Source organism: Ahaetulla prasina, chromosome 2, assembly GCF_028640845.1.
Source record: "Ahaetulla prasina isolate Xishuangbanna chromosome 2, ASM2864084v1, whole genome shotgun sequence".
Classification (NCBI taxonomy): Eukaryota; Metazoa; Chordata; class Lepidosauria; order Squamata; family Colubridae; genus Ahaetulla; species Ahaetulla prasina.
The window spans coordinates 193,139,814-193,420,571 of NC_080540.1; the positions used below are offsets into that span (position 1 = coordinate 193,139,814).

Here is a 280,758-nt window from a genome sequence, read left to right on the forward strand (position 1 = left end):
GAATTCAGACATTTCAGAGAACACATTGAGACATTTCTTGGAAGATTTCAAGCTGCCAGAAAGGAATGTATTGAAACAGTTTTTGAAAGGCTTGAAACTGCTAGAATTTCCAGAAGAAGATAGCAACATTATTTTGAATGCCAACTGAAGTGAATCCCACAATCCAGTCTAAAATACTAGTGTGGTACAGTGGTTAGAATGCCAGACTACAAAGCAGGATACTGTGACTTCTAGTCCTGCCTTAGGCATGAAACACAGCTGGGTGACTTTGAGACAATTACTCTCTCTCAGCCCAGCTCAGCCCAACTTATACCGTTGTGTTTGTGGAGGAAACAAGAGGATGAACAAGCATTAAGTGGGCCGCCTTGAATTGTACAATATTTTATTTATTTATTTTTAAATTTTATTGGCCACCCATCTTACCTCAAGGTAAGATATAAAATACAAAGGCGGGATATAAATCAAATAAATCAAAACCAATCATAGGGTTGAATTAATTTAATCCTGTTTATCGTCTATGTTCTAGTTTCAAAATCTGCATCCATCTCTTAAGAAATTCGTAACTGGACAAAGAAGCACACTGGGATTCCAGGGGACAAATATTATTGAATTGTTTTTGCTGGTTCACCATGTTTTTTGCATTTTTAATATAAGAAAGGCAGAGATTTGTGAAAGATTAAGGAAAATATTTAGGAACAAAACTTGAAGAATCAAGAAATCTCAGAGGGGAATTTAATGTATGAATATAAATTAATCTCAATCCTATCAGGTTATATTCAGTTGTTTGTAGCTGACTATGAGGAAAGCCTGTTAGGAAAGTTTTGATGGGCTGTAGCTCCCTGGTGACCATTAATTCATCCTTTATGGGGATGGATAGCTACTGGGCCATGGATAGCTACTGAAAACTTCAACATCAGTATAGTATAGTTTTCTAGCTAAACTTCCTGGCAAAATTATGCAACAGTCAGCTATTTATATAGGTGAAGCCAGTGGTGGAATTCAAATAATTTAACAACCAGTTCTCTGCCCTAATGATTTCTTCCAACAACCAGGTCATCAAACTGCTCAGAAAGTTAACAACCGGTTCTCCCAAAGTGGTGCGAACTGGGTGAATCCCACCACTGGGCGTAGCTCAGTACTAGCTCAAACTTGCAAAATGTTGGGTCTAGATGAAAGTTACTAACTTGGAATCAAGGAGAAAAGCTTTCCATGCTTGAATGCAATTATCATTTATTATTTCTGTATTGGGGGGAGGGTCCCTTCTCAAGGCAGTTGAAAATACTGCTTAACAAACCATGATAAGATTTTACCATGCTTTGCTGCTATACACACCTTAACCCAACACCACAACCACCTGCAAACCTATGATAAAACATTGCAAATAAAGAAAAAAAGAAGTTCACCCTTGGAAATTCAGTTTTTTTTCCAATGTTTCTCCTTTCTTCAAGACTTCCGGTTGTAACATCAACCACTTCCTCTCCCTCCTCAGACTTTTTGTTCATCCCAGAGGGCTCCAAATGTGAGGTGCTACTATTTCAATTTCACTCTCTATGCCTTTGCCACACGCTGACATTCCAGGTCACCTTGACGTTATCTTGGTATGGTGCAAAACAGTGTTTTTCAAACTTGGCAAATTTAAGATATGTGGACTTCCACTCCCAGAATTGCTGGTTGAGAAATTTAAGTGCGAATGTCCATATGTCTTAAAATTGCCAAATTTGAAAAACACTAGTTTAGAATAATGGGTAGCCCCTTTGCTGAAAGCTTCTTGCACCTGGTATAGAACCAACGGCTTCCTGAAAGAGCCTGTGCAAGAGGGGGGGTAAGGTGGGCCTGTAAACATAGCTTCGAGCACAGATTTGAATGGAAGATGCATCTGCCATGGTGGTGCAATAGCTAGAGTTCAGTACTTCTGCTGACTGTCGGCTGCCTGCAATTTGGCAGTTCAAATGTCACCAGGCTCAAGGTTGACTCAGCCTCCCATCCTTCCGAGGTGGATAAAATGAGGACCCAGGATGTTGAGGGCAATATGCTGACTCTGTAAACCACTTAGAGAGGGTTGTAAAGCACTGCAAAGCAGTATATAAGTTTAAGTGCTATTGCTATTGCTAAGTGCTAATAAGAATGGTACTACCCATGCCTCTGAGGAGGAGACACTCTTCCTCCTCCCCAAATCTACATAAGGAATAGCTGAATTGGGAAACAAGTTCCTTAAGAAAATCTGTATCCATTGGCCTTCTCTGTATGGTTTTTGCATATCCAGGTGAATTGCATGAAGAATGTAAGAGCTGGATATAACATATGTTCCTTCTAATCATAGGAATGGAAAAGAAGCTAAGCTGTGATATTTAAATTATACTGGACATTTATTCAGCGGACACCTATGTTTTAAGATTAGAAAGCAAATTTCAACTAAGCTGCTCAAATGTACATGCAACCATGGAGCTTAAAACAAAACAAAGTGGAAAAACAATAATATTATACCGTACAACTTTCAAAAAATCAGCACATGTATACAATTGCACAAAAGAACATGGCTTTTCTTTTTTAGAAAAGCAAGCTGAAACAATAATACAACTTTCCATTATCCTGTGCAATTGCAGCACAATAGGAAGTTTGTAGCACATGTGTGCTGATTAGCATAAATCTTACAACATCTGATCTTTTAGCACACTTCCTCATTTGCCTATAGCAGTGGCATAAAATCACTGTTTTATTTTTTTACATGTTCCAGTTTTAAAATAACTTTGTCTTTGTTGTTGAAATGATCCGCATACTTCTTTGGCCATTTGATTGATGACACAGCCAGGGGTTGGGATCTGTCGAGTTCATATTGGTCATTTTAGGCTATTGCAAGCAGGGCCCTCCCACCAGGTGCCAGGCACTACCCTCCATACCCTTTTTGGCATACGTTGCAGGACAGAGCAGATATTTCTGGAGGCTTGCACCATGACGCCCAATTGGCACTTTCCAAAGCACTTGTCAGATCTTACCTGGGATCTTTCTATATCCAAGTTTAATACTTTTTGAAAGCAGCCACACACATTACAGATTTTCCACTGTTTCTGCCAATAGGAGGTTTCACATGGCCCCATTTCAGGGTGGATAAAAATTGATAATTTTTTTAAAAAAAATTAAAAAATGGATTTTTAAAAATTTAAATTGGATTTTTTTTATTTAGAGCGGATTTTTTTTAATCAAATTTATTTTAATAAAATGCTTTTGGAGTAAAAATCTATCTAAAGCAGGGTTGAAATCCATTTACCTTCGCTCCTGGTTTGCAAATGGGAGCATGCGCCTCCTCCACACATGCGCAGAGTCTTCTGTGCATGTGCAGAGGGTCAAAAATGGGGCATGATGATGTCTGGGCGGAGCCTCCCACCACCGGCGCTATCGGTTCCCCTGAGCCAGATAGAACTGGCTGAATTTCACCACTGATCTAAAGATAGTTTTCTATTAATAATTTCATTTATTCAGCATGAAATGGAGCTTAGTTACGTAGCATGAGGCTGTATCATTAGGCTGTATAGTCTGCAATATTTACATTTTTAGTAAACTCATTTAATGAATCCAAGCTCTGCAAGCTGAGATAACATGCATTCACACAATTTCACAGTAACTATGAGATAAATCATAAAACAAAGTTCAGGAGTATTTCTTTATTCCATTGTTTTGCAAATCTATGTACACTACGAACTGTATGATTGTTTGAAGAGAAACGTTATCTGTATCACCAGGCTCTAAGTAGGAGGATGAAGGACAAGCAGTAAAAAAGAAAGTGAAACCTTCTAAGCAGCTTATAAATATAATATTAAAGAGCACCTGTCATTTCAGATCCATCAAGGCAGTGCATGTTAGCGAGCATCCACTCACCTACTGCCTGCAACGTCCCTCACCTTATGCCACTGATGCATCACCAGCCGTCCCATTAAAGTGAATGGGACTGTCAGTGAGTCAACAGCAGGTCAGAGGAGGAGCCGCTGCGGGACAGAGATAACAGTTGCTCTTTAAAAATTACAATTTAAACTGAGCTGGTTTAAATTGAGCCTTTTTACTACTAGTGATTTAAACTGTGATTTAAATCAAGTCAATTTAAATCACGATTTAAATCATTTAAAACACTAGTAAAAAGGCTCAATTTAAATCAACTCAATTTAAATCCATCCTGCCCCATTTGTTACTGGTTTTACTACTTTTATCTATGTCATTAACTACTACATTTATTCCCTGCCTTTCATTCAGAAGTATAAGGTGGTGTACATTGTACTTCCCTTCTTAATTTCCCCATCCCAAACATCCTATGCAGATTGTGCTATTCAATCAATGCCATTCCCAGGGCTCTTCCTGTCAAGTACCATGGTCATGTCATGTTTGTTGGCGGGGCAGGGGGGGGGGAGAAGTGTGCCCATTTTGCCTACATGTGCTCTCCATGGCGGGCATTAGCGTCAAGGAATTTAGCTTCAGTCTTGAAAAGGGAGCGGAAAAGGCGAAACAGCTGCTTAACTCTTGAGAAAAATTTTTAAAAGTATGAGGGAGACTCAGAACAGTTCTGTCTTGACCATGTTGTTCTTTAAAAAAGGTTTTGGACAAGCTTGCAAGTTTTTTCTAATACATCTGTTGACACAAATGTAATACAGTATTCCTGGAATCTTTCTTGACCTGTGACCTGTGTCTGTTTCTTGACCTGGACCACCCCAAAGGGCTCATAAACAGCTACTCCCAGGCACTGCCTCCCACAAGGTCAGAACTGAACCCTTAGTTTTTTGCTGGCATCAGAATCATTTCCTTATAGCATGAAATGAAGATGGGGTTCGGATTCATTCACTTACCATTTCCTTTTTCCTTCTTTGCCCAGTACCATCTACATGCAATGTTTTTTCTTCTATACCTGGATTCTGTGTTCTTTTGTAACTTATAATCTTCTCTTAAAATAGAACAAATGATCTCTTCTATTCTTATCCCAATTCTTCTCTATAAACAAATCTTTAACACTTCATCATTTCAGTCCTGATGTCAGCAAAAGTCCATTAAGGATTATCAGAGGTAACAACATATCTGTTTTGAGCTTGATTAAAAAAAACACCCTACTTTATATTCCTTCCTTTTGCTTTTAATAATCTTCATTTTAGTTAAGATTGTAATGTCCTAGAGCTCAATTTCTTTCTATTTTTTTAAAATGTCCCATCTCTAAATAATTCTTCAAAACTTTAGCAAGCCTCTTTTGTATATCCAGCGTAGAAAAATTATCAATTATCTTATTAAGACAGCAGCTGGTTTCTTTTGTATATCCAATTTAGCAACTTTTTCAATTTCATGATTATAGCCTGTCATTTTCAAATCCACTTTCAGATCAGGCTGCCTGTCTGGTAAAACTTGTTCCTTTTCCATAACATTTTTTAAACACAGTCCATCTATAGAAGCAGACTACTCTTAAAATTAATTTCTGGATCCATCACTCAAAAACGTCCTTCAATGTATCCATTATTAAAATATTTGGTCCATTCTGTATCAGTAAGTCACATTTAAGTGTTCTTCTCCTTTAGCTGGTATCTTTAGTTCCTTCTAAACTCTTTTCTATCTCTCCTTCTGTTTAAATTGTCTTCTATCCTTCCTTCCTACCTGCAAAATCCTGGTTCAAAGGAGCCCTTGTTGGTTATTTGCTGAGATGGTTCAATTTACCATGTCTTCCTTGGAAATCCATTTCCATCATGTTTTCAGAGAAGGAAATTCTTTCATAAAGGAAAGATTGGGATAGTGATATATTTTGTTTGTGGAAAAGGCATATTTCAGGCAAAGTGAGAGGGAGGGAGGGATGTGGAAGAAGTTTTGTTTCTATTACTATTGTTCTCCTATCCCCCGCTTTCTCCTTTTGGCATTTTTTAAGGAAAGTGTTGTTTTTTTAAATGATGATTTATGCTCTAAAATGCTTTCAGAATAATTGATTTTCTTACACAATGGTGTAGTTCAAGCTTCTATTATTCTCATCATGCTGAACTGGGGAGAATCATGCAATGGGAGGGAGAGGAGGTGTTTGTTTGGAGCTCCAAAAACCGTTTTGCTTTTACCACAGAAAGTCAGTTTTTTCTTTGGAAACTTACCACACTCATACAATCATTCATATCAGGATCTTTCACAACACTATTCCTATCCTTGGCTTTTATTCATGTTTTCTATAAGAAGGAGGCTTCTCTCTCCCTCTCAAAATTTTTCTTTCAGACCCCACAAACATTTGCCTTCCAACTCACCCCAGGTAGGGACTTGTTCAACTATCTCACTAGTTTCACAAAGCTCCGTGTGTCTGTGTGTGTGGTATATGTAAAAAGAGTTGTCCAGTCTAGGAGAAAAAGAAACGTTTCTGATTTATCCATGTCTCTTCCATGTCATTTCTGTTTCCTGCAGAGAATAGTTGCCCACGTGAGTCTTTTGCTGATGAGGCTTCCAAAGGTTTTCGAAGGAACCTTTGGGAGAGTACAAAGGACATGCATCAATTTGCCAGGTTGGAGGTGGGAAGGACCAACTTTATTTGCTTAGCATATTAGAAGCAAAGGTGGGAAAGTTCCTTCTTGGTAACTATAGTATGAAAAAATTGTTAATAAGGGAAGGAGAAATCCTTCCTAACCACTGCACAATAGAACTCTGTGCATGGCCTTGGGAGAGTAATAGAAAGGTTGGGAGGAATCTATATTACATACATAAGCAGGGAAAACCAGGTAAAATCTGCATCCTGAAGATTGACAAGAAGGGGTTACAAAAATTATTAGACTGGGTTTTCTGATGTGAATTTGACTACAGAAAGGAAATTGTGAAGGAAAATTAAAGGAATTTACAAGCCAGTTTAAATCCATGTTTATCCATATAATTTTATTCCATACCTCTAGGTCTGTGTCTTAACACCTTTTCAAAATTTATTTTGAAATTTAAACTTTGCTTTATAAAAAATAAATTTGGATTAATGAAAGAAAGGTATTAAAGTTTTTCAAAAGGCATTTTAGGCATTCGTGCTTCAATTATAGGACTTGCCAATCTATTTTCTTTTCTTTGTTAACGTATCTTTCAAAGTTATTTTAAATTGGAATAGTCGATAGATGGTGTTAAAATAAATAAAGTTACCTGAAAATTGCTCCATGCCAAATATTTGCACTGAAGTTGATAGCAGTTTCAAAACCTGCAGAAAGGCTGATTTCATTTGTTATTTGTGTAGGTTCCTTCAAATTCATCTTGACTCCTAGTGACTGCTTGGACAAATCCTTGCAGTTTTCTTAGCAACATTTTTGGCAGTAGTTTCCTACTGCATGCTTGTAGGGCTGAGAGAGAGTGTGTGGCTCAAAGTCACCCATCTGGCTTTGTATCTAAGGCAAGACCAGAACCCACCACGTCTCAGTTTTTAGCCTGGTGCCTCAACCACTACACCAAATTGGCTCTTCACTTTTCAGACTGGTAGGATGGGGAAAAGATGATCTTTACACTGGCAGTTTAGTTATAGCCTGCTCATTACATGGACAATTTTAAAAAATACAGAGACAAAAGAAGTAGATTCTCTAAAATCTGAATGGCCACTTACTATCCTTTTAGTGTATCAGTGCAAAATGATACATTGTAATGCTTGGCATTACAAAATGTGGCAGCCCTCCAAATTTCTGTCTTGTAGCCATGTCCCCATTTGCACCATGGAACATTTTTTCCTATAATGTTCCCTTCAACTCAAAACTAGACCATGAGCGAATCAGCCTTAAGTTGTCCTTAAGTATGCTGTTACTAAAATATTTTTCCTGTTTTTTCTATACTATCTAAGGATAGCTTCGGAACAAATAAGTAATGCTGGGCTTTATCATTCCCTAATATGGTGAAAAATGTGATAGCTAAATTAGTGCGAACAGAGGCAAGATAGGAATCAGCCAGCAGAGGCAAGAGAGGCTGTTAAAGACCTTGGAGTTTTCATATCAAATGATCTAAGTGCCAAAGCCCACTGCAACTACATAGCAAAAAAGGCTCTAAGAGTTGTAAACCTAATCTTGCGTAGCTTGTTTTCCAAAAACTCTACACTACTAACCAGAGCATACAAAACATTTGCTAGACCTATTCTTGAACCCTCCTGTCTGGAACCCAAACCACATCTCTGACATTAATACAATTGAACGCATCCAGAAATATTTTACAAGAAGAGTTCTCCGCTCCTCTGTAAACAACAAAATACCTTATACCACCAGACTTGAAATCCTGGGATTAGGAAACGTAGAACTCCGCCGACTCCGACAAGACCAATGTTTAACACACAGAATCATCTATTGCAATGTCCTTCCTGTTAAAGACTAGTTCAGCTTCAATCGCAATAATACAAGAGCAAACAATAGATTCAAACTTAATGTTAACCGCTTCAATCTTGATTGCAGAAAATATGACTTCTGTAACAGAGTTGTTAATGCTTGGAATACACTACCTGACTCTGTGGTCTCTTCTCAAACTCCCAAAAGCTTTAACCAAAAACTGTCTACCATCGACCTCACCCCATTCCTAAGAGGACTATAAGGGGCGTGCACAAAAGTGCCTACCGTTCCTGTCCTATTGTTTCCTTTCATTGTATGTGCTTGTATATAATGTTGTGACAAAATAAAATAAAAAAAAAAATGGGAATGAGATTGCGTTCAGCTATCACAACAGGTTAGAGAAGGATGTAAGCATATGGATGCTAAAACTGCTTTGACTGGGGTACTTCAGACACTGTTTCAGGCCTGAAAATCACCATGTCACATTGAACTACTGGTACCGTCTCAGAAATGCTGTGCCCAATCAGCAGTGGCAGTGAGGTCTGTCACTTAAAATGTCCCCTCCAAGGAGCACCCAACAAGGAGTTTGGGCAAGAGAAAAGAAGCCACAACCATTGCCACACCTACACAGTAAAGGCAGCAGAGATGGTCTGTGGGTAGTATACAGGCTGTCTTGCTTGACTCATTTCTCAAAACAGGGAGCTCAATTGAAGTCAACAAGACAACAGCCTGATCTGATGTTCTGTATTAGAACTTCATAATGAGGGAATCAACACACTGGCTTTTCCACTCATCTAACAGTCTATACGACTATTCCTCTTTCAGATAAGGGAGCCTTCTGCTTCTGCAGATCTTCTCAAGGACACACAAGCATAGCTGGGAGGCAGTAAGTTAAACCTCCTCAGGTTTAATACTTTTGGAATCTGCCTCTTACCAGAGCCCATACTTGTATGGTCCCTTCCTTTTGAGAGCCCTGTGGCATCAGAAAATTTAGGGAAGAGAGTTTCTCACAGATTGGGCGGTAGCTTCCTACTGCTCTTCCTCTAGAGAACTCGGTCTTTCAGGAGACAAACAACTCTCTTCTCCTGCAATAGAGTGGGATTCTGAAAGTTTTTTCTTACCTGCAGGTTGGGCTTTCAAAGACACTGAACAAACAGCCTGTCCTGCTGCTTCCAGACTGAATTAAATGAGAGGTGGGAGAAAGAAGTTTGTTAAACAGGTTGCACTAAGTTATAACGTGAAACATTTGGTTTTAGGTAATATATGAACAATTGACACAATTAAATTGTGTTCTTCAGTAAACTATAATTTAAAAAATCCTCATGACTTAATTGGGACCAAGAATGTGTATCAATAATAGCTCCTTTGGTGAGGAGGCTATCAGCCCAAAATTCAGTTATAAAACTTACTGCCTAGAAATGGAAGGCATACAACAAGCCTCTCAAACATTGATTGTCTATAGTGTTTAAACCTAGCCAACATGGAGATTACAGATATAATTAGGCTTTGCCCATATTCTTCAGCACAAGAGCTCATCTGATGCCAGAAGGTAATTGGAGGAGGTAAATGAGGACTTTTTATTCATTTGGCCTGGTTACTTGGACTGTGTGGTGCCAGCTTCTACAGTAGAGAGCTATGACTTGATTAGCAGCTAATTTAAACATAATAATTGACACAGCACTAGAGTGGTAAAATCACGTCAGTAGGTTTTCATCTCAAAAGGCCTTTTTCAGGTGCTGAGGATCCCAATTACAGAATATTCGTATTGGACTTCTCTCTCTCCCACTTTTCTTGCATCCTACATTAGTTTCCTTTTACCTCCATTCCTTTTTGCCCAATAATTGGAAGTCTCAAATACTGAATGGGCCCATTGCTCTCATTCCCCCAAGCCACTACCTCTGCTTAAAAAGGATCAAAAGCTCCCTGTCATGCACTCTATCATCTGACTTACTGGCTTCCTACCTGGAGTTCCTACAGAGTTGTTTTGGAATCTTGGCCAATTATCTACAATGTGCATTTATGACAATGCTGTTTGGTTAATTTCTCTCTCTCCACTGTCTATTTTCATTGTGCCAGTTCCAGTTTTATACAGAATGTATATCATGTAATAATGTAGGATTCTGTGTAAGTTTGTTCTTTCTAGGCACCTCTCCACACCGCCCCCCCTTCGCCAACTAAGTCTGTGACTAATTTTGGCCACTGTACTATGACAATATCTTCAGGGCAGATACGGTAGCATCAATGTGAGCCACCATGGTGCCGTGGTTAGAATGCAGTACTGTAGGCTACTTCTGCTGACTGCCGGCTGCCTTCAATGTGGCAGTTTGAATCTCACTAGGCTCAAAGTTGACTCAGCCTTCCATCCTTCCGAGGTTGGTAAAATGAAAACCCAGATTATTGGGGTAATATGCTGACTCTATAAACTGCTTAGAGAGAGCTATAAAAGACTGTGAAATGGTATATAAGTCTAAGTGCTGTTGCTATTGCTATATACAGTATTATATCATGTTATGTCTAAATGTGACAAATTTTACCTTCTGTTTCTCAACTGGTATCTTTAAGGTGTAGTATTGCACCTTTAGGCAACCAATGTTAGGTTTTGTAGAGCCATTTGCTTCTTTGTGTTTGCAAAATCTAAAGGCAATTTCATTGTCTGAGAAGTGTATTTTTATGAGCAATCAAAAAGCAGGATATAAATATATTTATTCTATTTTTTTCAAAATTAACGTATCAGTGTATATTTTATTTCTTTTATTTTTTTTTATCACTATGTGGCTCTGCAACAGTGCAGAGTAGCATATACACAAAACCCAGAAGTAATCCAATTTAAATTTAATTTCCAAGCCAGCGGCATATAAATTTCGTAAAATATGTAATAAAATTATTTCAAAATAATTTAGTATAACTTAATGGTCTGTTTGATGTGTTTATAAAGAATGCTAAAATATTTTAATAATTAAAAACAAGTTTTAAATTTGAATTCATTTTTATACTCTATAAAAACATCGAAGAATTTTTAAAATGTCTATTTGGCTAGGAAAAGTATTAAATAATCCCCAAAATGAGAGAAAATTTATCTGTTCAGTTCTGCCACCTTAATTAATTACAGTACAATGAAATATGGGGGGGGGGAGGAACCCAACTTCATATATGCCTATTCAATGCTGCAGGTAGTAACAGGTATTGCATCCATTCTAAGCAAATACTGTAACAGTTAAGCATTCGTGTTTTTTAAGGAATAAATTTGCATACGTACACAATAAAGGACAATGAAATGAGGAACAGATGTGCACGCTGGAAGCCGGGCAAAGTCGTGAGCCTCTACTTGAATATTCATGAATAGGCGGGGTCTAATTCACTACTGACAGGTCTAGAACCACGAGAGGAACCTTCGGACCTCCCGCGGGGAAACACGCCCACTTTCTTTAGTCTCCCTCCTTATGTCCGACAGTAACCTCGGCAACACCTCCTCCTCCTGACCCCCTCCCTTTCTGGCTCTCTCCTGTCTTAGGACAGCCAATGAAAAGCTGAGAACCGCCTCACGCTCTGGACGCCACTCTTCCTTCCCAATAGAAATGGCTTCCCTCAACTCTCAACAAGCTAGATGTCCCTTCACGTGTGTGCGTAGGGAAAGGGGGGGGTGTAAAAAAGGTGTGGCTAACCTTTGCCTCAGTTAAGCGTTGAAGTTCTTGCTCCACCCTTCAGCCACCTGTTAGCCAATGGAAGGTAGGAGCCGGGAGTCTTGAAACCAATCGGCGCGACAGGAAAGTCGGCAGGGGCGTGGCTTAGGTGCGGGGGCCGCCGCGGCGGTACTACTACCGCCGCTGTTAACCGGGTTCGAAAGGGGTAACGGACTGGGCTCGGAGTCGGTTGGGTGGCCCGGCGGAGAAGATGGCGGAAGACCTCGGGAGCGCCATCGCCGCCGTGGTGCGGCGCGGGCTCGGCTTGACCCTGGCCGAGATAGCGAAGTCGTTGGGCAGTTCGGAACAGGCACTTCGCCTCATCGTCTCAATCTTCCTGGGTGAGTAAAGGCGAGGAGGAGGGACGAGCGGTGCGGTGCCACGAGGGAGAGATCGAGCCTGCCCCGGCGCTTCCCCCCTCCTTCCTTCCTTCCTTCCCTCCCTCCCTCCCCGCCGCTCGGGATACCTAAAAAGCCCCGCGTCGTCTTGCCTTTCCAGGGTCCAATTGAGGCAGGGGTCCCCGGGAGAGGGCGACTGGGCTTCTCACGGGAGCAGGGGCGGCCCCCGTGAAACCAGATCCCGGTAGGCTGGTCTGCTGGTCTGCTTCATGCCTGCTCTGACAGACGATCCCCTGTACATACCTTTTTCTGCATTTATGGTCGTCCTTATTGCCTTACAGATATCTGGCGTCAGCCCCAGGTTGTCATAAATCTCTGGAGCAGCAAACTCTTCTGAATGACAGTCTGCGAAGCAGGGGGTGGTAGCGCTCCTGTAGCTCTCTGACGGCTGGGTAGTGCCGGGAACCGGGGAAACGAGCAGCCTTGCATGACAAGTTGCGCCTACTGACTTTTTTTCCTTTATATGCCCCCAGGGATGTCTGCAAAAAAGTGTGGAGACAGGTGTTTAAAGTGTTAACGAGGCTGCTTTTCCTGTTTATCCTAGCTATTACAGGGTCAAGGAATTATTGACTCTACTTCTCTTGTGTCTGTGATAGCCCACTGGTTGCAAGGTCCCATTAAAATTTAGAAGAGCAAACTCCCGGGATAAAAACAGCAAATTAAAAGATAGCAGAGCTATTCTTCAGGAATGGCAACTTTTTCACTCCCAGTTTTTGCTCAGACATTTCTTAAGAATTCATGAGCCTTTCTATCTGCCTTTTGCATCAGTAGTTAACAGCTGGCAATAGAAGCTTGAATGAGGAAATGTTTTTCTTAGGAGATGGTTAAATATGTGAAATGAACATGAATCATTAGTTCAAGATTTGGCAAAACTTTTAAAATATTATGGCTTGTAGATGTTGGAGCGATGCATATTTACGTAAAAGAAGATGACTGCTTATGTTCTGTTTCAATTTGATAATCTAAATTGTGAAAATGAACCCTAGATCTGGGAATCTGGAAATACCTCTGATGTTGAAACATGAGAATGTGGTAATTATAGTTCCAGATGGAACTACTGCTATATTGTGTTCTTACAAAACAGAGGAATTTTATTTTTTATGAATGCTTGCACTTGTAAGAAAAAATACAGGTATCACTTGCTTATTTTAATTACTGTTCAACCCTAGAAGTTATCCTTCTATATGTTTTGATCTAAGCGCTGTTAAACTTGCGGCCCGTGGGCTGGATGCATCACATGCTAGCCATACCACACCTGGTTTAGTGAAGGAGGAAAAAGTTGTGATCTGTCACATGATGACGCAAGTTTGACACCCCTGATCTAAGTTGACAACAACACTTCTTAACCTTTGTAGAAAATGAAAGTTCTCATTTTCTACAAAGAAAGCCATATTATCAATTGCAAACATGATAATGTATACCAGAGGACATTAAACCACATTGATTCTGAGCTCAGTGACGTGGCATATAAGTTTTGTTTCATCACTGAAAATTCATTCCAGCTAATATATTACCATTCAGTTGATAGATAATATCTATATATATAAAAGCAAAATCCACTCACTCATCAGAATGGTGAAGCCTACAAACTTGAAATTTGGCACATACATTCCTCTTGGCTTCCAGGTGCTCGCTAAGAAAGGATTTTTCGAAATGACCATCAGATCATTAGTATTTCATATACAGTATATTAACACGCTCTGATGCTAAGGAGTTAGACGTTCTCCTCCTCCTCACATGAAAAGTTCCAACTCCCACTTGCTTCACATTCCGTTACCTCAGATCAAACTGGCAGACGTTCCACTCCTTCACTCAGGAGTGGTCTGGGGCTCCTCACAGTACTAAACATCGCTACCTCACCAAAATGTCTACGCCTTCCACCTATGGAACTGCTTCCGTACTAGAGGCGGCGGGAAAGATATTCCCTTATGTGTTTCAATCATCAACCACCACTGAGCCAACAGATTTTGGAACCAAATTTCTCCTGCATAGTGTCCCAGTCCCAACTCACTTCTTACACTGACCTCCTCAGTTCAGACGAATCTGTTCCTTCTACTGTAACACCAGTTAAAGGGAAAAGACTGTCTTTCTGCTGCCCGGAAGTAAAATGGATGCTTCCAAATTGTGTCTTTTAGAGCCAGAGAGGTGAAAAAGGGAAATTTTATCCCAAAATTCGAAGTGCAGGGGCAGGTCTACCACAGGATAGGGAGTATCATGACGGAGCCTCACCTTCATTTCTCAAGATATATTTTGTTGGTGTTGATGACAATGAGAGTCTATCAAGACCATGGGGATGCTACAATGGCCATAAGGTGTGAAAAATGGTCATAAATAGCGAAGCAAGGATATCCAGCTAGTATATATATATATAAAGAACACTATGTCTTGATTGATCCTCTTATCTTATGCACTTATTGTTTTTCCGTTCTAGTTCATATAAGTAAAAGAACTGTGTAGCACGTAGGGGTGCCTAAGCTATTTTGTAGAAGAGTGTAGGAACTAGGATCATAATTGATTATTTTGGGGGGAAGGGAAACCTGATTTTTTTTGGTTCATACTATGCTGCTTTCTCAACTGAAAAACAGTATAATTTTGGAGACCAGATACTGACCAAATCCAGCACAATTTGCCAATGGAATGCTATCCATTTGAGCTACATAATTCTTTTTGTTCCTATTCTTAATAGTCAAGAATACCCTGAAGAGCAAATTAAGAATCACTTGTGTTGATATATGAAGGTGGAAAGCCCTTATTTATGTATAAGATCTCAGCATCTTACTTCATCTCAAAGTTTCAAAAGCTATTTGGTTTCACCAGTATGGCAGAACCAGTAGTAATTAACTCTGTATCTCTTATAGAAATCTTGGCCTTCCCATCCAGGGAGTTCTCTCTCCTATAGTTAAAACTACTTAGTTGTTTCCCAAGCTTCTCTCTGTTGTAAACTCTGCTGATCTCAGAGTAGAATGGCTTTAAATTAATGTACTTCTGCCAGTTTTTAAAGATCAGGTAACATGCCTATTCAAGGATCTAGGTGTGCTTATATTCATTGTTTCCATTAACCATTCATCTAAAGGCTTGTATGTTGAGATGACTGTTGCTGCACCCTCTTCCATACATCTGTATGTTCCTGTATCTCAGTGGGTAATTATTTTAAGGCAACACCAAGATGATTGCATTGTAGACCTATGCATTGGGAGAATTGCAGATTTGTAGATATTTTCTCATTTCAGGTGTGTGCTTAATTAAGGTTTCCAAGGTGTTGTGTAAGATCTTCAAAGCAGCCATGTTTGAAACATGTATTCAGCACTGTGGCTTGTCAAGATTCCTCAAGTTTACATGGAATAGAAGTTTTTATCTTTTCACATTAGCTTTCCCATTGCTTACTTACTTCCCAAATTTTCTCTGGTAGCTTTTAACACACAAATTTAATATAAATAAAATACATATCTGATATATGTTTAGTTCTAGTAACCTACCCACGTGTATATGCCATTTTCAAATAGGGTTAAGTTCAGGTTTTGAGTGTTCTTAGTTTTGTTGGAATAATAATATTGCTGTACCATTTGATGCTGAACTAAAAAAAAAGTTTATTACATTGCCATCAGCACTTACTGATGCCATCAGAACTCACTTTTGTTCTCATATCTGTTCCATATCCCATTTCTGAGAGAGAGAGAAAAGTAGTCCAACCTCCAAGTCAGGATCCCACATCATACAATTCAGTCCTGCCTCCTGTGATTGGCAGCATTTGATGATGCCTTAAGCATAGTGAAGTTTTCTTTGTAGACACTGGGATAAAAGTGTTTGCATGCAAAATATATGCCCTGTTACTGTTATGTGAGTCTTCATAGAGAAATGTTGAAAGCCCCAAACCTCAGGCAATCTGAATAGACTAGATTATAGTAATGGTGATAATTTTGCTCTTTTAATGTTAACATTGAACTGTAGCAAAAATAGTGTGTTGATAGTTTGGAATGTTATTTGGAGGTAAGTATAACCTGAAGGTGGCAACATTTATTGACAAATAGAAAGCAATAATGAAAGAACAATGGATAGAATACTTGGAATCAGAAAAAAGTCATCCTGACTCAGTTGATATCTTTTCCTAGCTTTTGTTCATTTGTATAATAATAATTCATTTCAATGCAGCTTTCATGGAAGGAATTTGCAAACAGTTTGGATCTGTAGCTAATAATTACAAACCTGTTGCTCTATTTCTACAATTGTTTATAGGGCAAAAAATCCAAATAAATCAAAGGTATGCAATACAAAAAGGATTAAAAAATTATGAAAGCAGAATAGCATTAGCAGATATAAGCACTTCAAATTTAAATTAAAAAGCTGGAAAATAAGTATCTCTGAACTAAAGCATACATGTATTGAACAAATAATACAATTTAAAATAGACTTCCGAAGAAAACATCCTATGTTGGAATATCATAATCCATGGTTTCTGTCTTTGTTGGCAGAGAACTAGGGAAAAAGCATTTTGTGAAGTTTTTAATGCACAAAAGTATATTGGCGGGAACAGAGTATTAACTAAATTTATATTCAAGGTGGACTATTATTTTTTACATGAGCCTAGACAATAGGTAATGTTTTGATTGAGAATCTTACAAAGTTTACAGGTTTTCATTTTAATGAACTTCCACATCAGCAACTTTAAAGAAGTCTATATACTTCTTACAGTTTGTATAATTTTGGATTCTAAAAATCAGCATTTTTCTTTTGAAATTCTTTGCTTCTCTGGATATGTAGACAAAATATGTGATGATCTTGCAAAAGATAAGCACATTGCAATTCAGTCATAATGTTCAGAATGGTTGTGTGAACTTGGTCCTTAAAAATACACATTTGCCATTACAATTGCTGATTTATTTGAAAAAAGGGTATGTATTTTCTAAGCCTCGCATTGTTCTGAGAAGCAAAAGAAAGTGGTAAATATACATATGCAAATACATTGCACCGAATGCATTTGTTTTTTCCCAGTGCTGCTTTTGGGAATTGCATCTTAGATTTATAAGCTTCATAAATGTATTTAAGCCAGAGGTGTAAACAAACAAATGCAAATCACAGACAATGGATTGCTGTGTTTCTTTCAGTACATTTTTATCACACATTTTCATTTCTATATAAATGTTCCATGTAATTGAGCTATTTTAATAGTGCTTTGGAAATCTAGACAATCTGATGAGTTTAATTGATTCCCTCAAAAAACAGTTAAACCTGATATACGGCAGCTTATAAGTTATATGGATTTGAGCTTTTGAAATTATTTGGAATTTTTGGGGGATGAATTCTGCAAAGGCTAAAATGTCAAAAATAACTACAAATTGAGAGTGTCCTTTTGCAGGATTTTTGTAAGTGAGAAAGATGTTTGTAGAAATTGTATATTTATTAATAGCTGAGTATTAATATCATTCATATATGTATGTATGTCTCTATAAAACATATATCCAGGAAGGGGCAAGAGGGTGAAATCCAGTTTATGATATTGTTTTTATATTATATGGCAGCTGGGTTACTATATTTCCAGTGTGACCTAGTCTAGTGGACAGAAAAACTTGTATTACAGAATGTGGCATGTTTTGTTTTAAAAGTTCAGTTTGTGAAACTTGCATGTGTAACCTGGCCAAAGACAAAAAGCAGAAGTGAATTGAGGTGGCTTTTTTGCTTGCAGTTCATACTGCACTTAAGAAAAATAAAGTATTTTATAAAGACATATAAAATATTAGTACCTTAGGATAGATTACTTATATAGTATTTTATATCTCATTATAAAAAATAGGAAAATATTGTGATTAGAGACACAAAATAACTCTCATAATTGGGGACTATGTCTTCTAAGGAAGTAATTCAGGAAATCCTTTTACAGTTTCAATAGAAATTTTCCTGTGGCTATTTTAGAGTGAAATTTAAATTTATGCTGCTTATTTGAAACAGGAGCTTGGGCTGTATATGCTGAGGTGCATTGCAGCTCTATAAAGCTTTAGTTATTGCATCAGTATAGAAGGCAGGAAAGAAAGAAAGGGGTTTCACTTGTACATATTATTAAAGGGTCGAAGCAAATTTTACTGTTTTTCCTGAGTTCTGTTACTCTTAATATTTGAAGTCACTCGTAATGTTTGAATGATTATTTTCCCTATTTTCTAATAATCAGTTTAGGGAGATTTGGATACATAAAACTTAAACATACTTTACTATAGAAAACTATAATTACTATGGATTCCAACACGATGAGGGGGGAATACGGTGTACTTCATTTAATATGGATCCCAAAACATTTTGAAGAAAACCCTCTTCAGAGGAATTGTACTATAAAAATGGCATTCATAGCATGGGTATACTCAAAGAGATCGAATAAAACATAATTTTTCTTTCTTTTCTATTTGGTTTTCCATACATTTTCTGTTTGTCTCCAGTATGACCTCTGCAGATATTTTTCTTGTTAACTGCCAGGCTTACTGTCCTAAGTTTTAAGTTTTCTTAAGGTTGTTCTCGGGTTAAAATCACAGGGAAGACAAGGGATATTTTACTCAAGAGATGTATGTTTATGAGAAGAAGATAGAAAAAAAGAAATGGCTTAATACTTAATATAGTATTTAACCTGAATTTTTAAAATTTCTTGGGTTTTTTGCCTGGTTATGGTATAGTAATACTTTTAATTCATTCATTGCATAATGTTGTACACTTAATGGTAGTTCCCTGTTTACTAGGATCTCTTGCTAATGGAAAGGACTGTTTTAATATCTACAAAGTATAGTTTTTTAAAATAAAAATCATTTTGTGTGTGTTAGGAGCAGCAATTTGATGTCCCTGTTCTTTATATAGAAAAGGTTCTTGATTAAGTAATACTATACCTATATTAAGTACAAAGGAAATGTTGCAACAGTGAGCAAGGTTTTTTGTTGTCAAGCATTATTTTACTAGCTAAATAATAGATGAAGCAAGGTGCAGAGAATGAAAAATGGCTGGATGTTGAAACCATGGGACTGCATCTATTGGTCCTGAAATATAGGATGAAATATAGAAAAGGCTATGTCTTTATTACAGATTTTTTTATTTTAGAGTCCTCTAAATGTGCTGGACTATAGTTCCAATCAGCCTCAGCCACCATAAGGAAGACTGGTTACGGATGAAGGAAATTGTAGACCAACACATCTGGAGAATATTATGTTTGTGAAGGTTGCTTTTCTGAGTACCATGCAGATTTCAACTATTAATTTGGATTATTGAGATGCAAACACTTAAATTGGGTAATTGGCAGTTTTTGAAAATGTAACATTTACAGGTTCCTTCCTTATTATAAATTCACAGCTGTAATAATAACTGAATATTTTTTCTAACTATAAAAAAGGAAAAATATATATCTAGTGCTGTTACAAGGCTTCTCTATTTGCCTCTACTGCAGTGAAAAACTTACAACTAAAAACATTGTTTCCAATTTTATACTACAGCTTTATAGTATAGTAGACAGATGCAGGGTCAGTCAAAAAGGACTCAGATGCCCACATACGCAAAGAATCAGGAACAAAGGGTAAACTTGAAATCTAGTACATGTGGGCAGGTACATTATTGCCATTACTAAAATTTGGTGGGTTGAAAACTATGCCTGGAACATACTACTAGAATGATTTAAATTGTTCAAAAAAAGCAGAGATAACAAGCGATTGGACAACCATTTGTTCTTTCCAAAAATACAGTCTCCAAATTTTGTAAGGTTAGTGTACTCATTTTGTAGCCTCCTATTCCCCTAAAACTATTGGCTATCAAAAAGTGGCCTACGTCTTGGACAGAAGATCAGAATATAAGAATATATATAATTTAATTTTGTGAAATACAGATGCACTGTATTGATTTCACTTGCTTTCTCTCTTTAGGATACCCCTTTGCCTTGTTCCAACGCTACTTCCTTTTCCAGAAAAGTGACTACCTCATCCATATCTATAATACAATAATGGGACTTTCACTTGCCTACTTCAACTTTGGTAAGATAGCTAGAAGAAGAGTACCCTACTACCCTGTTTCCCCCAAAATAAGACATCCCCTGATAATAAGCCCAATTGGGCTTTTAAGCGCATGGCAATAAGGCCAAGTGCTTATTTCAGGGCTCAAAAAAATATAAGACAGGGTCTTATTTTGGGGAAAACATGGTAGTGAGCACTGGGAAGGTGTCTGGGAGGGTGCGCAATGCTGCTTGTCTGTAAGGTGTTGTAATCACTTCTATTTACTTTCTTAGGGCCACAGTTCTGTCACTCTCTCATATGTGTCTTCGTACAGTTTCTCATCTTGAGGCTCATGGGTCGCACAGTCACTGCCATTGCCACTACCTTCTGCTTTCAGATGGTAAACATTTATTTATTTAAATTTACTAGCCACCCAACTTCAGTGAACATACTTCCTCCCTTCATGCTTTTCTATGGAATTCTGATTTTATCTGGGTCTGATGGGTTCAGCAAGTACTGTGAGGAAATTTCAGACAGAAAAAAACAGAATCTGTGCAATAGCATGTGATTTTAGCTAATGTTTTTCAGACATATTTGATGGCTGGCTATTATTTCACGGCCACAGAGCACTATGACATCAAATGGACCATGCCACATTGTGTCTTGACTCTAAAGATGATTGGTAAGTAATTCCACTTCATGCAGTTCCTAATCTATTCAGTTCCATCTGGTCCCTTTATACTCAATCTTGTGGTTTTAATTTATTGCTTTGGAGATCCCAGAGTTCTTATATCTTTAAAAACCATAACTGATATCTCAAACCCAGATATTACTTAGCTGAGCTGTGATTAGATCCATATCAGTTCTATATTGGCTGTCCCCAAAGTGTTCAATAGGCATATTTCTTGTTTGATAATATATATTTTTTGTAGGTTTGGTTATTGATTACTATGAAGGCAGGAAGGAAGAGGTGAGTAGTACCAGTTTTTTCCCTCCATTATTCTTTAATCATGAATTGGAATCATAAGAGAAATAAAAAACACTTCTGTGACTCATACCAGATCACCTGTGATTGTAAAAACATCCTCAGAATGTTCTTTATAGGATATAAATCATCACACATTTAGATTGAGACTTCAAAATGAAATGTAGATACTTACTGGAAATTCACAATGAAGGAAAAAGAGATCTTGCAGAAATTGAAGTCCAGATAGCTGTCAAATTGGTGAGCAGACTTAAAATCTATTTAGCTGCAAATGGAGGGCCTAAAATTATGTGTTTATTAAGAGAATAAAACTTACATTTGTTTTTATCACACCATCTTTCAAAAAGACTCAAGCAGAAGGGAACATTCCTGCATCTCATAGATCTTAGACAGTGGCACCCTTACTCCTTCATTTAAACAATGCAAACTTTCTTTATCATGAACATTTCTTTTTGCTTCCATTAAATATACTTGGAAGATTAAAGCAAAAGAAGAACATTGCATCATTGACCAGTTAGAAAAATAATTGTATTCCATTTAGCTGAAGATTTACAAATAAGACCAAGGAGGATGGTAACCCCCTTATGAAGTTCAGTGTTGGTTCACCAGATTTGGTTCATCGACTCTTTTGCATTAAAGACAGTATTACTACTGACCTTAAAAAAACTCAGAGTGAAAGCCTCCAAATTAAGGGCTAACAACATTTATTTGAATAGTTATCAGCATTTGATGCATCAAACTAAAACTAAAGAAAGGATGAGATGTTTTGTGTGCATGTGGCTAAAACTGTTATTATAGTACATTCATTCCTAAGTGGAAGTAAATGATCAGGCATGTAACTTGGATGTTTCTCAGAGTAAGTACAGAATTATTTAAAATATAGCAATGGTTCTTCATAGGAATGTTGGAGGCAAACATATTAAGATAAAGTGTCTGTATTTTTAAAATTATTTATTTTATTTCTTTACTAGCCTATTTTGCTGCTTCATTCAAGCTAACTCTGCTGTATGAATATAAATTCCAGCAGATAAACTTCCCACTGATCCCATTCTATGCCAGGGGTCACCAACCTTTTGGACCTCAAGGACCACTAAATTCGTAATTTTAAATCCCGCAGACCACTAATATTATCTGCCTAACGACCATCTGGGTGGGCATGGCTGGGGGGGTGTCATGTGACTAGGTGGGTGTGGTCAAGTCAATGTCACTCACATCAAGGGGCGCCTCGCTGGCCTCTACTCGCCCCTCCCTTCCCAGACACTCCTCGCCTGCCTGTCAGGGCTCCTTAGGGCCCCAACAGGAAGCAGTTGCTGAAGCTAAGGAGCCACCATGAGAAAGAGTTGGCAAAACAGCTGGCTCAGTTAAAATTGGATCTGAACGAGGAGGCTCAGCAGAAGCACCTCACTGAGGACTAGGAGCATAGGCTTTCCAAGCAGACGGAAGACCTGCGGGAATGCAAGGCCAGGTACCGGTGCCTGGAGGCTCAGGGGGCTGAGATGTTCAGCCAGTTCCAGGCCATGAGGCAGTCCCACTGGAACAAGGCCCTCCGGCTCTTTGCCACCAGCGGCACTTTCCTCCAGCCTTTGCCCAAAGCCCCACACCAGGAGGCTGAAGCAGACCCAAGCCCCCCTCCGACCCACACAAAAAGACCCCGAAGGGGGAGACCCTCTGCAGCAACAAAAACGTTCATTGCATGTATCCAGCCCAGGGGCCGTAGTTTGAGGACCCTGATTTAGTGCAATATAAAAACCGCAAATAATTTTTCTGCGGACCTCCAAAATTTTCTCATGGACCACCAGAGGTCCACAGACCGCCAGTTGGTGACCGCTGTTCTATGCAATACACTCAGAGCCTTCTTGGCAGACAATGGAACAGAGTTAAATGGGCAGTCTCTGAAGTCCTAAATTTGAAGATAATAGAATTGCTGCTAATTCTGTCAAAACCAAATTAGGCAGTCATACTGTACTAACAGAGGCCAAATTCTAGCAAAATAGGAAAATTTCCAGTACTCGAGACTACAGAGAAGGTAGTTTTCGACTTACAAAAGTTCATTTAATGGCCATTTGAAATTACAATGGCATTGAAAAAGTGACCAATAACCATTTTTCACACTTACGACTATTGCAGCATCCCCACGCTCATGTGATCAAAATTCAGATGCTTGGCAGCTGACTCAAAGCTAACTATTGGGTTTTAATGTCCTGGGATCATGTGTTCATCTTCTGCAGCCTTCTGACGAGCAAAGTCAATAGGGAAGCCAGATTCACTTAACAACCGTGTTACAAACTTAACATCTGCAGTGATTCATTTAACAACTGTGGCAATAAAGGTTGTAAAATGGGGCAAAACTCACTTAACAACTGTCTTGCTTAGTAACACAAAGTATTGTGGTCACAAGTCGAGGAGCACCTGTATGTTGCTTCAGAACAATGGAAGTGGGCTTCCTCGAAATGTTGATCTTGAGAAAACAAAAACTGAAATAGCCAACTCGGTGTTCAATTTAATGCTTTTTCCCCCTTTTCTGATTTTAACTGTTTAGCCTTGTTACATGTTTTTATAGAGCCAAGATTTTACAATTGGTCTTTAAAAGATTGTTGGCTTGGTAAGAGTATTGCAATTTGGATTTTTTATTTTGAATATTTTACAATGTTTAGATAAATTTTCTATTAACTTCTCTTCAAGTCTCTGGATAAAGACTATAAATAGCAGTGAGATGGCTTAAGAAGAATGTAATGTAGAAAATCTATGTGAGTTTTGTCTGCTGACATCCATAGGTTACTGGCAGTTTGACAATGGAAGGGTTTCTTGTTTGTGTGGGGAGTTTTTTAATCATTTGGAACATGTGGCTTATTAAATTGTTACAAGCACAGTGCTTGAAAAGAGATATTGGTAAGCTTCCCAGGTGCTGCAATCTTCAGCTTATCGTGGGTTCTGCTGTGGTTTTCTCTACCTCTGGTATCTGTTGCTGCACAACCAAAGAATAAGCTGATAAAACTGTAATTGGCAAACACTTGAAATGCTTACTGCATTAAGGAAATATTTTTTTCATCTTATTTTTAATTTTATAACCGTATATTTGTACAATTTGTTCTACTGTACACTATTTATGCAGCAGTATTCTGTTTATTTATTTATTTATTTATTTTATTGAAAGAGTTTTAAAAAACAAAAACATTTTTCCCCCTTTTTTCCCCCCTCCCAAAACCCTTCCCCTCCTCCCCCGGCTTCCTGGGTCAATCACAAGGTATTGTTACATAAACCAAACATAGAATAAAATTTTCCCTTCCAATCCAAATAACCACATCCAAAGCTTTTCATCTCCCAACCCCCTCCCCATTACATAAAATAACTTTCTAATTATTCAGTATTCTGTTTATTTTTATATACCACTTCTCTTTAAAATAGGCCTTGAAGCAGCTTACAATAACATTCAAAATGATTAAAGAATTACTTTTTTTCACCTAACACAGTTTTTAGCCAAGCAATTGAAATTTTGAACTCTGAGTAAAGTCTAGGTATAGAAGATCAGGTTCTTTTGAGATTCAAAACCTTATAGGAAAGGTTTCACTAATGTTAGTGTTGGTTTTTTTTATTATGGTGCAGGAATCCCTAGAACCTGACCAAAAACAGTTTGCTGTCCGGGGAGTCCCTACTTTGCTTGAGGTCTCTGGCTTCACCTATTTCTATGGTGCCTTCATGGTGGGCCCTCAGTTCTCTATGACACGATATCAGAAATTGGTGAAGGGTGAGCTGACTGATGTTCCAGGCCAAAGACCCAACAGGTAATCTTCCATGCTGAGGCCTCTACAAACCAACTGCCAAAGTCTTTCTCGTCAAGGATACATCTATGCAGCTCCCAAACTAACCCAACATTGTTGATACTATTTGCATTGGGAGCCATTTGGGGATTTTCACTTCTTAAGGAATATGGCGGAACCCTGACAGAATAATCTTTTAGTTGTGAAATGCTGATATTATGTGAACCATTTCAACCAAACCATATATTCCCTGTTTTGAAATATGACAATAGAGGGAGTCTAGATTTTCTGACATTTGTTACAGCTTGGTTCCTGCTCTTAAACGTCTACTTCTGGGAACTTTCTTCATGATAATCTACACTGTGGCGTCACCTTATATTGATGAGGAATATCTTGCCTCTGATGATTATATGGTAAGTAATGCTAAAGGCTTCTATAGAAAATAAAAATAGTGTTTGGCTACATTAGAATAACACTTTAGCTCACAAGAAACTTTATAATGATCGTCTCTTGAATAACAGCCTATAGCTCTCTGATCTATTGTTTTTCAGTTTTTTGTCATCCAGATGTGCTGAATTTAAATTTCGAGAATTTCAAATCAACGTAAGATTTGAAATGCAACCAATCTAGAGAGCATTAGATTGAACAGCTTGCTTTTAGTCATCTGCTAGTACAAATGCAACAGTATCCCTTGTTCCTAAAACACCAGAAAAACAACCAAGTATCTTTCTTTACCATTGTTTTTTCTCACTATTTGCTTTTACACACACACACACACACACACACACCTCTGTTTTGAAAATTCAACTTTTTATAAGTAATATATTGAGTAGTATCTTTTGATGAAAGAAAACAGTGCCAATGTATCACTAATATCTACAATAAAGCCACTTCATGAGTTGCCCGAGTCAAATTCTCAGACGTTCTCTGTGGGAATGCATGCACTCAGTGCTTTGATTTACACATCCTAACAATTTCTTTATAGTTCACATTTTGTCTGCCATGGCTTTCTTGTATGCTTCTACTGTTCCAAAATTTGAGACCAGGAAAGCTATTTCTGAAAGTGCCTTATTTCAGGCCTTATTTTTACCTACGATAAAATGCTGGACTATTAAAAATAAATGTGCTCCTTCTGGCTTTTAAGCGAGGGCATTTTTTTTTGTATTTACTGTGTAATTTTATTTTGATATTTTAAAATGTCTTTAAATATAAAATACTTTTATGTTTGGTTTATGATATTGAAGTATATTTTTATACTATAAACTTGAGAAATAAAATAGTTAGTGCTAGATATTTATACAAAAAAAGTTTTGGCTTCTGACACTAATCTTATTTTACAAATGTGCTCTTATAATGCAGAAACAGTCCTTCTGGTTTCGCTGCTTTTATATATTGATCTGGGGCAAGATAATGCTTTACAAGTACGTTACCTGTTGGCTAGTGACGGTAAGCCTGGAAGTTGGCCAATTTATTTCCTTTCTTAATTTGGGGTCACCTTTGTTTTGAAAAGGACCATCCCTGCTACTATAAAAATATATATACGGAGTAGAAAAATAGATAAAAACAAGTAACCACAAAACATAAATCTCTTAAACTTCAAAGGTCCTCACAAGAGAGATGCATCTTTACAGAGAGTGAGTGAAAGGCAAACCTATTCCCAACTGATATTTAGGCTACTATTACTCGGGCAACGGAGGTAGTTCTAGCTAATCTAACCTATTCAGTAGTTTAAAAAATAACATCAATCCTTTAAACTGTACCCAGGAAGCAGTTTGGATTTACTACAAGTCTTGTACCAGTTTACACATCCAGACACTTTTCAAGATTACTCCCACATAGAATATGTTGTTATAGTTCAAGCTGTCACTAAGGTGGGGAAAAGTAGCTGAATGTGACCACTTCAAGAATCATTGTAGCTGGTGGGTTTCCTGTAATTGTTCAAATCTATGCTCCTCACCACAGCTGCCACATGTGAATCCAGATCAAGCTGAAGATCTCTTCTTTCAGGGAAGTCTCATTTGTAGCTCACTTTGCTACTAATTAACACTGGATTTAATTTTAGCTTCTTGTTCTTAGTCTGCCCCTAATCCAGGACATTGAATGTTTTCTAATTAGGTTAGATAGAACAATATCTAATTGGCAGAATTTAATAATCTTGTTATTTTCATTCTAGGAAGGAGTTTGCATCTTAACTGGGCTAGGCTACAATGGAAAGGATGAAAAGGAGGTACCACAGTGGGATGCTTGTGCCAACATGAAAATCTGGATGTTCGAGACAACTCCTTATTTTACAGGAACCATTGCCTCCTTCAATACTAACACCAACAACTGGATAGCCCGGTGAGCATAACTTGGCTGTTTTCTGCAGAACAGTTTGAGTCAGCTGGACACCAAGAGTGGAATAGGGATGGGATGGGGATAGGATTGTGTTTGGGGGAGATTAGGTGATTTTTGTGTGCAAGGTTTGAGTGAACAATTTGCAGCTCCCAGAGTATTTTTTACCACTACTGCAGAAAATCAGCTACAGGTCTCCCATGGAGTTTGAGCAACATAATACACAAAAACACAGAGAAAACTCCAAAACTCACTCAATCATATGATATGACTCTGCCCCCTTGCATCATTGCCCAACCCATTGCAGTTTGTAGTCCTCTAAAAAATGTTATGCCTCCCAGGATTGCGGTTTGGCTTAAAAAGCAGAGAATATACTGCTGGAGGCTAAGAGAATTGGGCTAGTCAATGCCTAGAATGGGAGTAAGAATTAAATGTATGTTCCATGATGAAAGAAATGCAGCTAGTCTCCTTACACTTCCACACACATACACACAAAAAATTCTAGGAATTATTTTGACTAAGAGCTAGGAGCTAATAGCTCTTAGTCAAAAATTATTTTGACTAAGAGCTAGGAGCTAATAGCTAGGAGCTATTCAGAGCTCTGAAACAGTATCCCTGATTTCTGGTATTCCAACTGAGGACCTTTTATATTTGGAAGTTTTAGTAAGCATCTTGTATTCTCACACCATTCAAAACTAGAGCCTGCTAAATTTTAATATTTGCCCTTTATTTTGAACAGCCTGAAGTTAAAGAATAAAATTTGGCAGTTTCTTGGATTTCTTTGTTAAGTGGTTTTTTTCTGAAGAAACAAAATAATGCTGACGCTTGCCCTGACAGTATTACATTTCCATTCCTAGCTATATATACAAACGTCTGAAATTCTTGGGAAACAAGTTACTATCACAAGCTTTATCTTTGCTTTTCCTGGCCATCTGGCATGGGCTACACTGTGGATATCTAGTTTGCTTCCAAATGGAGTTCCTGATTGTCATTGTGGAGCGGCAGGTGAGGACCTTTTAAAGCATTACCTTAGATATTTGGATCCACTTTTAAAAAGTCAGATTGAGTGAATTATAGATTGAGTGACAAAATTGTGCTGAGGCATCCATGGGCACAAGTAAGACTAGTCAAACTGATAAAACCAGTGGTGTGCTGCAAGCCCCACTTGTTTTCTACATGCAGCATTGCACTTATGCTCAGTGGGAATGGAACTTGCATTGTGACACTGCTTTCATTCTAGTAAAAGGAACAAGATCAGGAGCCCCTAAATCTGCAGTTCATCCAGTTCATTGAATCAGGTTGTTTCAGATTACATTTTAGCACATGGATGAATCCAGCAATTAACACAATGTGCAAAGACTCTTAAGTACTGAAAGTTGTTTTTGAGCTTCCTCAGTAACACATTTATGCTAAGTTGTTAAGTTGAACTCTTCTTAAGAGAATGAAATAAAATGGTAAATCTGTGCATTTCAGTGTGTGGAAGACATTAGTAAATGTAAATACATGCAGGAAAAAAAATAAAGAAATGCAGATTACATTCTTTGAAGTGGTTGACAGCTGCAACACATTGGTTTAGGGAAACAGTCTCTTGATGAACCCAGGACAATTTCAAGCTGAGCAGTTCGAGGCCGATTGGCAACTTGTGATAATTTATTGAAATACCAAATGATTGTTGAAGCAACCACTGCTCGAGTGAGATGGCAATAAGCTCACTGAAGAGATTTTTCTGGGAGGTAGGATAGTAAAAAAATGGATAAGCATGTTTTGTTTGTCAACTGTAAGTTTAAAGCTTATTATGGTTTTTTTTTTTTTTCAATTACAGGCTATTAAACTGGTAAATGACAGTCCATTTCTGTCTGCCTTGGCTTCAAACACCATACTGAGGCCCTTCTTCTACCTGATTCAGCAAATTATTCACTGGATGTTCATGGGATATTCTCTAGTACCATTTTGCCTCTTTAGCTGGGAAAAGTGGATTAAGGTACCAAAGAAGCCAGATTCTCTAGAAGGGGGCATTTCCCCTTTATTTACTGGCTGGAGAAAGACACAGCACACTGACTTCCTCATCCTCTTTTGCAGGTGTACATGTCTATTTATTTCGCAGGCCATGTGTTGTTCTTTACATTGCTGTTTACATTGCCTTATTTCCGAAAAATATTTGTGCCACGAAAAGAAAAGTTAAAGAAAGATGAGTAACGGCCAAAAGGTGAGAGAACTGTTCTTGACTAGTCACTAGAGCAGAGTGGTCTTGGATGACATCTAGTTGACTCATTTTGCTTTTCCTTTCAGATTGTACCATGTGTGCATTTATTACAGGATGGTTGAAGCATCACCTGCCAAATTTGCTGTGGACAAACTGTATTATACAGTGACTGGGGTGAAAGAGCACAGGGGTCAAGACCCCAAACTAAGGGGAACAGGCTGCAGACCTCTTTACCCTTTCTACAGGTTGCCTTATCTCAACTTCTCCCCAGACACTTCCACCTCTGCAGTGTCAAGATTGTAAAGCACTTGATCCAGCTGCCATCCAGGAATGGAGCATTTGCCTGACTTTTTTACTTTCCAATTCCACTAGATAAAATTGGTCCAAGTTGGTTTTTCATTCATGCTTCAGCTGCTTCTTTTCACCAGATTTTGGAACTGGTAGTTTTTCTATTCTTACTAGCATTATTTGTAGCTTATGGTAAAAATGAGGAACATAGTTAGATGTGGTATACTGATTCTTCAGAGATTGACTGTCTCCTGGATGCACATGAAGATTACCCATTTTATCTCCACACCTTGTTCTTGTGCCTTTAATGAAGTGCACCACAGCAGCAGAGTATGCTTCTCTTTTTGTGCAGATAATTGCTTATATGCCAGTTGTACAGTTGGTACAGTTTCGCCAGAAAGAAGTGAAGAGTACACTTTAGCCAAAGTGTTTGTTTTGATCATTCTATTTTTCCTGATCACTTGGAGGAGACAAACAGTCACAGGCATCTTCAGGAGAGCAAGTGACAAAATAGTATGCATATCTTGCCAGTTTGGCATCAATGGACTAAGTGAGGCTACTTCTGGAAACAGTGATGGTATTGACGTTATTCAGTGGTCTCTGGCCTCCAAAACTCTTTATTCAACAGACTGCTATAGTTCGTGGAGAAGCAGGGAAATATTTTTTTAGACTGAATACAGGTGAAATGACTGTCTTGAGACTTGCCAGTTACATGTGATGTCATGGCAAAAGCATAGCAAATCACAAAGGAAAACTAGTCTCTAGGAGGTTTTTTGTAATCCCAGAGGAAATTTTAAAGGGCCTAAAGAAATTGATTGATAAATAAGATGCTAGAAGTTAGGGCTTTGTGGCATATCCGTTCCATATTTATTTTTTGATTAAAACAGTTTTGGGGAGGAAAAAGAGATGATGTGGAGAACCTGGTGGAAATATACAGCAACTATTGCTAATCATTAATTAAGAGCTGTGGTGGTGCAGTGGTTAGAATGCAATATTGCAGGCGAATTCACTGCTCACTGGCAGGAGTTCAATCCTCACAAGCTCAAGGTTGACTCAGCCTTCCATCCTTCCAAGGTTGGTAAAATGAGGACCGTTTGTTGGGAGCAATATGTTGACTCTGTAAGCCATTTAGAGAGAGCTGTAAAGCACTATGAAGCGGTATATAAGTGCTACACTGTTATATACAAAAATTATTTATTTACTATAAAAAAGTAATTAAGGATGTATTTCCCATAAATAAGGGTACAGTACATAACATTTACAACATAGAGCCTGTTAGACCAAATATCATAGGCTAGGAATCTATAAGCAGAACAGGAGGTTTATACCACTCCCCACATTTCTTCAAAAGCTGTGGTGATTTTAGCACAAGTCAAAGCAGCAGAGAGTGGATAGTTGCTGATAGAGATGGTTTTTTCTGTATAGTCAACATTAAGCTAAAAGAGAACAATGATAGTTAGACAAGTTTCTAAAGTATACAGGTTACATTATTTAATATCTAGGTGAGAATATAAATTAGACAAATGATCTAACTTTCCAGAAAACAGATTTCTGTCTATAACTCTCTGTGAATTGGTGCACTCAAAAAAATCAACTCCATAATTAGTGGCTATTAGCACTGTCCCACTAGTATTCCCACCCCTTTATAAGAAATGTACCAAGTTTACAGAACATGTTCTTAAGACACTTAATTCAGTTCTATAACAAGGGACAATATAGGTAGTGCTTGACTTAGACCAATTCATTTAGTGACTGTTCGAAGATACAACAGCACTGAAAAACATAACATTACAGTTTTTCATATTACAACTGTTGTTCCTCCCCATGGTCATTGATCAAAATTCAGATGCATGGCAACTGACTCACATTTATGACAGATGCTTTGTCCTGAGGTCATATAATCACCTTTTGCAACCTTCTGACAAGCAAATCAATGGAGAGGACAAATCCACTTAACAGCTGTGTTACTAACTTAAAAACTGCAGTGATTCACTTAACAAATGTGGCAACAAAGATTGTAAAATGGGAAAATACTCACTTAACAAATGTCTTGCTTAGCAACAGAAATTTTGGGCTCAATTGTGATAGTAAGTCAAGGGCTACCTGTATTATCTTTGCTGCCAGAACCTCAATTAAGATGGAGGTGAGATCACTGACTTGTAAATAAAGGAGTCTAAGAATAAATACAGGCCTTACCGATCCATGAGCAAATGCTCCCACAATTATGGCTATAGGGTTTGCAGTAGGGACTAGGTCACGCATGTCTGTCACCTGAGGGGCTGAGAAAGAGGTGCCTATTTTTGCGCAGCCCACAGGGAGGTGATCTGTCACTGGGTTTTTTATCACCTACGGAAGAAAAACTGGATTAAGCTGGTAATAGAAACATAATTAATCGTCTATAGAATCATAGTAGAATTACTACCTTTAATAGCTTTTGAGGGCCATCAGCAGCTCTGACACTAAACTTATGCAGCAGCTGAACTAAGGAGAGACAAAGAAACATTGAGAACACAGAGCACATACTGTTAATTGCTTGCAACAATCCTATACAAGCAGTGGTTTTCAGAATATTTTCTTTTTCCATAAACTAATACATAATTCATGACCTACTAATTAAATATGACCTGACAGGGAACGCTAATATCTATTTATCAGCCCCAGAAAAGTAAAGTGATTTAATTTAGCACACATAATGTAAAATTACTTTAAATCCAGATGATAGCTCTCTACCCTTCTTACCAGACCAATGGACTGATAAAATGCAGAATCATACAGAAAGCCAGCTTGTCTACCCATTAAGAGATTGAATGGATTCATTTGCAATGTAAAGCACAAGTGACTGTAAGACTCAGGACCATATAGGGAGCCTTTGACCCTTTTAAAAATGGTGCCATATGGTAAAATGTTAATGAGATAAATGTAAAATAGATGGAACATAAATCATATCCATGTTATTTCATTAAATTATAATAATAATAATAATGTTTTAATTTGTATACCGCCCTTCTCCCGAAGGACTCAGGGCGGTGAACAGGCAAATAAAATACAAACAAACATACTCAATAATTAAAACAACCCTTAAAAAACTGATTCAAATATGCCAGAAAATTTAAAATGACATTACACCCCATAAAATTACAAAATTTAAAACCCATCAACAATTCAATTAAAGTTTAAAATTAAAATCAGGCCAGTCCAGCCATATGAAATAAATAGGTTTTAAGTTCGCGGCGAAAGGTCCTAAGGTCAGGTAGTTGTCGAAGCCCGAGGGGAAGTTCGTTCCACAGGGTAGGAGCCCCCACAGAGAAGGCTCCCCCTGGGGGCCGCCAGTCGACACTGTTTGGCTGACGGCACCCTGAGGAGTCCCTCTGTGGGAACGCACCGGACGCTGGGAGATAGAGGCCGGCAGTAGACGGTCCCGTAGATAGCCCGGTCCTAAGCCATGGAGCGCTTTAAAGGTGGTAACCAATACCTTGAAGCGCACCCGGAAAACAACAGGCAGCCAGTGCAGTCTGCGCAGGATAGGTGTTACGTGGGAGCTCCGAACCGCTCCCTCAATAACCCGCGCAGCCGCATTCTGGACTAGCTGAAGTCTCCGGGTGCTCTTCAAGGGGAGCCCCATGTAGAGAGCATTGCAGTAGTCCAGGCGAGAGGTAACGAGAGCATGAGTGACCGTGCATAGGGCATCCCGGTCCAGGAAGGGACGCAACTGGCGGATCAGGCGAACCTGATAAAAAGCTCTCCTGGAGACGGTCGCCAAATGATCTTCAAAGGACAACCGACCATCCAGGAGCACGCCCAAGTTGCGTACCTTCTCCATCGGGGCCAATGACTCGCCCCCGACAGACAGCCGCATCTGCAGCTGACTGTACCGAGGTGCCGGCATCCACAGCCACTCCGTCTTGGAGGGATTAAGTTTGAGCCTGTTCCTCCCCATCCAGACCCGTACGGCTTCCAGACACCGGGACAGCACTTCGACAGCTTCGCTGGGGTGGCCCGGGGTGGAAAAGTACAGCTGAGTGTCATCAGCGTACAGTTGGTATCTCACCCCAAAGCCACTGATGATCTCACCCAGCGGCTTCATATAGATGTTGAACAGGAGGGGTGAGAGAATCGATCCCTGTGGCATCCCACACATGAGGCACCTCGGAGTCGATCTCTGCCCCCGTCAACACCGTCTGCGTCCGGTCAGAGAGGTAGGAGAACCACCGATAAACGGTGCCTCCCACCCCCAACCCCTCCAACCGGCGCAGCAGGATACCATGGTCGATGGTATCAAAAGCCGCTGAGAGATCTAATAGGACCAGGGCAGAGGAGTAACCCTTATCCCTGGCCCTCCAGAGATCATCCACCAGTGTATAATGTAATTATAATTACATGTAAACTACAGTGAACTTCACCAACTTTTTATAATTCAATCCCCAGCATAATTCCAACCTTTTGTTTGTTCCTCTTTAAGATCTTACTTCTTATACTGAATATAAAATATCTTGTACTTCCACGCTCAACAAAAAGGCAAATATGTTCCAGAAACAATACTGGAAAATCCATTGTTTTAGTACATTACGCTAAATGATGGACAGGTTATAAACTAACAGTACGAGGAAATATAACTATTTAGGCTACCCCATATAAACATTCTGCACGACAGTGTGCACCTGTATTAGTAAAAGATCCCAAACTAGGCTAGTTTAATAGTCTACAAAGATCCACAGACAAACATTGCTCAGTTTATTTAATTCAGGGCGATATATCTTAGTTGCATTTCTTACCCATAAGACCACAAAAACGATCAAAGGTGCGAGGAATTCTTGTCTGTGGATTGACTTCAATAAGAACGTTTTTTTCTGTATGGATATATACTTGGAGAAGGCCAGCTCGATTCAAAGGACTATCCATGAGCATCAAGAGACTCTAAATTAAAAAATGGAAAATCATATACATATTTAAAAAGCAAAATCTACTGTGTTTCCCTAAAAATAAGACCGTCTTATATTTTTTGAACCACGAGATAAGCGCTTAGCCTTATTTTCGGGGAGGTCTTCTTATTTTGGGGCGTGTGAAGCGAGACGGGGATCCTCTTGCCGTCTTACCTGATTTCCAGCTCTGTCTCCCTAACCCTAACCAGAGGAAATGGTGGGGACTGGTTGCGCATGTGTTTAAATATTTTCATGGAGGTCTTATTTTCAGGGAAACACAGTAGGAAGTATCTCAGAGCATGGGTGTCAAACTTGCGGCGTCACATTGCCGTAATGTTTTTTCCCTTTGTGGAGCTGGAATGGACGTGGCCTATGCGTGACACATCCTGCCCGCAGGCTGCCAGTTTGACATCCCTGTCTTAGAACAATTCATGACTGTTGTAAAGAATATTCGAGAAAGAGCAGTTCCTGAAGAAAGTATTATATATATAACAAAGAACTAATAGTAAAAAAATAAAATGGTTTGATTCAAAAATAGAATTGCCAGCATTAGTTTCTTGCCTTTTTATTTATGTAATTTCCCAATTAATATTTCAGGACCAGAGGTGGGCCATAAAACTGGCCTTAGACTTGCATAGAATACCTGGTGGGTGATGTCTGGTCGAACTCCTCCAGGGTCTCTGCCATTCCTCAGAAGCATGGATTTATGTTTGTCACAATTAAGCAATTCATATGTTTTCCCAACCTTAAAACAATAAAACAGTGCCAAATTAGGAAAAGCTCCCATCCATACTATTAAATAAACTTTTCTATGTGGCTTCTGAACACTCTGATTCTACACCATTGGTTCATGAGCAAGAGACATTTATGTTCTGTATAACACATCTTATGGCACTCCATAAATTGAATTTGTGGGAGGAAATGGCAATTTTATTTCTCAACAGAATTCCCCTTATATAGTGCTCTTAATCTAACACAATATTTTCAGAAACTAAGACCTCCGCATCCCATACTAAGTTATGACCCCAAAGACACCTATGCATAAATATATCGCCTCTGATAATACCGCTCCATATAACGATAATACCTCCCCTCAGTGGTTCTTCCCGGCATTTTTTTAAAAAACGCCGTCCAAATACGTTGGGATTACAACTTCCAGAATCCAGAGTGACGATTCGTCCCGCACGTGGACATAACCAAAAATAGGATTTTTGTCCCGCACAAAGATTAAATCCAACGTGTTTCAAAGTAAGGTGATGAAGCCACTCCCCGCCCCCCCATCCCGAAGCAGCGTCTGACTTTAGCGACTGGTTCTGAAGGGAAGTTTAAAGCCGCTTCTCCTCCCGGACCCTCCTCCGTACTCTTTCCCCGGGCTTAAAAAGTTTGCCCAGCACTCTCCCTGACAGTGGCCAGCAGCCCCTGCCTGCACCTTGACGCTCTCCAGCGACGCTCCCTCCAGGATCACCACCAGCCGCCTCTTCCCGGCGCGGCTGGGATGAAACCCCTCGCCGTCCGCAGAGCCTCCCTCCGGATGGGGACGCTTCCTCACGGGTTCCGCCGCCATCTTTAGAGCGGCGAACTTGCGCCTTTCTCCCACGGGCTCAGCGGCTTCCTCTTCCAGGGTCAGCCACTTCCTGTTCCCGAATTGTCCTTTCGCTTCAAGGCGCTCCAGCAGCCCCGGATGGAAACCAAGCCCCGCACTGTTCGCAGGGGCACGCGCTGCATTTCCAGAGGGGCCGAGCCGCAAATGACGGAGCGCCGCTAGGCTTCCGGGGCTCGAGAGCCATTAGCTGCCTCGGGGTGCTCGAAGGCCATTCTTGCGCCAGGGGAAAAGCTCTTCCGGCCGCGGCCGCCTGACCCGGAAACGCTTTTTCGGAGCCCGCCGTTTCCTGTGTCCTTCTCTCCGGCGCGGCGGCGTGACTGGCGAACGAGGGTGAGGGTTGGTTGTCCTCGGAGGCTGCTGCCGCGAGGTTTTCTGAGTGGAGCAATGAAGCGTTTTTAGCCTGCTTCTCCGAGGATGAATTCTCTTTAGTGAAGGGGCAGCAGGCATGTCGGGGAAGGGAGCGGCTGGTTGATTCGGTGCTTTAATGACACCGTTCGGACAAGGGGCGGGCGGGCTGTAGAATTTGGGGGATTTAATTCATGATTTATCCGTTGTGCTGAACAAAGTCAGTGGGGGCTGAATTCGTTTGCATTACTCCGGGGTGCCTGGCTTTTTAGAAACTTGCAACTTCTGCACGAGGTGATGTTCCTTAATGAAAACGTAAATTTAGCTCTTGGCGGCCTAGCAGTAAAGAAGGGCTGCTTTATCATAACATCTTATATATATATATCTACTATATATATATATATATATATATATATATAGTCTGTATAAGTGGTTGGCATCACTCATGTTGGTGTGGTTCTTAGTGCAGAATTATTTATCCAGAGATAATTGCATACATAAAATACTTCATGCACACCAGTCCACCTCTCCCTCCAAGCTTAATCAGAAATAAATTTTGCACAATTGTGTAATTGTATAATTGTGAACCTGCTTCCATAACAAGGTTGCCATGGCTCAGAGCCTGAAGGACTTTGCTGGCCGCCTGCCTACTGGCCCACGTGGGATGAGCACAGCTTTAAAGTTGCTGTTGGGTGCTGGAGCTGCAGCCTATGGAATCCGGGAGTCTGTCTTTACAGGTAAGGTGACTTTTATTAATTCTTTAATTCCTCTTTTGTTCAACTGTTGAGGATAACTCCAGAATGCTCTTGATTTCTACAGTGGAAGGAGGTCAAAGAGCAATATTCTTCAACCGCATTGGTGGAGTTCAGCAGGATATTGTTCTTTCAGAGGGACTTCATTTCAGGTACTCATCTAGGGGATTGGGTGGTATAATAGAAAAAAATTAGTATTTACCAGGGTATTTCAAAGCAATATCCTCATACCAATGTTTCAAAATATATCCTATTTCCCTCAGAATTAATTTGATATTACTTCAGCTTGGCAAGTTATTTATTTTTTTAAGTTTCCCTGAAGAAAACCCTCATCGATATAATTTCTGTTTTTGGTAAGATGGTGCTTCAGAATTTTTTTTTCATTAAAGTGTAAAGTTATGTGGTAATATTTATATCTCCAAGTAAGAGACATAGGATGTTTTTTACATTTCATTCAATTATAATCATTGCTAATCTCCACAGAATTCCTTGGTTCCAGTATCCAATAATTTATGATATTCGAGCCCGGCCCCGCAAAATTTCCTCACCAACAGGATCCAAAGGTAAGAACAGAGTTGTTACTTCCTAAGAAGTCAGGATTATGTATGTAGATATTTCTCTATCTTTAGTCTTTATAACAATGCTGCAGTAAAGCTTTTACTAAGAATGATGTCACAAAATCATTGAAATCTATGAGTGGTGCATTGTGGGATGGATAGGATTTGTGCTTCCATAATTTTGAGTTTTGCATTTTGTATCAGTTTTGACATCCTTCTGTTTGTACTTCATGGAAGAGCATACAGTTCTCTGGCCAGAATGTAAATTAAGAACTTCAGAATAACTGATTCTGGGTGGTGTAATTGGATATATAATCAGACTTGAGAAATAGATTGTGGTAGACTTAATTTCAACTTTAGATCTGCAGATGGTGAATATCTCCTTGCGTGTTCTATCAAGACCCAATGCTATAGAATTGCCCAGCTTATATCAGCGACTTGGACTAGACTATGAAGAACGGGTTCTTCCTTCCATTGTCAATGAAGTACTCAAAAGCGTGGTAGCAAAGTTTAATGCGTCACAGCTCATTACCCAACGAGCTCAGGTTTGTCCTTTTCTGATACCAGACCTGTCTTACTGCACTTAGTCCTACTTTTCACAGCTGTGTCCAATAGTTTGCTGATTGCAGATGATTTACTGAGTATAAGATGTACTTTCTCTCCCCCCCCCCCCCCGAGGCTGAAAATTTGGGTGCGTCTTATACTCCGAATGTAGCTTTTTCTAAGCTTTTTTCCAGCCCTAACAAGGTGCTAGCGAGTGAAGCTTTCTCATTGCTGCTCCTGCTGATCAGCTGTGTTTTAGAAGCTGTTTTTCAGCCCCAACCAGGGGATAAAAAACCAGCGCTCAAAACCAGTGAACTAATGTGCGGAAGCTGACCAGACTAAGGATGCTAGCCAGATGAATACCTGATAGGCAGAATTTTTTTTTCCTATTTTCCTCCCCAAAAACACTTATACTCCAGTGTGTCTTATACTCTGAAAAATACGGTATGTATTAAGCAATTATTTAGGGAATAAATTAGATCTTTTGCCAATTTCCTTTAGACAAGAAATTTAGTGAGAAGTATTCTGACTTGGTAGCAGATGTGCATAGACAAGTAGTGCAATGTGACTGCAAAAGTAGCAAATGTAGTTTTAGGATATTTTTATTCTGCTTTGTTGAGATCTGCATTGATTATTAAGCCCAGTTCTTTTTTTCACAAGTTTTTATTTTATTCAAAACAAGATTAAAATACAAAGTACAGAACTCAAAAAAATAATAATCCAAAAGGACAAAAAAAAGCCCAAAAAACACAAAAGAATCAAAGCATTAAAAAGGTGCCTCAAAAAGACATTGTACACACATTATCCCCTCTAGTTGAATACTGATTGATATAGTACTGCAACATGAGTTCCCACCCCTTGCAAAACAAGCCCTCCAAAAATGTTTAAACTACTAAATCTATTTGCAACTTGTTGACCTGTTTTTCTATATGTTATATTAATGACCAAGTAGTTAACAGAAAAAAATATTAGTGAAACAAAACAAAATTGCAGTTTCAAAACCCTTTGTTTACAGGCTATTGTAATCCACTCATAGTGAATTTACTACGGCATCTTATTTATCCCAAATCATCCCAAAAGTTATAAACAAATCATCCTGGATCAAATATCCATGTTTGTTTCTTAATATCCTCTCTAGTCAATTGTTATTTACTATAGTAAAATTCAGTCTCCAAAATAGGGCTTACCCCCGATCAAAGTGCAAGAAGAAGTAATTGCCAATTAGCTGGAATAAATCTGTCCAGTCTTCCTCAGACTTCGTAGGAATCTATCTCTTTCCCTAGCTAAATGTGATGTTTATGGAAGGGACAGGATGTCCAGAACAAGATATATCAAAAGAAAAAAAAAAGAGAAAAAGCAAGGGGTTGAAATAAATCAGCACCCAACCGTTAAAACGGTTAAACTTAAAACATTAAGCAAAATAAAACAATGAAAGTTAAAATTCCGGTATGCTTAGAAAACAAAACTGTTTGAGTGGAAGATGGATACCCCCAATGACTTTTTGATCACTTCCAGAAAGAATTGGAATCTTCAAGACCCCCCTTGCCCACTGGGTCAACTATCATCCAAAAGTTGGCTCACTCCTAAGTGCTCCTGTTCAAAACCAGGGAGCAGCACTGACAAAGAGCCAGCTTTAGCAGTGAAAATAGCAGATCATCAGTAAGAGAAAAAAGAAACTTACTGTGCAGCAGTCATCTTGAAAAGCCAGAATTAAGCCCAGTTCTTTAAGAATTATTATGGCCAATCGTTTTAGAAAAACTTATTCTTAAGAATGTAAGAATTTACAAAATAAGGTCAGAAAAAGGCAATGAGGACCATTGGATAATTATGAGGTATTATGAAAAGAGACTGAAAGGATAGTGAATATTTACTGTACTTTTTGGAGTGTAAGACACACTTTTTCCCCCTCTAAAAGAGGGTGGAAATGTTGGTGTGTTTTATACACAGAATACAGCCATTTTTGGCATCCCAAAACCCTGCCCCATGCATCCCATTTTTCGCAAGAACGGGATGCGCAGAGGGTTTGGGCAGCCTGCAGCGTGCTCCTGGGGGCCAGGGAGGACAAAAACCGGGCACACAGAAGCCAAAAACTTTTTTTTTCTTGTCTTCCTCTTCAAAATCTTAGTGTGTTTTATAGTCCAAAAAATACAGTAGTCTTTAAAAGAGAAAAGTGAAGGGGATATGATAGCACCTTTCAGATATCTGAAAAGCTGACATTGAGGAAAAAACACTTTAAAAGACAGTTCTGATTTATGACTTTTTAAGTTTGTTAGATTTAAATGTTGTCCACCCACTATCCAAAATTACGTTTAAATATCAAATGGTAACAGCAATTTAACAGTAGAATTGAATCAGACAGGTGATGGAGTCCTCTTGCTGAGATGTGTTGAAGCATGAGGGGATAGGTTCTTGAACCAAAGGGATAGTGAAAGGATTTAAAGGTCACTTCAGCAACATGATTTTATGATTTTGTGACTTTCTGGGCAAAGGGAAATAATTCCTTGAGCAAGAACTGTGGATTTATTTTTTCAGGTATCTTTGCTTATCCGGCGGGAACTGACGGAGCGAGCAAAGGATTTTAGCCTTATATTGGATGATGTGGCTATCACAGAGCTGAGTTTTAGCCGAGAATACACGGCAGCAGTTGAAGCCAAGCAAGTGGGTGAGTTGATGCTTAAATTAAAGGAAACTGTAACAGCTGGAGAAACCAGAAAAAAGAAGACTGGTTTGAAAATAGGATCATGCTAGCAAAGGGCTGCAGGGAAAAACATTCCTGAAAAATTCTTTCAACACAAGAACATATGAGAAGCAGGTGGGCAGCTGTTCAAAATATTGGTAAGTTCTGTGCTAATCAATTCTCCTGCCTTACAATCCAGAATAGGGTGTATGCAGTCCACCTTGAGTTTCTGACTGCACACATGCATACAGATGTAACAGGAGAGAACAGAAACATACAAAAGTATATTTATATAGCATGTTACTTTGTTATATAGGAACAGACACCACCTATGGTTACTGCTGGTAAGATTGACAAGAACACTAGAAGGCATACTTTACATCATTTTCCAATGTCATTTTTAATTGCCTATTTTTTTGAAGGAGAGCTGTTTATCCCATGATTCACATACATCTTATTGAAGCTTCAGATGCGAATCCTTTCTGCCAGGTTTTGCTGCAAGCCTGTGTCATATTTGCTTTTACTATTGCCATAGACAGTAACACAAACTACCTATATTATGTCGGCTCCTGTATTTGGTCCTTTTGTCTTTTGCTTTCTGTGGCTGCCATGCTTTCCCCCTCTGTCTTCAATTCCTGCTCCTCCATTCTCCTGAATTGGATTTCAGATTATCCACAGTAGACCACCTGTGATTTAATGTCAGATCACTCAGTGGTTGGGTTTTTTCCATTTTGTTTGATAAGAAATCAATTTAACTTGAAGATAAGCTAGAGTGGAATACTGAGACCATTATTTTAACTGAATTTACTTCCCAGATAATTTTTATAAGAAAAGGTGTAGGTGTAAATCAGTTAATTTTAAGGTCGAATATTCTAAAAGTATTTTTTAAAGTAATGTAAATTTAATGTAAGCAATTGGAAAAATTAAAAATATTTAGTGTTCTGATCCCACTCTTAAAATTATGTTTCCTACAGCACTTTACTCAAATGCTATATTAGCTCTCTGCATGAAAACAGGTTGGGTTCTTTCTTGTTTTAAATTGAGGTTCTCCAAATGATCAGTCTCACTATCTCTTTTATTATTATGGTTGATTGCACAGCCAGCTAGATGTTTTTATTGGTTTTGGTGTTTTTATTCACCTATCTCTTGTTGTTTGTAGTATTATTAGTTCAATACTGTTTTCTTATAAATATTTGAGAGTTGATGAAAAATCTGAAACTTTATGAAGCAGCTGATGAGTTGAAGAGTTTGGGGAGAACTATTTCAAATAAAGAATAGGTATTTATTTATTGTAATATCATGTAATCCATTGTAATACTAGCTGGGTGACCTTGTGGCTGTCACTGTCTTTCAGCCTAATTCACCTCACAGGGTTGTGAGGAAAATGGAAGTATTAGATAAGTTCACTGCCTGGAGTTGTTTATAAAAATAACAAAGGCAGAATATAAAATTAAAGACTATCTAAAAAGCTGGTGATTTACTTTTGGCTTTCCAAGCTGAAAAGTCCAGTAATCTATTTGTAACTGAATATTTAATAAACACCATAAGTAATTAGCAACATCCTGGCATTTCCACATGACTTTGGTTCTTGCCAAGATACTAATTTTTCTCTGTACTCTAGCCCAGCAGGAGGCTCAGCGGGCACAATTCCTTGTGGAAAAAGCAAAGCAAGAACAAAGGCAGAAGATTGTTCAGGCTGAAGGTGAAGCCACAGCTGCTAAAATGATATCCTTGCTTTGATATGAGAGGGAAAGATTGCTACAGGTTTCTGGCGTTTTGGATGCAGCAGTAGAATGCAAGAGCACGCTAATCTTCACATAGTGTGGTTTCAAGTAAAGTGATGCAGGTTAAACATAGCTGAGGGGATGGTAAAAGATGAGCCTGAGTTCAAAACTTTTAAGAAATGCAACCTTAACTGATTACTCACCTTGGAGAAGCCCTCAGCAAGAACCCAGGTTACATCAAGCTGCGCAAGATCCGTGCTGCCCAGAATATCTCCAAAACGGTGAGTATTAGACTAGTGGATTTGCTTTCAAACACACACACACGTAGACATGTCCACCCTCAGCTGCTGCTTTCGCATTGTACCAGGCCAAGTGATGAATCCAAGGCGAATATGATATGCTTCTCCTGATGTTCATTTTTGCCATCAGTGCCTGCTGATCTCCCCATCTTAGCAAGAGCCAAGAAGACTTTGACTCTTGTTTTAAGAGCAGGCCCACATCATTTCAGTGAGCTATACTCAGTCGTGGTCACTTGCAGAACATGTGTCACAGACTAGGAAAAGGCTCACAGCAGGAACAAAAACAGATGGAGAAGCAGAATGAATTTGGGCATTTAGAATACTGATGGACCTGGATCTATCTGAAATTCGTGACAGAAAACAAATTAAAAGTCCACACCCATTGTCTGTGTTCTGTGATCTGATTAAACAGAGCCCATATTTAGGACATCAAAAGAATTAATAAACTTTCAAAAGGGAAGAGATAATTTTGTTCATAGCATGCTTCTACAGAGACCTTGCTTTTTTTTTCTTGTGCATGGTAACTCTCATGGTTTAGCTCAGGGGTGTCCAAACTTGGTCCCTTTAAGACTTTTGGACTTCAACTCCCAGAGTCCCTCAGCCAGCAAAGCTGGCTGAGGAACTCTGGGAGTTGAAGTCCAAAAGTCTTAAAGGGACCAAGTTTGGACACCCCTGGTTTAGCTGCTATTACATCAGTCTTTCCCAATCCACTCCATTCTGATTACACTACACTTCATTATATTCATGCACCATGCTTGAAGGGGATCATGGGAATTAAAGCTGCAAACCCCTGGAAGGGATAATGATTAGGGAAGGATCCTCTAAATATTAAAAGAAACTTCTGTGCTTAGGTATGCTTCTGCCCCCCCCCCCCCCGTGTGTTTCAGTATCTTTGCTAACTGCCTTTTTATCCACTGCCCTGAACTTTTACAGATTGCAGCATCTCAAAACCGTGTGTATCTTACAGCTGACAATTTAGTGCTTAATCTACAGGATGAAGGTTTTACAAGGTGAGTGGCTTGTGAATATCCAAGTAACTGATCTACAGAGTTTAGATTTTCCACAGTGATGAGTTGAAGTTTAAGATGATTTAGGGAAAGTTCAAAAGACTGCAGTTCCTCTGGAAAAGTGGTGGGATGGGGACTAGGAATCTGTTTATTTTATGCTGCTTTTTTTGAAGAGCAAAGAATATAAATGTAGTAATATATCTTGCTCTCTGCGTGTAGCATGAATCCAGGTTCCAAAGCATGTGTCATAAACACGGAGGTTCAGCAGCCATTGTAATTTTTTCTAATCCTTTTTTTCCCCTCTGTCCTCTCTCTTCTGGTGCTACTATGTGTTGATCCGGCTCCAGAGGAAGGTAAGACGCATATCTTTTATACAGTCTTTAATTTGAGAAAATGACTTGAAGTTATTTCTGATTCATTTGGTAACGCTACATGATATATTTATAAAAGCTGTAGGCGGTAGATATTGCAGCATCTGCTGTTTGGAATACACAGTCCCACTCTTGTGAGAGTGAAAGAGAAGTTCTTGTTCTGAGAAGGCATCAACTGAAATAGTGCTTTTTTCCTGCAATGTCTTTATGTTATCCATACACAAACCTTAATTAGTTAAAAGTCTTGATGATTCATCTTCCTAGATTTTGATAGATGTAAAACGGGACTATGGCAAATATGGAGTCATTTAGAGAGCTGGGAATTATGGTGGTGAGGAGAGAAGCCCACAGAAAGTAAGACATGAGGTTGGCTTCTCCTGATCAATATGTCTGTATAGCTGTTTGATGAGATTTTGCCCTTTGGAAAAAGAAACTTCATAAGAATAAGTTTGGGTTCTTCTTTGTAGATTGTGGAACCTTGTTAGGTTAAACTGCCCTGATGCATGAACAGTCTCCCACAGATGTTTGATTCTAGCTTATAGGCAACCACAGGGGATGTGAATTTAATAAGAGTGCTTGGATGGGTCTTGCTTAGTTTTTTCCCCACCCCCTTTGGAGGACAGGCAGGTTATTTTTCTGATCCAAACTTTTTATTCCCCCTTGAGAAAGTCAGTTTATGAAAAAATTTAAGCTCCACATGCTTTTTTATTTGTATGGAGAAATCTTGAATTGACAAATAGTGGGATCAAGAGGAGATTAAGCCACCACTCTTCCTTTTTCTTCTGCTGAAAATAGAAAACCTCCAGTGCTTTTCAGCTGAAACTGGATGGAAAGTTGCTTTGTGTCCAGCTTGACCAAGCATTCCATCCAGGGTACAAAAGCGTGGGCCCTGTCATCTCCAAAGTACAATAAGTTTGTGAATTTAAAGTTATTGTACTTACTTTCAAACTGTGAAAGTGAAATGTCAAAATGAACAAACTAGGTATAGCTTCCCAGAACATATATGACCTCAGCCTTTAACCAGTGCTTTAGTTCCGTTAATAGTTTCATAGCAACTAGGAGGTGTTCATAAAAGTACAGAGGAAGGACCCATAGTTTGGCATCTTCATATTTATTGAGCAGATCTCATTTAAATGTTTATCTAAAAAAAGATAAAGAATGTAGTTTGAAATGTTATGTGCCCGTACTATATTTAAGTAGAATCTTTTATATAAAATATTTATTCATTAATACAGTAAGCTGCTACTTTTGTTTCATTTGGGGTTTTCTTTTTAATAATGTTTAATGATTTATAAACCACCCAGATTTGTTAAAGAGTCAGGTTGCATATAAAATTGATAATGATGATGCAATGATTATGACATTAGGACAAAATGTTGAAAAAGTGGGAAGGAACATCTTCAAGAACAGTTTGTTATAGTCTTCCATAAATGAAGTAAAAAAAGAAAAGGAAGGTTTTCTAGTGGTTCCATTCTTAGCATTTTTCATTTAAATTATTATTTTATGAGTCAATCAGGCAAGGTTTGGTTACAAAGGGATTCAAAGTAAATTTCTCAGACATTTGACATCATTGTCTCTCTTCCCTTAATAAAACCAGTTACCCAAAACTGAATTAACTTATCTTTAGTCCCATCATGGAGCAGGCTGAAGAAAAATAGAAAAAATACAGAATTTCTATATCCAAACAACAATTACAAAATGTTGTAGAAATTAAACAACAGCAGAGAACAAATATCCTTTTCTGCCTCAAGGAATTAATCCACCAAATTACATATATATATTTAATCCATTAATTACTCTTGTTCTGTGTTAATCATAAAAATTAAGGCTTGATTTCATGCTTGGTCCCCAAGCCCATATTGTGGTACGTTTCTCACAGTTCTTTGTTATGTCTTTGTTTCTCTTCCAGTGATAGTCTTATCGTGAAACAGATAAAGAAATGAAACAGTGATTGCCTCCTTGAACCATGCAGATGACTGACAGAATGAGAATTATGGGCTTTTGGATACTGTACCTTTGAGGCCCATAAATATTCTCTTGGGATTTCTTTTCAGTTGTCATCTTCATCCTTGTCAACTTCCCAACTCATCCCTCCCTAAAGGACCTTTTCTAGCTAATATGGCTCCATTTTTCTGAGAATATCAACAGTAGGAATTGGTTTTATTGAATGGAGTTCCCTTAGATACTTAATCCCATCCTGACGGATCAGATGTTTACTGGGAGAAACAAAGAGGCTTGCGTTATGCAATTTTGTCTATTGGAGCTGATTTTTTAAGTAGATCAAATTGTTGCTGTTAAGTTTCTGATGGGTCTGTGTCATGCCTTATATATAAAATCCCTGGCTCTTCCATTTTTCATTTCTGACTTACTTTTCCATTCCCTGTTCCCTATTGAACATCTCATCTCAGGAATAGATGGGCCACAGGACTTTTGCAAGTCCTGTGATACTTTATCTATGTAACGTCGGTTGCCTTGTGATTCACATCTTTATTAAATAAAATCAGGTCCAAAACTCATTCTGATACAATTTACATTTGTTTTCATTTTTTATAGATAGTACTTACGCAAAAAGGAGAAAAATTATCCATTTGAATACTTTTAAAGATCAGTTCACTGTAACATCTACTTGTTTTAAAGCATGTGTGTAGTTGTGAGGAAATGGAGAACAGGTGGCAATGCATTGCTACCGAGTACTGGGGTTTTCCCCATCTCCTTTCAGAGTAGTTGCATTTTCCATCTTCTACACAATAATATTTTCTTTTTATTAGTTTTTGCTGTTCTATTTGGAAGTGCTTTGCTGTTGCCTTTTTCCTAGAGTGGAGAGAAAGAGTAGCCCATAGTTTCATAGCTACTTGGTTGGGGGGCACTAAGGACGAGTTCACAGTCTCAATTTTAAATCTGCCTTTAACCACCAACTGGTTCTTGAATGATGCTTGACCAAACTGCATTACCATACCACCCACCAACATAAAGCCAATCAATCATGCTTCATGTCCTACCACAGACTTGATTAAAATCTGGTATATACAATAACAAAGCATTGGCAGGAAGAGTGGTTGAATGTCTGGTTAACTGGTTTCTTTTGCTATTATCTTGAGGAGAATTCTTCCTTTAAAGCTGTATTAAGAGAAAAATATTTGCTGGCAGATAGTTTCAGAGTTGTTATGTTAAAATAAGTATACTGTTTTCTCTAAATGAAAACACTATATAAATAATAGCTACCAGTGCCTGTGAAAAGGAATAATCTAATGTGATAATTTGGCCTGTTGGACATATTTAGGATTTTTAAAGCATGTGAAGGATACTCTAACAAAATGGCTGCTATAAGAAGATGCCCCAACACAAAATGGCTGATACATTAAGCATGAAAAGTCAGAACAACTATTCTACCTGAAGGCAACTTGAATTGCTTTCTGTTCCCAGGAAGCTCTAACTTACTTTGCGACCCTCCCCACAAAAGTGGACATATTTTCCATATCCGTATCTGCAAGGTTTTATGCAAGGCACAGAATTTCTTGTAAATAAAGATGCTGGAGGATGCTTTGCCAGATCCCAAACCTGGATTCTCAGTGCAATGTCAGCAAAATCTAAGGTGCAGGAAGTAGGAGGTCAATGAGAAATATTTCCACTCCGCTTACAGACTTCCCACTTGGCACACAAGTGGGAAGTCTGTGATATGCCAGACTAATAAACATCAGTTCGGAATTATAAGATGTGCAGATGGAAACAGACGTTTCTGTCTTAAGCACCATTGTAGAGTCGATTTGAAGTTGTTATAAGTCAGGCAGCATACAAATGTAATAAATACACTGTACTCGCAGCAGGTTCCTTTCTGATCTTACAAATGATGTAAACCATTCCTGTTTAAAACCTGACTTTTGCCAGGATAGATAGGTGACAATTCCTCCCAGACTGGCTGACCTTGAGAAAGCTGGGTAGAACTGGATCTTGCTCAAATTTGGGTACATGATGTCAGAAAACTACAAGACTAGGGTAGAGAGGGGAGTCATTAGTTCCTTAGAAGCCGGTGTGAATCCATTTTCCTGTTGCTGCTACGAGAACTACATGTAGTGATAGCTCTATGCCACACTGGTTGAGGGCACATTTGCAATACTGTGTCCAGTTCAGTCACCCCCATAAAAAAGAGATGGCAAGCCCTAGAAAGTGCTGAGAAGAGCAGTAAGGATGCTAGGTGGTATAGACCAGGGGTCTCCAACCTTGCAACTTTAAGACTTGTGGACTTCAACTCCCAGAGTTCCTCTTAAATTCTATGAAAAGTGAGTAAAGGAACTAGGTATCTTTAGCTTAACAAAGAAGACTAAGGAGAGACATGATAGCTAGATGGGCTGCCACAGGAAAGGGTGTTGATTTATTCTCTATAGCACCAAAAGATAAGGCTAGCAGTGGAAGCTTGTCAGAGGGAAATCCAACCTGGAAATATGGAGGAATATCCTGACAACTATTTAGCAGTGGAACAGTTTGCTTTCTGGAAAGGGGTTGGACTAGAAGACCACCAAGGTCCCTTCCAACTCTCTTATCCTACTCCAAGCAGTCACAGAGCTGAACTTACCTTTGTAAACAGGAAAAAAAAAAGGAAAACACCTTCAGGATAAAATAAACCACCAAGAGTCAGTAAAGCAGTGGCAATTTTTTTAAAATTACCTGTTCAAACCAGATAATAACATAAATCATACACTTCCGCTGCAGGGGAAATTGGAATGATTACAGTAGATAAAATGGAAATGCTGTCTTTCTACTGGGTAGTGCTTAACCAACTCAATCTTCAGTACTAGTGGCTGTAGATGAATACATATGAAAATGACACTTTCTCAAGCAGCTTTTTCAAATAATGTAATCCGATGATATACCACAAGAGGGTAGTGTGGTGATAGAAAAAATCTCCCAAGGAATATGGATTATGGTATCTTTTGGTGGGGTTAGTGGAGGGGGGGGGTCTGTACTTTTGGAACTGTAATATAAAAAGTAGATAGGGAATCAGTGGAAAATTACCAAATCAGTGGTTCTGCAGAGAAAATCAATGCATTTTTATTTTCAATATTTATAATCTGCCCCAATTCTAACAGAATCTGGGTGAGTACCAATATATAGGTAGTCCTCGATTTACAACCATAACAGCCCAACATTTCTGTTGCTAAGCAAGACAGTTTAAGTTTTGCTTCATTTTATGGCTTTTATGGCTACAGTTGTTAAATTAATCACTGCAAGTCATTGAGTTAGTAACATGGTTAAGTGAATCTGGCTTCATTGACTTTGCTTCTCCAAAAATATGGCAAAAAGGGATCACATGCTCCCAGGACATTGCAACTGTCATAAATACATGGTAGTTGCCAAGCGACCGGATTTTGATTATGTGACATTGAATGCTGCAATGGTCGTAAGGATGAAAACAGTCATAAGTCAGTTTTTCAGCACCATTGTAACTTTGAACAGTCACTAAATGATTGATTATAAATTGAGGGACTACCTGTAGCCTGAATATTGTTGCAAAGCATTTTTCTGATCCCTACATTCCCCTATCCCATTTTAATCCAAGTATCTTTTGAATTTTCCTTGCTCTTCAAACTCATGCAGAAAACTAAATGGTTTCAGAATAAATTAAAAATACAGTGATATTTTATTTTTAATATTACACATTACCGGGTATGTCTCAGGATTGCCTGAAATATAACCTATGGTATATCCATATAACGATTCCACCTGGTGGTGAATGTATGCTGATTTCAGTGTTCGCTAGCTCTATACATATCTGGAGGGGAAGGGAGAACAACCTTAAAAATCCCAAAAGTGGCAGACTTAGAAAGTGGAAGGCGCAAGTGTTTGTATTTAGCCAATGACAGATTTGCTGCTTGTCTACGACCTCATATGGATCCCTCCCTAATTTACATACTTACCCAAGAGCCCTCATGGAATCTGTTTCAAATTTGAGTTAATATTTATTTAGAAAATGTATATATCCACCTACTTGCTCACAGTGGCTCTAGGCAGTTTACAAACAATAAAAATACAATATAGAAAAAAATAATAAAAAATAAAAACAATAACCACCCACCCATCTACAACACACAGTCAAATAAGCCAGTTGATGGGCTCCATCCCACTCTGGGTGTCCCCTGGCAAAACCAAATCTTCAGGGCCTTAAAAAGGAATGTCAAAATGGGGGGGGGGCAGTCTAATTTCTGAAGGGATGATATCCCAAAGAGAGGGATCCACCATGGAGTATGTCCTTCTTCTGGGTCCTACCTCCTTAGGGGACACGACCCGCAACATTCCTTGTCTCCTTGGTCTAGTGGGTTGGGCGGATATGTCTGGCAAGAGACGGTCCCTCTGATAACCTGGTCCCAAGCCATCAAGGACTTTAAAGGTGACAAGTAGCACCTTGAATTGCACCCAGAAGCAAACCGGCAACCAATGCAGCTCCTGCAGGAGAGGTGATACATGTGCACACCGGGGTCTGCACAAAACCATGCGGGCCACTGCATTTTGCCCCAACTAGAGCTTCCAGTTGCTTTTCAGGGGTAGCCCCATGTAGCGGAACGAGTTGCAATAGTCAAGACAGGTAGTGACTAGGGCATGAATGACCATGAGTATGGAATTTTTGGTCCAGGATAGGGCATAATTAGTGCACAACCCACAGTTGCGCATAGGGCCTCCTGGCCATGACTATATTAAAATCTATGTTATATTAAAATATATTAATATATTAAATAGATATATTGAGCAAGTGAGAGGAGACACATACCAAACAAATATCTGGTTTATTTACAGAGTACAGCAACCCAATCTATTATTTACAGAGTGCAATTGCCAAAAGGTTGGTGAATAAACAGATAGCTGTTGAGCTTGTGGTTCCCAGTTGTAAATGGAACATGGTCAGCTTTGATCGGATGAAGTTTCAAACAAACAGTAGGAAGAAACTGAATTAGAAAGCTTAAGCTACGGAAGCAATGCTTATTGAAAAGCACTGTATTCAGCCTCTGGGTCTAATAAGTGGAATGGCCCAAAGCGAAAGTGTATGGTTTGCCAGCTCCAGCTCCATACTAAGCTTTGTACCACCTAGTAAGGTGCACATCCTAAAAAATGGGAAGGACTAGGCTCTCTTAGGAGAGGTTGCCCAGACTCAAAAACAGCAGAGATCTAGTTAGGAGTTGTGCTGAAAGATGGGGAAGTTTAGGAGGTAATGAAGGAATCAAGGCAATAAATTGGTGGCTGAGAACCACAATCTGCACAATCACAGTGGGTGCAAGATTCTACATGCAAATGAAATAAACATCTAAGAGGCCTACGATAATTTAAAATAATATATGTAAGGGACCAAGGGACAAGAGAGAATGAAGTGATGAAAGGAGAAAGTGCCAGCTGGGTTTTTCCATGCAATGACCAAAATGTGTTGGACAGCCAGCCCTCTACAATTCTGTAAACCTCTAGACAAAATTGTTATTAGCAAGGACAAATGATCACTGTGAATGGAGCCAATGATGGTTACTTTTTCTTCAAAGAGCCTTTAGGTTTCTTTTCTTTCCCACATGGCCACGATTTTTGACCCTTCTCTTCCTTTTTCCCTTTCACGTTGTCTAAATTCTCATAGAGGGTCGGTTCCTCCCTTTGCCTGTATAACGAGAAAGGGAGCAAAAGAAGACAAACAAGGTTCATAGACAATGTTGAATCATCATTGGGCTTGTTTTGTGCAACTTTTCATATTCCTCTCTTTCTTGCTTTAAGGAAAAACATTGTTGCTTTCTGTTTATCAGATGACCCACAAGAAAGCAACCATTAAATATCGACTTTCAATCCAGTTTTGTTTGGGGTGTTGTTCTTGTTTTTGTTTTGTTTTTGCAACTCACATTTAATCAGTTTGCATAAATAGACCGAATATTATTTGATTTACATGAAAAAATAAGGAAGTTATTCACTAAGAAGAGTGGGTTGAGACGGGGTGGAAAGGAATAAATGAGAATCTATAGATCCAGAGTGTGATCTCAAATTATATTTGAGCTATTCAAATTCTGAGAACATGTGACAGTTTATTTAAATCCAGTTTTGTGCCTGTTCAGTAGATAGCCATACCAATTAGTCAAAGTGAGGTGCTTTCTGCTATTTTGAAATGTGTTGTCTTCCTCATACATAGAGCAGGTTATGTAGCATTTTTAAAAAATAACCTTTCAATGCAGCACATACATGGCACAAAATCATATTATTGGAATGGACTTTGGACATCAATCATTTGCTTTCACATATACACAGAATCAAATTTCAGAATTCTTTCAATTCATCAAATTGCCAAGTTGCTGTTAAAATAGCATCAGCAAAGAAGATGCTTCAAAGATGTCCTGTTAAATACTTCATAGTCTTAAAGGTTCTGTTAACATTTAGCTGAAAGTGATTTTCCTGCAACTTTCATCAATTGGCTTTAATTCTAAATTTTAGAGCAACAAGAGACACGTAATCTCTATTGTGTGTGACAAGTATTTGTAGACCGCCATCATGGCTCCCTTTCATTCCCCACCCCCCTCTAAGCTAAATCTTTCAATTTATCTCTTAGGACATTGTTTCCCAAGTTTTGATTCATATAGATATTTGTTTTCAATCATAGTACCCCCAAAAAAGAGAGACTGTTTCAAAGAGTAGTGTACACACACAGCAAGTTTAGGATGTTGTTACGTATGTCACTGATAGAGACCAGGAAAATATCCATTATTGTTAATTTCTTCTATCCAGTTTAAATCCAACATTGCTGAACATTTTTTAAGACATGAAACTTGCATATAGTTTAGAGTTTGCTCCAGGAAAGAATAATGTTAATTATCTAATGTCTACCACTTTCAGAACATCGGATTGTCTTCAAAAATATTATTGCTTGCTTTGAACAAAGGTCTTACCTGGAAGATTTTCTAGAAATCTTTGGATGTGAGGTCTTTTGGGCAAGTGGGTAGGTGATATTCCCATATTCTGATTCATTCAATCTTCCTTTCGGAGACTGCAGCAGGGAGAAAAGGGGTAAAAGTAAAGCTAGAGCCGGGGTGGGGGGGGGAGATATTCGTTGTTCACTGAACACTCTCTGACTGTATGGAAGACAAGGAGCTGAAACTGCCAAATGTGAACAGAAGGAAGCTGAAGTCTCCCCACACAACCAAAACAAACACCCGCTCTCCCACCATCCGTTCTTCTTCTTCCATTCTCCAATCTGTGAAGGACCTTGAAATCTCTCCTTTGCTGTGATCCAGACTGGCAAGTCTCTTGGTCAAGATCCACTGATTACTGCAGAGCAGTGAAGGTGACAAGGGCTCAACCAATGAGGATAAACCAGCTTGGTTCTCTAACAAGTGTCTCTAATGTGGCTGCTAGAAGATGAATGTGCCATTGCTACTGTCCCTTTGCTAGGGAGCTAACTTTCTTGGCAGGTGCCATCTGCTTTTCTAGAGGAAAATACAATCACCACCCAAAGTAACACAATGGCATTTGCATGCCTTCTTCAATCCACTACCTGCAAAATGTCCCGCTTCTTTTTGGTGATTTCTATAAATTGACATATGGCCATATAGATGAACTTGTACTGAGCTTCAGTCTGCACCATTCCTGAGCGCTGCGACCGGACCATTTGAATGGCCTTTGGAATATCTATGTCACAATCCAGTCCTGGGGCACAATGAGAAAGAGAAAGGCGGAATAGGAAAACAGGTTAAAATATGCAGAATCCATTGGGTGTAGTGGCTAAGGTGCTGGCCTAGAAACCAGGAGACTGGGACTTCTAGTACCCCCTTAGACATGAAAACCAGCCAGATGATTTGGGGCCTGCACTCACACTCCTGCTTCACAGAGTTGTTGTGGGGGAAATAGAAGGAAGTATTAGGTATGTTCGCGCCTTGAGTTACTTATGAAGTAATAAAGGTGGGATAAAAATCTAATAAATAAGTAAAATATTTACATAGAAGGATAAAATAGTTTTTTCAGATGAAGTACACATGTTCAGAATTTCTAGGCTGTTTTTCTGCAGGTAATTTGTGAATCACTAAATATGAAAAGGTAAATTTATTTAATAAAAGATTTAATTAATAATTAAGTCATAACAACAATCAAGCAGCATTTAAGCATTTTTAAATCCTGCTGATTATACTTGCAAAAATGACCTGTTTATGTTTAAACAGGATTAAAGATACCTGTAGTAGCCTCCTTAAAGTCTGTAGAATTTCAACTCTGATACACTAAATATTTATTTGATCAGGGTTTAAGTTTCAATGCAGTGTTTGGCTTTAAATGCCTAGAAATGACGATCACCAGAAAGGTAGATATAGCAACTTCCCTGTCGTGGCTAATTAAGGGTCTTTCTCTACTTCACCCTAACATGCTCTGCCAACCTCTTTCCTGCTATGTCTCCCAGAGAGGATGAGAGAGAGGATGAGAAAGAGAGAATGAGAGATGGAGAGAGAGAACGAGAGATGGAGAGAGAGAATGAGAGAGAGAGATGGAGAGAGAGAATGAGAGAGAGAGAGAATGGGGACGGGAGGAAGGGAGGGAGAGAGAGAGTCTTAAGTGATCCTTGGCTATCCCTATATGGTGTTTCCTCCCCTTTTCTCATAGTATCTCAAAGGTTTGCAGGTCACTAGTGGGAAGCACAAATGGAAGCTTCAGCCAATCCAAGGTCAGATACCCAAAATGGTCTCACCTTTGGTGGAAATCATATCCAACGTCATATCAATGACAATGATGGTCCCAGTGCGACCAATCCCAGCACTGTGGAAAGAGGAAGAAATGGGGATTATGGGCATCGGAATGCATTCCGGGCACAAAACAGGCACATTTCAATAAGTTTATGTCACTTTAGAACTGTTTTTTAGCATCACTAACTCTTTCATCCAAACTGAACAGCAAGCTGCAAACATGCTGTGCAGCAACAATTAATCCACATGATAAACATTTGAATACACGAGATTTGAAAAATACAATAATACTCAGTAAGCCATACAGTTGCTGTATTTATATGATACAACGTGCATTGAAGGGTTAACATACACAGATTAGTATGGGGCCCCTATACTCATGGGGCCCACAGGCAAGTGCCAATCAGGCCCATGTGTTAAGACAGCCCTGGCAATTAAGCACCCACAATTTCTGAAGGCAAATTGTTCCACTGGTTAATTGTCCTCACTGTTAAGAAGTTTCTCCTTAATTCCAGGTTGCTTCTTTCCTTGATTAGTTTCCATCCATTGTTTCTTCTCCTGTCCTCTTGTGCTTTGACCCCCCTCTTCTTTGTGGCAGCCCCTCAAATATTGGAATACTGCTATCATGTCACTCCTAGTCCTTTTCTCTAGACTAGCCAACTCCAAATCCTGCAACCACATGATTTGGAATAGTGCATTCAGTTTTAGGTTTGCCATCACGGGTATAGCCGGGTCTTCTGTTTGAGAAGGGGGTTGGCCTAGAAGGCCTCCAAGGTCCCTTGCAACTCTGTTATTGTGTCATTTATTATTTTGATGATTAGCGAAGATAGATTTTAGAAAGAAGAGAAATATGTTGTAGCTTTAGAGAAAGAGGTAAATTTATAATTATATTTGTAGTTGTTATAAAGATCGGAAGTCATTTCTTTGTATTTTTTTTCTTTCTTTTTTCTTTTTATTTACTTTTCCCCTTTTTTGGACTTTTAGCTTTTTCTTTGATTTCTTTTTTTCTTTCCTTTTATTAGTTTGTATTGACTCTTATCATCTTTTTAGAAGGAGGCAAAAACTTTTAAAAAGAAGATGGTCGGTTTTGCTGGATACCAGATAAATAAAATTCCCAGTAGCATGCAGAGTTTTCTTTATAGTATATTTCACAATATGCCCTCATTAGCAGCAGATCACTCACCTGCAGTGCACTATGATGGGTCCAGCTCTTGGGACACTCTCCTGCATCCGATTGAGTTCATCAAGGAAGGTAAGAACCCCTCCAGGCTCACTAGGCACTCCGTGGTCTGGCCAGCTCAGGTATTGGTAATGCCAGATGTCTCTCAAAGCCTCACTCTAATAGAATAGAATAGAATAGAATAACAGAGTTGGAAGAGACCTTTGAGGTCTTCTAGTCCAACCCCCTGCTTAGGCAGGAAACCCTACACTACTTCAGACAAATAATATATGCATACAAAAGCACACCCTCATGTCTTGCTGTTTTTTCTTCTATTCGGTGCTGTTCCTGCTCTTCCATTGTGCTTGCAGTAACTAAAAAAAATCCCCACAAAGCTCTCGGGAGCTTTGAAAGTATTGACAGTAGAAGATGAGTTTTCTTTTTCTGCCAGTCAGCCAGCCAGAAACTTCAGGAGAACAAAGAATGCTTCCTCTGCCCAAAGAATGTGGAAATGTTGGTGCGTCTTATACACAGAATATAGCCATTCTTGGCCTCCCAAAACCCCGCCCCGCACGTCCCGTTTTCGCCAAAACCAAGTTCGTTTTTTGCAAAAATGGGGCCTGTACTGGGTTTGGGAGGCCTGCAGAGTGCTCCTAGGGGCTGGGGAGGGCAAAAATGTGACATGTTGGGGGTTTGGGAGGCCAAAAACAGGCCCGTTTTTTGCAAAAATTGGGGCGTTTTTGCCCTCCTCAGCCCCCAAGAGCACACTGCAGGCCCCGTTTGTGTATTACTTTCACATCCACCTCAGCATATGATATGGCATTTGATGCCATCTTACATTGTAGACAAACTAATTCTGTCCCTGGGGTTTGAAGGAAAAAAAGGTGACTTTCCAGGAGATGCTGCTCCTGCCCAAAATGAAGCCTTTTCATCCCCCTGTTGATGTAGCTAAGAGTTCTTCCAGATGACCTATTAGGGATGTGGATATGGCATCCTGGGCTATGTCTCTGCTCTTCTGAGCTGCTGTCTACATTAGAATCCACCATAACCCAAATCCTAGCGAACATTTGTCAGTATATTCGGCTCTGCAAACAGGTGGGGGAGGGAAGGAAACAAACCTCTAGGAAAGATTGCAGTGAGATGCCAAACACCATTGAGAATGAATGCTTTCAATCAATGGCTGGAAGGAGATCAAGAGGTGTCCATTCAGCCAAGATCTTTTGGGTGAAATCATCATCAAAAGGACTCCTATTCAGACTAGTTCAAAGGATGGATAAAAGAGTATTATACCTCTGTCTCCTTTTCATTTGTTAGTTTCCACCAAGGTCTGGAGTCAAAGGGAAATGTTCTAAGGCTTCAGGTACTCACATTATTGATTGGTGAAAGCCGAAGTTGTCGGAGTTTATAGTCTATTGCCTCACGCTCTCCAATATTTTCCACAATATATGGCCCGTACTCTTTGCTGCTTCCTACTTCTGGCCAGTAAGGAACACATTTATTCTATTAGGAAACCAGAAAAAGATAAGGGAGAGGACTGAAAGAGCATCATTGGAACTTTATTTAAATTTAGACTTTTGTTAAAAGCAGTTAAACAAGTTTACAGCTTTCTCCTTAAGTGCAACATTGAAGCAGTTTTTAGGGTAGCCAAAGTGATTTTAGTGGAAGTCCAATTCAATATTAAGGGAAGAATTATGATGAAGCATATCTCTGTCCTGTTTGGTCCTCTCCCTGAATTTCTTTCATCAATACGGATTGTTTATGCTGAGCTTATATTTGGGAGATTAGCAACATCTCTTTCTCTCCCTCCCTCCCTCCCTCTCTCTCTCTCTCTCTTTATTTATTTATTTTTCTTTATCTTTATCTATCTATCTATCTATCTATCTATCTATCTATCTATCTATCTATCTATCTATCTATCTATCTATCTATCTATCTATCTATCTACCTACCTACTTATCCATCCATCCATCCATCTATCTATCCATCCATCCAGCTATCCATCCATCTACTTACCCGTCCTTTCTCCACCTCCTGAGTGGTCATCACAATGATGCGTGAATTTTCTTGCCATACCATCTGCCAGAAATCATTAATGGTGGCCTCAAGGCAACCTTGGCTGGCAATATAGGTTTTACTGCATTCCTCTGGACTGAACAGCTCATTCTGCCAAGAAATAAAGAGATGAGATTAAAAAAACCTCAAGAAATAAATTCCCACTCCTTCTTTTCTCCAGATATTACAGGGTAAACTAATCCTCACCCTGATGTAGTTGGCATTGATATAGTCCGACCCAGGAATATTCACATCTCTGTCTTGAAGAATAACTCTGGAGTGGTCAACTGGAAGATCAGACAAGCAACATGTCACTGAAGAATCACACCATTTGTAAAAGGATCTTTAGTACATTTTCTAGATACAAATGGCAGGAGGCAGCTTTTATTTCCTATGACCCATCTGAAGCACCTGAAAACACAGTCCTGAAATTCTTATTTATTTATTTATTTATTTATTTATTTATTTATTTATTTATTTATTTATTTATTTATTTATTTATTTATTTATTTATTTATTTATTTTATTAGATTTCTAGACCGCCCTTCTCCCGAAGGACTCAGGGCGGTGTACAGCCAGGATAAAAATGAACAATATACAATTAAAAATTAAATTAAAAGACTTATTATACAATTTGGCCGAAAAATTAAAATATTTAAAATCTAAAAAACCCCAATTTAAAACTTAAATAAAATTTAAATTCAGAATCTAAACAGTCTAAGAAAGCCCCGCGCGAACAAACAAGTATGTTTTCAGTTCGCGGCGAAAGGTCCGAAGGTCAGATATTTGGCGTAAACCAGGGGGAAGTTCATTCCAAAGAGAGCCCCACAGAGAAGGATCTTCCCCTGGGGGCCGCCAGCCGACATTGTTTGGCGGACGGCACCCTGAGAAGTCCCTCTCTGTGCGAGCGTACGGGTCGGTGGGAGGCATGAGGTAACAGCAGGCGGTCCTGTAAGTACCCAGGCCCCAAGCTATTTCCAAAATAGCACTGGCAAATCCTCTGACCTCAATAACACTGCTTAGTTGGAATGCAAGGTTTTGTTATTCAGTTCCTCTACTTCTTTCTTTTCGAGGAGATTCTAACATCCTGCAGAAAAGACCAGAGGTAATGTGTCTTTCCCTCTCCATCCAGGGAAGGAGAGAGAATAGGAAAAAAAGCCCTCAGCAGGCAGCCTGTGGCCTTGCTTGGCAGGGAGCAAAAAGAAAAGCTGTTCAACAAAGCTGGTATACCAAACAATGCCATTGTAGCCACAGTACCCTGATGACTTCACAGCTGAAGGGATGGGAAGGAAATGGGAGAACCATAGTCCTGGGAAGGAGTTACTCTCATGAGAAATAGGTTACTCACCAACCCCATGGAAGAAACCCAAAGAGCTTGAATTGTGTTATTGCTCCTCCCTTTCTAGTTTTAGTCACATTCCATGACTTTCTCACACTTATTTAGACTTGTTAGTTTATTTTAGATTTTAATATATAGTCTTGTTTTAATCATTTAAAGTTATTTTGCCAGTTTTATATTATTTTATTCTGATATGGACCATTTTTTCATTCTCCAGTCAAATTTTATAAAAAATAAATAATTTTGCTAGTTACTCAAACTGAAAAAGTTTCCTTTAAATGTTTGGGCATCCAAACTGGAAGAAAATTAACTTGACATCAAGTTAATTAACATTAAATTAAATTAACATCAGGAGAAAAGTCACGGTAATTCATAAGGCAATATATCTGTGTATGTGTATATGTGTATCAAGTATTACAGATCGGTCACACAAGAAGAGCAAGGTATCCAAAAAGAGAAGCCACCTTCTGATTGGTGATTCAATTGTAAGGGATGTAAATTTAGGAAAGGATATGGAGGTTTTGAAAGACGTCAGGTGTCTACCTGGTGCTACTGCCAGCAGAGACAAGAGACGTATTCTTAAGATAGTCAAGAATGCCAGTAAGGATTCTGATGTTGATGCTATTATACACCTTGGCACAAATGATCTGTCCCAAAAGGATGTGCTTTCTGTGCAGAATGATTTCCAGAGCTTAGGGTATGAACTTAATAGCATAGGTTGTAGGCTTAACTTTTCAGAGGTTTTACCAGTACATAAGGAACAAAAAGGTAAAGGCCAGCGTGTAGTGGAGTTTAATGTGTGGCTAAAGGAGTGGTGTAAAAGGGAAGGCTTTGGTTTTATTAGTCATGATGTCTGCAACTGGTCCAATGAAAAATTGTACAAAGAGATGGATTGCATCCATCAAAGAAAGGACTGAGTTACTTAGCAATACATTCACAGATTTTCTGGATAAACATTTAAACTGAACAGTGGGGACAGAGAATTAACTGATAAGGAAAATTTCTGTCCCCAGCAATCGAAAACTAAAAGGGTTATCAGTGCATGTAACATAGATGTCTGTATGGGTAAGACTATCAACCATGCTATCAAGCAAAACCAAGCATTTAACAGTGAGTGCCATACCATGTGCACTAAACCAACAGGTGGCATGAAAGTAGGGGCAGTCAACACAGGTTATGTAGACAGTAAACACAAGATCAATCCAAATGGACTCAAATGTCTATACACCAATGCACAGAGTATGAGGAATAAACAGGGTGAATTAGAAATCCAAGTAAATGAGGGTAGATATGATATTGTTGCCATTACGGAAACTTGGTGGGATGAAACTGACAAATGGAACATACAGCTAGAGGATATAAATTATTTAAAAGAAATAGACCAAATAAAAGAGGAGGTGGAGTTGCACTATATAAGAAATAACTACATCTCTACAGAAATAGAGCACAACAATGATGAAAATCATCTTGAATGTATTTGGGTCAATATAAAAGGGTGAAAACGATATTGCCATAGGTCTATACTATAGGCCACCCAACCAAACAGAGGAAGTAGATGAACTTTTGCTAGTCAGCTAACTAAGGTATGTAGGAAGCACATCACAGTAGTAATGGGGATTTTAACTACCCTGACATCAACTGGGAAACAAACTCTGCACCAAGTGGAAGATCCAACAGGTTCCTAACAAACCTAGCAGACAACTTTGTTTCCCAAAAATAGAGAAGGCGACAAGGGGTCAGCCATATTGGACTTAATTCTCACTAACAGAGATGAAATGATAGAAGGTGTTGAAGCTACAGGAACCTTGGGGCAAGTGACCACGCAATATTGGAATTCAACATTAAGCAAATACAAGTAGTAGAACAAAGTCAAACTAGAGTCTTGGACTTTAAGAGAGCTAATTTCAATAAACTTAGAGAGATCTTGAGAAGGATTCAATGGATGAGAATCCTCAGGGGGAAAACAACTCAAGAAGCTTGGGAAATTTTGAAAAGTGAGATTATAAAAGCACAGTCTAACACAATACCAATGAAGAAGAAAAATAGTAGATCACAAAAGAAACCAGCATGGATGCATAAAGAACTATCTGACAAATTGAAAGACAAAAAGGACAAATATAAAAAAATGGAAAGAGGGCAAATAACTAAGGCAGAATATCAGCAAATAGCCGAGCCTGTAAAGATGAAGTGAGGAAAGCTAAGGCTCACAATGAACAAAGGCTAGCGACAAAAGTAAAAATAATAAAAAGCTTCTTCCAACATGTTAAAAACAAGAAAAAGTCAAGGAAACAATTGGCCCATTGCTGGGAGAAAGTGGCAAGAAGATGACAAGCAACAGGAGAAAGCAGATCTACTTAACTCATATTTTGCATCTGTCTTTACACAAAAGGAAAAAGCAATCCAACCTATCAAAAACAGCACTACAAAAAACAGATTAGAAACACAAGTTAAAATAGGGAAGAAAATGGTAAGTGAACACCTGTCTACCCTAGACGAGTTCAAATCACCAGGACCGGATGGATTACACCCCAAGGTTCTGAAGGAACTGGCAGACGTGATCTCAGAACCACTGAACTATATCTTTCAAAGATCCTGGAGCACAGGGAGCTGCCAGAGGACTGGAAAAGAGCTGATGTAGTTCCCATCTTCAAAAAGGAAAAAGCAATCCAACCTATCAAAAACAGCACTACAAAAAACAGATTAGAAACACAAGTTAAAATAGGGAAGAAAATGGTAAGTGAACACCTGTCTACCCTAGACGTGTTCAAATCACCAGGACCGGATGGATTACACCCCAAGGTTCTGAAGGAACTGGCAGGCGTGATCTCAGAACCACTGAACTATATCTTTCAAAGATCCTGGAGCACAGGGAGCTGCCAGAGGACTGGAAAAGAGCTGATGTAGTTCCCATCTTCAAAAAGGAAAAAACAGATCCAGGAAACTACAGACCTATCAGTCTGACCTCAATACCGGGAAGATTCTGGAAAAGATAATCAAGCAACGAATCACCGAACACCTAGAAGCAAACAAAGTAATAACCAAAAGCCAACATGGGTTTGTCAAAACAGATCATGCCAGACTAATCTTATCGCATTCTTTGACAAAATGACAAAATTAGTAGACCAGAGGAATGCTGTTGATATAATTTACTTGGACTTCAGTAAAGCATTTGATAAAGTAGACCATAACCTACTACTAGATAAAGTAGAAAATGTGGGTTAGACAGCACCACCACCAGATGGATTCGTAACTGGCTGACCAACCGCACTCAACGTGTAGTCCTCAACGGAACTACATCCACATGGAGGAAGTATGCAGTGGAGTACCCCAAGGCTCTGTTTTAGGCCCAGTACTCTTCAACATCTTCATCAATGACTTGGACGAGGGATAGATGGGGAACTCATCAAATTTGCAGATGACACCAAGCTGGCAGGAATAGCCAACACTCCAGAAGATAGGCTCAAGTTACAGAAAGATCTTGACAGACTTGAACATTGGGCGCTATCTAACAAAATGAAATTCAACAGTGAAAAAGTAAGGTTCTACATTTAGGCCAAAAACAAAATGCACCAGTACCGTATATGTGGTACCTTGCTCAATAGTAGTACCTGTGAGAGGGATCTTGGAGTCCTAGTGGATAACCATCTAGATATGAGTCAGCAGTGTGCAGCAGCTGTTAAAAAGCCAACACAGTTCTGGGCTGCATAAACAGAGGATAGAATCAAGATCACGTGAAGTGCTAGTACCACTTTATAATGCCTTGGTAAGGCCACACTTGGAATATTGCATCCAGTTTTGGTCGCCACGATGTAAAAAGATGTTGAGACTCTAGAAAGAGTGCAGAGAAGAGCAACAAAGATGATTAGGGACTGGAGGATAAAACATATGAAGAACGGTTGCAGGAACTGGGTATGTCTAGTTTAACAAAAGAAGGACTAGGGAGACATGATAGCAGTGTTCCAATATCTCAGGGGCTGCCACAGAGAAGTGGGAGTCGGGCTGTTCTCCAGAGCACCTGAGGGTAGAACAAGAAGCAATGGGTGGAAACTGATCAAGGAAAGAAGCAACTTAGAACTAAGGAGAAATTTCCTGACAGTTAGAACAATTAATAAGTGGAACAACTTGCCTTCAGAAGTTGTGAATGCTCCAACACTGGAAATTTTTAAGAAAATGTTGGATAACCATCTGACTGAGATGGTGTAGGGTTTCCTGCCTGGGCAGGGGGTTGGACTAGAAGGCCTCCAAGGTCCCTTCCAACTCTGATGTTATGTTATGTTATGTTATGTTATATCTATGAAAGGTTGTGCAACATGCAATAAAGTGCTAAGCAGACTTTTGCTTCCATGCTAACTGTATACTTTTATGGAATTGTTTGTTTTGAAAAGCAGAGATACACTTGTAGTATTTCAACTGCAGAAGAAGGAGTATTTACATCTTAGTTATCTGATTGTATTACATGCATAGGTTAAGCAAAGTTGAACACCAAACTCACAGGGCAAAATATTCTTATAGCGGTTCTTGCTCTTATTTTCTGGTCTTTGACCCTCGTGACGATCATACAAGTTCTTCGTTTCTTGTTTCTGCAGGCTCTGAAGGAAGAAATGAAGATAGGTTTTAGTAATGCAGATGTAGCTGACAGCTGAAGAAAAGAGGCACAACTATATTTTAAAAAGAGATGGGGAAAAATAAATCTTCAAATATTTAAACTGTTCAATTAATGGATGTTTTGTATTTCACAGTTACTATATGACTATTGATTACGTCCCTGCTGGCTAAGGCTACCTCACATCAGGAAAGTATGGGGACTGATGCTTTCTATGATAAAGAAGTGAATTTCTTCTTGAGACATCATTGGTCTGTGTCCTAATTTTTTCTACAACTGTACTGTGGGTAAGGAAATTCTGGCTTTTAGATGTTGCTGAATTACAGCTCCCAATAGTCAACCTCACTGGGGCTCTTAGAGGTTCCAGAAATGATGTATGAATCTTTGGATTGCAGCATTGAATTCTGAGGCTAAAACATGAAGAATAGTTCACTGCAGAAAACACTACTCACATCAAATTCCTCCCAGAAACCACCTTTGTTTGCCTCTTCTGCTTGACTTCTCTTTTTGAGCATTTCCACTCTGTTTTCAATGTCAGCTGCATTCACTCGAGTGGCATTGAAAGGCTTGGAGAGGAATGGGGGATGAAATGAAGAAAAGAGGCACAACTATATTTTAAAAAGAGATGGGGAAAAATAAATCTTCAAATATTTAAACTGTTCAAATAATGGATGTTTTGTATTTCACAGTTACTATATGACTATTGATTACGTCCCTGCTGGCTAAGGCTACCTCACATCAGGAAAGTATGGGGACTGATGCTTTCTATGATAAAGAAATGAATTTCTTCTTGAGACATCATTGGTCTGTGTCCTAATTTTTTCTACAACTGTACTGTGGGTAAGGAAATTCTGGCTTTTAGATGTTGCTGAATTACAGCTCCCAATAGTCAACCTCACTGGGGCTCTTAGAGGTTCCAGAAATAATGTATGAATCTTTGGATTGCAGCATTGAATTCTGAGGCTAAAACATGAAGAATAGTTCACTGCAGAAAACACTACTCACATCAAATTCCTCCCAGAAACCACCTTTGTTTGCCTCTTCTGCTTGACTTCTCTTTTTGAGCATTTCCACTCTGTTTTCAATGTCAGCTGCATTCACTCGAGTGGCATTGAAAGGCTTGGACAGAGGAATGGGGGGATGAAATGAAGAAAGAGAAGGAAAAACGGAATGTTGAGACAGAGAGTAAGAGCAACCAAGGTGCCCATGGATATTTCCTTTATCAATTTCACTAGTCACTGGTCAGATGCCTACTCCAACCTAATCTTGTTTATCTTTTCTTAAATTTCTAAAACAAATAAATACTAAGAAACTAGCAGGTTATAGGCAAAGGATCAGCTTCTGCAATGAGTTACATTTCCAAGAATATCTCTGAAACCTGCAGGTAGTTTGTAACTTTCTTAGAAACTAAGTATGATCCATATTTTCATCCACTCCTTAACTTCGTTTGCAAATGTGATAAATGTGCAGACAGACCAAGATTGCAAAGACCATTAGATATCAGAGGCAGGTAAAAAGAGTTCCAGGGATCAATCACTTTTCCAAATCTGACTTTGGAAAAATGGACATTTTATAGTTGGACATACCATATGAATTTTGTTTCAAATTTGACAACAAAATACTTGGGGAAAATTCTAGGTTTACACCTTACATGTCACTCTAAGTATAATCTTTGTCATGTTTTATTGAATAAGTTACTATGACTAGGCTCATAAATCTTACTAAACTATAAGCCACAATGACTGTGTAGAACTTGCAAAACCAAAATCAAACAAATCACATAGTCATCTTATTTTTGTGCAAATCTAACTTGTTTCTTAGTACAGGATGTTAAGACTAATTATTAAAGCAAAACTAGAGTCTGAGAAAAGCAGTTGATGAATGAAAAGTATCAAGGACATGAAGTTAAGATTTATGGATGTATCTGATGCTAAATTTCAATGGTGGTTTGGAATTCATTAATTTACCTTGTATATGCACACCTTATTAGCACAATTGGCTTTGTGATTATCATGAATAGATTATCTTTAATTTGAGAATATTATTGATACTAATAATATTACATTTACAGGTACACACACATAATACAGTACGCACACCAGTGGTGAAATGTAAAATTTGTTACTACCGGTTCTGTGGGCGTGGCTTGGTGGTGGTGGGGGTAATGTGATTGGGTGGGCGTAGCCAACTTTTTAAAAAAAAAACTTTTAAAAGCATTTTTTCTACAACCTCTTTGGCCGAAGAGGTTGTAAAACAATCCTTTTAAAAGGCTCCTCTGACGATCCCAGCTGAGTTGCCTGATCATCAGAGGCTTTTCTTTTCTTTTAAAAGCAGGAGTTTTTTTGCCTTTAAAAGAAAAAAACCTTTGATGATCAGGCAACTCAGCTGGGATCGTCAGAGGAGTCTTTTAAAAGCATTTTTTAACAACCTCTTCGGCCAAAAAAATGCTTTTAGAAGGCTCCTCTGACGATCCCTGCTGAGCCACATGATCATCAGAGGCTTTTTTTTTACTTTTAAAAGCATTTTTGGGCGAAGAAAAAATGCTTTCAAAAGTTAAAAAAAAAAACCCTCTGATGTTCGCACAGCTCAGCTGGGCATGGGGGGCAGGGATTTTTGCTACCAGTTCTCTGAACCACCCGCTGCCATCGCTACTGGATCGGGCGATCCAGTCTGAACCGGGAGCATTTCACCCCTGACACACACATAATACAGTACGCAACGCACACGTAATACATTACAGATACACCCACATAATAATGTATGAATTTACATATCTATACCATTTTCTATAAACTGCATTAGACAATTTATCTTTTGAACAATTCAGAGATAAGTTTGATAAGTAATAGCTTATCTACCTGTCTCAAATACACATAATATCCAGATGCCTCCTCAATTCCTGTCTTCTTAAAATGTTCCACTAAGTCAGTCAAACTGACGAATCTTGCTGTACCCCCAATTGTGTACTGCCCTTTCTAGAAAAAATGAGAAAACAAAAAGCATTATTATTCCAGTCCCTTATGTAGGTAGGTGCCTTAGTGCCTATGTATACACATGCTCCTATATTTTTTTAACGATCTATTATCTTTTCAATCCTGTGGAAAGCTAATGATCACAACCACTTTTATTAAAACAATTAAACATTTTATTCACATTTTATCTCTGGTTTTGAATCAATCATGTGATCATCTCTTTATGCAAATGTATTTTTAGACAAAATAGTGGATAATTAAAATGTTGGTCTCTTCTTAAGATTATGTTTTGTTTTATTGTATTGGGGAGGGGTTTCTGCAAAGCATTCCAAAAGGAAACCAAAGGCTTGGTGCAGCAGCTTCAAAGGGCATCCATTCAGGCAAAGGTAGCTGTGGATACATTATTGATAATCTCCTAAATTCCATACAGAGCATGTCTGGGACAACCTCTGAACAATCATGTATGCCTTCTACAAGGCACAGCTACTTTAACATTTCCATTTTGAGGATGAGGTCTTTGCTCCTACAAATTGACTCTTCACAGAGTCCTTTTCAATGTTTTTAATAGCTCTTGAAGTTTCTGACTCCTCTCTTGTTTGTTCTTCTTTTGCGTGATTTTTAATGTTTTCTTGATGGGCACCTCTAGCACAGCAAGCTCTTAAATATCCCTGTTAGATGAAACCACAGGGGCACAAGTGGTAAAGTCCCTGCTTCTCCCATCCCTGCTACTAAGTAAAGCCTAATGTAGACTAATGAAGAGCAGTCCCTGATCAAAGTGACAACCTCTCTCCCTTTGAGGCTAAATAAAAAGGAAACCCCTTCATGGATTACTGCCTGAAGATGAAACTCAAAATACTTTGGCCACTAAATGAGGAGGAAGCACTCACTGGAGAAGAACCTAATGCTGTGGAAAGATTGAGGGCAAAAGAAGAAGGGGACAACAGAGAAACGAGGTGGCTGGATGGAGTCACTGAAGCAGTTGGCATGAGCTTAAATGGACTCTGGGGGATGGTAGAGGACAGGAAGGCCTGGAGGAACAGTTGTCCATGGTCCTGATGGGTCAGACACGACTTCATGACTAACAACAATAACAAAAAAGGGAAAAGACTTCAGGAAGCTTTCATTCTTTGAATCTCCTCAGGAGCAGCAGTTGGCTGCTGAGAAGGAAAAGAAGGAATTCTAAGCCCAGTCCAGGCTGTGAGGAGAAATCTTCCAGGGCCCAGTATATAATCGAACCCTGATTTCTATCTTATGAGCAATGGCTATTAGAATTAAATACTAGGTGAGGGTTGCTTTTATTTTGTGTGTCCTCAAGGCAAAGAGCCAGTTTCTTTCCAAGCTATTCTTCCTTTGGACCTAATTTTCATTCGTATTGTTCCTTTGTTTATCCAATATCTCCCAAGACTTAATCCAACCTAAACCAAATACACATCAATGTTTTCTTTTCTAGGAAAAAATGCTCTTGTATGTTCCTAATAAAGGCTTGATATTATTCAAAAGATTCATTTTTTGAGTTACTTCAGAATTTTAAACTGATACAGTAGTATGATTCAGAGACCTAGAGGATTGCAAGAATTGCTTATCCCTTTTTCTCCAGACACTATGGAAAAATAATAATGAAAGATTTCAGGGTTCTTTCTTGTCTCCTGTGTTACTTAACATCTATATGAAACCACTAAGAACGATTCTTTGCAAATCTGGAGCTAGTTGTCATTATTAATATATCTAAGGAGCTGCCACAAAGAAGAGAGGTCAATCTATTTTTCAAAGTACCTGAAGGCAGGATAAGAAGCAATGGATGGAAACTAATCAAGGAGAGAACCAACCTAAAACTATGGGGAAATTCCTGACAGAACAATTAATTAGTGGAGGGACTTGCTTCCAGAAGTTATGGAAGTTCCATCTTAAGAAGAGATTGGACAGCCATTTATTCGGAATGCTTGAGCAGGTGGTTGGATTAGATGTCCAAGACTCTGTTATTTTATTACTTAATTATCCATTCCTTTTCTGTGATTTTGGGGGATTATGTCTCCAGATTACAATGGAATTTGACATAGACAGGACTGAGGTGTTAATGATTCTAGGAGCTACATTTTAGAATCAGGGGGAAAATGCCTATTTTGGATTTCATTGCATTCCTACTTAATGGCAGTCTGGGGAAATTTGAATAAGCAAATGATATTGGACAACCCCACAAAATCAATTAACAATGAGCACTTTTTATCAGCTTTGGCTGATAAATCAATGTGCCTCTCTACCTGGAGGTAAGAAACTAGGCTTCTAAATTCTCTAAGTAGAGATTAAGTATAATTAATGAATAGTTACTTTCTGTTTAATAGTTGTCTCTTCTGGGACACTAAACATTGTATTTGAAGTACTCTTAAGGGCAGACCCTCCCTAATAGTTCACAGAGTATATAGTAGATTGAGATAACAGAATCTTCAGTCTGGCGAGATTACATTTGTAAGTGTTAAATAATAACAATCTTAGCTTGGAAGAATGTCATTCTTGGTTTTGAGCCTGACAGTAATGAAGTATTTCTAGAGAAGTGAAATCTCCAGGTTTCACCAGACGTTTTAGACTTTTAACCTCCTTCTCAGGATCTCCAGTTGAATAAGTAGAAAGTTTGCTGGGGGCAGTATCAAAAAAAGAAGCCATTTTGTGCTTAGGCTGTGAGGCTGACTGTGTACCACAGAGTCAATGGCTTCCATTTGAGCACAGATGAAACCCAGAGGCACAGTCAAGCTCTTCTCTTGATCTATCAGAGATTGGTCTCTCCCTTGACTAAAGTAATGTTACATCCCTTTTCTACTTCACCAGGTCCACATCTTGGTGCACATGAGGCCACTCTTACCTCTGAGGATCCAGCTCCTGAATCTCAAGAAACCTGACTACAACTACCTTTGTCATCTACTATGGCCAAACAAGGTTCTTTTAGGAACTTGATTCCCTTTTTGTTTGAAGTGCAACTAACCTTTCATTGGTAAAGATACTGAGCGTATGGATACAAATGTGAAATATTACAGATCAACTGATAAACTGTTAAGAGTCATGAAATTCCCAATTGGATTGTCATCTGGAACCACGTAAGAAAATGAAAACGATTTGTATACCATCTTACAGGTAGTAAAGTCTTCTCTATCTCCTCCTTTACCTTCTCTCCCACCTTCTCACCTCACACATAATCTTGATATGGGTAACTTTGAGTCGTTCTTGGCTGTGGGCTCCAGTAACATCAGTCCTAGGTTTTGGCTGGTCAGTCAGGACAGACAGCACAAAATCACCAGGCTTGCTAAGACTCTCACGCACTAAGAAGGTCCATGGTGCAGTCTTGGCTTGGAGTAAAGTCTCAGCTGCTGGACCAGAAAGATGTCCATGGTACCACCTGAGGAAGAAGAGAGGTGAAATAAATAACCAATTTGTAGAGTTGCTACAAAATAAAAGTGATTGGAATGTAATGGAAAATTTGGATCATTGCCAAGAAGGGACAGAGAGGAAAAACAATTATTAAGAAAGCTATATGAATCAACAAAAAGGTATTAAGTTTTGTTTTTGCTTTATGTAAACAGTGAAACAAATCTAGCCATAATTCTTATTTGTACTGATTATTTTCCCCCCTGACAGAATAAACTTGCATGCATAAATTTTAAAATATTAATAAGGGCCAATTTTGTTTTTGTTCTATGTATGTTATTATCTGCTTTACAATTTAGCATTCAGTAAATTCATCCTAACATTTTTTACTCAAATCTCAGGAAATTAAAAAAATGAAAAACAGCCTGTCTGTGAAAAAAGCAGAAAAAAACTTTTATTACGGGAAAAGGAATCAAGGCAGCAAGTGTTAAGGACATCATAAACTACGTGGAGAAAATAAAACAATGTGATTTACCCCAAAGTTAATTTGGGGGTAATTTAGGTAATGGCAGGAAAATCAGCTCAGTTTAACAGTGAGGAAAAAGCTCTCTACTGGAATTTGCCACCATTTTGTACAGCAGTATAGCTAGTCCTTGACTTGCGACCATAATTGAACCCAAAATTTCTATTAGTAAGCAAAGCAGTTGTTAAGTGAGTTTTACCCCATTTTAACAAACATTTTTGCCATAGTAGCAAATCACCGTAGTTGCTAAGTAAACCATGTGGTCATTAAGTGAATCTGGCTTCCCCCTATTGACTTTGCTTGTCAGAAGCTGGCTGGGAAGGTTACAAATGGTGATCACATGATCCTGGGACTATGTATCTGTCATAAATACATGCCACTTGCCAAGAGCCTGAATTTTGATCATGTGGGGATGCTGCAACAGATGTAAGTGTGAAAACTGGCCATGAGCTGCTTTTTTTCAGTACTATGGTTGTAAATTGAGGACTACCTGTATTCTACCTCAGTATCTCAGTGTTTTTCAGAAACCTGGATCTCAGCCTAGAACTATCCAGATGGGCTACAAAAATCAATCAAAAACCTTAACAGAATTAAATCTTAATTTTTAAAAATAAAAGTTAAACTTTCAGTTGTAATAATGAAAATTATTTTAAAGGCAGTAGCATAAGGTACTAAGGTACAACTTTTTAAACATTTAGTCAGCATATAGGAAGCAACGTTCTAGCAATTTCCTGTGTAAGATCTCACTGGCTCTTAGCACAACAGTGTGAGATAAATCTCTTCCCTCACTTTGGATGCCAGCATTCCCAAAACCATGTTTACCAGGTCCATGCAAAAGTAACCAAAAAACGTGTTCATACAAAACCTTGCCAGGTGAACAGGCAAGACTTTGCACAGTGAAATAACCCCAGGAACATTTTTTTGGGTGGGGAGGGGAGAAGGTGGGGTATTCCATTCCCAAGTCAAATGCCATCCGTGTCTTCCTTTCCTGGGTCTCTGGAAATATCACAGGTGAAACTTATAATGGCATGGATGTCAATCTCCTTTCAGTTATAAATTTAGCTGTCATGACACAATAGCTATGTAAGGAGTGTGAGGAGAAAACCCCAATTTCACCTTGTTGTGTTCTTCTGCCAATACAGACGTGCTACAAACAGAGTTTTGTTACTTCATCTATGACATTAGATTTCCATTTGGTCAGTTACCAGAAGCTTCAGTTTGTCAGGCCAAATCCTAAAATTTACAACCCTTTTTATATTTCCCCTAAGTTCATTTAGTGTCAATGCATACCTGACTGTAAATTACATAAACATTCCCTGAGCATGAAGTGTATCTGCAAAATGAAAATGTTGGATCTTTCTCTGAAATTAAAATGCTTAGAAATTTATTTAATGAGCCCCAATGTATTACACACCAGCTTGGCATGAAAAAGAAAACAAATGTGAATTTTGTCATTCTGTTGCACTCCATGATTAATAATAGAACTTTTTCAGATGACGTTGACCCTTTGAAATGAAGGGAAAAAATCAAAATTCCTCTCAGTGAACCTTAATGTCTCACGCCTGAATATACTATATTTTTATTGCATGTATGTTTATATATGTTAGCCCTATATTCCTTCAAAAATCTATAGCAAAATAATTATTCCTTATTAAAGAATTATATGTAGGAAAAATAAAGAGTGTGAGGATTTTGTATCTATGGTTAGTAATTAGACGACATCAAAAGAGTAAATTTTCTGAACTTCAAAATTTGAACACTGTTTTGAAATGAAATTAGAAGATCGTTATTTATCTATTGTAATTCCACTTCCACAAAGGCATTGCTTTTTTAAACACTTTTTGACTTTCTTGGCTTTCTTACTGCAAATCTATAGATTTGAATCAGTTGCCTCAGAGTGAATCGGAAGGTTACAAACCCAAAATCAGATTAAGATATAGCATCATTGATGGGCAAAAAGATGAGGAAAAATCCTCCTATGGAGCGGACTTTTTTCTTGTATTACTGTACTTACGCAAATTATGATAGTCCTTGACTTACGACTGTAATGGAGCCTGGCCACTGATCTGATTTTAAGACTCTTTTTTGTGGCAGTTATTAAGCAAACGCGGTGGTTGTTAAGCAGACCACTGTTTACTATGGGGCATTTTTGCTGAAAACCAAAAGCAAACAATGTATTTTCAGCAAAAATGTTGTAAATCATGATCATCAGGCCTTGGGACATTGCAAATGGCCATAAATGTAGCCCAGTTGCTGAATGCCTGAAATGCAGTCATGTTACTAGGGGGTAAGGGGGGGAAGATGGCTGTCAGAAGTTCAGAACCACACCATAAGTATCTTTTGGAGTGTCTGTCATAACTTTGAATGGTCATTAAGCAATCGGTCATAAGTCAAGGACTATGTGTACCACTTATTAATTTATTACATTAATACATCACTCGATTCTATTACATCTCTAGGTGGTTTACAATAGAAAGTTATTTTAAAAATTGCAATACAAACAATACAGGAAGCATATATCTGGGGAAATTGCATAAATCAGTTTTATGCAAGAGCCCTGATGGTGCAGTGGGTTAGATGCAGTATTATAGGCTAACTCTGCCCACAATCTGAATTTCGATCCTGATCAGCTCAAGGTTGACTCAGCCTTCCATCTTTCCGAGGTCGGTAAAATGAGGACCCAGATTGTTGGGGGTAATATGCTGACATTGTAAAAACAGCTCAGATAATGCTGTAAAGCACTAAGTGCTATTGCTATAAATCTCAAGGGGTCCTTTTGCCCCTATGGCATGAGCCTTGGGGCAAAAGCCTGATTTTTAAGGCATTGCTTAAATAAGATCAGGGTGAAAGTGGTGTCATATATGATAGATAAACTGCTCATCAGTGCAAAATACAGAGATGACAGGATGCTTATTCTGGAAAATCTACCCTGGTGGCCAGCTGTTTAATTTAAAGTACTAATTTTTAAAGGCTGACATGATTAAGATACTATCGAAAGGGCCATTTCTCCTGTTATGAACTAGTTGAGCTGTTCAGATGTGCAAGAGAAGCTAATTTGAAGATTCCTCTCCTAGGTATATTTATCTGGCACATGAAAGAAGGATTTCTCCTATGTTGCTCCCTAGTATTGTAATGTGCCGTTTGGGCTCACTTTCTTGGCATTCAGAAAATCTGTCAATGAAATCATACAACTTTGCAATTCTGTACAAAAGCCTAAAATAGTCTTTTTCCTGCTCATTCAGAAATTTAATATAAATAGCCATGTTCTCTCATCCTGAAAAACGAAATGAAAGATGATATGTGGCATTGTAATGTGCCATTTGGGCTCACTCTCTTGGCATTTAGAAAATCTGTCAATGAAACCATGCAACTTTGGACAGTCTTAGAATTGAAGAAAGCTAGGGTTAAATTTGGGTGCTGAGTATTGAATATTGACCATCAAACAGACATGAACTTTATTCTTCTCCCACTTAAATGTGGAGTTAACAAGAGAACTTTTACCTCTACCAACTGATAAACATCATTCACAGTAGGCATTGGAGGAAGATTAAATGCCTGCCCACCATGTTAGTGGAAGGAAAATATTTTAGTATTGGAAGAGAATAAATGTGTCCATGTACATTAAAAGAAATGGAAAGAGGAAGTTATACATCCTTCAGTTGTCCATCCTGCAAAATAATTTATTACTACTGCTCATTGATATATGTCTGGTAGGCCAGAAACAGAAAATGTATCTCGGATTGGATATGCTCTAATATGTATCAATGCAAGCTAAGATTTGGTTCAGTTGTCTTTCATATAGAAGACCATTGACAGAGCAATCTAAGCTTTCATATTTACTTTTGCCTATTATTTTACTTTTCTTTTTTGTTTTATAAATAAATGAAATAATTGTATTCTTTGCTACAGCTTTAAACTTTATATTGTCCACTGTTCAATTTTTTTAAGATACACCAACTGCTACATAGAGCTGCAAAAAAAAATTGAATCAGCCAGAAGTACAGGTGTTCATGAAACAGAGAAGTGACTTCTGTCACCATATTAGAAAAATAATATTCTTAATTCGTTTACTTATCCTCAAAGCAATCTCAACTGGTTTAAATAGACTTTTGGCCACATTTAAAGAAAAAGTACTGCAGTACAGTGTGTTAACATATTCACCCACATTTAGTTACTTTCTGATTTACAGGTTGCCTGAGTGATTTCTTTCTGTAACACACACACACACACACACACACACACACACACACACACACACACACAGAGTGAACTGTTGCTTTTGAACAAACCTGCTGTGTTGATTTAGCCAATTAAAATTTGATGCTAATCTAAAAAAATATGTGACCCAGCATACAAGAACCCTGTACAATCCTGTCTTAATTCACAGACCTAGCATCCATCATTAAAAGTGGAGAGTTCATAATATGAAAATTAATTCAATACAGATAAAACATAATCTAAAATGCTAAACAGAAAAAAAAAACCTCAATGGCAGTATAAACTGAATTAAAGCCACAGGGCAGGGAAGAATATACTGCAACAGATGTAGAAAGTAAGAAGCATCAAATGAATCTCAGCTAAGTGGGCACATCTCAAATTCAGTCAGGACCACAACATCTGGGGTAGTGTGGCAGTGAGAAGGAGGAAAGTTTATGCATGAGACATCCTGCTGTGATCCCAACTGCAACTGAACTAGTACTTCACAGCCATAACTAGCCCAAGGCTCTCAACTGTGCATTCATGGCCAAAATAAAAGTTGAATTTCCCGGATCAAAGCTCATAGCTGCTATGTGAGACCTATGTTTGTCAGGTCAATGCTGAATTTTGTTGAGCCTTCAGCTGCTCTCTCTCTCTCTCTCTCTCTCTCTCTCTCTCTCATGTTATTCATTTTATTTCTTAATAAAATAAAGTCACTTGGTGCCACCTAAAACCTGAAGGCAGTCATTCCCCTGATTACAGAATTCCACCTAAAATTTCTTCATCTGGAAAAATACTTTGCAAGAAAACAAATACTTTGTTTAATTTTACTTTGTTTTCTTGAAATATCCTTCTAGGAGATGAGCTAAAATCTTGAAATGGGGTTTTCTCAACAACATTTTTCTGAATCTACTATTAGTGCTTATTTTTCTTCCAGATTTTAAATAATAGTAAGTCATTATTATTTAGCACAATAATGCATGCACTTTTCCAATTACATAAATGATATCACAATCTGATAAAGCTATTAAATGTAGCTTTTATTGTATTTTTTCCAAAACAAAATGTTAAAACTTGGAAGGAGGCAAAACAAAAATTGCACAAAAATGTCTGTCTCCCGAATGGACCGTCTTCAATCAATATTGAAACTGTTTCCAGGGATCATCTCAGACCCTGAAATTGTGGAACTTACAAGAGTAATGGGGCAGTCTCTTTTGTCTAATTGCTACCAATTCCCTATATTAAGATCCCTTTCTTTTATCTTATACATGGAGCATATTTTTACTTCAGCAATTGCACTAGTTGTACTAGAGAGGTGCTATTTTATATGACATATCAGATAAGACATATTTCACATATTGTGTGTCTTATTCTCAGTTTGCGTAAGTCTTAAAGCGTTAATTTTTAAATTGCACAATGCATTTTACAAAGTAATTTGTCAACTGCCAACACACATCTTGATTAATTAGATATCAAATATGCTAATAAAATATTTGCTTTTAATGGTCTTTTAGTTGTGATGTATTATTACAATAGGGAATGAAAAACAGATTTCAATATACTTTCTAGATTGTTCTAAAGAAACTGCTCCCCATCTTAAATTATATTGTTATTATCTTGCACTCTTTTCAAAGACACTATAGGAAATGTTGAAATCTATAGCTAAAGACACAGTTGAATGCTGTTCTTAAACTGTTACCCCAACTATGGTCATTTCTGCAGCATGTTGACCTAGACAGGCTCAAGATGCTTCAGTCAGCCCACAATACGGCAGTTACGATTTTACAGGCTCTAAAAGATCAGGACTTTATAACTGCTCTTATTCATGACACACTGATTACCAGTTTGCTTATGGATATTGTCAAAGGTACTAAGCAGCCTGAATGAAGAACTCTACCTATTCTGTATAAAAAGCTGGAAAGCTTCTATTCAAGCTAGTCTGATATCCATTCAAAATGAATCTTCTTGATAACCACTCACTTTTGCTGCAAAAGACTTCTTCTGGTTCTTAACGTCACAGTTTCACTTAGTTTTAATTAGTTCATTTTCTAATTGATTCCAAGTCCAACCTTTCTGGACTCGGGTTTTAGCTGCTGCTTATATTACATTTAATATTGGTTTTAAAGAACAGGTTTATTTTTAAATGCTGCTTTGAATTATTTTTGTTAGTAGTTTTAAATATTTTCAGCTGATATCACTAAGTTGCAATACGATATGAGTAACAGCATTTATGTAGGCTACAGCATCTTAATGGCTTCTATTTTATTTTGGCATGATTCTTATACAATGATGAAACCAGTTTTGATTTCTAAATACAAAGTCCTTGGGCTGGATCAGAACAGGAAGCAAAACAATCAGAGCCAAGGAAAAAGGCAGGAGTCATGAAATTGGGCGAAGTTCTCAGAGAGATTACGTTCACTAGTTTTAACTACTGGAATATGACAAACTAGATTCACATTGTAATGTTTGCCACTTTCTGAGGAAAAAGTAATTGTTGTGGATGGAGATTTACAATTAACATTTTGAGTTTACATCCATTATTTTAATTAACTTTCCAAAGAAACAGTAGAGCAAATCAGTGATTATCACATTTTTTAGATTTTTAACTTCTACAGTTAGGAGATGGAGTGTAGAGACCCTAATATAAAGAAGAATATAATATATTTTTATATATTATATATATCTTATAATGAATAATAAACACTGGATAGTATTAAGAGAATAGTTCCTCATACCTTGCCTACTTATGTATTTGTTCTCTGTTTGTTTGTATTCTGCCTTTATTATTTTACAAATAACTCAGGTTGGTGAACATATCCAACATACATTCCTCCTCCTATTTCCCCCCCAAAAACCTTATTGGGGGTGGGGTGGATTGAGAGAGAATGACTGGATAATTACCCAGCTGGTTTTCATGGCTAAAGCAGGACTAGAACTCATGGTCTCCTGCTTTCTAGCCTGATGCCTTAACCCACTAAACCAAACTGGCTGTCGGATTATGGTATTATACAAAAATCATAATATTAACAGATTGACAGATTAGATCAATCCTTTATTAATAAGCTTGGTAGCCTAACCAGAGTTGAATAAATGGTCATTTAATGCACTCATCAAGCTACACATTCAACTCACTGGTCTGTAGTTCATGTATGCCTGATTAGGGTCAAATGAAATAAATTTCATTGAAAAGAATAATGCAATAAATGCAATCACTAAAGTTTTTATTATTGATTAGTGAATTTTAGAGATCATGCTGCTTTTGTTTTAGAATATTTTCTTTAAAATAGACGGAAGGAATCTGTGGTCCTGCAGAAGAGGCTAAACTACATGTCCCAGCAACCTCAACCAGCAATGAGGAAGGAAGATGAAAGGCTATATTTTGACAACTACCTCCATTCCAAAAGATGTTCCAAAATATAGAACTGCTGGGTAGGAAATGAACAAAGCTATCATTTGCTAAGTGAGCCTCTTTCCCTCCTTTCAGAGAGGAAACAGTTAAGCTCAGTGGACCAAGCGGAGGGGAAGCCACGTGATGGAAAATCTTGGGTGGTTGGTGGGGAGGGAGGCTGAGTTTTCGTAAGAGCCTGGACGACAGAACTTTCCAACCGCAAGGGAGGAAGCAGCAAGCTCCCTGGCCAACTGCTGCCTTTGGATGTGAGCAGGTCTGCACGCAGAGACCTAGAGAGGATAAATAGACTGATTCTTTTCAAGGGAACAGCAGTTTGTTCTGGAACAGGACAAACCCAGCTCTGTCTCATGAACATACCATAGAACATAGAATCACAGGGCTGGAACTGTCCACGACCAACATGAACAAAAGCTACCCATTTTAATACAATTTCCAGATGGGTGGCAGTAAGAAAACAAAGAGTCACAGGGCATCATAATGACAAACACATTTCCACAAAGGTTTATGCCATCATAAGGCTTACAAGCATGCGACAAAAGAAGAAACATGAAATAAACCTGCAAAAATAAGTTTGACCCCAGACAAACGATTTCCTTGATACCTGCTTCTTATCGACACCACAATCGTTGCATCTTAACAATGTGCCAAAAATAACAAATCAGTGAAACAAAATAAACCTGGTTTCTAAATATAAGTCATACCAATATTGAAACTTCATCACATGACAACATGTAGTATGTGCTCTATAACCTACTGTCTTAGGGAATCTCTCAGTTTAAGAAAGCTTGAAAAGTAAAAGGGGAACAATGCTGAGAGGAAAGTTAATCATTCATTAGATCCTATACTAAAAGAACAAAGGACATGTAAGCATACATTATATAGGACAAGGGTCTCCAACCTTGGCAATTTTAAAACTTGTGGACTTCAGAATTCCTCAGCAAAGCAAAGTTGGTTGAGGAATTCTGGGAGTTGAAGTCCACAAGTCTTAAAGTTGCCAAGGTTGGAGACCCCGATTAGAACACATTTATTTATATACTTCTAAACAATGGTTAGCTTTTTTTAGGTGTTATGAAAAGGAACTACACTGTACCTCCATTCAGAAATACTCAGGCTCTGTAGAGTCTTTCCACTTGAGTGAATATCTTGATTTTCCCAGGTCCTCTTGACATGGACAAAAAGCAGGCACTGAGAGAAGTCCTGCCCCACAGAAGGCCACAAGGAGGACCAGGGAAAGCATACTGAACCAGGACTCTTCCCTACATGAATAAAACTATCCTGTTTGTAAGAGGGCCTGAAGAGGTTTTCTACTTAAGCAATGGCGCAATTCATTTGTAGGTGTGACTGGAATGAACACACAGTGGTATGCCCTGATGGATATACATATCTATTATTTAAGCATATAAAGCATAATCTGTTGCTGGATAACTGGGACACAGACCTTTTCCGATTTCAGAAGCTTCCACGAGAGATCCAGAGTCATTAATAATGAGGGAGACTAGAGTTATATGGAAAATGAAGAAAAATAGCTGCAGCCAAAGATGACAGTATCAGAGAAAATTTTAGCCAACCCTTTGGCTCAGCATCCCACAACTGTATGGCAACAAAGAGGCCCTTATTGCCCACATGGGGCTAATTACTTTTTGAGACTCCATGTTTCCTTTCTTTTGATTTTGAGAATTTCCTTACAATTGCCCTATTAGTTTATACTAATTTCTTCCTTTTTCTTTTCTTTTAATAAATTAACCATTTCCAGTACCTTTAAAATTCTCATTAGCATTTCTCCTTTATTATTTTTATATTTTTAATTTTCATTTTGAATTTCACTTCCTGAAGCTGTTTTTTGCAGGTATGTTTAATTTTTTTTAAAAAAGAATCTGCACTATTTATATGCATAATGGCTTATGCAGACATAGCAACTTTTCCAGACAGTTCAGTGCTATGCATTCCCTACTGAATATGCACCGGGGTTATTTCTGCATAGAGAAGCAGCAATTATTTTATGAGCAATATTTAAGTGACCCGTTCATGCAAAATTCACTTAGCTTAGGCTTAAAATCTTTCAATCCAAAAACTGAATATTTCTATATTTCAAACTATGCAATGAATGATAGCTCTTTCTTCTCAGGAGTATCAAGACAGTACAACTTGATATGGCCTTGTAAACATCTGCTCTCTCTTCCTGGAGTCCATTGCTTTTCAACTAAAAGGCAACTGCATGAGTAGAATAGGGGATGCATAGTTGCATACATGTGTGCGCACACACATACACAATGTTTGGCTTTATTTAACATTTTGTCTGAGAATGACCTCCCCAAGAAGTAATAATCTACATTCAAGCTGAGATGTAGATATTGGTTCTTTTCATGATCTTAAATGTCAGCGGAATTTTTAACACTCTTTTTAATTATATTCTTACCTGCTTTGTGTTCTCTTTAAGTACAAATATAGAGAGTAAAGGTATTTTAGACCAATAAGGGCTTGCTCGCCATAGAAATTTTGGAGTATTGCATAACATTCTTTCATATGCTCCAAATAAATGAATGTCTTTGTAGGGTGAAAAGCATTTAGACTATCACCCAGAAAACCCTATAGGATCTAAGGGATCATGGAAGGAACCTAAGAGATCATCAGTTCCAGTCCCCACACACGGCAGCATTCATTACACCATCCCTCCCAGATCAGTGGTGGGTTGCCCCCAGTTCAGACAGGTTCACAAGAACCGGTAGTAAAACTGACAGGAAGCTCTGCCCACCGACCCGGATGTCATCAGGAAGCTTCTGCGCATGTGCGTGCACGGGCCCGTTACAAACCAGTAGTAAAGGTAAGTAGAACCCACCCCTGTCCCAGATGACTATTCAAATATTGCATGCAAATAATCACTAATTACACATAATGTACAATACATATAAAGTAGATAGATCCACAGCAGAGATACATATGTATAAATGATAAAAGACATAAATATAAAATGTGAGCACCCCTCAACTGAGGCTCAATGTGGAAAGGAAAGTCAAGATAGGTATGCAGCTATAGGTAGAAGCAGGTGTGCTTTCCTCATACCTTTCTGTTGTGGGATCAGAGCAGTTGAGTGGATACCTCAAGTCAATGATGGTTCCATCTTTATCCTGCAGGGATCCCTGCTGCTGTGTATAATATTCCACCAATTCTGATAAAGTAGCAAATTTCTCTCCTCCATAGAGATCATAATAATCTCCAGTATTCTGGATACGGATGTGAGTTACCTCATCACCAACCCTAAAAGAGAGAGAGGCAGAAGCTTCTCATCAGTTGATCAGGAAGGGAAGAGTGAAGGAAAAATTATCTTCACTATTTCTCCTGGTAGGAATTCTAGACTGAAATAAGGGATCTCAAGGAATTGGATGGATTACTTGGTGCTTGCTCTCACCAGGGCTTATCACCCACCCAACAACATATGAATTGAATATAAGACTTTTATTCAAACTGGAGAATTAGGATTAGAATGAAGCTGGAGCCAGTGATTGTATTTGTATCATGGAGTTTAGGATATTGGGATTTGAGGTTGTTTTTATTTGTGGGGGGAGGGTATTGACTTTCTTTGGTTTTTACTTCTGTTTTTGTAAGCCGCCGGAATTGTGACACATAAGAAGGGTGGCCATATTTGTCTCTCAAATAAATAAATAAATAAGACTGAATTTTGCAGAAAGCTAGCTCAAAAGGTTGTACATTTGGCTCCCTGTGCCATTTCTCCAGTTGTCATTTCACCTGATTTTTCATGCTTTCTATGTTAAGACAAGCAGATGTAACAGCATTAGAAGTGGCACTGATACTGTTACTTACTTCAAAATGTGTAAGCAGGACTTATTATTCAGAGGAAGGTTTATTGTATAAGTTTAATACACAAGTTAGTGAAAATTCCAATTTGAAAGAAAAGAAGAAATAAAGTTGCTTTACTTAAATGGAGGCCAGTTGAAAATTAACATGGGAGTCAGAAGCTGTGGAAGGAAGTCCCTGTGGGAAGGCTTGAACCCAGTCTTTCTGTTCCAATGTCTGATGACTTCCCCAAACCATGGACATTCTTTTAAAAGAGCACTGTGCCACTAGCCGAGGGAGTCGCTTGTTTTGTTTGGAGGTCTGTTCCCAGAAAAGTCAGTATTATGCCATCAGCAGATTTATTTCAAGAAAAGTTGTAGGGAGACTCAGTCTCTGAACTTACCACCAAGTCTCTCTTCCAACTCCACCCACCCCCCAAAAAGACAAAAGGCTTTGGGAAAAACCCCAGAGAAAGAATTCATCTTCAAGTTTGTGGAAAGTTATAAGTTTCACAACAGCCATCTTCACTTGCAGTCTTTCTATTCCTCCTTTTCTTTTTCCACTCTGGCCTTCAATTCAAATGTGTCTTGGGATTTTCTAGATATTATTTATTATTATTCATTTAAATGTATCATGTCTCCCATAGACTTTAGGAACGATATATGTTTTAACAATTAACCATGGGAACCACCCTATTATGATATGGCCTCCATTTATTACAGAGGGGAAAATATTTCTGTATATGCCGACATGGTATACTTCTAGAGAATAAAGATTGAACAGATGGAAGGTAATGTGTTTTAAAGGAGAACCACAGAATATTATCAAAGGATTGGAAGAGGGAGGGGGGCAATTACCTGACCGAAAGGGAAAAGTCCCCCTTGTTCTTCTTGCTGGGCCGGGCCAGAAAACTGCCATGAATTCCTCGTGCTTTGAGTAAGGCCTCAGCATCTATGCCACTCAGGTCACGATGAAACCACCTGCTTGGTGAAAGGAAAAGAGTAAAGTGAAAAAGAAGGACATCATAAGTGGAGGGATATAGGGTATACTGTGTAGGTGTGATCCTACACAGAACTCATAAGACAGATGCCTCCACTCTCTAACACAATTCAGAAAGTAGACGTTGGTTTTCTTTCCCTCTCTCCCCTGCCCCAACACCACTGTCTCCCACTAGAATGTTCATAATTTAGCATTAACAACAAATAAATGAGAATCAACCAGCGCTGATCAACCAAAGTAGACTGACCCTTCAGTTCATCCAGAACACAGAACTTTCAGATGCAGTCAGTTCACACATTCAATGTTTGGCCATTAAGCCTTATTTGTTTGTTTATTCATTTATTTATTCATTCAATTTCTATAGCTGCCCAACTCAACCAAGTGACTCTGGGCTGCTTATAATTCTAAAATTCTAAAACAATTTCAACTATTTAAAAGACATGAAAACAATAAAAACAGCCACAAAATATTGAGCCAAGTAATCAAGCCATCTCTATGGAGAGAGACAGGGTCATCAACTTTCTAACTGGGCAGAAGGGAAACACATATGTAGCTAGTGAAGCTGTTCCTCCGCTAATAACAAGTAATAGAAGGAACTCTACTTGCTACATTTCTGCTAGATCCTGAAGATTCAGCAGCAGTTGCTAGTTAGGCAGTGATGCTTGAAGACGAAGCCTCTACTCCCAAACCCATACAGCCAGAGACAACATAATGATCTGTTTCAGCAACTGTCTCCTATACTGGTATCTCACACATGCTCCCACAGAACATTGTCCCTCCCAGTTCAAGGAAAAGTTTCAAGATCTGCTTAGAAAGAAAACATTAGCCTGTAATAGTCAATCCTAAATTTTTCCTTACCTCATTATTTCCCAGGTGACCAGTGACAGAATCAAAAGTCCAGTTTAAGAAAACAATTGAAAAATTAACTGAAGAAGTTTCTTTTAAGATGAAAATAAAAGCAAATGAGTTTGATGTCTCAACCAGACTTTCCCGATGTGAATTCTCCTTTTTTGACTCTATCCATCTACCTCATGCGCTTCTGCTGCCCATCACATATTCATAGACTGCTCCATGATCAGTCCGTGTTGGAAGGTATGGGCAGAAAGAACTGAGGCAAACAGACAGTTCCAAGTTGCTGAGCACTAATACAGGAACAGGAAGCATATTTAACATCGTTGTTCTTCACTGCAAGTTGCAATGTGTGCACTTCTGCTTCTGCTTTTGGGTCCTTTTTCTCCTTCTGTCCTATATCTTCCCTGCTCACAACTATTTCTGTCTTTCTTCCTTTTGGGGAGAAGGAGAAAGAATTCACAATAAATGAGTGCGTGACAGTTCATTTAAGTATCACTACAGGAGAATCCACACCAGTACTAAATGCAACATAATTAAAGGCAATTATATCCCAAGAGTAGGTAATCAATAAATATAAAAGACTTTGGGGAATTCAGGCCTGCAACAGAGAAAGAAAGCTTTGAATAGTTCAGGTTCTATTTTCTTAATATTACTGTTTGCTTCTTGCTTCCATGGGAAACCTCTTTACCAGGCTGCATTATTTTTCCTCATTCAACCGAATGAGGTGGAATTTATTTTATTTTATTTTATTATTTTATTTATTTATTTTTGTCACAACAATATACACAAGCACCACACAAAATGATTATATAGTATATAAACATATATATGAGGAAATATAAGGAAGTATAAGCATATATATATATATATAAGAAAAAACAATAGGACAGGAACGGTAGGCATGTTTGTGCTCTTATGCACGCCCCTTACTAGTCCTTTTAAGAATGGGGTGAGGTCAATAGTAGATAGTTTTTGGTTAAAGCTTTTGGGATTATGAGAAGAGATCACAGAGTCAGATAATGTGTTCCAAGCACATTACCTGATCACAAAGATGCAGCCTATAGCTATATCGTGCAACAGTAACACCTTTTCCCACAGCCAAGAAACTGTCTACTAGATCTGGTCCAATTTAAGTCCAGCAAAGGTGTTTTTCCCTTGATGTTAATATAAAATGTCCTTTTGTTGGACCATCTCCTTCTTTCCATTTGGGTACTTGAATGCTCACAGCTCCTTCAACAGGCCTTGTTTCACGACAGAAGACAGTTTTAATTGCTTATTTCTTCACAAAGAAGAAATGTTTTTCTGTAAAAGTGAAACATAATTAAAAGAGAAAAAATAAATTTGTTTTTTTAACCTCCTTGCCTAGAAGGGAGCTGTCTAAAATAAGACTTTGGGCCAAATATCCAGCAATTTTAATATATCTTTAGGGAAGGTCTTGATTGCACAACCTAATTAAATACTAAATAATGATCTCCACTTGAAACTGTAGAATAAAAGTCATACATAGAAAAAGAGGGGAAAGCAGGCTCTTATAAAAAAAAACTGTCCACAGTATACCGTAAGAAGTATAGGATTTGCAAATATTAAAATTTCATTTTAAGGTGCGCATACATGTGTTTTGGTTATGCCAACCACTTTCACGTAATTTGCCTGCTTTCTGGTTACATAGACTCTTCAACATGGTCAGTTTTTAAAAAAGGAGGAAATAATGTTGCTAGAATAAGATGACATGTTAAAATGGTTAATCTTTTTTTTACTATTATTGTTTTCATCAGAAGACTTAAAAATATTTTTGTTGAACATCAAAGCCTGGGGATTGTACTCTAAACTTTGATCCTAACAGAGATAATATTTAACTCCACTAGCAGATATTTTTGGCAGTGATAATAAAGCAGCGCAAATTCTGATGGCTAACTGCAAGATATAATAACTCCATAGTGTGCAGCTGCTCTTCTGCTAATGGCAGCTTGTGTGAGTCTGGTCCAGATCATGATGATCACATACAGGTGAAGGAAGCTTAAATTCTTAGCCCAGTCATTTGTTTTTCAAATTGACCTAGAAATGTTTTCTTTAAAGATTCCATTAATGGCTGTAGATATAAATTTAAAAAAAAATCAAAGAGTGGGAGGTTTGGTTTCCTGTCCCCACCCTATGTGCTGTAGATCCCCTCCACACATTTATACAAATGAAAATAATAATCAGTCATGCAACTGCAGACTAAATACATAGCAAAGCTTGTTGATTATCTAATCCCCCCCTCCCCCAGTTCATCTCCCAGTGGCATTCCCAGGACTTCTTGCTTTGCTCTCGGAAAAGTGGGGAATGCAATGCTCTCAACCATGGATTCTAGCAGAACTTTAAAATACTGCAACAAGTGCTTGTGAATCAGCACTTTTTTTTTTTACCAAAACAAAATATTTGGATCAGACCAGGTCAAACTATTGCAGGAAACCTAGGGAGGAGCTGTACGTTCCCTGCCTTAGCCCTGCATTGCTCTTTTGCAGAGTGGCACTTGATGGGGAAATTTGGAGAGGGAAAGAGGGGGGGAAAGAGTTTAGTTCATTTACTCATTTACTCTTACATTTGGCTTTCTCCAGCTGAAATTTAACACTCGATGGTAAAGATAAAACAAGAATGGAAAGGACTTATGAGGCTGCATGGCACTGCATATGATTATTATTACAGCTGGCTCTGGCAGTAGTGGAAAGCTCCAACGTAATTACAAAGTCTTTCCTAGCTTTTCTACCTAATGTCATTGAACTAAAGACAGGATTTTCCAGTGTTTGGGGCCTAAGACTTCTAAGTGCACTGACAAAAAGGACCACTCAGAGAAGATGGCTTCCGATAAACTGGTTACCACATTACACTCTCTGAGGATGCTCAGCTCACTATCAACAAGTGAACATTCACCTGGCAAAAGCAGAGAGCCCACAGCACTAGGCCTGGTTTTCTAGGAAGGTTATGAGGGCCTTTAGCTTTCAGATAATTTTTTGAACTAAAAACACTGCTGGAGATTGGTGCTTTGTTCAACAGTGTCTTCAGATAAACTAATGTTTTGATGTAAAGAATCAAGCAGGTTCTCTTGGCAGGTACTAAGAGATGCTGCTCTGCATTTTCAGCTATTAGGTAGGGAAAACTATCTGAAAGCAACTCTGACTAAGCCCATCTGACCTTCAAGATGCAGTTCTTCAAAATTTCTACATCACACATTCTCTCTCCTGTGGAAAAGTCTGCTCTTCAGCTTGCCTAGGGCCAAAAGAACAGTGACTGCTGGGTAAGACATACCTACACGATGGGGTCTTGCCTAAGGAAGTCTGGTAAGACAAGGTAGCAGTGGATTTTCTGGAAGGAAGGAAAACAGAGAGAACAGACAGCAGATGGAAGGATCCATAGACGAATATGCCAATCATTCTATAACTCTATTTATTATTTATCTTGGTGCTTTTAAAAGTTAGCAGTATTATAATCAATTGATTTGGTTGCCTTAGAAATGAACACAGTACTGAAAATGCTATAAAATTAAGTGACACACATCTTAGTCTTTGATATCTTGACTCGACTACTAAACAGCATTGTTATGATGGTTTCTACATTTAAATACATCATAACATTTCCCTATCCTTCTAAAACATCAAGATACAATAAGCCCATTTTATTTACACCTAATCTTCACCTTTATCACCATTGTTTTGATTGACTTTTTAATATTACTAATTAACTATTTCCTAATAGTTCCTTTTATAATGCAGTCCTTTTTAATAAGGAATGAAACTACTGGTAAAAATCAGCTTTATATCCTGAAATTGTTCTGATCACATTGCCAGCCCCATCATTCTTTGATTATGCTGATGCAAAATTAAGCCTTCATGCATTCAGTGGGCTTACCCCCAGGAAGGTAGTCCATATTATTTATATTAGTATTAACTACAACAGCTGGCCTACTATATTGCAATGCCACTAGCTATTAAGGGGAAAATGAACACCTACATTTGTCCATTGGCATGTCAACACCAGTTGAAGAAAGAACGGTGTACATCCTTACTTCTTGCTAATTACAGACATGATTAAAAACAGAAGCCCATGTTGAACAAACCTTCACCACTGCATTCTTATTACACTGAAGCAGAAGAGGATGAGACCTGAAAGTTACCTGGCGGAGCGAGAAGCCTCTGCCTTAGTGAAAAGGTGTGGTGGAAGGAAGTGGAATTCAAAAAGCTGCTCCCAATACAAAAGACTTCATTCTTTCCCTTGCTAAATGTCTTCCTGAGCTGGAGTTAATAAACACCCAGGAGGTTACAGGGAAAGGAAGAGGCTGAACCTGAGACAAGCAGCAGGTAACTAAGGGAGGGGCCATTTGCTGTCTCCACCCCATTGACTTACTGGGAGGCCCTCCCTGGGTAGATCTGGAAAGCCGGGAAAAAAACTCAGTTCATCCCTGAGCCAGTTGCCTGAAGAACTGTGGCTTTTCTCCTCAAAACAGCAGCTTTGACACTTTTTAAACTCGGAAGACTTTCACTGTTTTCACTTCATTGTAGATGTACTCATGTGTTTATAAACTCATCTACTAACTTTGGCTCACCAACTTACTTACAATAGGAAGTAAGTTTCTTTCCATTAAACTATTTTTTGTCTCTTGGCATATAGGAACGTGTCCAAGGCTGTATTGCCTTCTTAAACTATAGGCAGGATGGCATTCTGTTTGTTTTCTACTTAATTATAATTTTGTGCACAGTCTTCTGAGCAGTTATGAATCCATCTTCTTCTGTACTCTAAGGCTAGAGAAACAACCCTTGTTCTACGAAAAGCATACAGAATACTTTTTAAAATACTTTGAACTGAATTTTTACTGTTATTCCTCACCATTTCACAGGACCGAGCACATAATGCTATCCTAAATACGGTCAGCAAAGTCTGTTCTCTTAGTTTTTGATTTAGAGGTATGTTGGAAAAAGCTCAATAGAGCCCTCTAGCAATGTGAGCCGCCTAGTGCAGACAAAAATGATATTCTGTAGATACTCAGGGATAAACTCATCCATGGATAAACCAAACCCAATTTGGGAGTGCATATTTGAACCAAAATTTCTCAATTTATTGATAGGAATATACAGTAATTGGAATTATGGATTAATAATTAGGGATTATCTGTAGCATTGCTCAGAACTTTTTAAGGTGACAGACAACACAGTGCAATTTCTTATGGTGAGTGGATATCCCAAACTTAATGCCCCCCAACCTCATGAAGTTTTATGGGTTCACAAGTTTGGGCTACTTCAGGAGATTCAACTATTTCATTAAAACAAAAAAGAGTTCCAAAGGCACCATCCTAGATAATGTATTACTAACCTTTTGGCTCATAACAGAGTTCTCAATTTCCTATGTAAATAAAATTTTTGTTCAATGAGCATGTTTATATCATAGAACTAGCTGAATACCTGTGCTCCGCTACAAAACTATGTGATCGGGCTTGATAAATCGACACCTACAGCTTGAAAATTAATGAGTAGTTACGATTGCCTCTCCTCTCTCCTACTCTCCCTCAGCCTTGCCCCACAGAAGCCTCTCCTATCCTATCCCTTCTCTCCCTCAGCCTTGCCCCACAGAAGCCTCTCCTATCCTATCCCCCTTCTCTCCCTCAGCCTTGCCCCACAGAAGCCTCCCCATCCTATCCCCTTCTCTCCCTCAGCCTTGCCCCACAGAAGCCTCCCCTATCCTATCCCCTGCTTGCTGCTGTGAAAGTAAAACTGAAACTGAAACTCCTCTGCTTGTGTTTTGCATTTGGAAGAGATTTATTTTCAGGTGGGGAGGGGGAGTAGAACTCCTTAGCATCAGAGCATGTTAAAAGATAGAATAGAATATAATTTTTTATTGGCAAAGTGTGATTGGACACACAAGGAATTTGTCTTGATGCATATGCTCTCAGTGTACATAAAAGATACCTTCATCAAGGTACAGCACTTACAACACTTAATGATAGTCATAGGATACAAATTTAACACTTAATGATACAACACTTAATGATAGTCATAGGCTACAATTAAGCAATTGTAAATAATAAATTTACAATAATAAATAATAATAATAATATAGGAAATACTAATGCTTTGATGGTCATTTCGAAAAATTCTTTCTTAGTGAGCACCTAGAAGCCAAGAGGAACATACCTGGCAAATTTCAAGTTTGTAGGCTTTACCATTCTGGAGATTTTGTGATGATGCATGAGTGGTATTTTGCTTTTATATACTGTATATAGATTCGCTATGAATTTAGACATCATGAGAAAACATAATCTGACTGCTGTTTTCATTCCACCTTCCATGTTTTATGACTAAAATGTGTTTTATAAACTCACCCAATTGTGGCTTATTGAATAAATTGTGGCTAAATATCAATTATATAGTAATAATTACCAGGTTGGATAGCTTTAGAAGGGATCTGAGCATTTCTATCTACATAGATAGAAATGTAGATAGATTTCTATCTACATAGGGCCCAAAAAAGTCAAGTTGTGACAATGCACTAAAGCTGCATCTTTTCCTCATGCATACAGCCCCCCCCCAAAAAAAAGGCAGGGCTTCAATTGCATGGTTGCAGTCAACATGAACATGAGCAGTGACTATTCTCTCTAAAGCAACATCCCTCTCAGAACGCTAGCTGAGGAATTCCGGGAGGAGAAGCCTAAGCATCTTAAAGTTGCCAAGGCTGAGAACACTGTTTTTAAAATTTTCAGTAGAGACAGTGATATTGTTATCTTCCAGCATTTGCTTTGTTGATTGTATAGGACAACAACTAAGCCAACCATTACAGTGGTCGTGGGTTTTTAATTTGCTCACTCTCTGGAGTTGGGGGTGGGCAGGTGGGGTGTTTCTTAGTCTGATTAGGTCAGTGGCTGTGGTAAATGTAACCCTCTCCATTTTCTCAGTGTGAATACACCTTCACTGGCTACCTAGACACACGAGCCCCTTCTTCACCTGCATTTTTACATGCAAATGTTTAATGATGCAGTAACAGGCATCCCTGACTGCCCTATTGTCTATTCATCCAGCAACGTTGGTATCATCTTGGCACTGAAAATGAGTCTCCAATTCTGTAGTCTCTTTAAGATTCATGACTACTTCCAAGCATTTGCTTCAGCAGTAGCTGATGCAGCTGTATAAAGAAATAGTGATATACTGTACATCACCAAATATACTTTTTTTGGTCCCTTGGATTTGATGTTGACTCCTAGCAACTGCCTGGACTAGCCCCTTTAATTTTCTTGACAAGATTTCAGTAGTAGTTTGCTATGGCCTTCTTCCCAGGGATAAAAAAGAATGAATCACCCACCTGCTTTCATGGTTTAGGTGGGACTACCACCCATGGTCACCCAGTTTCTAGCCTGATGCCTTATTTATTGCAATTCAAATCTCTCTGTTCAGGGTACAAACCCCAGCAAAGCAGCTTATTGATTATTAAAAACAAAACAAAAATGAAAAAGAGGTACTGTAATTTCAAAATTGTTTCTCCAGAACAACTGCTGACCAATTGATTCTATGAAAGAGACTCATCTGAAACAAATCCAGTTACTCTTTCCTCCTCCCTCCCTCCCCCTTTCAGACTTTCTACTTATAGACCAAGGTATTGACTGGGTTTATTAATTTTTGTAATCCTACCTTTATTACTTTATAAGTAAGTTAAGGTGGCAAACATAATACTTCTTCCTCCTCCTCTTTTCCCCTCAAGAATAGCCCTGAAGAGAGGTGGGTTGAGAGAGTGAATAGCTCCAAGACACCCAGCCAGATTTCATGCCTAAGGCAGGACTAGAACACAGAATCTGCTGGTTTCTAGACCAGCACCTTTACCGCAAAACCAAATTGGATCTCTTTGTTCTTTCCTCCTGGAGCTCAAGGTGATTACAGAACATTACTTCTTCTGATGATTACTTTATTAAAAAAAACTGTGAGAGGTTGGCATAAGAATAATATACAGTTCTGCTTCAGATATTTATAGTAGATCGCAAAAAACTACACTTACCAGTAAGTTTGTAAAGAGAAATTGTTAGTCTGTGTTTTTTACAGAAGATTTTTAAAAATTTTCTATCCACCCAGCCTGGCAATTAGCTTTCTAACTAGAATGACGAACTGTTTAAATAAAATGCTACTATGAAATACGAGTGAATAGACTAAGATCTGACATTCATTAAAATATATTTTAGTAAATAGAAAAAGCTGGCACAGAAACTCTCAGTCAGAAATATGATGGGACATATTTACAGGAAGTTTTTATTCATAAGCACAAAAAAATATTAAGGACTATAGAAAAAAGTCAAAAAAACCTCTTCCATGATAACGAAAGAAAACAATGCCCAAGTTCCAGCCAAGTTAGTCTGATGTGGAAACATAAAAATAATACAGATCCCACCACAGGCTGCTTGCTTCATGATGTGGCAACTGCACCTCCTGCCCCAGCTCCATGGTGAGGTAGAGTCATTGGAGGCAGAAACATAGACTTCAGCTTCCCAGACATGCTTGCAATTTCAGGATCCTGAGACTCGTATGATTTTATCAATCTGGCAAACTTTAGGACTCCTAGAAAAGGAGAAAAAAAAAAACACCACCCAGTATTGTTAAGAGAATTCTTATACCACACCGCTTTTCTTATGATCTCTGTGGACTGTGTAATACAATCCAGGATGGTATCTTTCTTCAAGAGCTACATTGATTTTCCCTATTGTGAATATATTATTTTTTTCATTCATAAAAAGAAAAAAACGGAAACGCTTTCTTCCCCTTTTGCTATTAATTTTCTTGATCATGGAGAGTCCAGGGCAGGGGTAGAATTCAAAATTTTTCTCTACTGGTTCTGTGGGTGTGGCTTGGAGGGCATGGCAGGGGAAGGATACTGCAAAATCTCCATTCCCTCCCCACTCTAGGGCCAGCCAGAGGTGGCATTTGCCAGCTCTCTGAACTACTCAAAATATCCGCTACAGAACCTGTCAGAAGCTGCTGAATTTCATCCCTGGTCCAGGGGTACAAATAAAAAAACGGGTCTCTGGTGTGTGTGTGTGTGTGTGTGTGTGTGTGTGTGTGTGTATTTGTATACAACCCAGAGACTCTCTGTGAGAGAGAGATGAGCAGGTTCTAAATTTGATAAATATAAAGGTTGCCTTCCATGGCTCAGATCATTGGGTGTACTGGATAACCAACCAGGCATAACAGCTAAATCAGCCTTTCCCTGCTGCTGCCAATAATTCAGTCATGAACTTACCTTCCCCATCATTACTGAAACCATAAGCTTTGATCACATCCTGTTGTATCTGGGTAGCCACAGGAAGCAGGAACTGAAGCATCTTCCCCATGTCATTGCAGGCATTGTCCCTGGCTTCCTCCAGGCGCTGAGCATTTTCCGGAGATCCGAATGCCTTGATCACTTCCGCCAAAACCACTAAACAGAAACCAAATATGTCATACTGTATTACAATTCCCAAAATCACTTGAAGCCTGTGAACCTATGTAAAAGCAGCTTGTTTCTCTCCCTAAGAAGTACAATACTTGAATGACAGCCTTTGCATTTCATTCTCCTTTGAGCAAACAGACATCTTGAGACAGCCAAGGATGGTCTAAAGCAGGGGTCTCCAACCTTGGCAACTTTAAGACTTGTGGACTTCAACTAATGCAAATAATAAAAAAAAACTCCCAGAGGTCCTCAGCCAGCTCTGGGAGTTGAAACCCACAAGTCTTAAAGTTGCCAAGGTTGGAAACCCCTGGTCTAAAGCAGTATTCAAACTTAGCAACTTTTAAGATATTTGGACTTCAACTTCCAGAATTCCCCAGACAGGATGCTGATTGGGGAATTCTGGGAGTTGGAGTCCACATACCTTAAAAGTCATTTTCTCCTTGAAGCATGTGCTAAGCATCCAGCTAACATCCAGCCCAGCCTCTATTGTGCCAATATCACAGTACAGTATTAAGGACAAGCATCGCTGAGGAATCTAGAAGATGCTCTAGATCTGTGATGGTGAACCTATGGCATATGTGCCACAGGTGGCAAGTGGAGCCATCTCTGCAGGCATGCAAGCTGTCGCCCTAGGTCAGCTCCACCGCGCATGCGCAGATGCCTCCCGCCAGCCAGCTGATTTTTGGGTCTCTACCGCACATGTGGGAGACATGTAAGCATGAGCGGGGGATTGCATGCACATGCGTGGGGGCGTGGCACACTCCCTCCCATGCCGTTTTTGGTCCCAGGAGGCTTCAGGGAGGCCTACTAGGCCCAAAGCAGGCCGCAGGGGTGTGTGGCATGGCCCCCCTGCCCCATTTTGCCCCTAGCAGGCCTCCTAAAGCCTCCTGAGACCAAAAACAGGGTGTGTGGAGAGGTCACACACACATTGCAGGGGGAAGGGGGAGCGTGGGAGGGGGGCTTGTGCCAGGGGTGAAATGCTCCTGGTTCGGACCAGATCACCCAATCCGGTAGCGATGGCAGCTGGTGGTTCGGAGAACCGGTAGCAAAATCCCTGGCCCCGCCTCTGCTGAGCCGCACCATCATCAGAGGGTTTTTTTTTTACTTTTAAAAGCATTTTTTCTTTAGCCGAAAAAATGCCTTTAAAAGTAAAAAAAAAAAGCCTTTGATGATCCCATGGCTCGTCAGAACCCTTTAAACTCTTTTTTTAACAACCTCTTCAGCTGAAGAGGTTGTAAAAAAAAAAGGGTTTAAAAGGCTCCTCTGGCGATCCCAGCTGAGTTGCCTGATCCCCAGAACCTTTAAAAAACATGTTTTCTACAAGCTCTTCAGCCGAAGAGGTTGTTAAAACAATCCTTTTAAGAGGTTCTGGGCTGCTATGAGGCAACTTCAGCTGGGATCGTCAAGAGGAGCCTTTTAAAATCTTTTTTTCCTCTGACAATCCCAGATGAGTTTCCTGATCATCACAGGCTTTTAAAATCATTTTTAACAACCTCTTACAACAGCTCCGCCCATGCCCATCCAATCGTCCCGTCCCCACTTAATTGCTGCTTATTTGCTTTGCTTTGGCTGCTGCAATCAGTTGCATCAGCTAGCAACTGAATCTGCCTGCCTGCAATCCATCTCCTCGGTGAGCAACTCAATCTGCCTGCCTCCAATTGGGTAAGTAAACTATTAAAAAATAGTTAATTGGGTTTTTTTTAAGGAGTTGGGTTTTTTTAGACAGCAATTTAAAGTTCAGGAAGTTTTAAATTTAGCTGCTTTTATCTAAAACAGGGCTCTCCAACCTTAGTAACTTTAAGGCTTGTGGACTTAAACTCCCAGAGTTCCTCAGCCAGCTTTTCTGGCTGAGGAACTCTGGGAGTTGAAGTACACAAGCCTTAAAGTTACTAAGGTTGGAGAGCCCTGAACTAAAAAATATAAATTAAATTAAATAATAAAATGAAATATTTGTGCAGCTTTCTGAGATTTGGTGTGTTTCTGTAGTGTTTCACTCTAACTACACAAACACACAAAATCTGACAATGCTGTATGTGGCATTGTGTGTGTGTGTGTGAGAGAGTCAGTTGTGTTGTGTTGTGTTGTGTGTGTGTGAAGTATTAAAGTTGGTTTTTGAGCTTTTTGTGGCTATGTGAGGTTCCTGCTTGTTGCAGGGGCCATTTTGGGTGAGGTGCAGCTGCTTTTACATTGTGTGCGAGACAGTTGTATTGTGGTGTGTATGTGTTAAGTGTGAAAGTTGGTCTTTGGTACCTCTTATTGTTTTGTATACTTTATTATTTTTATTATTTGTTATTGGCCACACCCACCCAGTCATGACTGAGCCACGCCCACCAATTAGGCCACGCCCACAGAACAGGTAGGGAAAATTTTTAGATTTCACCCCTGGGTTGTGCACATATTTGCATGGGGGGCATTGCATTATGGCTGTGTGCACGCTCACTTATGAAGGTTAGTCATCCCTGCTATAGATTATTGGGAAAAAATTGGCCATAATGTGGTTCACAGAAAATACCTCTTGGGGTGGGCCAAAATGATCAAGACATAAACAAAAGTTCTGGTTTCTCTTTTGTACGAAAAAAAAATAGTAACTGTTTTCAAAAGTGTGCAACTAAAGAGATAATGTTTTCTTCCATCCTCCTCTAAGTCTTAAGACAAGACTTTAATAGGTCCTGTCCAGGTCTAGTAACAGGGTCAATTGTTACATGCAAATAATAATAGGTTGAGTATTCTAAGCTTCACTATGAAGCTCACAGTCACTATGCAAGACAGACAGCTATATAAATGTGAGACTGATGGAAGGATAAACAAATTTATAAAAGATCTTTAGGACCAAAAATCATGACTGATTGTTCACTAAAAATACTCTCTTTTAATTCAAGCAGAACCAGTTATCTCACAAACATGTTCTTGAAGGGAAGTAAAAAGGTTCTATAATTCCTTTGGGAAAATGTATTGCCAAAGGAAATGGCAACCAGCTATTTCTCAAACTCTAGGCAGCACTCCATGACCTGGGACCTGGGGAATCACAAGTTTTAAAAACAGGCAGAGTAAGAGCTCAAGACTCTGATCCTCTCTTTGTCTGCACAAGGGTGGAGGTTGGGGGAGAGGAGTTGTGCTACTGAAAACTAGAAGCCCTGATTTCTACATTTAAACCTAAATATTGAAACGGCCTACATTTCTTGCCCAACTTCCAATGAGAAACCATTCCCTTTATTGTCATGCAAATCTCCCTTGACAGTAGGATGGACCCCCACGATCTATCCTAAGATTAGTCCCAAGAGGTCCATAAAGGGGGCAAGCATAAGTGCACCAGGGCGTGTCTACTGTCCCTGTCCTTCATTTCCCTCCTTCATGTCCTCTTCATATTCATACCTGCTATCTTGTACCTGTCTGACAAATAAATAAATACATTTTTCCACCCGCCTCCTTAGCTTGCCTGCCTCCTGTATTTCTGACCGGCAGGGCCCTCTTCTCTCTTGCCACTGACTGGGACCAGGGTGCAGCCCGAGCACCGGCAGCAGAAAGGGCAGCGGCAGGAAAACCTGGGCCAGAGGTTTTGGGGGGGCGGGGCGGTGGGGAGGGAAAGACGTGGTTTTGGAGGCGAAGAAAGCGCCGTCGCCATGCAGGGAGGCCCCCGCTGTTGCATCACCAGGCATCCCTGCAGCCCCTTGGCATGCTCACGTTCCCTCGAAACCTGCTCCGATTTGCCGCCTCACCTTTAGCCTGCTCCGCGCTTAAGGAAACCGGCGGGGCCTGGGCCGAAGCAGCCGGGGGGCGCTGCAGGCTTGACATGGGTGGGCCGAGGTGTGAGTGGGGGGGTGGCAAGGGAAGCAGAAGCTCTAACGGCGGGACGGGCGGCGCCCTCCTTCCGCGCTACCGGCTGGCAAGTGCTGCTGTTCCAGCGCAGGCCGGCAGAGAGAGGCAGCCCCCCCCCTCCTCTTGCAAAGAGACCCTCCTCCTCTCCTGGGTTTAGGAACCCGCCTCTCCGCTTTCCCACTTCCGGGCTGCAAAGCAGACAGACGGGAGGCCGATGAGCTCGGCTTTGGTGCCTCCACTCGCCGAGGGAAGATCGGCTCCTATGCTTGGATCGCTTTTTTTTCAATCCGGTTTTTTTTTAAATCAATGAGTCCCTAGGGAGATAGGGCGGTATAAAAATATGAATGAATGAATGAATGAATGAATGAATGAATGAATCAATCAATCAATCAGGGAGGACGGGCACAAAGGGGATGGCCAGGTAAAAAGTCCTCGCTTTGTGGGCAGGTATTTCGAGATGACCTCCCAAGCGGGGAGAACGAGCCTCGAAAAGAAACGAGCCGGTTTCTCCGCTCTTTTTTTTTCTTTTCAATGCAACCATCGGTGTGTGTTTCCGTTTTCTTCCCTATCGCTGGTATGAGGCTCTGGCTCGAGGCTGAACGGGAGATGGTCGGCTGGATGTGGAAGTCATCCGGTTGCTCCAATTTGCATAAAATAAGCCGCTTCCCTTTAGTCTGGTTATTGCGAAAACACCCCCACGTAAACGGGTGGGTTTGCAGCACTGTAATGGATTGCAAGCTAGGAAATTCTTTCGACGCACATTGTACGCATTATTCATAAAATTACCGAACAAGTTTAGGACTCCTGGTATTTTTTTTTTTTTATAAAACGGAAGCAAATTGCACTATGCCTATTATGCAAGACTGGTGTACAGATAATTAAAATGCTACATCAAAAATAATTACTTCTGCTTTGACCTCATCATTATTGCAGCTTCGAAGTAGTCACCTTCGAGTCGAGATCGACACTTCCGTGCCTTTTCTTGGCATCAATAGGAAGCGGCTGTCTATGCTGCCTTCGACAGCGTTAACCTACTTCTCCCTCTACGGCCCTGTAATTCCCAGCAGATCCCCGATCCACGTAGCAACGATGCGCGCAGCCCCTTTTGTACTTCCTAGGAAACCAAACAGATCATGAACAGCTACCTCCGAGGAAGCTCAAATTCTTTGGCACGGCCGGCCTGGACAAAGAAAAGCTGACAACAAAACGCACTTCGCAGCCTTTTAATTTCTTACATAGATACATATCTTACTTTAACGAAATTTGGGAGGCTCTCCGCCACAGCAGAAAGCCTTCTAGACAAATACAAAAAGAGCTGAAGTCACTGAGATGGAAGGGCGCGCGGCATTCACCCACGGAGAACAAAACACGTTTCAGGTATTGGTGAATAAAATATGAATGCGCATTCTATCCCATCGCTGGCAGTATAAAAGCAATTATATAAAAAAAGAAGGCCCCACCGTATCTCCCGCGGGAATTCTGTATTTATTTCTTAAAAATTTAAGCTTTGGGCACCGTAAAAGCTGTATGCTAAATAGATCGTTTTTTATTGGCCAGAGTTTTAAGACCGCGCCCGGCCAATGACGAAACGGGGAAGAGGGGGAGCCGGAAAGGAAGCTCCGAACTTTGAAACGGCCGGAAGGAGTTGCAGTTTGGCTTTTTCCGTGAGGAAGCCGAGCTGCTCCGGCCATATCGTTCCCCTTTTTTGGTGTCTAAGTCAAGCGAAGCGGAGAAAGGATGGGAAAACAGCGAATCATTTTTGGGGATCTAGTAGGTTGAGGTTTTTGAATGGGCTCTTCACGCCAGGGAATTTCTATACAAGAACGCTGTAGTGTGTGCAGTTTATATACACGCCCCGTTTCTTCAGTGTTTTTAATCCTCTAAACCCGAGGACCTGCCCTATGAAGGAAGGTGGCACAAAGCATCCGGTTGACTTCATGCCATCTCTTGCTTTGCCCAGAGGATGCCTTTATCAGTTTGCCACCTGTGGGCAATTGTGCCCACTCGCAGCTGCATACTTACTCCACTTGAAGGACCTTTGACACATTCCCCTAGCTCAGGTCTACTAATAAAGGGTGTCTTTATACTGGGGGGGAGGGGGAGGGAGTAGATCTTCAGCAAAAGCTGCTTGCATTCCAAAGAATGTGATTCGGGCCAAGCATCTTAAAGACATTCTGAGATTAAAGGTAATTAAGTATGGCCTCATCCCTTTAATCTCGTGTCCCTTTTCTCTGCTAGCAGAGGAGAAAATGTCCAGTGCCACTATCTTTCCCCAATTCTTGCTGATTTTTCATCACCAATTTAAAGGCCATGCTAAAGTGATCAGTAATTCACAAATCTCATTGCTGGGGATATGGTTGTTAAAAGGTACTGGGGGAGGGGAGCTAGTAATTTCTATTTATCATTTCTGGTGCTTCATTCCCTCACCAGGGCAAGGATTTTCTCTACGTGATGGAAGAGTGTCCCATCCACATAAATCAATGCTCAGGATGTCATGAACAGGATCCCACAAGTCAAATCTGTGTACAGCTGACCAAGTCATGCTCTCATATGTGCACTCCTCTACTATACAGACTGAATATAATGAATCCTTGATAAACTCACAAGGTGCTGCAATTATCCAAGGTGCTAATTTCAAGAACTCCATGCAATTGCCAATACAAGGACCCTACCGAGCTGCAAAAATAATGGGAAAAGATATTATATTCCACTCCAGCAGAGAATAATAGATCATTTTCAAGGTATCTTTTTTCATTTCCCTGCTTTGCAACAAACTAGCAGGGAATGTAATTTTAAAATCTTGATTACTTCATAATAATAGCCCCATGGCATGCAGAAAGCAAACATTAAAACATTTTGGAAGGCTTTTTTTTTTGGCTACTTGGCTGGTTTTGTTCTTTAAGAGCTGCATTTATATATAAATTAGAGTGTGTGTGTGTGTGTGTGTTCGCGCGCGTGCATCTGCACACCCATGTGTGTGCTGGGTGGAACTGGTTGTGTAGGGAGATTCTTCTCCCATAATTGACTTTCTTTTAATGTTCTTATGTAAATATATATATGAGGACAGATCAAGATATACAACTGTGAAATTAGACACACACATGGGAAGATCAAGGATTCACAAATTGCTACGCAAAACTGCCACGTCTAACGGGATGTGCATGAGTACATCGACTGGAATGGGTGAAGGGAAAAGGAGCAGTTGCCATCAGAGACAATTTCAACCATGCTTTGCACTGTGTGGCCATATTAATCTCCCTCACTAATGAAATGAGAGGGAAACACACTGCTGTCGTTCCACAGTATTTTCCAGAATCATCAGAGTTCCCTCAAGGCATGGATAAAAAAGCAGCTGCTCTCTTGAAACCATCTTGAAGTGCTATGCACCTCTTAACTTGGCCCAGTCTTTCAAGGGTTGAAGAGGAACATGATAATGCCTTCTTGAAAGTCTGACAATGCAGTGTTCCTCAAAACCATCTGGTTGTCAAGGTACAAAAAAGGGAGGCCCCATTTAGCCCCATTATGCTTTTAGTGTCATCCACCTTAGGACTAGAGAGTGGTGGTGGAGGGACATGGCAGGGAGAAAAGGAATGCATGATAATTCATACCTTTTCTTACTGAAACAAGGGAATGTCGAGCCATTTGTCCAAAATCCTTTTTGATCTTTCATATTTTCCCTTGTACTACCCTTCTCCCTCCCACCACGGTTGTTTGGATTTGTTGAATGATTTAGGGAATTGTGTCACTAGGTAGCTTCTCCCTCATCCAGAGTTTGATGAGTTGATATTCCTCTCCAAGAAGAAGAAACAGCAACAAAGGATAATGACATCATTGTGGGGAATGGGATCCATTTAAAGGGGCTTGTCACTTTCTTTTTTCAGGTGACTGTAAAAACAAGAAAGAAGGAAGGGAAAAGAGTGAACACAACATCATTAAGTTGTATAGTTAAAAAATAAATCTCTATGTAATACAATGGACTATGTAATAATGGTGTCGAGAAAACAATAAATGACAAACCCACAAAAACAAAAAAGGTTTGTTTGCAAAGTAAATTAAATAACAGATAAACTATTCTGATCCTAAAATAGTATTCCCATAAATACCTGGATGAACAGGCATATCTTCAACTGTGGCCTGAAATAAGATAGTGTAAAAATCAGTCCAATACCTATTGGGGGAGAGTTAGTTGCCATCCATTCTACCAGCCTTAGTTGTGCCCCAAACCTGCAACTTTTAGTTCTTTCTTCTTCCTGCAGCAGCAACTGCCATAGAAAATAAAACAGTCTTGGCCTCACAAGTATTGGGAGGGCCCTTAAAGGAAAGGGAAAGACTGATAGTCATTTGGAGTCAGTCCTTGTCAATTTAATTTCTGGTTGGTTGGTTTTCTTTACCCCTGAAAAGATTCTCAGAGTAGCTTACAAACTACAGTTACAATAATGTAAAATAATTAAAATACTACAATATTTCAATTGATGAATTTACACCCTGATAAAGCCCTGAAATTAGCTTACAAAACAAGTCCAAATAAAAACCTAAACATCATCATCATAATAAAGCAACAAAAGAAAACAAATTGAAATAGCTACAAGGTGTTTTTTTTTAAAGAAACTTAAATACTTCTGAGAACAGAATAGTCTTTGTTGCCTAAAAGGCAGCAATAAAATATTAGAATAGGGGTGAAGAACCAGTGGCTCCCCAGATGTTCTGAACTACAGAAACCAGCATTCTTCATTATTAACTCTGATGGCAGATATGTTGGAAACTGTAGTTCAGCAGCAAAGTTCCCCATCTCTACACCTGCCCAAAAATGACTTTCCAACACAACTGGAATGTCTGGCAGTCATCTAACCTTTGCAAACAGATATATGAAGAAAGAGTTCAAAAGATGATCTTCACCAAATGTTAGGTGAGTATAAGACAAATGCACTCTTCTATATCTGTCTTCTCCCTTCTGGTGCTTCCCAGAAACATTGGTATATGATCAAAGACTGCCTAGGAATTGTGTCCAACATAACTGATGGGCACAAGTTAATGCTTTGAAAGTCAGATCAGCTTCCTGAATGATGCTAAGAAACAATGTAAAAGCCACTGCAGCTCTGTTAACACTAGATCAATATCATCATGGAAATCAGAATCGGTTTTCAATCCCAGGATTACAGTCCACATTCAGTGAAGTTACTATTTACTTTTCATATTGTGCAATGGATTGCCTTCTTTTTGAGAAGAAACAGAGCACAGCTTTACAAACCGATTCTGAATAATAACCACCAACCAATCAACCAATGCAAGTATCTACTGAGAAAAAAGTATCATAATGCAACAATATTCCAGATTTCTATTTTGCAAAAATTCTCTCGCAGCAAATTCACATGCAAATTCATCTGCCAAGAAATAACAGCACATTGCAGATAATCATAAAAAATGTTCTATGTTACTTGAGTAATAAGGGTCATTTTTCATGCAATAATAAGATATGGAAACTTTGGGTAGGAGATTATATTCTAGCTCTCTTTCAGAGAAGCTTCTTCACTATTACCAGTCTGATCAAGGAGAACCAAATAAGTTTCCAGGAATCTTTTACATTCAAAATCTTTCTCTCCAATCTCTGCCAAATTAAGGCAAAGATAGGAGCTGTATTTAAAATCACTTTCTGAGTCACCAATTCCTGGTCTGAACTGACTTTTTTCACCCTGTGAAAAGCAACATAATGTGTACACATCTTAAAATGCTAGTTTACCTGTAGTAATCCTCTTGTGTGGGAAGTGGCACCCCATGCAGAGGGTGATGGGCATGCAACCACTGCTGCTGTTCCAGGGCCAAGCGCTGCAGCTCTGCTGACTGTGCATGCATGGCTTGGAGCTGGTGTGCTGCAGACATTGGGGCAGACAGAGAGCCAGGCAGGTCTCTGTAGGGAGCAGCTGCAGACAAAAGCAGAAAAGACAGAACAATAAATTGCAACTGGTTCCATCATGAACCCAATTCAGGGATCGTGGGATCATCACTTAGGAAAACACAATATAAAGAAGAGTTGAAGGTTTCTTTACCTTCCATAGGACAAAGAAGAGTAAATGTCAGCATTGGATAATTTTTACAAAGAAAAGACACGTGTAGAAGTTTTCTTTTGTGTATCATTCCAAGGCAAAAGATGCTCTGGTGTTCTCTTTGCAGTTGAGCCTATTTTTTATCTTTACTCAAGACTACATCTAGATACCAGTCCGGACCTGGAGAATGTCTTTCTTGAATATTGCTCGCCAGTCTTACACTATAGGCTCACAATTTTAAATGCATTTATTTCATTATTTTAATAAACTGAATTTTAATACAGGTGAAAAACCATTTCTGCTGTCAGTTAACTTTTCATTTGTGGATCAGCATAAACTTACAATAGCTTAATTCTTGGAAAGTAATTTGGGGAAAATACTACCTACTTTTCCCTTGTATTCCCAGACATCAACTCAGATTATTTATGGAATTATCTGCCTCTGATTATTTCTGCCTCTCCCAGCAGATCTGACAGGGCAGGCACAGTCTATCCCTTCGGTTAAACAATATCATTTACTGAGAACTAGGAAATCTCCCTTCTCTGTTCTTGGCATCTGTCTTATGGATCATCCAACACACACACATCCCTTGAAATGCAGACTCTCCTGACTCTTCCTGCCCCATTTCTGAAAATCCTTTCAGATCTGGATTTTTCTAAGGCACTAAGACCTGAGATCTTGAGAGTAGTGCTCAACATCTATAGTAGGATTGGATTATCATTTTTACGAGACCCTACTTTGTTGTTTATCTCTTGCTTCTGTTTTGTGTACTGAGCTGCCTATTTTAAGATTAGCTGTATAATCTGTTTAAAAATAAACAGGTGGCAGACTTATTTTAAAAGTCAGATAATTCATGAAGAATATATCTGAGAACATCAGTCCCTAAGGTAGTCCTCCTTATCCTTCCTTCTATTCCAGACTTGGGCACCCACCCATTTTCTCAATCCATTTTCTCTACTGCTATTCCTGTCGATCAAAAGGTCAGCAGTTCAGTGGTTCGAATCCCCGGTGCCACGTAACAGGCTGAGTTCCCGTTACTCGTCCCAGCTTCTGCCAACCTAGCAGTTCGAAAGCACGTAAAAAATGCAAGTAGAAAAAATAGGAACCACCTTTAGTGGGAAGGTAACAGCATTCCATGTGCCTTTGGCATTTAGTCATGCCAGCCACATGACCACAGAGACGTCTTAGGACAGTGCTGGCTCTTCGGCTTTGAAATGGAGATGAGCACCACCCCCTAGAGTCGGGAACAACTAGCACATATGTGCGAGGGGAACCTTTACCTTTATTCCTTCCCCCCACCAAACGTTTCTAGATGCCTTTCTGTTTTGGTTGATGTCATATTTTCCCCACTCCTTAAAAGTTCTTACCAAAAAGCTGGTGGCGCAAGACTTCGTTTTCATGGAGTGGGTGAGGCAGAAGTGGATTAGGTATAGTGCCCGCTGGGTAGGGTATTCTGGTGAGATGTGACCCAGAAGCCAGTGGATCAATAAGAGGGTGAACAGAAGCAGAAGCTGTAGGGGAGAGATTAGATTTTAGGTACCGAGGAAGAATGGGGGGAACAATACTACATACTGTATGTGTAAGATATAAGGAATCTGAATGCACTTTAGCCTAGTTCCTTGTATTCAGATTAATTCATTATATATAGTATTATATAACATCTTTTCTGTAATCTTACAATATCGTATGAAAATATTGTTTTCTATATAAAAGGCCAATTTGAAAAGAACAGTGGCTTACCTCACAGTCAGACAATTCATGCCTGAGGTAAGGCCAGTCTTTTGTTTGTGCAAATACTCATATTAATACTTATATGTAAACATTCAACAGCTTACCTCATTTGCTTATTGATTTAGATGTAGTATACAGTCCTAATCCTGATTTCATCAAAAGTAGAAAAGGATGGAAGGTAAAGCAGAGGGAGGGAGGGAGGGAGGGAGGGAGGGAGGGAGGAAGGAAGGAAGGAAGGAAGGAAGGAAGGAAAAGAAGGAAGGAAGGAAAAGGAAGGCAGAGCAGGAATCTTGAAAGCTTTCTTGAGATACTCAGAATTGAATTTTATTTATCAATCTTAGGTTACAATACAGAGATTATAATTAATTCACTGACATTTCTGAGTGATAGGTCTAACACAGTTGCTGAGACTTAATTCTCACTGACGTAAGCAAACTTGCAGCTAAGCTCTAAAGAAAAAAGTGTTACATGACTAAAAGATCCTCCACCCACCAACATTTCACGTAAGCTGAAAACGAGCACATCAAGGAGAACGGCTGAATCCCAAATTCTCCCTGCCATACTAGTTTTCCCTTCCACAGGAATCCCGTGTTCAATCTTTCTCCTGAAAGTGTCCAATCAGGTGAGGTTCCAAAGACATTCTAGTGAGAATTCAACCGTTCCAAAGATTTCCACATTTGAAATCTACTTCCAGATCATGCTGGAGGCCAAGGAATCTCACCTGCATGGATAGCGTCCTGCTGGTGGAGATGGAGGTGGGAGTGGATGTGGGAGTGCTGGTGATGATGGGGGGTCACATTGAGCATCTGCAGCCGAGCCAAGGGGTCGTTGCTCAGAGCAGCCACTCTCTCGGCATGCTGTCGTTCAGCTGCTAATCGCTCGGCATAAGACATGTCAGGGCGCAAAGCCGGGCCAGCCGCCAGGGCTAGCCGTTCTCGCTCCAAGTGGCCCAGCCCTGGATGGAAGGGAAAAGCAGGGTGGAGACCTGGACCTGCCTGGAGAGCCAGCCCACCATGCCGTGGGAAAGGATCCATTGCAGCACTGGGGACGGCATGGAGCTGCTCCAACTCAGCTGGTTTAACTTCAAAGCCAGGCTTAAGACGCTCACGCAGGTCGCGATCCCTGAGATCTCGTTCACGGGCTTCTCGTTCTCGCAATTCTCTCTCCCGCGTGGCTGGGTCGCTGCTGTAGATGGCTGGCACATTGTAACCAAGCAATCCTGGATCAACTGCACCCAACGGGACATAGAAGGGGTGATTCCGGTTGCTTGGAGACATGACATGAGGCCGGGCATACTCGCTGAGGGTGCGAAGGGCTGGCGTGTCAGGACCCAGGTATGGTGGGACAGTCGCTACAGCGCTGCCTTGCTCAAAAGATGGGCGATGAGGAACAGGGCCAAGAGATGGACAATCTACTGGTCGGCCCTCTTGGGCAATTTTCTGCAAGAGAAGAGAGAGTAAACTTGGCAGTTAATAAACATGGGTTGCATAGTCAACTCTAATGGCAGCAGCTCTTTGAAAACCTCTGGCAGAGATAGATCTGATTCTGCAATTCTATTATCCTTTCAGAGGGGAAGCCAAGAATCAAAGGAGGAGTTTCTGCATGTAGCTGGCATTTACTTACCACGCTTCGTTCCAGTTCCCTTTCTTTCTCCCTTTCCCGTTCTTTCTCTCGTTCCCGCTCTCTTTCTCTCTCTTTCTCTTCCCTGGCCTTCTGTTCAGCCTCTCTGCGCACTTTCTCAACAAGATCAGCTCGTTTCTTGGCCAGTTTAGAGCCATCCAGGGGCACAAAGTAGAGATCAGTCCGTGAACAAGAATTAAAGCCACGATCCAGATGTTTGTTGAACCTGGGTGAGAAAGAAACCTGAATATCTCAGCCTCCATATGAACTCACCCTGGGTAAACCCAAATTCTTCAAGAAAAACAGTACATTATTTGACCTGCAAGAATTACAAACATTAGGCCAAATGACACAACAATTTTAATTTTGCATTGTTTATTCTGCTTCTATTCCTTGTGAGTGGCACAGTGGCCTAGAGGTGAAAACACTCGCCTCTCACTTGGAAGGTTGAGAGTTCAATCCTAGGCACCAGATGTTTCTCTATCAGGACGCAAAGAGAAAGTATCTGCTGCAAATTCTGTGTAGGCATCAGGAAGGGCATCCGGCCATAAACACTCAGCTCCATTCAGTCGCCCCGACTCCACCCCGATAAAAGGGGTTAAAAGGTCATTAAAAAAAATCTGCTTCTATTTCTTGAATAGACAGGTAAAATGCAGAAGCCATACAAAGCACTATGACTTAATAAGTCCATCAAAAATTCCTTTTCAAAGCGATTCTAACTTTTGAGATTTTAACAAAGTGTCATATACAAAGCTTTTAAAAATGGGTGATGCATGACTCAATCAATTAAATATGCATAGCCATGGAGCAATGGGGGAACTCTGTTCCTATAGGGATATTCCAAGCTCACTTGCTAAAGAAACCTTCTACATCGTCATTCTCTGCTGCTGAATTCTGCAAATTCAATTGGTCAGAGAAAGAATTCCTTGCCCCCACTTCCCCACCCACTCCGTTTCCTTGTGTTCCTTACCTGGCTGATTGGCTGGCATGACTTGGGACATCCACCACTTTGGGAGCTGGGGAAGGACTCCGTATTGGAGGCATTGGGCTATCAGGGGGCTCAAATTCTTCTGAAGGCTCTTGCTTGATTTGTGCAGCACTGAGTGGCAGGGGAGGCAAGGGTGGGGCAGGGGCAGCCATACTTCCAGAGGCAGGAGGGACGATGGGGGCTGGTGAGGAGGCCTTGTAGCCACCTGCTGCCGGAGAAGAGCTTAATCTGTATCCTGGGGGCGTGGCTACACGGAAGGAGGATGCCGAGGATGCAGGAGGAGACCCTGGCTTGTATGGAGCTGGCGGCTGGAAAGTAGGAGATGGAGAAGCTGTGCGCTTCCCATAAGGGGCTGTCGTTGGGGCTCCAACTGGAGGCGATGCTGTCTTATACGGAGCTGTAGAAGAAGAGGCCATTGTGGTTATGACAGTGGAGAGGGTAACTGAAGCAGAAGTGACTGGGGGTCCAGCCCCATGGGCAGGTGAAGGGGGAGGGGGAGGAGGAAAGGCATAGGCAGCTGTGCTCTGCCCTTGAGGGTGGCTACAGAGTCCAGAGTATGTCCCCTGGGATGAGGAAGAGGAAGAGGAGGAGGAGGAAGAAGAAGAGGAGGAAGAAGAGGAGGAGGAAGAAGAAGAGGAAGATGCAGAAGGAGCCTGACTGTATGTAGCATGGCTATGGGGTGGGTAGAGGCGTAGCCCATAGGCAGCATGAGGAGGGTGATGTGGACCTGGTTCTAACGGGTGGGAATAACTACTAGATGTCTGGGGTGTGGCAACTGCTGCTGGAGAGAGACCAGCACCATTGCTGTGGTTGTGATGGTGCTGCTGCTGCTGCTGGTGATGAGTGGACTGACCAGGAAAGGAGGCAGGAGGATGAGAGTTAGTGTTCCCTAGTGGGCGGCTATATGGTGGTGGGCCTTGACTCCATACAGGCTGGGAGGGCATGGAGGGCTGTGTGTACTTGGGCGGTTGGCTGGATACAGAGAGGCTGCTGGGTGGTGGAAAGGAGTGGCCATATGATGAACTGTAACTGGGCAATGCCTGGGAAGGGGGAGGAAGGGGATACTGAGCAGAAGAGTTGGGGGGTGGAGGAGGAGGGGGGGCATAGGGATAACGAGAAGGGACGGGTGACTTATCCTGCCCTATTGCATGGGGTGATGAAAGATGTCCACTTAATGCTTGCCCCACCACTCCTGGTGAGCTGGAGGTCACAGACATGTTATTTAGAGGGCGCAGAGCTGGAGGCGGAGGCAGATTGGCTAGCACATGCGGGAAAGTCGCAGCAGCAGAAGGAATTATTGATGGGGAATTGTTTGGAGGTGTCTTCTGAGGAGGCAAGCCACCTGCCACAGAGGCTAATGAAATGGGAGTAGTTGGAGGTGGGTTGTGCTTAGTACCGAGGGACTGCTCACGCACGCTTGGTGTTGGAATCCCCACTCCTGCACTCACAACTTTGGGCCCCAGTTGGACCACATTAGCATTGGGGTACAGAGAAGTATGCATTGTGCAGGACGAAGAGGACGAAGAAGAGGGGGAGGAGGAGGAGTTGGTGGAAGGAGTGGGAACTGGTGGGGCTTGGCCCTGCGCCTGGAAAATCCTTGAAGCCTGGGCTTCAATTTGAGATTGGTAGCCACTTGGGGGGCCCTGAGGATGAACCTCCCCTGATAAGCTGAAGTTGGATTCTGGGGGACGTGCAAGGCCCTCTGGGAGGGGAGCTGGCGAGGGGCTCTGGGGAAAGAGCGGGGGGTGATGATAAGAGCGGGCGGGTCCTTGTGAAAGCACAGAGGAGGAATCAGAATCATTCTCCACACTGCCAGGGCTGTAGACACTGGGAGAGGTGCTTCGATTATCTTGATCAATGTCTCGTGGGTCACTGCTTGTCTCATCGTTGAAGCTATGGCCATCTAGGCTGTCCACATCTGAAGGAGATTGTGGTCTTGGCAGCTCCTAGGATTTAAGAAAAGCAATGAATACTCAGCAGATACACTTTCAGGGATATTAAAAGAGACCTTGCTTGGTAAGCTATGGAGCTATGTTAAAAGAAGAATTACAATTGGGTATAGGAAATGCTGCCTCATTTGTGTGTGAATAATCAGCTGACTTGACAAGCAATGGAAAATACAACCACAACTGTCAGATATCATGATAGAGCAGAGGTGAATACTTAATAGAAGGGACCTTCTAGTCCCTTCCAGCTCAACCTCCTGCTCAAGCAGGAAACCCTATACATTTCAGACAAATGGTTGTCCAATTTCTTCTTTAAAACTTCCAGTGTTGGAGCAGCCACAACTTCTGGAGGCAAGTTATTCCACTGATTACCGGTAATTGTTCTAACTGTCAGGAAGTTTCTCCTTTGTTCTAGGTTGGTTCTTGGCTACATGAGCTTAGGAAAACAATAATTCTGGGGAAGTTTGGAGCTGAGCCATCCTAACGAAGAAAAGTTGTAGGGAAAACCTACTTCTGTTTTAGTTTTCTTTGCAGCATTGGTATCCTCTCCTTCACTCTCTGAAATCTCCTCTGATCGACTTTGCTTGCTTCCTTTAGGTGCCATTGATTCCTCCACACGACCTTTCTGCAAGACAAATGGATAGGGGAAGGGACATATTGCAGAGCAAAAAAAAGTAAATATCATTTATTCAAAGTATACATGTTAAATTTTCTGTTTAGCTACAGAAAATGTAATATAATTAACATGCATCTAAGCTTAATTGAAACTATTTCCTGTATTGGTCACATAGGTGATTCCATTATCACACAGATAATGTAGTGGCCGAGAAAGTATCAGACTGCTAAGCATCCAATTTAGGGCAGATTTAGGGCAGATTAGGACAACTGATGGTAGAGGTTATGTAGGTTAACAAATAACCAATAATTGCCTTAAAAGAGGAAGGACCTTCAAACTCTAATAAATGTTTTTGCAAACAGCTGAAAATTTTACCTTGGTAGTTTGTCGTGATTTCTCAGCTTTGCCATCACTGCTGGAAGTACTGACACCACCAGGAGATGCTCGACCCCGGGTTCTGAGCTCCTCTCGGGGCCCCGGAGTCTCCTTCTTTCGACCACTCCGCATTGACATCTTTTGAGAAAACACCCAATTATTTATTTCAGGTTTTTACATCTTCCAATTCTTTCCTGTCTCCTGGTCTGAACTTTTCTGTCTCTTCTCAGTTAGGATTTTCATCATGTGTAAAGCTATCAAAAATATCTCAGTATCTGGATTCACAATCTCCAGGTAGAACAATTCATCAATCTCATTATCTATAATGATTTTGTCTTTACAGGTATTTGCCTGTAGTATTGCTTGCCTGGTGAGGCAAGTGAAAGACTTCAGATTAAGCATTTTTAATAGCAAAATACTGTACATTTCATGTAGTATAGATTTAATAAAAATATCTGAATGGAATTTTGTAGCTCTGGGGTGTATAAAAAAATGCAAACTGTCTTACAAACAACCACTTCTTCTCTTTACATTCTTTCTACTCCATTCAGTGTAGGAGTACAATTTTGTGTCATACATTTTTTCCCCTCTGCCTTAATAAAATACAACAAGCGATTTGCTAAATTAAGCATGGATGATTATCATCCACGTACAGTTATTTCCTGGTTATGCTGTCTTTGTAAAACTGCAAAACCAGTATAATGTTAGGTACTTAGTACCGCAACTGATAGGCTTGGAAGTTTAAGTTGTATAGGTTAGTTTAAAGTAACGAAAAGGACAATTATCTTAGATAGGGGTGTCAAACTCAAGGCCCAGGGGCTGGATTTGGCCCTGTGGGCCACCCTGGAAACAGCGAAGGACCAGCCCGCAGTCCTTCTGCCAGTGAAAATGGAGTTCGGGAGGGCCATGTGTGCCACAGGCACCGACAGGAGTGATATCAAGGTGGCCACATCCACCCTGGCCATCCCGCCCACCCACCCCCCGAGGTCAAATACAACCCTAATGTGGCTCTCAATGAAATCGAGTTTAACACCCCTATTTTAGGTATACCTGTCAAGCCCAGCTCCGGCTCGACACATGACGCTACAGGGATACAGATCATGGGAGCAGCTCCTAATCAAAGATCCAAAGGGATGGCATATCAAGGACTTGTTTGAGGGCTGCAGGGATCTGCATTTGGCAAGCATGAGAAAAGAATCAGCACACTGGCAGCCGGGATAGAGGGAGATGAGGGCTGGGCGTTAGGAAGAGCTGCTTTAGTTCCGGGATTTAGCAGATGACCTGGCAGCTGAGGCTGTCAGACAAGGAGGGAAAGAGCGGCCAGGCGTCCAATCAACAGAGCAGTTCAGCCATGGGGCAGGGCATGAGCAGTGCAGCATGTTTAAAAGGGGCTGAGAGGCAGAAGCTCTCAGCGCTGACTTTATACAGAGAGACCTCGACTTTTACTGAGACCCGGTTTGTAGCAGACCCAATGAACGAAGTCACTATCGGAAAGAAAACCAAGTTGGCTTGTTTCTTCTCACGGCGTCTGACACAACTGTGGCTAAGCTAGCTGAGAGTACCATAAGCGAGGTCCTCAAACCTGGCCAATCCATGAATTACAGAATTTTTGCCAGCGTCAAGATCTTCAAAAATATTTGCAGATAATTAAAGCATCCATTCATTAATTGGTGGAAGCCAATATTTGTTAATTGAATAGACATGGTACAAATTTAAGGACATATTATTTTCATTTTGAGGGTAATTTTGGTTCAGGTTTACTAATACAAGATGAAAGGAATAAGATTTTTTTAAAAAAAATATTTCCCTCTAGGAGCGATTAATAATTCTTTTTATGGAATGGCTAAGTAACATTACTTTATACTAAACTTTGTGGAGTGTGTCTTTCATTATATTAAATTTGCAGTTATTGTAGAACTTCAAAGATGAATTATTACTTAATCAAAATTCTGTAACTACAGTATAAATAAAATAGTAGTTTTATTTTCTTACTACTTTTCTATTGCTATTCTCAAGATGACAGAGACAGGACACTTTAATGTTTATTTCCATCTGACCCCCATAAATCACACAGAATCAAATATAAACATATTAATCCACAAAGCCTTAAAACTTTTCGTCACTTGGAAATACCCATCCGCTATGTTTTCATGATGGCACCACAGCAATCCGCACCCCAGACCCTTTACTCTATCAGATACAGGTAGTCCTTGATTTACAACAGTTCATTTAAGGACCATTCAAAGTTACAACGGCACTGAAAAAGTGACTTATGACCGTTTTTCACATGACCATTGCAGCATCCCCATGATCACATGATCCAACATTCAGACGCTTGGAAGTGATTCATATTTGTGATGGTTGCTGTGTTCTGGGGTCATGTGATCATCTTTTGCCACCTTCTGACATGCAAAGTCAACGGAGAAGCCAGATTCATGAAACAACTCTGTTACTAACTTAACAACTAAAGTGATTTACTTAACAACTGTGGCAAGAAAGGTCATAACAAGGAGCAATATTCACTTAACAACTGTCTCACTAAGCAACAGAAATTGTGAGCTCATTTGTGGTTGTTAAGTTGAGGACTACCTGTACTCATGAATGAAATGCTCACACTTCAATAGCTCCCCAATTATTTAAATTTAGGAATCACAAGGCATTCCTGAAGACTGCCAACACACTTCTACAATCACTTCTAGAATCAGTTTTTTAAAATGTTTTAATTTTTGTTTATGTCTCTGTTGTTTTATTCTGGCTGTAAACCGCCCTGAGTCCTTTGGGAGAAGGGCGGTATAGAAATCAAATTAATAAATAAATAATAAATAAATAAATAAATAAATACACAGGTAGTCCTCAACTTACAACTACAATTGAGCCCAAAATTTATGTTGCTATGTGAACAATTTGTTGAGTGAAAAGTCATAAAATGTCACATTTTGTCACATTTGTTAAATGAATTACTGTAGTTGTTAAATTAGTAACATGGTTGTTAAGTGAATCGGGTTTCCCCACTGACTTTGCTTCTCAGAAGTCTGCAAAAGGGATTACATGACTGTAACCATCATAAATTTGAGTCAGTTGTCTAGCATCCGAATGTAAATCATGTGACTATGGAGATGTTGTGGTGGTCATAAATATGAAAAATGGACGTAAGTCATTTTTTAGTGCTATTATAACTTCGAGTGGTCACTAAGTGAACTGTTGTAAGTCAAGGACTATCTGTATAATGCTTCTGTTGGTTTCTAAATGTATTCTCCCTCAGTGTTGAGAGGAGCAGCTACCAGGTCTAACACCAGGTTCTTTTATTTTCTTAATAAAATTAAGCTCATCTTATTATGTAGTCTTATTATTATTTCATCCTACTTACAGAATCTTTATTCTGTCGAGTCTTCATTCTTTTGGGTGTAGGGTCCCCATTCTCCTTCGTCCGGGTGGATGAAAACATTAACTTTTGTACCTTTTCCCACTCTGCTATTCCTTGAGGGACTGAGGTAAGAGCCTCAAAGAATTGCACTCCTCAGAAAAAATAATCAGCAAGAAACTTTATCCAGGTATGCAATGAGTTCCTGGCAATTTCTAAAACAGAGAATTTGGAGAAAGAGATAAGAAGTTAGAAAATGTTATATGAATTAGAGTTAAAGGTTTTCTTTACTATGCCTCAGACTCTTCAATAAAACTATTCAAAACTTAAAAGTGCATATTAGATGGCATACTATTCTATTCTAAAGCTTCTCTCTGAAAAATCACCAATTTACATATTTCTACAGTAATGGAAGAAAATCAGAATATTATTTATTTAGAATTCATTTTCTCCAGAACTGATAACATTATTAATGGCTTAAAATACCAAGAGATGCTGACACTTTAATTATGATCGTTTCTGCATGTTTATTTTGCAGCTTTTACTATAATAGCTATTTGCAGTCTAATTATATTGTCTTGTTCAATATCATTCTGAATATAGAATTTCAATACAAAGTAGTTTTAACATTTGTTTAATCCATGTTACATACAACCTTGTAAATTCCTAAATAACCTTGACTCCATCAACAGACACCATGTTAATGCTTTGAAAGAGAAAATAGAACATGGAACGTAAGAATCATATGGTTGGAAGGGATCTTGGAGTCTTTCAGTCCAAACCCCTGCTCAAGCAGGAGATCCTACATCAATCCACACAAACAGTTTTCCAATCTCTTCTTGAAAACCTCTAGTGATGGAGGAGCTACAACTTGGAAGGCAAGCTATTCCATTGATTAATTGTTCTCACTATAAGGAAATTTCTCCTTAGTTTTAGGTTGGAACTCTCTTTAATGATCTTCCACCCGTTACTTCTGCCCTAGATTAGATTAACCCCCTCTTCTCTGTGACAGTCCCTCAACTACTGGACGACTGCTATCACCCCTGTCCTTCTCTCTTTTAGACTAAACCAGGGATTGGCAACCTGAAACACTCAAAGAGCCACAAAGGTCCTAGTTGGAAGCCCCCTGTTCAATTCTGGAGCTGACCAGAAGTCTGGTTCCCCCAACATAGAATTCCTCCTAGCGTGGTATCCTTTTTCCTCTGCCGACTGGAAGTCCAGTTCCCCTACCATAGTCTCCTCCTAGCTCAGCATCCTTTTTCCTCTACCTGTCCTAATCAAAAGTCCTATCTATTGTGGAGCCAACCGACGACAGGAGAGGGATGAAACAGCAGCAGAGGGATGAAACAGCCACATGCGGCTACAAAGCTGCAGGTTGCTGACCCCTAGACTAGACATACCTAATTCCCTTAGCCATTTGTCATATGGTTTAGCCTGGGACCCCTTATGATCTTTGTTGCTCTTCTCTGCACTCTTTCTAAAGTCTCAACATCTTTTTCATATCATCCAGACCAGAACTAGATACAAGTGTGGCCTCACTAGTGCAATATAAATATTAATCTGGTACAACTTTATGGACATTCAAATTGTCTGCATGTATCTTAAAAGAAGAAATGAAGCTTTTGTAACCATTTGCAGGATCTGGGCTTGCACAAACCACGGCCTTTCATGCCTCTTTTCAGCTTTAATCTAATCTTTCATGCCTCTTTCAGCCTCTTTTATTTAATTTTTTATTTAATCTTATTTTAATCTCTTAATCTGAGATACCATGCAGTTAAGTACCATTTTACATGGCATATTACTTATGAGAAGTGCTGCCTATGTGGCTTGGATCAAGTCCACCTATAATAGTGAAGCTATTTAAAATGAGGTGTGTGTTCATCCAGGTATTACTTCATACCTTCAGCTTTCTTGGCAACAATGATAGTTCTCTAATAATGTTGTATTACCAAATGAAGAATTCGGGGACATTTGGACCTATTTTTGAAACATCAGTTGGCCTAATGTTAGTCAGTTACCTCAATATTTTTACTGTCAGCCAAAGAGTATCGGCTAGTGAGGACTAGAAGATGGGCGTTTTCCACAGCGGCCCCTGCTTTTTTCCACAGCGGCCCCTGCTCTGTGGAACATCCTCCCTTCAGAGATTAGAATGGCACCAAACCTATTAGCCTTTCATAAGGCCTTAACAACCTAGCTCTGTTCCTGAGCCTGGGATGCTGAACGTGTTAAGAGCCCCATTTCCTGGCTATATTGCTAACTGGCTAAGTATCTTACTGCTCTATATGTTTATTTTGGATGTTTCTATAGTTTGTATTGTTTCAAAATGTTTTTAGTATTTTGATTGTAACATATTTTTTGAATTGCAAGCCATCCAGAGTCATTTACTAAGATAGGGAGAGGGAGGGAAGGAGGGGGCGGGGAGAGAGAGAGAGAGAGAGAGAGAGAGAGAGAGAGAGAGAGAGAGAGAGAGAGAAAGAAAGAAAGAAAGAAAGAAAGAAAGAAAGAAAGAAAGAAAGAAAGAAAGAAAGAAAGAAAGAAATTGGGCTTTCTTTCCCAGAGCCAATGTAGTTTGTGCTGGGGTTTCATGTGACTTGGAAAATATCAAATTTAGCCATTTAGCTATGAGATCATACACAAAAGAAAGAAGATTTACAGTACCCAAGTGGAAACTCTATTCTCTGTGAGGATGCATAATTTATATATTGGACTAAAATTGACTTTTCCTACTTGGTACAACAGCTTAAAATCTGCATTTTTCAATGACAAAGAAAATAAGCTAAAGAAGGAAGAAGCTATGAGTGGATAAGGGCACATACAACTCTATCTAATTAGATTTTGTTGAGGTTAAAGACTAAAGGATCAAGACCAAGGTTTCTACTTTCAGGTTTTAAAGGAGGCTTGAATGAAGACAGAGGTAATATAAAACTGTCCAGGATGGAATTTCTAAGCACAAAAAAACCTCAGAAATTAGGATGTTTGTACAAGACAATGATAATACTCATATAGAGGTTGATCGTTTTCCAACAAAGTCTTGAATATAACTTAAGTTCAATTAGGTATGTATTGTAACCTATTTGTAAAAGAGTAATAGTGTCAACAAAGGATAGCTAAAATGGAGAAAATATGGAATGGGAAATTCTGAAAACAAATGCTAATATTATAGAGAAATTACAATTCTGCTGAACTCTGTAGATGCAGAGCAAAATTCTAGTAACATTAACCCCTATGGAAGCAATTATTTTATTAGGCCAATGGAAATTTCACACAAAGTAGCAAGCTTTCAACTGTCAATATGTTTTTACTGGCACAATGTTAAAAGTCCAGACAACAGTCATATCAGATGAAAAATCTGTAGTTTAAAACAACATATTATGTTCAATATTTCTTCAAGTAATCCAATAATTATTACTCTATATCATAAAATACAGATTAAAATACAGAATTTATGGAGCTACTGGTAATTATCAATTCTTGTATTCTCGTGTGAATTTTGGAACAGACATTTCTATCTCCCTCTTTCTTTAAAAAAATTCTGATAACACAATTAAGGAAACAGGGGGCTCATCAGTAGAAACCTGAAAATTGTTTATTATTTTTTGGGAAGAAATCATTTTAAAAGTGGAATATTGCTCATTTAAGTATGAAACTTTTATTATTGAACCTCAATATTTACAAACTAAGAGATCTGCAAATAACCTAATAGACAAATAACCTAATGTGGTCTCTTCCCAAAATCCCAAAACTTTAACCAAAGACTATCTACTATTGACCTCACCCCATTCCTAAGAGTCTGTAAGGGGCATGCATAAGGGCACCAGTGTGCCTACCGTTCCTGTCCTAATGTTTCCCTTGATTGTATCCAATTTGTATGGTTATTTCATGCTTATACTTATATATACTGTTGTGTTTGACAAAACAAATAATAATAATAATAATAATAATTTAATTTGTATATATAATAATAAACAAACAAACAAACAAACAAGGGTATTATACAATAAGAAATTCTCCTGTACAAGGCTCACTGGAATCAAATGAGCACAACAGTTCTCCTTTTAATATAGCTTGCACCAAAAAATTTCCAGCTGAACTGAACACACAAGCATGTTCTAATATCAACTGCCTGAAAAAAGTCCTAGGAGATTTAAAATAGAAGGTAGCACAAATTTATTCCATTAAAAATTAATCTGATAGTGCTGTCCTATGCCCACTCTTTAATTTACTATTTCTAGCCTATCTGTCTTCTCACATGGTCCTTTGAAGGAAACACCACCAAACTCAATTACATTTAAGCAAACATGTATAGGCATATGCATTAAGAATGATTCACTTGCACCAGGCAAAACATTAAGAGATGAAAACAGTTACAGATTGTACACAATAGCACGCTACTTGTAGCACTCAGCAAAAAAATGTGGACAGCTAAGCATTTCATGCTCCTTCCCACTCCAAATTTTCTTTTTTCACATTAAAATATGCAAAAATTAAAATATCAAAAATTCAACAGAAGGCTAGAACAAAGCAAGAAAAATGACATAAGGTTCCATTTCTGATGTTAATTTTATAGAATAGAATAGAATAGAATTTTATTGGCCAAGTGTGATATTTCATATAACTTACAAAACACATTTTCGTCCTAATATGTTCTATTTGTTTAAGCTTTCCAGTCAAATTCTTTTGTTATTTTTTTTATATGGAGTATTATACTACTGTGTAAAATTGTAGGCTCCTCTTGCCATCTTATTTGATTTCCAGCTCTGTTTCCCTAACCCTACCCAGAGGAAATGGCGGGGACTGGCTGCACATGCGTTTAAATATTTTCGGAGAAGGCTTATTTTTGGGGAGGGCTTATCTTTGGAGGGTGGCTTATTTTAGCACATGCGCTCAAAAGCTCGATTGGGCTTATTATTAGGGGATGTCTTATTTTAGGGGAAACAGGATACTTATGTAGGACCTTTGTTTCTACAGTATCTCAGTGATAATAATGCACGCTAGAATATATGCAAATACTGGGCTGGTGTGCTCTCCTGGCTTTGAAATGCTTCTTCATGTTAAGCAACACCATTTCAGTGCAAACATGGTTGGCGTGGTAGAAAAAAATAAGCATTAATATATTATAGTCTTTTAAGTTTAGTAGCCATGATGTAGAATATCCTCAAAACAAGATTTATCTGTGCCACGAATTCATTTGGAAGGTTATTTATGACAAGGAATGGATATGACAATAGTGATCTATCTTTGAGAGAGTACCAATCGGTCAGGATTAGAAAGACAGTATACAGTAAGTAAAAACTCTAAGCACTCTAAACAAGTACAGATAATCCTCAATTTGCCACACTTCATTTAGTGACTAAAGTTACAATGGCACTGAAAAAAGTGTCTTATGACCCCTTTTCACACTTACGACCATTGCAGCATCCCATGGTCACATGATCAAAATTCAGATGCTTGGCAACTGATTCATATTTATGATGGTTGCAGTGTCTTGGGGTCATGTTATCAACTTTTGCGACTTTCTGATAAACAAAGTCAATGGGGAAGTCAGATTCACTTCACAACAGTGTTACTAACAATTGCAATGCTTCATTTTAACAACAGTGGCAAAAAAAAATGGTAAATGGAGCACAACTCACTTAACAAATGTTTCACTTACCAACGTAAGTTTTGAGCTCAATTGTGGTCGTAAGTCAAGGACTATGTGTAAGATCTTTGTCAAGTCAAATTCAACTTTCAGATATGTCCAATGTAGTTTTCCTTGCAACAATTTGAAATGGGATTTTTATTTTTATTTTTTTACTGCCAAGCTAACCTATGGACTTAAAAGATTCCTGGTGATCTTCTCCTGTTCAAGTACTAGCTATGTCTAATCCTGCTTTGAAATTGGCCAAGATACATTTCAAAAGAATATTAATATTTTATTATTTTAGTAATAATTTCTAATTGTCAAACTTCTCTTATTCTGTAAGTCCTATTTTAACACGAAATATCAAAATCGCTTCAGTATTAGTTCTAGATATACTTCAATGCTTTAAATCCATGAAAACTAACCTGAATTGAATTTTACCTGTTAATAGCAAATTCATTGTAGTTGTAATTACATGCCTCAAGTCCCAAGAATCCCTGACATTACTGATACAAGACAATATTAGTGTCTCAGGGTTAAATTGTGGGATCCTTGGGGTTGTCTGTGTTTGGTTGCTTATCTGCCGATGTTTCATTATCAAACTAGGTAACATCATCAGTGCTAGCAATGAATTATAATGAAATATCTGCAATAAAAATGGTCTAGGAAACCTTTTCAACAGGAACAGAAAACTATTTCAAGACAATGTGCCTAGGATTTATGCCTCTACAATTATGGGATACCTACCACTGCAGAAACTCTCTGGTGGATATAGGTTAGGGCAGGCATCATGAGCCATAGAAACCAGAATGTGTATAAGGAGCCAACACAGATCAGATAGCACAGATGGGTTTCATATCACAATTCAGCACAGTCATTACATTAGAGTAGTTGATTAAATATAAGCAATATGGAAACGGTTAATATAATATTTCAGGGCTTCATTTGAAAATATGTAGTTGCTGCCTTCACACTTTGTGTTACTCCAAGAATGTCATTTTAAATATCCATACAGGATGTTATAGCAGTGCTATACATACGTATAATATGTGTACTTTCTGAAACCAAAATTGCAGAACAATGACAGAATTGAGTTTATAAATGTGAACTACCGTATTTGCTTGAAAGCAAGAGTGGTATAATTGCAAAACTGGGGTCTAATAGTGAAAAAAAAATTTTTGCTGGAAAGAAAAAGTTGTGGGCAGTGGTGAAATCCTCCGCGGTTTCCACCGGTTCGCTGCCGCACATGCGCAGTGCGTACCAAACGCACACTGCATGAGCGTGCATACACAGAAAGTGCCAAATGCATGCTTCATGCAGAAAAAGGACATTTAACAAGGTAAAGTAAAACTGCAAGGGGTGGGGAACAGCTGTGCCATGCTATTTAGATTCGCTAGAAAACAGGATTTCCTGCTTTCTAGCTAATATAAATCACGCAGCACAGCTGATCATCGGAAATACCAGTTTGGACCAACCAGTGGCTTTTTTTTACTACCAGTTCGCCTGAACCAGTGCGAACTGGTAGGATTTCACCAGTGGTTGTGGGGAAGTTAAACTGCATATCTCCATTCGTTCTAGTATGGAGACAATGTGACTTTTATTTGGGGATGGGTGGCTTAAAGACATGCTGGGCTTAGCAAAAAGATTTGGAACAATGAAGGTACCAGATGACCAAGATCAAAATGGCACCCTTTGTGACCCAACAAATCACTTTGCCATATTTCGGACTCTAGTGCTCATACTTGCAGACAAGCAGCAGAAAAAGCCACATTCAGTTTAATGGTTCCCTAGCTGTATAGTCCTCACTAAACTGAAAGCCAAGGGCTCTGGAGAAGAACTGGTTATTAAATTTATTCTCAGGATAAGGTATTTGGTGTTTGAGAAAGGGAGATCCAATGCAATCCATCATGAAATAGAATTTCTGGATTCCTACATTTTCTTCAGTGCCATTCAATCCCAAAGATTAACCAAACATTTTCAAGGGTCTGCAGGATTGGCCACACTCTGACAAGACAGTTTGAATATGTGTAAAGATAATTTCTAGATTATTTTAGAAATGGAAATTCAAATACAGTGTTCATTCATCTTAAACTCAGTGTAAATTATTTAGTTCTGTGTCCATTTTCCACATAGAGTGAAACATATAATATCTAAAGGATTTCTATTTCTTTCACCTCAAGAATTATACCAACCTCCTCTTGTATTTAGCTCTGTTTTAATTTCCTCTGCCTCCTTTTTTTGCTTAAAATATGTTTAATATATATTTCAAAATCTATCTGAAATAAACTGGAATTCCAATTATTGTCTGTGTCATGAAGTTCATTGGGTGACCTTGAGGAAGTAACTGTTCTTAATCTACATTACATGATCGTTTGGAGAATAAAATTACATATTCGGCTTTCAGCTCCATATATAATAAAAGTAATATTAATACATCAATTTTATACCTAATTTATAAATTGTATGCAATACTATTTTTAGAATAGCTTTGAGACTGTTAATTTAAATACTATTGGTATGATTTTCATATTGTTTTATGGGATGTCTTAAGAGTTCCAAGGGCTCTTTTAAGATAAAATGTTAAGAAGAAATTAATAATGCCACAATAATACCCCTTTTCCTTTCAAATAGGCATCATGCCATACATAATAAAGATACTTAGAAGAAAAAAATTACAAATTTATGGCAAAAGCATTTCTTTAGAAGTTGAAAAAAATATAGAGAACGTTAAAAAACATCATTAGTCTTAAAATCTAAAGAAAAATAAATAAGACTTATTTCTAAGTCAACTGTTGTGGAATTCTTTTCCCAAAACGAAATGAACTTCTGGAATAATCAGAAATGAATTGGAATAATCAGAAAATAATAATAATATGCTAGTGGCCAATATGGTATTGAAAAGTCTCCTGGGGCCTCCATTAAATTTTGCCTTCTCCAGAATAATTTTTCTTGTATTAATGTTTTTAAATACAGGGGTACCTTGAATGCTAAAAACATTATGACTCGTTGGAAGTCTCAGAAGATGATTAGCATTTTTTAGCAATACAGTATTTTTTAATTAAGGCATTAACATTTTTAGATGTAATGCTGCTGCACATTTAAGGCTGCATTATAGTAAAAGCATAACTTTTATATGCACTGGGAAACAAAAAAATGTGCGACTCACTTTATTGTGATATTCAGTTTATTGGGGTGGGTTGGAACCAAACACACAATATCTCTGAGGTATGCCTGTATTAAACCAGAGCATTCACTGCCTACCCTGAATAAGGACAATAATATTCTTATTCTGATATTCATAATACAAAGTCTTCACTTATATATGGCACTGATTTACCTGCAATAGTTTATTCTAGGGCCTCAGATAAGTAGGTTCCTTATTCCAGATTGTGTCCCACTGTTTAAACTACTATAAAGCTAGACTGACTGAGCTGTAATATACATAAAACATAGTTTGACACAAATGTAGCAGTGCTCTTCCTACAGTAGCCAAGTGTGCTGAGATCCGTCTTACTAATACAAATTTCATGGCTGAGTATAAATAAAAAAAAACCTCTCTATTTATGATCCTGTAATCCTTTAATTTGGGGTAGAGTCTAGGCGACTGGATGGAGCTGAGCATTTAGTGGTTGCAAAGAAAAAATATCTGGTGCAAACTCTGTGTGGCATCAGGATGGGCTGAGCATAAATGGCACCTCAATTTCAACTTCAACCTATTTGGGGACAATTAAAAGCAACATTTCAGCAAATGTCACCAGGAGGGAGAGTAAGTATCCAACAAAGTAGGACCTAGCTGCAAAAAACTTTTTTTCATGGTCTTCTGTCAACTATTTGCTATTCTTCATCCTTCACTATTTCTTCAGAACTTGTGTTTTTCTTGAGTGAAGAGGAGGAGTGGCCAACAGTCACACAGATAAAATAAAATATTTATAGGAAATTCAGCAAACTTGCCTTTTTTCTAGAGACTAAGAACAAGAAACTTTTTTTACTTTTCTCCCCAAGGCAACAATCCTGTAGGAGTAGGGTAGGCAGACAGCAAAGCATCAAGTTAGTTTTCATGGTTAAAGATAGGCTTTATCCTGAATCTCTGAGGTACCAACTCAACAATTTTATGATTATCCAACACTAACTTCTATAAACATTTCAGTTCATTTATACAAAAACATTCTTCAAGAAATATGCTATGGCCGGATGAAATAAACATGCATACTTCCAAAATTGCTAGAAATCAAGGCACACTCTTCTTACTTCTTAAAGTGCTTCTACTCAGTGACAAGACAAGTGGGAGGGGAAAAATCTTTATTTATGAAGAACCTGAGATGAAGAAAAAATTCAGTTGGTCATCTTATCAAAGCCTTTGTTCTGCAGAGAAATATTCAAGCATAGCCAATATTTCTGTTCTTGAACAAACCTCAGAAAGGAGACCATAAGCAACTGCTTGATAACCCTAGTTTTCTTACTCTAAATCAGAAAATCCAATATAAAATGTATAGATCATCATATACAGCAGTGGATAAACTATGTTTGGCATATCACAAATTGTTAGACCATTTTAGATAAAACAGACTGCAGTCCATTCAATTGCTATTGCTGCACAATGTTTTGAGATTTTTCTTGCCATTCGTAGCTCTATGATCTCACTACTCAAGAGCACCTCTAGTGGTATCAGAAGGGATCAAAAGAGGCAACCAATGAAAAGGAAACCAATCCAACCCTGTGCTGTTTGGAGGAAATTTCCTTAAATAAAAAATTGGGATCAACCAGGATCCATCTAAGTCATTTGCATATACAGAACAGAGATCCTTACAGTACTCTCCCTTTCAATAACACTATCTTTTGCACTTTCTCTTGGAAAAATCTCTTGCACATATCCCACTGAAAGAGCACAGTAAATTCTTATTTTGGATCCAAAATTCACTTATCTTTACCTTTACTTCACAACATGTCTACAGTTTAGCTTATTTTCACCCCTTTGGTAGTTGTTCCCAAATTGTGAAAAGTCTAACATCAACACAGCAATAAATCCATACACTCAATTCTATGAGGAACCACTGAAATTCCAAGGACCCAGACCACCATTAAGGAAGGGTACAGATTCAACTTGGGCGATTAAGTTCAAAACTATTATCAAAGAGCACCGAACAATCCATAATTATTATATTTTTATTCATTAATATTCACTAACGAGCATCATTTGGATTTTCTACTTAAAACACCAAAACATATTTTGTTAATTCTACTTCTTCCCTTGTTTTCCTTTAATTTTTACCAAATCCCTGTTTTTCTCTCTACCATTCTCTAAATTTTGCTGCAACATGGAAGTTTTTATCAGAAAGGCAGAAGAGCAACAAGAAAATACATAAAGAGAAACAGATCATCAAGCAGATTTGATTACCATGCACAATGCATTCTATCTAGATATACATACACATAGCAAAAAAGATAAAATATACAACCATTTTAAAGATGGATATACCAACTGACAGATATAACCTGGTAGATTTACTCTCCAGATTCCCCCACTCAGGTTTGTTAAAATATTCTTATTTTATCTGGCAAATGAAGGAGCTCAAGGAACCAGGGGTGGAGACACTGATTTCTTCTGAAGCAATGTGGATTCTTCCTTGTGATTTTGTGGAGGTGACCTTTCCAAAAGTCAGTAGACAATGGGAATCATCACATCAGTCTACCCTGGATGGAACTTTTTGACTGTATAGTTTATTAAAGAAAAGTATAGACTCAGAGCCAGGAAACTCGGAGCTCAAATTTAACCTCAGCCATTCATTCATTTATGAAATGATCTTTACCTTCTACATGTAATAGGCAATTTAAAATTAAACTGGCCTGCTCCTCTGGGCTGCAACTAAACATGCTATATTATATGCTAAGTAATCATGCTAAGTATTCAGAATTGAGAAGACATCTGCTAGGCTTTCGAAAGACATGAAAAGGAAAGAAACAGTACAAAAATAGCTTTAGAGAGAAGTGGGTGCACTTTGATTCTAGTCAGAGTCTCTTCTATGAAACCAGAAACCTTTCTGGAAGAGAGACTGAGAGGCCACCCAACCCTCATTCAAAGGAAACCTCCTTCTTAGAGAACAACACATATGCATTGGGTCTCTTCTATTTCATCCTATACTCCCCGTTAAGGAAGGGTTTTACAAGTTCCATGAAGAGATTTGTGAGCCATCAGACCTCCCTTTTCTCCTGCCATCTATGAGTGAGGCTGTTAGACCAACATCTTTAGAAAAGGTATTCTAAGGGTAGGATTCCTGGTCCTACGGAACTACACGGCCTCCAAGAGCAGAGGGCTTCAGACATCTGACACGTTTATAGCACCGAGCAGGTTCTACAGAGCCAGGAGTTTCTCTTGACTGTTCTAGTAAACAGATGGAAGGTGACTTGTTTTGTGAGGCCCAAGATAGGTAGGAATGGACTTGTTTCTGCAGGGCTCCCTAGAGTTGGCCACCTCTGTTATAGGAAGCTGTTCGGGACATATTCTTCTCGGATTTTCCAAGATCTCCCGTGTCTTCCGCAGAGCGCTTTATGTGGACAAGGAGGTCGTATTTCTCCCAGATACAGGGAGACATCTGCGCGAGTGTCGCCGTGCGAATGCCTTTATAGGACGACCTGAAGGGGGTCAAACCTTCTCACCGGTGCGTCGTTTTAATTAAGCCCACTTCATCCAGCTTTCTGACAGCCCCCTTGCCTTCTTCTGGCTCCCCTTCAGCTAATCCTCGTACACAGAGATGGAGAACAGATCTCCGTCCCTCCCCCCCCCGCCCCCCATCAAGCAGAGAATGGATACCGAGCAGGCGAGGGAGAAGGCGCAAGGAGTTGCACTTACCGGGCTCCGGAAGGGAGGTCGAATGAAGGAAGGAATGAAGAAGAAGAAGGAGTGGAGGAGAGACTCAGAGAGCCAGCTGTGGCAACCAGCAACTCCTCCTTCCTTTCCTCCTCTTCCTTCTTCTCCCCGGGACTTCAAAGATCGGGGAGCGGGAAAAGAGAACCGCGCTCCAAGCGGTGTCTGTCAGCGGCGTCCCCCCCAGCGCCCCCGGGTTCAGGCGCCGCCGCCCGTGCCTGTGCGCTCGCCCATCGCAGCGCCCTCCCGCCGCCTGCCGCCTTGGCCGCCTCCCATTTCCGAAGAGCTCTGGACGCACAAGCGGCCCCCTCCCCTCTCCTCCCCCTCTTTCCTCCCCCTCTCCCTCGCCTCTCTCCTGCCAACAACGCCCCCCGCGCAAGAGCGCATCGATTGCACCGGGCGACGGCGCTGGCCAGAGTATCTTGGCTCCTTAAAGGAAAATGATGGGGAGGCCACAGAAACCCGGCCACGTTATACAACGCCTTTCAGAAGGCGAAGGGGAGGGAGGGGGGCTGTTGGTGAACAAGGCGGCCTAAAGGCACGGCAGAGCAATGGAGGCGAATGGAAGGAAGGAGAGGCGAAAGGAAAAATGAAGCCTCCCCGCCGCCCCAGGCCATCGCCTCCATGGAATTCTCCTCGCGCACGGTGCTGTAGCGGGTGTGTTTTGCAGGCCCCGTTGTAATTCGCACGTATTTACTTGGGAATCGCCTCCCTTCCTGTTAATGTATTTATTACCAAATTTCTCGAGGCTCTCGCCCCCTAGACCTTCTTTTTCGAATAATAATGGTTGTTTTTGTTATCGCCGCCTCTTCTCCGGTGCAGTCGCCGAAATCGGGGAGGCGGGTATTTAAAGAGAATCTACGTAGGCCCTTAAAATGTCTGAGAACAAGAAAGGAGCTGGCAAAATGGGGGAAGAATATTAATTCGTCTACGGCGAGATTCAGCCACTCAGAAAATGCTGCGGTCTGGACCGAGGTCCCCGTCTTCCTCGCCAGCCCCTACCCCTTCGCTCTCCCCTTTCTCTTTACAGCTTTCCTCCAATTTCTTCTCCCCTCCCAATCCCCAGTACAAAGGAATGGGAGATGCCTGGAGCTTTTTTTGGCAAGGCAAGACTCAGGAGCAACAGAATCTGGGAGGAAAAAATTAAAAAAAGGAAGAGACGGATTGGATCCCGTAGGAACTGGATTCATGAGCAAATTCGTGATTTTTTAAAAATCCAGGCAAAGAGGAAGCAACGAATACAGCCGTTGTTGAAGTAACTATGGCTGGCACAAAAGGGTGAAGAGACTGGATATCTTGAACTAATTCAGCTATTAATTTAGAATGCATTTTTGTATCTTTTTTGATCCCGGTAACTATTAAGATTTGATGGTAATAGTTTTTAAGTGTGCCAAAGGAGTGTGGACACTTTTACACTGGCAAGCACTTCTACAGACACATTTAATTCACTTGCTTTCAGCATTAGTTGACTTTGTTACCTTACGTGAAAATTAAACTTTCTTTTTTCCCGAGTTTTTGGGATTACAATCACTTCCTCTTGTTCCATGCAAAAAGTATACTATCTGAAAACAAATGTATGCTTTCATGAAAGAAAGGCCCAACTACCTCCACTACTTCTTGGGGCAGTATATAGCGTAGGATACTGTGCATTTCCCAAATCTGGCTGCTTTTTACCTGTGCAAAGGGAATGGAATCCTCTATTCTGTGGCAAAATTCTGCTAATCAAAGACACAGATACATCATGAGGAAGTCAGCATCACAGGAAAGAATGATCATCTGTAGCAGTAACCCTGCTTATGTATCAACATGATTTTAGTTATATCGGATTTATGGTCAATGCCTGTAAGAAAGTTTTGATTTAATAATTCCTTATATTCATCAGTGTGGAGTAAGAACTGGTACTAGTTGGTCCACTGTTCTGATTCTTTAATTCATAGTCTTAATTAAGAAATTTGCCCCCATCCTTCAGCCATTTCAGTCAATTACATAGCACTTCAAGTGCAGGCACAACTCTAGATGACTCAAAACTAAATAATTACAATTAAAACAATAAAGCTCTCTCCCAAAGATAATAAAAAATAAATTAGTAAACATCTACATTAGTAACAACAACATGACCATTTATGAAACCATACTTTGAGTTCCACACAGTAAATATCAATAATACTTAATCAAATTTCACTTGACAGCCATAAAAAAAGAGCTAGCAGGGGAAAGAGTGATATTTTTGACAAGGTGAATGATCAAAAGAAATAGCTATGAGAAATATTTTCAGGAGGAGGATTTGGCACAACAAATAATTAATAAACATAACTTATTTTTCAAAAACATGACCACCTATAAAAGCTAGCATAAGAAGGTAGAAGTTCTCTTAAGTATGGCATAAAGAATGCAATTAATTAAGGAGAAATATGTTATATTTTAGGTTAGAATTAGTGAAGAAGGGACATTAAACATGTCATTAATGGAAAACCAGCAAATCTTAAAGCTGTCAACTAGATTGAAAAAAATCCTTGTTCTTTTGGGGAGTGGAAAACTCGACCTTCATTAGAACTTCAAAGAACAACCATAGTGTTTAAATGTTTCCCATTTAAACTGCAAAGGGAGTCAGTTTATGGCACTAGTTATTTGCCATTTCTATCACCACTGACTGCACTACAGGTTTTCCATTTTTCTATTGACAAGGAATTTAGCATAGCTATACCTTTTAATAGTTTCACCACTCACAAATGAGTGCCACATATATCATTCAATGATCTTGAGATCAGTATCATGTGGCTGTAGTTCTTATGGCTATTTGTGCAGTACACTGCAGATACCTATGTCATCTTTGTCATTTTGCCTTCTATTCCATTCTGGCCCTGGCAACATTAAGTGCCATGATGATGTTATTAAAGGTAAAGGTAAAGGTTTCCCTCGCACATATGTGCTAGTCGTTGCCGACTCTAGGGGGCGGTGCTCATCTCCGTTTCAAAGCCGAAGAGCCAGCGCTGTCCGAAGATGTCTCCGTGGTCATGTGGCCAGCATGACTCAACACCAAAGGCGCACGGAACGCTGTTACCTTCCCACCAAAGGTGGTCCCTATTTTTTCTACTTGCATTTTTACGTGCTTTCGAAACTACTAGGTTGGCAGAAGCTGGGACAAGTAACAGGAGCTCACCCCGTTACACGGCAGCACTAGGGATTTGAAGCGCTGAGCTGCCGACCTTTCAATCGACAAGCTCAACGTCCTAGCCCCTGAGCCACTGTGTCCCTTTATGATGTTATTATAGATGGGATAATAATAATAGCACGTTCTCTATTGGCTATCTTCCTACTTCAGGATTCTGCTACCATCAGGTCAGAAGGGGAGTGCCAAAAGCAGTGACATTCTCTTGCAATATTAATCAAGAATGGAGGGTCTTCGTTATCAGTTACTTCCTCTGTTTCAGTCTGTGCCCCCATGCCTGCATCTATCAGCTCAACTATTTGTGAATATGGGTTTACCTTCTTTCAGAAAAATACCACTCATATTCAGAAATGGTTTGATTGATAAGTTATTGTCACAGAGTAATTTGTGAGGAGCATCTGGAGAGCCGCCTCCTCCTTCTGCTTTACTACATGTTCTACCTTAGCACCTTTCATCAACAGACAACTTGACAGGAGACTAGACAGGCTGTTCCTAGGACCCCTGTAGTTATTCTATTGAGAACCAACTTATATCAGGGACAGTGGTTGGTGGTTGATCTTTTCCACCAGCAAACAAGCTTGGTGGGCAGGAGAAAAATGCCAGGGCCTTTCCTTGGTCCACATTAAATAAGGACAGTATTTGTCAGCCTCACTGCTATGGCAAAATAATGCTATTTTTACAGTAGCCCTAGGAATAAGAGTTAAATCCCATTTCACAAATAAAGAATTAAGGCTGATACTGCCTGTCTTGCACATTTGTACCTTACTTGCACCTAAAAACAAGACAAACATGATCTGCCAAATCTCTTTTTTCTGCCATGTGCCCATGAGACGCTATCTTCATCTCACTCCCCAACCTGTATATAAATTCTCATTAGCTGTTCCAGCATTATTAAACTGGTAGTTTCCCCTCAAACTGGCAGCAAGCCACAATACTTCCAAGGTATGCAAAATCTGATGCAGTTTGTTGTTAGCAACTGAGCTCTGATCAGCAATTTCAGGCTAAGTCAGAACATACTCCCCCACCCCGTCCTTGGGTCATAATGTTTTGGAAGTTGGACGGTCTGTCTCTCAGAGTCCATATTTCAGTTGTCTAGTGAATCTCGGTAGGTAACAGGTTGGAAAGCAACAGTGTCTCTCACTGTATCCATTACTTCCTGTATCCATTACTTCCTGTACCTCAAGGATCAGCTACCTCTCAGCCCCTGGGTGGTGGCAGGTTGGGAAGAACCACTCTTCCATGGACAGCCTATTATACTGGGCAGGCCAAACAGTGTAGTTGTATTTGAAAGTGCTGCACAAATGTTCAAAATGAATTCTGAATCATGTAAATCAAATATTGTGATGTAGACATATATTAATAACATGGCTTACAATCTATCTGAATCCATAACTTTTATAACTGCTAAATCATGAACAGTGGAAGTAGTTCAGGGGGTAAACTAAAACCCTTTCCCCATAGCACAGTTAAAATGCTATTTACCTGTACTTGATCTGGCAGAACCTGTTCTCATTGTAAAATGTCCTATCTGCTTCTCATCTTATTCTATCCTTAAAGCCTCTATCTTTGCTTGCCATTGGAGAAAATCCTGATATGGATATGCAGCCCATTTTAAGTAAAACTATTCCCTTAATCCTCAGCCTTTACCCCTGTTCACTTTGCTCAATATCACTAGCCAAGAGGAAACCATCTCCCAAACTCAGCACTTTTGACATATGGCTAGTATTTTCAATATCTCTCTAATGATCTTTCTGCATCTCTCTCTGGTGTTTTTTGTATCTCTCTAGTGATAATCTGGAATTTTGCAGCCCACGTTTGCTAGCCCCTCAAAAGGGCTATACATATAGAAAAATGAAATGGCAGAATCTCAGTTTAAGAAGATTGTGTGCCAACTGAGATAGCATTGCAATTACTGAGTGCTATTGCAGTTAACCAATATAATCAAAGAGACATTTTGGTAAGTAAAATAAATGATGTATCCCAGAAAAACAACTTGATTTTTGCTGTCCTTTGTGAAATTTATTTAATATGTTATTTCAATTTGAATGGATGCAATTGAAACTTCAAAATTCAGCCATTTCAGTATGATGTACATTTAGGCAGAGTACATTTAGCTAGAGATAAAATGAAAATAGTTGTATCTATTTGTGCCATTGTAATTTTTCACATATACAGTATATTTATATTATATGTATATAATATATAATATCTACATAATCATTATTTCCATGCGAGAAATACGCTTTAAGCTCTTCTCATTCTTGTATGGTAATATTTCTCCTGTTGCAATTTACATACATTAAACCGGATCATAATCTAGCATAGTAGGTTGCAACCTAGTATGGAAACAATTTTGTATCATTTACATCACTATCTGAGTCCATGCATCCTAAGATTTCTGATGGCCCAAAGGTCCACAGTCTCTTCTCCTCTACTTAAAACCTAAAATTAAATACATTTTAGTTACGAAACTGTTTGTCAAACCCCTTATTGGGCTTTTCATGATTATCTCTTTTAGACAACAAATGTACAATTGTTAATTATTTGTTATGTCAAAATGTAACATCCTCCTCCAGAAAGAAATTCTGATAGCTATGGGGTTTTTTTTTGTCATTCACCTTTAGTACATGAATGGTTTTGACACTGCCTTTTTCAGGAATGTTTTCTCAATTTCCCAATGTAATTGATAGCTTTCAGATTTGCTGGTCTTCCAAGGACTAATCAGATCTGACACCGTTTAGCTTTTCCAGGATCAGTCGAGGTCAGCAAGGTGGAATACCTGCTGTGACACAGTAAGAATATCAACCAATCAAAATACAGGACACAAAATATAGTACCTACTCTAGAATGGGGGCTTAGGAAATGTAGTGCAAATACTAACCTGTAAAAAAAGTCCATGTGATGGTTAATAACAACCTTAGTACATGAGCTTAATTTATTTAGTGGATACTGTGATTTTTGCAGATAAGATTTTGTAGCTCTATTTCAAGTATTGAAAGCAATGAGAATACACTCAATCCTGGGCTGTAGGGAAGTATTTCTCCTTGAGGAAGCACACTACAGGACTTCCACCAGTTGGAGAGCATCACAGAGACACATAATTCTGCTTCAATCAGCCAAGTTTTCTCAGGAGCAGTAGTTTCTGCACACCAAATGCATACAAGTACCTGCTGGCAAAGTGAAATGGTTGTTCACTCATTAGAAGAAGGCACCAACTGATACAGCAAAGAGGTGCTCCGCTTGAATGTTTTCAAAGGAAGCATCTTTTCAAAAAATTGTATGGCTGTACTGCTTTTTATAACCTAGTATTACATGAATAATATTGAACATTATGGTAGATTGTATTCCCTAAAAAAATGTTGAAGCCAACTTGCTGCTAGTATGTAGAGGTAGAACTTCACACTGTTATTCTTTTTCAAATCTCAAGAATTTGTTTACCGTGTTTCCCTGAAATTAAGACCCTGTCTTATATGTTTTTGAACCCCAAAATAAGCGCTTGGCTTTATTTTCGGGGAGGTCTTATTATTTTGGGGCGCATGGAGCAAGATGGGGCTCCTCTTGCCATCTTACCTGATTTCCAACTCTGCGTTTAAATATTTTTGGGGAGGGCTTATTTTCGGGGGGGGGGGTATTTTAGCACATGCACTCAAAAGCCTAATTTGGCTCATTATCAGGGGATGTCTTATTTTCCAGGAAACAGTATTAGACAAATTTGTATGGCCAACACACACAGTTTACTTCGAACAGCTTACAACATCAAAAAATATTTTGGACTTGAATTTAAATAATACCTTCCCTGCACTCATATACTTTCTCAGAAATATATATCATAGAAATATATATCATCTCATCTGTTATCATTCTTTCTTATATTATTCCATTCTACTTCTTTTCTCTTCCCCTTTTCCTCTTCTCTCATTCTCTGCCACCCGGTTTTTGCCTCTTTCTGACAAGAATTCAAGCCTCTCCAACTCAAAGCTTTTCTGTTATTTCCATTGCTATAGAAAACATGAGAGTGACAGGCATACACATAAACCTGAAGATTTTTCCAAAGGTGGTTACACTGTTCTAGACAAAAAACTCCCATCAATCTGAGGGATGCTCTAAGGGAGCTGCCTTGTCATGCATTTCTTCTATCCTTGAGTTAGCTGAAAAGCATGCTCACATCAATTACATAGCATCAACAGCCAAATTCTACTCTACCCTGATAGGTCTTGAGGATAACCCTGTCCTTACATCTTAAATGGGGAATTTTCCTTCATGTTTTTATTATTATTGTTCATTTACCTCCCACTGAGTATCACCTGTCAGCAGGAAAATCAACTCAAAACCTTTTTAACACATTGTGGAATCAGCTGGGTGAAACTGGATTTAAACAATTATCAAAGTCTGGAAACAGTATGTGTCTGCGGCCAGTCATTCAGGGTCTTTTCAAACATTGCTGAAGGAACATTAGACCCATTTGCTTATTGTGCTAATGTCTTCTGGAAGAATGTTAAATATATATCCAAAAAAATATCCCAATGTAGAGATTCGCAGAGGGACTGCGAATGAAGTGGAAGAATTTGGGGATCTGTCTCTCTCTTTTCATTCTACAACTATTTTCTGTGCATGTGACTTCTCAGTTGGGCTATTTTTGCACAAGGGATTACAAGTCTTTCAGAAGATCACTAGGCATGGTTCAGAAATAGATTCGCTGCAGTAGTTGAAAAGTAGTAGAGGGATCATTAAAAGTAGCAGAGGTGCTACCTCTGATTTGTACCATGAAGCTTGGCTGTGGCTCTGACCTGGGCTAAAAGAAACAGGCAAAATTCTAATTAGAATTAAGCTCATCTCTCATATTTCCCAAATCAGAACTGTTAACAAGGGAATGGCAGTGTTTGCAGCAAGTAGCCACAGCTGGCAGCACCCAAAAATAGTCCATGGAGTTCACAAATGGCCTCTTCCCACCAAATAAAATCAATAGAAAATATGACCACATGATACCTCACCCTCACCTGCATTGGCACAGACCATGGAAAACCTGCAATGCCCTCATTTGAGATAGAACCAGCAACAAACAACTAGCAGAATGTGGCATTCTTTCCTGATTTAAATTGATTGAAATGTTTGCCTTAAAAAAAAGTCAGGTCTTGTGTTTTTTCCAAATGCCATTACACAATCTGATGATACTAAGGCTATCATATCTGAGCTACAAAAATTAGAACATTCAATAAATGGCTTCAAAGAGATATAGAAATTTTTACCTCCATTCTGTGGTCATCTAGATTACTGAAGTCTATGTTACTTAAGACAAGTTGGAGGTTACAAAGGAAGGAATGGAAGGTATTTGGATACCTATGTGTTTAATGTACTTGAAAGAATTACAGAGAATATCTAGTCAACGAATTGCCCTTGCTTACAATCTTGTCAATAAATGGATCTGAATTGGGATAGATCACTACCAGATCAATGTTGGCTCCCTGTTTGTAAATTGGATGGAGATGAAAAACAAAGAACTAGGCTTGTGCCTACCCAAAATGAACCAGTTCCCAACCACAGGTAGTCTTTGATTTACAGCCATTTGTTTAAGCTACCATTCAAAGTTATGTCAGTGCTGAAAAAAGTGGCTTATAACCAGTCCTCGTAATTATAACCATTGCAGCATCCCTGTGGTCACCTGATCGCATTTTAAGCATTTGGTAAGCAGCAGATATTTATGATGGTTGCAGCATATTCAGCCACATGATTGCCATTTGCAAATTTTCCAGCTGCCTTCTGGAAAGCAAAGTCAATGGGGAAACAGGCAGGAGGTTGCAAATCATAGTCAGGTGATACTTAATGAAGGTTGTAAAATTAGGTGTGTCCATGTGAGGTCTCACAATGACCATGCTGCTTAACAAAAAAAATTCTGGTTCCATCTGTGGTCATAAGTCAAGAACTACAGGTAGTCCTTGACTTATGACCACAATTGAGCCCTACATTTTTGTTGCTAGGTGAGATGGATGTTAAATGAGTTTTGCCCCATTTTACCAATTGTTAAGTGAATCACTGCAGTTGTTAAATTAGTAACATGGCTCTTAAGTGAATCTAGCTTCCCCCTTGGTTTGGCTTGTCAGAAGGTCAAAAAAGATAATTATATAACCTCATGATATTGGAGCCGTCATAAATATGAACCAGCTGCCAAGCATCCAAATTTTGATCACAGTGATGCTAGGATGATTGTAAGTATGAAAAATACTCGTAACCTATCTTTTTCAGTGCCATTCTAACTTCAAATGGTCACTAAATGAACTGTTGTAAGTCTACCTATATCTGTAATGGCTAACATGCATATAATAAATGAATTACATGTAAAGCATACTTCATAGTTTAAAAAGGTTGTGCTTCTCTTTCAGTAGAGCGTTATTCCAACAGAATATAAGCCTAAGAATGTAACACTTACTGTGTGTTCAGTATATGTTTAGCAAGTATGCCACAATTTCAGCTTCACTTTAGGTTAGGATTTAGCAACTGTGATTTCCTTTGCCATATCTTTCTTCTGTAACACATCTCCTAGCCACTGCCCAAATCTGCCCTGGTAACTGCTTTTCTCTACTATTGTTCTCATGTCATCCCTAGCTCACAGATGAGGCAAATAAGTTTCCCAGTTTTCAAATAGTGTTTTCCTCCTATCCCAACATAATCTTGGCCACTGATATAATTTGGCTTCACTTAACAGTATGGCTGCTGATACAATGAAGGTTGGATCAGCCCAGTTATTGCCACTTTAGGATCAATTGGCCTGCTCTGGTTACTGGAACTGCCCTTCCAGAATCACCTGGCATGGGCTGCAGGACAAACCTACACTCTGCATCCATTGTGGCATCTGATTGCATAAACCTGTTTAAAATGAAATTAAACTTACTTTCAATTGTATCTCTTAGATCTTACATGCTCTTTTTATAAAAAACAGATTTAAACTCTTTTGAGAGAGCCTTCATACCTGTGTTTAAAGAACAGGACTATGTCTGTGCTGCAGAGAAAGTTCATTTAAAAAGTCTGGTTTTGCCATATGTGTGTTGCAAGTTCTGTCACTATTGCAAGTATATTTCAAGTTTTTTGCTGCACCTGCCAACAAGGGAATTTACCAGCTAGCATGTTTACTGTTTTCATGATTTTGGGAGAAATTGGGCAGGACCATTTTACATATTCTATTCTGACTTTGGCTGCACCAAGGGCTACAGCCACAAATTCAGATTTGAACTCCTTGGTTATTTGTTACTTGCAGCATGAGGCAAAGATGGAGTTTTGCTTGTTGTGTTAATCTTGTGCTTCACTCTGCAATAGAAAAGTGCTTTATCCATGCTCAGAAATCGACCGACTCTTTATAGACATGGTGGAGTTGTACTGAATGGGAGCACTAAAGCCGCTTCCTACTACTCCACCCATCTGGTTAGTTGGGCAACTTCATAGTGGCTCAATATATACTTGCACAACCATATACGTCTGTCCATGTTACATACATAGAGTGTTCGGTGGTTGTTTTCCCTCCAACAGGCAGGAGGGGAAACAAAGTCAAGGAAATCAAACTTTCCTTAACCTGGCCTAAAACATATTCATAAGGACAGCATCCTTCACTGGTCCCGCTATTGTTGTAACTTAGGCACTATGTAGCACAGGAGGCAGCACAATTTATACTTTTTACTTATATTTCAGGAAAGAAATACTTTTCTGTTAGCTCAAAGATGATGGACAGCATATTATCATGGCAATAGATAGGCACCAAGTGGCTCCATTTGGCCCCTAATGTCAACTGTAGAAGAAAAAAAAAAGGACATTGAGGAGTAGAATAAAGTATGTGATACCCAAATTAAAAATATTAGAAGAACAAGTTGTTCTCAAATCCCCTCTTTAAGTAAAAGATATGGCCAAGATTTATGTGTAACTTCATTTTGGGCATGCATAAAAACAAATACATGTGAATTGATTTTTAGCTGCAGTCCACCCACAGCAATGCTTCAAGTACTGATGTGAGTCATGCTGGAGTCAACTTTCTTTTCAGGGGAGAGAGTGCCCCCTACTGAGTCACCTACTCCACAGCCGGCCATCCTGCACATGTTCTCCCCATGGCTCCCATCTAATCGCTTAGTTGTACAGTGCCTTCCATTCAAACAGGTCAGGACTCCATGCCTGGTCTTTGGTTTTACCGGCCTGCGACTAATCAACATGCAGAGCCTTGCCTGAAGGATTACACAAACTGCACACACTTCAATTGCTTTCTCTCTCCACTCCCCCCCCTTACTTTGCTTCTCTCCATCTTTCCCTCCTGGAGCCTGTCCCATCCCCCCTTTTTTCCTGGTTACCAAGCAACGGCACAAAGGGAAAGAACTAGTGTGGAGGCCAAGAGAGGGCCCTGAGCCCTTGCAAGAATGGAAGAGAATGTAATGTAACCCAATTGGAGCCTCCTCCAGCAAAGCAAGCACAGAATTTTTTGAGAGCAGAACCTATTGAAAGTTGAAAGGGGGAAAGGGGGGTCTGTTGGGGAAAGAAGAACACCCAGTGATCATGTTACACAAAGGGCAGCCAGGCCATGTAGCCTAAATTCTGTAGCAGAAAAGAACAAGAAGTAGCACCTACTAAATTAGAATGAAGGTAACATAGGTGACAGCACAAAAGCTTGGCTTATGGAACAGTGTCTGGCCATGCATTTCAGCTTGTGATTGAAAACTCTGGTTATGTCTTCTGTGTAATTCTTTCCCCCTTAGAACAGCAGTAACCATTGCCACGTTGAATTTATATATGGAGGGGTGGGGGAGTTATCTTCAGTAAAATCACTTAGTCATGCTCCAGCATTGCACATTTTTTTTAATTTCATCCCACTCTATCTGAGACCCTTTAACAAGAAATGCATACTATAATACTACTTATTAACCCAAGCACATCTGAACATGCACAGGGTGCATTTACTCATCACTGAATAAACTGTCAACATGCTAACATTAATTAGAAGATCCTTTTATGATTGGATGCCATGATTCCAAGAAAGTCTTAAATTGTAACAGCAACTCTCCTTAAAAATACAGTCATCTGTCCTTATACCATTTCAAAAACAATGCAGGTAACCGTTTAATTTAACATTTATACCTTAAACAAAGCTTCCATTCCACAATAAGATCTCAGACTGGCTAGTATTTGGCAATAACCATCTTTTTCTTTTTACTAGGATTACAAGCTATAGAAATATACTGCATAGATGCAATGTTTGAAAGCGAACAGAATAATTCTGCTTTGAACCTTGTGGAGCCATATCTTCTCTCCTTCAAGCCTGGGCCAAACACAGTAAATTATCAGAGATATTTCCTACAAGAAGAAAACAGACAAAAGTGGCAGGGCCTCCTGTTGTTTACTTCAGGTTCTGATAACTGAGGCTTACTAAATCTTGATGCAATTTAAATGCAGACTTTATGCCCAATCCTCAGAAATTTCTTACATATAAATCTCAGTGAAATTAATGGGAGTTATAAAACTAATAAATATATCTGCAGAACATCCTGGGCATCATCCCAATATAAAATTTATCTTTGCCACAGTTAGTTCCAATATAATATCAATCTCATGTGAAGCTTTGTTCTAGTGTGAATGTTGCCGCGCATGAGTGAATACTTTTGGTAATAGCTACAATATTGCCAGATGCTTTTAAAATTATATTATTAAAAGTCTATAAATATTATTTAAATGTTAGTTGAAAGTAGGGGGCTGATTCATTCCCACTCTTTCTTTTAATAATATTGGGTGGTTACCCAACTGAGTAAAAAGCTGAGTAGTTACTCAACTGAGTAAAAAGCCAGCCATCTAGGTCTAGCTCATGAGCTTAAAAAATAAAAATAGAAGTTTACAAACTGGGCCTGGAAAGGAGTTACCAATGATAACACACTCCTCTGTTATTGCTCTTATATGCAGCCATGCTCTATATCTGTTTTGTAAAAACAACTGGATGTTTTGGCTAGAAGAATATATACTGTAACATTTTCCCAGAAACAAGTAAGTGAGAGCTGATAATAAGCTGCTGCAGTGAAAGTGTTAACTTGAGAAAAGAGGGCTACATTTTGCAAAAGCAACAATCATTATGAGGCTGGTGGGGAGAGGATTTAAGAAGTCCAATCTCAGAAGAAGACTGGGATGTTCCCATATGGGATGAGCTCTATAAGCACTGGTAGTTATGACTACTTGTGGACATTCTGTGTTCCTAGATGATGCTTTCATGGTACTCTGGCTCATTCACAGAGTTTAAAGGATGAGGAAGGATTCAAGTTATTTTGTCTTCTGCCTATAACTATTACTCTAAGTCTTCCTACTGTTTTTATTGGTATCCCCCATCCATTTATTAGGAAAAGATGGAATAGCTAAACAACATACTTTGCTGTTGGGACCTGATTAACTGACATGTTAATCTGTGAAACAAAGTAGTTCCATTTGGATTTTTGGGTTAAAGCTCCAAAAGAGGATAGCAACACCTCACACCCTATGCACGTGAGGAATGTGTATAAAAGGAAGTTCATAAAGCCCCACAGAATAGCTTTGTCCCTGTCACCACACCAGGTGGCCACATACCCTGCTGTCTCTACAGTTTTGCATAGAATAGAATTTTTATTGGCCAAGTGTGATTGGACACACAAGGAATTTGTCTTGGTGCATATGCTCTCAGTGTACATAAAAGAAAAGATACCTTCATCAAGGTACATTTACAACACAAATGATGGTCATAGGGTACAATTTAACCCTTAATGATACATATGTATCATTATGTATTATTATATATTATAATGTTATATAATATATATATATATATATATATATATATATATATATATATATATATATATATATATAACATATGTCAACATATGTAGAAAATCATATACAGAGAGGGTGGTACAGAATTTCTCATGGAAAGAGAAAGCAGAAAGATATGCCTGACAAATACGTTGATGCCAGAAACTAATGTTACAACTCTCTAAATGTGAGCTTACATTGTATTGATGTCCACCCTACTTCTCCATTTTCTGCTTCTATTGGGAAAATAGTGCTATCCCCCAACTCTTAATATTTCATATTTGAAAAACCATGACACCCTGTTAAAAATTATACTTGTCCATCAGAAGAAAATGGTCACATTATGGGCTTCAAAATGAAACTTCTAGTTACTGAAGCCTGTTGTCCCCTTTTTGTTGTAGTTGTTGTTAGTTGTGAAGTCGTGTCTGACCCCATGGACAAGGTTCCTCCAGGCCTTCCTGTCCTCTACCATCCCCTGGAGTCCATTTAAGTTCACACCGACTGCTCCAGTGACTCCATCCAGCCACCTCGTTCTCTGCCGTCCCCTTCTTCTTTTGCCCTCCATCAGTTTTGTCCCTTTTAAAATTTTAAATTCTATGAATTGGGACCTTCATTTCTATTGAGGGAAAACAAGATCAGCCTGCAAGTAAAAAATATTACTCATGGGAAAGACTAATAGAAGAAATTATCCCACTTATACTTATTAAATTATTGTATTTTTTAATAATTAAATCAAGCAATTAAAATGTATAATGATTTAATTCTTGATGTATTAAATTAAAGCCAGGCATCAGTATCCTCAGCAGTGGCAGTTTCAGATATAAAAGGCAAAATAAAAATCTGATCCAAAACAAAGCTTCTCTATATTTGGTGGAAAAAAGAGCTGTTATTGTCATTTCTTTGATTTCAGCCTTCATTATCGATATACTGGAATGCCTAGTATCCAATTCATCATGGTTTAGAAAACTGGTATATAGATAATTCTCAAGTTACAACCACAATTGAGCCTAAAATTTATGTTGCTATGTGAAACATTTGTTAAGTGATTTTTAGCCCATTTAACATTTCTTGCCACAGTTGTTAAGTGAATCATTGCATTTGTTAATTTAGTAACATAGCTGTTAAGTGAATTTGGCTTCCCCATTGACTTCTCTTGTCTGAAGGTTGTGAACGATGATCACATGACACTGGGACACAGCAACCACCATAAATATGAACCAGTTGCCAAGCATCTGAATTTTGATTACATGACCATGGGGATGGGGCAACTGTCGTGTGAAAAATGGACATTACTCACTTTTTTCAGTGGCGTTGTAATCTTGAACATCACTAAATGAACTGTTGTAAATCAAGGACTACCTGTATGTACCAAGTTTAAAAGCAAGAGATCAAAACTGAACATGGGCAACAACAAAAAAAGACAATATCTAGAATAATTATTAGCACATTTTTATCCATATCCACTTCCCCATAAGCAGCTGACAATATACAAAGTAAAAATAAATAAATAAACGAGCTGCATTGCACATTTGGACTCGGCAAGCTTATAATTCCAATATTCTAAACACCTGCTTGACTTGAAGTTGATAAAACCTGGGCAAGAATCTTCGTATTTCCAGAATGAAAATGTCTGAATAAACAAAAAGAAAAATGAAACAACCCTAGCCATTTATTTATTTATTTACAGCAGTGGCAAAGAAGATAAAAAACAGGCACATTGACCAAATATAACAAAAGTAGTTTATCAGTTATAATATGAAATGTCAAGGGTTCAAAGAAAAAAAAGGGAGAAGTTATTAGATAAAATAAATATGACAAAACAAAACATAAAATAGAAATAAAGAGAAGTAACTGAAATGAAATAATTGTGTGTTGGGAGGAAGAGAAACTTTATTTCCTACCTTCGGATCAGAACACCACTATCAGCAATAGAGTTGCCACATTTTTATCTCCAGAAATTTCTGTAAGAAGGCATAAATTTCTTAATCTTTGGAGTTCTGACATTTTCAATTATTTAATTTTTTTTAAAAAGGCTCTTAACTTTTTTTTGTACAATAGTGTATGATTGATTCACTGCTTTTGTTGTCTTTAGTCAATGCTTCCATGTTTTTATTTTGCTGATTGTTGATTACAAATGAAGAAATCTTCACTTACTTTTGCCCTAATGACGATTTTAGTGACTGTTCAAAGTTATGACAGCACTGAAAAAGATGACTTATGACTGGTCCTCACACTTACAACCATTGCAGCATCTCCATATTCACATCTGAGGCACTTGGCAACCATTACACATTTATGATAGTCGCGGCTTCCCATGGTCATGTGATCACTACTTGTGACCTTACCAACAAAGCAAAGTCAAATGGGAAAGCCAATAGGAGCAGCAAGTTGCAGCAAGTTGTGGTCACATGATACCTTGCTTAACAAACATGAATGATTTCCTTAATGACTATAACCGGGACTGCTAGAACTGCCATTGCTAAATGGGACAGTCATGTGACATTTCGCTTAAAAATTATTTTGCTTAGCCAGAGTTGGTGGTTTAATTAGGATTGTTAACTGAGGATAAAAGCGTAAGACTTTTACACTGCAATAGTTAACTCAGCCACAGCAGCAGACTCAACATAATATCAAATATAACACAAAGGGTCTGTCAATCCACAAGTGTCCAATAAAAAGCTAGGCACAAAGACCATGCCAGGAATAAAACAAGGCGACCTAGAACAGGTGTGCATAAAATTGAAATATTTTATCTTGAATTTAGAACAAAAACATTTAGTTCTAGAGATGCTGCCAGGCAGTTTTGGGCCAGTCATAGTTCAGCAATACTGAATGCTGGACAGTTTCTTGAAGGGAATTATCAGCCCTTCAAGGTAGGCCAGGTCAACAAACAAAACTGCAGGGATTCAAAAAATGTTTTATTATTTTAGGGTATATAACAGAATCTTGAAAGCCTGTCCAAGTTTCCCTCTGTCCCATCTTATACTAAATAAAATCAAGGCAGGGTTATTTTGAGTTTCTCTTATGATTCCTTCTGTCTCTGGATGGCACACTCTATTGTCCAAATCTCTCATATCTTCCCCAGTTTCAAATTCCTAGTTTACAAGAACATCTGGGAGTTCCATATCTTGGATTAAAAACATTCCAGATGTTGTTAAGTTTATAATTATTTCCTCTCACCCCCTTCAGCAGTTCCTAAAATGGCTAGCCTCTCTGGACTACCCACCACCATCTTCCAAGCAATTTTGATTTTTTAAATGACTGTCACTGACAGCGCAACATATCCCAGTATCTCATTGCCCTAGCCCTGATTTCCCGGAGTCTTCAGTTCCTCTCTCCCCTGCCTAAGTTATCAATGTTCTTTTTTTTTTTACCTTGCATCCTCCACCCGAAATCATTTTTGCACACTTGATTTTACCCTGTTTCCCCAAAAATAAGACATCCCCTGATAATAAGCCCAATCGGACTTTTGAGCTCGTGTGCTAAAATAAGCCCCCCCCCCCCCAAAATAAGCCCTCTCTGAAAATATTTAACCACATGCGCAGCTTGTCCCTGCCATTTCCTCTGGTTAGGATTAGGGAGACAGAGCTGGAAATCAGGTAAGACGGCAAGAGGAGTCCCATCTTACACCATGCGCCCCAAAATAATAAGACCTCCCTGAAAATAAGGCCAAGCGCTTATTTCGGGGTTCAAAAAAATATAAGACAGGGTCTTATTTTTGGGGAAACACGGTATGCAAGGACCAAAACAGCTGAAACATTCATGGTTTTTTTATTTTATTTATTTATTTGTCAAGTATATATAAGAGAAGAGGTAAAAGTATAAACATAATGTGAATACATGAAAAGAGTAAGAGTAAAAAACAAAAAGGAACATTAGGACAGAGATGGTAGACACGCTGGTGCACTGAGTTGATTCATCCAGAATTAGCTGTTCCATGCACAGAACTCTTTATATATGGAACACCTTGCATATCCCTAAGCCCAGCAATCTCCGACTTTAAGTCCTAGCTGGGACTCCAATCAAGCACAATGACAGGAGAGTTCCATCAAACACAACTGATGCATGTTGGTGCCAGCAACTGTCTGATTTTGCAGCACTTTCTACAGACATTATTTCTCTCTTTGGGGCCTCATTTCTCTAGCAACTCATGGGAGTATTCCTGCTTTGCTTTAAATGGGAAGGGTTCCTGCTGTTTGGTCCAATGGGCAGTTTTGTACTATTTTTTCTCCAACCCTCTGCATCTCCCCTGGCCCTCTCTGCCTGATTTAACAAGGAAAACCAGGAGTATAAATCCTGCCTTCTCTTGCTGAAATGAACTAGGAAAGATAATTTAAACTGTAGAATAGAAAAAAGGGGCAGGGAATCTTCTTTATTTGCCTCTAACAAAAATAAATGTGATTGTTAAAAAATTGAATAGGATTAGAGATGAAATGAGTTTTGGACAGAAAAGAGTTTTGACCATCTTTTGTACTTTATCAGATTCCTTCACAATCACAGGCAGTGTTTTTTTAATAATAATTTTATTAAACATGACATTTATAATAAAAAACTAATGCAAACTAAAAAAAATTAAAGAAAAAAAAGAAAAAACAGTAGGTGTGGAAAAAATAGAAAAGATGAAATAAGGATATAGTTAAAAAGAGAGAGAGAGAAGAAATATATAAAGACATTAACTTCCCCCTTCATCACCAGTATAAACAATTTCAGTAATTTACTGTGTTTTCCCAAAAATAAGACCCTGTCTTATATGTTTTTGAACCCTGAAATTAGCGCTTGCCCTTATTGCCCGATTGGGTTTATTATCAGGGGATGTCTTATTTTGAGGGAAACGGGGTATCAATCTCACTTAAGATAGATAACTTTATTGTCATTTTTTTTTTACTGTGAGCACATTGGCCCACATTAAAAATGAATTTCTGTTGCCTGCTCTCAAGAGAAAGTGTATATCTACCAAAACACATACACACGCTATATATATACCTGCACCATATATATATACATATACACACACACACACACACACACACGCACATACATATTAATCACTGTCCATTCTGAATACATAGTAGGAAGAGGAAACCTGAGAGTTCACAAGCTATACAACAAATTATTTCTTCTTTCTATATCTCATCTATTAAAAAATATCCTTAAAATATCTCATTTCAGTTGTGATCAGCAAAAGTCCATTAAGGGTTACTAGAGATAACAGCATATCTATTTTAACCTTGATCATATACAACAACTTTATATTCCTTCTTTTTTACTTTTAACAATCTTGATCTTTAGTCCCTTCAAATAATCTCCTAGACTTGATTTTTTTTTGGCTCTTCTCACAGAATTTTTCAACGCTTTAACAAAAAATCCAAAATAGTATAATTATCCAGGTCACACTCTTGGTTTGTTATTTGTATATCCTTTTTAATTATTAAAACATTAGCCAGGGTTTTTTTTATGTTTAGTGCAGCAACTTTTTCCACATCATTCTACTAGCTTGTCATTTAAACATTATTTTCAGATAGGTCTTAATCTTATCTGATGAAACTTGTTCCTCTTTTGTAATATCTTTTGAACATAGTCTATCTATAGAGGCAAAAAGACTTAAAATTAACTTCTTGGTCCATTGTTCAAAAATGTCTTTCAATTTGTCGAATGTGAAAATATTTGCTCCATTATGTATTAGTAAGTAGAGTTTGAATGTTGTTCTTTCATTGTAATCTTCAGTTTCTTCTAGTTCCATCTACTGTCCAATCTTAAAAGTCTCACCGTAAAAATATTTTTTTTTTAAAAAAAAGCATTAGCTCATGGGAGGGGGTTCTTATAATTAATTACAAAATTTTATTTCAAATCCATCTGGATCCTTAAAGGAAACTCACCTGTGTTTTCAAATTTGTTGATCCAAAGATTTCTAATAGCTGAAATACTGTTAACAAGCAATTTCAGAAGCGATTAGAAAAGGAAATATGCAAACTCAGTATCCTTTTGAAGGTAGTGATGGTAATTGGAGCAAGATGGCTATTCCCTCATCTGCCGGAGCTCTAATCAGCAGAACTACGATTTACAGTTTCCTTGCAAGGAGCAATTGTCTGGAGCACTTGTGGACGATCTCAAGTCCTTTTCTTGTCAAGAGAGATATTACAAAGAGCCAGTCTTGTTGGCTCTTTATTTGGTCGCAATCACTGGCTCCCCTTTTAATGAGCTGTCTACTATTTGCCTGTTCTTCCCTGGAAGTCTGAAGCCTTGATAATTACAGGCTGCGTTAAGGTTTTCCAAGCTTCCATCTCCACGCTGGACATCTCTTAATCTACTAGCTAAGTATAAAGATAAGGAATTTATCTAGAATACCACCTTTGGCAATCTACACAGAGGAGGATCATCTAGATACAATGTGGGCCGTTCTTATGGTCTGCACAAAACCTGTGTGTGCATGCTCACTCAGATTTTGCAACAAAGGCAACTTCTGAACATATAGCTTCACAATTATGCTTCCTTTAAGTACTTTAAAGATGTGTCAGTTTTGCTCATTAGAAAATTATTATTTTATTTAATCAAATTTATTAAATGAATGTGAATGTGGACTCTAGCTTTGCTTTCTGCATTGATCTCCATAAGGAGACAGTGACAGCAATGAAACGCCTCATAATCTGAAATCCCTGAGGTTTTTTTATTTCTAACTATGTTGGAAAGCTTTACAGATACAGTTTTTTGCTGTAACAACCACATATAGATGAAGATGTTAATTATGAAAACAACATGGTAGTGACAGAGCTAATTCATTCAATCCTGCTGTCCTATCTATGCAGAATTACTTAGTTTTAACATTCCAGAAAGAGAAGTTAGCTGTTTATGAAGAATTTTAAGATAACTCCACATGGTTGATCCTAAAGATGCTTCCAGGCAAAGGGTTCTTACTTATGGAGTTATTCCATTTTCTCATTGAAAATTGGAAATGGCAGGAAAGTGAAGCGGAGTTAAAAATGGAAGACAATGATATCTGATCTGATGTAAAGTAGCAAGACAATCTGGAATGGGAAAGAAGACAATTGCTTTTCTGGAACCAGCCATAGATAGTGAAACTTTTGAAGTATTTTGCCCCTTACTTCAGCATGGCATTGTGTTTAAGCTATGGAATGAATGCCAAGGTAATTCAAAATTTACACAAAGAAATGCACCCATGTAAGTTAAGAAGGATTCCAAATGTTATTATCATACATTGATTTCTTCTTCTACTGAAGCTCATTGAGAGAGGAAGGAACTCTGAAGGACGTTGAAAACTCACCATTTCAATTAATTTCAAGTCAGCTGCCTTAAAATTGGGATTTCATTTTGCGACCATTACTACATAACACTACAAACTCAACCCATGATTAAATTGAAGGCCTTGTCCTAAAATGTCCATCTTATTCAAAACAATTCTGTCCATTCTGTCAGATGGTTAGTGAGGCTCTGTTTAATGTCTTATCCCAGATCAGATAAGAGAAGCATCAGTCAGATGTTTTCTATGGAATTGATTCTGATACTGTGGAATATGTTGCCCTTTGGAGATAAGCTCCCTTGTTGCTGATTTTAAAGGAGACTTAAATGAGATGGTCATACCAATAATAATGGCAATGAGTGTACTGTTGGAAGACCTAAAGGACTGAGTTGGAGACAAATCCTCCCAGATAATATCTATGTCGTCACTAAGAGTTTATACCAACCATACTCACCTGATGGTCCTGATGCCTAATGAATGGGACAGTCCTATTTAATTAGCGTTATAGTAATTATGCATCGTAGAGATCCTTTTATATGAAATTACTCTGCACGTTGCTAGAGTCATTAAATTAGGATATTTAATTTTTTAAAATAATAGCTTTTAGAAAAGAAAATGAGTTGTGAGGTCATTACACATTTCTCTGTACAATATTTAGTTTGTCCTCACGTTAAGAAAATATAAAAAATAGAAATTCATTAAAACATGTATAACATCATCCTGATGAGTTCTATTCTTGCCCATCACTAAAAATATATATAAAGTATATATTTTCTTAGGTTACTTTCCAAGCTGCAACATAACCTTTTGAGATTAATAGTGCATTTAGTGCATATTATTAAGAAATGTATAGGTTGAACTGGTAGAAAATAAGAAAGCTTGTCATTAGACTTTACAATAGGATCCCCAAAACAACAGATTTTCTTAGATGAAGCTTTTTGTGAGCCAGCTGCACAAAACCATTTTGCCCCAAATTCAGTCTGCTTTTTCACACTGCCCGTTCTTTTAGATGTTAAAAACAGGCATAACTACAGCTGGCCCAAACTGCATGTTTAATTAATGTTAGTTACTGAAGTAAAAAACTGCTGAGAGAAGCAGTAGGGATAACAGCAGTTTGTTTCTTTTTATTTGCTACTGATTCTGACTTTCTTGCTACTGGAACATGCTTGCACATAAAGATATATAAAGAGCATATAAAGAGCTTTCTGGGACTTGCAGGTTGATTTTAAAGTCTATTGCTTTAACAAAAATGGATTTGGAAAAATAACAAACATAATAGTGCAATCTTTCTGTTGCAGTAAGATAATATTTACAGCATTACTATTATATTACTATGGAATTGTAAAGATATAATAGCAGGATAGGCAGATAAAGATATAACAATAGCGGGATAGGCAGATAAAGATATAACAACAGCAGGATAGGTAGATGCTACCCTGGGCTTTCCTTGGCTAATTAAATGCATCTCTTCAAGATGGAGAGATAAATATTTTGACATAATAGTCAATGGCATATCAATCATCTCTCTAAGATATAGACATTTTTGAAGAATTGGAATTATCATTAATTATTCCCATAATGATGCTGCAGCCAACCACAATGTCTTAAAGAGAAACAAAAATGGATGTTTTATGAGACAGAAATCACCCACGTAATATTGGGTAAATGATGGTTTGGGAATCATCTCCTTCCTGGTTGTCTGACCCTGAATACTGGACAATTTTCATCCAGTCTCCACCCTCCCTTTTTTAGAGAAGCTTATTCAGGTAGGTGCACAGCTTCAGGGAGCCCTGAAAGAATTCTAGGTGCAATTCAAAGTCCTGATTATCACATTTAGTTTCATGACATAGATCAGTTTACTTATGGGGCTGCCTATCTCCCAAGGGCTTGTGCTCATTATACCAAATCCAACAGAGTGGGCATAGTCCAAGTCCCCTCCATTAACGTGTCAACTTGCAGGACTGAAGAGGCGTACCTTCTCTGTCATGGGGCCTACCCTGTGGAACAGCTTCCACCCAATGTTCAGAGGACTGGATCATTCATTCTTACAGAAGGCTGCTAAAAGCTGGCTTTTATTCCAGGTAATAGGACTGGGATGTTGGGGAGTCCTATTCTCTCCCTCCCTCCCTCCCTCAAATTTTAACTATCAGCATTATATAATAAAGTGAGTGATCATATTAATTTTTCTAAACAAACAAACAAAACAGGAAATTATCACTATTATAAGCAAGGGTTAAAATTGGTTATGGACTATTCCAATGATATTGTAAATTGCTAATAAGGAAAGTCATAAAGTACGACTACAAATGGAACTGTAAATCCAATCACAAATCATTACAGTTGTAAGTTGGGGTGTCCACATGACTGGAGGTGTTTTTTCTAACTTTTTTGCCATGCTCATTAATCATTCATTAAGTGAACTATTCATTTGAATAGGAGTAACAAATTGAAAAAATGCCATAATTTGGCAAAAAATATCAAGAATCATCGTCACGTGACTACAGAATGCCGTGATTGGTTGCAAATGTGACTATCGAGAGGGCAATGAAACCATTTATAATGGCCAGAGGGGTGCTTTATGGCCCATAAAGCACCCATTCCATGGTTGTGGTAAGTGTAAACAGTCATTAAGTTGAGGACTACCATAGCACATTTTAGAATTAAGACAAACTTGTAATCGTAAGGGATACTTTGCCACCAAAGCAGTATCTAATTCACAGGTGAAATCCAGCAAATTCTGACAGGTTTTGGAGAACCAGTAGCGGAAATTTTGAGTAATTCAGAGAACCGGCAAAAACCACCTCTGGCTGGCCCCAGAGTGGGGTGGGAATGGAGATTTTGCAGTATCCTTCCCCTGCCACGCCCAACAAGCCATGCCCACCAAACTACACCACACCACGCCTACCAAACCACACCCACAGAACCCATAGTAACAAAATTTGGATTTCACTACTGATATAATTCAATGAGAAATGTTTCTGTGCAGTGAAACATTGTTCTGTTTACCTCAAAGGTATTAATATTAATACAAGTGAGCATTCTGCTAGGACAGGGGTCTGCAACCTTAAACACTCAAAAAGCCATTTGGACCTGTTTCCCACAGGAAAGAAAACACTGGGAGCCACAAAACCTTTCCCGTGCCTGACTATTTCTTGAGTGGCCACAAAACTAGCATTTGTAGTTGAATTAAATGTTGTTTTCTTCTGAAACTTTTCTTTTCTTGGTTGGCCTACTGTGGGTTGAAAAGCTCAATAAATTGCGTGCCGGCAGTTGTCACACCCTGGCAGTTGTGACGCATATTTTGAGTGACAGAGAGCCGCAGCAGAGGGGTGAAAGAGCCACACGTGGCTCCAGAGCTGCAGGTTGCTATCCCCTGTGCTAGGATGTACATTTTAAGTTATTCAAAAGTAACCAATGTAACTTGGTCAAATATACACTGTCACCAATCAATTTATCAGCAGTCAAATGCTGTGAAAAACATAATGTCCACGACATAGATTATCTAGTTAAATCATTATCTTCTCCAGCCAGAGGACATATATTGTATTCTAAAATCACATTGCCAATGGGAAGTGACCTAGTTCAGCTAATAAGCACCTAATAATCTACAAGGACAATTTCTCAGTTCAGCCCAAGAAATTTAAAACATGTTAAAATATTTACATTAGCAAATGTTCAGAATTTGGTTCTACAGTATTGAAAATCCTGGTGCCAACTCCATTATTATTGATGGGATTGACAACCCTTATACAGGAGTATGATCGTAAATATCTATGTATTAATATCAGCACATCCATCAGTGTTTGCAACAGAATTACAGGTATTATCGGTGTCACATTAATATTATGCTGGCATAGCTTTTCAAATCTCTGCTTCTGTGGGATCATTGTCACGTCCCTTAGCTGCTACATGAGCATGCCTTGGCAACCATTTTCATGCAACATATCTACACAATGTAGGCCTCATAAAGCTGCTGCAGCTAAGGCAGCTTATAGTCATCTTTATCTGTTCAGTTTTAAAATATCATTTTCTTTCCTTAACAAAATGTTTGCCATGGACAGTACTAGCGCAATTAATCAACAGTGTTAATGCAATCAAAACCTAGGATCTATCCACATTAGGCTACTGTGGCTATCACTTATGTTCCTTCTGCTAGGCTCTACCATTCATCATTATTCTGCTCTGTGGTACTAGACAGACCTCAGAGTGTCCCAATATTCTTCCAAATATTACCTGGGCTCCTTATTTACCTAGGTTTAAGCTATTCTGCTACCAATCAGAGCACTACTATGTAATTTTTTTAACCACTACTGCCACATGGAGATTTGTGTAGACTGGCTATTTAGGGTGCATGTGTGTATGCATGTTATCTTTAGTTTGGGATGGTGTGGTAGCAGAAACTATTGCTAAATGTCCTGGCCATGGCCACTTACTGCCCACATTGCTATTCTTTGCAGCACTAGTTGGAGACAGAGCATGCTTGTTATCAATCATTTCCCCACTTCATTGCACACATTCCTTCTGTATCTACAACATGTCAACCAAGCTATTTGTGGACATGAGTTTGATGCTCTTTCAAAAGGGCATCAGAATAGTATACTGACAGGTCATAGATGCAGAGCATCTCTATACCTGCAACCTGTTAATCAGTCACCTTTACAGGAGTTAAAACTGGTGAAAATATAGCTGTGCCCTGAGCTAATTGGTTACTAATTTCTTGCAGTGGCAAGTTTCCAATTAAAAAAGTACATGGGAAAGTAGCAAATTCTTTGACTTTAATGCTTTGTACCCAGATCATGAGATCTGGATGAATGCTCAAACATTTCAGACCTTTCATGTTTTCCTTTATTAATATTCTGTTTTCAACAAATAAAGGATGAAATGTTTCAGTCCTTTTAAGTTAGAGAAAAGCATAATTGGAGATAAGGAAACTATGTTTATCAAATTACGGCATAAATTATTTTCATTTCATTATAAAAGAATCTCCAATTAAATTGACAATACATTTTAGGATGATTAAGAAAACTATTTTCACACACAATGCTTTGTGTTAACATTTAGGAACTTTTATCAACCGTACTTCATTCATTCATCCCATTCATTCATTCATGCATGCATTCATTCATACAATTTAAAATCTATTTTTCAGAATAAAATCAACCCAGTTTGGGGGCAGCTTTAACTTCATATAACAGTGAAGCCAAATAAAATGTTTCAGATTAAAACTATAAAATAACACAGCAATATCTAGATAGAGGTGGAACACAGTAGCATAAATAAAGTAAAATATTTGGAGAAAACAAATAGATTTTCAATTAATACTAAGAGTTTACAAAATTACAAACCATATGCCACCCAAAGCTTTGGGGATTCAAGTGAATTCCCATCTATCCTTCTACCATACCACAATGGGGGGAAAACAGAGTAGATCAATTTCTGGCTATGAAAATAGTGTCAACTGGACCATGGCCCAAAATATAGTCTTGATAAAGTGTTGGCATGAGAAGGATTGAACCTCACAAAGACTAGATGTGTTCACAATGTGTTGGGCCAAAGCATGGCAAACTTGATTAGGAGGACTTAAATTGAATCCAATGGGAAATAAAATTTAAAACCATGAAATAAGGTGTTGGAGACTACAAAAAGGATGAGTGTTGCTGAAATTGAGTCACTCAGATAAAATAAAAAAGATTATTGGTAAAAGTGAACTCTTTATAATTATTATTTTCTTCTATCTAATCATGTCCAATTCTTAGTGGCTGCCTGGACAAGTCCTGTAATTTTGTAAGCAAGTGTTTTTCAAAAGGGTTTGTCATTGTTTCCTTCCTAGGACTTAGAGAAAGTGACTGGCCCTAGATCACCCAGCTGGCTTTGTACCTAAGATGGGGCTCTGTCTCACAGTCTTCCTGTTCCTAGCCTGATATACATTCTTGCTCAAAAATCCATATAAAATTGGCAATGTGTTACTATTATTGGTGCCCACTATCACCTTCCAACTTAGGACAAAATGTATGCTTTCCTAAAGCAAGCTATAGGTCTTTCGCAGAAGCAAGAAATAATAGTGAGGGGAAACTTAACTGCCTACTGGGAAACAAGCTCTACGTAATTCCTGATTTCTCTTATTGTTAATTTTCTCTTTAAGAGGGTACTGATAGTTATTGCTTGACTTACAACTATTCATTTAGCGACTGGTCAAAGTTCAAAGTTATAACAGCACTGGAATAAATGACTTACAACCAATCCTCACACTTATAACTATGTTGTAGCCATAAAAGTCAGCTTGGTGAGTTTGGGTCAGTCATTCCCTCTCAGCCCCCAGCCCAGAGGATAATTGTTGTGGGGAAAAAAGGAGGAGGAAGATGTGCTAGATATGTTCATAGTCTTGTAAAAAAATAATAAAGGCAAACTACAAATGAATAAATAGATAAAGAACTAGCAGTTGTAATTTAACATCTGGTAAAACCTGCCTGATAATATAAGATTCTACAAAAGGGGCAGCACCAGGCTTGCCAACAACTTTCAAATTGCTAACTGGCGTAGTAGCTGATGCAATCCAATAGTATGTAGTTGAAAACAAACTGTTTCCACCTGAACTGAAAGGAACTCCCAAACAGCAGGGGTACAAAAGATCAGCTCTAATTGACAGAATTATTTTGGGTTTACTCTGGTTTTTCTTCAGATCGTATAACTGACAAATATGATTTTGGAAAACTGTATGAGAAGGACAACCAACTTGAATGTAGCTTGAATTGACTACAAGAAGGCATTTAACTTCCTGCCACAAGATTGCATAATCAAGTGCCTAGGAATAACAGAAGTCAGTAGAAACATCAAAGCTTTATGCAAATATCAATGCACAATGGAAGATTCCAATGCTGCTTAATGGACTGTGAGAGGTTAATATCAAGAGAGGAATCTTTCAAGGAGACTCGTTATCCCCACTACTGTTTATCATTGCAAATTCTTCTGTCAACAATACTGAAAACTCGGGCCATGGCTATCAAACGTCAGAATTATCTTCCAAGCTATCCTACCTCCTTTACATGAATGATCTGAAACTGTATGGGAAAACACCATATGAAATAGAATCACTGCTCAGCCTGTCTGTATATACAGCCAAGAGATGCAATGGACTGGACACATGTGCCAACCTTACCATTAACAGAGGAAAATAGTGAAAACAGAAAGAATCAAGATGCCCTACAGAAATAATATCAAGAGCCTGGATAAAGAGCCTAGATGAAGACTATCAATACCTAGGCATCCTTCAGGATAACAACATCAAGCATACTGAAATCAAGAAGATTAAAAGTGAATACTTTATGAGAGTGAAGATCTTAAACTCTAAACTCAATGGAGGAAATACCATCAACCAGGAGTGAAATGTAAAATGCGTTACTATCGGTTCTATGGGAGTGGCTTGGTGGGAGGGGTAATGTAACTGGGTGGGTGTGGCCAACTTATTTTTTTTTACTTTTAAAAGCATTTTTTCTACAACCTCTTCGGCCAAAGAGGCTGTAGGAAAAATGCTTTTAAAGGGTTCTGACGATCCCAGCTGAGCCATGCGATCATCAGAGGCTTTTTTTTTTACTTTTAAAAGCATTTTTTGGCGGAAGAAAAAATGCTTTTAAAAGTTAAAAAAAAAAAAACTCTGATGATTGCGCCGCTCAGCCGGGCATGGGTGGGGTGGTGGTGGAGGCAGGGATTTTTGCTACCGGTTCTCCGAACCACCCGGTGCCATCGGTACCAGATTGGGTGATCCAGTCTGAACCGGGAGCATTTCACCCTTGCCATCAACGCAATTAACACCTGGAATAGTGGACTGAATTCAAATAAAACTAAAAGCTCTAGACAGGACAACCATAAAATAACATCAATGAATCATGCTCTTCATCCAGGCAGCAATGTTGAGAGACTCTACTTACCAAGGAAAATAGCTGAGCATGGAATGTTGAAAGTGTACCAGACAGTTGAAGAAGAGAAACGAGTATTGGAAAAATATCTGAAGCACAATGATGAAGATTCACTGAAGCTAATATACTATGAAGGCTTATTGAATACTGGAGGCCTCAAACTGGAAAGTACTGGAAAGCCCAAATGTTCTTGTAAGAAATACCAAAGGAAGAATAGAAAAGAGACATGGTAAGAAAAAGCATTACATGATGAGTACATAAAAAACAAGGCAAAAGCAGATAATAAGGTCTGGCAATGGCTAAGAGCAGGAAAGTTGAAGAAAGCAACAGAGGGGCTAATTCTGGTACATAACACCAATCCTTAAGAACAAAGCATAAAAAGCCAGAATTGAGAAGACAGCAACAGACAGCAAATGTCACCTCTGCAAAGAAGCTGACGAAACAGTGAACCTCCTAGTTAGCTGCTGAAAGGTCACACAAACTTACTATAAAATGGCATGACCAAGTAGCAACAATGGCACATTGGAATATCTGCAAGAAATACCATTTCTTGCAGGATTGATGGGATCACAAAATAGCAAAGTAATAGAAAATGACCTTTTGATGTCATGTTTACTTAACAATTTAACTTTAAATATTAATTTAATTAATTAATGTAATGTTTAGTTTATTTATAGACTGCTTTTATTATTTTTACAAATAACTCAGTTATAAAGTTATAGTTGTTATATTTGCATCTGTGAGGCCCTGAAAAAAACCATACGTGGAATGACTTTAATCCACAGAAAAACTTGAGGCCCTTCAGATGTTTGGGATATCATCCCTTACTCTAATTTATTGTGCATTAACTGTGTAATAATGATATATGTGTGTGTGTGTGTGTGTGTGTGTGCGTGTGTATATATTTCTCTGTATGTCTGTTTGCATGTATGCATAAATATAATAATAATTGCTATTATTATATTTTTGAATAATATAACATAATTGAATAATATAATATAAAAGAATTGAAAAAATAATTGCTACCAACCTGCCTTCCATTGAGGACCTGTATACTGCACGAATCAAGAAGAGGGCCGTGAAAATATTTGCAGATCCCTCGCATCCTGGACATAAACTGTTTCAACTCCAACCCTCAAAACGACGCTATAGAGCACTGCACACCAGAACAACTAGACACAAGAACAGTTTTTTCCCGAAGGCCATCACTCTGCTAAACAAATAATTCCCCCAACACTGTCAGACTATTTACTGAATCTGCACTACTATTAATCGTTTCATAGTTCCCATCACCAATCTCTTTCCACTTATGACTGTATGACTATAACTTGTTGCTGGCAATCCTTATGATTTCTATTGATATATTGATCATCAATTGTGTTGTAAATGTTGTACCTTGATGAACGTATCTTTTCTTTTATGTACACTGAGAGCATATGCACCAAGACAAATTCCTTGTGTGTCCAATCACACTTGGCCAATAAAAATTCTATTCTATTCTATTCTATATTTACATATTAGCAATGTTTATAAAGTGGAATTAACATTAAGACCAGATGCCGCTAAATGTGGAGCAAATGATTGTAGAAAAATGCAGGAATAATGTTAATTATTTAAAACTCTCCAGGTTACAGGAAGTGTCTAAAAGCCATACCTAAATATTTATCAATGCTGTTTTAGACAAGCTCTGAATAGTAATATGCATGCTATCAAAATTGCTTATGTCAGAATACCTGCATTAAAAATAGAACACATTCCTCTATAACCGACTTCAGGATGCATTTCATCTTCCTGTTTACATATCATATGATAAATCTGCAGTTATTGAAGAAAATGACCCACTCAGGGACCTAATTCCAAATAAAAGTACTTTTAGTTTATCTTTACATGTGCCAGACTGAGACACAATAGTTCTGAAGACGTGCTGAAACAACTTTCAAAGAGACAGTCTCATGATATATGCACATATATTAATACTGTCCCAGCGCTGACTGTGATCAAACAGCTTTTGCAGAGTTTGAGACAATCCAAAAGCTTAAAAAATTATAAAATGCTAAAACAGGATGAGCATCACATCACAAGTATAATTACTCTTGCAGTATTCAAATCACTCCCAACCTTTCTCTTTCTCCTTCACATTTCCAAAGGCGCCACAAAAATCTTTCGGAGATAAAAGAGTTTTCAAGAGGAAAAGCAGGGTCAAGGAGCACTTGCATTTTCTGGTACATACAATTACCTCATTTTTTTATTATTATTATCTGCTCTGATCAAGTAGAACTAACAACATATTTATTTAGCCTTCTACAACAACCTACCAAACCTATTTAACCAAGGGGACAGCGAGAGAAGAGAAAAACCTAAATACTGTACAAGAGAAAAATCTATTGGTATTGCAGAAAATAATCCTATTTTGAACTACTTGGACTTGTCCCACATATCCATTTGTTGCCTTTTGCTACTTAGAAGAACCTCTGTTGCAAAAATAATTGCCTCCAAAACTGTTCTAAAAATTGTCACAAATATCATACCACAACAGCATCAAGCATTATTTTCCCTTCAACACTGTGTATGGATTGTTTGGACTTGTTACCTCACCTCAGTTTAGTTTCTTTCAAAACGACAGCCATTTAGAAGTGCTTGAACTGTTCAGATTTGGCCCAGGGCCCTAAATGCGGGCAACCCTCTCTAGGACAATATTCAAACCCACCCACCCACCCCAGACGATTCCACACCCCACACCCCCGCTTTATTTTCAGGTTTGTCAATTACAAAGCAATCCATTTATTAACTCTTTCACCTTTTTTATTAGGTCACGTTTAAGATCTGGTGCTTACATGCCTCTGCCCTCTAGTGGAAGGTACAGGGTCCCTTGCCTTCTGCCGCGACGTTTCCTCATTTCCTTACCTGTTGAACGGTTCACATTTTGAAGCGAGAAGGCTGAGACAGAAATAAAATGGAGTTTTATACAATGTTCTCTGAACTACAGCTCCCAGAATGCTCCTTGTTATTATCCTTTGTGACACCTTATAAAACAGAGCAGAATTGCCCACTGGGCAATATTAGTTCAAAAATGAGCCAATAACATCTTTGTGCCTGCAATTTCTTAGGGCTAAGGGCTGTGGTGGTGGGGGGGGGGGCATGCCAAAGCTTGGGTGGGGCAAGGGCAAAGAAGTTTGCAGGAATTTAATTTAATTTCAACTTAATCATAGTTAAATTATATACAGTTGGTATAATTACTATCCCACATATTTAAAGATGTCTCTGTTCTATCACATTATACCATACAATTTGGCAGCAATGTCTGGAAGATTTCTGAGCATTACACTCAAGGATTTGCACAGAGAACAGGAGCTACAAGTTGGGCATCTGTGCCTGCCATAAATCCAGGTGACTTGAGAATCTGGGGTCTAGCGATGTGGAAAAATAAATAGGGCTGGGGATTACGGCACAATGAAAATGCCACACATTGTGACCGATAGTAATATGGGCTTTGCACTTATTTTAAAATGCAGAGAAATAAATATTTCATCCAACCCATTATACAAATAGAAAACTCTTTGTTTTTGCTAGTGTCTTCTTGGTTAGTTCTCCACAGCTTCCCTTAGTTCATTTTTCTGAAACACTGTTATATTATTTTCTATATCCACTGAAATTTCTGAATATAGGCGATGGAGGCATGGAAGAGTTGAGCGGGAAACAAAAATTTTGACTAAACAGGATTGAGGAAGATTAAGCAGATACAACTCTGATATAGATTGGTTTAAAAGCAACAAGATATTTGTCCAGTGGTTTTTAATAATTAAATTATAAATACACTCTGTAGTTCAACCTTCCCAAAGAAAGTATTTCAAATGGAAATGTCTGTTATGTTTGGAAAATGTGTTCAAAATATGCAGCTTGTTTCAACACCAAAGAAAACCCTGCTGGCTCAGATCAAGGATAGGTCAAATTTAACATTTGCTTACCATTTCAATGTTATGTGTGTTGTCCAACTTAAGTGATTTACACATGCAACACTAATGTTCTGAATATGGAATTGGAACACTTGTATCCCACATTCTTTGTGTACATAGCACCTAATTAAATAATTCTGATTTTCTGCACAGAATGTTGTTGATGGATCAGTATTAATATATATTCAAGGATGGAGAAGGCAACCGTAATGAAAAATTATTAATGTTTTTGAAGTACTTATTAGGCATTTTAAAGAAGATATTAATAAAAGCCTCTTCTAGTAACATTTATTGTCAATCGGGTTAATAAAATGTACTAGAATATGGTCAGCACTGTCTAAAAATTGAATAAGTAAGTTGCCCATATCAATTATTCCTTTCTCAAAAAAATTATCATAAAATATAATTTTTAAAAATATTTACAAAAGTTAAATTTAGCACTTACACCAAGAGATTAACAATAGAAAGACATATGAGATTATGTATAAGATTATTTTAAGTATATATAATAATTTGTAATCTTGAGAAATCCAGTCATCCATAATCCATATAATCCATAATAAAACCAAAAGAATGTTTATTCAGACAAGAGTAATCCATTAGGAAATTATTATTAATATAGGTTGACTAGATTTGGTTATATGTATCCTTCATTGGAGCCTAACACTGTGTGTTATTTTTTTCTCAAAGTGCAGTTTCCCATACAATACCTGAATATCACAGATCCAATAAAAGATAATTTTTAATTCTTTGAGGTTTTGCAATATTATTTAACAACGAATAGTAAGAACTGTTTTTATTTTTTTATATCCTATTCCCATCCATTTATACACATTAGATAATGTAGCCAAGAAACCGACAGCAGGATTCATTGTGAAAGATTTGGAGGTATTTATTTATTTATTAATCGTATTTATATACCGCCCTATCTCCCGAAGGACTCAGGTAATTGTCCTACTCTTCAAATTCTTTCAGCAAAGGACAAGGACTTAGAGATTGTAGCATTTCTCTGTATTTATAAACCTCCCTAAAGCATCTAGAAAATTACAATTTATATCCTGTAATTGTAATGAAATATAATGTTACCTATGGATAGCTTGATGGGTTTGTCTTCGATTCCCCTTGGCCTTGACCTAAAGGGTTCATTCCATATTTCCCAGTCTGTAATCCTGGAGCCTGGCTTCGCATCTTATTTGAACCTTTTCCCAGTTTCTGATCTTCATTTGCAAGTATTTGCACATTTTCATTGCCTTCCTATAGATGGTTCCAACCTTCCTTTCCATTCTGATGTGGTGCTGGGACCCAAATTTTAGTTTCTTTGTGTTCAACTGCCTATTGTTCAATATATTGCCTATACTTCTATTGGAAAAAATAAGTAAAGTTCTTATCTACACTTTGGAGCAACAGGTTTCAAATCTGTAGTCAGTCTAGAAATAGAATATGTTCAACTCAACAAAGGCAGTTTTTTTAAAAAAGCGTCTTCTCACTAAAATATAATAATTGTGGCTTACCACTATCAGATCATACACATTGGCTATTGGTCTTTTCTATTCCTTACGAATAATCACATCCACAAAAATGATAGAATTGCAAGCTATTCTGGGTAAGAGAGATTTTGGAAAAAAAATTGGAAGGCCAGCTTTGTTTCTAAGCAACAACTCTTGGCTTAAGAGTCTCTTGGAGAGAAGACATTTTGAGGAATCTTTCATTTATCTCTTTCTGCAAATTGCATGGTAGATGCTTAAAGATACATTAAAAGGATCATACTGAATGATGCAGATTAACAAAATGTTTTCACATTTAATAATGCTTCTATTCAAAAAATTGAGTCAAATTAAAGTTAGTGTTGGACAGAAAAGTTCTGCATATTTTTTTAGAATGATAAAAATTAACAAAATGTTTTCACATTTAACGAAGCTATTTTAAAAATACATGTAGAGCTAAATTAAATTTAATGTTGGGCAAAAAAGTTCTGCATATTTTCTACCAATTTTCATTCAATCTGATGGAAAACTTTCTTCAGAAATCAGTTCCAAGAAGAAAACTTGGGTGAAATGCTTATGCTGGAGTGTGTCTTCCTCCATTTATTAGATCATATCTCTGCAGGATGTGTCCTCTCCTTCCCTCTGTGTGTAATCATCTGTCCAGCAGTTTGAGTCTCTCTAGCTTGATTCACTTTAATTAAACCCATGGAGACAATCTCACAGGAGATCTTCCCCAGGACTCTTTCCAATTGGGACGTATGGGCAGTCAGGGAAGCTTCCAAGGAATGGAAAGGCAACTGTAAGTGATTGCACCACCATACACCATCTGCCATTTCCAAAAATGAAGTTCAAATGGCTTGAGAAATAAATTCTCAAGTTCCTAAAGATGTTGAGAGCTCTGGAATTACTAAAAAGAAAGAGACCATTTTTTGGTTTCCTGGGGCCACCATCTTTTAAAATTAGGGCCTGTTGTTAAGGTATTTTAAGGGAACTAAAAATTTTAAATACATTTTAAGGCAAGAACATACTATATTTAATGCTGGATTTTGTCTTGGCTACAGTCAAAATAGCCATAATTTGTAATTCTGAAGGGCAGTATTGAAGTACACTCATAGAAATGTTTAAAGCAAATTCAATTTGTGATCTGCTCCCAAACACCTTGCACTTGATTCAAGCTCTGGGCTTTAAGTGGCATTGAGTGATAAAGATCAATAGCCCTAGCAAGCCCAGAAATGGACTTTTTCTTTTTAATAATTCCAATTCTCTCAATTTCCTTAGGCTATATTTATCCCTCAAGGTCTCAAAGCCTTGTGATATAAGCCACAATTATAAGAATTTAGCCTTACATAAGAACATAAGCAGGAGCCTGCTGGATCAGCCCCCTGGCTCATCTTGTCCATCGATCTGTTATCAGAGTGGTCAACCACATTCACAAGGAAGCCTTCAGAGATAGTCATGATCTTATCAAGGCTGACAGTCACCGACCCCATAATTTCCATGAATTGGGCCCCTTTCTTTAAAGCCAGGCAAGCTGAGAGCCAGCACCACATCAGGAGATCCTTCTTTTTAGGATCTCTAGGAAAAACAATAATAAAAGAATATTTTCTCTCTGGCTTAGTGAGAATTTTCACTTATTTGCTCTACATATTTTGGCATTATTTTAGCAGGATCTATTTTTGAAGCACAGGTATAGACAGGTTCTGCTCATGACCAGCCTTCCTCAGCTGGTCCCACTAGCTCCACTTGTATTGCCAACAAGCTCCAACTTGAATCTTTGTGTCTTGAGACTTCTGGAAACTGTCAGATCCCTTCTAGAGTATTTCACCCATTTTTAGAGTACTTCCCCTTCCCACAATAAATAACAGATATTCAAGCAGAGGCAGGACACTCAGGGTTGAAATAGAATTTAATTGAATTGAGGTTTTACTTGTTGGTTACTTTTTTCTGGATGTTGGGGGGTTTTTTCTCTTCTCTTTTTTCTTTTGTTGTTTGTTATTGGGTGAGGAGGGAGTTGAACATGAAACCTCTGTGGCTTAAAGCAGAAATGATAGCAGAGCAAGAGGGAAATGGATGAAGAGGCAGAGAGTAAAATGTGACCAAACATCCAGGCAGCAATGAGAGGGAGAGAGATCTGAGCAAAGTGCTGATTGCAAGAACATGCCCACAATGCACTACCTTAGTACCCTATAAAATATGGCACACTAATCCAGTGTATCATACCAGACATCTTGCCTTCACATTCAGAAAAAAATCTACAGCAACCTTTGGATCAATGAGTGTCTAACCCTGAATGCAGATTCACGCGATCTACCAACCTACACACATACACATACACACTATGCTAGTAATTAAATTGTATTTTGAAGCTGGTAAGAACATATATTCTCTCACTTGTTTTTTTTCTCTCTCTCTCCCTCTCTCTCTCCCTCTCTCCCTATCACACATACAAATGGAGCAACCAGTTACTCACAATATGCAGCACGCAGGTTTAAACACAATTCACAGGGATCAAAACAGAGATGCTGATATTGCAAGGGACAAAAACACAAAACACCATCTTGTATCAATAAGCAAATACAATCTGGACTCCAATTTAAGGACAATCTTCAAATGTGCAAAATACTGGCCAAACACCAGGGCAAACATGCTGACACCATTTTGTACTTGGGTATAACGATGACTCAAGCAGGTCTAAACAGCAGACACTGCGCAACACAGACAAAGCTGACTTGCAGCACTGCATCATGACAGGCAAAAGGAAGCGTCAGTCTTTGCATATCCTGGGCAATTCCAGTGAGTGGGTCTGAGAAGACCAGGAGCAGGAGTGTGTGGAACAAGGACGATGGAAGGTGTGATCTAATGGGCACTCAGAGTCTGTGCACTGAAATAGCAGGCATGGCCAGAGTATGCCAGGATGCATTTATAGGACGCTTGGATTACGGAAGTTGTGCCCAGCAAAGCGAGCTTCATCCCCAAGTTCTTCCTCAATCCTGTGGAATGCAGGCAGATAGTTAATGGACGGTATTATGGGTATCGGCCACATACTAGATATAATCCCAAAAAAGTTAATTTCACATGAAATTTAAGGTCGGAACACCTCCTTTTGTGGAACCCAACATATGACAGTGTACTATAAAAGTACAGGCTATGAACTGGAACCATTTTCTATTCAGCTCCTGTTTTTACATTCAAAGTTCTTAATGGCTCTTTGTAAGGAAAATACAGTTCTGATGGGAAAATGTGTTGTATTTTTTTTTTTAAAAATTGCTTGTGGTTGCCACTAAAGGATTCCAAAAATGAGGGCCTGATGTACTGTGTCAAGGGAATATGGGGAAACAAGTAGCAACTAAGTTTGGTAGCTGTTTCACTGACTTTATAAAATAGGCCATATAATGTGCTAGGGCAGGGGTGTCAAACTCACGTCAACACGTTATCATGTGATGTACCAACTCCCCCCCCTTCGCTAAAAGGGTGTGGCCAGCACATGATGCATCCAGCCCACGAGTTTGGGACCCCTGTGTTAGGGGGAAAAAACCAATTCCTGTAGGCAGTGATTGGTCTTTCATATTGCTGTATTGTAGCGGAATATTCGCTCATTCCTCTATGCCACATTGCTACACATCAGTCACACTGGAGGTTTTTATAGCATGAACAGCTCATCCTAGGCATCCTGCCACAATATTTCAGTTTGGTTTAGCTATGGACTTTGGTTTGGTTATTCCAAAACACTGAATTTGTTCTTTTTCATGCACTCTCTTGTTGACTTGTTAGTATATTTGATATCTCTGTCCTGCAGTGTTATCAAGCTTTGTACTATGGTATCACTTTCAGTGACGCTAAACATCTACTTTAATTTCAGCTTCAGATACCCTTCTCTGAGACAAAGCAGAATACATGTTTTCATCAGTGATAGCAAGTAATTTAGGTTCTGAAGTAATAAACTTTTCAAATCACTACTGTTGCCATGCTTCATGACTGGTCTAAAGTTCTAAACTGAATAACAGAATAACAGAGTTGGAAGGGACCTTGGAGGTCTTTTAGTGCAACCCCCTGCTCAGACAGGAGACCCTGTACCATTCTGGACAAATGGCTACCCAAAGGGCCTCTGGTGGCTCAGCAGACTAAGTCTGTCTGTTATTAACACAGCTGCTTGCAATTACTGCAAGTTCAAGTCCCACCAGGCCCAAGGTTGACTCAGCCTTCCATCCTTTATAAGGTAGATAAAATGAGGACCCAGATTGTTGGGGGGGGGGGGGCGATAAGTTGACTTTGTATATAATATACAAATGGATGAAGACTATTGCTTAACACAGTGTAAGCCGCCCTGAGTCTTCGGAGAAGGGCAAGATATAAATTCAAATTAAAAAAAAACACCTCTTCTTGAAAACCTCCAGTGATGGAGTGCCCACAACTTCTGAAGACAAGCCATTCCCTTGATTAATTGTTCTCACTGTCAGGAAAAGTTGCCAGCTAGAATTAGAATATTCAGTTGCCACCAGATATACTGATAGCTTTGCTACTTAAAAGAGTTCCCCTTTAAACTCATCTGTCCATAGAACATGCCTCTATAAGCATCAATGTTCATAACAGGCAATGGCTTTTCACCTTGCTCTGAGGCATCCATTGGGAGTTAAGATAAGCAAGAAAGCAGTTGTGGCATCACAGTCCAAGCTCTGTCTCTTTTGAATGCATGTACAAAGGAGTGGAGTTTCAGTCACAATGTTGCAAGTGCCATCTTGCCTATTTTGATCCTCCAGTGGAATCTGCTAATGGTGCTATTCTTCAATGAAGCTCATTTTATCTGGGGTCTCTTTTGATGATGAAATCAAGAACAGTGGATTTAGCTACAGTTAGACAGGCCTGCAGATCCTTGGCTGTTTCTTGGTTTTATTCTGGAATCCTTATTTTGTGCTATGCTCTTGGTATGTTTCTGACAGAATAATAATTCTGGGGAACATTAATTATTGTTCCAAATCTTTATTTCATGACTATCAGTTTTTCTGCACAGTGGCTGTAGTCCCCTGGACTCTGGTTCATAAACTGGCTGTAAATGAAGCTGGCTTAAAAATGTTTTTCTGGGCTGTAACCTCTTCTTCTACTTTAGCCATGGCATTCTGCCCAGATACGGACTATGACTTCCTGTTAATAGATTCTCCTGCTTCTTTATCCCCACTACCTGTGCCAGAAATGCAAGCATTAACTACTTGCCTTTCTGTGGGCTGGTCCTTAAGAGCATGATTTCCATTGACAAATCTCATTTTCCATAAAAAAAATGCAGGAAGGAGAGAAAAACAGATGTGAGGGATGTTTTGTTGGGTACTACCAGAAGACTTCCCTCTGGAGGCCCCTAAGAATTTGGCCTAGAAAAGCAACTGAAAGAGATTCCCTGCTGTTTCCATCATAAGCCCGCCTTCAGAATGATTCTTAGAAGAACTCAGTCTTTGTTCAGACACCTGAAAGTCCTGCAATGTAAGGATCTCTACTGTTTATTCTCTTGGCTACTCTTTGTATTTGGCAGCTGTCTATAGTAATCAAAAAACAAAAGGATAAACCTTCTATAGTGATGGCCTGGGCCAGTGGTGGGTTGCTACCAGTTTACCCCGGATCGGGCGAACCGGTAGTGGCAGCAGCAGGAAGCTCTGCCTACCCACCCGAATGTCTCTGCGCATGCACAGAAGCATTGTGCGAGCGCATACATGCTTACGAGCAAACCGGTAGCGGCTGAAATTGAAACCCACTACTGGCCTGGGCCCAAGGCCAGGCCAGTATTATGTAGACAAAGGTAACATTGAGGATGCCAAGCTGTTTTGATGACATTGTCAATCACCAGAGCACATGTATGCTCTAGTGCTGTGTCCATGCTTGATGGCTGTACAGTAGCAACATAATCCAATGAATCTCTAGCAACAAAAGTTCCCCTTTGTTATATGATGAACGTATCTTTTCTTTTATGTACACTGAGAGCATATGCACCAAGACAAATTCCTTGTGTGTCCAATCACACTTGGCCAATAAAATTCTATTCTATTCTATTCTATTCTATTAGTCCAATCCAGTGAGACAGACCTCTACTGGAAGATGATGCAGGTTGATATTCCCATCTCCCCCAAACTCACTCACCCTCTTTTCTCACCCACAGGCATATCCACTTTACTTCCCTCACATTTCTTACCTCATTAGCTGATTATATTTTGCCAGTCGCTCAGATCTACATGGAGCTCCAGTTTTTATCTGCAAAGGTCAATGTCAATTCAGTAATATTTTATGGAGATTCACACAAACATGTCAATTATAGACAAAGGCAGCCAACCAAGAGTAAACATTTTCTGTGCTTATCTGAGCTCTGTCATGATATCAAAGGTGTATGAGATGAGGAATAAACCTAAAGTAAACTTTTTTTTGCTAACTGCACAACCTCTGCAAAAGTTTGCTTAAAAGTGGGGGGAGAGAGGGGGAGAAGAAAGAGCCCATTCTCTTGTTACCAGAACCTTGCCTGTTTATTTTCCTCTGCTCCCATATTCTGCCCAAACTTGTTAACCATCAAGCAGGAAGCAAATGGATCATTTCCCCCCCCCCCCGCCCCCAGAAGAGACAGAAGAAGAAATTGAGAGGTGGGAGCAACTCGATCTTCACTGCACAGTGTACTTAGCTGACATGTTTCTGTATTTCTTTAGAGGAAGATATTGAAGTTACTGGCACCAATCATAGAATAATAGACTAACAGAGTTGGAAGTGGCTTGGAAGTCTTCTAGTCCAACCCCCTGCTATTCCTATACTCCAAGCTGACCCCAAGTCCATTCTCTGTCATGTTTCTGTCCTTTTGATCGCCTATCACTTTTTCTGGAAATCTCCCCAGGTTTCAAGACCCAAAGTACAACCTCCTCATGGAACTGTTTATTCTGTCCCAGATTTTCACTTTACCCACATCATTGTTCTTTTCTTCTGAACAAAAGGAAACAGTGTTTAAGATGCTAAATTAGGACTAAGAAGGACCAGATTCAAGCTTATAGTCAGCCATGAAATCTCAGACTTTAGGCTGATCACTCTCTCTCTGCTCAAGCTACCACACAGTGCTGTTGGTATGGAAAACATTGGAAGAAAGAATAAGAATTACCCCAGCTGTTATGTTACAGCAATATGTTCCATATTCCATCTGATTTTGGTCCCAGTTCTGCTGGGATTGTATTTAAATATCCAACATTCCCCTTTACACATACAGTCTTCTTGGTTATTAGTAACTGAAAGTTTGTGTCTGATTTATTGAAATGTCTACTCTTTTTTAACACTTTTGTACATTTTTCTCCCACAATGCTCATTTGTATCAGACACCAAATCAATTCTGTCTATTAAGATTCTGTCTCAAGAGTGGCAATATTCTCACTCTTGCCTGCTTCTTCCCAATAGGAGACAAGACATGATTTCCACTAGTAGGACCTACCTGCCCAGTACAGAGTCCCACCACCAGGTCAGCAATGAAGGTGTCTTCAGTCTCCCCTGATCGATGACTCACCATCACCCCCCAGCCATTCTCTTGAGCCAGTTTACAACTGTAAGTGAATATAATAAACTTAGTGGATTTGCCTCCTGAAGATAACCTTTGGAACTGTGAATGGGTACTTGATAGCACAGTGGTTGTTGGAGAATGGAGTGGATTAAGACAACTCACGCTTGAATAGCTTCAGTGACCGATCCAATCTGGTTGACCTTAAGCAATAGACAGTTGCAGGCCTTCTCCTCAACCGCGTGCTCAATGCGTTTGGGGTTGGTCACTGTCAAGTCATCTCCCACTATCTGAATCCCTACATTAGCTGTGAACTTTGACCAGGCTTCCCAGTCATCCTGATCAAAAGGATCCTCAATGGATACCACTGTAAAGACAAAAGGAAATGAGAAAATTACAATATGCCCCAGACTGCAAATAGAGGAAGTCTCAGTGTCTTTAGCTTCGGTAGTGAGGCTTCGACCATATGTAGTCACTCACCTGGATAGTCCCGTACAAAGCTCTGATAGAGATCACCCAGTTCATCCGCAGAGATGTAACGGCTGGGATCATCAGGGGATTTGAAGTCTAAGTCATATTTGCCATCTCTGTAGAACTCTGATGCAGCCACATCCATGCCAATCACAATCTTATCAGTATAACCAGCCTTCTCAATGGCTTCTTTGAGCAGCTCTAAAGCTGAAAGGCAGAAATGGAGGCAGGTTATTTAGAAAGGGAATATGTCTTTAAAGAATTTAGAACAACCCTTCTAAGTGAGATTTTCAAAGACTTCTCTTTCAAAGTACAGTATCTCTTAGTGGTGTACTTTTTTTCCTCACCTTCACTGTTCTCCAGGATGTTTGGGGCAAAGCCCCCTTCATCTCCTACATTGGTGGCATCTTTACCATACTTGTCTTTGATCACACTCTTGAGATTATGGTAGACTTCAGCACCAATGCGCATGGCATCCCGGAAGCTTTCAGCCCCAACAGGCAAGATCATAAACTCTTGCATGGCCAGTTTATTTCCAGCATGGGACCCTCCATTGATCACATTAAAAGCCTGAAAGAATTTAGCAACAAGAACAAGAAGAGAGGATCTTCAGTGATATATCTTAAAGCAGCACCATACTAGAGTTGTAAATGATGGTCTGAAATTGTTTTAATCATAATGGCTTGTTTCATCTCTAAATATTCTAGGTATTGTGATTGAATAAAGAGGCAAAGAGCATTTTGTTAGAAGTATTTTGCTTTTACATAGAACTAAAATACCATGTTTATAACCCTAACCCTAAAGATAAACTTTGAAAGTTCCTACAGTATATTTAATATAGATATAAAAATAGCATGCATGCAAACGGTAAAGGTATATGGTGTATTGGGAAAAATCCAGTTCTTTTGGATCCTTGTTCAATCTGTTGTTACCTGACTATCTGCTCCATACCTCAGTTTTATGGGTGTGAAATCAAGAAAACATCACCAGATTCTTACAGGGACTGGCAGAATGAGATCTGAATTTCCAGCCAGGTCAGCAATATGACGGTACAGGGGTACATCCTTCTCTGCAGCGGCAGCTTTGCAGACAGCCAGGGAAACACCCAGGATGGCATTAGCTCCAAATTTAGCTGTGAATTTTGCAAAATGGATTAGAATATAGCATAATCAGAGATTACAGCAAAAGATTTTTGACCCAAAGATTTTATCAGTATCAGGCTACTCCACAGCCTCTACTACTAATCTGGCCTGGGGCTTTGATAGTAGGTTTTAATTTTGCCACAAAGTTTTCCATTGGGTTTCCTATCCAAGAGTACTCTGCAAACAGTAGCAGTCCATTTGTTTCGAGAGAGAGAGAGAGAGAGAGAGAGAGAGAGAGGCTAACATTCCCTCCTCTGCTCTCCAGAGTTCTTCAGCTAGAGTCCATCCCTGGTGTGCTGGGTTTCCCCTCATATACCTGAAAAGTATTTTTGCTGATCTCTTTTCATCCAGTTGTTGCTGCTAAGGCCCATCCCATGTGAGTATGCTTATTTTTTCTAAACTACACAGAACATACACTCAATCAGTATTGATTTGGAGCCACTGTATAGAATCTCCAAAGCCAATTCTGACAGGCCTTTGCATATGATCCTGCCAAAATACATCCACTCCAAGCACTATTAGGAAAACAATCAATAAGAAGTCCAGCATCAAAAGCATGCATCCAAAACAAGAGAGAAAGGTCAGTTTAGCAGAACAGCTTTATACTGGTCTGCCCTGTTGCTTTAGTGGGATTGGTTATGTGTTTCTATCGACCTCATTCGGATATAAGTTATTTGCATTGTTCTTTGCAGAGAAAAGACTAGCAACACAGTGGCAGTGCTTTGCAGCCTAAGTCAATCCCAAAAGAAGAAGGGAAAGAATCAACAGATAGATTGCATTGTTTCCAGTGTGTTTGAAAAATGAGAGGGGCTATTCCCTTTTTGACTCATCATTTTCTTTCTTATTTTAATCTGATCTTTTTTCACATTTGCATTTTTTTTGTTTCAACTTTCATCATTTTACTTGAAAAATACCAGAAATTTCCCTAACAAATTCAAATTTTATATTGTGAAGAAGACTGGGGAGTTCCATGTGGGAGTGCGAGATCAAGAAAAATGCAGAACAATTCTAGGTAGCTCTATTTAGAATTCAGCCTCATTCAATTCGATTGGAATTCTTCTTCCCATTCATTCTCTGACATGGGAAAGAATCTATTTTGGGACTAAGATTATATTCAGCATTGCGTGGCATGGTGAGAGCCACACACAGAAACTGTTATTGCCAGATAAGATGTGTAGTGTCAAATGGGAAAATGAAGATGTCAAAGCAAACCCAAAATAGTAAACAGTATATGTTTGTATTTAGGAAGCATAAAATAAGACAAAAATAAATGTTTTGCCTTCAACTGTAGATAACCTTAGCAACGAAGAATAGATTAATGTAGGAAGTGGCATAGATAATAATAACACATTTGATGTAATTGTGTCATTTGGGACAAAGGGACTAGACTAGTAAGTTTCAAATAAGTGTTGCTTTTTCATCCAGTTGCCTGCTTATATTTGTGATCTTGGCTCTGTTTATCATACCAATAAACAGATTTTTTTCAGAACCGAAAATAAAGGACTTTAAGGAAGAAGTTTGTGTGTTGCTTTGCTTAAGTCCTACTCTTGCATTCAGAATCTTGGTTTATTTGCTGATCCCAATCCTTTGCCTGCTTTAATTTTTGGATGTTTGTCAGTTTACTAGTCTCAATTTGCCTTCTTGCTGGAGCATAAGAATTCAATGTGAAAGGAGTGGTTTTTGCGAGCTGTGTTAATAAAAATACAGCTCCTTCTTTCAATTAATCATTATTTTTTTCTCCTTTGACTTTTGAATATGGATTGAAAGGAATACAACAGTACTGAGATTCCAAATTGCAGTTCCCCCACCCCACTCTTGCCCTACAGTTAGCTATTCAGTCTTAGTCCTACTGGGTTGTGTTGCTTTTTTGCACTCCCTTCATGATCTTTCCCCCATTTTTTAATGAAGAAAGAAGTTGGGTTTACATTTATTCTCTGTGCCATCCAGTTCCAGCATGAGGTTGTCTATCTTCTCTTGCTCCACAACCGAAAAGGCCTGAAGAAAGAAAGATTAATCTCTTAAATAGAAGAAATCTGGATAAAACTACCTGGTAAACAACCTTTAGTTTCACTGAAATTTAGTTCTGTAGCACAGCATTCACTGTTTGATTGAACTTCATTGGGGGAAAAAATCTTCTGTCTTTTGATAATAAATGAGGGGAAAGGAAGGCTGGTCACCATTTTCATGCTCCACATTTACAGAATCCGTTTGAATACAATCCATATTATCTCCGCTTCTCTCAAAAATTTAAATAAATAAATAAAATAAATAAATAAATAAACTTGCAGAGGCACAAATGACAAGCAAAAATTACTACCCAGAATTGAATGTTATAGGTTCAGAAGCAAAATAAAACCTTTTACCAGAAAGGAAGGAAGGAAGGAAGGAAGGAAGGAAGGAAGGAAGGAAGGAAGGAAGGAAGGAAGGAAGGAAGGAAGGAAGGATATTGGTGCTTCACTATTCACTTCAATATTCATTTATTGAAAGTAAAATGCAAAAAACTGTTTTTCCCTTACACGATCCAAAGCTCAGGAAGAGAAATGAAGCAATAGTTCCCTCTAATGGAGAAATGAAGTGTCTGTTTCTCAAAAACCAACCAAGCCAAGCCATCACCATCATACCCAGTTTTGCAGTATTTCAATTATACCATCATCGAGCCAAAAATGAATCAGATTGTGACTGCAGTGCTGTCGAAATCTGGCAAAGTCAGAAATTCAGAACTTATTTCAAACTGTTACAAAATCCTTGTATGGAAGTGCAAGGGAGAGAGAGGGGGTGGGCGGGAGGGAGAACACACGTAGAAGCAAAATATGAGAAGATTAAGACTAAAGGGCAACTTACAGAGTTCACAAGAGCAGGGGCAATAGTGCTGTTGATGTGATCCACTGCCTGCAGAACCCCTACAGATGGGGAAAAGATGCAGAGTCACACAGAGGCAGTAAAAAATAAATACAGAGAGATGTGAGTCTATCAGCTTTTCTGAGTCATTTTGGTTTGCAAAAATTTTACACCATAACATCTGCTGTTGTTGCTAGTTCAAAAGCAGGTGGCAGTCTATGTGTACACACAGACACACAAGTAGGCATAAACAACCAGTATTCTCTAGAATTGTTCCATATTGTTTGGTAATTCCAGTTTTAATGCCCCTACCTTTGCCAAGGAATCGAGATTTATCATTGTCACGCAGTTCCAAAGCTTCATAGATGCCTGTGGAGGCACCGCTTGGTACAGCTGCCCTGAACATTCCTGAGAAGAAATCAAAACATGGGTATCTTTCATAGAAATAATAGCTTAGATCAGGGATGTAGAAACTTGGCAACTTTAAGACTTGTGGGAGAATTCTGGGAGTTGAAGTCTGCAAGTCTTAAAGTTGCCAAGGTTGGATACCCCTGGTTTAGACCACCTAAGCAGTGAACTATCCCTTCTGGTTAGAATAGAATAGAATAGAATTTTATTGGCCAAGTGTGATTGGACACACAAGGAATTTGTCTTGGTGCATATGCTCTCAGTGTACATAAAAGAAAAGATATTCTATTCTATCCCTTCTGGTTACATAGCTGCCTTCATATTTTTTTTTAAAAGCAACTTTAAGTATATCATTATTTCTTAAAGACATGGTGAAAAACATGTAGGAAGAATGATTGACCCAGTTATTCTATAAGAAATAGCTGTGTTTCAATTTTCCAAAATTATGGCTACAGCTACAACTATATTACAAATGTAATTACTATACATTACATTAATACAATTGTAATGTAATTAATGCAATTATAGTTGTTTAAATGATATAATTCAAAATGTATCAAACTATCTGTCTTTCTTTAAAATGATTTGAGAATATCTTTCATAATATAACATTCAGGCTCACTGAACTAATGTTCTGGCCTAAACTCTGTCCCAGCCAGGGGTGAAATTTAGCAGGTTCTGATAGGTTCTGGAGAACCAGTAGTGGAAATTTTGAGTAGTTCAAGAACTGACAAATACCACCTCTGGCTGGCCCCAGAGTGTGGTAGGATATGGAGATTTTGCAATATCCTTCCCCCAGGAATGGGGAGGGAATGGAGATTTTGCAGTATCCTTCCCCTGCCATGCCTACCAAGCCACGCCCACATAACCGGTAGGGAAAAATTTTTAATTTCACCTCTGGTCCCAGCCAACAATGTCTGTAAAGATGTATCTATTTTTAAAAATATGCTAAATATATTGCTTCTGCGATGATAGGTACCTATCTCATATAAAGGTTCGTAATAATTTCTTTAATAATTAATTCCAGAAAACTAATATGCCATTTTAAGCATCCCTATAAGTATTTAAGGTTCAGTGTGACCATGGCTACTAGATGCCTCAGAGTTATTTCTGAGAAGATGCAACTAAAAACAGTTCTTCCTCCCTGTGCCTCTTAGTCTTTTGGAGTCTTTGGAAGTGGAATCTTATAAATTATCCAGCCAACAAATAGCTTTAGTCAATGGCCAAGCCTTTGATCATTTCCTTTAAAATTCATTCCTACTTATAGACTTGACCTTTACTTATTTTTTCTTATTTACTAAGTTTTTATAGCTCCCAATCTTCTACTTCATTTCTGTTCTTATGCAGACCTTTCACTTGTTTGAAGAGCATTTTACTTTTTCTGCTTTCTTTTTTTATATCATTAACATTATTTATCATAGTTGGGAGGTGGCTAGAAAATATGAATGTTCTTACTTGGCTGTTTACTGTCAATCCTGAAGCTGACCTGGCCGAAGCCATCTTGGAGCTTCAGTGCTGCCATACTGCAGCGAGGGATAGGGAGGAGGGATTAGAGATAGCTGGGGTTGTGTGGTCAAAATAAAATACTTTCTCTTGGGAACCAAGGATGTTCTCACACCTGGCCAAAGGAAGGAAGAGTGATGTCACACACCAGCAGACGCTTCCTTGATTGGGCCATGTGACTGATTGTTTGGGGTTGAGGGGAAAACTTTCACTTTTAATTAGGTGAAAACCAAGGGGCCCTTCAGAGTTGGTTTTCACCAGATATGCGCCACTATGATATTTACAATAAAGCTATTCTTTGAGGAATCCATCTGCCTTGGAGTTTTTGCATGCAATGGATCTATTACTTGGAATCCTGACATTTACTCTCTGACATATTTTGCTTCCTTTTATCTGATTTTGGTATTCTATTTCTCCATCTTTTCAAAACATAGACTAGTCTTTTCAAAGCATAGACTATGTTTTTTGTCACTATTGTTATTGTCTTTCTTTCCCTTCATTTGCTTTAATTTCTTTTTTTTTAATCCAAGGTCTCTTTTATAGAAGACTTTAGAACAGTTCCAGACGGTGGTTCTAGAATGCATATCATCTGCATATAATTACAGAATGTAAGTTAGCATGTTGATTTTCTTCCCACTTGATTGCAAATTGATTCAAAGTGTAACATTTCAATTTTGTGATTTGAGGCCCTGGAGTTCAATGAAATTTGGGATCAGGATGATCTTCTGCTAACAGGAACCCTTGCAACCTGCATGTTCTGCCTTGAGGCTCTTTTTCCTTGCTCCAGCTTTGAAGCTCCAAAACACCATAGGTAAAAGGAGCAGCTTCTATTTCTGGTTTCTTTCAGGTTTTATTTTATGCCTTCTTTTCTAAACTCTTTCATAGTTAACATTTTTGTGTGATTTGTGAATTCTGTTTCTTGTAATGATCTCAGGAATTGGCAATCTTTGATATTGTAGACACATCTGGAATTTATGGGCATGTTATGGGCACTGTTACAAAATGGCTGCTGTGGAAGGCTTATCCGTTCACAAAATGGCTGACTAGGTGACTATGGTTAGTCACAAACACTACTTTATTACAAGAGAAATGGAAGAAATTACTACTTAAGGTTTATATCACCACACTGCTTACATTTGCTCTACATAATCTCTGCTTTTCTTTCTCTGGATGAATGGTGGAACTTTATGGGATGGGCTTTATACCATATAGAGGCAGAAAATTTCATCAATTTAATCTTTCTAAGTAAGATTTGACACTATCACTGTTCTCATGCTTATGAACTTTGATTGGAAGCTCATGAAATTCCCTGGAAGTATAAATAGTATCTTCCTACTTTTTTATGTTTTCCCATCACTTCCATCTTTTTGCCTTTTGATTACTAATACTAAGAATCCCCTAACAGAAAGCATTCCCATGGGGCTTGAATAAAAACTAGAGTAGACTGAATGTCTGTTGGCCCGGTCTGATGGATGCATGGGCTGGCCTGAGCATCAAAATTAGCATCTTGCCAAAGAAGAAATACTATGACTTTTTTAAACTTCCAAGTATGAAAATCATGAATTTCAGATCAATTTCAGAGGTCTAAGTATGCATGTAAATGTAAGAATTGTTATTTTATCTTCTTCTTTTTGCTTCATACCCTCCCACTATTTCAGGAATTTTCCTTTCCTTTCTCTCTTGGCTCTAGTAGTGGGAATTAATAAGTGAGCACAGCTAAAACTGAACTGCTCAGATTCTCAGTGAGGCATTTGATAGGGATGGGAGGAAAAATGAAATACTGTTCAATCCTTCTGTTATTTAGGGTTGGTAACACCTGACCTTTCCAGCTCACTTCCTTTCAGTAAAACAAATCCATTAGCTCAATGCATGGGCTACAGAAAAAAATGCAAACTGCTTCTTCCTTGTCAGTTTGTACCTTTTGAGGTATACAAATCCACCTCAACAGTTGGATTCCCACGAGAATCTAGGATCTCCCGAGCACGAATCTCCTCAATAGACATTGTGGAAATGGGATTTCCTGGGGAAGAATAAAGATAGAAAGCCCAAGAAGAGAATGTAAGACAGAGTTAGCTTTGAAATTTTCATCTTATGATCTTTCACATCCCTGTTCCCATCAAAAAGCCCCTCAGTTAGAAATAGAATTTAAGTGTACAAACAGTGTAGAGTGTGAAGGATAAAATGGAGGTAGTTGGTAATGCCATAAAAGTCTTAGATTGTGAATACAAGTATGACATACAGCCCTGGCACTTAAAAGTAGCTGGTGCAAATTTCTAAGGTGCATTTAGGCTGAAGGCGTATCTCACAATCTTGCAGCTGCTGTGCAGATGAGTCAGCCAGCCCGAATAGAACACTCTCATTCCCTACCATCTGATTTTGGAAAAGCTACAGCAGGTCATTTGCTTTTCTGGTAATAAGACCCTCTCAGTCAGAAGTCTTTTCTTTAACTCTTCAATTTAAGGACTCCCTGGGAGAAACATACTCTCTGTTCTTCCTATTCAGATGTTTCATGATTTTGTTCCTGGCATTGAACAAACACAACTGTAGTTGTATCCTTGGGAACAATAGCACAAATGAAAGATTGTGTCTCTTTCCTGGTAGTCCAGGACTTGAGAGGGGCACCTCTCATTTAGGATAGGCAACCAAGGATATGGCACAGATTTGTAGCATTATCTTTGGCTGGAGCAATTTCTTCAAAGAGAAAGACATTTTATATAGGCTTGGAAGTAGTTACACTTTTTTGGCTGGGGGGGGGATTGCCTGTACCCTTGGGAGAAAAGTAGCAGTGCTTCCAATGTCTTGTGTTTATAATATGTGCACACCTGTTCTGCGGGCTGCAGTCTTACAACAAATTGCAGTCTCATAACAGCAAGACATGGAAATGATACAGGTACCATATTGGCATTGGAAGGAAGGAAGGAAGGAAGGAAGGAAGGAAGGAAGGAAGGAAGGAAGGAAGGAAGGAAGGAATTCCCTGCTGTGTTTTCTTCAGAGGGCGTTTGCCTTTGCTTCTGACCATGGTTGCAAAGGTTTTAATGTCTATTTTTCTGCTGAGTCTGCTGACTTCATCTTGCTCCAGCTCCTGAGGCAAATTTGTCTTTAGTGTTCAGGGTGCTAATGTAGGATTTTATTCTGACATCTCCAAAAGTAGCCTCAAGCCTATGAATTCTGTTAGGTTTTGTCACTTTGGAAGGCAATCAGGTAACTGGTAGTAACAGATGTAAAGGTAGAATGGGGATCGACAATGGGGAAAGCACCTGCCATGCTGATATTCTGCTTGACATGAGGATGGATAGTATTGGGTGGATCGTATTTTGACTCAAGGGCAGGAAAAAACCAGAGACCTAGCTGTCTGCCACAAATGGCTGATATCTATTTCATCACAGACCGTGCAGTTAATGTTTCCAGATATTATACTGTTAGTAGAATGTGCTTTCTTCTACTTTTATATCATCTCAAAAAGAGAATAGGCAGCTGAAAATGAGGAGGTTGGATTTATTTGAATTCAAGAATCAGAAGGCTTTAAAAATAATTTATTTCCACTTGCTTTAGTCTTATTTCTATTCCCCTCCAATCCTACAACTTCCTTTAGAAAATGATGCTGTAAATTTAGACATGAACTGCTTAGATCACATACCAATTGGTTCTTAAGGTCTCGTGCCATAGGCTGATACTGTTAAGACACTTTCTACTTCTAACCCTAACTTGAAAAAGCACAATAAATTCTCCGTAATGGGAAAATTTCCCTTCCAAAGTATTTTCCTTTGCTATCAAAGAGAAGTATGTTAAAACTAATGGCAAACGTATAATAGAACCCAAGCAAATTTTAATCTAGTTTAAAAGCTAATATGGCTTTGCTGTATCACATCTTCAACCTATCAAGTCCAGTTGTTCTTTATTTTCTTGGTAGCCAGCTATATGCTTGTGGGAGGCCTCAGCGTAGGATGTGAATACAATAATATCCTGCAGTTCATGTTCCCTAGTAGCTGAAGAATAGCTATTTGGCTACTGTGGTTTCTCCAAACAGTAATGGAAATTGTATTTTGATGTAGTTGCAGATTCTTTGTCAAAATTCCTCATTCAATGCAATGCAATTTTTATAAATGAAGTAACAATGAATGACTTGAAATATTTGGATTCTAGCAGTACACAAATTAAGGTGCATTATGCTATATGAGGCATGACCAATATATCAGAGGTGTCACTAGGCAAAAGTAATGACATTTATCACAGCGGATTAGAGATGGAAAATCCAGATTTGGACTTCATGGCAGAATCTATTCAGGATGGTGACCTGTACAAATCCTATTAAAATAAAGAGGAGCTATGCTAAGGAAAGTAGGACAGTTTACTACATAGAATTTGATTAGGACTTTCCTATGAATTCCTTTATGGTTTCACATTCAACTCACCTTTTAGTACTGTTAATCCACCACAGGTTTGCTCCATTATATTAATAACTGTTATATGCTACTTTTGTGGCATAAAACTAAATTTAAGTATAAATTTAACTGTAATTAAAACTAAAAACCAGATTATTCTCAGTTCACTTCTGGCCAAAAAGAAATTCGAAATCTTCTGGTTCTCTGCAAGAAACTCCAGATCTCTACAATTCTTGAAGATGGGTAGTTTCCTGCTGATAAGTACCCCTATGTTGGTCTCCCTTTTCATCTGGTAGACCACCCATCTTCAAAATGGCTACCTAGCTCTAGACAGTAGCAGGAGACCATAAATTTGGCCACCTCTCCATCTAAGCAGTTTTAAAGCCTTATGTGAAAATGTCCTTGCAAGACAAAACATTAATATTCTCCTATATCTTGTTTTATAGTTCTTTAATTGCATTATTTTGAATTTATACTGTGCATACTTCTTGATTGCAGTGATGTGGAGGTAACAGTGGCCTTTCCAGGTAATGCCATTATTGTGTAGCATCCAAAGTGGTTGTGTGTGTGTTACCATCATTTAACAGGACATGTGCTCTTTGCAAGGATTGAAATCTTCCCAGGCAACTCAAATCCTATACCATGAATAATTATTTATTATTCAGCATGTTTACAAGTTGAGACATTTGGCTCTTGTTCTTCTAGCTCTACAAATGTTATTCCTAAATTTTGAGATTGATCAGAACCAAACCTACATGTTTTGAACTGTTACTTTACAATGTAAGAATAAGAACAGTAAAGACTAGGGGCAAAAGTTGCTTTCTTAAATGAATTTTAGCTACCTCTAAGGTCTGGGTGCATTTTTCCATTTTTTCTGCATTTATAGAATAGACAAGATATTCACAGCTTTGCCTCTGATAAAAATGAAATTCCTTCTGTCCCAGCGTGTGCGGTTTAACTGGGGAGATGAAGAATATAGCAACTTATTTTCAGTGGATGTATTTATTTGCTATGAAGCGTAGCTTCCTCGTTTAAACATTTCAGGTGGCAATTTTAATTACACTTATTTGGAAGTAGGGCATACTGAACTTAACTGTTTTTATACCTCAGATGATCTATACACATTCCATTATTCTCTCAGCTCCTTGGAGGAGCCAAATGCAGCTAGCATACATAAATACAGTATGTACAAATAAATTACTAGTAGAGCTAAGCAACTCCTCAGGATTAGTGCCTTACTATAAAGAAAATTTTAATTTTTCCTTGCTGCATGTGTTCTTATTTTTAATTAAAAAGGGTCTTTACCACTCATGGTATTTACATTTTATCTGAACAATTTACATGTTATAGATGCAAGATAGGTGTTTGACCAGAGATACCAGAAATCACACAGAGGAGCTCTCATGCCTAAAACAGGCACACATTTATTGTAAAAACTACAATTCCTTCATGAATCTCAGAGCATCTCCCACATAATTCTTCCTCGGCTCCAATCCAGGTCTCATAGAGAGCTAGGCCTACTCTTACATCCCTATAAGATTGTGTTATGTGTCTTCTGACCATCTCTAATATTCTGAACATAAAGCTGTCAAGGATACAAATGAAGTGTTCAGAGAAAAAAACCAGCCAATTGCTTCATTAGCATGAAAGCAGGGATCTACCCATTCTTATCAAAAGCCCCAAAAGTGGGCAAATCCAGAAAAGAATGCAGAATTCAGTTTTCTTCCTTCCCAGTGAAATCTCCTTCCAATAGTTAATTGACTTGCCTCCTTGCTCAACCATCCCCTTCTTGCCTGGTGCTAAACTGTAATTTTTTAAAGCAATGACTATAATCTGAAAGGAAACTAAGAATGATGAAGCCATATTACCCTTTGGTGTCATCAGGAAGATATTTATGGACATTCCTCTACCTGCACCACAGTGATGCAGATGCCAGGCTACAGAGCGGATTGAAAGCCACAATAGGTCTAGGAAAGAGAGACCTATGAGACTGGGGATGATGAAGGCTGATCTGGAACGGGCAAATGAAAAGACTAAGCATATAGTATAAACTGTGGCAGAATTACGTTTTCGCTCTCCTATCCATTTTAATCCATAAAACTAGCAGTCACTTTGCAAGAAAAGCCCTCAGGGTCTTTAAGTGTCAGTCATTAAGGCTGGGATTTTCTGGCCCATGAAAGTATATATTCCCCTCCCACCCACCATTCTGACCTGTTATCCCAGGCTGCCACTCTGAGATGGCAAGATTCAACTAACTCAGAAATTTCTCTGTTCAAGTATCAGGAAATTATTTCTTCTCTACATTCTGTCATGTATCGATCACCATCCATATTGAGGATTCCATTAGTCTCAGCATTTCTTTGGCAGAGTCCAAAGTAACTCAATCTAGAATTGAGCAATCTAGAATTCTCCGTTCACCAGTCCTATTGATATACTTGAGTCATTCCAGTACTGATTGAGGTTAGAACATTTTATTGGTTTGTATCTTCTGCTTTGATCCCATCCTTCAAAGACTCTTAGATTCAGAAAAGCTAGATTTATTCAAGCTGCTTTCCTGACCCCCAGTCACATTGGTCCTCATTCTTCAGTTCCTTCCACCATCTCTCTCTTTCCTATTCTCCCACACAAGTCCTTTCCAAACCAGCAGTAAGAAAAACCAGAGCCACCAGGAGCAGTTTGGTTCTGAAAAGAGGTCAGGCTCAGATAAGCAGGGATAAGGATTGGCTAAGGAGGGGGAGAAGGAGACACAGTTGAGGAGCCCAAGAAAGCCACGGGAAGCTGTTTGAATGTTGTTATGTCTGCATCGACTGCAGCTCCAGGCTTTCAGATAAGGCATTGGTCGCACGAAAGCCATCCACATCTTCCTTTTCCCAGATGCCAGCAAAAAGATGGAAAGCTTAAGATGCACCATCATCTTAAGATGGTGCAATAAGAGATTATCAGGCTGCCATTGCTTTCCTTTCAGGATCCCAAAGAGGAACACAGGTGTCCAATGTATCACTGTGTCAATCATAGTTGTGGTACAGTCTGCAGTGGCACCATCTATTTGCCTATAGCTGGTGATAATGGGAAAACTCAGCTTGATCCCGAGGGTGAAAAAGACTTGTCAGGTTCCCTGCACATCTCTGTTAAGGACATATCACTTTTTTTGTCCCCAACTCTCAACTCCACAGTTCTGATCAGGTATCACAAACACAACATCCAGAGAGAGGAATTTGCAGCCACCAAAGGTGAAACAGAAAGCTCAGAAGGTCATGTGTTAGAAAGCTAACATGAAAAAAAAATCAGAATGGCAAAAACAATATTTGTAATGTTTAAGGGAGTAATCTTAAAGAGGTAATTGCTGAGAACCAGGGTTAATTAAGTTACTGGGAGTGGGGAGACAAGGGAGATACAGGGATGGCACTTACCCTCCTAGTGCAGTGCTGCTAAGAGGAGTTAGATGGTGAGCTGAAAGATGCAGGACTTGAAGGGAAGCTTCTGTATCCTCTGAGCCAGTAGCTGGATGAGCAGCAACAGCAGCAGTGGTGGGATAGTGCCGCCCCTGATAGGGCCAGAATGGCAGCATGTGACCTAGAGCCGGCGATGAGTCAGGATTTCTAGGGAGCTTTGCAAACAGCACGTAGAGGATGGAGCGACTCGGGAAGGGAGGGGGAGATAGTGCTGCAGAAATGGGATGCCAAAAGCTTTGCCTTGCTTCACCAGACTCTTTTTTTATTGAAATGCTTCAATCACAACTTATTTGAAAGAACAGACAACCATCCACAAATGCTATCCACTATGGTTCCATCCAGGAACTATGCAATACTCTTCTGTTGTGATATGCCAAGATTAGTGCTAACTGGGTCAGAGCTGTACAACACATGGAAGAAGACTCTGAAAGGCAGCTTACAGCTCTTACTCCTTTCCAGGGACTTACATATACTTATCACTCAGTTGTTAAATCTTCTTGAGTGGTGTCTTCTGCTTCCTGAAAAATATGAGGAAAAAGAACAGGCTCAGAGTATTTCCAAATGAGGATCTTAGAATGGCAAAGCATACTCTAAGTATACAGGCTGCATCAGAAGCGAGTTGTTTTCCATAACTATTATCATAATAGCCCAGATAGTAAATAGGAACAACATAATCTTCAGAGACACTCTCCTTGGCAAATTCTGTTAGAAGTACCAAGAGTATCGGCTCCTATTAATCTGGATATTCCACTTCAAAGAGGCATCCACAGTGAATTATTTGTCTTTTATTTTTGTACAATTCTAGGGCATATTGTGGATTTTACAAACAATAAACAATGAAGTACCTTTGTTTTAAGCAGGTATGATTTTACTCATTTATACCTTGGGTGAAGATACTGTTGGAATAATGGAATAATCAAACTGTTTCCTACACATTTGTCTTAGTACAATTTCAAAGTTTTGTAAGATAGGAACAGTGTCCATATATTACTGTATTTGATATTCAGTTATGTTGCCTGTGCTGAAGAATCTTCTTGCACATTTTATTTTGAGCTACTGTTTATCACCTTTATTGATTCTTTGTATTCAACCCACATCCTTGTATATTTCTGTGGTATCTTTACTTAGTAAGACTCTCAATACCTTCTTTATAGATATCATATCCTTTGCTCAATGTGGCTGCACCACAGTTTTATAAAATGACATTATCAGTCATTTATTTTTTCAGTGGTTTCCCAATATCTATTTGGTTCCTGTGCTTTTTTTTTTTAAATGCACCTGTAAATCTTCTGCTATATAGTATAGAAAGCACCATCTACTACTTGCTTTCAGTTCCATAAACTCTTTTATGGAATGATTTATTCTGTTTTCCAAAGGTCCCTTTAGAGCCAGTGACATTGCAGAATCCAGAATTTTATCCATGCAACAACAGAATCTTTTGATTCCAGTATATTTGTATTTCCTTAAATTTGATGTTATTTTTCTCTTCCTGTGTCTCTGCCAACTTTGCATTTGTTTACAAATTTCCGAAGGAAAGTCATAACAATATGCTGCATAAAAATATAACATATGCTGGAGAATTTTAAAAACCACTGTAAATAATTTATTATGATATTAAGCTTTTGTAGGCTAAATCCCCTCCATCAAATGTAGGCTTTCAATTAAAATAGATTTGTATTGCAACAAATTTATGCCATAATGGACTACTGTTAAGGATTAAGATAATATAAAATGTAATATAGTTCATGAGAGCTATCCAGATGCACCATTAAAGACTAAGCAACTACACAAAATAGTTTAACAACCCTAGCAAGAAACGTTATTATCAATATAGAATTCATCTCCCTCCAGTGCTCATAACATATTCTCCCTGTGCCCATTCTCAATTATGATCCATATGTGGCACCATTGTCAACTTAAAAGAAAAGCATCTAAGGCAGTTGTAACAAAATACAAAAGGGCTGGATCTTTTATATTTCGCATTCTTCTAATCAGAAAAAAAAATATTTTTCCTTGGCTCACTTCAAGCTCCTTCTCTCTCTCTCTTTCTTTCTGTAACTCCAACTCTTCTTCCTTTCGCCTTTGACGTATATCTGCAGCCTCATTGCGTTCTTCTTCCTCAAAGAAATCTTTATCAAGGCGCTCCAGGTTTGGGAGCAAGACCAGGGCTTCTAGACGGTATTCCGTCTCATCAGAACAAGGATTTTCTAACAAGACCAGGGCTCGTAACATGGGCAGCACTTGTAACTTTTCCAATTCCTGTACTTGTGCAATTGCATTTCCCCTGCAGAAATGGGAAAGAGATATCTGCCTTACAAAATATCGCTATTAGGAAAATAATAATTTAAAGAAAGCAATAATTTCAGAAGAAAATGGGAAGAATAAATGGCCTATTTAAAAAGAAGAAATAAGTGTTTTTCTGAATTTAAAGTGTTTCCTTTGTTAGCCTACTTTACTTGTACAATCATTTACTTTTATAAGACATCTGGTGTCAGAATCTTCCCATTAAGCTATTAAGCTATGGTCATAAAAAGCTATTCTTAGCACAGGACATTTAAATTTAAGTTATTAATAGTAACGGTAAACAAACAATCACCACCTAGGACCAATTGGGATCAGTAGGAATTAATAATGATTGTGAAGTACAACTGTTTAAAATACAAATCACACTATTCAGATAGAGTTTGTTTGTTTGTTTTTGTTTGTTTTTTGTTTGTTAAATGTCTTAGAAATTTTAAAAGTCTGTGGGCTGCTACTATTTATTTTCTACAAATCTAACATCTTTATATCAGTGTATCTTATATCAGATCCTATTAGTGAGCTGTAGAATTGTCTACAATCACTGAATAATCATTGTACTGATGTAACTATATTGAGAGCAAGCTTTATATTGCCTCAATGATGTTTGACTGTTGCTAGGAAGGTGTTAGAAGTCACTAATGGGAATATGCTGTGATTATATTTTGTGATGCGAAATAGGAGTTACTGTAGTTGCAAGTAAAACTCTTGATTTCCATTGACCTTAACAACAAATATCATTTATTATTATTTTTGTAATTGCTATATAAATTAGATGCCTCCTCTGTGCCCTTGCCTCATTTCCTATCTCGTTTGGGGGATGAGGATGGGGCATATATAAAATTTCCTCTTATTTTTCCTGTGGGAATGAATGTGACTTACTGGTAAACTAGAATCCATTGTCCACACTTTATATCCAATAATTTAACTACAACCATGTAAGATTGTCTGTGTTGCTGTGATCTAATACAATTAATAGGAGTAATGTTCTAGTACATTTTTAAAAAAAATTAAAAATTGATATTTATTAGGAAGACATGGTTTAAACAACCATGTCATATTATTCTCTTTATTTCCAAGGTGACTTTGATATTCGATACAGAAGCCCACATACCGTAGGTTGAGGTACTGAAGAGATTTCATGTTGCTTGAGAAACCATCCAACACTTCAATTAGATTGTCACGCAAGTGTAGAGTTGTGAGTTGCTCCAGATTTTCCAAGCCCTCTAGACGACTAATAGTATTCTGAGCCTAAAAAAAGAGGATATTGTAGGGTATGCTGTAGAGAACGGAATATCAGAGTTGAATCGAAAGTACATTCATCCAATCATAAGGAATAAGAGACCTTATAAACCAGTCATGTGTTTGCAATTAATTTTAGGGATATCATTTTCCAAACCTTACCTGGAAAAAAGGAGAAAATTGAGGGACAGATGGATTGCCTGCATTCAATCTAAATGCTATAGATTCTATGGCTTCAGAATCAAGTCAGCATTTGCCTCTGTCTCCTATAAATCTTTTTGTTACATTTTGCCTGATTAAGAGTCAAGAATATCTTGACAGTTTGCATACTACTGTGATCTCAAGTGTAATAAAGATATTGCCCTAAGATGAATAAATATGCAAGAGCACAATCACATTCTTGACACATGATGTATCACAAATTTGAATCATCACTAATGTTCCCTCCCTTCTATATTCCCCAGTGATCAATTTTAACACTGGCATTTTGTTGTTATTGTTAATTTAATTTCACGATTATGCTGTTTCTTTCGTCAAGGAGCCCAGCATGATTTCTGTCCTCCCACTCTTTTTTTATCCTTACTATAACACTGTTAGACTGCTGAGAATGTGGCTGCTTCATTCAGTGGGCTTTATGGGAACTAGAATGGGAATCTGAACCCAGATCTGTGGACTTCTTTGTAAAATCATTACAGTCATCAACAGAAATTAGAGACTGTGCACTAACATTGGACTGTAATTCTACATGTTAATGATTGAAATCATATCCACTTTGAAATACAAAAGCTCAGACTATGCAATTTAACACATCTTCTGTTTAACTATATTACCCTGCCACAATCAGGTATAAACTGTGTCTTCGAAGCTGCTATATATATTGCAAGGAAAACTTGGAAAAATTTATTTTAACAAGGCAAAAAAGGGAAGATTTTCATTTGCATGCGCTACCTTTCACATCATCAGAGTTTCTCGAGCTTCTTTTTTTTTTATTTGCATTTATATCCCGCCATTCTCCAAAGACTCAGGGTGGCTTACACTATGTTAGCAATAGTCTTCATCCTATTTGTATATTTATATACAAAGTCAACTTATTGCCCCCAACAATCTGGGTCCTCATTTTACCTACCTTATAAAAGATGGAAGGCTGAGTCAACCTTGGGCCTGGTGGGACTAGAACCTGCAGTAATTGCAGGCAACTGTGTTAATAACAGACTGTCTTACCAGTCTGAGCCACAGAGGCCCTTCTCTGTAGCCTCTATAACTATATCACTCTGTAGTGTAATTATGTACACAATTACCATATCTAGTTTGATATAAAGCGAAAAGGATGTTTGAAGACAAGTTCCCTTACCAGGTACAGGTTTTTGAGTTTGGGCAAGTAGATTCCAGCTGTAGACTTTAGACTGTTTCCTCGCAACTCCATTGTGTGCAGTTTTGACAGGATATTTGGATTCAGTTCTGATAGTACCTCAATCGCATTGCCTAGATATGAGAACAATAGGCAGTGATAATTAATTTGTCCAGGATTCTTTTTCTGCAAAACATAAAGGGAGACATTTTTCTCTAGATTCAGGGGAATCCTTGAGTGTATACCCACTCACCTCTCAGGTTAAGGCTGGCCAAACGTGGGTGGCAAATGCCAATAGTGTCTTTGATGTGGTTGTTGGCAAAGCTTGCAATCTGCAAGTAGGGCAACTCTTCTATGCTGGCACTGGTTAACCGATTATTATCTACTTTCAGCCACAGCAAATGTCTGAGAAATGCCAATGGAGAGAGGTCACGGAGCAAATTGTCTGACAAGTCTACATACCGTAGATGGATGAAATTATGGATGAATGTGATATCTGTCAGTTCCCTGTCACAAAATGAGAAAAATTACATTATTCCCCAATTATCAGTTTTCCAGTGCCTTCCCTAAACATTTCTATTCCATAAAGAAGTGGAATAACAGCTCATGGAAAGGAGACAAAATTCTTAGAAAAGTAAGAGATATTTCTGTGCACTTACTTTTCTCTAACTTCTAATTTCACAAAGGCATGTGCAAGGCCATTGCCAGTTTTACATAAAAGTGAGAGGCCTTCCTTCATCATCTCTTCATTGAGAGAGGTTGAAACTTGAGGCTGTGGGGAAAAAAGCACAGTCAAGAAAAGATACAAGAAAACATCAAGTCACAGCAATCATTTTGTATGATGAGGCAATAGTTATTTTTTTCACACATTTCCTTCTACACTTTGCATGCCTTCCTTTGTGTGCATGTGGTTGATGTCTTCTTCACTACAGCAGACAAGCTGGGGAATGAGGGAGAGAGAGATAAAAAATTCAGGGTAGAGATGAGTGAACTATGGGTTGTAAGCTGACAATTTTATTTAAAATCAGCATCCATTATCTCACTCAGAGATGTACATACATTTACTTTATTTCTAAAAAGGTTAGCCTGTTCAATATTTCTTCTTTTTTGTCGGGAATTTTTTGTTTTACACATTTTTAAAATAGAAGCAGCTTTAGAAAGGGAACTTGTGATATCTTTTGCAAAGAGCATCTCACATAGGCTATGTTAAAAGCTACATTAAGTTCTTTTAAATTGCATTGACTTTGATGGGCAGAGAAAACATTTTCTAGTTTTAATGTAATTTCAATAAATTGTTTACTGCCTGGATTGAGGTGCTGTATAAATTCCATGAATGAATAAAGGAATTGTGTTTTATATATTTTTGAAAAAAATGCAATAAATATTAATATGCTTTACCTCTTCCTCTTCTTCATCCCCTTCCCTTTCTCCTTCCCCTTCTACCTCCACCTCCCTTTCTTCTTTCTTTTCTTCAATTTCTTCTTCAGTATCATTTTCATCATCAGGTTCCTCATCTGACATTTTCCAGAGTTAATGCTTTCAGGCTATAAGAATAGAATAGAATAGAATAGAATAGAATAGAATAGAATAGAATAGAATTTTATTGGCCAAGTGTGATTGGACACACAAGGAATTTGTCTTGGTGCATATGCTCTCAGTGTACATAAAAGAAAAGATACGTTCATCAAGGTACAACATTTACAACACAATTGATGATCAATATATCAATATAAATCATAAGGATTGCCAGCAACAAGTTATAGTCATACAGTCATAAGTGGAAAGAGATTGGTGATGGGAGCTATGAAACGATTAATAGTAGTGCAGATTCAGTAAATAGTCTGACAGTGTTGAGGGAATTATTTGTTTAGCAGAGTGATGGCCTTCGGGAAAAAACTGTTCTTGTGTCTAGTTGTTCTGGTGTGCAGTGCTCTATAGCGTCGTTTTGAGGGTAGGAGTTGAAACAAAGTAAATAACAAAGATTATAAGTGATTTCTAGCAACTGGTCAGAATCTTATTTCAGTTGAATATGAGCAAACTTGGTGTCAGTATTGGTGAGAAGGGCAAAATGTTCTCATTTGAGGATACCATTATAGAAGGTGGGAGGGAAATGCTTTTAGGAAACATCCTATGTTTCAACTGGTCTTTTAGCATAGTGTCCTTTTGAAGACCTTTTAAAACATCTTCCAGGCAGCTGTCATCTTATCTTGGTCAGAATCCTCAGAAAAATCTGTTGGAGCCCAACAAGAGGGTTGAAGTGACAATTTTGAGGCCAACTAGGACATAGTAAGGCAGGTAGATAAAAAAAATAATAATCAAGGACTTCACCGGGCATGTTTCAAATAGTCTGTCAGCAAAAGAGAAACGGAAGCCCTTGCACCCACCTGCTCCCCCTAAAAAGGAGAAAAACGTCAGATGCACTTTATTACGTACCGTGGGCAGAAGCTGCACCGGTTGAAATTCTCTCTATTGTTGCTGCCCACCTTTTGTGCCTTTAGCGTCCGTCCCTACTATCGTAAAAACCAAGGCAACCACCCCTGGCCCTTTAGCTCCACCTTGTGCCCAATTCGCGTTCCCTCAACTCTCCAAGCAGCAGTACCTAAACAGTTACTACGGTACTATCCATTCCGAGTAGCTGACTCAGTGCAAGACTTAGCCGCTAAATGTGGAATACTTAGTTGCTAGGGCAACTCCGGAGGAGGCGGGCACTGTCATCGCGGACGCCTTTACCTCTCCGACAGCCGCCGAATGACTGCCAGGTTTTTCGACAGGGCGAAGGCGGCTGGAAGAAAGCGCGGGAGAAGCGGATTGGATGAGAGCCGCGAGATTTGCATAAAGCGTCCTAGGGGAGCCTCCGAAGCTGTGTTCCTTAAGTTTGGGGAATTCTGAGAATTGAAATCCACAAAAGTTGCTTAAGCGGGAGAAACCCTCCTCCAAGGAGTCAGAAGAAGCGAAGCAGAGCCGGGTCGACAGTAAGTGATGGGGTGCAAAAGACAAGAAATAACAGGATGTCCACGCTGTCACTTTGGACGTAAGAGACTGGATAACCATTTGTCTGAATTGGTATAGGGTCCCCTGCTCGAGGAGGGGGTTGGGCTAGAAGACCTCCAAGATCCCCTTCCAACTCTATCGTTCTGTGTTCTATGTTCTTCATTCAGGGTACAGTACAGTAATCTTTTTCACATGTACAGTGTTTATTTATCACTGTTCTGTGCCACCTTTTGTCAAATTTATTCAGTAATGCTAACATCTTATCTCATATGAATGCTGTCACTGTATTTATTCTGCCAGTCTTTCAATCCCCTGTGCCTTCGCTATTTTATTTCCCTCTGACTTCTATAGCTTCTTGGCTGCCTGACTAACTAACTTATAGATGCATGACAAATAAGGTTCATGAGGATCAATTACATCTCCCCTCATCAATAGAGACTTATGTGATAATAAATTGGGGTGCTTTTGAGAGAATATACTAAATTGTAGTGACTGATTCATCCACACTGCCACAGGTTTACACTAAAGGCTGAACCAGCATAGCAAATCAATTGAACAAGCCAAAGAGCCATAGCATTCCAAGTTGCTTTTACCGCAGCATGGGCTTTTGTCAGGCTTTTAATTCATTTTAGTATTGCTTTTAATGAATTCTGGTGCACTTTTTATTTTGCATTTATTTTAATGCAGAATACTACCTGGAACACTTAGATGAATTAAGTAAATAACCTCATTAGACTAATCTAACATGCCTGTCACTTGGCAAGTGTCCTGTATTAGGAGTAAATTAAATAAAGTGCACTTAATTAGATAGATACAGAAGGTTGGGTGAGGAAGGAGGCTGGGTGTCCTATGAATGTATAATACGCATGTTGGGCTACAAACCATCAGTTATTGGTTCTTGATTTCAGCTTGCAGAGGATTTGGTGCAGAACAGAGCATAGTGCCATCAGGTGAATGAAGCAGCCCTTCTTGCTCAATCTCTAAAATTGCTACCATTAAATTGCAAGTGATTGGGGAACTATGTCCTCAGCATGAACCAAACATTTGCTTTGCTCCTTCTACAGCAGTCAAGGGTCACAGTGAGTGAACACTGACATGGTGAAATCATTGAAATGGGCAGGTGAAGAATTGTGACTTAATTATGTTCATTTGGACCAGGAAGGGTCGACCTTCCTCACAGAAACATGCTTTTCTGGCAAAATTTTTGCTATTTCTTGATTATCTACCATCAAAAATAGGAAATATGATTTCTGGGGAGAGTGGATAGTCTGGAGATTGAAAACACTAGTCTGGTGATGGCACCAAAGACTGTGTCTCCATTTCTATATTTTGGGAACTCCTCTACTCGATTATCATAAGACAGAGGTATCAAACTCAAGGCCCATGGGCTGGATCCAGCCGCCCTGGAAACAGCAAAGGACCGGCCTGTGGTGCCCCTGCCAGTGAAAATGGAGCTCGGGAGGGCTGCGTGCGATCTTCCCAGGCTCCGTTTTCGGCTGTGACAGCCTCCTGCACTCTTCTGCCAGCGAAAATGGAGGTCTCTGAGTTCCGTTTTCACTGGCAGAGGGCTACAGGAGGCCATCATGGCTGAAAATGGAACCTCGACGAGTGACATTGAGCTGGCCACTCTGGCCACGCCCACCCCAACCCCAACCCCCAACCTCGGACCACTCCGAGATCAAACAGAACTGGATGCAGCCCTCAATGAAATCGAGTTTGACACCCCTAGGTGTCCCATAGGATGTCTCTCCCCTGCTCTTTTGCTAAAAATAGATTTTGCTGCGTGCCCCAAAGAGTATGTCAATGAAGTAACAAAAGACAGAAAACGTACTGGTAGTAAGGTTACATCTAGAAAACAGGTAATTGCACTCTTGAGAAATCCAATACACTTAGGTAGCAGATACTTCTGCAACATACATAAAAATCCTTCCTAAAAGCTAAATATGTAAAGCTAAGTACGTCAAAGATAAAATGCTGGGCACAATCAGGCATAACTCCAGAGGGCTGAACAGGTATTTTATCCAGTGCTCGGGACCTAAAGGTTGGCTACACCATCTAGAACAGGGGTGTCCAAACTTGGTCCCTTTAAGACTTTTGGACTTCAACTCCCAGAGTCCCTCAGCCAGCAAAGCTGGCTGAGGAACTCTGGGAGTTGAAGTCCAAAAGTCTTAAAGGGACCAAGTTTGGACACCCCTGATCTAGAATCTCAATGAAATGAAGACTTATTTCCAAGACTTAAAAGAAGCGTGTGGCAAGGTTATAGAGCAAACAATTTGTTGGAAATCTTTTGTGCATGGACTCCTAAGGAAAGACCACTAGGGAGTTTCTTGTGTGGAAAAGATGGTTTAAAATAGATTGAACACTTTCATGTACATAGTATACATAAGTAATGAACAGAGTAAGCAGTCTTTTTGGACTGGTGGGGACATTTACAAATTTTCATACAGAATATATGAATATTTGACTGTTCACATAAGAGCTATGGCTGGGAACACCCACAAAATAGTTTACTTGACGATCAAAAGAAAGTTTACTAGAACATCAAAAGAAAGTGGGAAATAAAAAGGCTGTTCTATAAAGTCACATAGAATGTTTCGAAACCACTTGCCACCAATTATGCAGGGTGTGACCGCATTATTTAGTCCTGAGGGATTATCAAAATTTAATCAGTTCAGTTATGCATGAAGATTGTTAACACAAGAAGTATTCTGGACAGGTCCACCCGGTAGGATTGCATTGGATTTTAAGAATAAGTCTGAGCTCACTTATTACATCAGAATGCAGTTTGGCTTGTTTCTGTTTTATCTTATTGTTTATACTACAGTTTGCATATATTTTATGCATCTTGTGTAAAATAGGTTTCTTCTTCTTTGGAGAATAATTTCATACTTTTAAAAATGTTTGTAAAAGTTTTTGTTCTTATCAGTTACTGTACACGAGGCACTAGCTTTATTTCAGTCTTAATAAATTCCAGTAAGTTAAAAAATTTGAGAATTATCTCCCTCTCTGGAAGAAGGTAGGATTCTGAACAATCTCTTTTGTCAAGACTTTCATATCCCATCTCACTATGTTCTTTGTCCCCTCTTACTGTGAACTGTTTCAGTTGGGAAACAGTCAACTCGAATTCTTTTATGAACTTTGCCCTTGTTCTTGATGGCCACTATATAATATTGTCTGAAGTCCAAAGTCACATGTCCTTATCTGCACATGCTACCATAATAGGATTGATAAAACTAAATGTTTGCTGTCATGTGACAATTCCAATAATTTCTTCCCTGTAATTGGATTAAAAGTTATGCAATCTGCTGAATAAAGTGGTACTTATAAAATAACATATTGGTTTAATATTTGACTTTGGGGTTTCTAGAAACCACATCATTTTTCTTATGCATGAACATATTAAGAAATCAGGCTGCAACTATTTTTGATATGCTGTAGCAAAGGCCACAAGGCTTTTGCTCTATTTCTTTCTGTGATGTGACTATTAATGGAGAAGATCCTTGGCCCAAAAAAATGCTATTTACTTGATTTATAGTTCCAGAATTTAAAAATTTATAGTCACATTCATCTTGTTAAATTCTATGCAGTGTATAGATAAAAAGCCTAATTCAAACACCTGCCTGATTCATGTATGATTTTTGATCTAAAAGTGCTATAGTTAAAAATAAGTTTTTGAATACCCAGTTAGAGATGATTTGTTACAGATTGTTAGATAATCTGATTTCTTCCATTTAGCTCTTATATATACTGTATATTAGAATCCTATATATGCAAATCCTATTGATCCCAGTGGGGATTAATCACTGGGTGTAGAGATTCAGGTTTGACTCCTTGATTATGTCAACTTAAAAACAAAACATGCAGCAGGTTTAATCTTTTGGTGTTATATTAATGGAGTCATTTGAATCCAACAAATTGAACTGACAGATGCTTTAACTGACAGCTTCCTCAAACAAATCCAGCATCACAACAGGCTGTTCTCTGATGAATTAAACCAGTGAGATGCAAACCACATTGTAGTCTATTCAACAGATCTGGGTCAGGAGCCAAAGTATGTCCAAAGAATGCGACAGGATCCCACCCACCCCGAGTCCAAGTGGCACCAGGAGTTTCTAATATTACCATATTCTTGATCTGGACATGGAACAAATGCACACATCTAGATCAGTATTTCTCCAAGCTTTACTTTTTGCCTCCTCTTTTAAAACTCTTTAAATCTTGGAATAATTAAAACGGCTTATTTGCCACAACTACTTTTAATAATAAAAAATAGCTCAATCTGTGGTCATAACGGGTTGCATCTGGTTGTGATGACGTATCCCTACTTCCAACCAATTGAATATGGCCTAATGATATATACATGTAAACCTGTATGTATATCCACAACAAATTACTTACTTTGGATATGTTCTCAGTATAACCTGTTTTCTTAAAATAGCTTTACCATTACAGCACCATTTATGACAACCAAGAAGCTTGAAAGGGACTGACATATGTCAAATATTCTCATCCTATTCAATATTGGGTCTTCTCCAGTTTAGAATAGGGCAACAAACATTTAGAACTGTGAATGCCTTTTGATTTCTATATAATCCTTATGATGACTCTGTGAATAATCTATGATGTCCAAGTGTAATTTTGGGGAGATACGAGGCACTTTTTAAGCAGAATCCCATTTTTAACACAGGGAGAGCAGTTTTGTGCCTAGCCATCTGAGGTTACGTGCTGTTTGAAAGACAAAGAAATGGAACTAGTAATGTTTGATGGAGCTTGAAGATATTTCATAACATTGGTGAGGAACTGACTAACAACCACTTATATGTCAGACATAGGGAAAATTAAGCCTTGATTCTTGCTTTAGATCTTGAGAAATCCAAACCCTCAACCAGTATGTTACAGCCATTTTCCCGTAAGCATGTGCTTATATCCACTTCCAATTCCTAGCTTGCTGGAAGAGAACCAGCAGTGGTAAGCAATGAGAATTCAGCGATGTTTTCTCTAAAAATGTCTTATGTATGCCAAAACATTTTGAGATGTTTTGCCCTCAAACAGCAACAATAATTCCTACACACTACTTTCCATTTGTTTATTGGCCTAGGAGACACAGAAGGAATATACAACTTACAGGCAAGTACAAGCCACTAGGCACCGAGTCCAAATTAGGTGAACCATGAGGTGAATGCCTTCCTTAACAAGGCAGAAGTTTGGAGTGGAAAGAAAACAGTCTGCCTAGTTTACAGAGCCTAAAGACCAAGGCAGAAAGCCCCTCTCAAGAGAATAGAGGAAGCAAATGAAGTATTGCTTTTATGAAGGAACACAATATTCATATATTGGCATCCACATTTAGCAGCAGAGGTGAATGATAAAGGTGGGAAAAGGGATTGAAGGTGAGGCCATTTCATTTGAGTGCAAGTGTATCTTTACAGTATTTCTCTTTCAACTAGATTGGTTCTCCCTCCAGCTTTTTTATTTCAGATTCTATAGAGTAGGTTTCACTGTTTTGCATTGATGATGTTTACAAATTCAGGCTTCAGGGAAGCTCCACCAACAAGGAAGCCATCTACATCATGTTGGGAGGCCAATTCTTTGCAGTTGGCACCAGTAACTGAACCTGGAAAGAATAAAATTTCATTCAGAAAAAGAAAAAAAATCCAGAAAGTAGAATACAGCAAGTAAAAACAGAAAGTGCAAAGTGTTTCATCATCATTATTTTTTTAAAGATAATGCTCCTAACAAATCCCCATGCAAAGCTTTGGGAAAGGTAGAATGTATAGTTTAATCACATGATCTTAGGCAATAGGCATGTGTAGAGTACAATCTGAAAGAGATGAAAGGTAATCCTCAAATTACAATGGCAATTGGGACTAAGATTGCCATAGCTAAACAATGCAATAAAAAAGCCCATTACATGACTGCATCACTTAGTGACGGCAATCCTGGCTGCTGTCATAACCTCAAGACATGCAAGTCATTAAGTGGGAAGAGGTGGGATGCCACCGGGGGGGTGGAGTGGGGGCTGGGGAGACCTGGAGGCTTGGGGCAGGCTACACGAGTTGGGTAAGGAGGGTGGTGTGGTGTGGCGTATATACACAGAAGCTGAGGGCACAAGTTCATGTGAGTTTGGAGAGACCAAGGGAAGGAGGTTGAAAGCACAAGTGATAGGAGGGTGTGGGTCCATACAAGTGCAGGGAAGCCAGGGGAAAGGTGTGGGTTGATGTGAGTGCAAGGGATGTAGTGTGTGAGGCAGGTGACTTGCAACCTTCCCTCCTGACTTCCCCATTGACTTTGCTTGTGGGAAGCTAGCGGGTAAGGTCACAACAGGTGAGCATACTGCTGCAGGGTATCAAAACCATCAAAACCGGCCGCCTTGAAAGAGGCGGTGGTGAGGCCCCTCCTCAAGAAGCCCTCCCTGGACCCGGCTGTTTTAGGTAATTATCGTCCGGTCTCCAATCTTCGCTTTGTGGCAAAGGTTGTAGAGAGTATGGTGGCATATCAGTTTCCCCTGCACCTGGATGAAACTGTCTATCTAGACCCGTTCCAGTCCGGTTTCCGGCCCGGTTACAGCACTGAGACGGCTTTGGTCGCATTGGTGGATGATCTCTGGAGGGCCAGGGATAGGGGTTGTTCCTCTGCCCTGGTCCTATTAGACCTCTCAGCGACTTTCGATACCATCGACCATGGTATCCTGCTGTGCCGGTTGGAGGGATTGGGAGTGGGAGGCACCGTTTATCGGTGGTTCTCCTCCTATCTCTCCGACCGGTCGCAGACGGTGTTGACAGGAGGGCAGAGGTCGGCTCCGAGGCGCCTCACGTGTGGGGTGCCGCAGGGGTCGGTTCTCTCACCCCTTCTGTTCAACATCTATATGAAGCCGCTGGGTGAGATCATCAGTGGTTTCGGTGTGAGGTACCAGCTGTACGCTGAAGACACCCAGCTGTACTTTTCCACACCGGACCACCCCAATGAAGCTATCGAAGTGCAGTCCCGGTGTTTGGAAGCCGTACGGGTCTGGATGGGGAGAAACAGGCTCAAGCTCAATCCCTCCAAGACTGAGTGGCTGTGGATGCCGGCGTCCCGGTACAGTCAGCTGAGTCCACGGCTGACTGTTGGGGGCGAGTCATTGGCCCCGATGGAGAGGGTGCGCAACTTGGGCGTTCTCCTGGATGAACGGCTGTCTCTTGAAGATCACCTGACGGCCGTCTCCAGGAGAGCTTTCCACCAGGTTCGCCTGGTGCGCCAGTTGCGCCCCTTTCTAGACCGGGATGCCTTATGCACGGTCACTCACGCCCTTGTGACGTCTCGTCTGGATTACTGCAATGCTCTCTACATGGGGCTCCCCTTGAGGGGCATCCGGAGGCTCCAGTTAGTCCAGAATGCGGCTGCGCGGGTGATAGAGGGAGCCCCTCGTGGCTCCCGCGTGACACCTATCCTGCGCAGACTGCACTGGCTACCTGTGGCCTTCCGGGTGCGCTTCAAGGTTTTGGTGACAATCTTTAAAGCGCTCCATGGCATAGGGCCGGGTTACTTACGGGACCGCCTGCTGCTACCGAATACCTCTCACCGACCCGTCCGCTCTCACAGAGAGGGACTCCTCAGGGTGCCATCGGCTAGGCAGTGCCGTCTGGCGACGCCCAGGGGAAGGGCCTTCTCTGTGGGGGCTCCCACCCTCTGGAACGAACTCCCTCCAGGACTTCGTCAACTTCCGGACCTCCGAACCTTTCGTCGCGAGCTCAAAACACACCTATTTATTTGCGCGGGGCTGGGTTAGTTTTTTAAATTTATTGGTTTTAATGGGGTTTTTAGTATTTATATTGTTTTAATAATTTGGCCATTGAATAAGTTTTTTATGTGTTATTTTAAATTGTATTTATATGTTTGCTTTTAATTGCCTGTGAACCGCCCTGAGTCCCTAGGGAGATAGGGCGGTATACAAATCTGAAAAATAAATAAATAAATAAATAAGTGCAAGATGGTTGCCAAGTACCTGAATTGCAATCATGTGAGCACGGGGCAGTGCAATAGCCAGAACATTTGAGGACCAGCAATAAGTTTTGTTCATTCAGCACTGTCCCAGCTTTGAATGGTTGCTGAACAAGTGGTTGTTGATAAGTGAGGACTACTTGTACTGCAATGCAGTTTAGAAGTTGCCCATGAAGATCATCCAGAAACTTCATCTGATCCACAATGCAACGGCACATGCAGCTCCAAAATTCACCTGTATTATAAACCCCACTGGTTCTCACTTTTGAGTGCTATTCAAGGTGTTGGTTATCACCTTTAAAGTCCTGAATGGCACAGAACCAGGTTGTCTTTCTCTCTGAAGATATCTGCCCATCCCACCAGATCCAACAGGCTGGGCATGCTTCAGGTCCCCCTACCCGATGATGTCATCTGGTAGGACCTATTTTGCCTAGGAGGCAGGTCTAGTTTTCCACTAGCATTGTGCAAAGACATGAATTGAACCCAGTGTAGGCACAGTTGGTGTAAGGCTGTTATTTATCGTATTTAAATAGCCATTCATTTCACAAAAACCAACTCTGGATGGCATACAACAATCAAATTATTATGGTGTTTGGTTAGAGCTTGATGACTTTTTAGGAGGGAGGGTATTTTTTAATATATTTTATGGGTTTAGTTGTTGTTAGTCACACAGCATTACATTGTATAGCCTAGGCAGTCAAATCAATCTTTTAAATAAATAAATCCTTATCTATTTATCTATTATCATACCTATTCAGTATGATTGACACGCTTTGTAATTTACTTAAGAGGACTGAACACCCCGATTCCCCCACCCCAAAGTTTGGGGAGAGCCACATTAATCTGAAACAAAGTTGTTTTAACAAATACCAAAGAGATGCTGTGCTTGTCTGAATGAGAAGCATTTCGTCCAAATGGGGTGGATGGGGTTATCATCCATTTGGCCAGAATATCATTAAGTATACTCCCAATGCATGGGTTCGCGGTTTACAAAGATGAAGTCAAATATCAATTACCTATTACACAGATCATTGAAACTAAAAACTGGGAGTTCGCTATGCATTCAAGAGACAAACTGGCAAACTGTTACCACAGCAGTTTTATGCAATGATGAGAACAGATTCTACTTACCTCCATAGATGATTCGAGTTGACTGTGCAACAGCTTCAGAAACATGAGTCTTCAGCCAGTTCCTCAACTTGTCATGAATTTCCTGGGCCTGCAAGAGGAAATAGGTTTTTAAAACATGGGCATTTAAGAGGTTGTACTGTCATGTAGCAGACATCCTGAAGTAAAGATAAGAAATAGTATTCACTTGCGGAGTGTCTAAAGAGAGACCAAGGTTTGAAAACAGGATGTCCCCAGTCACATTCATACCTGCTGGGGAGTTGCAGTTTTACCAGTTCCAATGGCCCAAACTGGCTCATAGGCAAGAACCACTTTACTCCAATCCTTCACATTGTCTGGGAAAAAACAAAGCAAACAAATTTATTTTATTTTATTTTAATTTATTTATTTTCATCAAGCATATATTAGATCAGGAGTCTCCAACATTGGCAACTTTAAGACTTGTGGACTTCAACTCCCAGAATTCCTCAACTCCAGATTCTGGGAGTTGAAGTCCACAAGTCTTAAAGTTACCAAGATTGGAGACCCCTGTATTAGATAACAGATAAAAGTATAAACATAATTATGAATATATGAAATAGATACAAAAAAAGAGGAACATTATTACAGGGATGGTAGGTACGCTGGTGTGTTTATGCACGCCCTTAAAGACCTCTCAGGAATGCGGTGAGGTCGACAGTAGACAGTCTAAGGGTAAAGTTTTGGGGGTTTTGAGAAGAAACCAGTCAGGTAGTGCATTCCAAGCATTAACAACTCTGTTACTGAAGTCATATTTTCTACAATCAAGTTTGGCGCGGTTTACCATAAGTTTGTATCTATTATGTGCTCGTGTATTGTTGTGGTTGAAGCTGAAGTATTCATTGACAGGTAGGACATTGTGGCAAATAATTTTATGTACTATGCTTAGGTCATACTGAATACGGTGAAGTCCCAAGTTATCTAAGCCCAAAATTTCAAGTCTGGTGGCATAAGGTATTTTATTGCGGGTAGAGGAATGGAGGACTCTTCTCTTAAAGTATCTCTGGACTCTCTCAATTGTATTTATGTCTGATATGCAGTGCGGGTTATAGACAGATGAGCTCTATTCGAGAATTGATCTAGCAAATGTTTTGTATGCTCTAGTTAGTAGTACAATATTACCAGAGAAGAAGCTATGCAAGATTCGGTTAACAACTTTTAATGCTTTTTTTGCCAATGCTATTACAGTGAGTTCTGGCACTTAGATAGTCTGAGATGAGTACTCCAAGGTCCTTTACAAAGTGAGCGTCGTCTACAAGATCATATCCACCCAGCTTGTATTTTGAGTTTTGATTTTTTTTTTTTGTCAAGCATTTGTTGGTTGCGATTTGGAGCTGCCAATAGTTTGATCATTCTGACAGACAGTCAAGGTCTTGTTTTATTTATTTATTTATTTACTTAGATTTTTATACCGCCCTTCTCCCGAAGGACTCAGGGCGGTTCACAGCCAAATAAAACAACAATGAATAAATACAAGGTAAAACAGTAATTAAAAAACTTATTAAATATGGCCCAAATTAAAATATATTTAAAACAATAAAACCCACTAAATAAAATTAAAACCGAATAAAAATGTCTAAAATTCTATACCAGTCCTGCGCAGATAAATAAATATGTCTTCAGCTCGCGGTGGAAGGTCCAAAGGTCAGAAAGTTGACGAAGTCCTGGGGGAAGTTCGTTCCAGAGGGTGGGAGCCCCCACAGAGAAGGCCCTTCCCCTGGGGACCGCCAGTCGACATTGCTTGGCTGACGGTACCCTGAGGAGTACCTCCCTGTGAGAGCGCACGGGTCGATGGGAGGCAAACGGTGGCAGTAGGCGGTCCCGTAAATAGCCCGGTCCTAAGCCATGGAGCGCTTTAAAGGTGGTAACCAACACCTTGAAGTGCACCCGAAAGACCACAGGCAGCCAGTGCAGTTTGCGCAGGAGTGGTGTTACATGGGAGCCACGAGTGGCTCCCTCTATCACCCACACAGCTGCATTCTGAACCAACTGGAGCCTTCGGGTACTCTTCAAGGGGAGCCCCAGGTAGAGAGCATTGCAGTAGTCCAAGCGAGAGGTAACAAGAGCATGTGTGACAGTACATAAGGCATCCCGGTCCAGAAAGGGGCGCAACTGGCGGATCAGGCAAACCTGATGAAAAGCTCTCCTGGAGACGGTCGTCAGATGTTCTTCAAAAGACAACCGTCCATCCAGGAGAACGCCTAAGTTGTGCACCCTCTCCATCGGGGCCAGTGACTCGCCACCAACAGTCAGCCGCGGATGCAGCTGACTGTACCGGGGTGCCAGCATCCACAGCCACTCCGTCTTGGAGGGGTTGAGTTGAGCCTGTTTCTCCCCATCCAGACCCGTACAGCTTCCAGACACCGGGACAGCATTTCGACAGCTTCGTTGGGGTGGCCTGGGGTGGAAAAGTACAGCTGCGTATCGTCAGCGTACAGTTGGTAACTCACCCCAAAGCCACTGATGATCTCACCCAGCGGCTTCATATAGATGTTGAACAGGAGAGGCGAGAGAATCGACCCCTGTGGCACCCCACACATGAGGCGCCTCGCGGTCGATCTCTGCCCTCCTGCCAACACCGTCTGCGACCGGTCAGAGAGATAGGAGGAGAACCACCAATAAACGGTGCCTCCCACTCCCAAACTCCCTAACCGGTGCAGCAGGGTACCATGGTCGATGGTATCAAAAGCCGCTGAGAGATCTAACAGGACCAGGGTAGAGGAATAACCCCTGTCCCGAGCCCTCCAGAGATCATCGACCAACGCGACCAAAGCTGTCTCCATGCTGCACCCAGGCCGAAAGCCGGACTGGAACGGGTCTAGATAGACAGTTTCATCCAGGTACTGGGGTAACTGACATGCCACCGCACTCTCTACAACCTTCGCCACAAAACGAAGGTTGGAGACCGGACGATAATTTCCTAAAACAGCTGGATCCAGGGAAGGCTTCTTAAGGAGGGGTCTCACTACCGCCTCTTTCAAGGCAGCAGGAAAGACTCCCTCCAACAAAGAAGCATTAATAATCCCCCGGAGCCAGCCTCGTGTCACCTCCTGCGTGGCCAGCACCAGCCAGGAGGGGCACAGGTCCAGTAAACATGTGGTGGCATTCAGTCTCCCCAGCAACCTGTCCATGTCCTCAGGAGCCACAGGATCAAACCCATCCCAAATAGTCTCAACAAGACGAGTCTCCGACGTCTCACCTGGATCTACCCAATTTTGATCCAACCCGTCCCGAAGCTGAGAGATTTTATCGTGCAGATACACACTGAAATCCTCGGCACGCCCTTGTAGGGGGTCATCCCGCACCTCCTGTTGAAGAAGAGAGCGGGTCACCCGAAACAGGGCAGCCGGGCGGTTATCTGCCGATGCAATGAGGGAGGAAACGTAGGAGCACTTAGCCTCCCTCAATGCCACTAAGTAGGTTTAAATATATGACCTAACTAGTGTTCGGTCAGCTGCTGAACGGGAGGATCTCCAGACACTCTCTAGGCATCTTTTCCGGCGTTTCATCTCCCTCAGCTCCTCGGAAAACCAAGGAGCTGGTTGAGTTCTATGCCGGGTCAGAGGCCGCAAAGGCACAACACGGTCCAAAGCCCCAGCCGCAGCCTGTTCCCAGGCCGCGACTAGTTCTTCGGCCGTGCTGTGGGCTAGAATCTCAGGAAACGGCCCAAGCTCTGTCAGGAACCTCTCCGGGTCCATCAGGCGCCTGGGACGGAACCAACACATTGGTCCCGTCTCCCTGCGGTGTTGTGGCGGTCTGAAAGTCCAGACGAAGGAGAGAATGATCTGACCATGACAAAGGCTCAATGACTAAATCTCCTAAATCCAGATCATTCAACCACTGTCCCGAGATAAAAATCAAATCCAGTGTGCCTCACCCGATGTGAGTAGGGCCATTCACTACTTGAGTCAGGTCCAAGGCCGTCATGGAGGCCATGAACTCCCGAGTCGTCGTCGATGACACGCCGGTCGATGGCAAGTTGAAATCCCCCATGACCATAAGTCTGGGGGTCTCAACCGCCACCCTGGCAAGCACCTCCAACAGTTCGGGCAGGGCTGTTGTCACGCAAGGAGCCAGGTACGTGATCAACAAGCCCACCTGAACCCTATGACCCCACTTCACAAAGAGGGATTCACAGCCGGCTATCTGAGGTACAGTGGTCTCCCTCGGTTCTAGAGTCTCCCTCGGTTCTAGACTCTTACTCAGCATTCCATCCTTTATAAGGTAGGTAAAATGAGGACCCAGATTGTTGACTTTGTATATAATATACAAATGGATGAAGACTATTGCTTGACATAGTGTAAGCCGCCCTGAGTCTTCGGAGAAGGGCGGGATATAAATGCAAATAAAAAATAAATAAATAAATAACAACCGCCACCCCCCCACCCCTACCTTGGGCCCTCGGCTGATGGAATGCTCGGAAACCCGGTGGGCACATTTCGACAAGGGGAACCCCCCCTTCCGTGCCCAACCAGGTCTCCGTAATGCCCATAAGGTCCGCGGACCCCACCTGTATAAGATCACAAATTAGGGGGACTTTGTTAACTTTTGTTAACTTTGTTGTTATTTAAAGACCAGGAAAAATCCCACATGGCAAAGAGGGGAAGAATATTCAGCTGGTTGTCTGAGGGTGTCTTGCAGCTTCCCGCCATAGATTTCCATGGTTAGCCAACTAAGGCTGAAAACAAGTGATGCAAATGAAAGCACTCAAGGACAGTTACCCTAAATAATGACAAATCAGTCATAGCAATGACCCTTTAACTCTGGAGCCCTTGTTCTTGAAAATGGACATTAGTATATCCAGCAGCTAACACAAGTGACCCATGCGGATTTGCCTAAAAGACCTGTTAACTATGATGTAAGACTTTCTGAGCATGAATTATGGCATTTTATGCCTAATGTAGAATTACTGTCTGATTGCTTTAACGGCAATAAATGGTGTTTTACTACTATAATCTTTCTAGTTGATGGGAACTTAATTTTCTTTTTAAAAAAACAAGAGACTTTTGCTCTTTTGAAGATGTTGGGAAGGATGGAGGAGATGAGAAACTCCTTCCTTAAGAGTTCCCCCATGGTCTCTTACCAGCAATGACCTTGGTCTGCTCGAATACCACCTTCTCTGTGATACCAGCCTCTCGCTCATCAAGTTTCTCTCCAATGCAAGCAATGACCCCAAGCCCTTCAGACAAGGCATTGGCCACCTTCTGTCCAATAAGCTGAAAAGAAGCAGAAATAATGTAAAAAAACTTATACAAGCTTGGTGCCTATCCTGGAACATATCCTGGGTATAAAAAGCCCAGTGCCTGTCATAGATGGCAGTGAAGAGGAAAAAGAAACTCAAAGAGGCAAATCACTCACCTCATCTGATTCGCCAAAGATATGCCTTCTCTCAGAGTGTCCTAAGATCACCCAGGTGGCACCAACATCTTTTATCATGGATGGGCTGGAAACAGAGGAAATATTATAGAAAATGAGCTTTTAGCACACGGCTAGCTAAAACATGTGGCTTTGCTCAGCCTGAGAATTCTGGCAACATACCTGATTTCTCCTGTAAAAGCTCCTTTAGGCAACTTGTAACAATTTTGTGCAGCCACCCCAAACTTGGCATCAAGTTTCTGACGGGTAAAGTCAAGATAGATGGAAGGGGCACCACAAACCACCTCTGGAGCAAGAAAAAGAGCATCATGTGGGATAAAGCAGAAACTTAAAATGCCCTTTCAATTGCAGTCTTACAATTCATTCAAATCCTCTATTCAGTTATGACATTCATAGGATACATGTGAGCCCAAAATCCCATCCCTTATTAGCCCTTGGCCTTTATAACTGATGTAACCTTACAGCTATGTCATAAAGCATCACTTACACTTAATGCTTTGATCTTACTACTCAAATCAAAGATGAGTAAACTCAACGTATTTTTAATTGAGTATATTTGCCTAAAGGTAATCAGTTGTGATGAAACATAGTAAGGAGGTAGATTCTCAGGAGGGAGAATGCATTCCAGAGAAGCAACCACTTAGTTCAGATAATTTTTGAAAAAGAGAATAAAGACAGAACTTCTCTAATGGTTCCCTAAGTATAGCCTTCATGTTAGTAATAGTTTACTTTAGTTGGGCATTATTCTGTCTACAGGTATGGAACAATAAAGACATTTTCTTGGACGATTCATTACATGTCTTTCTTGATTTTTGGGTCTGACAACTATCAAGAGATTGGAGCCAGCACAGGCACCCCACCAGGAGCATCTTGGAAGAGTTATATCTACATCTTGTGCATACCTGCTGTTCAAATATTTTACACATTTGTCTTACCAGCCCACTGTTACAGTCCAGAAATAGCAGAGGTGCTTTCATGTAGCCTTTCATACCAGCCTGGCCTATTGTTGTTTAGTGGCTTGGTTTGAAGTTAAGAGGTGATATTTATCAGAACATAAGAACAAATACCATCTGCTGATACCTGCTTATAACCTGCTATTACAATATACAGTTCAGTCTGAATAAAATGTTGCATGCACTATGCAAGAGGTCACTACTAAGTACCTTTGTTTTTGTCTCCCTAAAAATTTCCACATTAACTATTTTAGGCAGATAGAATCAAAAGTATTCTATTCTACTGTAGATTCCTAAGCTTCATTTATTTGTCATTTTTTGTAGAAAAAAGCCACAGACAAGTGAAAGACAGCAGGAAGTTGTATTAAGGATGGGAAAACGTTTCATTCCATTTAAGTTCCTAAGGGATCTTAATAGCCTGCAGCTGCATACCTTTGTATGTACCATGCAGTTATAAAGCTGGAAGAAAACTTAGTGAGTGAAAGAGAGAAGGTTAAAAAAAAAAGCTAAGCCCATGACTTATGCCTAGCCCTAGTAGCTTCTTACAATAGTGAACTATAACCTCATAGTTAACATAGGCCTGTCTTTATGTCTTATATTTTAGGAAAAATATTTTGAGGTTTAAGTACCAGTACTTGTGTTTCAGTGATTTTTTTCTATGTGTTTTTAAAACCAGGCTGAAAAATCGTAGGAAAGAGACAAACCATTATTGTGGTATTCTATTCAATATAGATTAGTAATGTAGACCAGGAAATGCAGAACCATTCAAATGTAGTTTACCCAACTAATCAAGCTAGCAGCACAATATAGAAGGGGTATTAATAGAATGAGTATCTGGGTTAATAAATTGTATATCTTATACTTATCCCTTCTCCTGACCTTTAGCAGGCTATAGGGATAAAGTTTCCAGTTCCAAGTACAGTAGCTGGTATTTTTAGGCACTACTCTAACACCTATATTTAGGAATCTTTCTCCTCCAGAGCCTTTGACATTTCCTTCGAACTGCACTCCTTTCTCAATCCACCTTGCCCTTTCTGATTTGATAGAGCTAGCAGAGAACTTGCCAGAAGGGTCTGGTACTGTCCGATACTTTCTCTCAAGTCCTTGCTACCAGAGGAATTCATACTGGGTTATGCAAATAGCATTAAAAGGGATTTCTTTACTGTTCAGAGCAACATGCTAGGATGCTATCTTCCCATAAAGAGTGGGCTAGAGTATTAAAAGGCACCAGATGTATCATCCTCTTTGGCTGATTTGCACGACTCTTGTTAAGACAGCTGGCCATCCAGTTTCACTTAGTATCACTTAAAAGTTAAGATTCACTTACAAGGAAGAACTGAAGGTTCAAAAGCAGACTAATTTGGTAATCCTTATCTTACTGCTTTATTCTCAAAGAGACCAGATGGAGTCTTTAAGCATGAAAATGACTGTGATTTCGGCAAAGCTGTGGCTGCAAATAAGCGTAGTCCTCACAGGACTGCCAATACAGGAAGCAAGTCGTAAGGAAGATAATATTCTAAACTGGTCCCTTTAAATGTTATCATGGATTATTATTTATGTTACAAGGTCTAAATTATATAGCTTTATTAGTTTAGCTTAATTTATCATCTCTCATATTTGGTCTTGAATCTTATAACCCAGCGGCATGTGCAGGTAAAAATATATAAACAGCACAGACCCATGGCTCACCAGGATCTGCAGAGCATGATTTTGTGCAACAAGGAACAAAAGCTAGCAATGTACCTTATAGCAGGGGTCTCCAACCTTGGCAACTTTAAGCCTGGAGGACTTCAACTCCCAGAATCCCCCAGCCAGCTTTGCTGGCTGGGGGATTCTGGGAGTTGAAGTCCTCCAGGCTTAAAGTTGCCAAGGTTGGAGACCCCTGCCTTATAGTATGATTCATAGTTTTTTTTCCCCATAGAGTTGTTTTGAGAGATGGACAGGAATATAAATCGAATAGCTTCTCCACCCCCAACCAGCCAGAATCTGCTTTACTCAACAGCTGATGGGCCTCAATTCATTTTTGTAAAGCTCCACGGCCAGGCAGCCTCGGAGGTACGTGCAGGCGGCCACACAAGCCGGAGGAGGAGGGGCGCTATATTTAGGCGCGGCCACGGCGGGCACCTCCTCCGAGAGGCGAAGGATGCTCTGCAATAGCCCGCCAGAAAGAAAACGCCGCTTCCCCGGCCGGTTGGAAGGGGGGGGGGGAGGGACGATGATGACAAGCAGGCGCTCTTGGGGTTAGGCGCGGCTCCTCTCCCATGCCCAGGAAACCCACCCGAGGCCCGCTGCCGATACGCCTAAAATTGGGGAACAGCGACGGGATGCAAGCGAAGGAAACGGGGCTGCTCTTGCAAGGCGCCTCCTTCACGGTCCTCTCCCCGCAGAGACCAAGACAGCAGCAGCAGCAGCAGCAGCTGCTCTTTTTCTCCTTACAGCCGGCAGTAAATCCTCCTTACCGGTCTCTGCAGGGACCTTCGCCTCATTGAGAGAGTGGATGAGCTCCGAAAGGCTTTTCTTGTCGCCATTCATCTTCCAATTCCCGCCCACGAAGAATTTCCTCGGTGCCATGATGGGGGTGTCTGGGCCGTCCGCTGAGGAGCTTCGAAGGAGACGAGAAGGTCAAAGAGCGCAGCGGCAGCGAGGCCCCCCCCTGCTCTCGGGCCGCCTTTTATAGAAACCCGGGAAAGCCCGCCCCCCCAACCGGCGACGTTGCGCAAGAGCGCGCTCCCGCCATTGGCTTCTCGCTTGGCCAGTCAAAATGGAAGGCGGAGACCGTGTTTTCCGGTTGTGGCGTAATCGCGAGAGTTCCGGTTTGTGGCTGAAGAAGCGTGGATGAAAGCGGGAAGAGTTCCTGTGCTGGAACTGTTTGTTTTACCAGTTAAACTCTGAGCCGACAATATTACATATTTTATCATCCGGCCCTGAGGTGGAAATCGCCCGGAACCAGAACGCGCGCAGCTCAAAGCCCTGCCTGTTAGGCAGTGGTGGGATTTTTTTTTTTATTTCTTTTTGTCATAACAGTATACACAAACAAGTGTCATAGATATTTTGAAGAAAATATATACATATATGTAAAAAAATATGCATCAACTATATCAATTTGATATGATGAAGGGAACAATAGGACAGGAACGGTAGGCACTTTTGTGCTCTTATGCACGCCCCTTATAGTCCTCTTAGGAATGGGGTGAGGTCAATAGTAGACAGTTTTTGGTTGAAGATTTTGGGATTTTGAGTAGAGACTATGGAGTCAGCCAGTTCTCACCACTTCGGGAGAACCGATTGTTAACTTTCTGAGCAGTTTGGCAAACTGGTTGTTGGAAGAAATCATTACGGCAGAGAACCGGTTGTTAAATTACTTGAATCCCACCACTGCTGTTAGGGATAAAAGATGCAGACGTGGTTGGACTAGATGATCTCCAAGGTCACTTCCAACTCTGTTACTGTTAACATTGGTTCACACAACCCAACCAAATTCAGCATTCCCCCACCCTCTGAATCTGGCATAGATAATTCAGCCGTTCTGGACAAAGTTTGCTGAATTTCATAGATATTGTACAATGAGATAAAACAGCAGATTTCATTTATATGGTTTTGATCTATTACTAGCTATGAGAGATGCACTTTTAAAGCATATTCATTACTCGCGCCCTGCGTCCCACACATGTGCATGCATATACCATTGTGAAGCATCCCAACTACTGCTTCCTCTGCATGATGCACATCTGCACTTCTTATTCCAGGCATTCAGCATATTTGTATGCAGTACTTCTAACAGGCTTTTTTGGAACTTTTAGAGAGGGAAAAATTCTCATCTCTGACATTGGATATTTAGTGGGGAAAAGCTGTTGAGAAATCATGAATTTCATTCTTCTCTAATGGGACAATGACCAGAATGAAATTTGCTGAGTTCATAATATAGGAAAAAAATAAAAGTTGAGGATGGATGCAGTTTCACTTGACTTTTACATTTGACCATTTTATAGATGCTCTCTCTCTCTGGAAACATTATATTTCTGGGATTACATGGCCACATGCAAAATATGGTAGAAGGAAAAGCCGGATTCTGATTTTTCACAGCATCACTTCTTTTTTGCACATATAAGTGGTTTTTTAATTAATTAATTTATTTTTATTTATTTATTTAGATTTTTATACCGCCCTTCTCCCGAAGGACTCAGGGCGGTGTACAGCCAAATTAAAACAATAATATACAAAATTAAAATAACAATTAAAATACATATTCAAAAGGTGGCCGAGAATTAAAACCGTCGAATTGACCTATACTAAAATACCCCAATCTAAAATTATTAAAAAATCCAGAAATTTGAAAATTTAAAAATCAAGCCAGTCCCGCTTTGATAAACAGATATGTTTTCAATTCACGGCGAAAGGTCCAAAGGTCAGGTAATTGGTGTAAACCGGGGGGGAAGTTCGTTCCAGAGGGTAGGTTTTCCAACAGAGAAGGCCCTTCCCCTGGGGGCCGCCAGCCAACATTGTTTGGCGGACGGCACCCTGAGAAGACCCTCTCTGTGTGAGCGTACGGGTCGGTGGGAGGCATAAGGTAACAGCAGGCGGTCCCGTAAGTACCCGGGCCCTAAGCCATGGAGCGCTTTAAAGGTAGTAACCAACACCTTGAAGCGCACCCGAAAGACCACAGGTAGCCAGTGCAGACTGCGCAGGAGCGGTGTTACCCGGGAGCAACGTGTGGCTCCCTCAATCACCCACGCAGCTGCATTCTGGACTAACTGGAGCCTCCGAGTGCACTTCAGGGATAGCCCCATGTAGAGAGCATTGCAATAATCCAGACGAGAAGTGACGAGAGCATGAGTGACTTTGCATAAGGCATCCCGGTCAAGAAAGGGGCGCAACTGGCGAACCAGGCGAACCTGGTAAAAGGCTCTCCTGGAGACGGCTGCCAACTGATCTTCAAATGACAGCCGTCCATCCAGGAGAACGCCCAAGTTGCGCACCCTTTCTGTTGGGGCCAATGACTCGCCCCCAATAGTCAGCCGCGGTTGCAGCTGACTGTACCGGGGTGCCGGCATCCACAGCCACTCCATCTTGGATGGATTGAGTCTGAGTCTGTTTCTCCCCATCCAGACCCGTATGGCTTCCAGGTACCGGGACAGCACTTCGACAGCTTCGTTGGGGTGGCCTGGGGTGGAAAAGTACAGCTGAGTATCGTCAGTGTACAGCTGGTAACTCACCCCAAAGCCACTGATGACCTCGCATAACGGCTTCATATAGATGTTGAACAGGAGAGGTGAGAGAATCGACCCCTGAGGTACCCCACAAGTAAGGCGCCTCGGGGTCGATCTCTGCCCTCCTGTCAACACCGTCTGCGACCGGTCAGAGAGATAGGAGGAGAACCACCGATAAACGGTGCCTCCCACTCCCAGACCCTCCAACCGGTGCAGCAGGATACCATGGTCGATGGTATCGAAAGCCGCTGAGAGATCCAATAGGACCAGGGCAGAGGAACAACCCCTATCCCTGGCCCTCCAGAGGTCATCCACCAACGCGACCAAAACTGTCTCCGTGCTATATCCGGACCGGAAGCCGGACTGGAACGGGTCTAGATAGACAGCTTCATCCAGGTACTGGGGAAGCTGCCATGCCACCACACTCTACAACCTTCGCCACAAAGCGAAGGTTGGAGACTGGACGATAATTACCCAAAATAGCTGGGTCCAGGGAAGGCTTCTTGAGGAGGGGTCTCACCACCGCCTCTTTCAAGGCGACGGGAAAGACCCCTTCCAACAAAGAAGCATTTATAATTCCCCGGAGCCAGCCTCGTGTCACCTCCTGAGTGGCCAGCACCAACCAGGAGGGACACGGGTCCAGTAAACATGTAGTGGCATGTAACCTCCCCAGTAACCTATCCACGTCCTCAAGAGCCACAGAATCAAACTCATCCCAAACAACATCAACAAGACGCATCTCAGTCATCTCACCCGGATCATCACAATTTTGGTCCAGACTATCCCGAAGCTGAGCGATTTTATCATATAGATAACCACTAAATTCCTCGGCACGTCCCTGCAAGGGGTCATCCCGCCCCCCCTGATGTAGGAGGGAACGGGTCACCCGAAACGGGGCGGCCGGGCGGTTATCTGCCGACGCAATGAGGGTGGAAACGTAGGAACGCTTCGCCACCCTCAGTGCCACTAGGTAGGTCTTTGAAAAAGACCTAACTAGTGTCCGATCAGCCTCGGAACGGCTGGACCTCCAGGTACTCTCTAGGCGTCTTCTCTGGCGTTTCATCTCTCTCAGCTCCTCAGAAAACCAAGGAGCCAATTGAGATCTACGCCGGGTCAGAGGCCGCAAAGGCACGACACAGTCCAAAGCCCCAGCCGCGGCCTGTTCCCAGGCCGCAACTAGTTCTTCAGTCGTGCCGTGGGCCAGATCCTCAGAAACGGCCCAAGCTCCGTCAGGAACCGCTCGGGGTCCATCAGGCGCCTGGGACGGAACCAACGCATTGGTTGCGTCTCCCTGCGGTGGTGAGCGGCGGTCTGAAAGTCTAGGCGGAGGAGAAAATGATCTGACCATGACACAGGTACCGTCACTAAATCCCCTAATACCAGATCATTAAACCACTGTCCAGAGATATAAATCAAGTCCAGTGTGGACCCTCCCATGTGTGTAGGGCCATCAGTTACTTGAATCAGGTCCAAGGCCGTCATGGAAGCCTGGAACTCCTGGACCACCATCGATGACAAGCCGGCCGATGGCAGGTTGAAATCACCCATGACCAAAAGTCTGGGAATCTCAACCACCACCCCGGCAAGCATCTCCAGTAGCTCAGGCAGGGCTGTAGTCACGCAGCAAGGAGCCAGGTACGTGATCAACAGACCCATCTGATTCTTATGGCCCCACTTCACAAGGAGGGATTCACAGCCGGCTATCTGAGGCACAGTGGACTCTCTCGGCTCCAGACCTTCCCTCATCACAACCGCCACCCCTCCACCCCTACCCTGGGCCCTCGGTTGATGGAATGCTCAGAAACCCGGAGGGCACAGTTCAACCAGGGGCACACCCCCTTTTGTGCCCAACCAGGTCTCCGTAATGCCCATAAAGTCCGCGGACTCCCCCTGAATAAGATCAAAAATCAGGGGGGCCTTATTGACCACGGACCGGGCATTGCACAACATCAACCGGAGGCCCAAGCTCTGAGGATCCTGACCTTCCGGGGAACGGGTAAGGACTAAGGGGCCGGAGCACGTGATCGCTTTAAAACAGCGAGCACGTGCTCCCAGGAAATGATACGGCCCCCTGCTTCCACCATATCTGCCCCTCCCATTTACCGTACAGATGGAACCGCCCTCAACACCTGGAATGTGCCCCTCCCCCCTCCCTCGGACCAGATGTAAAAACGCCGTGAACGGACCCCAGGACTGGACATACCCTCCCCGACGGGTTTTTTCCCCCACCCGTCTCTTCCCTCCCCCCTTTAAAAGACCCTTTTTAAAAAATCTATTTACAAATCCCCAAAGATTCTTCTTCATCGCATGCCACCTCTCTGGGTCCCAAGACCCCTCATTAAGGCAGGCCCTCGATAACCCGGAGGGCCATTCCTGCGAGGCGGGGGAACCTCGCAGTCAAAGAAGTTCAGCAGGCGAATATTTCATGCAGAAAATTATAAATAACAGCAGGAGAAAAAGGGGTTCCCTGGTCGCTAGATGTTATCGCGGCCTACGGATAAAGCCAGGACAGTCACGAACCAAGGCCAAAATGGCCGGTAGGGGCAACAATAAGATGGAAAATTCGGCTGATGGATTCCGCCGATTAATGCCGTCCATGATAAATGCAGCAAAAGTTTTTGCCCACCAATGTTGACCATGACTAGATCCGAGGCCGTCCAAAATTGATGCCGTCAGTACTGGAAGCAGAAAAAAAAAAGTTTCTAGCCGCAGATGTCATACGATGTCATATACAGCCAAAGTCATATACAGCCAAAGTCAAATTATTGGGTAAGGAGTAGAATAAGCTCTTCGTATACGTAATTGCATGCCAAATCAAATAGTATGTTTCAACTGATTCCCTATGTAATTGATATCACCTCAGAATAGGATACATGGTTTAACTGAAAAACTTTTTGCAAATGTATACTTATTTATGTGTAGTTATTTACAGATTCAAAATAAGCAGTGAATATAATGGATGCAAAATTTGTGACAATACTTTTAATTTCCTCACTCTTCCAATGCCAGATAAATTTGGTATCTTTAAAAAAAATAGAAGTAATATGATGGCACCCAATTATGAGCTGCAGTGAGAATGCACAAGGCAACAGCAAACATGGCAGAAAAATCAAGCAGAGGAAGTGCTTGATTTGATTTGATAAGGGGCATGCATAAGAGCACAAACGTGCCTACCGTTCCTGTCCTATTGTTTTCCTTCGTTATATCCAATTAATATAGTTATTACATACTCATACTCATATATATGCTTATGTATTGTATAGTTGTTTCATGCTTATGCTTATATATACTGTGCGACAAAAATAAAAAAATAAAAAATAAAAATAAAGTGCCATGGCAAGACCAAATCCTGCATGGGATGTACCAAACCATTGACAGATAGCTGAGGTGGGTGACATAGTGAAATCCTACCAGACCAGAGCTTAGGAATGGCTGGACTAAAAGACAGGACTGAGGCACTGATTATAGCAGCATAAGAACAGGCACAAAGTACCAGATCCATAAAAACAGAACTATCACACTAGATAAGACCCAAGGCGCAGACTGCAGAAAGCCCTCAGAAACAGTCCAACACAAAGTGGCAGGATGTAAGGTGCAGGCAGGAACAGCATATTCTGAACTGCACAACTAAATGGCTGGCATTGTGTACAAAACCATATGCACAGTGCATGGGTTAGTCTCCCATGTCCAGATGGAAGATTCCACAGAAGATTATGAAGAATAAGAGGGCTAAGATCCTATGGGATTTCCTCATCCATATGGATAGGAGGTACTGTCCAGTCAACCAGATATTGTGGTAATAGACTACATTATTTATCACCAACAATGGTAGTGATAAATGTAGTGGTACCAAGCAACAGCAACATCAGGAAGGAGGAGTATGAGAAGCTGGAGAAGTACCAGGGCCTGGAGGAGGAACTAGAGAGAGAGGATGTGGAAAGTAAAGGCCAAAGTGATCCCAATGGTGGTAGGAGCACCTGGGGCTACAACTTCTAAGCTGGGAGAATGGTTCCAAAAGACATCAGAGTTCTCTGTCCAGAAGAGTGCAGAGCTGGGAACAGCTAAGATATTGTGCACAACCTTCAAACTCCCAGGCATCTAACAGAGAACTCAAGATTGAAGAAGACACATACCACCCATAGGGGTGAGGAGTAATTTATTTATATATCAAAACCAGCTGAGCAAGAAGTGGCTGCTGAAGGCAATATATATCAACAATGAAGGCTCAATTTCTTTCCTAGCCCCACATAGAGGGGGAAAAGCCAGATCTTCCTGCTCTTTATAGGAAAAAACATTCCAAAACCTCATCTCTTTTCTATAACCATTTTGTTATTGATTTGAAAGTATGTTTTAAATGCCTGCAAGGAAATCAAGATAAAAAAGCTGGGGTAAAAAGACCTTTAGCTGGTTACAGAAACATTTGAAAATTTCCCAATTTTTAAACAAAAACTTATTAAGATACAGAATTATATGTCCCTGGAACAACTGTAATGAAAATTGGGCAATATGGTTGCTTTCATACATTTCATTGTTCTGAAGGAAAAATAAATTTAGTGAAACGCGGGAGTTTTTAAGGTAATCTATGGGAGAAGGAGGTATAAGATGTGTGGCTTAAACGTGGGTTATCATCAGTAAAGCCCATATGCTTTGTTCTATTATAAAACTCCAAAATACTGTAAATGCCAATTTTATTCCATTTTGCTAAAACAAACATACAATCTCTGTGTAGTTCCACTTCAACAAAGTACAAAGGTTCAACTTAATATATTTCCTAATCTGGGGACCTTTATCTGTTTATAAAGAACAGCTTCTGCTTCCCCTGAGCCAATCCAGCAAATATTCTAATGGCTTTTTACTTTAATTTTTCTGCCAAATTGGTTGTGTATCTTCTGGACAGGGCTGTCAAGTGGACTAGACCAACCTTAGTGCATTTGATCCTTATTATTTAGGCAGAGATACTCGACCACTTTTGTGCAGACCACCAAATTTGGACTTTTCAATGGCATATTTGTAGCATTCACTAAAATGCTGGGGACAGGGACAGTTACTAAGATCATTGTAACATAGTTCCTACTTTTCCTTTGTCTCAGTTTAAGAATTACAAATGTGTTAACAATTTGGATTTTTTCCTCCTGAAGGCTTCATTTAAGACTTTTGAATCTAGCCCTGGGACCTTGATTTTTACACTTTGTTTAAAGGAGTTTGTTTAAAACCCCGCAGTGAAAAGAATTTTTGCATTTACATTGATCCACTTATAGTTTGTACATATAACCTTAAAAGCAAAACGTAGGCAGTTTAGTAATACGTAGGCCTAATATAACATTTTCAACCTTCCAAGGGATCGTGTTCTGTCCCCCTCACCTCCGTCCGAGCGGTGACTTAATTAGACGGCACTATCAGCTCTGGCAGCAAACTAACAAGCGTCTGCCAAGTGTCTCTGTTATCTCCCTTGATGCCAATGAGTCAACAAACAGTACTTCAGTTCTAGTCAAGCAGTTGATTTGCCTCCTACAAAGAGGCATAGCACCCCTTGCTGCTTTTATATCCTGTGGGGTGTGGCTCCATGATTCAGAACTTCCTAGGCCTGCCCCACCCCTGCTTCTGTTGTTCCCGCCTCTCCTGCCTACGAAACCTAGGGTCCAGCCAGGCCTGATTGCCATCAGCTGGGTCTGGAGGCATGGCCTGGGGGGGGGGGGAAAGAGTCAAGGGACGGAGGCCTCGTTATCTCCTCCACCTGGCCTGCCTCTGGCTCCTGGAGCTGAGCCAGGGAAGCCGGTGCTCCCGAGGTAAGTCCTGATGGCCCTTCCCTCTCACTTTCCAAGTCACTTTCTGGCAGGGGGCCCAGCTCGGGGGGGCGCAGACACAACAGATCGATTCTTATTTCTGTTGGAGGAGGAAACTAGAAAGAGCAAGAAGGGGATATGACTAAAAATATTAGTATGGCAACTTGGAGTTACCAAATGATGCTCTACTATCATGCATTATATTTTTGCTAACAAACACACTATCAGGTCCCTTCAGAATGCTAGTTCTGAAGGAGACGGCGGAGGTTCGTGGGTTGAAGGCTTTGCATACTTTTGCTTTTGCTGTAACTGCTTGGAAATTAAGGAGGAGGAATGGGCCATCTGGACAGACTCTTTCTCTCAACCAGTTCCAGCCTGTTATCCAAGGCCATGGCATCCCGAGGATGACCTGTTATCACCATCCTGCCTCGGAGTTGTCATAGCACCTTTGCGGCATCACACTGGCTATACTGGCGGATATGGGGCACTGGGTGAGGGTTGAACAGGGAAATTAGCTTAACTCTTCACAGGGGAACCTTCGGACTCCGCCTGACTTCTCTGCAATCACTTTCTCTCAGTAAAAGTTCCTTTTGAAATGCCAGTTGTTTCAAGAGTCATGCTTTCCTGAGAAGATAGCTGAGGCAGGTCCTTACACACATTCTTCCCAGCAAAACAATGGAACAGGAATGATATAGTTAAATTGTTTATAACAAAGAACAGAATAGACTGGAAGCAATATGAACAGTCCACTTTTGAAGGAGGGTAAAAGGTTTTTATTTGATCCTGTGTGTTTTTGGCATTTCAGAGGCACATGAGTAACAGGAACTACTTTATGTCCAGATTATTCCTGAATGGTTTTCAGGCAGGTGAGGAAACCCATCCCATTTAGTATGTAAAGCCACATGTAAACTGTTTCCTCTCATGCCCACCATTCTCTAAACTGTCCTAGAGTGTTATAGCTACACCAAGAAGAAACCATGTGCATGGATGAGCCTTGGATGACTGGTTCAGTAAGATGATATTTTTCTTCTTGCTTTTACACAGAGGTTCAAATCCACCCAAGCCCCCCAACCCTCCATAAGTGTCCACAGGGGCAGCAGACTCCAGCTTTCACGTGAAGGAATCCCATCTCTGGGGCTACAGCAGTGGTATACGAACACCTAAGGATGGAGAGTTGTTCCTCCTCTTCATATTCATCTCTAGAATTTCCCATCCTCCCATCATCAGTCGATTCTTGCTGCAAACCCTGAAGTAGAATATCCTAGCTGGGAATCCTCTGGTAAAAGTAGATGTACCCAAGATCTTTGGGGGGCTTCTCTGAGGCACAAACTTTCTGGTCATTATAGATCACCCACCTGGGAGAGAAGGGAGAGGAAGAGAAAACAAGGCAAGAATATTGTAATTCTGCTAGAGGGTGAGAATAGTTTATATAGAATTCTTCAATCTCAACTATAATTAAAAAACAATCCTTATTTTTAATCACTTAAGGTTTCAAAATTATCCTTTTTCATAGGTAAAATTCGCTAAAATCCTAAAGGGGTGAGCTAAAAACATGCCTTGTATCCATTCTCTTTCAAACAAATGTGGAAAAAAATATATTAAAAATATATATTAAAAACTTTTCACCTATTTGAAACAAAGAAACAAAAATACTAAAATAAAGTTGTATCCTTCACACAATTTATGCTCTCTTGTTGCGAAATTCTGTTTTAAAAGCAAGCCACACAAACAGCCCTTATGGGAAATCTCAGAAGCCCATTTGTTTCTCTTATTGACAGATGGAGGTACTTCTCTGTCTTCAATCATCTATTCTACTGCAAAAGATGGAATGATAACACTGCTAAATAACACATCTTCCTGGATCCCCTCATCCTCATTCTTTTCTTACCTATTATCCTTCTTGATATGACAGACATAATGACCACACATAGTGGATGTGCCCATGTGACTGATGAAAGCAAAAAGCTGGTACTCTGAAGGAATAAAAGGCAGTTATGAATATATTGATAATGTAAAAAACATACATGAGAATTACGGAAAAAGAATATTCACTCCCCGAGAAATGGTTGCATAAAAATACATGCCCAACATAAAGATATCAGACAAAGTTATGATTGCCTTCTTTCCAAGAACGGGTAGCAAGAAGGCAATAATCCTTGTCTCTTTAGCTTATCCTACAATGTATCATGGAGCCCAAACACTGAAGGCGTTCTCTTAAATTGTGAGCTGCTGAAAACACTATATGGAACACTTAGACATCTAAAATACTGGACAAGAGTTCTTAAAAAGAGCTAGAAATTTAAATTAAAGCTATTCAACTACCAAGCTTCCCCCCACCCATTCCGAGCTTACTTCCAGGTCCATCCCGAACTTTCGGTCCCACAGGGATGGATTCAGATATAGATTCTGCAGCTGAACGCCCCTCTGAGATGTCCATGGCAGCTTCTGCATCTAGATCATCAATATGGCTGAAGATCCAGTCCACAGCTCGCTCAAGGCTATTATTCTAAAAATGAGATGGTAGAATAAAATCAAGCCAGGAGCCCCATTGCCATTTTTCTAAAGTCTAATCATTCTCTCTTGACGCACCGTAGCTTTTAGTGCTTTCATAGCTTGATCCCGGGAAAAGCCCATAGAGACAATGGTTGCCACACTATCTTCAGATGGGGGATCTGGGCAGGTGATGGTGGAACCAGGCCCACTGGATCCCGGAAGAACTAGAGGGTTTGCAAAATCTAAAGGAGAGGAAAAAAAGAACAATACTTTTAAAAGTAAGCATACTGGCTCCTCTCCATTTTTTTCTTTCTCAAGATATTGCCATCCTTTTTCTTCTTTTCTTAGTGATTTATTTCTATTCTATTACAATTTCAAAGAAGGAAAAGAAATTATACTGATACAAATAAAGATTATATAGAAAATATAGCCAAAAAGGAAGAGAAAAATATAATCAATAAAATGCAGATAGGTAACAAATACACCTTGCTTAATCATAAAATCTAAAATAGCTAATATATTCTAATACATAATACATAATTAACCATTTAAGAGTGCTATAGATATTTTATATCCAGTTTCTAGTCAATTCATATTAAACTCTAAAAGTATTTGATTAGCACAATTAAATCAAGAGAAAAATACCTACAAATAAATATATTGAAAAATATTATAAATAATGTACAGACTACTGATATGTCAAATTCAAATATGGATTTTATGTGGCACAATTCCAATAAAATTGTACATTAAATTTACTTTTTTTAGACATTGAAGAATATTCCCAGTTTAATTAACCATGCTGACCCGTAGAGGGGGATCAGATCTTCTGCATTAAAGATTCTTGCAGTTTTTATCATATCTAATACCGTTCCAGTGTATTTTGAGGAATATATAATTTAGTGAAATTTAATACAGAAATGGCCTAAGTTACTACCACTTTGATAGGAATTAGATCATGGGGTTTGAACACGGGCTTCCATTTTGTTAACATACCTGGATCATCCATGTGGGACATGACCCAGTTCATTGCTGCCTCAGCCCCACTGTTTCCTGTATAATATACAGCCTTGCGGCAGGCGTCCATTGGAAAACCCATCTCCACTAATTGAGTAATCACAGATTCATCCAACATGGGAGCTGCAATAGGAAAAAAACACATTCAAAATATCCTCAAACAACACCACCTTTGATTAATCCCTTATGTGATCCTGGTTCTGTATGTTCTTATTACACATTTTCCAAATTTAATACCAATGCTGTATCCTTGCTTTTCTAATCATGGAGATGGTCACGTCTTTGGATGAAGTAAATCAATTACGAAAGGTGCAGCCATGCTCTCAATGCTAGATAAACTTACCGTACACATCAATCTTGCTTCTTTATTTATAATGTAGTACTATGATAACAGATGTCAATATGATTTGAATCGAGTAGACAAATGGAAAGGAAACAAACATAAATAAATAAAAAAATAACACACTAGAAGGGCTCATTTGTGCACCCTCAGATCACAAGATTTCAGCTTGATGAGATGTCCTGGAACCTTCTGAATTCTATTAGCCTCCCATAATAGCACCAATCAGAGAAAATGCAACAGAAATTTGGCTCATAGTATGAACATTTCAAGACAGGATTTGGGAGCCTCTGTCTTAATTAAATTTTAAATGATATAAATAGGCATCAGCAGCAGATATTCAATGGATACAATTGATGAGTTTTCATTTTTGTCCTCTCATCATTAAAATCTTCTTGATTCAACAGCTGTTGTGGTGAAAATATTCACAGGCACAGAACACAAAGGTTATTCTGTAGTAAGATGAGAGAATGACAGGCTAAGCCAGGAGGAGGAAAGGCACCAAGGCAGATAACAGAGCACAGAAGGGAGGGAGGGGGAGAAGATGGGTGAGTGAGTGATGCTCAAGGGAGAGAAGAGAGAACAGAGAAGAGTCACTAACATGTTGGAGAGGAGAAGTGAGGGGAGCAGAAGGAGTCGTCGTCCTCGTTGCCATAGAAACCCAGGCTACCTTTGGGTTCATCTGGTGTCACCAGTGGGGGGGCTATGTCAGGCATCTCCTCCTCATCAGACTGCAGTCCTGTCCCATGAAGTGCAGAGATGTCCAGTTCTTCAGGCATTTCAATGGAAACATCTGATCATACAAGTAATACAAAAAGAAACACTGGAAGCACATCTGAAACTGGATCCAATCCAAGAGGAACTGGTAAAAAGAACTGTGTTTGTTAAAGATCACAATCTAGGGACATGAGCAGAACAAAGTCAGGACATATTCTAACAAATCCCGTAAACAATCAACCTTCCAGCTACCTTAGGGGAATGTCTCATATTTATCTCATAGCCTCAGCAGTCCCTATTTGCCTATACAGATAATATTGCCAGTCAGACAAGGTAATTTTGAAGATAACTGACTAGCACTTAAAACCCTCACAAACACTTTATATCCAGTATGGCTCTGGATGCCAAAAGCTTGAATTAGCAGCAATTACACCAGAATCTAAAACATAAATGATTTCTCAGTAATACTCTTACCAAGTTTTTTGGGTACCCAATCTAGGCCAAAAGTGAATTTCTTGATCTGGATCACTAAATAATCTGGAAAGGAGGCAAACCTGGTTGTTCTGAAAAGAGAAAACAAAATAGTATTGAGACACTTTTTTTCAACAGTTCAGGAAAAAACCCAATAGAAAATGGATCTTCCTCAAGAAATGTTCCAAGACATAGCTAGTAACTGCTTATAAACATTCCACTATTTGTTTGCTATAATTCATGGAATACTGTATATACATCTCTGTACCAAACAGATAAGAACAGTTAAGCTACACGTGTAGCAAATTGCAAAAGCAATGTAAATGAACATGGATGACTGAGATATCCCCAAAAAATGAAAGGTTCACTAATTAAACTAGAGATGAGAGTTTCTCATCTTTGTGACTAAAGGTATAAATGATCACACTCTAATGTCCAAGTTCTTGAATGAGAACTAGGGTATTGTTGAGTGTTTCATTTTTACTCAACTACAGATCAAAATCACAGTTCAACCTTTATCTAATTTATATAGCTGCCCATCTCACAAAAAACAGCTCTGGGTGGCAAACAACAAAGCCAAAACCAATATACAATGACAGGACTCTGGGCAAGTAGGATCCAAGGTGTAAAGTAATTGCTCCAAATCTTAAAACATTAAGCTTGCAATAATGCTAAGCTTACTAAATACTAAATTTACTAAAGCTTACTAATTACTAAATACTAATCATATACTGGAAAAAGAGGTTATAAAACACTTGTAGTGAATTCAGGTAGTTCTTGACTTATGATCACAACTGAGCCTAAAATTTTGGTTGCTAAATAAGACAGTTAAGTCAGTTGTGTCCCATTCATGATACAACTTTCTTGCCAGTGTTGTTAAGTGAATCTGGCATTTGTTTGTCAAAAGATTAAAAAAGGTAAATTACGTAACCCTGGAACACTGCAACCGTCATAAATACATGTCAGCTGCCAAGTGTCCAAATTCTGATCATGTGACCATAGAAGTGCTGCCATAGAATTTAGATTTGCAAAGCAAAATAAAGGAAGTTCAAACGAATCAAATTAATCTGAATTTAGAAAATAAAATAGATGATATTCAGGTTAAGGTGAATAGGGCAGATGAAGAAAGGGTTATATTACAATATAAATTAATGGAATATGCTATAAGGGTGAGGGGATTAAAGGAATGTAGGCAGGAAAATTTAAAAGAGATTTTTACTCAGCCCTTTGCTCAGATAGATGGAGTGGAACCAGAAGATTTTGAAGTTAATATTGAAAAAATCTATTGTGTTAATTCTTGGTTGGCAACGCAGAAGTGTTTACCGAGAGATGTGGTTATTTATTTTACAACTAAGAAGATTAGGTATGGAATTTTACAAGCATTCTATAAAAATAAATTTCAAATATTAGGACAAGATATAATAATGATGAAGGAAATTCCTCCTAAAATGTTAAGAAAGAGAAAAGAATTTGCCTTTTTAGTGGATAAACTTAAGAAACATCAGATATATTTTAGATGGGAGGTTCCAGCTGGCTTAACAGTGAATTATAAAGGAAGAAAGTATTTTCTTAATAGAGTTTTCAAAGCAAGAGATTTCTATACCAATGTATTAAAGATTGGAAATCCTTTATTGCTAGATGTTAAGTTGATTGGTGAGCAGATGGTGGAAAATGTGTAAGATAGAAGATAAGGGGAGGGAGGATGTTTAATTTTACTAAATTTGATTATGGTTAATCTTTGCAAATGATTTATTTTGGATATAAATGTGTAATTTTAGGAGTATTATTTCATATATGTGAGGTATAAAGAAATGGGAAGATGGAATATTGTTTAATTTTGGAGGATAGACAGTAAAATTTATGAATTTGGGTTAAATATTATATTTGAGAGATTGTTTATGGATGTAATGTTGTTATTTGGCTAAACAGAACTTAATTGTTATAATTGATATATTTTGGGTATAAGTTATAAGTGTAATTTCAATAATGTTATTTGATATACGTAAGGTAAATTGAAGATTTTAATTATTACAATTGATATATTGTGGATACAATATAGGTTTAATATCAATATTAGTAATGTAATTTGATGTATGTAAATGATACTAAAGATATGAGAAAATAGAATATTGTTTATTTTTGGAGATTGGACAGTAAAATCTAAGAATTTAAGTTGGAAATATGAATTATTCTTGAGAGACTGTTTAAGGAAGGAAGATATTACAGAAGAATTCCTGATGAATATTGGAATATTGGAAGATGGAATGTTGTTTTGGCGTTGATCGATGAAGATTGGATATTAAAAACTATGTACTTTACTGAAGAAGAAATACCAAGAAGAAAATTCTGAAGACTTTAGGAGTGGAATGGACTGATATATAATGGACTGGAAGAAGAATGTACTTTCTTGTTTCTGGAAGGAGAGTTAAGGTTTTAGAGAAAGGAGTGACTATGGATTATGATTTATGTTGTATTTTAATTTATGATTAATTTTATACCCTGTATTCGGTTCTGGGAAGTCCGGGGTGGTAGGGGAGGAGGGAAGGGAGGGAGGGGTGGATATGGGGGGAGAAAAATTTTTTGTAAAACTTTTTAATAAAAAAAAAGAAGTGCTGAAACAATCCTAAGTGTGAAAAACAGTCATAAATCATAATTTTTTTTCAATGCTGTTATAACTTTGAATAGTTATAAATGGTTATAAGTCAAGGACTACCTGTACACCAGAATAATTACTGACACAATGAAGTTGGATCTCATTTGAAAACGCCTTTTAGAATATCTAGCTTAAGAGGTCCCATCAATTTTGAATGCCACCTGAGATGTTTTGCTTTTGTGGAGTACATTTTCAATTGGTTGAAAAAGGCCAATTCTTATAGGATGGTTGCACAAAACATTCTGTACTTAGAATAGTTTAAGCTCCATATGGCTGCTTCATACATTCTGAAGCATGGAACAAAAATCCCATGTTCTAAACTTTTGTCTAAAGTTTGGATCTAAACAAAACACATTTTTAATATTATTTTGGGTTCACTCATTCAGATTTTAAAATATTCTCTTATTCAAGAAGTCCTGAAAAGTGCTTTGGGCAATAAAAAGTAGACATGGGTTTCATCCTTGACGCCACCAGATACAGCTTGGTGAAAGAAACAGTAAAAATGGAATATAAACTTATATTCAGATTAAGCAGAACCATTTTGAGCATAATTGATGTCTCCCTGGTAACCAAACTTTGTTACCATTTTAAATAGATTTGCAAATAGTTTGTCCATTTTTGTCAGGCAGCCTTGCAGATATAAAATTCTGCCTTGTGAATGCATATCCTGTAGAGTTTAAAGGGTGCCAACTAAACATTACTTTGCTTCTTGTTGAGCTGTGTAACTAGCTTGTCAAGTGTGAATGCTTCAAACCAGGAGTCAAGAACTTAAACTGTTTCTAAAGCTATGCTTAAACGATTTTGTTAAAATTTTGTCGAGTTCAATCTTCTGTGGCTATTTAAGCACAATATGCAAAAAATATGCTGTCTCTTGCTTCCACTGTTTGTTATAATTTTATATTCCTTTGACCAACTCTTTTATAGATTGTGTGACTGCATGTTCAGCATGGACTACCACCCTTATTATTTTTGTGGCATTACAGTGAAAATTAAAGGGATGGAGTAAGTGAAACATTCTGTGCTTGTCATATTCCAATTGGAAGTATCAGAATGACGTAGGAGTCCAATGTTAAGTGGAAGCCCATGAGGTAGTTTTAGTTTACTGCATGGGTTTTTACCTCAGTGGTTGGTATATGCTTTATATGCTAGCTTTTATTTTGTATGGCATGTTTATCAGTTGTTATCCACATAGCAAGGAGGGTAGCCATGTAAATGGAATAAAACAAATAATGAAAGCAATAAATTAAAAGTGACTGGATCAATTCTACCCAATCTAAATAAAACAGACTTTCTTTTCTTGTACACCCATTCATGCCTCCTAGTGAGCCCATCTCCTGCCTCTTTCCACTCACTTGAGTGCCACAGACTTGGCCTGCAAGGCTGTGCTCCAGAAGTCGTCCACTTGTTCTGGGGCTCCATAGGCCTCAAGACAGGAGGTGAAAGGTACCTTGGCACGAACCAATTCAGGCAGTGGCTGCTTTTCTTCTTCGGCTTGTCGCTTCTTTTCTTCATATTCTAGCAACTCATCTGCAAAGGAAAGCAAGGGGAAACATGCTCTACTCCTTCAGAAGTCGCTTGCAGAAAGAATGTTGATATACAATATCATGTAGCTGTGTGCTGGATTGTACATCATGAAAAGGAGTACAGCAAGCCATTCTCTCTAAAAGTCCATTGCTGACAAATGCTATTTACGTGTTAGCTGCCCTTCCTGTGGAACTGATAAGGCGTGCATGTGCATGGACATGTTAACAATGCTGCAGGAAGCTTTAGTTCAAATATATTCTTGAAATGAGCTACATGGTGGGGAGTCTTTGAGGGGAAGCATGGTTAAGTGTCTCCACATGAGCAGAGATGATGACCATGGCAAAGAGTGAAGAACTGAGTTCTACGGAGCCTCTCTGGATAAGGACAGGATGGGGGATTATCCGTAGGTGTTCTGGATGGCTGTTCTTTGTGAACAGTCTCCTGTGGATTTGAGCACCACGAGATGAAGGGAACATCCGTCATGCTCACAACTGCAATAGAGCCTTTGAAAGGACACTGGATTACCTGATCTCATTTTCTAATTGCTTTCAGAAATTGTCTATTTACTACCTTAAGGCTTTTGGAGACTAGTCTGAAAAAGACACCTGATGAATTTACTTTCATATTTGAATTAAAAAAAATTAAATACAAGCTTAAGAATATAAAGAAGTGAAAATAAATGACAAAAGATTTTGACCAAGAAAGTTATAAACAAATTAAGGGTTCAGATGAATTTGGAGTATTAAGACTTTTATTACAAGTTTTGGAATAATTATATAAATAAACAATGTCATCTGTTATCATGGAGAGACTATGCCCAAAAGATGTTCACAAACATGACAGATGATAAATAAATTTTGCCTGATGTGGAAATAGCAGGACTAAAAATCCTGGATAATAAAAAATAGAGTGGATTATAAAACACAGAAGGTAGCTAAAGTGTAAACATAAATGACAAACCAAAAGAATGACTTGGAATAGGTTGAAGCTTTGAAAATTAAAGTGGAAAGATAAACCAAGAAAATGATCTGGATAATTACTTCTTATTGGATTTACAAAACAAATTTGTTAAAGCCTTGAAGATTTTAGGAAAAGAAAAAAAGATTCCTATCCCAAGGAGAGATAAAATCTTTCAAGCGTGTTTATTATTATTATCTTGTATTAAATTTATACACTGCCTACCTTTCTGATAAAGCGACTCTTTATAACCTTATAGACAATAAAAAGATAAATAGAAAAGCAGTTAAAATTTAAAACTATGCAAATTAAAATTTTTAAAACTATGCAAAAAACAAGGAACCAAGAGATGGATGGCTCAGGGATGAAGTGTAGAAGCAAAAGGAAGAAATATAAAGTTAGTTTGTTTGATCAGGGTTAAAATGAGTCCCATATTGATAAAGCTTTGGTAACCCTTTAGACTTTTTGCTGACAATATGATTGAAAAGTTGATGATTTATGGATCTGCATATAGATAAGAGATCTATTATGGGGAAGAAGAGATACAGTATTTGTAAATGTATGCAGGTGAAGAGATATTAAGTGTGTTTATGCTTGTGAGGAAGGTAAGTCATTTATTTAAATATTTCTTTGCTTTTTCTTTATTTTTTTTCTTCTTTTTCATTTCTTGCACTTTTTATTTGTTTTTTCCATTTCTCTCTTGGAATTTAGTTTTATTTGCTTTTACTCTTGTAATTAAAATTTTCAATTAAAACATTATAAAGTAAAGGGATGTACTACCCAATCAGAAGATGTAATCATGGGATAACCGTCTAGTTCACATATTGCACCAAAACGTGACTAGTTAACTATCATTTATTGATTAAATCACAATGGTTGGGTTCCCGTAACAAGTTAAGTCATAATGAAATAGACCACATTATAAATTAATCTAATAATTAAATGTACTAATAAAAGCAATTCCAGCTTTAGTATAGAGCAAGAGAAAAGGAGTGGCTGCTATGGTTGCCAACCACATTTTGCACTGCATGGAAAAGGGGATCAATACATTTAGACCTTCATTTCTACAAGGTCTCAACGCTTCACTAAACAAAAGAATTTTAAAAAATAGTTTATAAAGGACGGTTTATCAATGCTTTATAAAGGTGCTCCCACCTTTGTTCAGGGCTGCTTCCATAGGTACTGGCAGCTGCATAATGTAATCCACACGCTGGGTGTATTTCACTTTCTCTGTGGCCAAGCACTTGAGTTTCTCTTCCACCAAGAAGCGAAAGACCTCATTTGGGTTTTCAGAACTACGGCAGTTCCTCTGGGGAAGAAAAATATTTAACAAGGAGTGAAAAACAGGAGAAGAAGCAAAAATATAACAACCCACACATGTATGATGCAGGAGGTTAAAACATACTATATAAATGAGGCTATTTCAAAATTAGAAAAATATATACCTTCTATCTTTTATTTATTTTGGTTACATTCCATCTTCTCCAGGAGTTCAAGTGCTATACAATGTACTTCCTTCTCTAATTTCATACTATATCCTATTACTATCTATCACTAACCTACATAAAAATGGCTGTCATTTTAAAAAAATAGAAACAAAATCAAGAATGATTTCTATAGGCTATTGGCACAAACAACAACAAAATGTATCTCAACAAAGAAAAAATGACAAAAGACAAACTTCAACATGAACACAACAAAAATAGATAACATTTTTGGGCTATTGGTTTAAGACTTAATACAGGTTAACAAGCCACATTTAAGGCACTTGATGATGTAGCTGAAAAAATCAAAATAAATGGTTTTATTGTATGCTGGCAATTTCTAAGTCTAACAGCATTATATCGAATACACTGTACTGTTTGTATGATTACACATTTTGAGCATTTACCTGGTGATTTTCTTGAACAAAATACAATGCACAAAATACAGCATACATGGATAGCAACATGCTGATGAATTCTAATTTTTTGCAGCATTTTCTCTTAATCTACTCTCAACTAGCTTCAATCAACAGTAGGAGGCAACTCTAGAATTGACTAAGGCTCTTTTCAAGTTGCCAGTACTTGGGAGATAAAAAAAAATACAAACATTGGAATACTGGAAGGATCATGAACAAAGTGGAACATCTGATACAGCTATTCTAACCTTGGAAAATATCCAAGCTTGGTATAGAGCCAATATTGCTCCACTGCTGTGTATCTCAAGGGAAAAAAAGCAGTAAAATGCAAACTGCTTTCCAAAGTAGCTTGTCTGTGAACATCAAGCTTTTCACTAAGGAACCCAGCTGATCTACACTCTACTTTGTCCTAAGACCCACTCATTCTAGTCACAACACACAATTTAGGGATGAATTCCAGAATAACACAGTGGAATGGCTGTGGTTTTTTGGACATTCAAAATTATTTTTCCTGAACCCCAGAGGGGATGCTAAAGCAGGCTTTCCTGTAGATAAACAAGACACATTTTATTTAATTAGCAACAATGGTAACAGCTTTCATGTCAATTATGTGCTAGAGCTGTGATGGACAACCTATGGCACGTGTGCCACAGCTCGCACGTGGAACCCTTTCTGCGGGCACGCAAGTTGTCTCCCAGCTCAGTTCCACCGCACATGCCTCCCGCCGGCCAGCTAATTTTCGGGATGCATGGGGAGTGCGCATGTGGGACATGCAAGCAACATGCGCAGGGGGGAATGTGTGCATGCATGGGAGCAGGGGTCGCACACACATGCGCGGAGGGGTGGGGGGAACACAGGGATGTGTGGCATGCCCTCCCGCAGCCGTTTTTGGGCCCAGGAGGCTGCAGGGAGTCCTACTAGACCCAAAACGGAGCATGAGGGGGTGTCGTGCGTGCATGTGCAGGGGGCCGCATTGCCTTATGGGTGCCAGCATGCACGCACGCTGTCGTGCATGTACATGCACATGCACATGCGTGCTTTCAGCACACAACAACAAAAAGGTTAGCCATCACTGTGCTAGAGTATTAGTCTTGTGTACATGTCCTCATGCTTCCAAGTCATCAGCACAAGTACTGTCCTATTCTCATTCTGAAGACAATATCCAGCAATGAAACCCTTGACACTTAAAGTTGCTACCTCCACCATGTTAATGAAGTGCAGGAAGAATTCTTGAGCATCTTGCTGCCGATTAGTAGAAAATTCTGGATGACCTTTACCAACAAGAGATTTGAACATACGCGGGGCAATACCATCTTGTATACCCTGCAAAGACAGAAAAGTTCAAACGAGTCTAAAATGAAATTTCCCCTTCTCTTGTCACCACCTTCCATCCTCAAGGACAATTAACTTCTTAGCCCTACCTTCTGGTCCAACTGTTGTTCTCCACCTGAAAGAGCAGGTTTGGAATATTCCCCAGAAAGAAGCCCATGGCCAAGTTTAGCTCTGGAAAAGCAGATTATTATTATTATTATTATTATTATTATTATTATTATTATTATTATTATTATTATTATTATTATTATTATTAATTAGATTTTTATACCGCCCTTCTCCCGAAGGACTCAGGGCAGTTTACAGCCAATATAAAACAATAACAGTGTACAATTAAAACAGAGAATTAAAAAACTTATATAATTGGCCAAAATTTAAAACGTTTAAACCTAAAAACCCTTAAAATTCATATAAATTACAACCCCAGTTAAAATTGATATTTAAAATTTAAAAAATTTAAGCCAGTCCCGCTCGAATAAATAAATACGTTTTCAGCTCGCGGCGGAAGGTCCGAAGGTCAGGCAATTGACGCAAGCTAGGGGGGAGTTGGTTCCAGAGGGTAGGAGCCCCCACAGAGAAGGATCTTCCCCTGGGGGCCGCCAGCCGACATTGCTTGGCGGACGGCACCCTGAGAAGTCCCTCTCTGTGCGAGCATACAAGTCGGTGGGAGGCGTGAGGTAACAGCAGGCGGTCCCGTAAGTACCCAGGCCCTAAGCCATGGAGCGCTTTAAAGGTAGTAACCAAAACCTTAAAGTGCACCCGAAAGACCACGGGCAGCCAGTGCAGCCTGCACAGGAGTGGTGTTACATGGGAGCCGCGTGCGGCTCCCTCTATCACCCGCGCAGCTGCATTCTGAACTAACTGAAGCCTTTGAGTGCACTTCAAGGGGAGCCCCATGTAGAGAGCATTGCAATAATCCAAGCGAGAGGTGACAAGAGCATGAGTGACCGTGCATAAGGCATCCCGATCAAGGAAGGGGCGCAACTGGCGAACCTGGTAAAAAGCTCTCCTGGAGACAGCTGTCAGGTGGTCTTCAAACGACAGCGGTCCATCCAGGAGAACACCAGGAGATAAATGTAAATTAATCCCAAGAAGAACAAGGTGGGACTAAGAACAGTGCAGTCCACTGAAGTTGCAGGGAGGTTCCCAGTTTACCCCAACAACTATTTTCCATGCCTCAAACAATTTCCAAAGAATCTTAAGCAATATGGTAATCAGTACAATTTGAAAACAATTTTAAAAAGTTCCCCACCTTTCTATTGCACTAGATTTGCTAATTTTCCCTCTAAGGAGCTATATAAGTTGATTGCCTTACTCAGTTTGTTTTGTTTCAAAAAAACAGAGATTATCAACAAAATCATTTCATTTTGGCAGCCAAATTTCTAAAATTTCATGACTCTATGGAACATGTGGAACATCTAACGAGTACGTTATTATTAAGTAATGTTTTCTGTTTTTGCTTACAGAGAAGTCAAAACATAGATTAAGAGTTTTATATAATCAATCCTACTGGAGTGAATTTTGTACAGATATATAAATGCAAAAACAATATGCTTAAGGTAAATAAGCAAAGGAATCTTAATTTTTTAAAGAAAAATGCATAACAATTTCATTTTAAGTTATACAAAATATTTTTATTTTCAGCATAATCAACTTTCCTCTACATATATTGCTGGATTTGGATTGTTGTACAATTTGAATAGTCTAACATTAAATAATGGCACTATGCTAAATCATGCCTTCTTTTACTTGGGGCTTGTTGAATAACAATGGTTAGTGCATAAGGAAGACTACCATTTACAAATCATAATGACTTTCTTTATACAATATATTAATGCAAAACAAACAAACATGATTGTTTAAGTTCATTCACCTATTGTTTAAGTGTGATTCACCTATTAGTTGGAATGGTAAGAAACTTGTTTGGTTCTGGTTTTTCAAACCCATTTTGAACTAGAAATATACCATAATCCTCTTTTCTAAATCTTACACTGCAGTTCACAAAAAGAACTTTCAAACGAACACGTGCCCACCAAAATTATATTGAGGAAATATTATTTGCAAAAATGGGTATATTACATAAAAACTTGTAATAGATAAGAAAATATGTCTTTCTGTGTGCTTTTTAAAAAAAAAATCCAATTGACAGAGAAACAACAGGAGTTGGAAAAAATGAGAACTGAGCCAAATCCAATTGACAGATGTGTCCCTCTACATTCCCATCTGTTAGTGAGCATCATTAATATAGAAATGGAAGCTCAACCCCATTAGTACATTACTTACACCTGGGTGCTGAAGTCTTGTGTAGGATCTGTAGGAGCACTTTGGAATATTTTCTCTAGTTTGTCTACATACCTATGAAGAAATTTAAAAAAAAAAACACAATTTGGCAACAAAATTGTTGGAAAGGTCAGAATTCAGTGTCTGGGATCCAAATAACATCAGTTGCGGTTTACAGAAACATATACAGAGGACCCTGAAGAGTATAACAAAATCTCTCTCTTGGCTTGTCTTTCATGTTAATGAAGGCTTTCTTGTGTTTGCTGTATTTATGCACCCAATCAAGGAATCACTTCATCAATATCATTTTTCTTTGGTTTTGGCTTGTCTGTCTTAGAGCAATGTGGGACAAAATAAAAGCACTATAAGTTTTAAGCTGCATGGAGATCCTATTTTAAAAACCAAGGAAGTGAAATAGGCCTCAAGTTGTCTACAAAAAATACCTTCAAATTTGTACTTAATTACAATTATATAATTCTACTTAAATTGGGAATATCTGATCTCAGCAAACAAATGATTCATCTTGACATTTTGAAGCACGGAAGACACTCTTTGTTATCAATTGTTATGTACAAGTGGCTTCTATTTAGACTACTAGAAAGAAACTGAGTATTTCTTCTGCAGATAGGAACAATAGAGACCTACTTACTTTCGTTGGAAGTCTGGTATGCTGAACAACACCTGCACTACCGAGTTGAGATAGCAACTGTTTCCAAGGTTACGGATACCCGTAAAGCCAGGGCCATATAGTGGTTTCAGCTGCACCCCAGACTCCTGAATCAACTCCCACTCTCCAATTCGCTGGTTCATATCAATCTCTAGCTCTGTCATTGTTTTGTCTGTCTGCATAGAGAAGAGATATAGAAAATAATCTGAAACTGTGCCAGAACTTTGAAATAATTTCTTAGCAGAAAGGTTCAAAAAGAGCAATCAACAACGCTTATGAATCTAAATGCTTTCTACATTACGCCCTACTTGGAAATTCACATTGCTTAATAAAGAATCTAGAATTTACAATACAGAAGAAAACAGTTGATAGAAGCTGATGAAATCACCTCCATCAATAATATTGCTCGGAGATAACAGAACCATTCCAGTTCCATAAGTTACCATGAGGTTCTTTCAGCATTTATCACAGCTAGCATTCATTCTATCATCTCTTCTCACCTTTTGCATTTTAAGCATATCAATCCCAAAATGTGCCAGGTGCTCAGCCAGATTGGGGTCTAGAACCATGTCATCCTCATCGTAAGAGTAAACATCTACAGATGAAGAGAACAATGGCAGAAATCAATCAACATCTCACAACTAGTGTTTCAGACTCTTTACCTAACTAGCAATTTCACTTTTCCTAAATCCCACATCATTTACTCTAGAACCAAAATGGCATTTTGCAGGAAAAAGAAGTGCCAAGAATCTATTCCTGCAGCCTTCCCACATTTAACCTTGGGGATTACTTTTTGTTGTTTGAAAAACTATAGTATTAAATGTTAATTGATAAAAGTAGAGAGAAAATATCTTCAGTTTAAACAACTTTTGATGTTTACATACATGATGACAGATTTAACTAACTCATCCTGTCCACCATTATAAGCTTTAACATATATTTACAAAAAATAAGTTGACAATAGTTGTTTATAAATAGTTGTCAGATAATATATAATTAGATGTTCCAAAATACAGGGAGGTACGGAATAAAAATAGGACTGTCTGGTACACAAATACCGTATAGAGTATTATTTGGGTACCTAGATTTCCAATAGCTATAGATTTAAAATTACAAATAATGCAAAAGTATTATTTTAATTCTGGATACTTTTTTAAGGAAGATGCTGATGGGTTTAGCTAATTGCTGGCATTGACCCCCCTCAAAATAAACTGTTTGTATAGTAAGATAAAAAAAATTATACATTTTTTTCTTGAGTATAATATTTGGAATAAATATAAAGTTCTTCCACTGAAATTAATTCAATTATTGCATTCAAATTTTATGTTCATTTAATCATAAAATGTTTGACTTGTCAGCTTCAGAATCATACTTCACATCAACGATCTATAACTAAGATGCAGTTCATAGTTATATGTTGTATGTTTTTCAAGTTCAGTCAAGTCTCTTGGTGTTCCTCCTGATTTTTGCAATTATTTTAATACTGTGCTTCACATTTCAAGATAGTGAAACCAAACGGGTGAACTTGACTATCGTAAAGTAAGAGCTTAAAATGTCCTTGACATTTTAACTCCTGACATTTTTTTCTTGATGTATTTTTCTTGACGTATTTTTATTGCTGATGGTTCTAGTGCCAATAAAAATAGAGAAGGGGAAAGTAGGGACTCCCCTTCAGTATAGAAATTGTTGTAATAGACATCCATTTACTATTATGCTGGCCTTAGATCTTTATAAATATGCTATATTGAAATAAAAACCTTAAAGGCACATTTGTGTTTTTCAAAACTGCAAGCATGATAGGCTACTCCAAACTGTGCAAAGCCTTTTCTGCATTAAGAAAAAAATGATGGTTATTTAAAGTTTTCTAAAATTTATCTTATTGGTAACATTCAGAAGGTGTTTGATATTATCTCTCATGTATCTCTGCTCATTCTCTTTCAATTATACAAATGTCTGAAAATCTCACCACTCTTTCTACTGTTGAAAGTCTTGATCTGAAGATATTTAAAAAAACAACCACATATATTAGATTACATGCTTAATTTTTTATTTTATTTTTTAATGAACTGACTTAACCGTTAGTAATAGCATTCATACTGAAAATTAGGTTTTGTATTTTTATTTACACACACACACACACATACATATATATACACATTATATATATATATATATATATATATATATATATATATATATATATATATATATATATATATATATATATATATATATATATATATACACAAACATAAATATATACAGATAAATTATAAATATTTGGGAGCACATCATATATTACATGCATTTTATATATGTGCTTTTACTAGCATCTTCAGAAGTGGATCAGCTAACTTGCAACATTCATTTATTGCTTTCCTGTTCCCAAGAACCCAGGTTTGTCACATTTAGCAAAGCAGCTGCCCTAACAAGCCTACTACTCCCAAGAAAATACAACTATGTAGGTTTACTGTTCCTCCCTGACAAGCAAACAGGGGATTGAAATTAGAAGGAGGGATGAGGAATATGGATCGGATAAGACTGAACTTGAGCCTAGGTGGCCAGGTTGTACTATTCTCCCTCCTCCTCCCAGACCCTATGACCACAGTGCTAGCTGAACAGAAAGGAATGAATTCTTCAGTGCCCACAGAGTGTAAGATGGGAACAGAAATTCAGCAATTCTCCGATTGGGAATCTTAAACTATTCAACAGCTGCATCTGCAAATAGATTCTGTCTTACCAGCTCCATCAGGAGTGATGGTTCCCAACTTTACAGCCAAGGGGTAACCAGTTTCTCTATAATGTTCTACAGCATGGTTGTTGCCTCCACTGCCATCAAAGTAACGCCGTCCACATAAGATGGAGCCATCTGTCATGTTGAGCCACAGGTTCTCCCGCATGTCACACTTGCTGCATTTCCAGCCACTGTCAGTACAAGCAATTAGGCAGTATAATTGCCTCAATCAGTACAATTCTCTCAATCCTGCACTGAACAATTTTCAGGCCTGACTCCATTTTGTTAAACTTCCCAGATTTCATTCTACATCTTCTGTTGAAAAGAAAAAAGCATTAAGGAACACCATCAACTCACCAAGGAGGGATACGGATACCATTTTGGAGCTGCTGAAGAGAAAAGGCATGCCTGGACACACGCCGAACCTCCCCATCCCAAGCCTGAACCTCCTGTTTACGGGAAGCAGAATCTGCTGTCAGAATAGCTTCAATTGCACTAGAAATCTGGAATGCCAAAAGAGAAAAGGTGAGTCAGACTTCCAAGCCCCTCCTAAAATATCTACTATCAGCAGAGATCTGAAGTTTTACATACCATTTTAACTAAAAAAATTCCCCATATATCCAAGGCTGATGCATCACATCAACTCTACCTCTAGTGCAAAGCCAATCAGACCATGTGATCCCCCGCCCCCCCCGATGAATCACAGTGCTTACCCTGTCCTTCACCATATCTGGCAGACCATCTAGTCCATCCTGAGGGATATCCAAATGCTCTGGTAAAATAACTATTTTGACATGTTCATCATATTCATATTTCTCTTCTGGGAGGTCAAATCCCCCTTCTACACCTATCAAAACAGATATGCAACAATAGCAGTTGAGAAATGTAAGAAGCAACATCATAAACTCTAGATGCTGTGAAATCTTATGTCAACTCTCGAAACGACTCTAGCCAAAGCCATACTTTTACTTTGCTTCGTTTCTAAGTTGCCATGCATATGTGGGGGAAGGAGCTTTGAAGAATGTTGAATGTTTTCCTCTACAGTGCCAGACATAACAGTGATAAGACTCATGAGAACCAAGGTCAGTTCAATGTGCCCTAGCAACAGCAGGAGGGAGTGATGAGAACTTTATCACCTGCTTGGTTGGTTAACATGATCTGTAACAGAATGGGAAGTGGACAATATCTATTCTTTATTTGTACCAAAGCACAGGAATGATTCAGAGTTGGTTTCACATTTGAACCTGCCAATATGATATAACCAATAAAATGGATCTTTGAGAAAAACCACAGGCTCAGAGTCTTGAATTGATTGGGCCATTACTCAGAACTATGACATCTTAATTAAAAAAGGTGTCAAATTATGCAAGCTTTGAGAAAGCTTACAGATAAAATATAAGACGAAACATGAATTCAAATCTTCTGACAGTCTTAAAACTAAAGTCAATCCATGTTCTCTCCCATCAAGGTTTTCCCCCATAGTATAATAGAAGTGTAAGTTTATATTTTTTACCAATAGCTAGACGGGTTGGTTTCTTCCGGGGAGGATCACCAGCACTGGAATTATTTTCTTCTTTCTAGAGAAGAACCAGAAGAGTGTTAATTAGCAAGCCAGCCATTCCAAACGTCCAGACTCTTGGGCAGCAAGCAAGCACACAGCAGCATCAATTATAACCATCTTTCTTCCTCTGCTCTGAAATTTAAATAAGCGAGTTCTGCACAAGGCAAAAAAGTTGCCATTCTTACCAATCTGCGTGTTTTCTTAAGATGTAAATAGACCCGCTGGCCTGTTTTTTCATAATGTTTTGTCACATACTGCTTTCCAAAGCCCAGGAATGTGTTCATACAGATATATATTCCTCCATCTGACTCCTACAGAACAAAGAAAGACATGACTTCAATAGGAAGGAAACTCAGCCAATCCCCAAATACCAAATTTTTAATGCTGTGTATAAAATGTTGTAGCCCAAATAAATTACTCAAATACATAATTTCATGAATGCAATTTACAAAAATTCCTCTTTATAAATACTTTTCCGAATTCTAAGAGGCACTGAAATTTCCCTCAGAGAATCTTGTATTAGTGAGATCTCTTCCTTCCAAGAGCTTAGTAGGTTAAGATAAAAAATACACAAATATACATTTGCAGCCATGAAATCTAGAAACTTGCATTTAAATTTTTCCTAGTTGTTTTGGCTATGGCCACATTTGGATTTATTTGGATGTTCAGAATAGCAGGAAGAATTCCTTGGTGCTGTCACCCACAACTGACCAAACCTGTTTTCAGCAATGGGGATGAAGAAGTTTGTTGCAATGATTCTTACTGGTCCCTTATCAATAAGACACTATAAAATTATTTCATATGAAGATAAGATTCATTGAAAATTATCATCCATTTATTAACCTCTTTATGTGGCTCCCAGATTATAATTATGCATCAATGCTATTGCAGCCACACCAGATAAACTGCTCTTAAAGTTCTATGCTCCAGAAACTAAATGACTACATTCAGTAATTCAGTTCACAGATCTTGTTTGGCTACCCTAGATACCCATGACACATTCATACAACAGTAGTGCCTATTTTATATAGGCGTTTATATTTACATTTCTGCATTATTTTGCCATCTACAGAAAATATGGGGAAACTATGGTCCTTTAAACATTACTGAACTGAAACTCCCAGAATATATCCCTACTGACTATGATGTTAATGTGGTTGTTTTAGTTTAGTACTAGTATCTGAAGGGCACAAGTCCCCTATTGCAACTTAGAGAAAACACCTGAACCTAAAAGCAAAATTTCTGACATTTCAGTTTGGTTTGTATAAAATATGTCCAAAATACAGAACGTGTGGATTTCTTCCACCTTAACTGAATAAACATTTTATACGGCTATTGGCTTTTAATGGATGTTCGTGCAGTCTATAGAGCAACAATATGACTCTTCAAGAGTTAACAGCAGGGAAAGGAATACAATTCTGAACAGAATAGTTCAGAAAATTTGGAACATTTTCTGGTTTTTTTTCTCAGCAATTGGACACCCTTCCAAATTAGACATTGATCTTCAACCATTCCTCCTATGAAATCCATGTGGAATCCAAAAGCATGTTTTAAAAATGAGGCACTGCCATACATTTTTATTAAAACACATATGGGAGGAGGGGAATGACAAGACAATAAGTGAGCCTGATAGACAGCAAGGAAAACGTCCACAGGCATCATGCTACCCATGAGAGTGCTAAACAGAGCTACAGTACACAATAATGTCAGTTAAAAATATTCTTTAAGAGTATTTTATAAGTATGATCTTATCTTACTCGTTTCTATAAGAGCACAGACCTAGTCCCTCAAAAGAGGTGATTAACTGTTTAATATGATAGTTATACTAGAAGCACTCTAAATGATAAGCAGCATCCTATAATTTGTAAGAAATTACATGAAATCATTTTCTTTCTTACACAATTATCCCAGATAATTCTTAAATGTTAACAAATATTGTTCATTGCAGTTTTGAAGGTTGCAGATATGTTTAATAAAAGGAGCGCTTCTATTGCAGGGATGTCAAAACATGCTCTTGCAGAACAATATTCTTCTTTTCCTAACTAGCAATTCCCTAGCCTTGTTGCACACACACACACACACACATACACACACACATATTTAGGAGGAATCTGTAAGTGTCCCATATAAATTGTGAACGTTCACAAAATGCAGCCTTTCACTCTGATATGATGAGCCCACAAGAGAAAAATGATCAGCCTGCTTCAAAAGAAAGAAAAAGGAATGATATGTTTTAAAATTATTATTTGGAAAGGAAATTCAACAGATCCTGATAGCAGGGATCTAATTTATACTGAACCCTGGGAAGGGTAACCCCCCCCCCCGCCCACCCGCCCAAGAATGCGTTTGCATTCTTCATATCCAGAAGAAAAAGGCAACTGTCTCCAGAGATGACAGGGGATTTAGGGGACCGGTAAAGTAGGATAAATGAATCAGTAAATCATGCAAACATTTCTGAATCTTTCTGCGAACCTCCGTTAAAACTCGCGTGTAGCCTAACCAGGCTTGCTTGATTCACTCTGGGAAAAAGGCGTGGCTGCCCAGAAGGTTTCTCTCTCCCAGCCAGGGGACACCAGCTACAGACCTTAGCATCACCCATAACAATGGGAGCGATTCCCTTACACGCGTTAGAAGAAACTGGATGAGGAGCTCATTCCACAGTGCGGAATGAGAAAGAGGCAAGAGCGATCGGATGATGGGAGAGCTGCCTAGAGGATACAGAGCCCATGTGTCCGATTCAAAAACCAAAAGGGCTGACACGTCCCTTCCACCAAAGGTCTCTGGGATCAGCAGTTCCTGAGCGGAAGGTCTGGCACTAAAACGAATGGGAAAGGGACTTCGTTTCCCATCATGCCCCGCGAGCCATGCCTAGATAGTTCCAGAGACTTCAGTAGTGCGGCGGGGCTCAATCTTTCTCAATCTTTAGTGGCAGCCAGGCAACCAAGACTACAGTGCCCGGCATGCCACACGAGGCTCTCGTCTTGTTCTACTTAAGCGGCTCTACCGTGGGGATAGTAAAGCGGCTCAGTATCCAACAGAAAGACCCCACGGCCGGCCATACGGTCCGGTGAATAAGATGACCATGACAGCAACGCCCCAACTCTGAGATGTGATCTCGAGAAACTACAATCCCCAGAAAGCCAAGTATTTTCCGAAAGAACGATTTGGTCGCTGAAACTCTTGGGATTTGTAGTACTCGCTTAGTTCCTTACGGGGGATTTGAAGTGGATGCCGTTCCCTGGAAAAATACAAGTCCCGTGAGGCCTTGCGCGGGTCATATTACCTTCCCCGCCCGGTATGTCGGAGACTGTGAAGACAACAGAATCCCCACCAAATCCCCTCTTTTTCACATGAGAGCTTACCGGAGTGTCGAAAGAGAAGGCGCACTCATCCTTATGGACGCGGTCCCCGGCCTTGGGCACCCGGATAGACGGTAGAACAGAAAGTAGTGCCTCACTCAGCTCCGCCATGACAGCTGCTTTCTCCAACACCGCCCACAGCGAACACCTACCAATCAGAAGACAACATACGCTAAGCTTCTCCAGCCAATGAATGGGGGCACAAAGGGAAGTGGGCGTGTACTCCGTAAACCCACAGGGACCCAAGGTATTTTTGTTTGATTTGTCCTTCCAAATGCCTATTTTTTAAACGGACACCCATTGTAGCCAATCAGGATTGCAGCTAAACGTTCTACAAATGGAAACGTTGGTTATGTTCTTAGCTCCGCCCCGATGTTATTAGTCTTCAAAATGAGAAGTTGGGAGATGGGTATTTGTATTTGTCTAAACTAGCCAATAAGGTAACGCCGGTGGGTTTGGCCTTCCAATAGATTGACGGAATTCTAGTCCAATAAAACAACAGATAGAAGAGTTAAAATTATTTTCCAGCCAATTGCAAGAGGACAGGGAAGCAGGAAGGTAGGAAAGGGGATGTCGCGTTTTCAAATGAGTAGGGAAAAAGAGTCGTCTGAGCGATTGGCAGCCATTCGCTCCAATCAGAGCTGTCGCAGAGAGGCTGGTGGGAGGAAGGCGGGAGATTCGAATACTAGTCTAGTCGGCCCAAGCGAGCCTGAGCTTGGGCGACCGAGTCCTACAAAAGCTAAGCGGCTACTTTGGGGTGGGGGGATGTGAGCTTGCGCTGAGTTGGAAGACGGAGGGCAGTTTGATCAGACGAATTTATGGCCGCTCCTTCTCTCGGAGGTAGAAGAGAGTTTTGGTTGCTGCAATAGGGGCTTCAGCTGCGTCCTGTTGTCTATTTCCTTGATTTGTAAGGTTGATTGTTGTTTTGCAGGACTCCTGCGTTCCCAAACAATTGTCATGGGGGCTTCTGAGAGTTTCCCAGCTACGCCCACCTGCACACCTTTGCTGAATAAGCACCTGAAACATGTCAATGACCCAAGGTCACCTACTGCTGGGATCCTGAGGACACCCATTGAGGTACTTGGAAGCCTGTCTTTCAGAACAAAGGATTTGCTTTTCCATCTTCTGTGTACATCTGCTGTTTTAACTTTGTTCTCTTTTCTCTGCTTTTAGGTAGAAAGTTCCCCCAAAGACAAAACACAGTTTCCAAAACAAGGGGAGTTGGTAGCCAAAAGCCAGCATGAGAACTGGGATCCTCGTTCCCCAACGCCAGGAATTTCACGGACTCCTCTAAAAGATGTGTTAGCTGGTAAGTAGGGATGCATTTCTGGCCTAATCTTCTTTTAAATCAGAACTGCTATGTGGAAAGTCTCGCACTTTCCTTGACTGGCTGGCTGGCTGGCTTGCTTTAATTTAATATGCCAAAAGGACTGCTGTTCCCATAAATGTACTGATGAGTCTACTTTTCAGTTGATAGTTGATCCTATAGCTCAGCTATCTTAATGTAACTTACCAAACTATAAACTGGGCTAGAAACTGAAAGATAAGTTCTAGACATCCCTTAGGTATGAAAGCTGGCTATGTGACTTTGGGGCAGTCTCTCTTATTAGCTGAATCCACTTCATAGGGTTATTTAGGGTTATTGTTACGGGAGTATTAGGTATTTGTACTGCATTGAGTTTCCCAAAATAAAGGGAGAGGATAAAAATCAAACAATTTTAGTCTAGCATGATGTATGAATTCAGTGGTATGGTTAGTTTGTGGATTAATGAGTTGGGCAAACTAAGAATATTTAAATAGTTAATAGTTAAATTAACCAGTGATGAAGCATTTTGCAAGGACACATTTGTTAATATTCACCCTAAATAATCCCTCCAGTTCAGGGGTCTCCAACCTTGGTCCCTTTAAGACTTGTGGACTTCAACTCCCAGAGTTCCTCAGCCAGCTTTGTTGGCTGAGGGACTCTGGGAGTTGAAGTCCACAAGTCTTAAAGAGACCAAGGTTGGAGACCCCTACTCCAGTTAATTTATTCAATTGAAGTCACTCACTCAAGTCTATGTGGCTCTAGGTGGCTTACAATAAAACCAAAGCAGCCAGCATTACCTAATGCTGGACACAGGCTTTAACCCACACCTAGGGCTCCAAAACAAGTTTTCAAGGCCCTTTTGTAGATTAATATCAGAGTCCAAAAACCAAGAATGGCAGATTGAGGTTCTTCTAGCAGTTTCTTATTGTGCTTCACCAGACAAGACAGAAATCTTGCCCAAACTTAAAGCAAAGTGTTTGCATCATTAAACATATACTCTTAAAAACTACTAGGGAAGAAATAGTTTTAAAACTTTCTCCCACGCAGACTACCTAGACTTCGCTGTCTTTTGCTCCTTTGGAATACACTCCCTCCTTCCTGGGAATCACAGTCAAATACTTAAGAAAGGCCAACAAGGGATGGGGCAAATATAATCTCAGGGTGGGTGATGTTCTAAAGGGCTGGTGTCATAACAGAAAAGGTTTTCTTTGGCCTTGACAGTTTGTAACCAATAGTACTTAAAACATGTCTTTCCCATCTTTGGGTAGGACAGGGAGAAACAACTGGGGAGAGATAAGTAACCCTGTCCTAAGCCATGAAGGGCTTTAAAGGTGATAGCCAACCCCTTGAATTGTACCTGAAAGCCAATGCTCATGAAGTAATTGTGTCACATGTGCTGTAATTGGCATCAGTGATTGCCCATGTTTCTGCATCAGTTGGAGCTTCCAATACTTTTCAAGGGTAGCATCCTGTAAAGTGTATTGCAGTAATTTATTCATAAAGGCATGAGTGACCATGAGCAAGGCAGCCCTTTCCAGGAACTGGCACAACTGAGACATGACCCACAAATGCTACCTGCTTTTTGAGCAGGAGCTGTGGATCCAGGAGGATCAACAGATTTTGCACTAGGCAAGGCCTCTTTACCTGGAAACCAAGAGGTCCAAAATCTCAAAACCATCCAGTCTTGCTTGGCTTGAATTGAAGTTTGTTGCACCACACTCAGGCCCCCCCATTAGTCTCTAGATGCAGAGACAGATCTTCAGGTGGCCTAGGATGGAGACATATGGCAGACTGCATATTGATGATACCAACCCCAAAATTTTAGAGGGGAGATGATAAACAAGATAAGAAAGTGTATTGATCCCTATGGCATTTTTCAAAGAAGAGACTGCTAGTGGGATTTCACACATACCCTGTGCATCAACACTGATTGGAATTGACCCTGAAGGGAGGAGACAATACTGTGCTCACCCATATCCAACTCCTGGATCTGGTCCAAAAGGATACTATGATCAATGAAATTGAAAGTCTCTGACACATCAAGAAGAGCAAGGATGGCTGCTTCATTTCCATCTTGCTCCCATCAGAAGTGATCCAAGACTGTGATCAATGTCATCTTGGTTGGTTAATTATGATTAAGACTAGCCTTCTATATGATCTTGACCTCACAGAGCAAGAAGGATGGGTGCTTGCTAGGTTGCTTATTGGAAGTGTGAAGTTCTCATATTCATGGGCTTGTATTCTATGTGTGAGACTGGATTCTATTTCTGACTTTATATTTGGAATGAGGGATGGGGGATACTCAGCTTCTTTGTTTAGTGATGCTTGTACAGAAGTAAAAGATTTGCCAAAGTAGTGGGAGAAGATTATGTGCACAATTTTAACAGCCACTACTGTCTTATACATGTGCCCTGACATCTTAGGGCTGAGTTATGCACCATTTAAGGCAGTGCTTATAGAAGGTTATTGGCAGGGAGAGAGTATTATTCTAGTCTTTGAAATTTCCTTTTGATATGTGCTGTTGAGTAAATTTTCAATTCTGGAATTTGATTTCTGTCCAGATACCATAAACTACCCAGTGAAGTTGTTCTGTGAAAACTTTATGGGAGAAAATAGAGAGGAAGAGCTACCTCAAGAGGAATCTCAGCATGAAGATCAAAAATCTGAATTCATCTTTGGAATGGAAGAGGGGACTGCAAGGAGCACAGTTTCTTCTGGGGAAATTTTCTTAGAGGATTCTCAGCAAGCAGAAGAGGGGGAAAATGAACAGTTGTTTTCCATGGTTTCTGTTGCAGCTGTAACAAAACAGCCTGCCCGCATCATTCACTCTACAGGTGAGATTAATTGTCCAAAGCTGTTCAACAGCTCCATCACTCCTCTGACAGTGATCTTCTGAGTGAAGCAAGTCAATTTGATCAGTATTATTTCTGTCTACATAAATGTTTATTTGTGTTATTGTCTTGCCAATCTAATTCTCATGAATCTGGTACCCAGCTGCATTATGCAAGACCTCTTCAGTCCCCAAGAAACTGGAACCTACGTTGGCTAGCTTTATAGGAGTCTACCTCAGCAGTCACTGTGAGAATGTGAACTTAAACTGAGACTGTGCTGCAACTAAGGAAGAAAAGGGAATCTAGTGTAGTTATATTGTTAACTATGCTAGCAGAATTCACATAAACTAATTCTTTTACTACATAAGGATAACAACCTCTGCCTGCTTAGGAAGGAACGGTGGGAGGTATCATGGTACTTGAGCTTTTGTTCAGAAAAATAAGAAACATTGTGATGAATTTTCATACTCTTCCTTCCTACTCCCTAGGAAGCAAGTCAGTAAAACGCAGAATCAGTAACAAAATGCTGGCAATGCCGACTGGTACTGGACGTTCCCCACTTAGTATCCTTCATGGTGACAATTCTCCAATTTCCCTTACTTCTCATCAGGTAACAATATGTGGGCAGATGGTTGATGTTATTCCATTAACCCATATCTCTGCTTTGTTTAAAGTGCTGTTAGCTAGTTACCTTTTGTTCCTGAAAAACAAAACATTTGGAAAAGTGGTAGACTCAAATCCAGTATAAGCAGGATGGGGTGCTTTGTACTTTTCTTGTTGTGTCTCTTTGCTTCATTGCTAGCACCTTTTAGATAATTATTTTCAACACTGGTTTTCTTCAGGTATGAACAAACTTTTCAAATCAAGAGCTACATTGAGATTTATAGAATATTAAAGCAACAGCGGGCAAAATAGTAGACTTGCTCAGAATAAATTAGGTTTTTTTTTTCATTTAGAGTTAATTTATCTCCTAGCTTTGTAGGAATTTTTCTAGCCTTTCGAACTTTACCTTATCTTCCCTTTAAAATGAACGGCAATCAATGAAAATATTGTTCTGCTCATAAATTTCTTGAACTATGTAATTGACTTCATCAGAGTGAAGTTCTTTACTTTTTCCAATCAGTCGTCATATGTTTTAAACAAAAGTAAACCACATCTTTAGTGTACAGTAAAACCTCTCATGTTGATAAATATGTCAGTTTGTTGATAAAAGATGTGTACATGTTTTTACACATATATTATTTGTACCCTGAGAAGCATTTATGTTATATGGCTATCATTTAAAACTTGGAACAATTGCCTCTTTCAATGGGTGGCAGCCCAAAATCGAGTTTCATGTATTCGGTGAAGCCAACTCATGACTTTACTCTGCGTTGTGCAAATTTTTTTTTTTTTTTTTGCATTTATATCCCGCCCTTCTCCGAAGACTCAGGGCGGCTTACACTATGTTAGCAATAATCTTCATTCTATTTGTATATTTATATACAAAGTCAACTTATTGCCCCCAACAATCTGGGTCCTCATTTTACCTACCTTATAAAGGATGGAAGGCTGAGTCAACCTTGGGCCTGGTGGGACTAGAACCTGCAGTAATTGCAGGCAGCTGCTGTTAATAACAGACTGCATTAGCAGTCTGAGCCACAGAGGCCCCTCTCAAAAATTCATGTTTGAGTAAATCAAGTTAATCATACTGTGTGAATACAAAACCTGGCTGCCATCAAATAAAACAGTCAAATATATTAGCATTTCTTCAACAAGATATATTTTTTTCCAGAATAAAAGGACTTCATCAGTGACAGATAATCAAAGAGAACCAAAGGATGGAAACTTAAACTCTGGGCCAAACTTTCCAGCAGATAGCTGTGGTTGGGATCCCATGAATAAGGAGAATCGACAGTGTCGTTGGGTGGAAAATTAGCTTCAGATGCTCTGTTGTTTGCCGCTCTTTAATATGAAGGTTTGATGGCTCAAGTATGAAGACATTGAAGTAGCATGATTTTTATTTTTTGCTTCTTGCCTATTTCCCTCTTGCTACTTTTCTCTGTCTTTGGTTTTCATATTTAGATTCCATAATGTATAGATTCTTCTGTGTAACTACTTTTTTAAAAAAATGTCGTCTGAAATGTCTGTGTTTGGAAAATAAACTTCACTTTAAAATGAGATTGTGGTTCCCGGCTGCATTATTTTAAAACTTTTGCCACAGTTGGAAAAAACTACTCCTGGAGTACATCTGTTAGAGTGGGGCTAAAACTGTTCTTTGCAGAAAGTAATGTTGGACGTGGAAGCTACAGACTTCAACATGGCTGGCTGAGGAATTCTGGGAGTTGAAATCCACAAGTCTTAAAATTGCCAAATTTCGAGAGCCCCAGTAGAAGAACAGAATATGGGGGTGTGAGAAGATGTGGAAACTGCTAGCTGACATCCCTCACTGAAACAAGTATCCTATTTTGCTTCAGTCTCTGGGTAGTAGAATAAATAGTACCCTTTTGTTACTTGGGGTTACAGGAGCCAGAGCAGAGCTTGTTTTTAAGTTGTAACACAGTGGTAGTCAACCTGGTCCCTACCACCCACTAGTGGGCGTTCCAGCTTTCATGGTGGGCGGTAGGGGTTTTGATAGGGGTAGGGATACTGAAGCACTTTCCTTTTTTTTAATTTAATTGACTTTTTAAAAAAAAAATCATAGCATTATTTAAAAACATTTTCATTAGCTTTTCATAAAATTCCCCATGACAATTTAAATTTCTGAAAATATACTATTTGTATCGCCTGCACATAAGCTTAGTTCACATTACGTACGTGAAACTAAATGGCGCTATAGTGCGACCGCAAACAAAAGAGCCTCATCCCAGAATAGCTTGCGCATCTCCCCCCACACCCCCAGCTGTAACAGACAAGTAGAGCTGGTAGTCAGCGCCCCCTCCAAACCCAATCCACGATGCGCAAGAGGCATGCGCAGACGATGATAAACAGCGCATTACTGTGGAACCGATGGGCGGTTAGAAAATTCTACTACTAACAGAGATACAAAAGTGGGCGGTAGGTATAAAAAGGTTGACTACCCGTTGTAACATTTAAATAAGTAAGCAGTCCTCGGCTTACTATCTTTTAATGACAGTTCAAAGTTACGACACCCTCAGAAAAAGTGACTTACATCCAGTTCTCAAAGTTACAACCATTGTACCACCCCCTGTAGTCACATGATTGCAATTTGGGCACTTAGCTTTCATTTGTGATGGTTGTAGCATCTTGCAGTCAGTAATCAGAGTTTGCCTTCCCAACCAGCTTCTGACATTCAGAGTCAATTGGGGAAGCCATGTTCACTTAATGATGCATTGATTCAGTTAACAACCATGGTAAAAATGATGGTAATATCAGTCTGGTTACATGATGATTTACTTAGTAATTACATTGTTTAATGACTGAAATTCCAGTCTCAATTGTGGTCATAAATTGACTATATGATGAAGCAAAGACAGGATATATATCTTTCAAGTATCTTAAAGAAGTGAATGTATTTTTAATGCTTCCTTTAACCTTTTCCAAACGAAAGCCTAGATCTTTGGGGGCAGGTTTGTGTATTTATTGCTTTCTGAGACAATGACATGATCTTGCATCCTGCAATGTATAAAAAGCTGAGACGTCAGTAACTTCTGAATACCAAAGACGCTGCCCAATCATCTCAAGTTCTCTGAACAAATGCTGTATTGTCATTTAGACTAAGGGATATGCTTTGTGGTTCTCTTCATATCCTTGGCTGCATGGAGTTACAAATATTGCACAGTGTGGAGTGAATATTAGAAGACTTACATCCTTTCTGTCTTTTCAAAAGGTATCCTCCTGCAAACTTGTGAATGGGGAATAATAATAACAACAACAACAACAACAACAGAGTTGGAAGGGACCTTGGAGGTCTTCTAGTCCAACAACAACAACAACAACAGAGTTGGAAGGGATCTTGGAGGTCTTCTAGTCCAACCCCCTGCCCAGGCAGAAAACCCTACACCATTTCAGACAAATGGTTATCCAACATTTTCTTAAAAATTTCCAGTGTTGGAGCATTTACAGCTTCTGCAGGCAAGTTGTTCCACTGATTAATTGTTCTAACTTAGGAAATTTCTCCTTAGTTCTAAGTTGCATCTCTCCTTGATTAGTTTCCACCCATTGCTTCTTGTTCTACCCTCAGGTGCTTTGGAGAATAGTTTGACTCCCTCTTCTTTGTGGCAACCCCTGAGATATTGGAACACTGCTATCATGTCTCCCTAGTCCTTCTTTTCATTAAACTAGGCATACCGAGTTCCTGCAACCGTTCTTCATATGTTTTAGCCTCCAGTCCCCTAATCATCTTTGTTGCTCTTCTCTGCACTCTTTCTAGAGTCTCAACATCTTTTTTACATCGTGGCGACCAAAACTGAATGCAATATTCCAAGTGTGGCCTTACCAAGGCATTATAATGTGGTATTAACACTTCACGTGATCTTGATTCTATCCCTGTTTATGCAGCCCAGAACTGTGTTGGCTTTTTTGGCAGCTGCTGCACACTGCTGGCTCATATCTAAATGGTTGTCCACTAGGACTCCAAGATCCCTCTCACAGTTATTACTGTTGAGCAAGGTACCACATATCCGGTACCTGTACATTTTGTTTTTTTGGCCTAAATGTAAGAACCTTACTTTTTTCACTGTTGAATTTCATTTTGTTAGATAGCGCCCAATGTTCTAGTCTGTTTTCTGTATCTTGAACCTATCTTCTGGAGTGTTGGCTATTCCTGCCAGCTTGGTGTCATCTGCAAATTTGATGAGTTCCCCATCTATCCCCTCGTCCAAGTCATTGATGAAGATGTTTAAGAGTACTGGGCCTAAAACAACGCCTTGGGGTACTCCACTGCATACTTCCCTCCATGTGGATGTAGTTCCATTGAGGACTACACGTTGAGTGCGGTTGGTCAGCCAGTTAGGAATCCATCTGGTGGTGGTGCTGTCTAACCCACATTTTTCTACTTTATCTAGTAGTAGGTTATGGTCTAATTTATCAAATGCTTTACTGAAGTCCAACTAAATTATATTGACAGCATTCCTCTGATCCACTAATTTTGCCACTTTATCAAAGAATGCAATAAGATTAGTCTGGCATGATCTTTGGCACATTCTTTGGCACAGTCTTTGTTAAGAGTAATGACTTATACCCGACATTCCCCAATCGTACCAACAATGAATACAACGACCTAACACATATAGATTTCACAGAAGATAATGTTGAAAAAGCTCTTCGCAAACTTAAACCATCCCTATCTATTGGACCTGATGGACTATGTGCATACTTCTTAAAAAAGATTTCCACTAATATAGCAGAATCCCTAAGCATAATTTTTGAAAAAGCTTTCATGACCAGTTCCCTTCCCAAACTTTGGTCACTTGCCACGGTCATCCCTGTCTTCAAAAAAAGAGATCCTAGCCTAGTTGAAAATTACAGACCTATCTCTCTTGCTGTGTCACCTGCAAAGTAATGGAATCTATCATCAACCAATCCATTACCCTCCATCTAGAAACAAACAACCTATTCTCTAATAAACAATTTGGTTTCAGAAAAAAATTATCATGTAATTTACAACTTCTTCACTGAAAAAACATATGGACTACAAACCTTGATCAGGGCAAAGCAATAGATGCAATCTACATAGACTTCTGTAAAGCTTTCGACTCAGTAATACATGATAAACCTCTCCTAAAACTAAAATCCTATGGCATCTCAGGACAATTGGATAACAGCTTTTCTATCAGACAACAAGTGGTCAAAATTGGCAATGCTCTATCAAATCCTGTTCCTGTTAAAAGTGGAGTTCCCCAAGGCAGCGTTCTTGGACCAACACTCTTCATATTATACATTAATGATCTCTGTGACCATATTACAAGTAATTGTGTTCTCTTTGCTGACGATGTCAAACTATTTAACACCACCAACAATACAGCTATCCTCCAAAAAGACCTTGACTTTTTATCTGAATGGTCTAAAACTTGGCAACTCCAAATCTCAACCAGCAAATGCCCAGTCTTACATATTGGAAAAAAGAACCTAAACACTAAGTACAAGCTTGATGGACATTACCTTATTGATGACCCCCCCACCCTGTTAAAGATCTTGGCGTTTTCATATCAAATGATCTAAGTGCCAAAGCCCACTGCAACTACATAGCAAAAAAGGCTCTAAGAGTTGTAAACCTAATTTTGCGTAGCTTCTTTTCCAAAAACTCTACACTACTAACCAGAGCATATAAAACATTTGCTAGACCTATTCTTGAATACAGCTCGACTGTTTGGAACCTATACCACATTTCTGACATCAATACAATTGACGTGTCCAGAAATATTTTACAAGAAGTGTTCTCCACTCCTCTGAATACAACAAAATACCTTATGCCACCAGACTTGAAATCCTGGGTTTAGAAAATTTAGAACTACGCTGCCTCCGACATGACCTGAGTTTAATTCATAGAATCATCTATTACAATGTCCTTCCTGTCGAAGACTTTAGCTTCAGTTGCAACAATACATGAGCACACAATAGATTTAAACTTAATGTTAACTGCTCCAATCTTGATTGCAGAAAATATGACTTCAGTAACAGAGTTATTATTGCTTGGAATACACTACCTGACTCTGTGGTCTCTTCCCAAAATCCCCAAAGCTTCAACCAAAAACTAACAGTTTGACACCCCTTTGTGGGAATTATAAATAAATAAAATATTTTTTAAAAAAACAACGAATGGCCAAACTCTTACAGATTAATCAATCACGAGATTTCTTCATCTTATATATACATATATATATATACGTATTCATCTTATATATATGTATACTGCACGAATCAAGAAGAGGGCCGTGAAAATATTTACAGACCCCTCACATCCAGGACATAAACTGTTTCAACTCCTACCCTCAAAACATCGCTATAGAGCACAGCACACCAGAACAACAAGACACAAGAACAGTTTTTTCCCGAAGGCCATCACTCTGCTAAACAAATAATTCCCTCAACACTGTCAAACTATTTACTAAATCTGCACTACTATTAATCTTCTCATCGTTCCCATCATCAATCTCTTTCCGCTTATGACTGTATGACTGTAACTTTGTTGCTGGCAATCCTTATGATTTATATTGATATATTGACCATCATTTGTGTTGTAAATGTTGTACCTTGATGAACGTATCCTTTTATGTACACTGAGAGCATATGCACCAAGACTATTACTTGTGTGTCCAATCACACTTGGCCAATAAAAAATTCTATTCTATTCTATTATGAGGTGTGAGTATCAGATCTCATAAAATTTGGCCATATTTTTAAAAATTAAGAAATACTTTTGTCTCAGATGCTAATGTGAAAGATTGCTTGGAAATGTTGTGAGAGGTAATAGGAAGAAAGACATAAGAGCCAATAGATGGAGATAAGATCCAACAGTTGTTAGAATCTTATCTTACAAACAGCAGTTTGGTCCAGGCTGCAAAAAGCTGAGGAAGAAAAGTCAAAAATGTTCAAAGAAATTGATCTCAACGGATTTACTTATAAATGACAGGAGGAGGTTCCTATTGCAGTTTCCAGAGTTCTGTATTTTAACCCTAATTACAATACTGTGTTAATGCAATACAGTACAAAGCTTAATGGTATAATTGTTTTGAATCTTCTGAACAATTCTGTCTGAGCCTGAGCTCCAGAACATGGCCTCAAATAATGCAACTTGAGCCAGTCTATCCAATGTTTCAGTTTTATTTTGCCTGGGCTATAAAATAACTTTATAATAATTACATCTTGAAGCAGTGACTTGGAGGAGCCTAAAGGATGCCGGAATGCTAAGTGTGCAAGATATGGAATTAAGTGGGAGGAGAAAAATAACTATACGCAGATAATCAATAAGATTACATTAAGCATTCCTGGCTCCAGTGCTCAAAACAGGAGCAACAAACTCCTTCCCAGGCAATGTGTAGAGTAAAACAATGAGCTAATATATTTCTCAAAGAGAAAAGTAAATAAAGTTCATTGCCGAATATTTGCTGTGATAAACCACTTGAAGACACGTCCAGGGACAAACTATAACTGGATGTGTCTGAAGTCTTTGTGGTAGTTATAACATGGAAAATCAGAAGTTGAGGGATGGGAAATAAGGGATTTGTTTAGAAGTTTCTTGAGGGTCACTAATTTGGGTAGAGTGAGTAGGAACTGCTACCTTGCTGATGTCACACCTGGAGGCAGTCACAGAAATGGACCCCTGATTTTGGGGAAGATTTCAAAGAGTATCAGAAGAATTGACCTGTGTGGATTCTTTTCCTGAGCTTCTCCTTAGGGAGTTAAGTATAGTATGAACCAATATCTGCATAGAATAAAAATGTCAACTGTGGTACTCAAAGGTACTTCTGAAAAAGCCTCTCCAAATTCACTCTTCTTTTCACACAGCATCTTCAGTTCCAAATTTTCAGGAAACTGTCCCAAGAGCCAGTGGCTGCAGCCATGCCATCTGCAGTTACTCCCAAACAGCTCACCCTATTGTCGTGTCCAGACAGAAGGCCTGTGGGTTTAAATAATAATGGTTCATGATCTACTATGATGATTAAGGTGGATAATTTAATGTTTAAAACACAATATTAAAACACCCTAAGAACCACAATATTAAAGACAAAACCCACAGTTTTTGGAGTGGCAGTGAATTAGTTTGGAGGAAAATTATTTTGCCTAAACTCAGCAGATCTCTGAGCAGAGTTCCAAATTTTGGGTAGAACAGGTAGCCCTCCCCTCCCCTCTGATGGCACAGTTATCTAGAGGAAAAGTTCCATACAGACAAGGAATGCATGAAGAGATAATCCATCTGCAGTGGAGTATAACTCATATTTCATTCTTGATAAATGAGAGAGGAACAATATGCAACCTATATGCCAGCAACCAACAGATTGGGTAGAACTGAGCTGTGCTATTCACAGCTTGAAGGTTAAAGAGTGATCAGGAAAAAGGAACACTTTCATGTTGGAATAAGGGAAAGTGACATTTGATTTTGCTCAGTCTCCCAGTCTTCTAATTTTAGATTATTTTAGGTCATGATTATTTTTTTAAAATGTCTGTTCCCAAATAGATAGGCATTACTCCAGGCACATTTTTCTGTCAATGTAAAAAAAGTGAGAGAAAAACCATCAGAACTCTAGCTGTGACTCACCCACACGCTCTGCTTTCAGACTATCCCAGATATTGCAATTGAAATCATCATATCCGGCCAGGAGGAGGCGCCCGCTACGGGAGAAAGCGACTGAGGTAATTCCACACATAATGGTCTCGTGAGCAAAGTTGATGAGCTCTTGGTCTGCCCGAAGGTCAAAGAGGCGACAGGAGGCATCATCTGAACCAGTGCAAATGGCTTCCCCACTGGGGAAGAACTAGGGAGGGGGAGGAGGGGGAGAGAGAGAGAGAGAGAGAGAGAGAGAGAGAGAGAGAGAGAGAGATCATTTGCTTCTGTTGTCTTCTGGTGGTTATTCTGCCCTAATCTTTGACATTGTTTCAGGTTCCAGCTCACTTCCACCCTCAGTTCCAGGAAGGGCTTCAGAAACTTACTGAAATGGCATTGATATCCGAGTCATGACCTGTAAATGTCTGGCGGCAAGCTGCTTCTCGGATGTCCCACAGCTTGGCACTGGCATCACAGGCTCCTGAAATAAAAAGCTTGAAGTCCGGAGAGACTGCCAGGCTCATGCAATCCCCAGTGTGTCCTATGAATGTGCTCTTCTCCTGCCCTGTCTCAATATCCCACAGCATGCTGTAAGAGGAAGAAGAAGTTGCTTAGGCTGCACTGAGTAGCTATTTCGATCACCTTCCTATTTGGTACAGCCTTAGAATACTTACAGATCTTGGCAGCTGAATTCAACAGTAATCTAAGAATAAAATTGCTATAAACTAAGGGGAAATAATATATAAAGTAGGATATTCATTCATTCGTGTCCTGCTTTTATTATTTCCACAAATAACTGAAGATGGCAAACATATCCAGCATATCTTCCCCAGGGGTGAAATGTAAAATTTGTTACTACCAGTTCTGTGGGGGTGGCTTGGTGGTGGTGGGTAATGTGACTGGGTGGGCGTGGCCAACTTTTTTTTTTACTTTTAAAAGCATTTTTTCTATAACCTCTTCGGCTGAAGAGGTTGTAAAAAATGCTTTTAAAAGCCTCTGATGATCAGGCAACTCAGCTGGAACCGGCAGAGGAGCCTTTTAAAAGCTTTTAAAGGGTTCTGAACTTCTGACGATCCCAGCTGAGTTGCCTGATCGCCAGAATCCTTTAAAAGCATTTTTTCTACAACTTCTTCGGTCGAAGAGGTTGAGAAAAAATGCTTTTAAAAGGTTCAGACGATCCCAGCTGAGCCGTAGGATCATGAGAGGCGGTTTTTTTAACTTTTAAAACCATTTTTTTTACTTTTAAAAGAATTTTTTCTGCCGAACTGGGAGCATTTCACTCCTGATGTTCCCCCTTCTATTTTTTCCACATTTAAATATGTGAACAGCTTCTTAATTGCAAAAGGGTCTCTTGTTATGCAGTTTGGTCATTTTGATATAAAGTTAGATTCAGCCAAAGATCTCTTAATCACTTCTTCCCCATTGGAAGAGCAACCAGAGCTGATTTCTTGGACCCCACAGACAGTGCCAAATGGGAGTGAGTGACTGAGAGGCAGAATAACTCAATAGATTATGGAAGCTAGCAGAGTTAAACATTCTTCACCAGGTTTTCCTCTTCATGCAACAAAATTCAGCAGACTTTTTTCCTCAAATGGGCCTAGGTTGGGTGTCTATGCTTGGTGGAACCTCTAGAAGGGGATGATATAAAAAGGAAGAAGCAGTGGCACAGTTTGTGGTCAGAGTTTGACGAAAACAGCTATTCACATTGATCCCTTATGATCAAATAGGGATGACATCATTCAATGAGTATGCAAACAACACTTAAAAAGAAGAGGAAAGCAGCAGCTAGAATACATTTCAAAGGAAGAATATGGGTGAGGCAAGGACATGCCACCAGAAGAGTCTTAACATTTTGGAATAAACATTGATATTTGGTCCTCCCTTAGCTTTCTCTAATCCAGATTGGCTGCCTCATCCTGGTTGAGAATTATGTAAAGTACATCTGAAGACCTCCAGTTTGGGAGATGGGTGGAATAGGTGAGGCAGGGGTGCCAAACTGGCGGCCAGTGGGCTGGATGCATCACATGCAGGCCATGCCCACTCTAACTCTGCGAATTGGAAAAACATCGCAAAAGTCACATGATGGCAACATGACACAGCAAGTTTGACACCCGTGGGTTAGAGTATTAAACCTAGATTTAAGGCACAGTAGCAGTTAGCTGAGTTAGGCAATAAAAATAAAAAACAGGTATGAGCCCTGGTGGCACAGTGGTTAGAGTGAAGTATTGCAAGCAAACTTTGCCAACTGCCTGGAATTCAATCCTGACGGGGCTCAACCTTCCATTGTGAGGTGAACCTTTGATTCAACCTTCCATTCCAAGATCAGTAAAATGAGGATACAGATAGTTGAGGGCAATATGGTGACATTGTAAACTGTACAAAAAGTGCTGTATAGCCCTGTGGGAGAGTATATAAGTCTACATCTCTGTAATTGTAGAAACTCAGGGGAAGCTAGTGGAAAATGGCTCCAGGGCTGCCACTAAATGACATTGCTATTGCTAAATAAATAAATAAATACCCATATGGTTGCTTGCTGGCCAGTTCATACACCATAGACAGAAGTACTCACCAAGTGGTGTCCCCAGAGCTAGTTACAATATTATTGTCATCCAGGAATCGGCAGCAGGAGAGGTAGCCTGCAGAGCAGGAGTAAGAGAAGAGGAATATTGTTGAAGGGAAGAAAGAGGATAAGACTTATACAGGACACGTTTTATTATCTCTTCCGGAGATATTTTGTTTTTTGTCAACAGAAGCTGAATTTTGCAGCACATAGTAATTATGTGGCTCAAAAAATTAGAAATTTTCATTCTATGAAATTATACTATTTGTATTTAAATAATTTTTTTAGCCTGCTTCGGCTAGTCACATGGAACCATCAGACACTCTATCCAGCAGTCTCTGGCTTCTGAGATGTTAATTCAGATGTAAGTCAATATCCATAAATTTGCAACCAACTTTTCATTCTTGGAGCAACAATGTGTAAATTCTCAATTTTTTTTTCCTCATCTGGAGGGCTACAAAAACATGTTTGTTTTAAATGGAAGTTGTAGAGTTTCTCAACCATTCCTGTTGCAATATTATATTTTGCTTTGCTTTTTTTTCATGGATTGTAGCTACAGCTTCACCAAGAATTAGAGCAAAAGATCACCTGTATGAGCTGCAAGCTCCCTGTTCACTTTCACGCTTCCTTCACGACTCTTGAGGTTATAGATGGAGCACATATTGTCAAGACCTCCACAGGCCACATAATTCCCTGATGGAGCATAGGCACAAGTCATGACCCAAGAAGACTTGAGAGGGATGGCATGAACCTGCAATTAAAGAATAGGACAGAAATCCACTATTAGCTTCTTGGTCAAAGGTGAGAAAAGCAATAGCTATAGTAGGAATAGACTAGAACAGGGGTGTCAAACTTGATTTCATTGAGGACTAGATCAGCATTATAGTTGTCCTCTGGGGGGGACATGGGAGGAGGGGCATGGTCGGGGCAGCCGACTGGGCATGGCCCGGGGGTGTAGCCAGTTTGACATCACTCACGTGGGTGGTGCCTATGGGGACCAGGTCAGGTTGGGGAGGGATCCAGGGGTCTCTGGTGGGGGGGAAGCGGGCGGGAGGCTCATCCCATGGGATGAGATGAGGTGAGGCAGGGGGCCTGACCTCATATCTGGAAACTGTTGGCCATTGCACGCTTGCCACTCTTTGTGTGCAGAGTGGATGGTTTCTGGCTGTAGCTGCAGCCTGCTGATCCCTTAGCTTGTGCACACTATGGCTCTGGAGTCCACTGCCATCACCGGATTAGCTGTCCATGCAGACTGCTAGACGCGGTTACTCCGTCCCACTGTCTGTTTTGGTTTGCGGTTAGAGAGCAGGTCGCCATTGGTCATCTTCTCAGCCCCCTCACAGATCTTGCCCTTCCCCTCATGCACCTGATGCACTATGGCCTTGCTGTGGGCTGCTGCCACTGCCGCTCAGCAGACTTGCCCAGCCCAAAGGAGGCAAAGTGGCCAGCTAGAAAGGCCATGTAGAGGTGTAGAGTACGTCCAGGCCCAGCAGGCAAAAGAGGGCCACCGCGAGTGGGGAAAGCCAGATCCTCATCGGCACCATGGCCACCCATGTTCAGCAGAGATAGGGGGGAGGCATACAATCATGGCTGAGCCTGGGTGACCATGGCGCCAATAGAGATCCAACTTAACCCGCTCGTAGTGGCGGTCTTTTGCCTGCTGGGCCTGGATGTGCTGTACCACCTCTACTTGGCTTTTCTAGCTGGCTGCTTCGCTTCCTTCAGGCTGCGTGGCATGGTGCTTCAGGTGGCAACAGTAGCAGCCTAATGGACCTGCATGAGCTGCTGGCAGCCTCGGTGATGGCAGCAGCCCACAGCGGTGCCAAGGTGTGTCGAGTGTGTGAGAGGAATGTGCTCCACGTGTGGGCCAAGGACAAGATCTGTGAGGTAGTCAAGAAGATGATCAGCAGCAACCTGCTCTCCAACCGCAAGCCAAAACAGACAGGACGAAATAGGTGAGCCAATGGCAGCAGTAGCCGGAGGCAGAGGCACAGGTCCAGCCTGCTGGATGCAACAGGCAGCCACCTACTCTGTCCCAGCTACATGGGATGGAGCAGGTGTGTCCAGAGGTCTGGCTCCCCCCCAACTCTGCCTGTTGCCAGTGCTGTGCCTGCTTTTTAGAGGGCCAGCTGTGGAGCCCCTACTGCCGGACACCTCCCCCCTGTGCCCACATACCTGAAAGTTCGGTAAGCGCAGCCATCCTGGAAACAGTAAGGGGTCGGCCCATATTGGTTCGCCCGGCCCATCCCCTTCTGGCGGCTGGCAGGCCTGCCTCCTTCTGTGCGCACTCACACCTGCTGAGATAATGTGGGCTGGGCCTGTGCGCATGCACCCCTGCTGGAATGGGATGGGATGGGCCGAAGGGATGCAGGCCGACCCCTTACCATTTCCAGGACGGCCTGCAGGCCTTGAGTTTGAAACCCCTGGTCTAGAAAGTAGACTCAGAGGCAAAATGCTAGCAGTCAGTTTTCATTCCTAGCATTGCTTGCTAACAGATTGTGGACGTATCATCTATTTGCTTAAGTATCTCCTACCTTGTTGGTTGTATAAGTATCCCATACAATTAGTTTTCCATCTTGTGAAGCACTGACCAGAAGTCTATAATAGAAGAAAGGTGTTATCATTGGGATAAATTGGGATCTGAAGGTTAAGCTGCTTCAGGTCCAACTCTCCACCACCCAACCTTACATAATGCACCTTCAAGGTGATTTTGTTCTCCATCTTATAGCAAAGTATTCATAGCCAAGGGATGGGAAGGTAGAACTCTGTGTGTGTGTGGTGGTGGGGGATTACATGTATGGTTCAGAATACAGAATTATTCATTTTGCTGCTATTTCTATTGTATGATAACCAATTTACACTTACAGTATGGACTTCATGAAATTTACCATGTATATTTTATTCAGAGTTGGAAAGGAACTTATTATAAAGTCATTGGTGCTTTCTGAACTAGTTGTTTGTTTGCAGATATTTCATTACCCAACTAAGTAACATCATATTACTGTGTTTTCCCGAAAATAACACCCGGTCTTATTTTCTTTTGGGGCCCCAAAATAAGCACTAGGGCTTATTATCGGGGAAACATGATTTCAGGATGATCAACCTGGCCGGGTGCCTCGCCCCCTGGTGCACACACAAGAGCCAGAAAGTGCTCAGAGACCAACGGTATCCAGTGGGAACTGCAGCCCATCGATCCCTTGGTCAGTGCACTCCGTGGCTGCACAGAGCGGAAGGCGCAGAGCGGAGGCAGGCAATCTCCATGTGCATAAAAGGCAGGCAATCTCGGCGCACTGCTTGGGCTGCAGACAAGCCAAGAAATGGGAAGATGAGCCTCCCATGGCTGGCCGCCACCACTCGGCTTTCCCATGGCCTTTGCAGTGCATCTGGATTGCCTGCCTCCCACTTCCTTCTGCTTCTGTCTGCTGCCGGTGTCACTACACAAAGACGAGCCTCTTGTGGACAGCTGCTGCTCCAGCTCACCACTGCTTGGCTTTTCTGCAGCCCATGCGCGTGTCCAGGTTGCCTGCCTCCCCCTGTGCCTCGACTTTGCACAGGTATTCAACTCACCTGTGCTGCTTAGGCTGTACCTGCTGCCAGATACTCTCAGCCCACAAGTGCTCACCACCTTCTATGCTGGCCATGCCCACCATCTTCATTAAGGCTTAATTTTTGGGTTAGGTTTTATATTAGGCACAGATGTGTAAACCGGGCTAGGTCTTATTTTCAGGGTAGGTCCTATTTTTGGGAAAACACAGTAGTTTGGTAATGAAATATCTGCTAGCAAACAACCAAGCTCTGAGAGCAGCAAGTACTCCACAGTTCAACCCTGAGCTATACATATTCTCTTCTATTAGAAACTTACTTGATGATCTTAGGCTCATCATTAGCTCTCATTCTAATAAATATTTCAGGTTGTTGGATGATTCAAATGATGGAAAAGGACAGCAGGGGTAACCAACTTTGCAAGTGGAGGGTTGATCTCTTTGGAATGAACTCTTTGGTGATTCCACAGGCAAATGGACTTGGTAGTGAGTGACAACGGTGGGATATGCCAATTCACAGAGGCTTATTTTTATTCTCTTATATTTTTTGTTCTCCATCCTATATTCCTCAAGCAAGACTAATTAAGGATCACTGGAAGAAAGAAGTTTTAACTAGTCCTTCCATGGACATTGGCATGGTCAAGATTACTGTTTTTCTATTGCTAAACAGTGATCTTGATGAAAAGGGGAGCACTTTTATTCCTGCAGATGGACATCTATATTCCTATTCATTATTGCCTATTTTGTTTCTGAGCAGGGCAGCCAGAAAATTGCATGGGGAATCTTCATGGGCTTCCATAGAATGTGAAAAGGTAGACAAAAGAAAAATGAGATATACTGTCTTGAGTTCCTTGCAAGAAAATTAAGGTAAAAATGCAGTTAATTAATTTATTTACTATTTTGGTTGGAGATAAATAGAATTAAAGACTTTATGAAAGGCATGAATTGTCCCAAAATTCCACAGTGTTCAAATTGAAAATTGAAAAAAGCAGACAGCAATTCTCTCTCATTCTCTGAATAACACAGATAATAAGAGCCTTTGGTCAGCTAATTTGTTTGAGAAACTGGGCTGGGTCACTGGGAAGGGACTCGACGGAATAAGATAGCAAGGAAAATACCACCTGTTTTTTTCCTTATATACTAGTATATACTCTCAACCTTGGCAATTTTAAGATGTGTGGACTTCAGCTTCATAAATCTTAAATTTGTCAAGGCTAAGAAACACTGCTATATACCATTACTTACTTGGAATCTGTGGACCAGTGACAAGCATAGATCTTGGCCAGATGTCCACGCAAAGTCCTCCGTGTCCGCAGCTGTATGCGCCCAACCACTTCCATGTCAGCAACAAGCTATACAGGGAAGAAGAAATTTAGCTCCTATTCCAAAAGGTTTTCGCTAATGAGCTGTATTAAGTCACTTGCTGAACCTGCAGTTCTCTTGAATTTGTGTCAGACTTACCCATTCAGGCAAACTTGTTTTAAACAGAGTAATGTACTGTTAGCATTTCCTACCTGAGCAAGTGTAGTATCAGCACAAGTTTTTCGAGCTTCCTGAAAGAGAAAAGGCGAGAGATGACATTTTGATACCCCCAGCATTTCTACCCTCTATCCCAGGGGTGTCAAACTCAAGGCCTGCGGGTTGGATCCAGCCTGCTGGGTGCTTAGAGCTGGCCTGTGGGGCCAGCCTGGAAATACCAAAGAACCGGCCTGTGCTGCCTCTGCTAGCGAAAACAGGGCACGGGGGGCCATGCGCAGCCCCCCCCCCCCATGCCCCGTTTTTGGCCTGGACGGCCTCCTGCAAAATCCTGCAGGAACCACAATTCCCTCACTAACCTGCTTTCCAGCTCTCTTTTTTCTGGCATGCAGGGCAACAAAAGAAGACCGTGGGACTCCCAGTAAAAAAAAAAAAGTTCAATCAGACCTTCTGAGTTTGCAAGATCTTTTTTCCTTTGAGAAGCTGGAAGGACTGATTGCATTTTTTAAAAACTGCTAGTCTCATGGTCTTCTTTTGTTGCCCTGCACGCAGGAGAACGTGAAAGCAGGTTAGCGAGGGAATTGTGGTTGCTCTGAGGTGGGATGAGGATTTTGCACTTCGATTGCTCTGGGGTGGAGTGGGAGTGAGGATTTTGCACTAACCCTAACCCTAAAAGTCAGTCTATGTTTAGTCTACATCTGACTTTGGGGATATTTCTTCATAACCGAACAAAAGTTCGGTTTTTTCTGTGCAGTTCACACCCCTTGCTTGCTGGATCTGGATGTCACAAAGCAAAGCCCACATTTTGTTATTAAACACCCCCCCCCCACCGCTCTGTTTTGGCTGGCAGAGTGCTGCAGGAGGCAGAGTGCTGTCATGCCCCCCCTGGCCACACACCCCCTCTCCAGCCCTCCAAGGTCAAACAAAACTCTGATGCTGCCCTCAATGAAATCAAGTTTGACACCCCTGCTCTATCCTTTATGAAGCAGTTTCAAACGAATGTGACCATCTTCATTTATCTCAGCCTTTAAGGGCAAAGAACATCCTTCACTGAGTTAGAACTCAGTTTTTTTCCCCCTTCCAGCTGACCAATAGGAGAGTGGAAAGAATGTCATGGAACTAGTGACTTGGAGGAACAAAATTCCCTCAACCCAAATCCCTACAAAAACAAAACATAAGCAATTGTTTTCTCTCTCCACCCCCACCCATGTTTTTCAGTATTGTATACTTATACTGACGTGCATTTATCTGGTGGTTTGCAAATAAGACTTGAGAAGCACTGAAATGCTGCCATAGCTTCCTAGCTGCTTGGCCACCATTCCTTTGCCTTTTAAAAGTCCATGCGAATTGTTAAAGTTAAATGAGAGCGTATGGCAATTGTATTGCTGTGCACATGTCCCAGTAATCATGACAATAGTTTGCATATGGCTACCTTGGCTGGAAGACGATACATTCTAAACTACATATTGTAGGAATAGGCCAGCAGCAGGAGTGATGTCCTGGGTACAAGGAGAGAATAACAATTTGGACCAGAGAGCTAAAGAGTAGGATGAAACAATATTCCTGAGAGTGAGAACATGACCTGTCTGTAGTAATTTTTAAAAAAATATCATTTTGTTGTGATTTCAAATAAGCTGCAACAAAGTCAAAAATATCAAGTTTGCTCCCAAAAAAGAAGAATCATGAGATCAAAGATCACAATCAATCCCAAATGGTGTGTGTGTGTGGGGAGCATTGACTGGATTTTTGGAATGAAAAGTATAGCAAAGAACACTTCCCAAATTGTGACTCCTGTATCATGAAATTGCCCTTCAATAACCAAATTTCAATTTTCTTTGAAAAACTAGATAACAATCCACTTGTTGCCGAACTGTGTATTTCTTCACCACTTTTCTTCCTAGGTACGTAAAATGAGTTATTTTCACAACAGCCCTGTGATGAAGATTAGGCAAAGAAAATGTAATTGGATTAACTTCTGGGTTGGTTGAAGATTAGAATCCACTTGGGTTTTACAAATCCAGGATTCTATCAGTTTCTCTTTTTTTGTAGTTGCAAAACACTTAAGCAATGTAAAACGGCAGACATCTTAGGTGTGCGCAGATAGATAGAGTCAAATGTAAATTGAAACAGTATACAGGTTGTCTTCGACTTACAACTGTTCGTTTAGTGACCGTTCGAAGTCACAAAGGCACTGAAACAAGTGACTCATGACCATTTTTCATACAACTGTTGCAGCCTCCCTTTATTCATGTGATCCAAATTCAGATGCTTGGCAACTGACTCATATTTATGACAGTTATGGCAGAGTCTCTGCATCGTGTGATCATGTTCTGTGACCTTCTGACAAGCAAAGTCAATTGGGGAGGTAGGTTCGCTTAGCAATTGTGTTACTAACTTAATAACTTCAGTGATTTACAACTGTGGCAAGAAAGGTCGTAAAATGCAGCAAAACTCACTTAATATCCATTCACTTAGCAACAGAAATTGTGGGCTCAATTGTATTCGTAAATCAAGGGCTACCTATAGTTATTAAACATTTTTATTAAATTATTTTCAGCAGAGTGGTGGGCCCATACACTCATTGTACACCACATATGAGCAGATTTTGTTCTTACAAATGTACAAATGCTATGCTTTTTAAAATACCTCTAATTATAAAAGTTTTTTACTTTTTGTCTAGGACAGCGATGGCTAGCCTTTTCGGCATCAAGTGCCGAAACTGGAGTGTGCACGCCAGAGCACTGGAGCCCGGAAAAGAGCAGCTGGCTGGTGCATATATGCGCGGCAGCCAGCTGCTCTTCCGGGTTCCGTTGTATGCATGCGCACCGGACAGCTGCTCACCTCTGGGTTCTGGTGCGCCAGGTGGTCTTCGCATGAAGACCAGCTAGCCAGCACGCATACATGCACCGGAACCCAGAAGAGCAGCTAGTGACAGTGTGTGTGCCCACAGAGAGGGTTCTGTGTGCTACCTCTGGCACACATGCCATAGGTTCACCATCACGGCTCTAGGATATACTGTTAGTTGAAATTTCAGAAAACGCTTAACTGATTCTTAATCCAGAGGTAGATAGTCTTTGGAGCAGCTCATTTCCTTGCAGTGAAAAAATAAGCCTATTCTCAGGTACTCTCTGGCAATATTTTTTATCCTAGCTAGATTTCTCTTCATGCTGAGAAAATTACAACTCCAGAATCTTTGGGGGACATGCGGTGTATGCCCTTTAACTGATTCATTAGTGATATGTCAAAGAACTGAGGAAGAAAAAGAAAAAAATATAACTCAAATACAATAAAGTTACTGCATTAAGGGAAGTCCAAGATGATATTAATTCTGGATATTTGTAAATATTCAAAATGGGAAATACCCACTGGGCTAGAAAACCTTCCATGCTAGTAAGCACATTTGAGCCTTGACCATAAAGCATCACAAAGTGGCTGGCGCAGTGTGTATGTTCTTTATTTTCTCAGATCACCCAGTCTTTCTTTCTCTAGTTTCGTGTCTGTTTGTGTGTGTTTGTGTGTGTGTGTGTGTGTGTGTGTGTGCATGTGCCCAGGTGGAAGGGTATACTGGCACAATAAATCACTAGTTTGCAACAAGCCCCACTTTTGTTTCCTAAGGAGCCCATTTGGGCCCAGAGACAGTCTACAATACAGTGGAAACACAATAGCATTTTGTTTTGTAATGTGCAAGTTTTATATTCTATTTATTTAGTTATTAGATTTTTATCCTGCTTTTATTACTTTATAAATAACCCAAGGCAGTGAACATATCTAATAGTCCTTCCTTTTTCTGTTTCTCCCACAATAACCCTGTGAGATGGATTGGGCTGAGAGTCATGTAGCAGGCTTTCATGTCTAAAGTGGGGCTAGAACTCACAGTCTCCTATTTTCTAGGCCAGCACCTTCACCACCAGAGCAAACGGGCTAAAAATAAATAAAAATAAGAGCAACCTGATGAGCCACAGCAGGGAGGCTGGGAGGCCCCAAGGGCTTCTTCAGGAATATGGTGCTTACAGGTTTAATCTCATGCACCACTGACAAACGTGCATTATCTGAGTTGTAATCTTTAAAGTAATTGTGTGAGATACCAGTGTTGCAGATAGGGAGTTGAGGCTGAGGAGATTGCTCATGATTTTATAGATGAAATATGAATGGGGGTTTCATAGTTCAACCTTTATCTTCACTTAAAGTGGAGGAAAACGGCCCCATCTCAGGCATTTCCCTCTTGTTCTCAGCATTACCTCAATCTGCTTCTTCAGCTGCTCAGCTTCCTGCTTCATCTGCTCTATTTCACCCATTGTGACAGACTAATTTTCAGCTTTCACTTGGAGTCCCCTGGGTCCTGTGGAGATCAAAGGAGAAAGAGGAAAAACCCTAAGACTGAAATCTTGGTGTTTTTTAAACAGCAATAGCAATCACAATTAGACTTATATACTACTCCATAGTGTTTTACAGCACACTAAGTAATTTACAGAGTCAGCATATTGCCTCCAACAATCTGGGTTCTCATTTTACTAACTTTAGAAGGATGGAAGGATGAATCAATCTTGAGCCTGTCAGGATCAAACTCCAGGATGTGAGCAATACTGTGAATTAGCTTGCAATACTCATTTTAACCACTACACCACCAGGGCTTTTTTTTTTTTAATGTTTACAAGATCTCCAATAATTTAGGTCTTGTGAATCAACAGAGCTCCCTGATATAATAGAAGGCATAAAAAAATGGAAGGTCACACCAAGCCTTCCTATAGTTCTGGGTCAAAGCAAGTCAAATCAGTCGAAGAAGTTCACTTAGTCAAATTTGACTCCAATAAATGTTACTTTGCCACCACTTCTTATTATGCATACTTGGGTATGTAAGAAAGCAGGATGGGTCCTTGCACACATAATAGGATTATAAGGGGCCTCTGTGGCTCAGACTGCTAATGCAGTCTGTTATTAACAGCAGCTGCCTGCAATTACTGCAGGTTCTAGTCCCACCAGGCCCAAGGTTGACTCAGCCTTCCATCCTTTATAAGGTAGGTAAAACGAGGACCCAGATTGTTGGGGGCAATAAGTTGACTTTGTATATAAATATACAAATAGAATGAAGACTATTGCTAACATAGTGTAAGCTGCCCTGAGTCTTCGGAGAAGAGCGGGATATAAATGCAAATTAAAAAAAAAAGGGAGTCATGTATTTCTAAGAACAAAAAGGGGGCTTCATAAGGAAAGCCATAAAATATTCTATGTATCTGCTCTGCGGTGTTTTGTTTTGTTTTTCATTTAAAAAACCAACTCAACAAACTGATATTTATAGTTGCAAAGCCCCAAAAAATTTCTGCAACATTTTAGTCAGTCCAGTTAATATTTCTCCATGTTTGCATGTTAGCCTTCAGCCACATCACTCCATCAGGTTTCCCTCAATTGTCTATCCTGCTGCTTCCAGCTACAGCCTGCCATTAATGTGCTAGTATTTTGTAATTGATTCCTGCTGCTGTGACATCAATGGGAATGTCGGGGGAGGGGGGGCAGATCTCCATGCTGGGAAAGAAGTCCAACTGCAAGTTTTTGCAGACTGAGCTTCTGAGTAGTTGGCAACTCTACTTTTACTCATTGTTTATACTTTTTATCTTCTTCTAATGCCATCTTTGGTTCAAAAACTACACCTTCATTTTTTAGTTTTACTCAATTCCTGTGAATTCCTGTGCATAAGAGCAGAGTTTTTTTAAAAAAAAATACTGGCAGCTTGAAAATGTGTGGACCAACTCTCAGAGTTCCCCAGTTAATTGGCTGGAGAATTCTGGGAGTTGAAGTCAACACATCTTCAAACTGCCAAATTCAAGAAACACTGCTCTAGAAATTAACTATTGTTTGGCAACCAATTGCACCAAATCAGTCAGGCTGCTTTCAGGTAAGGATTAACTGTGGAGTTTTTGTTCATTCACAGCATTATAGTTATAAGAGTTTAGCAGGACCAGGCCATCAAATCCTTTTATTTATGCTACCAGATAAAATCTGATTTTTAAAAACTGGTGGGAAGAGTAATGTTGTTTTAACAAGCAGTATTAATCCAGATGCATCAATCTCATTTTAGCGTACATTGAAGATTACTTTTGCACCAAGTTTTTTTTTAATTAAGCATTTAAATATAACAATTATCTGGTTGTATTAGAAATCATTATAGTCTAGTGAATCAAAGTGCTATAATAATCACAACTCTTAATTATGCAATTACCACTATATTTTGAAAAATGTTTAATCTTCCATTTAGGAAAATTGCTTAACAACAATCAGGATGCTTCTGGTTAATAATAAAAAAATAGAATTATAATTAAATGCTAAATTATAAAATGCTAAAATATAGAATGCTAAAAGTTTAAATAACTGCTTATTTTAGGGAAAAAAAGCTTTATAGCTAAAACAGCTTGCTTTTAAAAATACTTTTATTAAGGATTTTAAAAATACTAAAATACAAACTATCAAAAAGAAAAAAAAGTAGAAAGAAAAATGCAAATTGCAAAAAGAAAATGAAACTTTAAAAAGAAAGAAAGAAGAAAAGGAACTGAAAATGGAATAGTTAAAGAAGTGACTTCCTATCTTCTTTGCAACAAGTACAGGCAAATTTAATATATCTCTCAACCTCCTATAAAATTACATAATCCATTTCTTCCCATAACCTTGCCTTTATATTCATAAATCCAACAATCATTGTCATTTCTGCCCATGGCAAGAAGTCCATTAAGGTTTTCCAGCATTTCATAATAGTATTTTTATTCTACTTAGATCAAATAAATTATATCAATCTTGATTTTTAATTCATCAGGTTGCTGTCATGGGATTTAATTTCTGTTCAAAATTTCTTCCTCCTGTCTCAATTTTTTTTCCAAAGTTTAAAAACACTCTTTTATAAATGCATTCATAAGTCTTTGTCCAGGTTATTTTTCATCTCTTGGCTTATTATTTATATTTCATATTATTTGTATTGCATATTCTATTCTATTCTATTCTGTTCTGTTCTATTCTATTCTATTCTGTTCTATTCTATTTCCACCATAATTGTCTTCTCTGATATATAATCCACAATTTCTTTATTTCCCAATGTTTATCAGCTGGAATTTCTTTCATCTCTTCACTTGATCAGTCTGCAAATTCTTCCACTTTTTAAAAAATGTTTTGTTTGTTATCTTTCTAATGATAAAGACTTCATATCTTGGCAATTCTCTGTGTCAATCCAAGTTCATTGTTCAACCAATTTCCATTTAGTAAAATATTAAATTTCATTTCCAAATTATTATATTGAATTATTTCTTTTCAGGTTAACTGTAGTACAAAAAGGCTGTTTTTTAAGGAAACATTAATTTTGGTTGCTTATTCCACAATATAATGATTTAAATTCTTTTTCTGTATGAAGCCTACAGATGCTGCAGTCCAAAATACTTTTTATATAAAATCTGCATAACAAATTGATTTATTGATAACAGGAAAAATATGCTAAAATTTGGGATCTTGTAGGATTTAATGATACCCCCTAGATGCCTCTAAGGTTTAAAATTCAGCTGGTTCAATTTCAAATTTCAATAAAATTTACTTGTAAATTGTGCCAGTAGGTGGCAATTGACAAATGGTATTTATCTTTTAGTTTGGAAAATGATGAGTTCTAGTTGATTTAATATAAAAATATGAACATAAAATAAGTTTTACATTGTGAAATTAATTTAAGACATAGATAACATTATCCCTATAAATATATGGATATCATATTTTACAAGAAAAAGATGCAAGACAAGAAAAAAAAGAAAGAAATGACTTCTCTACAATACATAAGGACAGTATTTTAATCATGTTTTAATTGGATTTATACTTTATAGAAAATATGTAGCTCAAAAAGAATAGCATTCACCACAAAAGGTTTTTGGATCCTTGTTAATGTTGAAAAATTCAGCTAACTGAGAAATCATCCAAGTAAATAATCATACTCTTCAAGAGACAGAAGAACAATGCAAATATAGTTATAACAAAAGTCTCCTTGCTTCTGTTCCTTACAGAAAGTGAAAATGAATAAATTGTTTGCTCAAATCCTTACCTCAAGCCTGTTTTCCTCCTATTGCACACACCATTTTGCAAAAAAATCTGAACTATTGATATGATAGAAACCCTGCCAAGCTGCCAAAATATAAATATATCCTGCTTGTACATTTCCACTGAAAGCTGTGATGATGGTATGGCATAATAGTTCTGTAGCCAGACAACTTTTGCAGCAGGAACCGTGATTGCAGGTTACAGTACAGAGTCTGTTCGGGTAAGTATATTGGGTGGTGGGAAGGGAAGCTGCTTGAGTACAGAGGCTGGGAAGTAGGATGAGACAGCTGTTCCACCAATAGGAAACTTCCTAAAATGCAGCTCCAAAGGAACAAAACTTTTCAGGCCCAGAGGCAGGTGGTGACACAGGGGAACAGCTTTGATCTCAAACTGGCCCAGAAGCCCCATGTGGAGAGGGCTTGGCTAGTGGGATTAAGATCAGGCTTGCCTACGAAATCTACTAGAGGGATTTCAACAGCAGGAGGTTGGGAGAAACCAGAGTTTCTACAACAGGGAAAATGGCCAATCTCTGACTTGGTAGCTTAAGGACAGTGACCTTAAGAAACCATGTGAAGATTGGCCATAATGGAAACAACAAAGAGAAAATAGAAGTATCTTCACTCTCAATGTCTTTTACAGGTACAGAAGGATACCATAGCTAATGATTTCAAAAGCTGCTGAGACATCCAGAAGGGCTAGGATGAATATATCACCCCAAGGCAGGGGTGAAATGTAAAATTTGTTACTACCGATTCTTTGGGCGTGGCTTGGTGGGGGGTGGGTAATGTGACTGGGTGGGCTTAGCCAGCTTTTTTTTTTTTACTTTTAAAAGCATTTTTTCTACAACCTCTTTGGCTGAAGAGGTGGTAAAGAAATGCTTTTAAAAGCCTGTGATGATCAATCTTCCAACACACTTTATATGTTTCACTTTTTGACGTGTTTTTCTCTCTCTAATTTTTCTTTTCTTTTCTTTATTTGTATTATATAACTAATCTTACCCTTCGCCCTGAACTCTAATCATTAATCAGCTCCTTTTTTTCCTTTTTTCCCCTTCTCTCATTACTTCCTCCAAATTAAACCCTTTAGTTTCAAATCAATCATTTTTCTAATATTTGACCCTAACTCTAAATCCTCCTATTCAAATACTTTCCCATTATTCCTTATTCACCTCAGAATATAAATTCAAATATTTTCCTTAAATTCCATTTTTCCAATCACAAAAATTAATATTCATACAATTTTATATATACCACTTATCTAATATTAAAATCATTCATATATTTGCAATCAAAAACATTTCATGTAATATTCAAATGTATATATATATTTATAACTCTTCATAGTAAACCATAATAAAAACTATTTTTATTTTTATCTATAAAATATTCTATACTTTCAGACATTTTAGCTGTTCCAAATTCCATTATTAATATTAAAACCATTTAATGTATTGTCCACTATTTTCTTCTTTTCTTCTTTCTCCTTTTTTCTTCTTTCTCTTAGAATCCTTTACTCTCTTTATTTGCCCTGTATTTCTATCCATTTCTCCCTTCCCTTTTCCTTGTTACTTTCCCACTATCAATCCCAATGTAATCCTTTGAGTTTATATTTTTCTTCCCCCCCCTTTTTTTTTCTCCTTGTCTCTTTCTACTCTCTCTATTTTCCTCTACTCTCCTAATTTGCAGTATATTTCCATCTGCTCTTCTTTCATCTTTCTTATTTTGCCACTGTTAATCCCAGTGTAATCATTTAAGTTTTTTGTATATTTCTCTTTCCCCCTTCTTTCTTCCTTTGTCTCTTTCCAACCTTTCTATTTTTATCATTATTAGTTTTTCATTATTACTCCCCACATAATCATTTGTCTTTTCACAATCAGTATCTTTTTCTTTGTCTTTGATAACACTGTCTTGATTCTTCCTCATAATTTCTGCATCTTCTTCGGTATATTCCAACACTTCCTAGTTCATCCAATTTAAATTTTCCATGTAACATTGTAATCATTTCTTTTGTTTCCAGTTTTAAAGATGCATGCATCCTTTTAATCATTTCAATTAGTTCCTGTGCCATTTTGTGTTTTCTGAGTTGTACTTCAGCTTCCTTGGTTATCGAAATCAAACAGCTTGCAAGCACACAAATCCTCCTCAAAAGTTCCCACTGCTCTTATCACTTTGAAAGACTTTCCCCGCCAAAATGCAAGTTACCGTAAACATTGTAATTTTTTTCTCCACCTGAAGATGTATCTCTCCAATCCACAATTCCAATCAAAAAGTTAGGGAGGTACCATTTTATTTATTTAAAACCACATTACCAATATTTACCCTTCTTTCTTTTACTTCTTCATTTTTTTTCCAAAATTCAATTTAAAGTCCAAATCCAAATCTGTTCAGTTTAAAGTCCAAATCCAAGTCCGATTTAAGAAGGGGGAAAAAGGGAGAGTAAAAAGAAACTTCACCAGGCTTTTTATTTATGATTTCCTCAGTTCTTTTATGGTGAAAAAGACATCTTAAAAATTTTTCAATCCTCTCCAGATCTATTATGGGTTTTTTCTTCTGATATTTTGAATATCTCCACAAGTTGTAACCCAAAAATCAAAATTCCCTTTTGGGCTTTAAGGCTTTAAAAGTTCGGTTCTATTTTTCTTCCTGTATTCCCTCACACCAATTAGCCTCTATTTCTCTGCTGGGATACCCTTTACCAAATTAAAAATAGTTTTGTTTTCCTGTGAATTGGCAATCACTCACTCGGCTTCAATATTCCATCCAAATCACCGTTTCTGCTCAAAATCTTGGTCCAGTTGCTCCTGCTTAATGATGGCCGCTGTGGCCACCGCCCCTGCCTCTGAGTCGAAGAGTTTTTCCTGACCTCCGAGGAACTTGCCGGTTCCTCTTGGTCTTCCAAGATGCCTCTCCTTCTTCCATGTCCCTATAGGACAGATCTGGTCTGAAGACCCCTTGGCAGTGGTTTGTCAACCCAAGATTTCGCAGAGTTCATCAGAGCTCGCTATTCCCTGACTATCTCGCCGTGATGCTTCCGGTCGAAAGTGATTGGTTCATTAAATGAACTGAAAGACAATAGTTGTTGGGGGTTTTTTGCTGGTAAAAGAAGGAACAGCCATTTTCTCAGAGATTAATTAATAATACTATAATTGGTAAGACCATTTTCTGAAATAATATTCTTAATTATTGACTCTCCTCAGTATAAATATACTGGTAATTATTGAAGCCTTTCAGTCAAGCTTCTATCTCACTCAATCAAATCATTTTAAAATGCCAATCAGCTACCTCATTTATATACAAATTGAATCTGAAGATGTCCTTTTACTCTTGTCCCCATGACCTCATCCACTAGCCCACGGGTTGACCAAAGAGACCAAGTTGTCTAACTTCAGTTATGCTATGCAATTAGAGTTGCTAGCAGCATCCAAAACTTTGTTAAGCGAAACAGTGTCATATAAAAGTTTAAAATAAAATTTATATATCTTATACATACACACACACACAAACACACACACAATGAGACAACAAATGTAATCTTAGGTACCTTATTACTTTCAATGTGAAAATAATTTGTTGTTTAAATACTGTTTAAATCAATTTTAAAAATATTTAAAACATTTTAATAATTGATCAAGGTTGAAGCTTACTAAATAGCAAAAGCAGAATGATTAAGGCTATAATTCTGTCCAATACATGGTTAGAGGGGAAAAGTCTGACTGAGATTTACTTTTAGGTAGATCAAGAGAATTTGAGTATATTTCAGAAGCCTGGATGTAGTATGGAAGTTATCTGAATGCATCACATTGTGGATGGAAAGTCATTGCTCATTGTTTTCTCCAGTCATTCTTTTTAATTTCATGTCCCACAAGGCAAGTTAAGATTTTGAAAGAAAGATTATTTAAAAAATCTACGGTACAAAAAAAATATATTCCTGTTTTTGTTCAGATCCTCCAGCCTGACTGTAGAGGAGTGGCCTCCTACCTTTCAGGCGCCAGGGACCAGTTCCATGGAGAGAGATTTTTCCATGGACCAGAGGGGGCGTGGTTTCTCATGCTGCCTGCATCCCACGGATGGGGCTTGGTTTGTTTGCGCAGCCCAGTTACTGTCATGCCATGGACCGGTGCCGGTCCATGGAATGGGTATCGGGGACCCCTGTTATAGAGAACTTTATATTTAAAAAAAAACCAAAAACGCATAGATAGCTTTTTGCAGGCTGATGCCCTCATATGGCTACAGGGCCCATAATTACAAGTCAGCATGGGATGATAGAAGACAATAGTGAGAATTTTAGTTCAGCTGCCATAATATCCTGATATCCTGACATGTATACTTCATTCCTGAGTCCCACGCCAGTGAAGATCAAAGAAAACCTTATAATCCTTGATGGAAGATGGTATTCATAAATATTGGATCTGCATATAAATATCAGATTCTCCTCTGTGGGAGAAACTATTCATAGCGTATTCCTAACTGTCTGTTAGGAACTTTTAAAAAAGAACTTGTTTTATTTCAGCTATTGTTTTCCTAAACAAACCTTGATTTTGCTTGATTTTCATTTGTTTTCAGGGCAGTGGGAAATGTAACCCATCACCTCGCTAGCACTTCTGTCTCATGTGTTCCGCTAGCTTCACCAGTTTTCCAATGTTTTTCACAGCCCACTTCAACTCTCAAGGCTGATTATTATTTTCCTAGGAAACTAGTCAATTATATTCCCTATCTTAAGCTCTCTTTTGTTCGTGTTGTTTTTCCTGGAAATCATTGTCCATAAAGTACCATAAGGACCTGAGTAAATGACTTACGATGTGCCCTGGAAAACATGAATTAGAATTAAAAATTAATTAGAAATGTCTATGCTTTGAAAAAGGTGAAGACACTCACTCTTTTGGCACCTTATATTTTAGTACAAATCTAAAAGGACTTTGTGTGCAATCTACTAATCTACTGTACATAAAGCTAACTTGTAGAAGTGGAGACAGAAAAATCCTAGCAGATGTAAATATGCATTAGAGAAGTAACTGCATTGTGAGAAGAAGCCAATTCTTACTTCTCTCCAGATGGACCATCTTTCCAGCTCCCTTAATTGTTTGCCCTTTGAACTCTCCATGTCAATATTTCATAGCCTTCTGTCCTGTGTTCTTCAGGATGAGTTAGGCATACTTGGGAATATCACTGCCAAATTCTCTTTCCGCTACATCAAAGTGCAGGCTCTCTACTTATAATATAATGGATAGGATAGATAGGACAGGACAGGACAGGACAGGACAGGACAGAACAGAATAGAATAGTACAACAACTAATGGGAGCAAAGATGGGCAAAAGGTCACAGATACTTTACCTCATAATAAACTAAAACACTTTTTTAACCCATAGATGGCATGGACATACTTGATTTTCCAGATATGACTATGGCTGTGGAATCTTACATGGTCATCCAAAACTCCCCCAGAATTTCACACAGTCACCAAAGTTTTGCAAAACACCAATTATGTCACCTTTTCTTTGATTTCTGCAATGAACAGTTCATTAGCAAAATCAATGAGCCCAGTGAGAATGAGGCCTGCAGCAAGATCCTTTGGTGGATCATTGCCAAGGGAAGTTTAACCATTGGACTGAGCAAAGGTTAACCAGGGAGGCTTGGAGATCTTCTAGTCTAACCTCTTGCTGAAGGCAGGAGATCTTATACTATCCTGGTCAAATGTGGTACAGTCTATTTTTTAAAACTTCCAGTGATGGAACACCCACAATTCTGGGAGGCAAGCTATTCCATTGAGTAATTGTTCTCACTATCAGAAAATTTATCCTTATTTCTAGGTTGGACCTCTCTTTAACAAGCTTTCATCTTTCACTTATATTTTTGTATCTTTTCTGAATTGTGCTAACCAGAACTGTATGCTGTATTTCAAGTGTGGCTTTGCTTTCCTCCTGCTCCTACTCTACTTTGCTTTAAGACCTGGTCTGAATCATGACCCAACTTATCTGGCTTGAGATCTGGCTTGAGATTGTGTTGTACCTCAACTAGCACAACCTACCTGCTGATCCTTCCCTTTTCTTGGATATGTTTAGCAATTTACAAGGCAATTTATAGGAGAGTGCTCAATGTAGAGGTTTCGTCCATCATACATGTTACATAAATACTATGAAAATATTCCAGCTCCATAGCTACAAATGCTGTCTTGAGATTCTGGAGGAAATAAGGGATACAAGTATAACAAACAAACGAATGAATACATAAAAAGCTTAGAAAAGTGGAGTGTTTTTTGGAGGGGGGGAATGTGGGATGAGATTTCATGTTTCTCCATTGTCAGTGCAACATTGCATTGTGTCCAAATGTGTAAGTTGTGAACTGGAAAGCCCTTGGTTCAGATAATAACATAATCATGGAAGAAGATGAACTTTAGTATGCTGCTCTTTCCTAGCCACGGACTTCCAAATTTAGTGAGGGTTACTGGAATAATAATGCAGGTACTAAGCAGTATTGTTTTACTGTTATATTTCTTTTGTACTTCTTGTGAATAACACAGGTTAAAAGCAGAAAAATGTTAGAGAGTTATATATTGCAATTAAAATTAAGGCTGCTATCCTAAATGAACCTACTCAGAAATAAGGTCTCTACAGTAATAGAGCCAGTGGTGGGATTCAGTCAGTTCGCACCTATTCGGGAGAACCAGTTGCTAACCTTTTTAAGCAGTTCGGAGAACCGGTTGTTAGAAGAAATCTCATTTTGTTTCTTTTTTTCCACATTACAGGGCTAATCCTGTAAGGAAGGCTGGAAGGAAACATTCTGATGTTGTTTCTAGCCTAACCTTTATCGCCCTGCTTGCAGAAACTGTCTCTCTGGTTAACCCTTATTACATTGTAACAGCTAAGGTGAAGCACCCATCGTCCTTAGTGATGTTGAGTTGGCCACGCCCACATGGTCACATGACCACCGAGCCACGCCTACCCAGCTGGTCATGAGGGTAGAGAACCGGTTGTTAAATTATTTGAATCCCAGCACTGAATAGAGCTTATTTGCAACCAAAATGTATTGGAGCAATAGTTTAATTGGCCAATAGCTACTTCTTTTCAGATGAATATAGCTTTATGTTTTCCTAACTTGATGTTTCTTAGATTCTCTTTCTCACTCTTTCTCCCTCTTTCTCCTTCCTCTTCTGTTTTTAAGCCTGAACAGTTCTTTGCAGAAGGAGCCATGCTCGCCTGGTGGAAGAGTTACTCAACTGTCAGGAGAATCCTAGGCTGAGACATACTGTAATAAGGTCACTTCTGAGAAAGGATAGGAGGAGCTAAATATAGCAGAAGAGTACGGAAGAGCTTAGGCTCAGGTCTCCAGGAGAACCTTTAAATTCTCCAAGGGACCAATTGTTCCCACCTTAGGACACGAAGCCACAGTGAGGGATAAGAATAACTTTCCAGTTCCCTACCAGCTTTGTCTCTTTTCTAACCCACAGCTACACAAAGTAAATGCTGGCCTTTAAATGTAGAGGTGCCTTTTGAATATAGTTGGGTGGACATACAAGAAGAAAATTGCTCATCAAGCATGTTTCAAGGCAGAGAGACAGTAATTGGTTGAGTATCTGTAATAGTAATCTGTAATAGACTGATGCCTAAGACCATTTATAATAATGGAAAAATACAATGTTTTATGACAACCCTTTCTAAATTTACTTTATTGTAGCATCTTCTAATACATCCCTTTTTTGTTGCTTAAATCTGAATGGTAATTTTAAGCAAGTCAAAACTTACTCATCATATCTTTAAATAAAAATATTATTATTATTATTATTATTATTATTATTATTATTATTATTATTATTATTATTATTATTATTATTATATTAAAACATTAATAGGCTTAGATCATTTGGGATGGATGTTTTCTTCCAGAGCAACAAAGTTGCCTTTTTGGGCTATTATATTGGACAAGATATAATAGTTGGACTTTAGTCAGGGAAATATTTCAGGGTTTCACATGCCTCTCTCTTTAATCAAAAAAGAGCTTATTCTTTTTGCATTGAATCTTTCCTCTACACCGCTAGGTACAACATACATAAGTCCCTTGCATCTGTTTGGCTGAAAGATTTCTGGTTGAAATTCTCTTAGAGCACCTCCTGGCTGAACAGTGATGGGAATGCAGGTGTCTACAGTATAATTACCCATTTATCTAAGGGAAACACCTTGAAAACAAAGCACTAAGACCCTTGACTTGTCTTTATTGCCTGTTCTGTCTGAAAAAGCAATCGTCTACCAGCTGCTGCAGTGTATTTCGCTGTTTATCAGTGGACTTCCAAGGGACTTGAATAGCTTTTTCTAAATACAAATACTTCTCAGGCTTTCATTGAAGAGTGGTAAGAAAAATAGGGTCAGATCTTTCTTATTCTACCTGAATGTTTCCTTATTCCTAAACTGGGAATTTATTTGATATCACATTATCCTCCTTTACGCTTCCTTTTATTGGATCTGATACCAGATAAAGACATATAAGGGTAAAGACATTAAGAAATTATTTTGGGTGTGTGATTCTTAACCTCATGTATGGTAGAAGGACTTTTGGACAGATGCAAAGGATATTCATTAAGTGAAATGACTGCCTTCTGGGCTGAAAAAAAATGAGCAATATCAGGGAGATACATAATATATTACCTAAACTCCTCCACTATTAATTCATTCAACAACCCATTTTTTCCCCGCTTGAGGGAGGCCTTTTTTGTGAGATCCATGCTAAACAACTGAAAACAGAAAAGGAAAAACATGGAAAAAATGGAGGATTAACAGAGGACTTGAAAGTCCGTATAATTTGGGGGTAGGTAGTAATTGATCACCGTGGTGACTTCCTATAAAACTGGATAGATTAACCACCTCTTGCCAGAAAGGATGAAAAAAAAAATACCCTTATCCATTTTCTGTCCTGCAGCTCTTCTTTCAAAACCCCTTCTCTCCAAAAGAATGAGAACACAAAACATACTGCGCAGGTGTGTCTATAGTTTCTTATTTGATGGATACGCTCAAGGCACATGTACTAAAGATTTGGTGATGGGAACCAAGTTCCTATATATCTGAGTTGTGATCATTTCTGCCTTGAAGAGCATTGATCTATCTGCCTCTGAGATCCTGCTTTATGCTGGAAGTGTATTTCCTGCATACTAGTACATATGGATGGAAAAACATCTATAGTATCACTTTACTAGAGTCTTTAACTTACAGCCTTAATCGCTCAGGAAATTGGTTCATGGTTGAAAACTGAAGCATCACCTTTAAAAAGGCATATTCCCCCTTCCACAATCTCTATAGTTTTGAAATTATCATGTGAAGGTGGCCCTGAGAAAGACGATGATTCTAACGAAATGGCCTATCGTCAATCTTCTCAAGTTAAGTCTTTCTTTTCAGGCAGATATCCAGTAGCCTTTTTTTTTCTTTTTTACACATTCCAAGGCAGATACTCAGGAACCTTATTTGCACTCCAAGTCAGAAAGAGAAGCCAAAGAGTGCAACAGCACCAATTCTCAAGAACATAGAGAAAAGAGAGCATCGCAGCAATCTTACCGTAATCTAAGGGGTGGCTTCTTGGAAGAGGGGGAAAGCAGATCCCTCTGGGCAGGAGACCCAGGCTACACCGCTAGTTCCTTTCAGCTGTTCCTGCACTAGCCGTCAGTCTACACACTTGATGCCTCTCGCTCACTCTCGTGTCTCATCCTCATCCTGGATAGATCTCCCTGGGGGAGCTGGGGAGCTGTAGGGCAAGGGGTGGGAACAACTCCATGAGCAGCATCAGGCAAATTAAATCAGACACCAGTGAGTTGGGTAAATCGGATTGAGACTTAATGCAAAGCAGGTGGATAGGGACAGGATAGATGATAATGTGCTTTGTTTAAAAGGAAAAAGAAAACAAGAGAGGCTGATATAATTGATTTCTGTTGCATTAATATTGCACTGATACAACTAAGATAATCCAGAGAGGAGAACATATATGCAGTTTTGAACTGGTCTAGAAAAGGATTGATAAAGCAAAGGCAGGCAGCTGTGAGGCTTCCTCTCATGCACCTAGATAGGAGTAAAAGTGGGATCTCACTTTCTCGGGTAGCGATTCTGACAATTTTTTTGTCTGTTACCAGAAGAAGGTGGGCTGGCAAAAGCATTTTGGCAGTGGGATGCTCTGGGATGCTGCTGTAGGATTATCTTGGCCTCAATCCCTTTTAATCTCACCC

The 280,758-nt window shown here is 39.4% G+C and overlaps 12 protein-coding genes, 2 long non-coding RNA genes and 1 other non-coding gene across 30 annotated transcripts; 5 read left to right on the forward strand and 10 right to left on the reverse strand.

The window, feature by feature from the left end:
* The first annotated feature begins 12,026 nt into the window (after positions 1-12,026).
* Positions 12,027-29,967, forward strand: LPCAT3 (lysophosphatidylcholine acyltransferase 3). 2 transcript variants are annotated; one of them, XM_058174155.1, is made up of 14 exons: positions 12,145-12,285; positions 19,411-19,598; positions 20,223-20,330; positions 20,582-20,688; positions 20,877-20,970; positions 21,221-21,258; positions 24,877-25,055; positions 25,336-25,444; positions 26,391-26,477; positions 27,205-27,371; positions 28,223-28,370; positions 29,188-29,346; positions 29,445-29,571; positions 29,655-29,967. In XM_058174155.1, exons 2-13 carry the CDS (start codon positions 19,580-19,582, stop codon positions 29,559-29,561), a joined length of 1,332 nt encoding a protein of 443 aa, XP_058030138.1. In that variant the 5' UTR covers positions 12,145-12,285; positions 19,411-19,579; the 3' UTR covers positions 29,562-29,571; positions 29,655-29,967. The 2 variants fall into 2 exon arrangements, with proteins under 2 accessions (XP_058030137.1, XP_058030138.1); XM_058174154.1 differs by lacking the exon at positions 19,411-19,598 and having other exon boundaries at positions 12,027-12,285.
* Positions 29,968-30,650: 683 nt separating this feature from the next.
* Positions 30,651-36,353, reverse strand: EMG1 (EMG1 N1-specific pseudouridine methyltransferase). 2 transcript variants are annotated; one of them, XM_058174161.1, is made up of 6 exons: positions 36,205-36,353; positions 35,419-35,520; positions 34,629-34,770; positions 32,279-32,337; positions 32,053-32,202; positions 30,651-30,973 (listed from the first exon to the last, which is right to left on the reverse strand). In XM_058174161.1, exons 1-6 carry the CDS (start codon positions 36,337-36,339, stop codon positions 30,899-30,901), a joined length of 663 nt encoding a protein of 220 aa, XP_058030144.1. In that variant the 5' UTR covers positions 36,340-36,353; the 3' UTR covers positions 30,651-30,898. The 2 variants fall into 2 exon arrangements, with proteins under 2 accessions (XP_058030144.1, XP_058030143.1); XM_058174160.1 differs by lacking the exon at positions 30,651-30,973 and adding an exon at positions 31,067-31,292.
* Positions 36,354-36,576: 223 nt separating this feature from the next.
* Positions 36,577-47,169, forward strand: PHB2 (prohibitin 2). 3 transcript variants are annotated; one of them, XM_058174157.1, is made up of 10 exons: positions 36,577-36,708; positions 37,328-37,460; positions 37,543-37,627; positions 37,959-38,038; positions 38,393-38,577; positions 41,108-41,237; positions 42,874-42,977; positions 43,180-43,257; positions 44,209-44,285; positions 46,563-47,169. In XM_058174157.1, exons 2-10 carry the CDS (start codon positions 37,334-37,336, stop codon positions 46,594-46,596), a joined length of 900 nt encoding a protein of 299 aa, XP_058030140.1. In that variant the 5' UTR covers positions 36,577-36,708; positions 37,328-37,333; the 3' UTR covers positions 46,597-47,169. The 3 variants fall into 3 exon arrangements, with proteins under 3 accessions (XP_058030140.1, XP_058030141.1, XP_058030142.1); XM_058174158.1 differs by having other exon boundaries at positions 36,684-36,821; XM_058174159.1 differs by lacking the exon at positions 36,577-36,708 and adding an exon at positions 36,993-37,017.
* Positions 47,170-51,412: 4,243 nt separating this feature from the next.
* On the reverse strand, positions 51,413-88,883 carry PTPN6 (protein tyrosine phosphatase non-receptor type 6). Its single transcript, XM_058171380.1, has 17 exons — positions 88,731-88,883; positions 87,866-87,922; positions 84,587-85,012; positions 83,587-83,712; positions 81,998-82,192; positions 70,629-70,839; positions 67,341-67,457; positions 65,488-65,601; positions 64,372-64,468; positions 58,748-58,827; positions 58,502-58,651; positions 57,857-57,988; positions 56,513-56,667; positions 55,335-55,402; positions 54,156-54,307; positions 53,551-53,648; positions 51,413-52,280 (listed from the first exon to the last, which is right to left on the reverse strand). The coding sequence occupies exons 3-17, from the start codon at positions 84,589-84,591 to the stop codon at positions 52,154-52,156; spliced, it is 1,827 nt and encodes a 608-aa protein (XP_058027363.1). The 5' UTR covers positions 84,592-85,012; positions 87,866-87,922; positions 88,731-88,883; the 3' UTR covers positions 51,413-52,153.
* A 1,545-nt stretch (positions 88,884-90,428) lies between these two features.
* On the reverse strand, positions 90,429-98,099 carry C2H12orf57 (chromosome 2 C12orf57 homolog). 2 transcript variants are annotated; one of them, XM_058173123.1, is made up of 3 exons: positions 97,449-97,697; positions 93,824-94,000; positions 90,429-93,144 (listed from the first exon to the last, which is right to left on the reverse strand). In XM_058173123.1, exons 1-3 carry the CDS (start codon positions 97,666-97,668, stop codon positions 92,993-92,995), a joined length of 549 nt encoding a protein of 182 aa, XP_058029106.1. In that variant the 5' UTR covers positions 97,669-97,697; the 3' UTR covers positions 90,429-92,992. The 2 variants fall into 2 exon arrangements, with proteins under 2 accessions (XP_058029106.1, XP_058029107.1); XM_058173124.1 differs by lacking the exon at positions 97,449-97,697 and adding an exon at positions 97,729-98,099 and having other exon boundaries at positions 90,436-93,144.
* Positions 98,100-98,211: 112 nt separating this feature from the next.
* LOC131190848 (uncharacterized) lies at positions 98,212-100,393 on the forward strand. Its single transcript, XR_009153343.1, has 3 exons — positions 98,212-98,249; positions 98,762-99,205; positions 100,259-100,393. It is a non-coding gene; the product is annotated as an uncharacterized LOC131190848 (long non-coding RNA).
* On the reverse strand, positions 99,036-159,058 carry ATN1 (atrophin 1). 6 transcript variants are annotated; one of them, XM_058168295.1, is made up of 11 exons: positions 158,920-159,058; positions 114,513-114,721; positions 111,146-111,283; positions 110,666-110,779; positions 108,191-110,154; positions 107,224-107,446; positions 106,322-107,039; positions 105,237-105,380; positions 103,566-103,746; positions 101,997-102,090; positions 99,036-101,713 (listed from the first exon to the last, which is right to left on the reverse strand). In XM_058168295.1, exons 2-10 carry the CDS (start codon positions 114,588-114,590, stop codon positions 102,036-102,038), a joined length of 3,615 nt encoding a protein of 1,204 aa, XP_058024278.1. In that variant the 5' UTR covers positions 114,591-114,721; positions 158,920-159,058; the 3' UTR covers positions 99,036-101,713; positions 101,997-102,035. The 6 variants fall into 6 exon arrangements, with proteins under 6 accessions (XP_058024278.1, XP_058024281.1, XP_058024279.1 ...); XM_058168298.1 differs by having other exon boundaries at positions 158,957-159,032; XM_058168296.1 differs by lacking the exon at positions 158,920-159,058 and adding an exon at positions 158,718-158,800.
* Positions 99,095-99,155, reverse strand: LOC131193764 (U7 small nuclear RNA). Its single transcript, XR_009154016.1, has one exon. It is a non-coding gene; the product is annotated as a U7 small nuclear RNA (small nuclear RNA).
* On the forward strand, positions 124,380-132,946 carry LOC131190849 (uncharacterized). The gene is made up of 2 exons (XR_009153344.1): positions 124,380-126,785; positions 128,022-132,946. It is a non-coding gene; the product is annotated as an uncharacterized LOC131190849 (long non-coding RNA).
* A 4,400-nt stretch (positions 159,059-163,458) lies between the features above and the next one.
* On the reverse strand, positions 163,459-183,342 carry ENO2 (enolase 2). Of its 3 annotated transcripts, XM_058166863.1 has the most exons (12): positions 183,215-183,339; positions 177,341-177,442; positions 173,824-173,919; positions 173,515-173,573; positions 172,599-172,668; positions 170,530-170,663; positions 169,879-170,101; positions 169,541-169,738; positions 169,226-169,427; positions 168,998-169,106; positions 167,732-167,790; positions 163,459-164,549 (listed from the first exon to the last, which is right to left on the reverse strand). In XM_058166863.1, the coding sequence occupies exons 2-12, from the start codon at positions 177,423-177,425 to the stop codon at positions 164,480-164,482; spliced, it is 1,305 nt and encodes a 434-aa protein (XP_058022846.1). In that variant the 5' UTR covers positions 177,426-177,442; positions 183,215-183,339; the 3' UTR covers positions 163,459-164,479. The 3 variants fall into 3 exon arrangements, 2 of the variants coding, with proteins under 2 accessions (XP_058022846.1, XP_058022847.1); XM_058166864.1 differs by lacking the exon at positions 177,341-177,442 and having other exon boundaries at positions 183,215-183,342; XR_009153202.1 differs by lacking the exon at positions 168,998-169,106 and having other exon boundaries at positions 164,472-164,549.
* A 292-nt stretch (positions 183,343-183,634) lies between these two features.
* On the reverse strand, positions 183,635-190,864 carry LRRC23 (leucine rich repeat containing 23). Its single transcript, XM_058166865.1, has 8 exons — positions 190,578-190,864; positions 189,543-189,688; positions 188,804-188,916; positions 188,398-188,651; positions 188,148-188,278; positions 186,669-186,805; positions 185,279-185,540; positions 183,635-183,774 (listed from the first exon to the last, which is right to left on the reverse strand). The coding sequence occupies exons 2-8, from the start codon at positions 189,663-189,665 to the stop codon at positions 183,733-183,735; spliced, it is 1,062 nt and encodes a 353-aa protein (XP_058022848.1). The 5' UTR covers positions 189,666-189,688; positions 190,578-190,864; the 3' UTR covers positions 183,635-183,732.
* A 5,343-nt stretch (positions 190,865-196,207) lies between these two features.
* On the reverse strand, positions 196,208-209,235 carry TPI1 (triosephosphate isomerase 1). The gene is made up of 7 exons (XM_058166868.1): positions 209,047-209,235; positions 205,797-205,920; positions 205,617-205,701; positions 205,342-205,474; positions 200,490-200,575; positions 200,244-200,331; positions 196,208-196,746 (listed from the first exon to the last, which is right to left on the reverse strand). The coding sequence occupies exons 1-7, from the start codon at positions 209,156-209,158 to the stop codon at positions 196,628-196,630; spliced, it is 747 nt and encodes a 248-aa protein (XP_058022851.1). The 5' UTR covers positions 209,159-209,235; the 3' UTR covers positions 196,208-196,627.
* Positions 209,236-218,327: 9,092 nt separating this feature from the next.
* USP5 (ubiquitin specific peptidase 5) lies at positions 218,328-241,742 on the reverse strand. 3 transcript variants are annotated; one of them, XM_058166861.1, is made up of 20 exons: positions 241,586-241,742; positions 238,409-238,534; positions 238,176-238,239; positions 237,376-237,509; positions 237,020-237,165; positions 236,669-236,853; positions 234,429-234,523; positions 233,911-234,104; positions 233,265-233,336; positions 231,071-231,152; positions 230,847-230,972; positions 228,905-229,058; positions 226,621-226,795; positions 222,619-222,707; positions 222,098-222,220; positions 221,067-221,210; positions 220,167-220,312; positions 219,930-220,083; positions 219,466-219,550; positions 218,328-218,932 (listed from the first exon to the last, which is right to left on the reverse strand). In XM_058166861.1, exons 1-20 carry the CDS (start codon positions 241,691-241,693, stop codon positions 218,839-218,841), a joined length of 2,496 nt encoding a protein of 831 aa, XP_058022844.1. In that variant the 5' UTR covers positions 241,694-241,742; the 3' UTR covers positions 218,328-218,838. The 3 variants fall into 3 exon arrangements, with proteins under 3 accessions (XP_058022844.1, XP_058022843.1, XP_058022845.1); XM_058166860.1 differs by having other exon boundaries at positions 222,029-222,220; XM_058166862.1 differs by lacking the exon at positions 241,586-241,742 and adding an exon at positions 240,846-240,983 and having other exon boundaries at positions 222,029-222,220.
* CDCA3 (cell division cycle associated 3) lies at positions 241,724-247,874 on the forward strand. 2 transcript variants are annotated; one of them, XM_058166866.1, is made up of 6 exons: positions 241,724-241,829; positions 242,514-242,659; positions 242,756-242,891; positions 245,450-245,722; positions 246,208-246,329; positions 247,494-247,874. In XM_058166866.1, exons 1-6 carry the CDS (start codon positions 241,772-241,774, stop codon positions 247,635-247,637), a joined length of 879 nt encoding a protein of 292 aa, XP_058022849.1. In that variant the 5' UTR covers positions 241,724-241,771; the 3' UTR covers positions 247,638-247,874. The 2 variants fall into 2 exon arrangements, with proteins under 2 accessions (XP_058022849.1, XP_058022850.1); XM_058166867.1 differs by lacking the exon at positions 241,724-241,829 and adding an exon at positions 242,163-242,422.
* A 5,477-nt stretch (positions 247,875-253,351) lies between these two features.
* On the reverse strand, positions 253,352-266,797 carry GNB3 (G protein subunit beta 3). Its single transcript, XM_058168022.1, is given in 11 exon segments — positions 253,352-254,223; positions 254,226-254,279; positions 254,919-255,135; positions 255,311-255,512; positions 257,494-257,560; positions 258,073-258,235; positions 260,019-260,082; positions 262,272-262,378; positions 262,541-262,579; positions 265,683-265,751; positions 266,741-266,797. Coding segments are annotated over 11 exon segments (1,209 nt in total). The 3' UTR covers positions 253,352-254,053.
* Positions 266,798-280,758: the final 13,961 nt, after the last annotated feature.

What these genes read in the sequence shown, in the direction of transcription:
- C2H12orf57 (XM_058173123.1), bottom strand. Translation starts at nt 97,668, where the DNA reads ATGCCTGGTGATGCAACAGCGGGGGCCTCCCTGCATGGCGACGGCGCT. An exon ending in GTCAGAAATACAGGAGGCAG is followed by an intron (nt 94,001 to 97,448) that starts GCAAGCTAAGGA and finishes GTTTCTGTTTAG; the next exon opens with TGGTTTTGGCGGAAGTGATC. An exon ending in TTTCAGTAATGATGGGGAAG is followed by an intron (nt 93,145 to 93,823) that starts GTAAGTTCATGA and finishes CTCCTTTTCTAG; the next exon opens with GAGTCCTAAAGTTTGCCAGA.
- PTPN6 (XM_058171380.1), bottom strand. An exon ending in ATTATGTGTATTTGAGACAG is followed by an intron (nt 65,602 to 67,340) that starts GTAGATAAGCTA and finishes CCTCTGTCCAAG; the next exon opens with CCTTTCAATGCCACTCGAGT. An exon ending in AGAAGCGGGACATTTTGCAG is followed by an intron (nt 53,649 to 54,155) that starts GTAGTGGATTGA and finishes TCCCTGCTGCAG; the next exon opens with TCTCCGAAAGGAAGATTGAA.
- TPI1 (XM_058166868.1), bottom strand. Translation starts at nt 209,158, where the DNA reads ATGGCACCGAGGAAATTCTTCGTGGGCGGGAATTGGAAGATGAATGGC. An exon ending in GAAGGTCCCTGCAGAGACCG is followed by an intron (nt 205,921 to 209,046) that starts GTAAGGAGGATT and finishes TTCTTGCTCCAG; the next exon opens with AGGTGGTTTGTGGTGCCCCT. An exon ending in AACTCGAATCATCTATGGAG is followed by an intron (nt 196,747 to 200,243) that starts GTAAGTAGAATC and finishes TATTCTTTCCAG; the next exon opens with GTTCAGTTACTGGTGCCAAC.
- EMG1 (XM_058174160.1), bottom strand. Translation starts at nt 36,339, where the DNA reads ATGGCGGCGGAACCCGTGAGGAAGCGTCCCCATCCGGAGGGAGGCTCT. An exon ending in GACCAGACATCACCCACCAG is followed by an intron (nt 34,771 to 35,418) that starts GTATTCTATGCA and finishes TTTTTAATTTAG; the next exon opens with AGTCTCTTGATGCTCATGGA. An exon ending in TCGTTTTTGTGGTCTTATGG is followed by an intron (nt 32,338 to 34,628) that starts GTAAGAAATGCA and finishes GTCTCTCCTTAG; the next exon opens with TTCAGCTGCTGCATAAGTTT.
- LPCAT3 (XM_058174154.1), top strand. Translation starts at nt 12,156, where the DNA reads ATGGCGGAAGACCTCGGGAGCGCCATCGCCGCCGTGGTGCGGCGCGGG. An exon ending in CCAGGCCAAAGACCCAACAG is followed by an intron (nt 25,056 to 25,335) that starts GTAATCTTCCAT and finishes CATTTGTTACAG; the next exon opens with CTTGGTTCCTGCTCTTAAAC. An exon ending in GCTGGGAAAAGTGGATTAAG is followed by an intron (nt 29,347 to 29,444) that starts GTACCAAAGAAG and finishes CCTCTTTTGCAG; the next exon opens with GTGTACATGTCTATTTATTT.
- LRRC23 (XM_058166865.1), bottom strand. Translation starts at nt 189,665, where the DNA reads ATGTCAGATGAGGAACCTGATGATGAAAATGATACTGAAGAAGAAATT. An exon ending in GGGATGAAGAAGAGGAAGAG is followed by an intron (nt 188,917 to 189,542) that starts GTAAAGCATATT and finishes TTTTCCCCACAG; the next exon opens with CCTCAAGTTTCAACCTCTCT. An exon ending in AGAGAGAGAAGGAGCTTGAA is followed by an intron (nt 183,775 to 185,278) that starts GTGAGCCAAGGA and finishes CATATTTTTCAG; the next exon opens with GAAGCAGAAGACACCACTCA.
- USP5 (XM_058166860.1), bottom strand. Translation starts at nt 241,693, where the DNA reads ATGGCGGAGCTGAGTGAGGCACTACTTTCTGTTCTACCGTCTATCCGG. An exon ending in CAAGACTTCAGCACCCAGGT is followed by an intron (nt 231,153 to 233,264) that starts GTAAGTAATGTA and finishes CTGCTTTTCCAG; the next exon opens with AGCTAAACTTGGCCATGGGC. An exon ending in CATATCAAGAAGGATAATAG is followed by an intron (nt 218,933 to 219,465) that starts GTAAGAAAAGAA and finishes CTTCTCTCCCAG; the next exon opens with GTGGGTGATCTATAATGACC.
- ENO2 (XM_058166863.1), bottom strand. Translation starts at nt 177,425, where the DNA reads ATGTCTATTGAGGAGATTCGTGCTCGGGAGATCCTAGATTCTCGTGGG. An exon ending in GGATTTGTATACCTCAAAAG is followed by an intron (nt 173,920 to 177,340) that starts GTACAAACTGAC and finishes ATTTCTTCTCAG; the next exon opens with GAATGTTCAGGGCAGCTGTA. An exon ending in GGATGGCACAGAGAATAAAT is followed by an intron (nt 170,664 to 172,598) that starts GTAAACCCAACT and finishes CAAAATTCACAG; the next exon opens with CTAAATTTGGAGCTAATGCC.
- PHB2 (XM_058174157.1), top strand. Translation starts at nt 37,334, where the DNA reads ATGGCTCAGAGCCTGAAGGACTTTGCTGGCCGCCTGCCTACTGGCCCA. An exon ending in CTCACCAACAGGATCCAAAG is followed by an intron (nt 38,039 to 38,392) that starts GTAAGAACAGAG and finishes TTTCAACTTTAG; the next exon opens with ATCTGCAGATGGTGAATATC. An exon ending in AAGCCACAGCTGCTAAAATG is followed by an intron (nt 42,978 to 43,179) that starts ATATCCTTGCTT and finishes CTGATTACTCAC; the next exon opens with CTTGGAGAAGCCCTCAGCAA.
- ATN1 (XM_058168295.1), bottom strand. Translation starts at nt 114,590, where the DNA reads ATGTTTTCATCCACCCGGACGAAGGAGAATGGGGACCCTACACCCAAA. An exon ending in CTCGACAGAATAAAGATTCT is followed by an intron (nt 111,284 to 114,512) that starts GTAAGTAGGATG and finishes TTTTCTCAAAAG; the next exon opens with ATGTCAATGCGGAGTGGTCG. An exon ending in GCAGGACGCTATCCATGCAG is followed by an intron (nt 105,381 to 106,321) that starts GTGAGATTCCTT and finishes TCTCCCCTACAG; the next exon opens with CTTCTGCTTCTGTTCACCCT.
- CDCA3 (XM_058166866.1), top strand. Translation starts at nt 241,772, where the DNA reads ATGAATGGGGGCACAAAGGGAAGTGGGCGTGTACTCCGTAAACCCACA. An exon ending in CCGCATCATTCACTCTACAG is followed by an intron (nt 245,723 to 246,207) that starts GTGAGATTAATT and finishes CCTACTCCCTAG; the next exon opens with GAAGCAAGTCAGTAAAACGC. An exon ending in TTTCCCTTACTTCTCATCAG is followed by an intron (nt 246,330 to 247,493) that starts GTAACAATATGT and finishes ATTTTTTTCCAG; the next exon opens with AATAAAAGGACTTCATCAGT.